Below are 268,199 nucleotides of genomic sequence, written 5' to 3' on the forward strand. Positions count from 1 at the left end.
GCAGGACCTCCAGATATCCAGGGCGTGCAGTTCATCCAGGTAGATAGCCAGCAGGAAGAGAAGTGAAGATGTGTTGCACTGCCTCAATTTCCAGCTCCCAATAAGTCCGGAAAAAATACAAAGTGAACACTCAGCTGAATAACAGGTCAGGTTTATTGCAAGGTGGTGCAGCAAAGGGACAGCAAAGCCACACGAACGCACCTACGCGTTTCGTGCACGGGGCACTTTATCAAGGTGACAAACAAGTGTAAAACTGCATAATTTATACTCACCTGTACTGTGCCTTGCGCTTCCGGGTGTGACGTCATCGTCCCGCGTCACAACGGGTCGCGGTGACGCTGCGTGCACAGCCATTGGCTCGGCCAGTCAGGTGGTATACTCAAGCTATCTGACTGTCTTTTTTTCACTTTTTTTTCTAAAACAAACTTTATTAACAGTGACATAGATACACAGAAGGATAAAAAACAAAATTAAAAGCACATTTCAATACTTATAAAAGCAGTAGATCTACACAGGCATGGATAATGGATAGATATATTATGTAAGGGGTGTATTATTACTTTATTATTTTGTTATTCTGTTAGGTTTACAGTTAGATGTTATATGTATCCCCCACTCAGTTCAAAGTAAACCATGCCTGTGTATGTGATACTTGGTAGTTTGTAGATCGTGAACTGAACATGATCACAATACAAGTGTAGGATATAGAATAATAGCTATAATCAGGTGCATACAAATTTAAGGTGTAATCTTAACTGATCATTATGATGGACAACATAAGGTGCTTCTATTATAAATCACTTGTATATGAATTGACCCTAAGGCAGTTGTAATCATGAAATATGTGATGGTGTTTAACCTGCTCACATGAAGAATAGAAAAGCATGAACATGGAGTGGGAAAGCAAAACAGAAAAAATTGGTATTTAAAGGGTTAATAATGATTATAGATGATGTCCGTACTATTATTATTGAAATAATAAGAAGATGTACGAAGATATATAAAAATGAGTGCAACAGTGCATGAATGATACAAAAAAAGTGCATCAATACATACAATTGATAAGCGGTAATAAAATAACTAATCTATATAAATGAACCCAAATATAAACATTATGTAATTAATTAAGGAAGTGACTTATATCCCAATCAATGTTCATGCCGAATGGTTCCCTTGTCCTTAGAGTGAAAATCCAATAGGATTCCCGTTTATCTAACATCTTTACTCTATCTCCTCCTCTAGGGGAGGTGGGAATATGTTCAATGCCTTGTACTGTACATCTATTGACATTACCTTGCGGACAGTTAGAGAAATGTTTTGATACAGGGTGATTCATATCCTTAATCTTAATCAATCGGAGATGCTCTAAGGTTCTAACCTTTAGTTTTCTGGTGGTCCTCCCCACGTATTGACGTCCACATCCACATGTAAGTAGATATATTATATATGTGGAGTTGCAATTAATAAAGCATGGGACGTTATACGTCAATCTAGTGATTGTAGAAGTGAACATTTTACCCTGTTTTATTGAAGCACATGCTTTGCAGTTAGTACACGTGAACATTCCTTTAGGTAATGGGGATTTATTCTCTTCTGCTGTGGTGAAGAGACTGGGTGATAGTGTATTAGCTATCGTTTTGGCCCTTTTAAATATAATATTTGGGCCTAGTGACACAAATGGTTTCAATACAGAATCAAGTGATAAAACACTCCAATGTTTCTTGAAGATGGCCTTAATGGATTGTGCTTGTTTTCATAACACCATTCAGCAAACAAGCACAATCCATTAAGGCCATCTTCAAGAAACATTGGAGTGTTTTATCACTTGATTCTGTATTGAAACCATTTGTGTCACTAGGCCCAAATATTATATTTAAAAGGGCCAAAACGATAGCTAATACACTATCACCCAGTCTCTTCACCACAGCAGAAGAGAATAAATCCCCATTACCTAAAGGAATGTTCACGTGTACTAACTGCAAAGCATGTGCTTCAATAAAACAGGGTAAAATGTTCACTTCTACAATCACTAGATTGACGTATAACGTCCCATGCTTTATTAATTGCAACTCCACATATATAATATATCTACTTACATGTGGATGTGGACGTCAATACGTGGGGAGGACCACCAGAAAACTAAAGGTTAGAACCTTAGAGCATCTCCGATTGATTAAGATTAAGGATATGAATCACCCTGTATCAAAACATTTCTCTAACTGTCCGCAAGGTAATGTCAATAGATGTACAGTACAAGGCATTGAACATATTCCCACCTCCCCTAGAGGAGGAGATAGAGTAAAGATGTTAGATAAACGGGAATCCTATTGGATTTTCACTCTAAGGACAAGGGAACCATTCGGCATGAACATTGATTGGGATATAAGTCACTTCCTTAATTAATTACATAATGTTTATATTTGGGTTCATTTATATAGATTAGTTATTTTATTACCGCTTATCAATTGTATGTATTGATGCACTTTTTTTGTATCATTCATGCACTGTTGCACTCATTTTTATATATCTTCGTACACCTTCTTATTATTTCAATAATAATAGTACGGACATCATCTATAATCATTATTAACCCTTTAAATACCAATTTTTTCTGTTTTGCTTTCCCACTCCATGTTCATGCTTTTCTATTCTTCATGTGAGCAGGTTAAACACCATCACATATTTCATGATTACAACTGCCTTAGGGTCAATTCATATACAAGTGATTTATAATAGAAGCACCTTATGTTGTCCATCATAATGATCAGTTAAGATTACACCTTAAATTTGTATGCACCTGATTATAGCTATTATTCTATATCCTACACTTGTATTGTGATCATGTTCAGTTCACGATCTACAAACTACCAAGTATCACATACACAGGCATGGTTTACTTTGAACTGAGTGGGGGATACATATAACATCTAACTGTAAACCTAACAGAATAACAAAATAATAAAGTAATAATACACCCCTTACATAATATATCTATCCATTATCCATGCCTGTGTAGATCTACTGCTTTTATAAGTATTGAAATGTGCTTTTAATTTTGTTTTTTATCCTTCTGTGTATCTATGTCACTGTTAATAAAGTTTGTTTTAGAAAAAAAAGTGAAAAAAAGACAGTCAGATAGCTTGAGTATACCACCTGACTGGCCGAGCCAATGGCTGTGCACGCCGCGTCACCGCGACCCGTTGTGACGCGGGACGATGACGTCACACCCGGAAGCGCAAGGCACAGTACAGGTGAGTATAAATTATGCAGTTTTACACTTGTTTGTCACCTTGATAAAGTGCCCCGTGCACGAAACGCGTAGGTGCGTTCGTGTGGCTTTGCTGTCCCTTTGCTGCACCACCTTGCAATAAACCTGACCTGTTATTCAGCTGAGTGTTCACTTTGTATTTTTCCGGACTTATTGGGAGCTGGAAATTGAGGCAGTGCAACACATCTTCACTTCTCTTCCTCCTGTCATTGGTCTAAATGCTGTTCCAATTTCCCAGGGAAAAAAATATATATCAATGTGGCGCTCAAGAATTATATCCCTATATAAACAAGTGTATAAATAATAAAATAAAGTGATACTAATACAAACACATGCGAATGCAGCTTAACCCAGTGGGGGGTCGTTCTCTCGATCCCGTGAACGTGGAAGGGGTGAAGATCATCGGGAAGCGCAAGATCATGTAAAACAGAAGACATTTTCTGATGGTGCAGTATTGTGATATTAATAAATAAATATTTATAGTGCTGTGTGATATGTACTCACAAGTATATGGTGAGTAATGTTCCCATAAAGGTATCTTTCAGGGACAGCCCGTCTGCCCGTGGTGTAGGTGGGTCTGTGTACTTGGATGGATGCTGAGGACCTTAGGTGAATAATAAGGAAACGGACATAGTGCAGACTGTGCAAAATTCTACCGCAATACGGAGAAACGCGTAGAGTGAACCCTGATGAGAGAAGATCACTGCAGGATCGGAGTCCCCCAGAGCAGATGACGTCACTTCCGGTTTCCGGTTTGGGTGAGACGCATCAGTGAAACGCACGCCGAGGCGGAGGGGGGACTGATACAGCTACCTTGCACTGAGATCCGATATGTGATCAAAACGCTTGTATTCTTTTAACACATTGTGAGTGTATTGTACTTTCACTTACAATTTTAATAGAATTTTGCACAGTCTGCACTATGTCCGTTTCCTTATTATTCACCTAAGGTCCTCAGCATCCATCCAAGTACACATACCCACCTACACCACGGGCAGACGGGCTGTCCCTGAAAGATACCTTTATGGGAACATTACTCACCATATACTTGTGAGTACATATCACACAGCACTATAAATATTTATTTATTAATATCACAATACTGTACCATCAGAAAATTTCTTCTGTTTTACATGATCTTGCGCTTCCCGATGATCTTCACCCCTTCCAATTTCCCAGGGAGCCTGATTCGGTCAAATAAGATCTTTAGATTTCGTCCTCAAAATGTCTGTAATATATATACTGTAAGAACAGAAAGGGAGTTGCCCCTTTAATTTAAAACCCTCTTGCATAAGATCACCCTCAGGTCTCTTCCTTCTGTGCTGCATTTAATTTTTATTTGATAACTGAATATATAGTAGAGCTTTAGTGAATTTAAAGGGGCAATTATTCCTACGACCAAAGTGAACTAATTCCAGTGACATTTTTAAAGGATCTCATCTGATTGATTGCTATCGTTTTTCCCCAAATCGGACACCTAGGTATTTATGTATTATTTAACATTAGACTTGGGAGGGGAGTGATTACCTCTGGCCGCTCCCTGTTGTGTGATGTCCCTGTGTGATCAGCTAGCGCATGTACAGCCTGAGTCCCCCCTCCCCACCACCCCTTATCTTTATTGACTCTGATAAGGACAGGGTGGGATAAGGGGAAAGAAAACACTTGATTGACAAACACTTCTCCATTCAGAGGCACCTGAGAAATTCCACCCCAAAAATACAGCAGCTGAAACTTTGCTATTGGCATTGTTAGATTTCTTTAGGGAAGCCAGTTGTTAAAATGATGTTTTCTGGCAGATTGTGTAGGATTGCACATTTAAAACTCCGCTGCGTGGTCAGCACTGCACAAAACTATAAATGTGCAAAGTAACAGTTGCAGTTTGGTGTGATTTGTGCAAAACTATATACAGTAGGGCCCTGCTCATGCGCTGGGTTCCATTCCATGGCGCCGCCGAAAAGCTGAACCGGCAATTTGCGGCGTCTCCTACCCTTCTGCGCATGCGCCGACTTGCAGTCCCCCATTCTGCGCATGCGCAAACTCGACCGCTCCCCCTTCTGCGCATGCACGTCTTGGCCATCCACCTTCCTTGCATGTGCGAACTCGGCCGTCCCCCTTCTGCGCATACGCAGACATGGCAGCCCCCTTCTCGGTACCGCCGTATTGGCGGATCGCGGAAAAGCGAAACGCCGAAAGCGGGGCCCTACTGTAACTCTTTAGTAAATGCAAAACAATGATAACAATATAGCATTTAAAGGAAAGATTTCTGTGATCAAGAATTTAGATTTTAAATAATAAATGGTAAAATAATATTTTTTAAAACAGCACTAAAACTTGGCAACACAATGGTGTCAGTCAGGCCCGCCAAGAGGGGGGTGTCTGCCGGGTTTGGCGTCCTGGGCCCTGTGAGTCATGCCGTGCCCGTTTTATTTATTTTTTTAAATGTGAAAAAATGGCGGCGATTCGCATGCGCAGAGCCGAGGTCCCGGCGCGCATGCGCAGGGAAAGCAGGGTGTCCGGCCAGCTGTCTGTGGGCCCGCTCTCCCCCACTACCTCCCCCCCCCTGCTCCACCCCACTCCCAAAGTGGGACGGAGGGGAAGTGCCGAGGCAAGCCCGTGCCTGCCAACCCAGCTTCCCCCGTGCGCCCACCAACCCATCTTCCCCCGCGTGCCCGCCAACCCATCTTCCCCCGCGCGCCCGCCAATCCAGCTTCCCCCGCGCACCCGCCAACCCAGCTTCCCCCGCGCGCACGCCAACCCATCTTCCCCCGTGCGCCCGCCAACCCATCTTCCCCCGCGCGCCCGCCAACCCAGCTTCCCCCGCGCGCACGCCAACCCAGCTTCCCCCGCGCGCACGCCAACCCAGCTTCCCTCGTGCGTCCGCCAACCCAGCTTCCCCCGTGCGCCCACCAACCCATCTTCCCCCGCGCGCATGCCAACCCAGCTTCCCCCGTGCGCCCACAACCCATCTTCCCCCGCGCGCATGCCAACCCAGCTTCCCCCGTGCGTCCGCCAACCCAGCTTCCCCCGTGCGTCCGCCAACCCAGCTTCCCCCATGCGCCCACCAACCCATCTTCCCCCGCGCGCCCGCCAACCCAGCTTCCCCCGCGCGCCCGCCAACCCAGCTTCCCCCGCGCGCACGCCAACCCAGCTTCCCCCGTGCGCCCGCCAACCCATCTTCCCCCGCACGCCCGCCAAGCCAGCTTCCCCCACGCGCACGCCAACCCATCTTCCCCCGCGCGCCCGCCAATCCATCTTCCCCCGCGCGCCCGCCAACCCAGCTTCCCCTGCGCGCCAGCCAACCCATCTTCCCCCGCGCGCCCGCCAACCCAGCTTCCCCCGCGCGCCCGCCAACCCAGCTTCCCTCGCGCGCACGCCAACCCAGCTTCCCCCCCCCCCGTTCCCGCCAACCCAGTTTGCTATTTAATCCCCTCTCAAATTGCGACAGGTGTATTCCATCTTAAATGTTTTTGTAAGAGTTCGAAAGCTCGAACAGCTCCAGTCAAATAAAAAGGGAAGGAATGATCTAATTTCTTATAGACCTCAAAACTGGAATTGAAACAGCAGTTTCTGTGTTGTTAACTTTTCAGCGCTTACAGTACTGTATATATTTTACCAATGACTTCCTCATTCACTGAGAGCAAATAAGAATCACATTTAAACCCTCACATTGTAGGAACACTTTCCCGAGGCAAATGGGGATGGATTGCATCGCATGTCATCAAACACTTTTTGTTTTCACTTTCTTTCACAACTATAGTAGATTAATATGCACAGAGTATTGTCAGGAAAGTAATTAAAATGGTTTATGCGCAGGAAGTAGAAACAGTCTCGGGCTCATCCTATTAATCTTGGCATACCAGAATGGTTAATTGAAAGGTGACATAATCATTTCTGAACGATCTAATCTAAAGTATTGAAAGATACAGTAAATCATGTTACTGGTACACAAAAAAATAAACCTTCAACTAAAATATGTCATATACCTGTGAATTCCTTCTACTATCCAAAAGCACATAACACACATTTCTGTCTCATGTAATATGGTGGAACCCACAATGATCACTCTCTATAACAACCCTCTCATATCGGCTTCGTTGTTTACAGTTGCTGTGACTGGGGAACATATTTAACAAATCTCCAATTTATTTTGCAAACGTAATTGTATTGTATGTCTTTATTTATATAGCGCCACAAGTGTACTCAGCGCTTCACAAAGAATACAGCACAGGGAATTATAATAATACAATAAGTGCAGCAAAAATCCGACAATGGGAAAGGAAATCCCTGCCCCGAAGAGCTTACAGTCTAAAAGGTTTGAGGGGAAACATACAGAGGCAGCAGGTGAGGGAATAAGTGCTGTAGATGGGTGTGCTTGGCCACAATGGGTGGTATAAGTGACTGTGGGACAGTAGCCGAAAATGATGCAGCCACGAACGGGAGGGACTTTTTGATATAGTATATTGAGGCGTAGTCAGTATATCATGAGCTGTTTGTGGCGAACAAGGTAGTTTGAAGAGGTACAAAATGTTGGCTCTATCGTCATTCAAAATGTATCTTAATCAAATGTAAATTATTTTTAAAATCTAAATACCGACTACAGAAAGATGCAAACCTAGGGAGAGGTAACATGTCAGTACTACTGCAGTCAGAGGAACCTCGTAGAAGCTGGGCTAGTAACTGTAGGCGAAAACGGTAGTCTGCTTTCCATAACAAGCACAATACCACTCACTGTAAAAACCAACAAGCACATAGTGACAGGAGCTAATTTGCAAGTAAATTGATAAATGTACCCTTTCCCTCTACAAGTGTCACTCATCAAACCAGGACAAGAAGGGACTCTTTTTTTTTAAGTTGAGCCTCTTTAAAAGCTGGTATTGTGAGGAACAAGAATAAATTGCATAGATGGATATTTACTTTGCCCTCAAACAATTTCTGTTTTCTGACACACCAGCTATGCTATTTCACCAGGTCAGGGCAATCTCACAGCTGAGGCTCATTCATATTCTGGCGCTGACTTGCAGGTTTAATTAACATTTCCAGGCAGCTCTGTGCCTTTTTTTCCCCTCTTTTTTAAAATTACTATCCTTCAGGGAATGAAGTCGATAGGTCAGAGTAGGTCAAAGAACATAGTCCTATTATAAATATTGGTAAAAGAGAACGTGTATTTTCAATATTACTGTACATATTCATTACACATGCATGGAACTATATCTCATTATCATATCATGTATAACCTTTAGCACTCTTTTTGGTACTCTGCAGATAACATATTTATAAATGAGCACTGATTATGGTGTTTTAGTGTTTGCAATGGGCCCAGTTAAACTTTTATAGGACTTTGCCCCGTGTCTGTACTAGGAAAGTGAGTTCCGTAATGGATTTTCATTGTAAGGTGCAGTGATGAGTTTATTATGGGATAAGCATCAGCACAAGTGGCCTGTAGCGGTGCTGAATTGCAGGGTAATAGCTGCCGGAGTGTGCTGCAATAAAGCCTCATCATTTCCCTGATGTGACATTTATTATGAAGTGTCGCCAGGTTACAATTTGCAATGTAGTGGACTCATTCATCACAATTGTTTCGGGCACTGAGCACCACCTACTCCACTTCTGTAAGAGATGCATTACTGCTGGTTTGGGATACAGGTTCAGTGTGTCCAATAACAACTCAAAGATTGGACTGTTCGCCGTGTCACTTGGCTAAAAGTGGCCAAGTAGGTAATAGAAGTAATGTGCTATAAATCTCCTATGCCTGATCTGACGGGGAAGCAGTAGATATTGCGATCTGCTTCGGTGATAGTAGAATCTACTACATGCTATTGAAAGAGTAGTACAACCCCCCAGAAGAAGTAGTGGGGGAAATAGAGGGGACCTTACTGGTGTAAAAAGTAAAAAAAAAAAATGTCATACTACAGATCAGTAAACCATAGAAAGGCCAAATCGCCCTTATCTTCCATCAGTTCTACGCTTAGTAACGTGAGAGCGGGTTATTATTATTATTATTTTTACTTGATAAGGCTCCAACATATTCCATAGCGCAGTAAAATAGGGTTGGAGCATGAAAGAGAATAAAATAAACATTAACATACAGATGCAGCGGCCATAATTTTACGAAATCACGCGGTTTATACCTCGGAATACCCATGTGATGGCGCGGGATTACTTCCAACCGTGCTGCCTTAAGACGCGAGTGCAGAAAATGGCATTTTAGTGTTCTGGCTTTTAAACACCTGAAATTGACACAGTAGCACAGTACTGTACACAATACAATTCATTCATTTCATTGCATTTAATTGCACACAATCCATAAAATTCAAACAAAGCAACCGCGATAAACACGTGTGCCTGGGGCGATTGGCCGCGTTCATGCCGCGTGGAGTACAGCAGCGCACACGAAAACGGCGCCGTGATGCCGTAAAATTAAGTCCGCTGCATCTGTACATGGTTCCAGTAGGTAAGGAAGGCCCTGCCCGAAGGAGCTTACAATCTATAAGGAAGGGTTAGTGGAAACATAAGGTACAGGGGGATGAGAAGGTTGGTGTGTTTTGGAATTATAACAGAGCAGCTGTAACATCAGCGAACGGTCGCAAACGTCTGACACCCTACGACTGCCCTGCGGAAGCCGCTTTTGGGGCGACGCAGATGTAGGCTGAAGACCTTCTGAATGAATTCAGCCGTGCTATGCAGGCTCTGAATATAGAGAGAGAGAAAAACACAAGACATAAAAAAATATTTTCTTGGGACCCAAAATAGATTTTGGATTAAAAAAAAAAAAGGTCCAATGCACCGGTGTCTGTAACCATATCAGTGCTTTTGGGTTTGTAGTGCACTGTTGCATAACAAAAGTCAAACATAAGGACAGATGCAGTGGAGCAGAACTATGGAACCAGAAATGATCCATCTTATGGTTGAAAGGAAGAACTTCTGTCATAACAGATTTGAGTTTTAAATGCAAACCTTTGGCATATACAACCATCATCTTCCTTATGGCAATCGACTTATATAATGGCAAGGTGCTACAACTATACCCATTGGTTTCTAATGACCGTGTCATGGTAAATTCTAATCTGCAGGGGTAAGAAAAACAGAGAGACAGAGACATTTGAGATGCCATTATTATCATGGCACAATATATCCAATGAATATGCTACATGAATGCAAGAACAATTAATAGTGTGTATGCATTAAATATAAATGCATTGGTATGAATAATGAAATCCTGAGTGGGCTTTGTTACAATCATTACACATACACAGTGCCGTAACTAGATATTCTTGCGTCTGGGGCAAAATAATTATTATGCCCCTCTCTCCCCCCGGCTTTTTAAATATAATTTTTGTTCTAAGGTGAAATAAATGTAGAAAGTATTTATGGATTAAACTATCATTTATTAGGAACTAGGTATAATATCAACTAGCAACAGTACATACAATTCAAACAGATATTCAGTTCTCAAAATAACAATAAAACTAAAATATATAAACAAAAATATTACTCTGGATGCCACAAAGCCCCTAGGATTAATTCTTACTACAACATTATTTTAAGCGCTTCTGGTGCAGAAAACTCATTAATTAGATCATCAAATCCTATGCTATTGTTTTTTTCATGTTCAATGGATAGAATTGCTAAGCCTGATAACCTCTGCTGCCCCATACTAGATCGTAAGTCATTTTTAATAAGCTTTAGCTTACTAAAGCTTCTTTCATAACAAGCCGTTGTTACTGGTAAAGTCAGAAATAGCCTCAAAGCAATTGCCAAATTAGGATAGGACTCTAGAAGTGAGTAATCATATACTGTATTCATTGTAAGATGTTAAGACGCTGTTGATATGTTTTTTTTAATAGATGGAGATATATTTTTAAAACTTTCAATTTCAGTACAGAATTCATTACTATTTAGATAATTGTCATATTTCATTGCTAAATCAATAGCATGGTTTTTTTTTAATTAAGACACTTTCATTTCTTGAATAAGCCGATCCAATTAAAAATGAAAATCTTCATTTAATGCCCTGTATCTCCACTCTAAATGGGTGATCAAGGTATCAAATACCTTTATCATATAGATTTTGACACTATATATATATATATATATATATATATATATATATATATATATATATATATATATATATATATAAAAACATAATACTGAGTTAAGATATGGTGAGTAAAAAAAGTGACAAAAACCCTCCACAGGAAAGCAAATATGCAAATATAACTGTATGCTCATCTGCATGTCTCAGGCAGGTCTGCAACCCTGCCTTTCCCCATTATCACCCAGCATACAGCACTTCCACTGCAGCAAGGGATTCTGGGAAATGACATGCAAATGAGCACACAGTGTCACTTTTTGCCTCAATAACCATTTTTAACATGGTTCCCTATAGGCTTAAGCTTGCTGCATGGTCACAGCTTTGAGCACAGCCAGGGTTAAGGTGCATACCCAGAAAACCACCCACAGACAGCTGTTTCGAACCCCACACTGATGAGACCCATCAAGGTCGAAACAGCTGTCTGTGGGTGGTTTTCTGGGTATGCACCTTAACCCTGGCTGTGCTCAAAGCTGTGACCATGCAGCAAGCTTAAGCCTATAGGGAACCATGTTAAAAATGGTTATTGAGGCAAAAAGTGACACTGTGTGCTCATTTGCATGTCATTTCCCAGAATCCCTTGCTGCAGTGGAAGTGCTGTATGCTGGGTGATAATGGGGAAAGGCAGGGTTGCAGACCTGCCTGAGACATGCAGATGAGCATACAGTTATATTTGCATATATATATATATATATATATATATATATATATATATATTCCCCAATTATTGAGCAATAACAATACAAACCGGCGCCTTTAAAGTCCAAAATAGGAACTATTGTGGAGTCCAAATATGAGACAAAGTCCACTACAGGAGAGTCCAAACTTCAACTGCAGGCTCCACAGCAGGAGTTTACAGACGTGATGCAAATGAGATAAAAGAAAAGAAAAGAAAAACGATCATAGTGCAACAATGATAAATGCAAACATTTAGGACTCACAAGACAAGACAAACATAAAACAATGACAGGTAGGCTGACTCATATTAATAAGGAGTAAATTTAATAAACAACTAAAAAACGCTTGAAGCAGATTTCGGATCCGGTTGGAAAACCCGGAATCCTACTTACAAGATGTCCAATACAAATCAGCAGTGATGCAAGGTGATGGAACTCCGGCAGCAGCTATTCGTAGACTCGTGGCAATCAGGCAGATGCTCCGATCACTTCCTGGGTTCTGTATCCGGATGTACGTCACCCTGGGTTGGTCTCCGGTTTCTCCTGATGCTTGCTGCCACTCCGTTGCCGGAAGTGCGTCACGGGAGGCGGGACAAATGTTCGAAACTCCCTTCTCCTGCTCAGATCTCTGGACAAACTCCTGTATTACTCTGCTGACAAGCTAGTACTCTCTCTTCCAACTGCCCAACGCGTTTCGTGCGCATGCGCACTTCATCAGGGGTTCCAGTTGGAAGAGAGAGTACTAGCTTGTCAGCAGAGTAATACAGGAGTTTGTCCAGAGATCTGAGCAGGAGAAGGGAGTTTCGAACATTTGTCCCACCTCCCGTGATGCACTTCCAGCAACGGAGTGGCAGCAAGCATCAGGAGAAACCGGAGACCAACCCAGGGTGACGTACATCCGGATACAGAACCCAGGAAGTGATCGGAGCATCTGCCTGATTGCCACGAGTCTACGAATAGCTGCTGCCGGAGTTCCATCACCTTGCATCACTGCTGATTTGTATTGGACATCTTGTAAGTAGGATTCCGGTTTTTCCAACCGGGTCCGAAATCTGTTTCAAGCGTTTTTTAGTTGTCTATTAAATTTACTCCTTATTAATATTAGTCAGCCTACCTGTCATTGTTTTATGTTTGTCTTGTCTTGTGAGTCCTAAATGTTTGCATTTATCATTGTTGCACTATGATCGTTTTTCTTTTCTTTTATCTCATTTGCATCACGTATGTAAACTCCTGCTGTGGAGCCTGCAGTTGAAGTTTGGACTCTCCTGTAGTGGACTTTGTCTCATATTTGGACTCCACAATAGTTCCTATTTTGGACTTTAAAGGCGCCGGTTTGTATTGTTATTGCTTGTTCTGTTACTAACTGTGTTTTGGGTTAGTTTTAATCAGGCAGCCTTGCCCTATATGTAATAGGTTGGGTGCATATACACCCCTTATATTTTACTGTTTATTGTTATTGGTAGATCACCTTTATGTTATTAACTCTAGTCTTATAGCGCTATTCACACCACCTTTTCTTCTCTGTATTGATTCCCCATTTATTGCTATCCCAAAGGGAGAAGCTCAGGGATTCACTGTCTGTTTTTCACATTTGTATGGCCAATCCCTTCGCCAGCTGCATGCTCCTTACATGGAGAAGCGCGGCGATTATATATTTGTTTTATCAAATACCTTGTGTATCTCCATTATGTAAGCTTGATTTGGGGTTCTATTTTTGTCATTTGATTCGTCTGTACGGAACCATTTATCTTTCCTTCTTTTACTTGGCAATTCCGCTACAATGTCTCCTTTACTGGATAGTTCAGGAGTAGCCTCTTTCCAATATGTCCTTAATGGTGCAGTTTCTCATTTCCCGAGTCGTATTTTTCAAGCCTGCTATTAATTTAACAGCTTGACAAACGGTCAAACGTTTCTGTTGAAGAGCTAAATTAGCAAATTGACCGTGCTGGAGAATTTTTATGCCAAACGTATGAATTACAAATACATTTCTAATCTATGAGTTTTACAAAACCCTAATCGGCAGAAATTGTTTCAGGATCTAAGATGAGTCCGGAAATGTTTTGTAGAGCGCTTTTCTTTTGGCATCTGATCATGCATAGATTTTATAGCCCTATATTTTGATGACCACAGAGTATCACAATGTCGTTTCAAAGTAATATCTAGCAGTAGAATTTCAAGAAAAAAAAAATACAAAGAAAATCTTTGAAATGTGGCGAAAAATGTAATCACGTCTGCGGATACTTGGGCAGCGTGATAACAAGCTAAATGCAATGCCGTGACGTAATGACGACTCAGAAACACTTACAACTCAATTCATACCACCCCTCCAGGACCTCATGGAATGACGTCATAGTAACATTTCATCTTGAACAAATTACACACGGGCGTGAAAAACACACTGACATTGCACATAATATCATCAACAACCGCACGTCGTCAAAGGGTGTGCGTGTGCACATAACTCATAAGTCGAAAAAACTAAGGGAAAATACAGATGCAGCTACGAGTATCCGGACACTGCTTTGAAAAATCAGGGGCAATCTCCCAGTAATGCTGCAACATTTCTCTAACATTTCTGCAGAAAGACTAATGGCCCATCGGATTAACACAGCAGGGATCCCTGGTCAGTTTGAATGGGACTGCCAGGGACCCCGTGTGTTAATCCAATGGGCCATGAGTCTGTCTGCAGAAATGTCACAGAAATGTTGCAGCATTACTGGGAGATTGCCCCAGGTTTTCCAAGGCAAGTGTTCGGATACTCGTGGCTGCACCTGTAGGTGAGCACACACTGTCCTATTTACAATTTTGTAAAAAAAAAAATTTACCAATTGTTGCGTCTCTGGTTTTGTGGTGCCTTGAGGCGAGGGCCCCGCCCACCCCGCCCTTGTGACGCTGCTGCACATACATCCCACAACACACCTGCAGATTTGTTGCTGCTCTGTGTGTTATTTGGTAGATTTCGATGTGTATGGTTTGTAGCTATCAAACACAGCAGGGGAAACATATAGGAGGTGTTGGAGATATATGGTCTTTTTACTCTGTGTTAAAGGTCAGTCCAGTCTTAGAGAAATCTCTATTTATAACAAGCAGACATAGAGAAGATCATTAAAGCTCCCTCTGCTGATTTAACAGGAATCCTTTAAATTCATTGAGGTGCCCCCTACAGAAACATATTCAAGGATATGGTTATGTATCCAACTGTATCCACAGGGAACAATTCTGAACACACAGCACTGTGCCATCCCTAAAATGGTTTGAATTGTTAAGCAGATAGACAACCTACAGTACCTATATGACATTGCTTTTCTCTATGGGTAGAAGTGAATAAATGTATGACCACAATTACTTATGGATGAACATTGCAAATTATCTGATCAAATTACTTTTTTGACCATTTTGAATCCCCAAGTGTGTTATTTGGGGGTATTTTGCCTGTCTTCAAACTACTGCAATTCAGAGCTCATACCAATGTGTAAAAGTTCTGATAAGGGTTGGTGAGTTATTTAGCACAAACATCATAAAGAACGCCAACTCTCAGTTTATGACTATAATTTTTAATCAATGTGAACTGATGTAGTTTCAGTTTCTGTCTGGCAAAAACAAAGAAAATAAGAAGTAAAATGCCAAACCACATAGCCACTGCAAGTCTACCATAGGTGTATATTTATTTATTTATTTAGAAAAATGTTTTACCAGGAAGTAATGCATTGAGAGTTACCTCTCGTCTTCAAGTATGTCCTGGGCACAGAAGTATAACAATACATGGTTACAGTAAAGAACAGGGTTATACAGTCAATTCATGGACAGATAGAATTGGAAAATTGGGTACAAGGGCACCTGTGAGTTTCAGATTGAAATAGACAAGCTTTAACATCACCAAACATCAGCGAACGGCTCACACCCTTTAGCTGCCCTTCGGCTGTTCGCCTTTGGGTCATTGCAGATGTACACTGGGGTGGTTGATTTTCAATGCAGCTGTGAACAAAGATCTCTTTGTATTCTAGGCTCATTAACATTCCAGTGGGTGGGGTTGACGTTCCACAAAGTACAAGCAAATGTTAACCCCTAGCACTCTGGTCCTGTGCAGAGGGGAGCAGCTCTTGGGGAGCCCCATCAGGCTGTCCGCCTTTGGGGCAACGCAGATGTACACTGACACTGTATATGACTGCTGTCTTTTCCCCCAATTATAAAAGTTTATCTATGCAGGTTATTAAATAAAAAATAACATAAGGATGATTGCAGTTAATTAATGTTCTAAATAAAACGTTAAAGCATTCTGCAACGGGTATATTAAGTTGTCATAAAGATCACCCAAATGAAACATTACGCTTTATTCAGAATATTTTTAATTTATTCATGTTTGGCAGGTCACCCATGTGAACACACAGACCACATGGTCCAATTATCCTCAGTCACACTGTCATCTATGACACATTCCACTGGTCGGGTATACTTCTGCTTACCAGGGTTAAGAATTTCTTGGCTCTGTGCTCTGGAACTGATTTTAATTACCAGATTCAAGATACAGCCATGTGTAACAACGTTTGTAGGGCTATACAGCTGAACAGAGAGGTTTGTTTACAACTGTTTTCACTTGGAGCTTCTATTGCTTTAATCTTGAACAGAACTAGGCTTTATAAAGACGAAAATACTGTAGTACTAAAGCTAGGATTTACTGCAACCTGTAAAGTATTTTTGTTGTAACTATGGATGTCTTTTAATAAAGATCTTTGGAGCTCTGTTCTCTACTAGTAGCAGCAATATACGTTTCATGTTTATTTATTTTCATTACAGGATTGAAGCAGGGGGTCTCCAGGGGCCGAACCGTGTTCATTTCAGCTGTGCGGACCTCCTGCTTCCAGAGACACGTACCTCCGTAGTGGGTGCCTGTATTTCCTTCATGTTTAAATGTCCCGGTCACGCGGGCCAATTTGGAAGTCGCACAGGATGATGTCACAGCTTCCTATTGATCGCGGGACATTTAAACGCCGCCATTATGTTAGGCACACAGTTTCTCTGACTGCAGAGATACCGACACCCCGTACGGAGGTAAGTATATCTGGAAAGCAGGGCATCCCAGGAGCAGAAATGAACACATTTCAGCTTAGAAGAGCCCCCGCTTCAATTCTGTAATAAAAAATAAATATACAAAAAAAGTGAAATGCGTATTGCTGCTTTCAATTCTAGGCCTAGATCGGCAAAGCTCAGTTAAGTCACTTAATGTGATATTAACCCTTAGAGTGCCCCAAGACATAGCTTCTACGTCATGGTGTCTGGCACTCAGGGGCCCCAAGACATTGTAGCTACATAAAAAATAAATGCTCGTTTTGCTGGGGGAGATCGCGTCCGGTGCTCCTACGGAACGATGAGGAACAGGAAGGGGGATATCTCTGGTGCCGTGGCCCCTCTGGCACTCAAAAGGTTAAACTCGCTTTAGGTCACGTGTATCTGAAAAACTACAACAACGTAATGTCATGTCATGTTTTCTCCTGCAGAGCAGATAAGAGCACAGCTCCAGAATGTCTGTTTAAAGGTCCCGCGGGCCGATAGGGAGCCGCAATGTCACCCCTGGTGGATTCCTATTGGCCTGCATGAAGTGGGACCTTTAATCAGAAAAGAGATACAGGCCGCCCTTCAGAGGGAAGTATCTCTGGGAGCAGGGGGTCCCCGGAACTCAAATTAATGTGGTTCCCACCTAGGTTTTTTTTTATAAGTAAAGCTCCTTAAATGTTATGTTACTTAGGTCATACCTCAACTTGGCGTTATCCGCATCAAGACCCTAACATATAGTAGGGCTTTTACAGGGTCTGAATGGGTATAACGCCACAGTTAGGACTGAGTTAACCCCCATAGTGTTATATCCCGCTCCCCTCCTCTTTTTCGCAACTTAAAACGCCATTTCAGGGTCTGCATCAGTGTAACGCCAAGACAGGCATATAGTCCCGTTACTGGAAGATATCGCAACGTTACGCTACAGTAACGTGCCGTTTGACCTGCGCTAACGAGGTTGCATATCTCGCATATATTTAGCTTTGAGGATATGCGTTAATCCGTCGCGAACATAACGTCCGTTCTTGGTTTAGGTCCCGTTTTGAGCGCTGACTAAGAGCTTCGTGGATCCAGCCCTCAGTCTTGCTTTTTATATTATGCATACTCCTTTTTAATTCAGAGATTCAGGATATGATAAGCTTCCCTAAGACACATACAGTGCAATGCTTTCCATCATATTTCATGAGGTGATGCCAAAGCAGTACAGCTGGACTTTAAAGATGCCTTGTAGAGGTGACGTTAGAGGAAAGGGTTTAAGTTTATACAAGCTCTGTACTTTATTAGTAGATACTAATGTTAGTTATTTAGCGTCACCTCTTATACTAGTGTTTTGAACAACCAGGTTTAAAAAAAAAAAAAAAGTGATAGTCCCCAATGGTCGTTAGTTGCCATCCTCTTGAATAACCAGTGATTATGGCTAATATTCCTGTGTCTCCAATTAGTCAATAACCTCACAAGGGAATTCGTTTTTCTTGATATTAATGTTTTTGGTGCCGGAGTTGCTACTGGAACTCCGGCATTTGCTGATGGAAAAGTAAGTGGAGCCTGCTCCATTGGGAGCGGCCTATCTGTTCATTCCCTAGAAAACAAGCATTTGCCTATCACGTAGCTGGTACGTGGTTAATCTGGTACATGGTTAATCTGCTCTGGAGTGGTTAATCTGGCAAACCTGGGTCAAATCTCAGTGTCAGCTCTCCTTGTGACCTTGATCAAGTCACTTTCTCTCTTTGCCTCAGACACCTTCATTCAATTGTTAGCTTGTATTAGCTGGCACTCCTTTTGCCTGCAAAGCTATATAACCAGCAGTGTATATTAAGTGCTATAAAAATATATATTATACAAGGAATTATACAAATACATATCTACCGTAATTGAACTATCCATTAGATTAGTGGTTCCCAACCCTCTCCTCGGGAACCTCCAGCCACACCAGGTTTTGAGAATCACCAATGCACCTGGACACAGGTAAATGTGCCTAAATTGCATATGAATAGAATGTTGGGTGGTTGCCACCGAAATCTGGAATGACAAGGACATCCTGAGAAAGGGTAACAGCTTGTACAACACATCCTTTCCATGAATGATACACACTGTATCTTCAGTTCCATTTGCTTGGTTTTCAATGGATTTATTTTTAAATCCGCAGTCACAATCATTCTTGACTCCTTTGGCCTTCGATCACTGTCTCCTCGTATATGCAGGTTTTAATTAATTCAGCCCATCACAGCTCTGGCTGATATTAGCATACGGCATTCCTTCTGACTCTGCTCAGCAGGAAACTGCAGTTAATTAGACTTATGACATTCTTTCCTAATTTGGTTTGACCAAGAGTTGTGAATGTTCTATAATAGAGCAAGTTTAAAATTATAGTGATTGAGCACACGATGTTTATGTAAATCACTACTCAAGTAAGAACATTTCTACACATTCATTAAAACTATCCAATATCAAAGTTTCTACACCAGTAGAGATGCAGGGTACCACCATACCTTTTTTTTTTATTTATAGACTTCCACTGTCATTTAAAACATCAGAAGGGATCTATTTTAAACGATCACCATTTTTATCACCATCACTATTTTAATCACACCATGTCTGTTCTCATGTCAATAATAAACTATAAGCCTTTTAGGAATTGTGACTAGAGTTTTTCCCCATTGTCCAAAGGAGTGATACTCTCTTTAACCCTTTTGCTGCCAGGGAGCCTAGCAGTGGGTTGGAAGATACGATAGATTTGTTCAAAAAAAGGTTGGACATTTTTTTAGAAAGGGAAGGTATACAGGGATATACCAAATAAGGAACATGGGAAGGATGTTGATCCAGGGAGTAATCTAATTGCCAATTCTTGGAGTCAGGAAGGAATTAATTTTCCCCTTATGAGATATCATTGGATGATATCACACTGGGGTTTTTGTTTGCCTTCCTTTGGATCAATATACTATAAGTACGGATATAGGATAAAGTATCTGTCGTCTCAATTTGGCATGGGTTGAACTTGATTGACGCAAGTCTTTTTTCAACCTCATCTACTATGTAACTATGTAACAGAAAAGACAAAAACCCGCTCAAATGTATGCACAGGTAAGAAGCTTATCCGAGATACGCTGCAGTCCCTCTTCCCTGTTCCTGATTTTATATATATATATAAAATCTTGTTAGCTTTGGATAAGGTAGATAACATTTGACAGTGCTTAACTGGTTTTGAGCCCAAAACTATTCATCTCGATCCCGTGTACAAGGCACCTGGGTGTAATGTGTACAGTATTATTACTTTCCGCATTTCACTCAAAAATGCCTTCATCACATTTTAAATATTACATTGCCCCAGGAAAGCAAAATCTTTAATACCCACTGTTATCTCCAACCGCTTACATACATAGCAGCGGCTTTGTGTATTGAGATCTGCTTCTGTGGACGTGAGTGACAGGACTGGGGAGGGGGGCGCGGGGAGAAATCTCTTGCTCAAAATACAATTATGTCATAATTCACGGCCACCGCATTGGGTCCCCTGGTGGACGGGGGGACCTGCTTTGCCTTTCATTGATTGCTCTCCCCGTAGTGCTCATGAATCTTTCATTGGGCCTTAATGTGTTAGAAGAGAAATGTTGTTTTCCTGAAGGCTAAATCCCACTATAGGAGCTTTGTGTATATGAAACACTCTTGTTAACCCCTTTGACGCAATAGTGGCCTGTAACCACTCTGACAGTGAAGGAGCCATTAATCTGGCCACTTTAAAATATATAACTTTATAATTATTAAAAAAATAAATAAAAAGAAAACATTTTGTGTACAGCTCTGTGTACGTTTATACTATATATGCACATTGTGTACATGTCCAAATATATATATATATATATATATATATATATATATATATATATATATATATATATATATATATATATGTAACGGGTTTCCCCCACCTCCAATCTCACATTGGCCCGGGTACTTGTATTAACCAACTCCCATTACGTGTGTGTGGTGGTGCACCTGTAGGCAACAGAACTCCTGAGTCTCCCGCTTGATGTTATTAGGGGATATTCAACAGGCAGGTAGCTGAGGTAGTGGGTGCGAGTTCAACTTACATCATGTGTAGCGCCTCCACCTCATCAGGGTCTATGCTTCCGCAGGGAGATGGTCCTGGTGAGGAACTCCTTCTCGGTGGTGACTGCCACTTGCGAGTAACTTCACACTCACACAGCGGGGGTATCTTTAAACAGGGCATCTTTATTGCAGACGGTGATGTGGCAGACTGCCCCATGCAGCTGCCGGCTCTAGCCGCACATCTCTCCGTGCTGTCCCTTCGCCAGGTACGCCCCCCTGAATTGGAGTGGGGTTCCCTCTTCTCCTAGGGAGATCCTCTCTGCGCCAGGTCCCTGGACACAGAGTGGCTTAGACAGTCTGATTGGTCAACCTGGACCGCTAGATACGTCACTAGGGTCACAAAGTGTTCCCACAATCCCTTATGCAGGCCATACAATTTTCCACTGTAGAGAACACTGTAGAACACTTGCCGAACAACCCACTAACTAACTGTGTTGTGCCTTATATACTTCAGGAGGCAGGCGCATCCCTGATGTCACTATCCAGGGACTCAGAGCATACAGCCACTCCCCTCCATACATAGGGCACCTCACCATTGGATGAGGGGAAACCTCCATAATTACTGCTGGCATACCTGTTCTTACCAGGACTTACTGCCAACAGAGAGGAAAGCAATATACCATTATTATGCATGGCTATATATATATATATATGTAGCCCTGTTTCTGACGCTCTAAAGAGACTACGGGTACTGCACACACCTGTGGCTCCAGGAGATCTGAGCCTCCGCTAACGGGGAGCCTGGGGTAACAATTTATATTAATGGCAGCGCCTCCACTTACCCAGGGTCCCCCTCATGTAAGATTCCCCTGGGCAAGAACAATAGCAACACACATGCTTGAAACTGTATTTACTGTAACGCAATAATAACCTTTGTTACTTAATCATAACGAAACACATACAGTGGCGGCCGAGCTGAGTCTTCAGCGGCCGCCACCGCATTCCGCGTCCAGACGTGGCTGGGTCCCGCCGCGTGCCGCGCGTCACTGATGCGCGGTCACGCGTGCCTGCAGACGCACCCTGCAAACGCACTTACCAATATGCCCTCCTACTGTCTCTGTACGTTCCTCCTACATACCAATTAGATTGTAAGCTCCTCGGAGCAGGGACTCCTCTTCCTAAATGTTACGTCTATGTCTGAAGCACTTATTCCCATGACCTGCTATTTATATTATTTGTTATTGATATGATTACCGTGTGTATTACTACTGTGCAGCGCTATGTACATTTATGGCACTATACAAATAAAGACATACAATACAATGTATTGAGTGACAAAACATTGCGTCATTTTTGACTCTACATGACCCTGCGTCAATGTATCAAGGTGTATTGCTCCATTTTTTACCCCAATTTGCTCCACTTGCGCCATTGGGCATTTTGTTTTTAGTGATTTATAGGCGCATTTAGGGAAGGAGATTGTCAGAGCAATTTTAAAATGCGATGGATCAAAATTTGCACCTATAACTGGTGAAGTTGTTGTTTCTTCTGCCAGGCTTAGGTGGCGTTAACCTCTGCTCCAAAGGGATCTGCGACTAATGTAAGAAGCACCGTTGCTGGCCGCAAATTGACACCGTCACAAATATTGGCACTGTGTTTGGCGCAAATTACACCATTTATTTTTAATACCAATACCATTGGAGCGATCTAATCATTACAGTTGCTGGCGCCCATTGACTCCTCAAATGCACATTAACACTCAAAAACAACGGCAATTAGACGAAGAACTGTCATGTTGCTCATGTTTAAGATCCCAATGGTAATTACCCCTAACATACACAGTGGTTGCCTGGCCTCATATAAATATTTTAATGGGATTACCTCCCAAATGTAACTCATATCAGTTATAAGAGCTGAGTCCATATATTTCTATCATAATCTTAATTAATGACATACACATATCTAATCAGACACAATGTCAGCTTTTTAGAGAAGTGATTCGTGTGCGGAATCTCTCAGCGGGCGTACTTGTGTTCTTCAGCCGCACATAGCCTTGAGAATGAAATTGTTTCCATGGCAACTGTGGGTAGGCCGAAGCCTTTTAGATTATTTATGAAAGAAGAAAATGCGTGGAGAACACTTGGTAATCCCGCGTCGTGTTTTTTTTTATGCAGTGTGGGAATCCATTTGCAGCAGCAGTTATAAAAAATAAAATGTGTGATATGATTTCAAAATGCACAATTTAGCAAAATCACCTGGTATCTTGTTTCTTTGGGGGGGGGGGGGGGTTTAACAGGATAGGTTGAAAGAAAAGCAAACAAAACAAATATAACCCAGCACACAGCACTTTTTTTTTTTATTATCATGTTTTGACTGAAAATCATGAAATAAATGGTAATCCTCTGATCTGCATTCAAAGCCAGGGAGTTTCTGCATTCAAATGATGATGGCAGGGTGGAAGAATTGACATTTCCTTTGAAGTTGTAGGGGTCAAACCATGGATACATCTGACAAGTCCACTGAGCCTGACCGTGGACTGTCTGAATTCACAATAAGCAGCCTTATTTTAACTCTAAAATGATGACTTTGCAAATAGGCTCATTATAATGCAATTTGCACAGTTATGAGCTTGGATATGCCGATTAATGGTAGGTGACCCTGATGTATGTAATGGGGTGTTCCTGACTTTTAAGAGGGTGATGCTATTAACCCTCAGAGCAACTGAAATGGGTTAGAGGGTGAGTCGATAATGGCAGTCCTTCTCATCATAAGCGTAAGAGATGTTCAATTACAGGCATACCCCGCATTAACGTACGCAATGGGACCGGAGCATGTATGTAAAGCGAAAATGTACTTAAAGTGAAGCACTACCTTTTTCCCACTTATAGATGCATGTACTGTACTGCAATCGTTGTATACGTGCATAACTGATGTTAATAACGCATTTGTATAGTCTCCCCGCTTGCGCACAGCTTCGGTACAGGTAGGGAGCCGGTATTGCTGTTCAGGACGTGCTGACAGGCGTATGCGTGAGCTGCCATTTGCCTATTGGGCGATGTGTACTTACTCGCGAGTGTACTTAAAGTGAGTGTACTTAAAGCGGGGTATGCCTGTATATAGGATCTATGATGATCACTGAATATGCTCATAAGAATTATTTAAAGGTCTCACATGTGGTTGTGGCTGTAATGTATTCCTTTCTTTCCTTATCCGTTTCAACATCAATTTCAAGGTGCCTGCCAATGCAACCGGGTCATACATATCCAGCAGCAATGGGGTTAATGAAATATGTTGGGCGCAGTAGCCTGATCCTAAATTATTCAGCAAAGTTCTGCCAGGGCCTTTCAGGGCTTTGTTACGTATAATGGGTGATTTACTCTTGAGTTATGAGTATTAAGAATGTATTTATCCAGAAACGGGTGCTGCGGACGAAAGCTTGAAATTGAATAAATCACACTGACAGGGGCTGAGTCATTTGTGTTAAATAACGTAAATCAGATTTCTCGTACTATACCTTGCTCTTGGGAAGTTGTGCGTTATGGTTTTGTCATTGATACATGGACTATATGTTTATAGAAATTATAGCTATATATATATATTCTTTTCCATTTAGTCCCATACAAATTATAGAGTGGAAATTATTATCAGATACATTGGCTGAAGTAATGATACTGATAACTCTGATAACAATGACACTGAGTTTGAAGCAGGGGAGTCTGTTTCTATTCCCGGTCTCAGCTCTTTATGACCTTGGGTAAGTCACTTTATCTCCCTGTGCCCCAGGCACCAAAAACATAGATTGTAAGCTCATCTGGGCAGGGAATGTATCTGTAACAATCCTATGTGCTGTAATTGAGAAGCACTTTGAGAACCATTGGGAGAAAAGCACTATATGAAATCAAGATACAGCTCAACCCCGTTATAGCGCAATCCACTACAACGCGAATCCGCTTATAACGCGGTCTGAGCATGGCTCCCGAGATTTTAAAACCTCCAGAGAGAGAGAGCTCTAGATGCCAGTAATGCCGAAATTTTAACGCGATCCCGGTTATACCGCGGTCTCACTCTGTGGCCCCCAAGGACCGTGTTATAACGGGGTTCAGCTGTATTTTAACGTCAGTGGACACATACGATGAAATAAACTTCAATGCAACCACTTTATTTCCAACTAACCTTATACATATCACACGTGACAAATTATTATTATTTTTTTTTTTTAAAGCAACTTTTGAGAAAGTGTTCCTTGATCTGTTATATATTTTCACCAACCTGTGGGTCTTGATTTCTGATAAATAAAAAAAAAGTGGACAGGGACTCGTATCTACAAGAGGCTATGTACACTGCCAGCACTATATAAACCAATAAATATTATAATAAATAAGTTGCTCGGTGGTGATCGTAAGAATAAAATGGACCAGTTGCACACATCCCCCCTGTCGCTTCCTGAGTTTGTGATATATACACGTACATGCTTATTGGTGACTGTGTGTGTGTGTGGTCACATGCTGTAGGTTGACTATTTGAGATGAAGTACAATAGAAATCACTCTGAGAGAATTGCAATGATAAATATTACTCAATGCACCAGTGAACCTCCAAAATTGGAGCTAAATTAGCATAATGTTGTGCAGCATGGCTGGTCCAGGCTGCCTCTCTGCCTCCTATCATGTAAGCCCTGATAGCTACAGGCTGTGGCAGGCTATCCTAGGGGCATTGACCCTATACACCTCCCCCCCCCCCCCCTCATGCTGACTCTCTGAGTGACAGAAGTGGTGGTGCCACAAGGGTCTGTGTACAGCCAATTATGGTACAGACCTTGTGCCCTCCCCTTCTGGAATCTGAGGGGAAGTGCCAAATTATGAGAAGTCCTCCTCTACCACTCCCGGCTGGGTGTGAGACATACCAGTCAGTCCCTCCTTGGCTGGCTGGCAAAAGAGAGTTCAGAGGCCTCAAGACTACCAGAGAGCCCAGCACCATCCAGAGGCCTGGGACCCTCTTATATCCATCTGCAGTGACTGCCAAATAAAGCATCCCTTTTCATATATCCCTGCCTGAGTCTACAGTCTATTGGGCAGGGGTATGGATGTAATCTGTTCTAGTGGGGACTGTCTCTGGAAATCCTGGAGCCCACTGGAGCTGGAGGCGCTGACACCCTGAGTTGAACATCAAGATCATCAAAAGCCTGTCCTGTTCCCCACACCATCGCGGACCACTCAGCTCTCCTGGACCCTCACATGTATGCACGCACCACAAACAGCAGTAACCAGTATCAACATCTTCCAGAGAGGGGGGGGGGGACTGTGTTACAGTTGTAACATTGTGCTTGCGGAAAAGCACAACCTTCACAACATTCCTAAAGATGAAGCTGTTATTGAGATTTGGTTTAGTTTGGGTTTCATTGATTTCTACGGCAATACCACTGTAGTTTTATTCTCTCTGTGGATTCTTGTTCTTTTCAGGCTAGTTTGCTCAGGAATAGAGATACAAGGTTAAGAGAGCGAGGGTTGCAGTTTGACAGGGTCTATCAAAGAAAAGGAATCTACGTTTGAGTTGAGTAGCACAAATCATACGGGGGGCTGTTGGGGTGCCTCAGTACCCCTTGACGTCAGCAGGAGGGGGTGAGCTCCCCTTCTCCTCTGCTTTTCCAACCGGCAAAGGGTTCAATAAACTTGCAGAGGATTCCATAGCTGCTCGGAATGCCTGGGTATATCATACTGGGATATCAGAACTGGGTATATCATACTGGGATATCAGAACTGGGTATATCATACTGGGATATCAGAACTGGGTATATCATACTGGGATATCAGAACTGGGTATATCATACTGGGATATCAGAACTGGGTATATCATACTGGGATATCAGAACTGGGTATATCATACTGGGATATCAGAACTGGGTATATCATACTGGGATATCAGAACTGGGTATATCATACTGGGATATCAGAACTGGGTATATCATACTGGGATATCAGAACTGGGTATATCATACTGGGATATCAGAACTGGGTATATCATACTGGGATATCAGAACTGGGTATATCATACTGGGATATCAGAACTGGGTATATCATACTGGGATATCAGAACTGGGTATATCATACTGGGATATCAGAACTGGGTATATCATAATGGGATATCAGAACTGGGTATATCATACTGGGATATCAGAACTGGATATATCATACTGGGATAACAGAACTGGGTATATCATACTGGGATATCAGAACTGGGTATATCATACTGGGATATCAGAACTGGGTATATCATACTGGGATATCAGAACTGGGTATATCATACTGGGATATCAGAACTGGGTATATCATACTGGGATATCAGAACTGGGTATATCATACTGGGATATCAGAACTGGGTATATCATACTGGGATATCAGAACTGGGTATATCATACTGGGATATCAGAACTGGGTATATCATACTGGGATATCAGAACTGGGTATATCATACTGGGATATCAGAACTGGGTATATCATACTGGGATATCAGAACTGGGTATATCATACTGGGATATCAGAACTGGGTATATCATACTGGGATATCAGAACTGGGTATATCATACTGGGATATCAGAACTGGGTATATCATACTGGGATATCAGAACTGGGTATATCATACTGGGATATCAGAACTGGGTATATCATACTGTATCATACGGTATATGGTTCTGTATCATACTTTATATCATTCTCTAACATACTGTGTATCATATTATATAATACTATACATTCTGCTGGATCATGGTTCTGTAACATACTGTATATCATACTGTAAGTATTTTATGTATGTCTTTATATAGTAACCAAATATATTTATTTATATAGCCCCAAAAGTGTACTCAGCGCTTCACAAGGAATACAGTACAGGGAATTATAATAATACAATAAGTGCAGCAAAATCAGACAATAGGAAAGGAAATCCCTGCCCCGAAGAGCTTACAATTTAAAAGTTTTGATGGGGAAAGTGAGCCAGTCCAGAGACAGCTGCTGAACACCTATATTCACACTCCCAAGATACCCCCACATGAGCCCTGAGTGCTCTCGCCTTGTACAGCTCAGTACTATCAGACTCTATTTGTACTTTATGAAGACGTTGTCTAACACGCAGTGGAATCCATTCGAAATGAGAACAAATAACTGGAAATTCTATGACGGGATCCTGTGATACACCAGGCAATACTCTTCTAATAAGATTTTAAAAATCCATAGCACATTTCCACAACAATTCATCACTAGGCTATTAAAAACAGCTAGCAGCAAATGCATTGAATTGAATTCTTGTGGGAGCTACGGAACAATTATAGCAACCAATCTTCTTGAAGAAATGTCTTCATATAAAAGCAAGCTGTGACCTTTTTTAATATATATATCTATATATATATCTAATATAAGTAGTTAAATGTATTTGCTATATATTTTGCATAGGCTGTCAATGCCACATGCAAGGCATATTTAGTATGAATATTGTGTTTACATGGTCATACATGGTGAAGTCCTGTCCACATCAAATGTATGTGATGACTAATTCTTCAGTCAAACATAATTAAAGTCCAGTCTGAACTGAAAAAGCAATGTCCGTGCCATTCTGTGTAACTTATTATTATACGGTTAGAATGTTTTTACACCTGTCAGAGAAAGAGATAAATGTGATGCAAATGTTCCAGCAACAATACACTGAAGTTAATAACTTTTTATTTAAATATGTAATTGCAATTGGACTAAAGCTTTGGTCTTCTCTATCCCTGTGACGCAGGGTTGGGAAACTCCAGTCTTCAAGGGCCACCTGTCCGTTTTTGATTGAGCCACCTGTGCTGAAGCATGGATACCCTGAAACCCTGACCTGTTGGTGGCACTTGAGGACGGGAGTTGCTCACCCCTGCTGTAACCGGATAGTGATAGGTGCTGGAGGAGGAGAGGAGGGAGGTGGTTTAAACTGTCCCATATGGGCAAAAAAGTCTGATGGGGTGTGGCATTTTATAGGCAAGAGAGGGATACATTCTCTCGCTTTAGCCTGACAACTGGGCACTGTTCATTTCAGTCTGATTCACCTGTAGCTGAATTCTGGTTGATAGAGATTATTAATGTATGAGTCTCCCGAGTCCAAAACCTGAGCAAATCTTCAGTGGTGGGCAAAAAATCCAAGGGGTGGATTTTTCTGTTTATACATCTGGTGATGTCCTTTGCTCAAGTTTTCCAGCTTGGAGACTTTATGAAATACCCCGTTCGGCTAAATAAATTAAATGAGCTCTTGTTAACAGTAATATCCTGCCACGCTTTTCTTTTTCAGATGCTTCACAATAAGCACGTGATGGTCCGTGTCGGAGGCGGGTGGGAGACATTCGCCGGGTATTTGCTGAAGCACGACCCTTGCAGGATGCTGCAGATATCCCGTATGGACGGCAAGACTTCTCCCGTGCAAAACAAATCTCCCAACATCAAAGACATGAGCCCAGATACCTACATGGTGGTTTCTGCCCATTACAAAACCAAGAAGGAGATCAAGTGAAGACACTGGTGGTTAAAGGGTGCAGTCCCACTTACCAACACCATCACTAACAAGTTAACTCCCTGCATGGCAGCACCACCTGGCAGCAACGTGATTAAGGCTTATTTTATAATTCAATGTTTAGTGCCTTTCAAAAAAAATAATCCTTAAGCACATTTAAGGGCTAATATCTTAGAGATTGATGTCTTATTTTTTTTCAATCACACAGCTCTTAGCATATTTTGTTCTTTTTTCTCATTATTTTTTCCATGTCGTCCCGCCCTTGAGCGTCTCCCTTTTGTGTGACGCTTCCATTTGATCAGCATGATCTGCCCACCCCTCTCACAGGCATGGGACGTGGCCTTCTCATACCCGTTGGGTCATCCAAAATGATTGCTAGAAGGATAACCACATTTGTCTCGCAGAAGGGAGCCAAATGTATTAATACTGTGCTTTAAACTTGCTCCATTCATCTGCTCTGCTTTATTTTTAATTTTTTTTTCATCTTGATCCCAAGAGAACCCAACACTGGTCTACAAAGTCGTCAACATTTTTCCTTTTGGAGAAATGTTGCTGTAAAATATTTTGCTCCTAGAAGTGGCTGCAGTTACCAAATCCCAAATCCCAATGCTAAGTTCAATAGGTTACATTTTGGTGATTGTTACCTTTAAAAAAAAAAAAAACATACAAATATTTTTCAAATCATTTTATGAGGTGTTGCTGCATGTTTTTAGTATCCTCTGCCTTTTGTTTGTTAGCAGCAAATATTTTTATTTGCCTGAATTATTTCCATGAGTCCCCATTGCAGAGTTATAACCTATCAAACAACCTGCTGCTGCCATTAAATCAGTTTGGCCCCAAGTTGGAAGGCCCTTTGGGCGCACATGGCAGAATACCTTCCCTTTAAAGCTGTAGTTCAAGCAATATACTACGTTGTTTTTTTTATATATAATAATAAATCAGTTCTGTACTATGAGAAAATACTTGTAGCATTTAAAAAAAAAAAAAAAAACATTTTTAATGTATTCTAATGTAACAAGCATTGTTTCTATAGAAACCATTTACAAAGTCACACCCCCTTCCTCTTCTGAGACAGGCTCTGGCTCTTGAGCCCTACCCTCTCTCTAGCAGTGCACCAATTGTATCTAGTGACTGCCTGGTCACATGATCTTCCCCACAGACTTTGCATTGTGGGTAATGTTTTGCTGCAATAACTGAATTAAATAACCCAGAGCAAAGCAGTCGATTACTGGAGAACGGATCGATATGCAACTTAGCCAATCACTTGCAGTGTGCAGATTGTATTGATGCACAGCACATATTGAATTAAAAAATGTTTGTTTTTTTAAAAAACATCAGCTTGAACTGCAGCTTTAAGTTAGTGGGTGCAATGTAACTTTTAGACTATGTATCAGTTGGATATAATGTTGGCACTTCAGCAATATTTATTTCTACTTTCAATGAAGTAATTAGACTGTATTAGTTATTTGCCAAAATGATACACTTGTACCATTAGATGCTTTTTTTTGTTGTTGTTTGTAGCCAATGTATTATGAACTATGCAGATATTTAGTTAGGCAAAAGGCAACAGAGGGTAATTATGTTTTGGGTTTTTCCTTTTTATACCTAGATGATGAAGCTTGGAATACTTTATCAATTACGTTAGCCAACATAAAGTATTTTTTTTTTTTTTAAATGCAAGCAGCTGGAAAATATCTGCCTGCATATAGGATAGTATGTACAGTATTAATGGTGATAGCCACCAGCAGAATAGCCTGCAAACATGTACTTAATCTTGCTTTGTAAACATTTGAAAATGACAAATCCGTATCCATGTGAAATGCAGATAAATGATGAGTATGAGATTTCTGTGTAGTGTCATTTCATTTTTCTATTATATTTTCATTAGGTTGAGATGTGTTCATTAAACACCAAACACATTAAGATGGCATTTCTCCAGCGTATATTTCAGTTAATAATTTTGATCCGTGCTTTTCATCCAGCTGCGATTATTCTGTAAATTCCCAAATGTGAATAATTTGGGCAATATTAGATTTTTGTTTAATTAAAATGTGCAGTTTAATTTTTTTTTTACATATGAAACCATTTCTGATCATTATCAGATCCCCCTCCCCCCCCACCCCCTCCACTGTGGTTTTTCTCTGCACCTTTTGCATTTTCAAAATTATACTTCCTTTTCCTGCAAACACAAGGCTGACATTGGTTAGAAGCCTGAAGTATTAAGAAAGATTATGGCCAATGTACGCTTTACGTATGGATCTTCATAGATATTAAAAATGTTTATTCAAATAGTACCATTTTCCCCCTCATATGACTTTTTTGCCAGTACACAATTGGTGCTTTAATAGAGGGTTGCGCAAACTGGGGGGCCCAAGATTTTTCAGGAGGCAGCACGGTGGTGGCAGCGGCCCCGCGCTCTACTCCCAAAGCATTTCAATTAATGGGGGGGGGGGATCGCGTGAGGCCTCTGCAACTTCACTTAACACTTACCTTGTCTTTGGCTTCACGTCGTCAAATGACACCACGTGACCCCAGTGTCACTTGACGCCGAGAGCCGGAGACAAAGTAAGGGAGGGAGGGAAGCAGACAGGGGGGCACAGCAGGGTAAGATTGTGCGCCCCTGCTTTTAATATAGCAATTTGAAGTTTAATAAAAACTGGATCTTCCAGTGCATGGTTACTGAAAATATTCACGCTCAGGAGCATCAAAAAAAAATGGCCTCCCGTTACTATGGAGTGTCATGCCAAAAGACACCTTACTGCAAGCGGTATACACCATTCAGCGAATTCCGTTGCATGGACCATGATGTGTCTTTTGGAGCTAGACGGAGTCGTATTCGATAGCATCATTGCTAAATATGGGTCCATCAAGCATCAAGCATGCATGATGCAGTAATGTTCGGGAGTCTGATTTGTATCGCACTAAAGCAAGAAATAGAGATTGTGGATTGGGTCGCTGCTCCGTCAGTGACTCTTGGCAGCGTGAGCTCTGGACTTGCATGTCGATATGATGCAAAGATAAGAATACGCTGGCCCAAAGAGCACTCCATTTCCTTGTGCATATCACACTAACCTTAAGAGGTTAAGAAAATGAGAATGTGATATCAATATATTGCGGATGAAAGATTTTACATGACATTTGAAAAAAATATATAGGAATGTGTAATCACATCTACATCCAAAAGGTTAATTTAAAAAAAAAATTAGGCATTTAATTTCTTTATCGAACCAGTTTTGTAGTCACTCTAATGAACTTAAACTAAATGTGCTCCTTAAACTAAATGTGCTCCTCCGCAATTGGATCATGTGACTAAGGGCCCTCTGTGGGAAAAAACAATTGATGAATTCTGGTTAACCTTTTGCAAAGTTTAGTAGACAACAAAGTGTCATGTCTCAGCTGGAATGCCTGAGAATGCACGACACCCGCAACTTAACCACAGACTGAAATAAATCTGGGACAATTTCACATTGAAAACGTTTTTTTTTTTTATTATTATTATTATTATGCAGCGAGAGAAAAAAACTCCATAAAAAATGTTCTAAAAACCATGAAAGAAAGCACATAATAAAAATATTGTTTATCTGAAAAAGATTTGTGGTAGTGGTATACAAACAGTACTTGTGCGCCAATTTTTACGTCATTCTCCCACTACAAATCGATGCATTCTGGCAATGAAGTGGTTACACGGTCACTTTCCTAATAGTATTATTTTCATTGTATTGGGTGTTTGTTAATTATAAAGTATCCAAAAATCACCCGTGCAACATATTTTTAACCCATTTCCCAGGAAAAGGCTGCTTGGCTGCAAAAATCAACTTTGATGTTTATAGCAAAAAGGGAGGGTCTTCAATGTGTTTTGAATTGTGAATGGTATCGGTAGTTTGTTTGTTTTTGCCTTAATATCTTTGTGCACTTCTGCAAAAGGATTGCAGTTTTATTTCTTTACCATTCACAAATCCTATTTATACCGGCATGTTCAAGGATAAAGCTGCGCCGCTAGCATAAAAGCATCCCACACACACAGCCCACCGCTGGCAATCTTCAAGGGAAGCAAGATAAATCGTTGTACCATTAGTAAATAGGAGGAATATGTGGGCACAACTTAGTTAATTTGCGGCTCACAGTGCAGCTGGTTACAAGAAAGTGTGTGGGGGGGGGGGAGAGTAACAGATCCCCCACCTAAATAAATATATAAATAAATGTAAAGTGGTTTAAATAATAAATATACACCTTTAGGGTTACAGTTGTCTCAATGCATTAAAAATGTCCAACCGTCTTTCCTGCACTAGAGGACCTGGTTCTAGCGTGTAAGATTAATATTGCAGTCCCTATGTGGACCTTTGTCAAGACAGCTTGGCCAAAGGTCCAAATAGGGACCGACACAATGATCTTACAATAAACGTTCACGCTTGTACCAAGTCCTCTGGAGTGCCCGCTATTGGCTTTCTCATCTGAATACCGCTGTTTGTGGAGGTCTGAGCACCCCGCGGCTGGTTACAACTCGATTAATGCGAGTGCTCCTTTGAACTCATCCGCTGGCTCGTCCAACATGTGGCAAGTGGTTTCCTGCTTTTTGTAAGAGGAATTCAAAACTCTGTTTATACTGTGCAGTCCATTCATCCTCAATTAATCATCCCATTTTATCCAAGTCAGATACTGGAAAATATTTTTTCACCTGCTTATCTGCAACGCAAGGCTATTGTACAAAGTGTTTCAGGTAGGACTCTTTAATCGGCGGCCCGTGGGCCGAAAGGCCGTGATGTGCCCAGCGGACTCTCTGGTCCTGCTAATTTCAGACTGGTTGTTTAGGCAGCTAAGTTCCATCTTTCACACTGAAACACACTTGTAAATTAAGGTGAAGATAGATATATAGATATATTATAGATGTTATAAAAGCTTGTTGAAATATTATAATGTGTTATTCTTTAAATGTATCCAAGATCGTTACATAGTTACATAGTAGATGAGGTTGAAAAAAGACATAGGTCCATCAAGTTCAACATATGCTAAATTTAGACAACAGATACTTTATCCTATATCTATACTTACTTATTGATGATGACATTACAAAAAGCTTGTGCACCTTCTGCTCTCAAATGATTTCTGATCCAGCCTCTGGAGAACTAGTAGAAGAGCCCTGCTATAAAGGGGTTATTTATCAAAATTTGCAAAACCCAACAAAAAAAACTGGGAAAATGCATAAACCCGGCACCATATGTATCAATAAAATAATGCCATAGTTTTTTATGGGATTTTTTTGGAATAGTAAGTGTAGTGCGCTTTGTTGCACTGAGGCTTTGATAAGCAGATCCCTTTGGTTCGGTAATTTCAAGAATTCTTTATTGGTATCAGCAGCAGGTTAGAAAATAATTTCCCAGCGAATATTTCAAGTTTCAAATGTTACAAGTTCACAGCTACAGCAAATTAGAATATTTAGATCACCGTTAATTTGATGAGAATGGGAGTCATTAAAAAAAAATACCTGCTTGGGTTAGGAAAGTAAAAAAAAGACCATTCTGGCTCCATAAAACATGTTAAAATCACACAATAAACCAGTTAAGACTATGTTTCACATATTTGACAGTGGATTGTATAAAGGTTTAGCTTTTAATGCCACTCTGGCAGTGAGTGTGTTAAGTCATTTGGTATTGAAGGAAACAACATGGATTTATTCATGCACGAGTTTTATAAAAGTTTGTTGACTGCAACAACCACTGGCTTCAGTGTAAATGTGATTGGCAAATGTATTGTACATGTGCATTATAGGACACCAATAATTAGCCAGCCGTTTTGTACAAAACAAAAGCACTGATCTTCTATCTAGTGACATCATGTTTCAATTGAGGAAACTGTATATCACAGGATTACAGCACCCCCTATAGGCGTCTTCCGTTAAAGCATTATTTACAGATAAGCCATTCTCATTTCCATTATACTGACCCATTTGCCTGGTTGACAATGAACATGGTAAATATGGCCATGACTGATGCCAAGATGCACACAGCGTGTTCAGGGAAAATAAAGGGACGCCTTCCGTTTTTCAGCATATTTCTCGCTCGATCCCCATGAAAATGTGCACCATTGTAGGTCAGTTATGTAGATTAAACACTATAAGAAGCACATTGTCGAAAAAACAACTGATGTTGACATAATGACATCAATTTTAGTCAACAAGTACCAGATACGCAGGGGTCGGTTCATGGTCATTAAACGGGAAATAGGAGTTTTTCCTTCGTAGCTCGTAAATGTGTTAAACTGTTGTTATCTAATCTGAAACACTAAGAGTACTATCAAGTTGGGAGTTCAAAGTGTGTGTTCAATATGTCCTCCTGCTGTGAAGCGCGCCCGAAGACGAAAACGCTGCTGTCCAATTTCATAATCTTTGATCCAGCTGCTCCCACTACATTGTTTTACAAATGACGTTTTCACTCCTCCATGCGCCCATCCTTTATTGGAGAAGGATTGGCTCAGTGAGAAATGACACTAACTGGTATGGAGTTTGAATCAGGTTCAATTCTCGGTGTCGGTTCCTTGTGACCTTGGGCAAGTCACTTTATTCCCCTGTGCTTCAGGCACCAAAAACATAGATTGTAAGCTCCACGGGGCAGGGACCTGTGCCTGCAAAATGTCTCTGTAAAGCGCTGCGTACAGCTAGCAGCGCTATACAAGAACATGCTATTATTATTATTATTATTATTATTATCCGGAAACATTTTATGGAAGCGTGTTGGACCATAATTCTTGCTCTGTCTCAAGCCCTTTACAACGTGCTGATCTTCTTCGCTAAACCCCATTTTGTAACCATGCACTTGATGAGGTCATCCTGCCGTCACCAACACCAAAGAATATTTCATAGATATCACATGTTCTACTGTGACGGACCTCCAAGTGCGCAGATTGTCATGAAAATTTTGTGATTTCTCGGCGAGATAAGACAAAAAATAAATAAAAGGGGTCCCATTTTTTCTGAACACCGTGTTCTCTCGCTCTCTAAATTACCACAATGAGCGCTGCACGCCTCCATATGAAAAAAAAAACGGTATTTCCACGGCTTTTACCCCATTGTATTTTAACCCTCTAGCAGCCAGTGGCTTAACTCACGGTAAGCATACAAATGCATAGCACATAATCAGCAAAAATGCACACAGGCTTACAATGTCAGCTGCATGTAACATTATATAAAACAATTATAACGTTTACAGTCTGGGCAGCAGTGCCTTTGTATGTGTGTCAATGTGCATTAGTGGCATTAGCAGCAATAAATGGCAGAGGTCACTACTAAAATCTGTTTACAGAAAGTATTCCTGTCCAATTTCACCGATTAACCATGGACAGTTCAATCAGTTAGTGCAGGGGTGCACAAACTTGGGGGTGAAAAACTTTCTGAGGGTTAGGGGGGGGGGCGGCGTTACTTAGAAGGCCCCGTGCTCTTCCCCAAATCATTTAAATTAAATGTCGGGGGAGCGCGCGAGGCCTCTGTATGTTAATTACCTTGTCTCCGGGGGCTTCTCGTTACGTTGCCATGTCACATGACGTTGTGACCTCAGAAAGGCTGGAGACAAGGTAAGGGGTGTGGGGGGAGCGCGAGCAGGCAGGTGGGCACAGACGAAAAAATATTAGCGCACCCCTGAGTTAGTGCTTAGAGGGACACATATTGGAGACAGGAATTAGCCTTTAATGCGCTCCAACGATGTACCTGGTACGGCAGAGGTCCCGGCTTTAAGAATTGATACAGAAGTCCCCTCAATTTCTGTTTCCGGCATCTGGAGCCCCAGTCATGAACCTGGAAGTGCCGGGGAAAAAGAAAGCCCTGCAGAGATTGGGGCTTCAGGTGTGTAATATAAAGTAGGAGGTGCGATTCTATTACATTTAGGGGTAAATTGTACATACTCGAAAACAACTGTGTGCAGCTGCAAATCCCTATTCACGTCGACAGGGATTTTCAGCCGAAAACAGCCACTTCAGAGTGTATAACATACCCCTGGAAAGAGTTCGGCGGTCCTTAAAAAGGCTGAAAAATCACTGCCACAGATGGCGTGGCCGGACAATGCCACGGTGCACTCCACAGGGTGACCGCTTGGAGAGATCACGCTGCCTCTTTGGTTACTTCTATAAATATATAGCCAGTTAGGTGGCAGGTGATTTTATTCTGACTTGGACTGTGTAACCTTCTCACCGCCGGCAAAGGTTAATTATCAATGTGAGCCTTTATGCGTACAAGTGTTATAGTGTAAGTCCCCTTCTTGGGTTAGGGGGGGGGGGGCAAACTTGAGAGAGGATGAATTACGGTTTAATTCCTTCGCAGAAATTCTAGAGCTACTGTATGGTTCACATCCGACTACACAAAGGCACTGGTTTAATTTTGGACCTGAAAACATTTAAATACTGTATCACAATACGACTCGTTTCCCTCCGCGGAGGACACAATATGCCAATTTTACAAAGGGAGAGTTTCAGAAAGGATACATAACACTCGGGCCAATTCTTCTAGTACATATTAAGCATTGCACTGCAGCACACGCACAGGTTAAAAACAAAGGGCTGCTCTTATATGCAGAATGGGTCTTTGAGCTTTATGTTACAAGGGGCAATCCACTGCTTACTTTAACCCCATCACTGCCAGAGGTGGCTGCAAAGCACAACAATTGCATGCGCCTCTGGCAGTGAATGGGTTAGTGTATATTTCTAGATACCATCTGCCCACTGGATCCTTATATGCAAACCGCAAAAGCCAGACGATGGAGGTTTTCCATTTAACTGCAGGAACTGGCAGTCAATATCAGCAATCGGCTTCCTTCTTCTGTTCTGCAGCCAGACTTCCCCGTTAGCCAACTTGCCACTGGTAAAACAAAAGGAGAAAAGAATTCCAAAATGACTGGGAGAGGCAGAAATGAGCTCTGTGGTGCTTAGGAAAACGCAAAACATATGGGAGGCGAGAGACTTGACAGCGCAAGTCCACACTCTGGTTGTAAACCTCGCTCAGTTCAGAAATGTAGGGACACTGTCTCGTTATAATGAACTGTTAAAACAAAAGCCCAGAGACCATGAAGGCAAAATGCATACATTACACATCCTCCCAATGTGTATGTATGTATATATGTATGAATCTATGTATGCATACACACACACACAATGTACAGTAGGAGGTATACAAGGTGAAAGGTAACATAAAATAGTTGCCAATTCTTTTCTGGAGACAGTAATATTTCATTTGTTATGACATTTATGACACTGGGAGAAGCGATGAGGCTGCTAGGCCTTCTGGCTTCAGATAGTAGCAAGTACCTAAAAGGATGTCAAATTAAAAAAACGGCATTGGTTCATTTAATAAAGAGGATGAACGTTAACTAAATTGATTTGTCAGCCAAATATAGAACACTAGCTGAAAGTACCCGGCGTTGCTCAGGAATTCTGAGAAACCCCAAAATACTGAAATTAATAAGTGGATATTTTTTTTTTTTAAAGTTTCTCAAACCTGCCCACCACCTCCCACCCCATCCATCTCCTCCCATGCCCTACCCCCCCTCATCTGATCCCACATCACCTACATCTCCTCCCACTCCCCTACATCTCCCACCCATCATCTCCTCCCACCCCATTCCCTACGCCCTTCATCGCCTCCCACCCTCCCCCCACTTTCTTTTAATATATTATGATGTCCCCAATTCTTTCCGCCTCTCTCTTTCCTCCATCATTCTTACTTTCTCCTTACATGTCAACTGACTTCCGTTCTCTTTTTGTCTGCTTTCTGTGTAAACTTTATAGCTATCCGACTCTCCTCATCTGCCACCAGGCTATGTGCATTATGATGTCACCAGATACATAACCTACCAGGTACAACACCCATTGGCTAACTTGCTTGTCAGAGAAATTATCATCACTCAGAATTAAAAATAGAATGTATCCAAACAGACAAAAATCTGCTCCATGATCTCAGGAAGCATGATGGAAAATGTGGTTATGCCATCTTAGGGGGTGTCTAAATGCATAGCGGGCAGACTGACCACTTTCCAAAATTTAGATAAGATTAAATCGAAAAGTCATGTTTGGAAAAATCAAAGCTTGAAATACAAAATGGAGGAGAGCTACACACCGGCACCTCCTAGCACAACCGTATCTAATTAAAGACAAGGACATTAGAAAATGCATCTAAAACTCAGCTCCACAGCCAGTGACCACTACACATCAGCAAGTATAATAATCAGTTTGTTACAGGAATAGGACATAAGACAGTGTGGAGACGAGAACACAGGATAGCAGCCAGGTCAAAAGGGATGAGCCTTAGATCTTTCAAAGAAATAAAATAATGAGTTCGCTTGTCGACACCTAGTATTGCTGAACAGTACATTGCAGTGAACTCCGGTTATACAAATAAAGCAGAATTGTGATAATCAATAATTTATTTTATTAGCTCAGGCTGCCTAGGACTAATTGAAACAAAAATTGCCCAATGGAGAATTAGCCCCTAAGGCATTTATGAGCCATTTGTGTGAACGGGTCACATGTTGATTTAAGACTTTTCGCATTTAGTGCATTTTTAACAGAAAAATGTAAATCTCTAGTCCCACCTTGTGGCCAAAGCAGAAAATGCATGCAGTCTGGTGCATTATTTCATTTAAAGAATCTTGACAATTCTTTAAAATGTTTATTAAAAAAAAAGTTGAGAATAATTCTCTATACATCGGGGGGGAAGAACATTATTTAAAATTGTCCAAGAGGAACAAGACATATTTGACACTAATTAAATGTTTTTAAAAATAAGTTATCAATATTTTGGTGGTTTTAGCAACTATAGACCAATTCCGACTTCCGTATATAGTGTCAAAGACTGGTTGAACTCCGGGTGTAACAGACATCATTATACCCGTTAACGCAGTTTAAAGCACACCCAAAAACCATTAAAACATTAAGGCGATAACGCAAGCGTTACCACAGGTTTTTCAATAGCGGTGCGATAACATTTGCAGTAACTTCTGTACATGTTTTAGTTAACGGGAACAATATCTGCGACATCTGTAAGTGCAAAGATTCGCAATGCAACACTGCAGAGAGCACAGCCACGGTTTGAACTGCTGAAAGTGTGCACAAACAGAACTCCATCTTGTGGCCAACCCAGAGAATGCATGTATTGCATTAGGCAATGGTAACCACAGGCATCTCTGGCCACCATCCTTGCTACTGAAGAAGAAAACGCCTAAGTAATTGTGGTACAGTTTAAGGCAAACTAGCCTCTCTGGTGCTCATGGTGTCGTAAAATCAAACATGGCAGCCTCCTGATCCATTTATTTATACTTTTCTATTCCATTTATTTTTGTACAACAGACATGTGTCGGACAGGTTTGCAACCCTGCTTTGCACCATTACCTCTTAGCATCCAGTGCTTCCACTGCAGCCAGGGATTCTGGGTAATGTCATGCAAATGAGCACTGTTATTTTTGTTTAACTCCAACTGTAAACATACCTTCGTTTAACATATGCTAGGCTTTTAAAAAAAGGTGTAGCCTGTCCTTAAAGATGGCCTGTCTTCAATAAACTGCAATAGTGCTGTTCCAGCGTTATCATACGGAAAAACCTACTGACTTCTACAGTCTTGGTTATTAGAATAAGGACCATTGAAAGTGTTCTATTCTGTGCAGTGAAAGCATTCAGTGATTTACAGTATGGTAAACAGACATTATGGGCCATATTTATTCATTGGTGCTATGCCAGAAAACACCTTACAGCCCTTTTATTTAAATGCCTTCCAGCATTAGAAAGTGCATTATGGCATAGAACCACTTAGGTCAGGCCTGCACAACATACGGCCCGCGGGACTCCCTGTGCGGCCCGCAACGGCCCTCTCCACCTACCCTCCGCCTCCCCTTCCCTTCTACCTCCCGTCCGCCTCCCCTTCCCTTCCTTGGTAGGGTGACGCGCTCACGCACTGACGCGATCTCTCTCCTCTCACTCTCCTCCCCCGTCGAGCCTGCTCCAGCACCTGCAGTTGACGCGCAGACGCACTACCCCCTCCCCCTCCCCCCAAGCCCACTCTAGCAGTGTGATCCGGAGCTTCCGGGGTTGGCTGCTAGAGCGCGCTTCTTACCTCGCGCTTCACCTTGCCCTGGTAGCCGCACGGCTAAAACCTCCTGGCTGAGGCCCGCTTCTGCTGCCACCGTCTCGATCAGGTAGGCAGGGGGGTTGGGGGAGGGGGGTTGATGATGAGTGGGACTGCTGAAAGGTGCTGGGGGGAACTACTGAAAGGTGCTGGTGGGGGGGGAACTACTGAAAGGTGCTGGGGGGGGAACTGCTGAAAGGTGCTGGGGGGGAACTGCTGAAAGGTGCTGGGGGGGAACTGCTGAAAGGTGCTGGGGGGGAACTGCTGAAAGGTGCTGGGGGGAACTACTGAAAGGTGCTGGGGCGGGGGGGAACTACTGAAAGGTGCTGGGGCGGAACTGCTGAAAGGGGCTGGGGGAGATTATGAAGGATGCTGGGGGGACTGCTGAAAGGTGCTGGGGGACTGCTGAAAGGTGGTGGTGGGGGGGGAACTGCTGAAAGGTGCTGGGGGGGAACTGCTGAAAGGTGCTGAGGGAGATTATGAAGGGTGCTGGGGGGGACTGCTGAAAGGTGCTGAGGGAGATTATGAAGGGTGCTGGGGGGGGACTGCTGAAAGGTGCTGAGGGAGATTATGAAGGTGCTGAGGGAGATTATGAAGGGTGCTGGGGGAGATGATGATGAAGGTGCTGGGGGAGATGATGATGAAAGGTGCTGGGGGAGATGATGATGAAGGGTGCTGGGGGAGATGATGATGAAGGGTGCTGGGGGGGAGGGTGATGTGAGATGCAGGGGGGGATATATGAGGATGATGAGTGGTGCTGGGGAAGAGATGATGATGATGATGATGATGATGATGATGATTTTACCCGTGCGGCCCGAATCTGTTTTCCTTGGAGCAGTTCGGCCCTTCTCACTTCACAAGTTGTGCAGGCCTGACTTAGGTGATATGGGCCTACAAATGTAGCAAGACTTACTGTCCCCAGCACTACGGAGGGACAAGCAAAAGTCTGCGGTGCCAGGGACCGTGTCTGCCGCCATCGCGCTGCAAGGGGTAAGTGCTTCTGAATGGCACCCCCTTGCAGCATTAACCCTTCAGTGCCGCGACCGTGCGTGGTATCGGCACCAAAGACATTAAGCTTTGCTACATCTGTATATACCTTATAACTGCAAAGGGAAATGCCAACATAGAAAAATAGGGCAAGTATAAGAAAACGAATAGTTTTTTTTTTAGTTTTTTTTTGTGGCAAATAATAACTTCTTACCAATTTCTTTAATACTAAAAAGGAAGACTATTTAAATATCCTTATTTTAGTTCACATGGCCTCTCTGTTTGGCGAATGTTACAGTGTCCATACCACTTCAGCCAGAAACACTATAGTCTGTATGCGTTGCTGTAACATGCTACTGCCTACATGGTTTACACAAGCTAATACTGGTAGAGCAAAAAACGGCACTAAATATGCAAAAGTAGTCATTGGAATAAGGTGATATAAACGTACTGCCTCTGGGAGAATTGTAAAAGAGCAGTTCAACTTAGCGGGTCAAAATTATTATTATTATGATTATTTTAAGCTAATCAGTGTAATTGGCTTCCTTAGAAAGAATCAATCAGCCTAAAGCAGGGGTGGCCAAGTCCAGTCCTCAAGGGCCACCAACAAGTCACGTTTTCAGGATATCCCTGCTTCAGCACAGGTGGCTCTGTCAAAGATCTGAAAACCTGACCTGCTGGTGTCTTTTAATGATCAGATCATTATCCAAAGATAGTAAAAAAAAAAAAAACCTCCAAACCATTTGCTACCAGGGAAATGTTAAACATATATATCAGATATTTACCAGACATTGCTCTGGAAAGCAGAGACAGCACACAGCCAGGTAAGTATAACAGGTAAGTATAACAACTGTATTCACATGAGCGCATCCCTGAGGAAGGTCACGTTCTGCTGACCGAAACGTTGGATGCAGTGCCTTGTACTTTCTATGTGAATACAGTTGTTACACTTACCTGGCTGTGTGCTGTCTCTGCTTTCCGGATCAACGTCTGGTAAATATCTGCTCTACATGTGCGTATGGGAAAAGCATCAGTTTATTTTAGTTCATTTTAGGTTTTTTTTTCACCTATTACAGTACCCCGCTGTACACCTTGTACAGAACAGATCAGAGGCCCTTATAATGTACCAGGTACGGTATATACACTTGCTCATTTTCTAAGGAGTGACGGGGCTGACCACTGAAATGGAACTGCCTCCTTCCATTTCCAGCATCGGGGCACCATTCGCAGTCATGCGATCGATCCCATGACCGGAAGAGCTGGTGCCACCGGACCTCTTGCACTGTAAAAGCTAAAATGCTTGACCGATTTAAGCTCCATGTCACCTTGCACATGCATGTTCCTACCTACCCTAAGTCCGCCGCCACCTCCTACTGGAGTCGAATTAGAAGTCAAGTTCTCCACTTCCTCTTTCTTCTTTTTCTTCTGTTCTACTGCATATGGGTTCTTAATCCCGCGAGCAGAGGCCTGTGGGAGAAGAAATAAAAACAGGCACGCAAGTAGAATAATTTAAAACAATAAATAAAACCCGGCTTGCCTCTTTAAATCCCAAGGGGATAAAAGCAGTCAAATGTTGCTTTAAATGATTTTTGATCAGCTACAAGGAATTGCACTTTTAAGCAATGTAGGGGTTAAAAAAAAAAATCTCTATGGACTGTCAGTGTGTTTTTAATTCAAAATCAGAGAACAGAGGCTCGTCATACAGAACAAATTCATACTTCCAACTGTCTCTTTTCTGCTGCTTCTGCTAGCTGCCTTCTTTTCAATTCCTGCAACAACAACAAAGCACAAAGCAAAACATTATTTAACAGCCAGTCTCACTGTATAGTAGCAGAAAGCAAGTGGTGGAATACATTATGGGGCAGAGTTCATCCCTTCACAGCCAGAGCTGACTCTGTTTTCTAACCTTCCCCAGCCCCCCCCCACTCCCCCCAAAAAAATTAGAATCTCAGTAAAAAATGATTTAGCACTTAATGCTTTAATGAACTGGGTTAGGTTAAAAGCCCCCAAATATTCTGTATGCTGGCTCTACGTTGTCACATAACTAATAAAAATACCAATTGGGAGCACATTCATGTCTCAGACGAGTGTGCAGCCCTGTCTTTCCCCGTTATCTCTTTGCATACAATGCTTCCACTGCAGCCAGGGTTTCTGGGTAATGACATGTAAATGAGCACACACAGTATCTCAGATTTTGTTCCTTCTCTGTTTTAACACTGACCCCTGTAAGCTCATGCCTGTCGCATTACACAGCTTTTCAGCACAGCCTGTGTTAAAGAAGTGTAAAGCCAGTAAACCTACTCACAGACAGCTATCTCAACCTTTTGAGTCCCCACTTCAACTGCAGACATAGCTCTTATACACTTAAGCTGCGCGTATAGTGCTGTCGCCGGCGACATCACTCCGCGGTTACTATAAGTGCACGCGACGGCGGCAATGCATTTGTTTTGGCGCGGCGTCGCTGTCGCTATTCGCGCAGCCTTAGGAAATAATACTATATATTGTCCAAAGCAGTGGAAAAAAACCCTATTCAAATTAACAGGGCGATCAGATAATATAGAATTACCCCTTAGTGATATATAGATCAGTCTTGGCCTAAATACTATACCCTAAGCACTTCCTGTACGTGTTATTCTATTGAACATTTCTCGTCCACTACAACACATCCTTTTAACAATAATATTAAATTCTATTTATCAAACAACATATCTTATGTTTGATCTGTTGCATGCGCAATGGCCCAATAGTTGCGGCGGCCATGTTGGTTCACCTAGCGCATGCGCAGAGGCTCAGCAGCCATTTCACAAAACGCTCTGCAGGGGAACTACAAGCCCCATAGTGCATGGGGGCTGTAAGTCACACGGCGCAAACCAGCCAATAGGGCTGCAGCAATCCCCTGCTCCCTGATATTGTTACTTTTGGAGCGCTTGCAGCCACGCCAGTCGGAGCTGGGACCAGGATAGGGTAGACTTTGTGTGCAGGGAGTCTGTGACCCCTGCACTAGGCCAGAGACCCCCTTAGGCCCCGACTCACCTCAGCTTGTGGTTACTGCAGGGATGGGCCAATCAGTTAAGGACACTGCCCCTGTAGTAACAGTGTGAGGAACAAAGCCAGGACGCGGCTGCATCCTGGTCTCCGGTGGTCTGGGACCAGATCATCAACGAGATAGATAGATAGATCTATCTATCTATCTGTATTAGACTCTCTTCAGTGTGGGAGCCTCCAGCTGGACACTACCCAACGCGGAGACGGGCTCGTCGCTGACGACGACGGCGTGGGACTGGACAGCCCTTTTATCTACAGTCTGCTTCACCGGGTACAAACAGCAGGTACCAGCACCCAGCAGGTACCAACAAGTGCATCGACGCTACACACATTAGTGGGGGCAGCGCTGTCTCACACATTGGGTGGGTTGCTCCTTACGGACACCATGGTGGTTGGGTGCCCAAGGGCCACTCAGTACATTGGGGGACTATATACCCAGTGTGGACATTGTGGTGGAGGGCACGGTGAGGGTATGGCCGTGCGTGGCCTAGTTGGTGGGGACTGTATATGGTTAATGTTTTTATGCATGCAGTAAACTGTTACTATTATCAGTGTGTGTACTTCTTATATTGTCCTGTGACAGGGTTATCCAACACTGTTAGGATCCCGCGCAGGTGGAGGCGCTGGCAACAGAAGGCTCATATGCACCCCAGGCTCCCAGCAGTGGAGGCTCAGGTCTCCTGTGAGCCTCAGGTAATGCACCACACACACAGTAGCCACCATATCTACCAGGGGGTGGGGGAAAGTGTGTAGAGGGAGAGGTGGGTTGGCCTGGTATTAAAGGGGCTGCACCCCATATGGCCACCCCGACCTCACCAGGGAGGCAAGGGGTTAACTGGACTGCGGTCCAGGAATGTGGTTTACACCTTGTCATGTCATGAAAAATGTATGTTCCCCTGTTCCCATGTTTTATTATAATCCTGTATTTTAATGTTTTAACGTGCATTTCTGTATCTCCAGTTCTGGAGGTCGCAGAAAGTTGATATTTGGCCAATGTGTGGAGTCACTGTAGGCATTAAGAACTGGCAAATTTCGACCCACTGAGCCCACCAGAATGGAACTTATTAATATGTGTAGATATTAAAGTATATATGTACAGTATGGTATTTTGGATCTGCCCTGAAAATGCAGACTCCATCTGCTATGCTAATAGGTCATGAAGGGTAGCCGGCTGATTGAGCCTACGCACTGTGATCAAAAGTTAACTGCCTGATTGTTTACACTAAGTACTAATCAACAGATCAAGTACTAATCAACAGACTCTGCCACTCTAATTGTTACCTGAGGGTGGAGAATCATCAAACTGGAGTGGTTTGTAAGTGTTATGTCTACACCTACAAACAATGCAGATACTTCATTTGATAGACTGGTCATCGCCCCTGATTTAATTATGGGGCTACCCATAGAGTCCCAGTACACATGGGCTAATTAGCTGGGGGGCATGGGTTAATCTGTGACTCCACGTTAGGGATTGGATACAGATTGGATTTAGGTTAGGGATTGGATACAGATAATTGTTCACCAATAGTCTGTATTCAATGTTAAGAATAGGGTTACACAGGTATATAAACTGTGTCAACCCTACAGTTTTTAGTTGTTCTTCTGATTCCACCTGGGATGTCACCGGATTGCTGGAGAATTGCTAGCTGATACTTCTCTCACTCTTTGACAAAGTCCCTGCTTGTGGACGAAACGCGTCAGAGTTTTTCTTTGTAGCAGAAGGTTTTTTTGTATATGCACTCAATAAACAACCTTTTTATTTGATTGCGTTTGGAATCCTGCTTTCGTGCCCCGACGGTAGCTGTGAACCGCCTGACAATCTCACTTCATCTACTATTACCATTGGCTGGAGCACGCTGCTTTGCACACCTGATCAGCAACACCGCATCATCATTCTGGAGCTTGAGCCCGGCGAGTTAAGAACGTGAGTTCTCCTCTTGTGATGGGGATCTGCAGCTGTGTATAGACGCCAGGTGTGTGAGGGCAGTGGCGGAGGGCCGCGGGGATTAGCCGCGTAGAGTTCCCTTGCAGGGGACACGGCTGGACCGCGTATTTGGGCTCTCCCTACCACACTCTAGCCCCTTCCTGTGGGTCAGTTTAATATATACACAGTGTCACTCACTTATACATTCACCACAAATGTTTTATTGGGACACTGATCGGGAGTGCATTTAAGGATTTATACATATACTTTGATTTTGGATCTATTGTGGACACTACATGTGCACGATTTGTAGCATCAGTTTGCTCAGAGTTTACTCTTGGACATTCCCTACACATGGGCTCATTAGCTGGGGGGCATGGGTTAATCTGTGTCTCCACGTTAGGGATTGGATACAGATAATTGTTCACCAATAGTCTGTATTCAATGTTAAGAATAGGGTTACACAGATATATAAACTGTGTCAACCCTACAGTTTTTAGTTGTTCTTCTGATTCCACCTGGGATGTCACCGGATTGCTGGAGAATTGCTAGCTGATACTTCTCCATCCCCCAACCCTAAGTAAGTGTTACCTTCTTGTCTGTTAATTGTACTATATTGCTGTGTTCACTTTTTTAAGGAATAAATATATTTTATTATATCTAAGCCTCGTTCAGTTCAACCCAGATATTTGGTGTTCCTTATATCTTGTCATAAGCTACCGTGACAAAGTGCGCTACATATTTCTCAAACATCATATCTTATGTTTGATCCCAAGAATATCAACGCTTTATTCAACTTTAAAAGCTTTATGGGAAAGAAAAATATATTTATGTTACCTCTGTTAGGATTCTTATCTGAATCCTTTCCCAAAAGTTGCTTATCTCATATGTTAAGACCAAGGAGGTGTAGCGCACAGCCAAGAGAATGGGTCAAAATTTGATCAAAATTAAATCTTTAATTCGTCCATTTAAAAGAAAACGAAGGTGTAAAAACCTCCTACATGTTTCATGCGTATTGCACTTTATCAAGGAGTGTCTTAAACACCAATAAGCACCCTTTTTGTACACATCGCCTAAGGTTCCGTTTCGCACCACTGGCGTGATGACGTCACCGGCCGGGTGGTATTACGCAGGTATTCCGATTTTCAAAAATCGGTCGCTCTTCAGCATGCCTGTGCTCGCGTACACTATGGCCGGCCCAATAGAGCTGCTGCACGTTGTTCACGCAGCACGCAAAATCACATGCGCCGCCGCGCTCACTATAACCGCCGCCTTAGCCCGCTGGTCGGAAAGTGCATCGCAAAGCAGATGCTAATGCCAATTATAGAGTATTGGGACATAGTATGTGGCACAGCACCTCAAAATCACTTTAGCAAACTAAAACTCAATATGCTGCTTTCTCCTCCAATGTAACTACAATACACACCATGGGAAACAGACTGGGACGTTTGGCCACAACAAAAACGCCGTTGGCGAGCAACTTCGCTGCAGAGCAGCTCGCTGGTGGACATTTGGCTGCGATGTCCACTCCTGTGCCCGACTGCCCACCCAACAAGCCAAGCAAAGCTTGTTGCTCCGACAACGGCATGTTTAAATGCAACGCTGCCTAGACAGGCCGCCCCGATGCACCATCATTAAATGGCGAAGTGTTCCGGCGGCGTCTTTGTTACGGCCAAAACTCCTAGACCGGCTGCGAAATGCTCCAAGAACTAGATTGTGTTTGAACTCAAGGGATAGCCAAAGTTCATCTTTCCTGTCCTGCCTTCAAACACTTTCTGGACAACCTACCTACTGAACAAGCTCCTCACCAGCACCACACTCAGCTCTTATCACCCGAGATCCGACTCCAAAAGACTGTTCACGGTCCCAAAGTTCAACAGAGAATCCGACCGCTCCTCCTCCTCTTACCGTGCGCCTCACGACTAGAACAACCTACCAGAGACTCTCCAAGCCGTCACCAGTTTAAATTCTTTCAAGACTTCAGCTTTCACATTTTAATCTTGCCTGTAACTGTTATGTCACATATGTGATATGCCCACGAGCTTGTGAGGGAGCTTCAATGCACATGTATGCGGATGACAATCTTATATGCACAGCCCTAGCCTCACTGACTTTGGCTCGTTCTTCAATCTGATTTTTCGAGACTTGAAAACTGGATTTCCCAAAACAAAAAACTATTTTTAAACACGTGCTAAGGTTACTTTTCTAAAGCTACCAATGAAGGAGCTACAGATCAGAACCAACCCCAATACCATCCTCGCCCGTCGCTAGTTTTAAATATCTGGGGAAATGGTTTGACGTCCATTTAACATTTGGGTTGCACATTGATACCCTGATAGCCAAAACCTATGCCAAACTTGGTGTACTTTATAAGAACCCTATGCCAGCTGGTTAGAAAGTGCATCGCACAGCAGATGCTGATGTCAATTACAGACTATGGGGACACAGTATATGGTACAGCACCCAAACTCACCTTAGCAAATTAGACACCCTCTACAGCTCAATATGCCGCTTTGTTCTACAATGTAACTACAACACACATCACTGCGAAATGCTCAAAATAACTAAAATCGGTCATCACTCGAGTCTAGGCGCAAAAATTCATTTTTCCTGTCTTGCCTTCAAATACTTTCTGGGCCTGCTACCCGTCTATCTGAACAAGCTCCTCACCCCTACCACCTCAGATCTGACTCCAAAAGACTGTTCACGATCCCAAGGTTCAACAAAGTATCCGGCTGCTCCTCCTCCTCCTCCTCTTACCGTGCACCTCATAACTGGAACAATCTACCAGAGACTCTCGCAGCCGCCACCAGTCTAAGTTCTTTCAAAACTAAAGCGGTCTCACATTTTTATCTGGTCTGTAACTGTTACATACGCCTATAACATTATCTTTAACTGGTCATTCAATGTCTTTATATATACTGTATAACACTATTCATTTAATGTAACCATGTATTGTTATAACTCTGTGCCCAGGACATACTTGAAAACGAGCCCATGCATTATTTCCTGGTTAAAACTTTGGCAAATAAAATATTGATTCTAATGCTACCATTCGGTGCCCAATATCACTCTAATCAGATTTCAGTGTTCTTGTTTCATGTTAATCTCACAATGACAGTTATATAATAGCAGAATTCAGTTTGGTTCTAGCTATTCCACAGGACAGTCATATGATCATTTTCTAATTGTCATATGGCCACCTGCAGCTTAGCAACTGGCACTGTAGGCTGAGTTTACCAATCAGCTGGCTCAGACATTACCCACGGTTCTGTGCCTGTTACAGAGCAACACATTAAGTTCTATATAAATTAACTAATAAAGATACGTTCAGCCCCACGACGATCAAAGCGTGTGACTAACTCAATGCTCATTCTCGTGCAATACAAACGGATTATGTGCATCTGAATAAGTGTTCTTCCCTCTCTGTATGTGGGCTGGAATTGGGGTGTGCGTGCGCAAACAAGTCGGTTTAGACTGCGCTTATAGTGCCAGCGACGGCAAAACAAATGCATTGCCGCCGTCGCGCGCGCTTATAGTAAGTGCGGAGCGACGGCTTGGTCGGGATCGCTGGAAGTCATCTCAATTTGATTTTTATAGCGACAGTAGCCTGACGTCGCCGGCACTATAAGCGTAGCCTTTAGAATACTGGGTAGATCGGTGCTACGATCCTGCAAGTTTATTCCCTAACCTACTCACAGGATCAGGCGTCTCCACCACGTCGTCTGCAGCTCCTCCCAAGCAAGGCAGACACAACCCCATGCTGACCAGGGATATCCCACGGGGGGATCAGGCAAGCGTGCAAGTGGCAGGCTGCGGGGATGGCTCCGTCCCCACCTCCCCCTGCTGTAAACAGCCGTGGATGGTATTTATTTGCTCAGGATTGCAGCGAGGGGGAGCAGCCTGACCCGCAGCATTGCATTGCTGACCGCTCTGCGCGAGCGTCTTTACAGTAACAACCCAGATGGAACGCTGACACATCGGTCTGGTGATGTCACAATGGCAGAGAATTATACAGTGGCAAGGGAGCAACTGCAAAGTGCCATGTTCTTGTCGTGGACGGAGAGCAGCCTGCTTTGTATGAGGCATGGCCGCTTCCTGAAAGGCAGATAAGCCCTGAGTCCTACGCAATCAGCCAACACCCGATTGGCTGACATTGAAATACAAAATGACTAATCTACAACTACAACCCACTGGGAGAACCACATATAACTGCAACTATCCTGAGCCAAAGCAGTGCCGAGAAACGGAGGAATGATCTCTTGTACTAGAAAAAAGTACACATGGACTCACACCATCGTGTCAGATAGTGTGGGGGCAATATACAAAATACCTACAAAAACAAATCTCCCAGCCAGGGCTGCCAAAAGATACTCAGAGAAAATATAATCACACCAAAATTTTTTTTGTATACATGCCTACAAATTAAGTGTGTGTGTGTGTGTGTGTGTGTGTGTGTGTGTGTGTGTGTGTGTGTGTGTGTGTGTGTGTGTGTGTGTGTGTGTGTGTGTGTGTGTGTGTGTGTGTGTGTGTGTGTGTGTGTGTGTGTGTGTGTGTGTGTGTGTGTGTGTGTGTGTGTGTGTGTGTGTGTGTGTGTGTGTGTATCGTTTTGCAATATATATTTAAAACCAGAGACAGAACATGACACAGACAGCTCAATGCTACATCCATTAACACAGATACACGGTACAGTGCCACTGTCTGTCTGTCTGTCTGTCTGTCTCTCTCTCTCTCTCTCTCTCTGTCTCTCTCTCTCTCTCTCTCTCTCTCTCTCTCCAGAATTTTAGAGAAATATTCTTTTACTTGTAGTATCATATATACAAATATGAAAAATAAGCAATAAATATAGAACTATGATAAACAAGTGAAAACATCAATTTAGTAGAATAAAGGGTACATACTTATCCACAGCTCTAGCACAGGGGAGCACAAATTATTTTCCCTGCGCCCCCCTGCCGGCAGTTCTCTCTCTGCCACCCCCCCCCCCCCTCTTACCTTTGCTTCGGCGGCGGCATGATGTCACGTTGCCATGGCAACATGCCCTCGCTGCGTCATTTGCCGTCGCGCTGCCATGGCGATGCATGTAAGAAGCCGCCGGAGCCAAGGTAAGTGAGGTGTATAGAGGCCTTCGCCACGTCCCCCGCCCATGTCTTTTCCCCTGTAGCTCACAGCAGGCCGGGGTTCTCAGCTGCACGCGCCGCCAGCCTGGCAGGCACGCGTGCAGCACCGACACCTGGGCCTCAGCCTTAGTGAGGTGAGGACGTGGGAAATACTGCAGCTGTATCCTGTAAGCTGAAAGCTTTAAAGACTTCAGCACAACAATATTACCTCCATGCTGCATTCCAGTCTGATAGGGTTGCCAGGTGTCCAGTATTGAAGCGGACGGACCTGTATTTGGAAACTCTGTCCAGTAAAAAATTAGAGATAATACTGTAATACTGGACATGTATGTGTCTGGTATTACCTCTCTGGACATATTGACCTGGCCAGTTTAGGGGGCTGCAATATTTTCCCGAGCAGGGCTGTTACTAGGGGGATGGACAGCTTCTGCCATCCTGATTGGCTGCATTACCCAGCAGCAGCCTATCAGGAGGAGGTGTCAGGAGCCTGAGGGTGGGGCCAAGGAGAGGAGGAAACAGCGTGGAGAGAGGTGAGGTGTGCAGCGCACCTTGCACCTTTCTTCTGGAACCAGGATCACATGTGGGATGTCAGTGAGTCCAGTGGTTTAACTCATCCCCTTTTGAGAGCACAGAGTCCTTTTATTTTCTTCAACTTTAATGGGGGAGTCAAAAACAAATATAAAGGGTACTTGCAGATGGTAATGTGTGGTGAGAGAGGGCTTCTCTATGTGAAGGTGCTCTGTTATGGACAGTAAAAAAGGATGGCCTTGCAGGGGTATAATGGAGGAAGCATGTACTCAATAAGCCAGCTAGTTAGATCTAAAGCATATGTTCCTGTGACAAGCAGTCCTTTGGTCTAAGGACCAAAGTAACTGCTATAAAGGCAGGGGAGTATGATTGAACCAATCTATCTATGAGGATTGGAAAGTTGTCAGGGCAACCAACTAGAACTGTGTGAAAGGGCAAATGTAGCAATAATGTTGCTTTACACATGCAGCTAGCTGCTGGAACAAGGAGAATTACAGGCAGCTGAACAAAGGAGACAGGAATAGTCAAAACTGCAAAGGGAAACAGAAAATGTGTAATCCTGTTCCAGGACAACCATTGTGTCCAATATTTTTGGAGACGCCCCATGGCAAGACTAGTTCCAGATCTTGCTGACAACTCCGTCTTGGTGACTATGAGATTTTATCTCAGTGCTTGTGCTCACACTCCCCTTGTGAGTGCACTTTCTACCCCTCCTTTAAACATACAGGCAGTCCTCGGTTATCCGACACAATGCGTTACTCAAAATGGCGTTGTAAAGCGAAAAACACGTTTTCCCATAGGAACACTGTTTAAATGAAAGGTTCCGTTACTGAAGGCATTTTTAACACTAAAATACACCAAATATTTTATGCAGGCAATAAGATATGCAGCACACACATAAATTATATAGTGTATATACTGTATTATATATATAATATAACATAATAAATAATATATTATATAGTATATTATATAGTATAATATTATATATATACGCTCTTATGACGCTTTGCAACGTTGTTTATGTCAATGTGTATATATATACACACATACACAACGTTGCAAAGCGTCGTAAGAGCGTTGGATAAACCATTTTGGCGTTGTAAAAATGAACATAGGTATGCATTGCATAGCATTGGATAAGCCATTCGTTGTAAAGCGAAGCGTTGTAAAAGGAGGACTGCCTGTATTACATTTACTGTACTTTTTTACACGTTGGAGCACACACTTCTTATTTTTGTGTTTTAGATTTCAGTCAGATGTGGTCCATCTTATAAAGAAGCTGCCTCGTTCTGCATTTCATATTTCATCTAGAACACTTTCAAATCACATTTTTTTTAAGCTAGTTTTTCATTTAATATTTGGACACAGTTTATAACTATTTGGACACTTTTTGTGACACTGCTCTATTCTCATTCTCATTTACATAGACACAATTAATACTGTCATGCACATCATACACAACACGCACATGCTTGTCTGTATCTGTATACAAGATATAAAACTGCTTATGATGGGGTGATTTCCAGTCACAGCAGGTTGTAGGAATCAACAGGGCACAGAGAATGAACCTGATATTAAAATAAACAGGATTTCAGTTTAACTCAGGATTCAGTGGGGACAACAAAACGACCTGCCAATCTTGTAATGGTCAGTGCAGCTTTAAGTGCTGCCTGTGTGAGCCCAAGGGACCCGGAAGTGATACACTGACTGTCTGAGTGCTGGGGAAGTCAGCTGCTCACTGCAGGATATAGGTCTGACTGCCTCGCGGGCATCTGTATATCTCTCCCCTCCCCAATATCTGTGTGTTTCTCATTACTTTGCAGGATTCTGCTGTCACCCCTACAGTTTTCTGCTGTCTCTTTCTGCACTTCTCGGCTGTCTACCTTGCAGTTCTCTGCGGTCTCTTTCTGTCCTTTGCAGTTCTCTGCGGTCTCTTTCTGTCCCTTGCAGTTCTCTGCGGTCTCTTTCTGTCCCTTGCAGTCTCTTTCTGTCCCTTGCAGTCTCTGCAGTCTCCTTCTGTCCCTTGCTGTCTCCTTCTGTCCCTTGCTGTCTCCTTCTGTCCCTTGCTGTCTCCTTCTGTCCCTTGCAGTCTCTTTCTGTCCCTGCCATCTCTTATCATGGGCAGGAAGGTGACTCTGGCAACTTGTGCACTAAACCAGTGGGCTCTGGATTTTGAAGGCAATTTAAACCGAATATTACAAAGTAAGTCAATGAACAGTAAAATAAAAAATATATGGATCCTTCCTATAACTTTGCTCCCTTGTCTTTTTTTTATTATCTAATAATCATTATTGAATAATGACTTCCTGTTACAACCTACTTGTGGTATTCTGTTACAGCGTATAGCAGCATGTTTTCTAATAGTAGGTTTAATTGTTATATAATTGTAAACTGGCTTACCAAACTAAAAAAAAATCTTCCTACAGCATAGTTTATGAATGAGCATTCTCCCTAGACAGACAATGCACATACTTATTTGCTGGGGGGAAAAACCTGTGTTTTATTTATTTATTTATTTTTTACATTGGATTGAAGCAGCATGAGGTCTCTGGAGCTGAACCCCATTCATTTCATCTCTGGGGAGCCCCTGCTTCCATGCGACACATAGCTCTGTAGGGGTGCCGGTAGCCGCATGGCTAGCAGAGATCGTGTTATTGCGGAGTTTCCTATTGACCCATGTGTTCCGGGAGCTTTTAACCCCAGCTAGCTCTGCCTGAGTGGCTACAGGCACCTCATGAGGTATGTATCTCCAGAAGCAGGGGGTCCTTGAAGCTGAAATGAATGGGGTTCAGCTCTGGAGACCCCTTGCTTCAAACCTGTTCAAAAATGGAGAAAAAAAATAAAAACCGGCATGAATTGCTCCTTTAAAGGATTTTCTTTTGAAGAAAATACAATTTTGTATCTAAAATGGTATTTTATGGTATGCAGAGACTGGTCTATGTTAGGGGCTCTCAGCTCCAGTCCTCCAGATCCCCAAACAGGTCAGGTTTTAAGGATTATACCTTCTTCAGCACAAGTGGCTCAATCACTGATTTAGCCACCTGTGCTGAAGCAGGCATACCATGCAAAAACGGACCTGTTGGAGGGTCTTGAGGATTGGAGTTGAGAACCCCTTGTCTAAGTGATCGTGAAACTATTTTACCAGCAGTATTGGAGTATATAGGTAGAACGTTCTGGTTGTGGAGGCCAGTTAGAAGTTTGTTACAATAGTCCCTCAGGAGAAAATATTACAAAAGACACCTAGACCACTTGATTGGAAAGATAACGGAGCGATATAATATGTTGGAACGTCTTCTAATTAGTTTTTTTCTATTGAAAAAGGCTTGGCACACGGTTGAGAGTTTTAGACTTTGATGTTTGTAATGCTATAGCTTTCTTAGCAGCCCCCCAACTCCATGATTTTAAGCAGATTGTTCATTTTAAAAGATCACGCAGTGTCTGCAATTCTGCTTTTTAAATATTTTTAATCAAAATACACGCAGGGGTGTGCAAAGTTTCCTATAGGCGCCCCCTGTCTCCTCTCCGGCTCGAGCCCCCCCTCCCTGCAAGGCGAAGGCATCAAATGATGTTGTGGCGTCATGTAGGTTGCCACGGAGACGCGTCGCTGGAAGGGAAGGTAATTATAAAGTACAGAGGCCTCACGCGATCCCCGACATTTATTTTAAACGATTTTGGGGAAGCGCGGGGCCTCTGTAACAGCCGCCCCCCCCCCCCCATAAAATCTCGTGCACCCCTGAAATACAGTATACAAATTGAAACGAATATATTTACATTTCTATTTTCCAGGTATTCAAATTGCAAAGGAAAGAGGAGCCCGGTATCGGCTTGGACCAGAGCTCGAAATTTGGTGCATAATTTTCTTTTTATATATTTTATATACAGTGTATATATATTTTTTTGCAGCTGCTTTGGACCTGCAGAAGTGTACATAACTTGCAATCTGTGATAGAGGTCTTCATCGATATAATAGTGTCTAATAGGTTTTCTTGATGATCCATTATTGGAGTGGATAGGGGTTTGAGACTTTTTTTTTTACACTCACCATAACTTTTTGTGTCTGGTTGTAATCACTTCCAGCTTCACAGTGCAGCGCCAGTAACCTTACAATGATGAGACCCAAAAGGTCGAAACAGCTGTCTGTGAGTAGGGTTACTGCCCATGCACTTCTTTAACCCAGGGTGTGCTGAAAAGCTGTGTAATACGGCAGGTTTATAGGGATCTATGTTCGAATGGACAAGAAGTGAAAGGTGACACTGTGTGTGCATTTTCATGTCATCCCCCAGAATCCCTGGCTGCAGTGGAGGCATTGTATGCTTAATGATAATGGGGAAAGGCTGACCTGTCTGAGATGTGAATGTGCTCACAAGTGGTATTTTTATTTACTGTACAATGGATAGTTTGTGTCACTTTTTACGCCCCATAACTGTTTTTGTTGTGGTTGATGATCCATTGAAAGATATATATGCATTGTGTTGGCATGACATTTAGATTAGGCGTTAATTAATTAATGACAATTAGTTATTTAATGACAATCCATTAAGCGTCTATCGTTTGCAACCTTTATAATAATATAAAAATAAGTCATTTATTTTCATAAACCACTGCTAATGTGAGTGGCACTACAAATTAAAGAGACGGCAGACTAAGTCCTGGTGCCAATGAGAATACCATCTAATTATTTGTACATTAGTCACTGGGACTGACTGCAATTTTCATGATGTCATCAGTATGCCAACGTGGCTACATTTCATCACGTGACTTGACTCCACTTTTGGTTTTTCAAGTATCTACTGTCCAGAGATACACAGTAGGGCTATTATTACTAACTAACTTTTATGCGCTGGGCCTGCAGGTAAAACAACGACTGGGTCAAAGTCTCATGATGGCATGAAGCTAGGTTGGCAAAACTGCGTCATGTGAAGCTGCTGCTTGCCTTTGAGTAGGCACTTCCACAAATTGTTGAACAAACCGTTTATTACCCTTACTGTCATTTAAATATTATGGTGCTGATCTCTTGAGTTTATCTGCACCAAGTACGGATTTATAAAATCCTAATACAGCTCCACCCCCTTATAACGCTGTGCTTGGAATCCAAAGAATCACATCGCATAATTAGTGGATCGCGTTAGAAATAATGTATAATTGTACAATAAAGTAGTTAAGACACCAATAATCGTGTTGTAAAGTATTCATAAATACGAAAATTGGGAGCCATGCTTACACCGCGTTATAAGCGGATTCGCGTTGTAACGGATCGCGTTATAACGGGGTTGAGCTGTACCAGTGTTACGTTCAGATTTCAAAGTGAATCTTATGTAACCTAAAACTCCAGTTCATAATCACTATACTTTTACACTATTTTAGTGTCAAGAAATGCTATGCCCTTAAAACCATAAATGTTGTTCTTTTTCTAAAGGTACGGATTCCGGCTTTAGTTGGCATTGTCATCCTGTTTTACTGCTCTTGCTGCTCTTGCTGCCTTTGCCCCATCTACAGGTGGAGCTCTCATTATTGTTCCCGTTAGGACGGGAAATCCATAAAACGATATTTCAGAGCAGCTCGCTCCCTTCGAAGAGTTATGTCACGCACCGCAAGCCATGACGGGAAAAATCGTGCAACGCATGATCTCCTAACCGGCTTACGGTTACAATAACGGGCACTATGTCTGTAAAAATACTACAAGAGAAAGTTATCTATGCAGTAGCTAAATCCATTGTTGGCTTTCAGGGGGCATATTTACTGTGGATGAACTAACAATTCTCACATCATACAAGGTTTTCATAGAGGCCCATTGTTTAAAATGCCAGTGTTGAATTCTTAAGATGTATTTTAAATGCAGCTTCTGTTGCTTTCTATTGTACTTTTCCTGCAGTGGGTATGGCTGTGCCGATCATTTCTATGAGTCCGATACCATCTTGCATTCGTTCCAAGTTCTGGGCAAGCTCTTGGAGTCTCCTGTCACTACGGACATTATCTGTGATGTGGGCATGTGAGTAACTCCCCTGCTTTAACCATAATAAGGTAGTATTTATTTACACAGGGCTAATCTTAAAGTGATTTACCAATTTTGACCCACTGATTAGACTCCACGCTTTGGCAAATTTTAGAAATGGGTAATCGGTTTATAAACTGATATGAATACAGTTGGTGTTGGGAGGACTAGGATATTCACGTATGTATAGCAGTAGTTGTAGTGTGCCATCCATGTACATGGTGCTTCATCACAGCTGTAATACACATGACAAAATAATAAGTGACCTAATGGGAATAAGCGCTACAGACTTTAAAGTAAACATCAGGAAAGGGGGGTCCCTGCTCCGAAGAGCTTACAATCAAACAAGTTCCATAAGTTCGAAGCAGCAAGTAACAAGTTGTAGGCAGGAGAGTGCAGGAGAACGGAGAATGCAGCCCTGAGCAAAGAGCAGGGTCATAGCGGGATGAGAGTTGAGCTGTAAGAAGGACAAAAGGGGAAGGGCAGAATGTACTTAGCGTGACTATGAGCACAGTTACTGACACATGCCCTGAACAGCTGAAGTAAGATGTATTGCTTTACAAGTCACATCATGGTAATTTGGGTTTACTGCTGTCTTATAAGTGCTCTAATGAATGATGTCTTCTGTTTCACAGGCCCGTGATGCACAAAAATGTTCGATATAACTGCCGAGTGATATTTCTCAACAAGTGCGTGACCCGTTCCTGCTGCTGCTGCTAAAATCATATCCTGTCTGTAACAGAGAACGCGAAGTTCTTGGAGCTATGTCAGTCAGGGAAATGGCATTATTTTCATTATGTGTAACAGCACAGATTACTAATGGAAGTGTTTGAGGTTTGAGAAAGTGGTCTTTTTCAATGGGACCAACAAAAGATGGTGACCAAGTGAATGGGCCCTAAGGCGTCCTGTGAAATAGCACAGCTTCATAATTACAAAGCCTATGAAGAGCTCTTGCACTAATAGACAACTAGACTAACATATTGCATGAGTGTATAAAAATTACTCTAAAATCAGTTTACCCTGTTATAATTTGATGTAGAGCTATAGAACACACTATGCTGGACACATTGTAACAGTGACAAGGAAAGTAAAAGTTTGTTTTTTTTTAAAACTGTATTTCAGGAAAATTCTTCTTATCAGGCCAAAAATGATAATGGCCAATTCTGGGAACTACAGGGAGCTGCGCTGGTTCACACCGTGGAGCAAAATAAGGTGAGAGACTGAACTGGGCGCAATGACGGGCTTAGCTAGGCAGCACAGCAAGGTTATTGTAAATACAGGGAGTCTCGTGTGACTGTAAATAAGGGTTTGCAAAATCTGCTTATTTTGGAAACATGACCTTTACAGATATGCTCATACTCTGAGTAAATTGGTTTCGTCACCTTTCATTTCCAGTCTAATTGGGATTTGGGATTTTTACGGTCACTCCCGAAGTGCTGTTTGGAAATCGCATGAAAACCAATTAAGTGTCCTGTGTTTTTCATTAAATAACCTAAGCACTTATCAGAGAAACCACCTTTTGAGAGTAATCGGGAGAGAGACCTTCTTTGTACGGAAATAATAAAAAGAAAATCAATACAAGCAGAATTCTCCAGGGTTTCTTTTTCAAAGTAAAAAGAAAAAAGCTTGATTAAGTAGCATAACCCCCCCCCCCCCAACTGAATCGTTTATAAATACAAGCTGCTTGAAATAGATCCGCAGATTATCTGCACCTGGAAGAGGTGCCTCTGTGTCACATGGGTGCGCTGCTGGCTACTGGACTTACTGAATTCTAAATGCTCAGAGGAGTGTAGCTTAGTTGACACGCAGCCCTACAAAAGGACTTTCCTTAAAGTTGCAGTACCTCCTAGCACCAAAGAACAATAATGGTAGTGATCTGTTAAAGCAGCAATGCTACTCATCCCCACCCCCCATTTTCTTTTTCCAGGCTGCGAAACGGGGTACTTCAGAGCTAAACCATGCTGTTTTCAGCCCTGGTTCTTGAGATAATTGCTGGTGAAGTTACCGGGTTTAAATCTCCCTCCTGGTTAAACCAAATGGCTATATAATCCGAAAGTTGAAGGTACTCCCGTGGTCACAATACATAAAAGCAATTTAATAGTTAACAATTATCAACATTTTGGTCCAATCTAGGAGTGCCTTCATCTTTTGGATTGCATGGATTTTGCTGGTTCCCCTTTCTGTGAGGATATCACTGGTCATGCACCTGTGGCCAAGTAAACTTTAGTATCGTAAGTGCTCCTACTGTAGGACACTAAACAACATGGCTGCCAAGACTCTGGCCAATAGGAAGCCACTATGTGATTGGCGACTTAGTATTGGACAGCCATTTCAATACCCTTTAAAAACAGGAAGTAATACAATTGGGAACTAGAGGGGCACATTAGCTGAATAAATGCTTTAAGGATAAAAAGGGGGGATTAGTTGTTAGGGGAGATGCTGCTTTAAATTATAACATTACTTTAAAGGGGATGAGACTGCTCATCCACTTGTATAACAATCAATATTAAAAATTCAAATAAGCAGGTGCTCGGAAGGGATAAAGATATCTGCGTATAACAGTGTTTATCCAAGAAGGATCAAAAAAGTATCCCCATAGCACCCGGCACTCAATGCTGGAGAGATTATTCTGGACAACAATATTCCAATAGGAAAAATTACCTATTTCAACAAATGTATAGGGAATTAGTGACCCCTGTACCAAAAAGTCCAAAGAAAATAATAAAGTTTTATTTGTCTAAATACTCATTAAAAACACACATATATACATCATTCAAAACTATTAAAATACCCCATTCAGAGGTGGCTAGTAGGATCAGTAGTGGTTCAGTAAACGATCTTTCATTGATAGGAACTCTAGTGATTCTCATACATACATTTCAGTGATTCATGCCGCGCTGTATATCATAGAGAGTTTTTCAGAGTATCACCTTATATTGGTTTGTTTAGGCTTGTTGGTGTAACATTTCTAGCATGAATAAATATATTCCTTGTTAGTATATATATCCCTATAGATGTGCTGAGTCTTCTGTCAATGCATATAATTAGCTTGCAACATATCTTAGTATATAGCTGTTCAGCATTCCCTATACAAAGTTGTCACATAGGGGTTGCAATTGCTACGGACAATCTATATAGCATATTATGCCTAGAGTGTATATATAGAGAGGATAAGGGTGTCAAATGGCATTTTGCAGCCCCAAATGTACTGCGTGATCACAGCGTGTCATGCGCCGAGTCTGTATCAGGACTCGGCAAAGAATACAAGCCTGTCTTCTCTCTGTGCGGCTGATCACCGAATTTCGCCACCTCCGATGACGTCAGCAAGTGACGTCTATTCCCGACGACCGTTTCACGTAAGGCTTCGCTTCTTCAGGGGAGGAGAAGTACTAGCCACCTCTGAATAGGGTATTTTAATAGTTTTGAATGATGTATATATGTGTGTTTTTAATGAGTATTTAGACAAATAAAACTTTATTATTTTCTTTGGACTTTTTGGTACAGGGGTCACTAATTCCCTATACATTTGTTGAAATAGGTAATTTTTCCTATTGGAATATTGTTGTCCAGAATAATCTCTCCAGCATTGAGTGCCGGGTGCTATGGGGATACTTTTTTGATCCTTCTTGGATAAACACTGTTAAATTATAACATTTTAAGATTTTTTAATTTTTTTTTACACAATTGCATGTTTTCTTGCTTTCAGAGAAGTGGAGGACCATTTCCTACCAAGAACTATTCAGAATCTCACGGGGCAGGTGAGAATATATTTTCTCTCTACATACGTCCTATGCCAGTACAAATGAATGGGAATTAAGCCCTGTCCAGTTTTATTTGGCCAGTGGGAAGCAAGCAGGTGTGGGCTTACCCGTGGCCCTAGCCATAGTGTTAAAAATGAATGCCCCTTTATATGGGGCGGTATTCATTGGCAAGCTATGCTCTTCTGCTTACCTGAAGGGTATCTCGCTGACGTTTGAAGCTGCGTCAATCTGGAGTTAAAGGGCTATGGGTATAGTATTCTAAAGGCATGATATGCGTTCTATGATATACATGATCTTCTGAGATCCTTTAGGGATACTGCTTATGAAACATGTATAGTTTGTCTATGATATGTGGGCTTAAAAAGCAGGCAAGTGCCTTGGTTTGCTCCCTTTTAGATTCAATGGACTTTAGTTAGTTTTTTTTTTGGCCTTGTTCGGACATCTGGTGTGGTCACCTTCTGTTGCATAAAACTCTTGTGTTTAAGCTATTAGCCAATTAATCTCACAAAGTAACTAATTGGGCCTTGGCTATGAGCCCTGCTGAAACTGCATTTGCTTGGTGTGTCATGGCATATTTTTGCTCGAGCTGTAGCTCTGAGATGGTTTTCCTCTGTTTCAGTCTCTGCCTTTGTGTAGAAATCTTTCCTAGGGCTCTGCCCTGTGCTGAGGCAGGATTTTGCTAGTAGCAGATTTTTGGATCTACCTATAGATATCTGCTCCAAGCTGCTATCTACCAGATCTTAAATATTACTGCCTGAACAGAGCATCGGAACCTCATGTTGTTGTGTTTTGATCAGCACTGCATGTGCATCCTTATTTCTTACATACTGTACAACTACAGGTTGTGCTGCTGTTCGTAGTTTTTGTTTCTCTGCCTTAATGAATACATATGCCTACTTTTTAGGCTTTGTTTTTGCTCTTAAGCATTGCTTCAGTGCTGCAGGGATTTTGTTTTTGCTGTGCCTGCTAGATTTCTTTTTTTTTAACTTCTAGAATTGTGGGACACCAAGCTTTTCTTATCCAGAGAGCACTCATCTCTGTACAGAAGTCTGAGATTTGGCTTTGGAATATGATCAGCCGTACATATATTGTGGGTACATTTAGTTTTCCATGAAGAACATGTTCTATAAATTGTACTTATTTATTTTTCTCCCACCCTGGGTAGGGAACTGCTTTGATAAGCCCCCATTCATTTCTACTGGCATAGGAAGGATGCAGAGAGAAGTGGAATGAGTCTTGCCGATAACTCCTTTCCTTCTACTCCCTCCGTGCCAGTACAACTTTCCCTCTCTAGAGGAATTTATCTGTCGTTATGCAGTTTCCTTTATTCTTTTATTGCTCAGCTAGTCCGATAACAGCTGTGAGGAGGAAAGCAGTGGACTTTAAATTAACATTTGCTCATTATATGGGTGCAAATAAATGTCCCACCTTTCACTATATATCAAATAGTCCATGGTTCTTTTCTTTTATTCAGACAATAGAAAACATATTTTACAGCATAATTTCAGTCAGTTACATCATTCTGGCATATAGAATTTGGTTATAGAGGGGAGAATCTTGAGCTTGGTTGTTCTTAGCTTGGTGTTAAATGATTCTGAATTCTATAGATCCAAATACAATCTTTATACATTTTTCTCAAGCAGTCTTAACATATCAATCACCTGTTTTTCGCTGTCGGCCCACTCTTTTTAGTCAATTATCAACATTAGAGCACGGTTTCTCCATTTACCAATATTTACTTTGATTTAGAAGACCCTTCTTTGTTCTGTCACTAAGTAACTCTAGCTAATCCTATGTTCCTTATCTTTTGAGACCAATCTCTATTGTCTTACTAATATTTAACTAACCTTTGATTCCAAACTGTTGCAACTCGGCAGACATTAAACATACAAAGTTGAACATATTTCTACTTCTGCCTGTTTTCAGACTGATGTATCTTCTCATCTTTGTAGAGGCAGCTAATCATTTTCAAATATAATTTGTAACTTAATACTAAATTACTTATTTTAACTCTTCATTGGGCTGATGGAACCTGACTTGTTGAAAGTTTATCATCCCCCCCCATAACTGTGCGTGACTCAATCACCTTTTGCTTGTACTGGCATTGGGGGGACTAACAGATAAGTCATTAATGGTAAGAATACTTCCCCGTTTTTGTAGCTTTAGGTAATCAATTTCCCAAGCAAACAGAAGGTAAAAATAGCAGCATCACCCACCAGACTAATATAAATACCATCCCCACTATAACCCTCCTTTAAGAGTTTTTGAACCTCTTCAAGAAGGTAAATAATCAATATTTGCCGATGCTTTGTACATCCAGATACAGTATATCCCATTTTTCATATTTTATATTCTTGAATGGTAAGCGCTTGTTCTCCTTACTGTAGGACACCGTGCCTTTCGGCAATGCAATCTTATCAACAAAAGACACCTGCTTAGGAACTGAAATCTGTGAAGAATTGTGGGCACCGAACAGGTAACAGGTGACTTTGTCAACTAATTAGTTGCAGTACAAAAATATTTTTTAAATCCTTCTATTGCGGGAAATTATATTATTAAAACCATATGTTCTGGATGGCTTGTTTTGACATTCTTTGAGGGACACTTCTAAGCACTTCTCCTTTAGGCCGAGTCCATAGACGGACAGGCCGTGCTGAGGCGTGCGGACGCTCCGCGCTGAGCCCCTGCATCCTCCAATGAGGATGCCTTGAGAGGGGGCTCACGCGAGCATCCGCAGGCATGCTGACGAGCTGGAGGTTTCAGCCGAGCGCCAAGCTGTTTTTCAGCGTGCTGTCGGCTGAAAACCTCCAATCACAGCAGTGTCAACGTCACGGCGCCGTGACATCGGCGCCGTGACATTGACGTCAGTGCGTCGCGGGCGATTGGCCCAGCGACGTCACTGCCCCGCCTCCAACCACCGGCTCCCTTCGCGCACGCTGGCTCGCTGACTGAAGCAGGCGAGCCTCAGCGTTAGCGCGCCTCTGCTCTCCCCATGCCTCTATGGCCCGGGCCTTAGACAGTAACACATAATGATGCTTACTCCATAATTGCAGTACAATGCAGAGCATCACTGTACTGCTACGTTCAGCACTGAAGGCTTAATTCTTCTTGTTCATGCTGCAGTCCTCATATTGACATGGGACTGGATGGTGTGGAGATATTCACGAACTCTTCCGGGAGTCACCACGAGCTGAGGAAAGCCCACTTAAGAGTGGACTTGGTGAAGTCCACGACTGCAAAGGTAAATGATCTCTGTATACTTTAGGAGTAAGTTCAGTGAGAGCATGCAGTGCCTTTAAAGCATCAATGTAAATAAACCTCACAGTATTCAGCATTGTTTATTTCATTTCTTTTTAGTAGCTTTATACTAAGTGTTTCTTCTTCTACAATTCCCCTAATGCATTTATGAATAGAGATAAAACAGCCATGTTTAGAACCGATGCACCTTATAATCATCTAAGGCTGCGCTTATAGTGCCGGTGATGGCTACATGACGGCGCCGTCGCGTCGCGGCAAAACAAATGCATTGTCGCTGTCGCGTGCGCTTATAGTGCACGTGAGAGTGACAGTGCTACCAGAAATCTGGTAGTCACTGATATTTTATTTTTTCGGCAACTGTCTCCCCTTGCGGCCAATCGGAAGCTTCTCCGTGCCTCTGCCCTCCCCTTTTTTTTTTTTTTTCCAAAAATTTTTTTATTAGGCAGTTAAACAATTACATGGTATGTACGGTATAAACAATATGTCAGCCTAATGTACATTTTTTTCTTTTTCTTGAGAGAAAAGAGAAAAGAAAAGGCTCAACGCCTCCCTGATCTCACGAAGTCCATCAGGGAGGCGCGAGTATGGAAACAGAGAGGGAGTAGAGAAGGGGGGGCAGGGTGTGGGGGGGGGGAGGGAGGAGAGGGTACAAAGGGTATAGCGGGGGGTGGTCATGATCCCCAGAACCTTGGTGATTCTGGTTTGGGCTTTAATGTGAATTGGGCTTCTGGTTTGTTAGGGGGCGTTTCGTCTTATATGCGCCAAATAGGTGTACCATGGGTCCCAAATTGCTGTAAATGAGGTGGAAGACCTCTTAAGGAAAGCAGACAATCTCTCCATGTCCATTACTTCTTGCACCCTTCTTATTATTGTTTGTTTCGAGGGGGGAGACACTTTCTTCCAGGCGGCTGCCACCGCACACCTAGCCGCCGTGAGGATGAAGGAGACTAATTTTCCTGTTGGTCGGTCCAGATAGTCTAGGGGCCTGGCCAACAGGTAGGTCAGCGGTTCGACAGGTATTTTGAGGTCTGTGACCTCCTCTATTAATTTTTGTGTTGTTTCCCAGTATTTCTGAATTTCCGGACATGTCCACCAAATGTGGGCCATGTCCCCCTTTTGACCGCAGCCTCTCCAACATAGATCGGATGCCAGTGGGTAGATTTGATTTATTCTGACTGGAGTGAGATACCAGCGGAACAGTATTTTGTAAATGTTTTCTTTGATTGTGGTACATATGGAAGTTCCTGAGGCATTTTCCCAAATACTTTCCCAGTCCTCTCGGTCTATAACTATATCCAATTCTGCTGCCCAATGCAGCATGTAGTCATGCATGGGGACTTCTGTAGTCCCTCCTAGCTCTGTGCAGATTTGTGTTATTAGACCTTTCTGGTGATCTGTTTCGCTGCAAAGTCTCTCGAAACCTGTGAGAGGGGGAAATTCCAATGTTGGGGATAATGTTTGGAGAAAGTGCCGAATTTGTAGGTACTTGAACACGTTCAGTCCTATTATGTCATACTTGGTTTGTAGATTTTGGTAGCTCAGGAACTTCCCGAGGCTCAGGAGGTCGGCAATCGTTTTAATGTTTTTGGTTTGAAATTGGTCAAATTGTCTGGGCTCACAGCCAGGTGGAAATTTCGGATTTCTGTGGATTGGTATGAGTTGGGATTGTAGCGATGTGAGCTTGTACTTGAGTTTGCTTTTCGTCCAGGTCTCCCAGGTGTGTCTCATTGGGCCTAATTTGAATTTGTTATTTTGCATGTCCTCCCTGCTCAGGGACCAAAGGCAAGCCGGCAGTGAAGGCGTTTCGGCATATTGCGTTTCTATATCCAGCCAGCAATATTGATTTGGGCTTGCGTTCCAGACTACCACCTGTCTCAATTGTGCGGCCAGATAGTATTTTGTAATGTCTGGAACTCCTAATCCTCCTCTCCCCCTTGAAGCCAAGAGAACTGACCTGGGGACTCTAGGTTTTTTACCTTGCCAAATAAAATGGAAGATTGATTTTTGAATATTTTTCAATTCTGAGCCAGGGATGTGGACCGGGAGAGTCTGGAAGTAATATAATAATCTAGGGAGTATATTCATTTTGACCGAGATCATTCTCCCGATCCATGATATTTGATATCCTCCCCATTTTTCCAAATCTTGTTTGATTTTATGGAACATGGTCGGATAGTTATGTTTATATAGTGATTGGTAGGTCCTCGATATCTTAACTCCCAAGTATTTGATACAGGAGGAGCTCCAACGGTAATTAAAGTTTAGTTTGAGGAGTTTCACCTCTGGCTCTGGCAGACTTAAGTTCAGGGCTTCTGATTTGTCATTATTTATCTTATATCCTGAGATTTTTCCAAAGTCTCGGAGTTCTTTTTGAAGGTTGGGTAATGAGGTTTGGGGTTTGGAGAGGGTTAAGATGACATCATCTGCGAATAGAGAAATTTTATGCTGCCTATTTCCAATATCTATTCCCTGGATGTCTTTATTGAGTCGTATTGCTGAAGCCAGTGGTTCTATCGTTAGCGCAAAGAGGAGAGGAGATAGGGGGCACCCCTGTCGAGTCCCATTAGTTATCTCGAATCTTTGGTTAGTCCCCCCTGGTAGTTTTATTGTTGCTGATGGATTTTGGTATAGTCTACGGACCCCCTCTAGGTATGTGTCTTTAAAGCCAAATTTACACATAGTCTGGTCCAGAAATTGCCAGTATATTCTATCGAACGCCTTCTCTGCGTCTAAGCTTAACAGTAGTGCTTTGGTGCCTGTGAGGTGGACATGATCGATAATATCGATTATTTTTCGGGTGTTGTCAGAGGCTTGTCTCCCCGCAACAAATCCTACCTGATCAATGTTGATTAACCTCGGTAATATTGGGTTTAATCTGTTTGCTAAAATTTTGCTATATAGCTTGAGATCACTGTTGAGGAGGGAGATTGGACGGTAGCTTCCACATTGCATCGGGTCTCTGCCTTCCTTGTGTATTATTGCCAAATTGGCTAGAGACATTGTTGGAGGGATTTGGTTCCCTTCCATGAAATGGTTGAATGTTTTTAGCAGATGCGTGGATAGGGTTGGCAAGAATCTTTTGTAGTAGACATTTGTGAAACCGTCAGGGCCAGGAGACTTAGTGAGCTTTAGTGATTTGACCGCCTCTTCCAGTTCCTCTTTTGAAATCTCAGCATTGAGGACTGTGTTTTCCTCCTCCGTCAGTGAGGGGAGTTGACATTTATTTAAATATTGAGTTATAGTTTCTGACGCTATCGGTTCGGGTCGGCCGTTTTTAGTTCTTAGGTTGTATAGTTCTGTGTAGTATTTAGTAAATTCTGCTGCTATTTTGCTTTCACTATATTGAATTTCTCCAGACCTACTCTTGATCGCCGTTATCTGGGATCTTTTTTGTATCCCTCTTAATTTACTGGCTAATAGTCTGTCAGCTTTGTTCCCTTTGTCATAATATTGTTGATTGGTCCATTTGAGGGCCTTTTCAACGTCTTCCAGCTGGGTTTGTCTAAGTTTTGTTCTAGCTTCTATTAATGTTTTGTATACTTTTTTTGATGGATTTGCTTTATGAGCTTGCTCTATTACTTTTATATTCTCTGTGAGTTCTTTGATTAGCGTTTGGCGGGCTTTTTTCCTGTGGGATGCGATGGAAATAAATTTCCCTCTGATAGTTGCCTTATGGGCTTCCCATAGGATTGCTGGAGAGGAGACTGTTCCCACGTTGAGGGAGAAATAGTCCTTAAGTGAGGATCTTATCTCTCTCTCAATCTCTGGGTGATTAAGTAGTGAATCATTCAGTCTCCATGCATATGTTGTTGTTTTTTCAAAGGGGATTGACAGTGTCAGGGTGATCGGGGCATGGTCTGACCATGTGATTGAGCCAATGTCTGATTCTATGGCTGCCGCCAGCACATTTTTGGTGGTCAGATCTGCCCTCCCCTTTTAAGACGCCCCTGGCTGCACGTCGCCTTTAACCCAATTTCAACTATCGCGACGGGTGACGGCATCGGTCGCCGGCTGTATAAGCGCAGCCTAAGTAGAAAAAATGCTGTATGGTGCTCTAAAAACAAAAGCAGTATATTATACGCCAAAATATAAGCAAAGTCTTGAGTGGAGTACTGTGCGCTTATACCGGCTGTATAAGCGCAGCCTAAGTCTGGAGTCATTCAGCATCGGATCACTATAGCAAGCATGTTAAAGGTTGTAACGAGCTTGAATGGGAATTAACAAAAATCACATTGTGTCCTCTGCCCTGAGACAATGTTGAGGATATGATGGCAGCAATTTGGTTATCATAAGAAGTTTCAAAGAAAGGTGGTTAATCAGGGACAGTAAGAATTAGTTAGTATTGTGGAGATGTCCGGGATTGTGTTAGTGGCATTATTAGGGAGCAGTGGTTAAGTTAAGTTAAAGTTTGGCCTCTAAAGTAGAAAATAGCTGAAGCGCTCAAATGCAGGTACAATGAACAAAATAAGCCAAACCACTAAACCAGGGTACTAATGAAAATAATATAGTACTTAATGTGCAATAGTATGGGTACTATCCTGAAGACAGGTGGTAGATGGTACAAGCCCACTCACCCTCAGTCTCATCGGCAGGTTCCCCTGAAAATAAGCAATACTCACTTCCTGGTAGTAGGTAGGCAAGCTGTGCAGCTACATTAATGCAATACAGGAAAAAGGAGACCAAAAAGCGCACCAGCACAAACGGAGCAGGAAGGACCCAAAACAAAAAATGATTAAAAGGGCACTTTAATGTGACAAAAGACCCATCCAACGCGTTTCGAACGTCACAGCGTTCTTTTTTAAGGCTTTTTTTTGGCCTCTAAAGTGCAAGAAAAAAACCCAATGCACATCTTTTGAATCCTTAATACAGCATAACATGTTACAACATATTCCCTGCTTGTACATTCTTTGTTAAAACAAACAAACTGCATAAAGTCTGCCGATCATTAGCACACGTGACCATTTTTCTTTGTCAGTGTAAACAAGGGTTCTTGTTTATTTTGTGGCCAGAATATCAATGATCTCCTTTTTACGAATAATTTAGAAGCTGGGGCGAGGATGTGCGCTGGTTATTATTATTTGCATTATTTAAAGTCACACCCTAGCGGCACTCCTGTGACTATTGTGAAGTCGAAGAGCACTAGATTCATTGGGCATGTTCACTAACAAGCTATGGTCACCAAAGTACAAGAATCAGTAAGTGGAGGCGGGGGGCCACTTTTAATATATAAAGCTGGTTGCAATATATTGTAGCTGCATGGTTAAGTTGGTCATCAGGGAATAGGCACGTGTGGTTTTATAGGCAGTGTTCGACAAACCTATACATTTGCACGCCCCGGGCGAGTGAATTTAACATCGTGGCGAGCTACTATTGGCCCAAGCAGCACACGTGTGGTACTAGGTGGCGAGTAGATTTTTTGGTGATTTGTCGACCACTGGTTATAGGTGTAAAATAGTTCACTATACATTATACTGTTTGTTTTCTGGTTATATAACATGACTCGCAGTCTTCAGAACTTCTGTCCTAAATCATCAGTCAATATAAGTTCACCTCCCTCCCCAAGCTTACAATGACTGCATATATTTCTCGCCGGTGAGTGTGCCTGGTCGAGCTTATAAATTCATTGTAGTAATCCAAGTTAGGGCACTGTAAGGCTGGTCACTTCTCCTGCTCACTTTTAAAGCTTTACATTCTTCTGCCCCTCCTTACATCTCAGCCCTAATTTCTCGCTATGCACCATCCCGACTCTTGCGTTCTTCTCAAGGATGTCTTCTTTCTACCCCCTTTGTATCTAAAGCCCTCTCCCGCCTTAAACCTTTCTCACTTTCTGCCCCACACCTCTGGAATGCCCTTCCCCTCAATACCCGACTAGCCCTCTCGCTATCCACCTTTAAGACCCACCTTAAGACACACTTGCTTAAAGAAGCATATGAATAGCACTGTGGATATTCTGAACACATGATACATAAAGCTTGGCCCCCTGCAGACGCACTTACCAGAACTCCCTCCTACTGTCCCTGTACGTTCTACCTACCTACCAATTAGACTGTAAGCTCCTCGGGGCAGGGACTCCTTCCTTAATGTTACTTTTACAGTATGTCTGAAGCACTTATTCCCATGATCTGTTATTTATATTATTTGTTATTTATATGATATGTATTACTACTGTGAAGCGCTATGTACATTTATGGCGCTATATAAATAAAGACATATACAATACAATACAATTTGTTTTCTAGAATGGTGGCATCTATCTTCTGTCAAACCTGAAAGGCTGTGACAGCGACCGGTTGTACTTTGATGGCTGCGCCATGATTTCACTCAATGGGGACATCGTGGCGCAGGGATCCCAGTTTTCACTGAATGACGTGGTAAGATCATTTTCAAAATACAGACCGCGCATCCTCCACATGTTACGTTTTACAGAAGATCAGCAAGCGCAGGCAATGTTATTTGACTTGTGTCATTGTGATCTTTTACTTCTAAACAATTAGGCCTCAAAACCATTTTCTAGAAATAAATATTCTCTAATGAGCACAACCTTGGAGGTTTCTAATGGCAGAAAATACAGGCGCCGTCCGGTTACCATGAATACAAAATGTTCAACAATGGAAGATTAATCCAAACTGAGTCAAACCGACGACACTGAAGATGGGAATATTTGTATGGTTTACAAACCCAGCTCTTAAGTGCAAGAGCCTGTTTTGAATTTGGGTAGTAACAATTGATTACATGTAGCTAGCGTTAAAGCTGCAGACCAAGCAATATCCTGTGTTTTTATTTATTTTATTTTATTTTTTTCAAATAAATCAGTTCAGTACTATGAGAAAATACTTGCAGCATTTCTTTTAAAAACAACTTTGAATTAAATTTTACATTTATTATAATATAACAAGCATTTTAGTTTTTATAGCAACCATTCAAAAGGTCACATCCCCTTCCTCTTTAGAAACAGGCTCTGACACCCCTTTTTGAGCCCTGCCCTCTCTCTAGCACCACACCAATTGTATCTTGGTCTGCCTGGTCACATGATCTTCCCCACAGAATTTCGCATCTTTGGTCCTCTTCTGCTGCACTGACGCCATTTTGTGAACCCGAGCCGAATCTTCGCTGATCGGCAACTTAGCCTTTAGTGTATTGTATTGATGCATATAATAAAGGCGGGGGGGGGGGAAACAGCAGCTTGGACTGTTGCTTTAAACCCACTAACTACAAGGCCATGCTTTTAACCCCACTATACCAGCTTCTTTTAACATGGGCAAGTGACAATAGATGAAGTGGCAGCACTTAAAAAAAGTGAGTTCTTTTGGGACTGTGGATTTGTGCCTTGTTTTTAAACTTGTTTTGTAGACCTAAATAACCTGAAATCTTGAAAATCTCAAATAGGAGGTTCTCACTGCGACCATAGATTTGGAAGATGTCAGAAGTTACAGGGCTCAGTTTTCATCTCGTTGCATTTCGGTAAGTAGCTTTTAATTGTCTTGTTGCTCATAAATGCTCCCCCCCCCCATCCCCTCCGTTGGGTTCGGAAATGTGTTGTGCTGCATTGCCCCTCTCTCTCGCAGGCTGGCTGCTGTAGGCTTAAAGTAATACAATGTATCATATGCCCCTCCAATCGTTGAGAAATATTAGGGAGATTTATATTTTCCAGAGCTTCCTTTTTCCATGTGACGTGCAGTGATTTCTTGCAGGCGAGTAAAGTGACCTCATTTCACCGAGTAAAAGTGGATTTTCCCCTGACGTCCTTCGATGATGTTTATTTACCTACTTGTGACCCCATTCAATGGCGATATCACAGCCCGGAGGAAGAAATAAGGTATGAAAAACCGCCCTGCCAGTAACTGAAGATGTAAACTAGAAGCAGTGCCGGTAGAATTAGGGGCTTATTGTTATTCGTGGACTTGAATGGCAGTTTACTACGACCTGGCCACTTCAGAGCTTATAGAAGGTATGGCATAGTGCAGGAGACTGCGCGAGCGACGTCGCTCGCGCCGAAAACAAACACTTGGACGCCAATGTGTATGAGCTCGCGTGCACAAGCATGATGACCGGTGCTTTGCGCGTCAACCTTGCTTGAATTTGCCGCGCGACGGCCGGGTCACGTGAGCGGTTCGCCCAATGAGGGAGAAATCGGCTCTGTCACGGCTGTGCCCCCGACGCCTCCCCCGTTGCCTCTGCCTGCAGGACAGAAATCTCTCCTACTTGAGGCGAGCGTGATGCCGCGCCAAGGCGCGCGTGCGCGCTTACACTAAGTCACTTCCTCTGCCTGGCCATGTTGCATGTAAGCGAATGAGCAGTCCAGATGTAGCCAACGTTATTGGAACGTGTGGCACGCTGCAGCAGGACATACACAACGCATCAGTGGGAGAACCGTCCATTGTTTTGAATCGGGGGAGCTGGGGGGGCTATTGCTTTATTTCACCTGCGGGAGAACGCCACAGGTTGTAATAACGTTTGCTATATCTGAACATGTTGGCACTGTTTGCAGTAACCACCAGCTTTGATCCTTGTCCTTGTAGCTTGGGACCAGCCTGCTGGCTTTGGGATTATTTACGACGCAGTAAACAGGTAAAACACTTTTACGTCTTTTAGTCCTCAGTTCGTTACATTATGGGTCCCTACTGCTAACTACTACTAACCCAGTGTTTTTTATCTTTTTTTTTTTTTTTTATCAAGAAACCCTATAATTATATTGTGAAATTCTGAGGAACCCCAACCCTCTCTAATAGCACGTCTGAGATCAGATGCATTGTAAGGAACCCCGACCCTCTCTAATAGCGTCTCTGAGATCAGATGCATTCTGCGAAACCCCAACCCTCTCTAATAGCGCGTCTGAGATCAGATGCATTGTAAGGAACCCCAACCCTCTCTAATAGCGTGTCTGAGATCAGATGCATTGTAAGGAACCCCGACCCTCTCTAATAGCGCGTCTGAGATCAGATGCATTGTAAGGAACCCCAACCCTCTCTAATAGCGTGTCTGAGATCAGATGCATTGTAAGGAACAGAAAACGCAAGGGATGAGGGAGTGTGTCCTAGATTTGACCAATGGTGTTCTGCAGCAGCTTCAGATGATGAACTGCCTGGTAGCCAAACTAGAGCTGGTGGGGAAGAAAAACGGGAAGGGGGGGGGGGGGGAAGGAGACAAGGACGGGGCTGATGGTGTAGTAATATAAAACACCTTTAATAAATGACACATAAAAACGCCCCCCTGAGGGCGTACTCACACTTTGTACTGCCACTCAAGGCACATAAGGGTATCTTTACAGCCAATGCTGTCCGGTGTGCGTCTCCTCCGTCTCTGGCAGTCTCTGACGGTCCCCACAAGCGGCCACTGGGGTTCTCGTGCAGCTTGACTGGAGTCGGCGTGTGGCGTCACGATCAACCGGGAACGGATTGCCTCCTCCTCTTCCACTCAATGCGTTTCGCAAGATAGGGTTAACTTGCTTCGGCATTGTAAGGAACCCCAACCCTCTCTAACCCTCTCTAATAGCGTGTCTGAGATCAGATGCATTGTAAGGAACCCCAACCCTCTCTAATAGCGCGTCTGAGATCAGATGCATTGTAAGGAACCCCAACCCTCTCTAATAGCGCGTCTGACATCAGATGCATTGTAAGGAACCCCAACTCTCTCTAATAGCGCGTCTGAGATCAGATGCATTGTAAGGAACCCCGACCCTCTCTAATAGCGTGTCTCAGATCAGATGCATTCTGCGAAACCCCAACCCTCTCTAATAGCGTGTCTGAGATCAGATGCATTGTAAGGAACCCCAACCCTCTCTAATAGCGTGTCTGAGATCCGATGCATTGTAAGGAACCCCGACCCTCTCTAATAGCGCGTCTGAGATCAGATGCATTGTAAGGAACAGAAAACGCAAGGGATGAGGGAGTGTGTCCTAGATTTGACCAATGGTGTTCTGCAGCAGCTTCAGATGATGAACTGCCTGGTAGCCAAACTAGAGCTGGTGGGGAAGAAAAACGGGAAGGGGGGGGGGGGGGGGGAAGGAGACAAGGACGGGGCTGATGGTGTAGTAATATAAAACACCTTTAATAAATGACACATAAAAAAGCCCCCCTGAGGGCGTACTCACACTTTGTACTGCCACTCAAGGCACATAAGGGTATCTTTACAGCCAATGCTGTCCGGTGTGCGTCTCCTCCGTCTCTGGCAGTCTCTGACGGTCCCCACAAGCGGCCACTGGGGTTCTCGTGCAGCTTGACTGGAGACGGCGTGTGGCGTCACGATCAACCGGGAACGGATTGCCTCCTCCTCTTCCACTCAATGCGTTTCGCAAGATAGGGTTAACTTGCTTCGGCATTGTAAGGAACCCCAACCCTCTCTAACCCTCTCTAATAGCGTGTCTGAGATCAGATGCATTGTAAGGAACCCCAACCCTCTCTAATAGCGCGTCTGAGATCAGATGCATTGTAAGGAACCCCAACTCTCTCTAATAGCGCGTCTGAGATCAGATGCATTGTAAGGAACCCCAACCCTCTCTAATAGCGCGTCTGAGATCAGATGCATTGTAAGGAACCCCAACCCTCTCTAATAGCGCGTCTGAGATCAGATGCATTGTAAGGAACCCCAACCCTCTCTAATAGCGCGTCTGAGATCAGATGCATTGTAAGGAACCCCAACACTCTCTAATAGCGCGTCTGAGATCAGATGCATTGTAAGGAACCCCAACCCTCTCTAATAGCGCGTCTGACATCAGATGCATTGTAAGGAACCCCAACTCTCTCTAATAGCGCGTCTGAGATCAGATGCATTGTAAGGAACCCCAACCCTCTCTAATAGCGCGTCTGAGATCAGATGCATTGTAAGGAACCCCAACCCTCTCTAATAGCGCGTCTGAGATCAGATGCATTGTAAGGAACCCCAACCCTCTCTAATAGCGCGTCTGAGATCAGATGCATTGTAAGGAACCCCAACACTCTCTAATAGCGCGTCTGAGATCAGATGCATTGTAAGGAACCCCATCCCTCTCTAATAGCGCGTCTGACATCAGATGCATTGTAAGGAACCCCAACTCTCTCTAATAGCGCGTCTGAGATCAGATGCATTGTAAGGAACCCCGACCCTCTCTAATAGCGTGTCTCAGATCAGATGCATTCTGCGAAACCCCAACCCTCTCTAATAGCGTGTCTGAGATCAGATGCATTGTAAGGAACCCCAACCCTCTCTAATAGCGTGTCTGAGATCAGATGCATTGTAAGGAACCCCGACCCTCTCTAATAGCGCGTCTGAGATCAGATGCATTGTAAGGAACAGAAAACGCAAGGGATGAGGGAGTGTGTCCTAGATTTGACCAATGGTGTTCTGCAGCAGCTTCAGATGATGAACTGCCTGGTAGCCAAACTAGAGCTGGTGGGGAAGAAAAACGGGAAGGGGGGGGGGGGGGGAAGGAGACAAGGACGGGGCTGATGGTGTAGTAATATAAAACACCTTTAATAAATGACACATAAAAAAGCCCCCCTGAGGGCGTACTCACACTTTGTACTGCCACTCAAGGCACATAAGGGTATCTTTACAGCCAATGCTGTCCGGTGTGCGTCTCCTCCGTCTCTGGCAGTCTCTGACGGTCCCCACAAGCGGCCACTGGGGTTCTCGTGCAGCTTGACTGGAGTCGGCGTGTGGCGTCACGATCAACCGGGAACGGATTGCCTCCTCCTCTTCCACTCAATGCGTTTCGCAAGATAGGGTTAACTTGCTTCGGCATTGTAAGGAACCCCAACCCTCTCTAACCCTCTCTAATAGCGTGTCTGAGATCAGATGCATTGTAAGGAACCCCAACCCTCTCTAATAGCGCGTCTGAGATCAGATGCATTGTAAGGAACCCCAACTCTCTCTAATAGCGCGTCTGAGATCAGATGCATTGTAAGGAACCCCAACCCTCTCTAATAGCGCGTCTGAGATCAGATGCATTGTAAGGAACCCCAACCCTCTCTAATAGCGCGTCTGAGATCAGATGCATTGTAAGGAACCCCAACCCTCTCTAATAGCGCGTCTGAGATCAGATGCATTGTAAGGAACCCCAACACTCTCTAATAGCGCGTCTGAGATCAGATGCATTGTAAGGAACCCCAACCCTCTCTAATAGCGCGTCTGACATCAGATGCATTGTAAGGAACCCCAACTCTCTCTAATAGCGCGTCTGAGATCAGATGCATTGTAAGGAACCCCAACCCTCTCTAATAGCGCGTCTGAGATCAGATGCATTGTAAGGAACCCCAACCCTCTCTAATAGCGCGTCTGAGATCAGATGCATTGTAAGGAACCCCAACCCTCTCTAATAGCGCGTCTGAGATCAGATGCATTGTAAGGAACCCCAACACTCTCTAATAGCGCGTCTGAGATCAGATGCATTGTAAGGAACCCCAACCCTCTCTAATAGCGCGTCTGACATCAGATGCATTGTAAGGAACCCCAACTCTCTCTAATAGCGCGTCTGAGATCAGATGCATTGTAAGGAACCCCAACCCTCTCTAATAGCGCGTCTGAGATCAGATGCATTGTAAGGAACCCCAACCCTCTCTAATAGCGCGTCTGAGATCAGATGCATTGTAAGGAACCCCAACCCTCTCTAATAGCGCGTCTGAGATCAGATGCATTGTAAGGAACCCCAACCCTCTCTAATAGCGCGTCTGAGATCAGATGCATTGTAAATTCTTCTGTACTGTATTTTTTGTACAATTTTCAAATGACCTGAAAATTGCAGGGAACCCTTTAGGGATGCCCCGGGGACTCAAGAGTTTCTAGGAACCTCTGTTGAAAAACACTGATCTAACCGCTCCAAACACTAGCAGAGAAAAATGTACTATGGGCTCACTTGATTTTAGGCTTAGTGTTTAACTGCACACTTCTGCTGGAAGTAGGATAGCTTAAGTCACGTAGTCCTGGGTGGGACTATATTATGGACCATGTGGCTTTTCTTAATCCGCACTAATACTAATGCTGATATCTTTCCTTATTTCTATTTTTAAGTCCGGCTTCCTCCTTCCTCTCAGTGGTGGGGTCGATAGCGCCGCAACAGCGTGCATAGTGTTCTCCATGTGTCGCCTTGTCTGCCAGGCTGTGGGTGCAGGAAGTAAGTGCACCTGTCTAATCATGTTAACATTGCATTGTGCAGCAAGTCACAACATTTATCCCTCTGATCCATCATTTATTACAGCCCTCGATTTTTTTTTTTTTTTTTTTTTTTTTTAGATGCCGTTCCCTAAATATTTAGTTCTGGCTTGTCAATATTTTGTAGAAAAAAACAGTAACAGCGCACAACTCGGTGTATTAAAAATTATGATTGCTAGTTGCAGGGAAGGCAAGTATCGCACGTACATATATCTCAACACATCAGGCAGTACATGTTAGGGACATGTTACTGTAGCGCCGACGAGTATTCTAAAACAAATCTGGGGCAATCACCAACAAGACCCGGGTACATGCTGCAACATTTCAGTGACATTTCTGCAGACAGGCTAATGGCCCATCAGATTAACAGCGGGGGTCCCTGGCAGTCCCATTCAAACTGAATGGGACTGCCAGGGACCCCTGCTGTGTTAATCCGATGGGCCATTAGTCTGCAGAAATGTCACTGAAATTTTGCAGCATGTACCCGGGTCTTGTTGCTGATAGCCCCAGATTTTCCAAGGCAAGTTTTAGAATACTCGTCGGCGCACCTATACCACAAAGCACACACTTCCGGTAATCAGGACTCCCAAGACATCCACACTGGATGGTACCCGTCACAATCGGTTAATGGATCTGCGGGCTCCAGTTTTTACGATACAGCCGTGGGACTCCAGATCATCAGTCCCCGTCCTGGTTCCTCCGATGGGATCAGTAAGAGTAAGCAGTGACTGACAGTAATAATGTAGCTGTAGGGAAACTCGCGACACACACACAGCTAAACACGCCTTGTAAAAAGTAGCTCTGGGTCTCACGTGGCAAACACTGACGTCACAGACTCGCCCCGTTGGGCGACTAAAAGTGTAAAGATGTAAAGCCACAGACCCAGGCTATCTGGCAGTGTGCTGGAGGTGTATTCGGAGCCCAAAAATATCAATATCCTTAAAGGCCTTATAGGATATGGATCCTCTATTTGTCTGTGGGTATCACTAGTTGATTTATATATCAACAATATACATTGTTTAATAACTATATACAATCTGGTGCGTATTTCCTTTTTGTTTTATTGCCAATATTTTGTCACCTATATTAAGAAAATAAAGACACATATTCCAACAACATATTTGATTAGATTACATTGTTGGAACCCTGATGAAGGCCCTTGGAGGTCGAACCATTGGTCATATATATATGTCTATATCTATATGTAAAATAAATATCATACATTCAGATTTTATTCTTGGGGTGCCTGGAGGTTTATAGTAAATGAATAAGGGCAGCACTCACAATCCTGATATGATCCTGCCACGGTTGCACGGAGACCACCAAAAGTTTCCAGATGTGCAATATACTATAGAAGAAAAGCTAGCACTTGCGTGGACATTTTTTTAGTGGCTTTATTAGGTGAATTGACCTTTTGGTCCAGCAATGAGACCATTCTCAAGATGTCTATTCGTTGTCTTGAGAACAGTCCCATGAGGGCCATTCAAGTTGTATCCAAAATGTAGTGTAAGGTGCACCGCACACTTTTATCAAGGATAAAGTGCCCCACGGCACGAAACGCGTAGGAGCTTTTGTACCCTCCACCGTTTTTTTAATGCAGCTTGAATAAATGTATATTTTATTGCCACATGACCAGCTCTTTGTGCGGTGCACCTTACACTACATTTTTGGATACGCTTGGACTTTGGATGTGGTTGCACGTCAACAGGAACCACAGGGGAACAACAGTGAGTACATTTATGCTCTTTATATGTTACCCGAAGGAGAAGGAGAAGTGATGGACCTGCACTAGAGATCTCCAGGGAACCGTGCGTTGTTATATGCAGAATTGGAATTGGAATTATACCTGGGTTTTCATCATTCCCCTGTATGGTTACCTGTTCGAATATATGAACTGAAAATTTAAAGGGACCAAGCATTTGAGCTCCTACAGAAGCTTTGTACCATTCAAGTTGTAGCATGACGGGGAAAAAGCTGCTCTGGTAATGGGGGGGGGGAGAACACATTTTTGTATTTGAAGAAAATAATAGCTTTCAGGGGAATTAAAAGTGCACAGCTGTACCATTATACATAGCATTATAATACCACTCTGTACCATTACACAAAGCATTCTGGGATGTTAAAATGCCCTCAACCAGTGGTTTATCCCAGACTTTGGGAAAATGTCAAATTGGTGATAAAGCTCTTTTTAGAAATAATTATTAATATTTAAGCGCCTAAAACTATTTTCTTAAAAAAAAAAATATATATATATATATATATAATATATATATTTATAAATGCTTTTATTTGTGCGAGCTTAAATAAAAAGGTAACCTACCGTATGTTTTCTATGACGGGTATGCACTCTCAATTTTATATAAAAGGAAATCTGGGAGGATTTGCAACATTATGGTGTAAATATAAATGTTGTACGTTGTTTAACAACTGCAGGCTTGATACTTGTGTATGGATACGAGAATAGACCTTTTCACATTGCGCTTCACTGCTGAATATTTTGTTGGCTTCTAAATAAATAATGTATTTATTTTTTTTTCTAGACCAAGAAGTGCAGAATGACGCACGTCGGATCGTCAGTGATGACACTTACACCCCCAGAGATCCCTGTGAGTTCTGCAAACGCGTCTTAACCACTTGTTACATGGCCAGTGAGAACTCCTCTCAGGACACGTGCAGCAGAGCCAAACAGCTGGCAGTGCAAATAGGCAGGTACAGAAATAAGATTCAGGTGCCCAAGGAAGAGATGGGGGGAAAAAAGCACAGTGACACACCATGCATCTTTACACAAATATTCAATATACTTGTAATTCTTGCAGTTTTTTTTGCCGTTATTTAAAGGTGCTAAAATAAACTTATGGTAGTGGCATGTTTAAATAGAAGTGATTTTGTAAGAAAGCTGTTGGACTCCTAGAAGTATTTGAATTATTATTATTTTTTTTTTAAGTTCCTCTGTAAACATGCCAAGCTGGCAAAGAAGGGGTTTAATTTCCATGATCTATTCTTTTTGATGTTACGGTGTGTTGAAAACTTACATTGGCAAGGCTCTCTTCTCTCTCACCTGTCCTTACCTTTACTGGCGGTCTGTCAGGTAGGGACATTTCCCAAGCACTCGCACATTCAAAGCCCCGGATGAAAAGGAAAACTTAATTCCCGGGATGCAGTGGAAGCAATGTATGCTAAGAGGGAATGGGGAAAGACAGGGTTGCAGACCTGTCTGAGACGTGAATGTGCTCACAAGTAGTATTTTTATTTGCTGTATACTGTACGGTGGAGGGGGTTTTGTCCCCTTTGTTTTACCCACCATAACTTATTTAATGTGTGGTTGAAACCTATTCCAGCTTCATATGGCAAAGCCAGTATAACCTGCCTCACACTGATGACATCCAACAGCTCGAAACCGCTTTCTGTGGGTAGGTTTACCGGCTCTGCACTTATTTAACCCAGGCTGTGCTGAAAAAGATGTGTAATTATGGCACGTATAAGCTTAGGCGGGTCCATGTTAAAATAGGCAAGAAGCAAAAGGCGTCACTTGCATGTCGTTTCCCGGAAATCCTGGCTGCAATGGAAGCATTATATGCTAAGAGATAATGGGAAAGAGCAGCGTTGCAGACCTGTGACTGTGCTCTCAAGTGATATTTTCATTTGCTATAGAGCTTATGAAAGACAGGTCAATGCATGCAAGACCTGTGCGATTTCAAAAGCTCTGTACATACAGTTCTATATTACACCTAGCAAGACGTCTCTTGTCTGTCCTTTGAAAGTTGAGATACACATACACATTTCCCAGAATCCCTGGCTACAGTGGGAGCATTGTATGCTAAGAGATAATACGGAAAGGCAGGGTTACAGACTTATCTGAGACATGTGAATGTGCTCACAAGTGATATTTTTATTGGCTGCACATTTACAAAGAAACGGAAATAGGCAATGTTTGACGTAAGCATGATTACATTCGTTTAACGAAGACGGTTACATTGTCTACAAAATGTTGTTTTGTGAGATATCAAGGATGGCACCTTTCATATTCTTACCTATATGCCTGTATCAATCCTGTGCAATTTTAATGTGTGTAATCCAGTTGATGATGTAAATAAACCCTCATCACTCATGAGAGAGAAAAATAAGGAGCAGATCTTGGGAAAGAAGGTTCAGTGTTAAACCTAAAAGCAGTTAAATGTTTTAGGTTTCATAACAGATTGTATCTTCAACCCTCAAGATTCCTTATGCGTTCTATCTTGTGATGTTAGAATGATGAATGAAGCAGACATGCATGCGGGATAATTTAATGACTCAATTGAAGTCTATAGGACAGAAAATACTAAAAGCCAGTGAGACCCGATCTTCGCAAAATTGATTAAAACTCATAGGTTTGATTTAAATTGATTAAAACTGTATGGTAATTTCAAAATTGATTAAAACTGTATGGTAATTTCATGTTCAAGTAGGGAAAATGTATCACTTTTCTTTTCAATATAGAGATTTGAATAAGTCACTCACTCACTAATAACCAATGAGATTTTACACACCTGGCAAAGTTTGCATTAGACAACGGGTAAGTTAAAGGGAAAGTAAGTGCCATGATTACATCATCACATTAACGATGTCCGAGTCTTTTACTCTGATTGCAATATTGATAAATGAAATGTGCCCTTGTTTATATTAAGTATAAATCTATAAAGGGTCAAATTCATTTAACTTATAAACTACTTAGGAAGAATCAAAAAGAGAACATATTTGTTGCAAATCACATACCTACCAATTAGATTGCAAGCCCTTCGGAGCAGGGACTCCTTTTCCTAAATGTTACTTTTATGTCTGAAGCACTTCTTCCTATTATGTGTTATTTGTATTATTTGTTCTTTATATGATTGTCACGTGTATTACTGCTGTGAAGCTCTATGTACATTAATGGTGCTATATAAATAAAGACATACAGTACATACATAAATATTTTATTCCTGGTAGGTTGTGATACTTTTTTGTGGATCAACAGTAGAGTTCTGCATAGATGAAATGATGGTGTACAGTGCCTCAAAACCTCAAGTGGACAGCTACTAGAACTTTGCAACAACAAGAAGTACAATTTGTTTGACTCAAGGCCATACACTATCATTCAATGCTGTTCTCCAACTCCACTCCACCTTACTGCACTTTCATTGAACCCTTTACTGCCAGAGTGGAGGACTCCACACACAGGAAATTGCCAACTACATACATTGTAATTGTTATTTACCCGGGAATTCCACTAGAGAGAAACAAATTCATGAAAGTAATTGATTTCCCAATAAATATCCCATTTCTGCTCACTGACTTCAGTCGGTTCAACTCCCAGTGCTCCCACATAAAAGGAGCAAAACATTTGGGGTGCGTTTATTCAACCCAGTACAAAGCAAGCTCCACTTTTAACAGATAAAATATCTGCACGTTTGATGTATGTTTCTGAAAGCGAAATGCGCCAGGCACATTGCTTCATTGCAGTGACATGTCTCCGTTCTATGATCTGTTTTCAGCTATCACCTAAACCTGAACATAGATGGGGCTGTGAAGTGTCTCATTGAAATATTTCACTTGGTGACTGGTAAAGTTCCTCAGTTTCGCGTCCACGGAGGAAGCAGCAGGGAGAACTTGGCTCTTCAGAACGTACAGGTGACCTTCCTCGTGGAACTGCATTAGTAAAACCGTATTGTGTTTATCGAATGTGGCGGAACCTCGTATACTTTTTTTAATGGCTGAGGGTACAATCCAAGGTCATGAGGACCATAACTACATTATGTTGCTTCTTTCAAAACCAAAAGCCCCCACGTCACACAAGAACCAGTACACAGGTCTCCAGTATGCAAACCTGCTGGTCACTTTAGAAAGCAGCATGTCCTCTCTAATCGGTCTGTTTTTATTTTCTAGTTCAGGGTTTTCTGGCTCTCAACAGTTGAGCAATATTTCACCGCCACCAACCTGTGTGTTAGACTTCCATGTTTGACCAATGTTATGTGGGAAATCATTCATTACAGTACCCATAATGACGGACCTTTGCCCAGTCTAATGCTAGTCTTGAATGCTAACTTTGTATGGTGTTCCTGCTGATATCTATTTGATAAAAGTGTCGGTTTCTCTTTTGTAAGGCTTACTGTTTATTAAGAAAACCCTCCACATGTGTAATTGCTGTGACACAGGATGAACTAAACAAGCTTTATATCAAAGGAACTTTTCCTTTAAGAGAAGATATTGCCAGACATCATTTATTGTGAGCTTGCTTCGGGTGTCACAAAAATAAGATGCACCTCTTGCACTTGGATTTACAATGTTACCCCGTCTTATTATGACAAATTATGATTTATTTTGTGGTGGACTATCGCAAAATTGCCACCTACAGTCACCAACACATAATATTTTAATGTTGCGGTAGAGATTTGCATGCATTAATGCGGGGTATATTCTATACGCAACCATTTGGAATATATTCACACTTAACTCTACATACTGTATAGCCCTTAATATATATTTTTTAAATCACACAGTAAATTGCATGGTATCCTATAATTCTTTAATTATTTTACTTCCAAGTTCCCACTGTGCTCTCCTTTTCCAGTTTAGACCCCTGGGTGCCATTGCTGTACATTTTGAGCCCACCCTCTCACCTCCTTATGACCCTCACCTATCCATAATGTCCTTTGCCTGGTACTCTCTGTCCTTCTGGAACTGCCCTCGCCTTGTACTGTCTGTGTAAGGAGGAGCTGTTAACATTGTATCCAGCAGATACAGGAATTGAACCCAGGATGTGACGTAACCAGAGAGAAATACTTGAAACAAAGCTTATTCAGCTTTCACTGCACCGTAATGTCATCCTAGGCCAGGACACCCGTAGGTGCTGCCAGCAGCAAAACAATAAGGATGTTTACAGCTTGGTTTATTACATATGTTTTTCATACACTGGTTTCTCCATTGCTGTGTGCAGGCTCGAATCCGGATGGTTCTTGCCTACCTGTTTGCTCAGCTAAGTCTCTGGACACGCGGCTTGCCAGGAGGACTTCTGGTGCTTGGATCGGCCAATGTGGATGAAAGGTTGCAACAATTATTTATTTATTTATTTTCAGTATGTTCTGCCGTGTGTTAGGGTAAGGAAGAAGTGGCAGAAAAACGAGAATGTGACATGCAGGTATAAATGGGAGGGGGTTTTAAATCCGAAGGGAAGTAAGACATAAGTGGAAATGTGAAGGAGGTAGGTAGTCTTCGGCATTTCAAAGCGGTTTCCTATGCTATTGTAAAAGGTGAGAGTGGAGGAAGAGGTAGGGGAGGGGTGAAGGGACAGTCGCAAACCAGCGTCCTACTCCACTCGCCACCCACCAACCATTAGGAAGTTAAGAAGGAAACTGAACAAAAGCTTATTTAAAAATTGGGAAGGATTGGCATAGGTTCTTTTACGATAACTACACCTCAATTAAGAAAAACTGTAATCTTTGAATGTTTTCATGTAAGGTAATTACTGTGTGTGTTAAACATATCATAAAAAAAAACTAATTATCAATAAAATAATCATGGTCAATTACACCACACTATATGGTCTTCCTCTGTATGCTGCCTTGTTCAGGCTTCTGTATCGCTCTGTTGTCAGCTCCTGTGACTCACTTATGGCTCTGCCTGTGACAGGGAGCATTTGGAAATAGCAAAAGGGGAAGTTTCACAATAATAAAAAAAAAATGTGTATATAAGTATGTGTATACTGTATATATGTGAATGTTTATATATATATATATATATATATATATATATAATATGTGTGTGTGTGTGTGTGTGTGTGTGTGTGTGTGTGTGTGTGTGTATATATGTTTTGTTTTTTTTTTTAATAAAGCCTTCGAGGTTACCTGACAAAGTATGACTGCTCCAGTGCTGACATAAACCCCATTGGTGGAATCAGTAAGACTGATCTGAACAGCTTCATACAGTATTCTATTGAGATCTTCCAGCTAACTGCACTTAGAGGGTGAGTGACGGCTAAGGTGACCATATTTTTAAAGTGACAAAATACAAAATAATGTATTAATCGTCTCTCACTCACGCGCCCCTCGCTCTCACTCATGTGCCCCTCTCGATCACTTACTCCTAACTCTTTCCCTCCTCTCAATCTTACACCCCCCCCCTTTAGCTCACTCACTCCATGCCCCTCCTCTCCCACACCTCCACCTGAATCTCACACACACACACAGCTCCTCCCCTTCAAGAGACACATGGCTCATCTCCCTCCCCCCCCCCCCCCCCACACACACACACACGGCTCCCCTTACCCCGCTCCCCCTCAAGACACACACACAGCATCAAACCCCCGAGACATACGCTTGGCTCCTCCCACCCGACAAACATGGTTCCCCTCCACCCCCCAAGACACACACAGCTTCCCCCTTCCACCCCCCACCCCCATTTTCTTAATGTCAGTCTATTCTCTTTGTTAAATTTATGGCAACAGGTACAGCATAAATATCATTGCATCCAACTTTCTAAATGGGCTTCTGCACTATATATTGTATTTTGTAGCATCCTGTCTGCTCCACCTACAGCAGAGTTGGAACCCCTCTCCAATGGGCAGCTGTCGCAGAATGATGAGGTAATGAAACTGTGCCCTCATTATTTATTACTTCACTACTACTACTAACGTCTCAATAGCAATCCCCATTGCAGGGACTTCTTCAGCGAGGTTTAGGGGGAGGATAATGGGCTAACTGTAAGGTTACTGAGGTTCTTTCTTCCTAAACCTTACAGTATCCTTTTCTGAAACATGTAAAGCAGGCGAAAGGAAAACACAGATTTAGGAATAAAGTAAAGACGTAGAGTGGTAACCCTAAACCCAAATGCTCCCTATAGTTACTTGGCTTGCAGAGATCTAGTTAAATTACTGAATGCATCGGAATAGTTTTCCTTTAAATAGCAAGAGGCGGGAATAACCTTGAGACTAGGAATTAACCCCTGAAGTTCAACGTCTGAACTTGTGCACGTAACTTTGTTGCAGTTACTAGAAATAATTGTGTAAGCGCTTTTGGTGCAGATTTGTACAGGCAGTCCTCGTTATCCAACGTTTCACTTTACAACGAATGGCACATCCAACGCTTTACAATGGAACTCTATGGGTTGTTTTTCGACGCCGGAATGCGTTATCTGACGCTCGCCGCCACTGATTAACACGGGACTCGCTTTACAGCGGTTTCGCTATCCAACGCTACTTCCAGAACGGATTCCGTTGGATAACCGAGGACCGCCTGTACCGGTAATTTACAGTGTATAGCAGTGCAGTGTAATAATAAGTAACTGACTGTGTATTAACTCTGCAGGACGACATGGGTATGACTTATGTCGAGCTGTCTGTGTATGGAAAACTGAGAAAGATTATGAAAACTGGGCCTTATAGCATGTTCTGTAAACTTATCCACATGTGGAGGAGGATCTGCTCACCAAGACAGGTACAACAACTCCGACTTTTCTAAGTTAAGATGACTATCTAACATATTATCACCTAAGTGGAGGATACATTTCCTAAACCTTAAAGGAGAAAATTATGATGTTTTATAAAGAAAATGGTTCTCAGTCTGTGTTTTGGTATCTTATTAACTCGCTGCTTGGCGTGATATACATCTACTTAGGTGTGTCGTTAGCAAGCTTCTTCTTGTACATGACAACCACTTTGCAGCTTAAGGCCTCGTTTGTAGTTGCAGCGTCGGTGCGCATGGTTGACCCGCGCGTTTGGCACGCGTGAAACCTGCACTGGAGGCGACAGGGAGGCGTTGCCGCGACGTCATGTGAGCGGTTCGCCCTCATTGTCTGAGCCGCTCACGTGACGCGGCCGTCACGCAGCAAGAACATTTTCGAAAGTTTTTGTTTTTTTTAACTTGCGCGCTTGGACGCGTTGGTCACGTGCGCACTATGTGCGCTTCCATTAAATTACTTGCATTTGTTCCGGCGACGTGACCGATGACATCACCCGTCGCCATTGCGAAAGTTGCATTTCAAATTTAGGCGACACCAGTGACGTCATAAAGGGGGAGGGCAGAGAGCGGGAGAAGCTCCTGATTGGCCGCAAGGGGAGACAGTCGCTGAAAAAAAATCAAATATCAGTGACTACCAGATTTTTGGTAGCACTGTCGCTCAGTCGCGTCGCGTCGCATGCACTATAAGCGCCAACGACGGCGACAATGCCTTTGTTTTGACGCGACGGTTGCATCGCCGGCACTATAAGCGCAGCCTAAGGCTCTCCAATGTTTTACTCTCTAAAGTGCAGCTTCCCAATGCCGTCTGACACTGCTTTGTGCTTTGCTTTCGGAAGTGCAGCTTCTCAATGTGTGTGTCTACAATGCTTTGCTGCACAACATTTTGCTCTACACTTTGCTCTGTGATGTGAATTTCTGCAACATGTTCCTTTGCATTGTTTTCCATTTATGCAGCTGTTTGACCGCTAACATAAAGCTTCCTCTAGTCCAGTGTTTTTCAACAGGAGTTCCAAGGCACTTTTTGGGTTCCCCGGCCATTCCTAAAGGGTTCCCATCAATTTTCAGGCCATTTGCAAATTGTACCAAATACAGAAGATTTTACATTGCATCTGATCTCAGACGCGCTATTAGAGAGGGTTGGGGTTCCTTACAATGCATCTGATCTCAGACGCGCTATTAGAGAGGGTTGGGGTTCCTTACAATGCATCTGATCTCAGACACGCTATTAGAGAGGGTTGGGGTTCCTTACAATGCATCTGATCTCAGACGTGCTATTAGAGAGGGTTGGGGTTCCTTACAATGCATCTGATGTCCGACGGGCTATTAGAGAGGGTTGGGGTTCCTTACAAAGCATCTGATCCAGTGGCGTAGCTAGAGACGCACGGGCTAATTTTTTGTATGGTGTTTGCCACGCGTGCACGGCTTACAATTGCCGACTGCGCATGAGCGACCGGCAAACCCTGATCGCACATGCACGGTCTGCAAGTGCTCTTTGCGCATGCGCAGTTCATGCGGCCGCTACAAATATGCATCGTTCACCCTAGAGAGAGGGCCCCCCAAGAGCGCGGGCGCCCGGGCTATAGCTACGCACCTGATCTCAGACGCGCTATTAAAGAAGGTTGGGGTTCCGCAGAATTTCACAATATAATCATAGGGGCAAAAAGAGGGGGGAAGGGGAACACAAAATGGATGTGTCCCCTAAAAGAATTCACTAACTGCACTCCTACATAATATAAAATCTAACTTTTAATAAATTTACTTAAAACATATATTACCAAACGTTGTGTACTATGTATTAAAAATGAATTAAATTGACAATACCGTGCATCCCTGTCAATAAATGTATGATTATACAATCCCAAAATCAATATTCCTGGGGTTGGAAGGACAGAGGATGCTGTAAGTCAGGGTGTTAACCCCTCTGGAGCAACTATGCGAACAGTAGGTAAATATATCCTACTCAGTGAGCCTTTAAATGGTAGGAAATCCAGCAATCCTGCTCAAATATATACCAGCAAGCACCTACAGTGATAGTAAATGATATATGACGTTGCATATGCTTAGATGGTAACGCTGACACAAGCTCTATTAATGGAAAATAGTTCACAGCATAGTGGAGCTGGCACTCACAGTATCATTAACAGTGAGTTGCCCAGCAGAAAGGCTCTAATTGTGCATATATCATATGGAGCAGGAAGGCAAACTCACTGCCTGTTGGTAAAATTATCCAGCAAGTGCCGTCTACATAGATAATTCTTTTAGGGGACACATCCATTTTGTGTTCCCCTTCCCCCCTCTTTTTGCCTGATTCACTTTTCAGTTCACAGTTTGCACCCACATCAATAATTACCACTATTATATACTTTATTACTTCACTCAATTAGTGTGGCCCTGTGATCACTCCCGAATCTTCTCCTTGTATTCTAAGAATAATCATAGGGGTCCTTAACCAAAAAAAGGTTTAAAACCACTGGCCTAGTGGCTGACTAATTTGTAAATCCACTGCAATGAATTGAATGGTATCCAACCAGTTGGCGTGGCTCGCAGCCACGGAAGGTTTACAAGTGGAAGGGTTAACGCGCTTATTACTATGTTGTTTATCTTTTTGCAGGTAACTTGTGAAAGTGGATTATTAAGTAAAAAAACAAGCTCTTCGTAATATTAAGTAATGTTCTATCATTTGTCCCCCAGGTTGCGGAAAAAGTCAAGTATTTCTTCAGGATGTACTCCATCAACAGGCATAAAATGACCACGCTCACGCCTTCTTATCACGCGGAGAGCTATAGCCCAGATGATAACCGCTTTGACCTACGTCCATTCTTGTATAACACCGCGTGGGTCTGGCAGTTTCGCTGCATTGATGAACAGGTAAATAAAAGAATCTGTCGACTTTTCTGGTCAATCGATTTCTGTGAAACAAGACGACCCTGAAGTTCTAAAACAGATGTGAATGACAAGCTCATATTGCCGTGTTAAGAAATCTTAACTTGATGTTCACCCAAGTATACTGTTAATTCAAGGGGTATTCTTTCTCCATTTCTTGGGAAAGCAGGGGAGCGCGGTTTTCAATATGCAACAAATAGGAAAGCATACATAGTGCAAATAAAGTTCATTCAAACGATGTGGTGTGGTTGTATCTATTGAATGGAGACTCACGTGGTGTCAGATATAATCAATCATGTCAGAGATCAGTGGCAATAGCTTGACTCTGTGAATGGTAGATGACCCCACAACTGGATAGTTGATGAAATGTGATATAACCCTGATTGCTGAGGTTGCTGTGTATGCTGTTCACATTTCATCAACTATCCAGTTGTGGGGTCATCTACCATTCACAGTCAAGCTATTGCCACTGATCTCTGACATGATTGATTATATCTGACACCACGTGAGTCTCCATTCAATAGATACAACCACACCACATCGTTTGAATTAACTTTATTTGCACTATGTATGCTTTCCTATTTGTTGCATACTGAAAACCACGCTCCCCTGCTTTCCCAAGACGTGCTGCAACAAGAAGTGGATATCACAGATCATCCACTAAAGGGTTTTGAGCTGCATCTTTTTCACCTATCACTTATTTGTGTTTATATACACTTTGTGTTTTTATACACCTTTTATATATATTTACTATCACTGCGCCACCCACTGTTTGCATTCTTTGCATATTTCTGTAAATTCTTTCTCCATTGTCTGATATACGGTCTATCTGGTCTAAATCATTGACATGACCAGTCAATGAGCAAAATATATATTTATGGTGTGTTTATTAGTAAGCCAGGGTTGGCCAGCTCCAGTCCACATGGGCCTCTGTCAGGTTTAAGGATATCCCTGCTCAGACACAGGTGGCTCGGTCATTGACTGACCCACTGATTGAGCCACCTGTGCCTGAGCAGTTGGTGGCCCTTGAGGACTGGAGTTGGCCACCCCTGCTGTATGTAATGTTATGCCTATCTAAATATTGAGTTGTTGTCGTGAGCAGGGCGTTCTGGGTTATTTTTGTGCAGAAAAAGTTATGTTATACTTGGATTAAAAGTGCAATATATCAACTACTATCCCAATTAGCCCTATTTTTGGCATTAATTATGTTGGAAATAGTTTTCTAGAAAACTATTTATAATTTCACAGGAATTCTAAATGTACATCAATCTTTAATGAATGTTTAAAAAAAAGTAGTAATTAAACATTAAATGTAAAACGTCTAAAATTGTAATATATATTTCATGAATGTTCCTACATTGCACAAGTTTCCTGTGAATTTACCAAATATAACTGACAATTGCATAATCCTGATAATTTAATCTGTACTAGTGGTCCATGTATTGATCATTCTTTTTTTTTTTTGTGGGGTCTGGTTGCAGGTTTCTAGTCTGGAAGAACACAGAGAGATTCATGTATTCGAAGAGCTGGACTGAGAATTCTGCAATCCAAACAGTGCAGTTCTGCCAGACAGCTGCAAAGCCCTCCGATATGGAACCAGGAAGTTGTTAAACCAATGCACCGCATGCTTTGCCCTCTTTGTGAATTCTATTCTGTATTCCTGTAATGTAAAAAATAAACTTTAAGGCAGGACAAAATGAATAAAAGGAAAGGAACTATTTTTTGTACAAATAATTACCATATAACATACAGTACACAGACAGAGCATATACCTGCCTTGACTGGCTTGTTTTTTTTTATTTTTTAGCTTGTTTTACATCTTTACACATGGGGGCTGGAACTTGGGGTGTGGCTGTGCTGCAGCCCCCTGGGTTTATACATTTTGACATTATGGTAATGTATGTTACGGAGTTTGTATGTACAGTTCCCCCACCCATAATATTGGTTCCTGCACTCCTGTTTTTAAAAGACATAGCACAAGCAAAACCTAACAACTTAGTTTCATGACCAATACCCTCTTGTTGCTCTTAGGCTGAGATTATAGTAGTCACGCGAGCGACGGAGCGCATGGCGTCGCGCGCCTATCGCACGAGCGATCCCTGCACTTAGGTTTGAGGCGATGGGGAGGCGTGGCGGATGTGTTGCTGGTTTGCCCTCATTGGCTGAACCGCGGCCGTGATGCGACTGCCACGCGGAAAAAAAAAAACAAATTAATTTGTGGCTTGAAAAGTCTGCCGCACGGTCACTCTGCATTGTGCTCGCGCGCACATTGGCCGCCCACATTGACTTCCACAGATTTGCTCTTGCGGCGCACGAAGTTGCGCGCGCGCCATCGCAGTTACTATAAACGCAGTCTTACTCAAGACATACAGAGAACCCTGTTCATTCACCCTGTTAATTGTATCATTATTTACTCAATCTAGCAGGGTGTATCTTAAACACAAGTAGTTGTGAAACTACATGCGCACCGATTAACTTGAACGTCTGCAGTATATTGCTATGCAATGCATTGGAAGCACAGGAATTAACATGATATATTGTTGTTGGTTTTTTTTTTGTACATAAACCAATAAAATTGAAGTAATAGTGCAGTTACTTTCAAGCTCAATTAAAAATACTTCACAAAAATGGTAACATTTATTTTATTTGAACCCCACTGTCCATCCCTCACTGGAATGGTGTTGGCCCTAAAGTAACATCATGATGAACCCTGCTCCCCAAACATTAAAGAAATAAAAATATGGAACAGTTATTTTTTCACTGCAGTATGTTTGATTTGTCTAGTTTAAGTGGTGATCATTTTGATTGCATTTAGCTCGCCCCTGGCTTTATGCTCATTTAAGGAAATTAAGATGGCACCAAGATCAAAAGGTTGAGGAGAGCATATTCACGTGAAAAGAACAATACTGATTTTTTGCTTTAACTGGTTGCATTAGAGATTCTGCAGCTGCATCATAATGATTAACAAGTACAGGCTTCAGGAAATTCTGTCAAAAACAGATGCTACAGTATGCTGGCAATGGTGAGTTGGTGAGCTCTTAAACAGAAGAAAAGCAAATGCAACTTTCAAGAACACAGGTGACAGACTAGAATAAACTCCCTGCATATTTAATAAATCTGGATGCTTTTGCAGAAAATAATTAAAAACCTTCCTTTTTAAACAAAACATTGCAAACAGACCCCAATACCCTGGCAGCCAGCTTTCCTGCACCCGTTTCTGCTTTCCATCCTTTGTTGGTCTTCCTCGTCGTTCCCCTATATATTTTCGGTAGGTCTGGGATGGGTGTCCTCTCTAAGTTCCTACATGCGCTCTCTAAGGCCAAGTTCAGGGTGGCTGCTATGGACGTGAGCGCCCGTGCGCGTTTCCCCCGCGTGCTCCTGCAGCCCAGCGATCTGTGTTCAGGCTGCAGGAGTCGCGGCGTGCGGGGGTGGGGTGAACGTGTTACGGAGCTGGTTCGCTGAACCCGATCACGTGACGCGACTGCAGCCCCAAATATCATTTCTGGTTGTAGCGGCAAAATGTAGCAGCGTCAACGCTGTACTTTGCTGCCGGTGGAGCCCTGGGGGAGGGGGGGGAAAGGGGGGTCAGTGTAAAGGACACAACCAGTCAGTGATACGGACCGAGTACCACACTTTATTCCAAATGTCACCCACACATGTCCTCCCTCTGTGTGGCCCATGTCAATGAGAGCTGGCTCAGTCACCTCCAGAGTCCCAATGACACCCTCCTGTCACTGCATGCCCCAAGCCAATGCGTTGATGTTGCCGTCGGTCAACAATAACACCTGTGTAGCTATGTCTGTGTGTGTCCAGTGGTGGATTTTAAAAAAAAAACAATGCCGCCCATAGGCACTTACCTGGTGCCGCCCTCATTCTTCAGCGCCACCCGTTGCCATGGCAACGCAACGCCGTGTGCTGCCGCATGCGTGATGGGCGCTTGCCGCTTGGATGCCTACGGGATTGGTGCTTGCCACCTGAACATGCGTACGAGTGGCTGGCAAGCGCCAATTGCGTATGCCGCCCCAAAGTTCGGCTGCCCCCGACATTTTGCCACTTTTGGCCTGGGACTAAGGGGAAATCCGCTACAGAGTGTGTCTCAATGTCAGTGGGCGGTGCTGTGTGCCTACGAGGATGTTTTGTGACAGGGCAAAGGGTGTGCAGGGGGATAACTACTCCCACACCTAAAACTTACAGAGCAATACAAATATATACAGTATTTATTACAAGCCATAACATTCTAACACTAATATAAACTGTAATCTGTCATATCTTTAACATGATCACATTAATTCAGTAGGGTCAGAAGCTGATAACGTGCACGTGTCTAAATGATTCTATTAACGCTACAGAATAAGCAATATCCTACATGTTTTTTTTTTTTTTTTTTAATAAATCTGTTCTCTACTATGAGATAATTCTTGTAGCAGCATTATTTTTTTTTTTAATAACTGACATTTTTTAATGTATTATAATGTAACAAGCATTTTTTGTTTCTATAGCAACCGTTTGCAAAGTCATATCCCCTTCCTGTTCTGAAACAGGCTCTGGCACAACCCTTTTTGAGCCCTCCCCCACCCCCTCTCTAGTGCACCAATTGTAGCTAATGACTGCTTGGTCACATGATCTTCCCCACAGAACTTTGCATCTTTGGTCCATTGGTGAACTTCTGAGCCGAATCTTCACCGATTGGTCGGCAACTTGGCTAATTACTTATTGTGTGGATTGTTGCACATATTAAAATGGGGGGTGGGGGGGGAATGTTTTAAAAAAAACAGCAGCTTGGATTGCTGCTTTAAAGTCAATGGGATCAACTATTGTGTGTAAATAGTGCCATCTTCAGATGCTCCCATAGATTTAAACAGTATTAGCCTTTACAAGTCTGGACCCATCGTCTTTCATCCATTGTCCATCACTGATATTGACTCCAAATTTGTGATATGTGCTAACAGTGACCGCATCAAAACTCCACCGAGAGCAACAGCATTTTGTGACATCTGCTGTTGTATGTGCCAGTTTTGCAGACAGGATTTATATCAAATATATATGTTTTTGAAGTGAGGCTTCTTTAGCGACGCTCATGTGTTTACTTGAGATGGAAGTCAGTGGTGACGGAAGTGACGTCACTGCTGGCAGGTGAGGCCGTCAGTGTTGCCAGCTGCCAGCAGGAGTCACACACACACCACTGCATCCCCCGAACACCCTCCCCCTCTGCACCAGGGAGGAAGCGCATCTGAATCATCACACACACCCACTATATATATATATATATATATATATATATATATATATATATATCTCTCTCTCTCTCTCTCTCTCTCTCTCTCTCTCGAAGAAGAAGAAGAAAACTTTTTCAAATGAATGGAAAATAAAAACTTATCAAAACAAAGCGCAGTCACACACACGCGCCCACTCACGAGGAATTAAAAGTTAGTAGAAATATAGCAGTGCAAATAGCTAAAACAGGATGTGTGCAGAGCACGCACGCTCTAAGTCAAACTTCTTTGCGTTTTGTCACTGAAATTGTGTTTTGATTTTTAATTAAAAAAATTGCCATCACAAATACAATTTCGGTGACAAAACAGTGACAAAAGACGAAGAAGTTTCACTTCAAATGTGCGTGCTCGGCACACACGCAGGCGGCGATGCAGCGCGTCGTGCTGCTGCAGTTTGGAGAGACAAGTAAATTTGTCTTTTCAGGCTGCAGTCGCTTGACGTCAGCGTCACGTGAGCTGGTACAGCCAATGAGGGCGGACCAGACTCCGCAATCTCCTGCAGCCATGTGCGCAAATCGCTGGGGCTGCAGGAGTGCGCACGCCCGCGCTGCCACCATGAGCTGCGCCTAAGGCAGGGGTTCTCAATTCCATTCTCAAGTGAACCCTGCCCAAACTGGTCAGTTTTCCAGGATATCCCAGCTTCAGCACAGGTGGCTCAGGGGCTCAGTCTCTGAGCCACCTGTGCTGAAGCTGGGATATTCTGAAAACCTGTCCTGTTGTTTTGGGGGGAGTTGAGCACCCCTGCTCTAAGTAGCCAGATCCACCACAACACGTGCAATTTACTGTATGGAAAAAGATATTACTTATCAAATGCGGTTTTTTTTTAAACGTATTTGTATATGCTTACACGATATAAGTGGTGTTTAACCACTGATTATCAGATCAGCCATCAATCTCCCGGCTGCTTTAATTAGCAGAAGTTTCTGATCTTCAACCACTGGCAGAAACAGGTGGAAAAGGTACATCTACATTCAATAGCTACAGGACATTAAAAAGAAAAAAAATCGCCATCTCTTCTTTATTTTATAGTGTAAAACAGTGCTGGTTTTGTAGATTTACTTAACACGCCATTTGTTAAAATGTATGCAACCTTCCTTGCCCGGCTCGCAATGAGTTTACATCAAGTGTTGATTTCATGGCTTGGCTCAGGCTCTCGGATACCTTTCAAGGTGCTGGATTCATGCGGGCTGGGTGTAGATGAACAAATCACTGTATACAAATCGGCGCTCCTCGATTCATTGAGTTTAGATGTTAACACTAATTTTACAAGTGTCTGACTTATTATTTAAATCATAATTAATGTGTATATTATGGAAAATAACATTAACAGTGCTTCCGTTAACAGTGACGGTGATATGATATTCAATTATTAAAATTAAATAAAATTCACGTGTGATGAAGTAAACGAAGGAGAAACAGGTGCGCAAATCACATCAGGACATGTAAGAGAGAGTAAAAACACCAAATAGTGCAATATTGTCTACTTCAGCAAATTAGCTTCAATGCTGGAAGTTCTATAAAATTTGCACTCACGTGTTTAATGTGAAATCAGAGCGTTGTGGTTATTCAAAGTTACCAACTTATGTCTCCAGACAGGTACTCCAGATCCACATAGAGAGGGGGAAATTCCATATACAAAAAGAGGGGAAAAGCAAAATAGTATAGTACTGTTTTTAATGTTAAAAACACAAAGTATTCCACTTACATAAGTGCATTTGTTTGAGAGCATTCAGACCACACTGGGTCACAGGGTCAGACAAAATATTCACAGCAAACAGCATCCGCTCCACAGCCGTCACAGCAGGTACTGGGCTGATTAAAGTTGTCCTCCCCTCCAGATGTCATCAACAAGGGCTCCTTTAGTGGTCACTGATATCACCCAACACGTGTTTCCGCTGTTAAGTCTTCCTCAGGGGATAATCTGTCAGATTTTGCATTTTTATTGTGCATTTTTATCTCTTCTTTCTGGTGTGATATTGCACACCCCTACATTGGAGAGAGCTGGGTGTAGGTTGAAGCATGATGGAAGCCAGGAACTTTTATAGTACGAATAGAAATATTTAGTACTGAAATACATCTTCCCTAGATACAATCCACAGGGACATATGGAGGTACTGTAGCTTGGTATCTGACCAGCCCACTGGACCTGTCCATCCTCGTTGTAACGCCCATTCCAGTTGGGCCCCGACTCATCCATCCCTCGGGAATCCTTATCACAGCTTTTGAGTATACTAGGTCTGAGATAGCAGAGGATCGGCTGCGTGGGCCAATGGTTCCCTATCCTCAGGACCTCTATAGGACATAGGCCTTCATCGTACATATGCGCACAGTGCTGCTTGTTCTGTCTTTCACGTGCACTAGCTAAGTGGGGTATTTTCCCTGACTATAAAACAATACCAAAGGGCAGGAAACGTATGACTCTCTTACCTATACATATCTAGTGGGGCTCCTCCAATACTGACTTCCAGAACATTCTCCCAAGCTATATACCCCATTGGTGACATTCAATTACTAGGCAGAAAGGGGGTGTGGCGTAGCTTCTGCCAAGTTTGGATTACCACATGTATTACTGCTGTGAAGCGCTATGTACATTAATGGCGCTATATAAATAAAGACATACAATATAATACAAAGTCACCCTGAATCAGGTGATGGGAGTGGGGGTTAACTTGTGTGAGCCGTTTAGGGCCATAAACCCCTTAATTAATTGCAATCATTGTTCAGGGGGGAGGAGGGGCACACTTATGCTGTTGAACTATGAGAACATAAAGCAAGAGCTATACATTCTAAAAAACAGATGTTCTGTACTATTCTCTATATGTCACACATGTCGACGTATCTGCTTACTTATCACCTATTTATTTGTGGAAAGTGTCCTGAGATAATACCACTATTGTTATTTTAAGCAGAGCAGAACGATTTGCAATTAACGAGCAATGAAACAACACTGAAGCTCTTAATAATATATTTTTATTTGTATAGCGCTGACAGTGAAGGCAGCGCTGTACATAGAATTTTGCAGTCACCATATAGTCGTACAATGTATTTTGGGAGATAAAACAACTTGCCCAATGTCACAAAGGAGCTGACACCAGGGTTGAACCGGAGTGTCACTGTTTTCAGAGGTCAGAATGCATGTGACAGTGACCCAGGGCGAGGTTCGGTTCGGTTCTGCACTGACATAACGAGTGCTGCTGGTACATGTGACACCCATGGCGAGGTTCGGTTCTGCACTGACATGACGAGTGCTGCTGGTACATGTGACACCCAGGGCGAGGTTCGGTTCTGCACTGACATGACAAGCGCCGCTGGTAACAAAGTTGCAGTGTTCTCTTTAAACACACGGTGTAAATCACCATGTATATTTAATTTGTTCATGCGTTTATAATTCCCTTTATTATTATTATTATAATTCCATATTATTATATAAAAGAACAGCAACATGTCCTTAGATCTTTATTCCCTGGGTGTTTCCTTTGGTAATTCTATTTCACTGGCAGCACAAAACCATTGTAAATAAAGATTAAAAAATCGGAACCAACAACTTTAAGCGTAGCACATGCTGGGAAATGTAGTTTCGTGATCAATAATTGTTATTGTCAGCAGACTAGCTGTAGAGTAAATGGGACTACAACTCCCAGCAGGCTTTACACTTGTAGGGCGTTGCCATCTTTAAAAGGCCGGTACAAGTTTGCAAGTTGACAAAAAAAAAATATGTAGGGGAGTCCGAGTGAGAGAAGCTTTGCAGTGAAGTTTTTTTTCTCCTCCCATAAGAGAAGTTCAGGAAGTGACAGGAGCCGGGTCCCTTTAATTTTTTTCCCCTTATTTTTTTTGTATTTTTGTTATTTAAGCTTAGAAATAATTTGGAAAATATCAACTTTTTTTTTTAGCACCATAAAGTAGCCAGGCTTTTATTGTAACTGTTCTTTTACCTGCGTGGTGGCTGAGCTGCGTCTGTAGTAGGGGCAGGGGACGCGTGGGTCTCTGGGTGGGGATGGAGACCGACCCTCTTTTGACCCCTGGTGTGCTGGACAGGAGCTGGTGCGCCAACCCGGACTTCGGGACCCAGGAGAAGATCCCCAAAAGCAGGACCGCGTCTTACCCCCCAGCTGCATCTTCTGTGTCCTGCAGCCAGGAGCATGGTAATTCAGGGGACCCCAAGCTAGGGACAGTGGGATCCTGCTTTGGGATGCGCCGTTCTTTTCTTCAGTACACCAAGGTCCTAATTAAGCAGGTGGCTTATAACAAGAAAATTGGAATCAAATAACTGTTGATTACAAAATAAAAACAGTAACCCCATGAATACATATCCTAATCCTAACCCCCATGCGTTTCCAAAGCCTCACCCCAAACAGCCCATGTTCCAAAGCCTCACCCCAAACATATGCAGTATAGATAGTGCTTGCAAATTGACAAGTTTAATTTTACTGCGCTTTTGGTAAACAAATGTGCCAAATGTTAATTGGTCAAATACAAATATTATGTTTGTATATGTATACACATATGAGACACACAGAAACATATTTGAGAGTGTGTGTTTATATACACTACTGTACATCGGTGTTTTTCAACCAGGGGCCCTAAAGGGTTCCCTGTAATTTTCAGGTCATTTAAAAATTGTACCAAATATAGAAGATTTTACAATGCATCTGATCTCAGGCTTGCTATTTGAGAGGGTGGGGTTCTTTACAATCCATCTGATATTAGACTCGCTGTTAGAGTGGCTTGGAGTTCCTCAGAATTTCACATAGGGTTCCATAACCAAAAAAAGGTTGAAAACACTGTACTAGATATAGTAACTAACCTGCAAGTAACCCAGTGTTTAAATGCTCCTAGTGCAGGGGTCAGCAACCTGCGGCTCTTTCTGCGCCTACTTGCGGCTCTCTGCAGATTGCCCACCCCCAGCTGCTGCCTCTTTCCAGCACTATCCTGCTGGGGTGGGGACGCTGGTCAGGCCTCTTGTTGCCGCCGGACCTGACGTCTCCCCAGCTGCTTGCCTGCGCCTCTCCTGTACTGTCCCACGCTGGGCTCTCATGCCGGTGCGTGTCGCAACTTCCAGCACGAGCCGACGTCACCGAGCCCGGCGTGGAACAGTACAGGAGAGAGGCAGGCAAGCAGCTGGGGAGATTGGTCCTGCGGCAACAAGAGGCCCGACCCAGCGCCGGATGGGCCACCCGCAGCCACCGCCAGAATAGTGAGTGAGAGAGAGGCAGCAGCTGGTGGTCAGCAACCTCATTTACTATGTAACTCGTTTAACACTCAATCTAGGCGGCAATGTTTATATCGTTGGTTGCATAATTCCGTTTCTGCCTAAAATGTCAGTGTATGAATAGGTAACAATTTTCTTTTTGGAATTATTTTTATTGCATGGCTCTCTATGCTATTGTCATATGTGAATAGTATAACATGGTCTGGTGGTGGTGATGACCGTGTGGTAAAACACAAAAATAAATATATTGTTGTTGTGGTTTTTGTTTGTTTTTTTTCTTCCATTTTGAACATTATTTGTCCAAATTTGAACATTATGAGAGCAAAACAAAAAATCTATTCTGTTTGTATTTGTTGAACCATATTAATTAATATGCTACTATTCTGTAACATCTCCTGAGTCACTGATGGTGACAGATTGGCCCAGAACCACAAAAGGGTGCTAAGCTTTAGCACACTGTAGCTCTTATTCATATCCATGGGACTAAAGATGAGCTAAAGCTTGGCACCCTTTTGTGGAACTTGGCCTATGTAAGGAGCGCTCCGGTTTTGGATGCTGTAACATACTACTGTTACACAAGCAGTATATTGTGTTTATGAAACATGTCGGACTGACGTATCATTTTATCGGACTTGCATATTATGTCGGACTTACATATCATTCTTTGTTACACTTACAGCTACTGAGGCAGATGAGCTTTACATGAAACAAGCCGTTGTCTTTATTGAAGATGCTATACAGGTATGTTTGGGCAGCTGATAAAACTTGATTCTGAAATGGGGCTACCTAGGCCTTCTCAAGGAGAGCTTAGGTTGCCACATCGGCACTCGATGGATCTATAAATAAATATAACTTACCCCATCCATCTTGGTGGCCACCATCCTCAAAGGGGTCTGGACACCCAGGGCTAACCCCCCCAAAAATCCACGAGTCAAAAATCCCAAACACCAAATAAATCCATAAATAAATCTGAAAACCTCCCATTATCTGTATGCCCAGCATGATGGTCAAAGTTTAACCCCTGGGTGCTCCTTGATATAGTCACCACATCATGTGGCCTGACACTCTGGGGGCCCATGACGTAGTAGCTACTGTATATAATGGCCATTCTTCTAGTTTGCTATGGGAGATTGCTCTCCTTGATCTGGCCAGAGGAGGACTCCTCGCCTGTTTGCCTAATCGGTGATGTCGCAATCATGTGATCACTCAGAGGAGCGTTCACATCATTGTGTTGTGCTGGAGGGGCTATGACATTCTGATGCTGTTGTCCTGCCAGTCAAAGGGTTAAAAAAAATACATGCCCATTACATATTTTTTTTTTCAATTCCCAATTTGTAATTCTAGGCCTAATGGACATCCATCCATGGCCATCCATTAATCAATGTATATATGAATTTGTTATGATGAACCTTATTTTCTTATTTGGCTAGGTTGCTTGTGTTTGTTCCCCCCCCCCTGTAAATTTCTTGGCCTATGATGAGGAGAAAAGTAGAGTGCTTTAAAGGAACAATCCGTCCTACATCCAAAGTAAACTAATGACTGACATCTTTCAGGCTTTTATCTGGCTGCTCCCTTTTGTGTGATGTCACTGTGTGATCAGCAAGTGTTTGTACTCCCCACCTCCCCTTAACGTTATTGGCTCTCTGATAACTACATTGTGTAATAAGTGTAAGGCTGGGTCCCCGCTGGCGCTGACTGCGCTCATGGTTGAGAGCGGTGATGTCACCAACTCTCCAAGCATGAGCGCCGGGTGTCCTGTCTATTTTGCAAGCGTGCGCACGGGGGCATGTTGAGTGGGCTTCAAACTCTCTCTTGTTTGTCTCCCCAAGCGCCAAGCTTGGGTGAGCGTGCGTGCGTGCCCGTGCCGTATGAGTGGGGGTGTCAACATAAGGATTAAAAGCGGCAAACGCCGCGTGCATAGCACGCTCAGCTCTAGCGTGGACTCGGCCTAAAGAAAACACTCGTTTGACGAACACTTTCCCGTTCAGAGACCCCTAAGAAATTAAATAGGCTGACATTGGGATAGCATCTTTAATAGAGAACGGATGAAACCCTATTTGTTTAACGTTTGTCCTACACCAAGACGGAGGCTGGGGCTTAATATTCTCTCCTTTTCTACTAGCACGTGGGGAGTAGAAATATATAGATGGCAAGAATTTCATATGTACAAAACATGTTTGTGTGTTATTTTTTGTTCGTGGTTCAAGGATTTTTCCTACATCTTTTCCCCCGAAGTGAAAGCACTGACTGCTTTCTATTACAGTACCGCTCCATAAACCATCGTGTTGACCCCAACTCCCTGCAGCTGTATCGATGGTATTACTCGGATGTTTGCCAATGGTGAGCACTGTTTTTCAGTCTGCTTTTAGAAGGGTTTTTCTGGATTAATGTTCTTGGTACTCAACCTGGATTGTATTTACTTGTTGAGAATTGTTAATAGCAGGTATATTACTCAGAAGAAGTTTGTTTGTTTTTTAAAAAAAAAATTCTTATATCTTACTGTTTTATTCTTACATCTTTTTGAAGGGTTTTGAATGTGACGATTTTTGTGAACTTGGCATTGGCCTTCGTTGAAAAGCCGTCGTCACTGTCTCGCACATCAGACGTGCGTTATCGCGGCGCTGTCTGGCAGCCTCCATGCGGCATGACCGAGAGCGTTGAATTCCTAACTTTGGTACTGTTTATTGCAGATGTCTCGGTGAAGGTGAGCATCGCTCTATAAGGGTTACATGCCATTATATATAGGATTCCAGTCCCACTGACCATAGAGGGGGGGGGGGGGGTGAGGGAGGTCGTGGCTTTCCTGCTGAAGTTGGAGATGCGACATAATGTCACAAGGACTTTTTTGTTGTTGTAACATTTGGAGGTGGAAAAGAAGGGTGTCGGCCCCCTCCCAAATATGGTAAATGTGGAATCGTGGTGTCTTTGACCCATTTCTATGAAGTTGGGAAAACAAATGTAAATATACTGTAGGAGAAAATTTTCAATTGCCCCCTGCAAGCAAAATAAAATAAGATATATACAGTATTTACACATATGAGTCTCCAAACCTGCTTCATGAATCCTACTGTATTGTCATATAGTCACTAAGCTGCAGACATGAATTCTGGGTACCTGTAATCAAGTTGAAAGTGCATGCGTTATCATCCAGATTACACATAGCGTCAATTAAAGAGTTTGTCATTAACTGCCCTATGAAAGCCAGATTTAAAAACTGTACTGTGGTCCACTACTTGTACTTTGCTTCGTAAATCTGATGATGATGGTTGATTTTTATTTGTACGGTTTTTTTTTTGTTTTTTTTTTTAAATTTAAGATTGGAACAATCCCCAACGCTATGTTGCAGCATATACAAGCTTATCCAAATCTGCATGTCTATGTTGACAGGTGCTGTGAGGGTTTATTTCATGCAAAGCTTGTTCTGAAACCTCACAGCAAACATAAGCGCTCCAAAAACATGAAATGATGGTGCTAAACTTGAAAGTCGCAATATCCCCCATAACAAGAAATTGAGGTGCTAACGCTGTTTAATGTACGCTGTGGTCCTTCTCTTCCCTAAAACTGTCTGAATAACTTATCGTGTTTAAAGGGGCAATCCAACCTAGTAAGTTAATACTTTTCCATGTCTGTTGCTTTGAAAAAGATACAATTAACCTTTTTTAAAGTTTTTTTTTTTTAAACTTATTTTTATCTTGCACAAAATGTTTTTCATTTCCCCGGGACACTGAATTGAAGCATATCAGCTGTGTGCTTATCTGTTTCATTTTAATGATGCAAAGGACAGAGCAAATGTTATAATCAGAGGCACACTCGTGCACAACTCGGTCACTCTGCCAAAAAAAACAGCAATTGACTGTACCTGTGGCTTTGGGGACTGAATTATTTTTTATTTTCTTAAACATGTATTCATTTTTACAACCGACAGAAAATAGTGAAGTCTAAATATGAAAAGTAACAAATTACAGAGACATAGCAAAGGTAAAACATCAAGAGGCAAATCGGGGAAACATTCAAAGTTGAAAAGAAAATATTGAAACACAATTATAACGTCCTTCTTTTTTTTTTTTTAAATTTATTAAGTTATTTTTTTAAAAAATTTTTTAAAGTCTCTGCTGCAATTATACCTATTAATCCCGGCACTGTTCATGGTTCAGTTTGGTCCTAGGAAGTAACTGCCCTTTAAATTAAATACTTTTTACACTGCGATAGCTGCACATTTTTTCACCAAAGACAATGGACAGATGTTGAATATATATTTTAAGTGAACAGATAATAATAATAATACTGCTATTATTTAAAATCCAAAATTCAGGTACCCTATCACAGCTACTAAAATCACTTCTTCATGTGCTCATATTTACAATTACATTAGCATATCAGGGGCTGCCACTTTAACTGTTTAGTATTATAATTACAAATATGTCAGGTGACATTTTACTTCCATGCATAATATAACACCGCAACATTTTCTGCACTATTTTGCTTTTTAGAGCTATTTAGTCGGCTGGAATGAGTTTCTTAAAAACAAGTGGTTGGTGTGTTACATCCTCGTACTCGCAGTTTCTCTTGCAGATTGGACTGTGTCTTTGTGCTTCATGTGTGAAGAGGTAAGTAAACATATTTTTTTTTATAAATGTAGCACTTAATTTATCCAACTGTTTCATTTTAATAACTGTTTTTATTAACATAAACCTTCCTTCATACTGAGATAATCCTGGTTTTGATCTATTTGTATCAAAACCTCAGTTAGGCTTCGGCCCCAGTCTTAGGCCGAGTCCATGGTCCCTGCTGGCGTGCTGAGGCGCGCTGAGGCTCAGGGAAAGCGGGTGCTTACCCTGGCCTTGCGGTTGCTTACCGCAAGCGCTCTCAGCAGCCGTCAGGGGGCGGTCCGGGGGCGGGCGCGTCACTGGCCGGGGGCGGGCCAGTGACGTCACGGAGCTGGTTCGCCCTCATTGGGCGAACCGCTCACGTGACCGGCCTGTCTCGCCGGCAGGCGGGGGAATTTTAAATTCCCCCAAGACCTGCGCTTCCGCAAGCACGCGGAAGCGCAGGTGAGCCCCTACTAAAGCCGCTCTAATTGCGGCTGCAGGGGCTCAGTGCTGAGCGGGAGCGCGCGTCAGCACGCTTCCGCAAGCACGCAGCAAACATGTCCGGGGCCTTACCTGCAGCACGTGCGTGTGCACAGTTGAAAGCCGCGCTGTGCGGTCTGTAGGGGAGCGATAGGCTGCGTGGGAGCGGGGCCATGACTGGTCATATCTGCCCTTCCATTGGCTGTGCGCCGACACGTGGTCGCGGCACGGAACGACAAAATTGTCTTCCCCGCCAGCGTACGCGTCATCACGCTTTGCTCGCCCCCACACACATGGCCACCGGTGCTTGCCCCATAGAGAGGCTGTAGCACGTGCCGCAGCCTACACAGGGGACTCAGCCTTATATTAGTTTAGTTTGCAAAGTATAAAATACACATCTCTGTGCGCTTCCTATACATTTGTGATGTTTGTAGGACATTTGAATCTCTGTAAACTAATGGATTTCCTCCTGGTACAGTACCAGCAATTTAGGGTAATGTCTTTGGGGTTGGTCTTTGTTTTGGGTAATCTGTGACACTGGATTGGAATAAGTCCTTTTCCTCGAGTCATCTGCGATGTTTAAGGATATGTTACATATAGGCCAGTGACGCTGTAGCTAATATAACGTGTAAGCGTTTAAATGTACAATGTAGTTGTTATCTGTGCAATAGTAGTGAAGACTAATGGCGTTCAGGTGTAAATAGAAAATCTTGTGCAATATGTGGGGGGAAAAATTATAGAAATGTGATTAAAATATAAAGAGAAAATAAATAAGTGATGAATTAATCTTTAAAACATGAAAAATAAAGTGAGTCCAGAAAACTGAGAAGCAACCAGTTGGGCAGAGCCGTAAAGATAAATAATGTAAAAAAATATCAAATCTATAAAAAGCGATAAGAACATAAAATGTTATCTCTAGTTGTGCCTGAGTGATTTCTTACTCTGTGTAGCTCCCTTTCTAGCCTGCCTCCCTTCACACATAAATATGTCAAATCTACCTTGAAAACGATAAGAGCGCAACAATGAGCCCACTAAAGTGTAGTATGCTTTTAATCATAGAAGACCAAATCCGTGCGTAACATGCTACTTGCAAAACAATTGACCCAGCGACAGTGAGGGCTAAACGGAGCATGAGGGATAGCCATAGACAAGAATGCCAGTGCTCCTGCTTAGACGGAGCTCCTTTCATGCCATGTTTTCCCTGTCGCTGACATCGCTGGAGATGTCTTACGGGGACCGCCCTATCTTCTCTACCATTCCAGCTAGGTTCACCCTATGCGTTTCGCAGTGACCCTGCACTGCTTCTTCAGGGTAGTTTTATAATACATGTACAGTTCAAGCTCCCAAGTGTCTACAACAGTAATGTGGCAGCTACAGTATACTAATGTTTCCTGATCATGGGAGCTCCCAAGCCTTATCTGCACCATTCACGGGGATATAAATGGGTCTTAGAATCTACAAACAAGCAGAATGCTATTACAAAAAAAACAGTCATACAGTATGTTTCTCACAGGCTCTGAAATCACAATTATTCGACGTGTAAGCGATTATATTTCAACAGCATGACCAATGAAGATTTGTTATTGTTTTACACGAACAAAGGGACTGCAGTCTCTGAATCATACGATGGTGCCTAAATTGCCCATGGTAACATTGTAGGGTCGTGCTATTTTCTCTTTTCAGGGACTAAGAATAAGGCGGCTCCTGCGACCTTTCTACCTTCTTCAGAATTCTTCTCTAATGAAAAAGACCTTAAAGTGCATCAAAAGAACCCTACCGGAAATGGCCAGGTAGGAATACGAGAACCGAGAAGCCAATGAAAGCATCTCCCATGTTAATCTGTTCACAAGACCATTAACGCCCTTATTAAATGACATAGAATTCAATTAAAATACTTCTACAGGTATGTGATTCTTGTCACATAAATACACAAGTTTTTTTTTTTTTTTAAATGGGATAAAGCGTTTTGGGCCCGTTATTTATTGGGATTAGACTCTCATTATTCACTACTTTTTTGTGGACTTTATTTTCTGAAAGTAAACCTGTTTCAGTATGAATCTGAATGGAAAACAAATTCACTTGACATGTCGCATCTAACATGCGTGTGAGGAGCATTGTGGAGTTCAATTTTCCTATATGGAGATGGGTGATATTTAGTGTTCCTATACAATGCATTACATAATTTTCAAGGGTGTGGAATGCTAAATAAAGTAAACTCCCAAACATGACGGGATGCTAAAAAGAAAATAATTTCGCCAGTGAAACCTTGCACCAGTAATGAGTTCATTTGTAACATTCAAGGAACCTGTTCTAACCTATGAAGTATTACAATGTGTATGTACCTTGTTCGTGAAAATAAAAAACCTAACGTATGCATTTGTTTTCTGATAGTGTGATGCTGCTGCTGGCTTTGCATCTCTGCATTTTTACCATGTTTGGCATGCTGCTGTTTGCTCATGCAAAGGTAACCAATGTGAAATTGTCCAAAATCTTACACAAAAAAAAAATCTAAGTGTGTTTATGTCTCACATAGGCTGTTAATCTTTCCATAGATTGCACCTCATTTACTCTCAAAATAATCTCTCTCCTAGAGGGGACTTGGTACTTTTTTCCAGGCCCCTGCGATTGCACGTCTCGACGCGGTCAGAATATGCAGTACTAATTTTAGATCATTTTTAATGTAAATTATTTAGAGGCTTTCCCTGAACTATTAGAAGCGGGTCTAGAGGGATTCGTATCCCAATTATTTTACGTAACAGATTCTGCACTATTCCCCCAAATCTCTGAATTTTTGGGCAAAACCACCAGATACGGGCCATATCTCCGACACCACCGCAGCCTCTCCAGCAAAGATTTGTGGCCCCTGGGTAAATCTACCTCCTAAATCTACTGAGGAGTCGGATACCATCTAAAAATATCTATCAAGTTATTTTCTTTAGATATTGTGCATAATGATGTGTTCGTTGCATTTACCCAAATATCTTTCCAATCTTCCCATGAGATCTCTACCTGAAAATCCTGGGCCCATTGCTCCATATAACGGTGGGAATAACGAGCGTTGAATTCCTGAGAGATAAGAATTTGGTACAAAATAGAGATAAGACCCCTCTGAGAATTTCTTTTTCTACATAGCCCTTCGAATACAAAGCACTCTGGGAAAGACCCACCCAGGGACAACTGCCTAAGATTAGTGATGTACCGGGTACTACCCGGCGTTACCCGGCCGCTTTTCAGCTACCCGGAAATTACCCGGACCCGGCAGCTGGAAAGTGGACCCGGCGCCGGGTATCCGGGTAATGTCAGGGTAGTTGAAAAGTATCTCTTACTTACCTGCTGGAAGCCCGCGCGGACATCTGAACAGGTAAGCGGTGGGGCGGCGTCAGTGTGGAGCCCGCACGGGAGCTGGAGGACTCCATACTGTGCTGGGACCATGTGATCGGAGCAGGAGACAGCCGTAGTGATATATTCACTTATATATAATTTAGGTAGTTTTTAGTTATACCCATTTATTGATGGGTTTTTTTTTTGTAACCTTTTCTTATTTTTTCAAATATAAAGTTTTATTTTAAAAATTTTGCATCATATCATACTTTACAATGAGTGCTATCAAAAGGGTGTGCTTTCCCCTAATTCCATGACCATTCCATAATAAAAGATCCCGTTTGATTCTTGTGAACAGCTCTGGGTAATTATGTTTAAAAAGAGAATGGTAGTTTTTTGTGAGAGTGACCCCTAAATATTTCAATCTAGCAGTTTTCCAGTGATAATTGATTTTTAATTTAATAATTTTTATCTCTTTCCGAACATATTTTTGATTTGTTAAATACATCGTTCGCTATCTTGTCTTGGTGACGAGGACCTGTCCAAATTGGGTCTCAGGGTCATATTAAAATCTCCTTCAAAAATTATGCCCGGGGGGGGGGACTCCCCAATATCTTCTAAAACTGATTTCAGAAATTCAATTTGTTGATCATTTGGAGCATATATATTGACCAAGGTTAATCTAACATCTGACAATAGACCCCTCACCATTATAAATGTACCCTCTTTATCCCTTTTAAGTTCTTCCATTTGAAATGGAACTTCATTTTAACAAAATAGCTACTCCACTTTTCTTCTTGGAAAAAACTTGCCTCCCGTCTTTATTTACCACAAGTTGGAATGGGAAAGCCCATTTCTAGCGGATCTCGTTGTCCCGGAGCACCATTGTGACTGTGCGGAGGCTTCTTTGTCTTGAGATTGTAGATCTGGAAAGATCTGAATCTTAAAGTTCTCACAGTCCAAATATTCTTGATTCCTGCAGCCCCTTAAAATGTTCTCCTTAGTGGTGTAATAGTGTAATTTTACTATTCCGTCCCTGGATTTCCGAGGGTCCGCGAATCTTGGATCCGGGACGCAGTGTAATCTATCCATATGTAGATCGCTTGTTAGGAGAGACGAGGGCTATTTGGGTAAATAGTGATGCAAGTCATCTGGGTCAATTTTTTCGTTGATATTCCTTACCCTGAGGTTCTGCCTTCTTTCCCGATTTTCCAAATAGTCAACGTTATCTTTCAAGCTCCTGGTTTCATCGTTAGGTCTGAATAACTCGTCTTCCATTGAACCCCGGCTCTGCAGGGATTCTTCGAGTTTATTCTCCAGCTGCGTTGTCCGTTCTGTCAGGGTAGAAAGATCTGACCTGAATTCAGCAACAGCTTTGTCCAGAGTCACATGGAAAACACCCTACATCTCCGTAAACAATTCTTTAAGGACTTTTGGGGTGATTTAGATGTTCTCCTCTGTGTCTTGTTCCTGGGCTGGCTGGTTAAAGTTTTCTTCTTGTTGTTAAGGCTGCTGATGTTGCTGTGGGTGCGCGTGCACGCATGGGCGCGATCTTGAATTTCGGCTGAAGTGGATCCCGATATAGAGAAAAAAAACGGGGCATTGGGGGGAGGCTGCGGCTTCCTCTCCTTCCTGAGAGGCGCCTTTTTGGAGGGCACATATGTCCGCGACTAAAGTGGAGTCCACGGAACAGTCTCAACAAGCTCCCATCCCCATCGATGCTGCGTGGTTTTTAATGTGGGATTCAGGACTAGGCAACAAACAACCTGTTAGATGGAGGAGAAGCAAATGGTCTCTGGATGAGTGTATAAATATTCATAACATTTTAGGAATATGCCCTATGCTTGGAGTTGGTTTCCCTGATGAGTTTATAGAGTTAATATTGTTCTGTTAGTTTGGTTGAGGTGAATTAACCCTTTTTAGCTCAGACTTTATTCCCATAATATTGTATTGCACGCATGAAAATAGAAAGTGTAATTAACAGTGTATTTTTCGGCACTATTAACTTAAGGCTTTCGAATTGGGTAGGCAGAAACACAGGAAATGTTACTTTCCTTTTGGGTTATGCCATTTTCAAACTAGATTATAAACAATTGAACTTAAATCTTTGTCTAATAAATACAAATTAAAGTAACTAATAAACCTCCATCTCTAGCCTTTCTAACAGTGACCTTTCTAGCTCTTCATTTCAGAGGGAGAGGGAGAGAGACTCATAACATTATACATACTGTAGATACATAGATGTGGTCGAAAAAAAATCTGTGCATCAAATTCAACCTACATTATGCTAAATTTAGATGACAGATACATATTGTATAATTGTACAGCTCAACCCTGTTATAGCGCGATCCGCTCCAACACGGATACGCTTATAACGCGGTTTGAGCATGGCTCCCGATTTAGAAGATCTCCTACCTTTTTAATTCCCTTTTGCCTGCTCTTACTCATGCTGCGTGCGCGCTGCCCCGCCCCCTCCTCCTCAGCTCCTGCATCAAATGACCCCCGGGGTCATATAATGTCACGTCACCACGTGAGACGGGTAGGAATGAGGTTACCCGGCTTCTGGCAGAGGGGCGTGTTAATGTAACTGTGCTGATGTCTCCAGCCAGCAGATCCCAAGCTCCTCCTTATCTCCTCATCTTCCAGCAGTCACATGCCAGCTCTCTGCAATCATGAAGATTGTTTTGGGTTGCATTGGCTCATGTAGATGACACGCAGTTAGGAGGGGGTGAGAATCTACATTTTATTTCATTTAGGAAATTCCACAGCTTCCCTGTTTTCTGGGGGATATTTGGGGATTTCTGTGGGCTCCCCCCTCCCTGCCTGCTGCACACATCATGCTAAGGAAGCAGATTCTGCTGTCAGACTGGAAGCGAAGTCTCTGGCGGGTGGGGGGGAGAGATTGAGACAGAGCTGTGAGTTGAACATGAGATCCCCTCCTAGGAGATCCCGGGCGATCAACTGCATTTACAACAGGAGGAGAAAATGTAGACCAACACCACCCCCCCTTTTTTCTCTCCACCCCCTTCCCCCCCTCCCCCCCGGAGGCTGAAGCAGGGAGAAGAGAGAGCTGCCATGCTGTGCCGCCGGGTCTGGGACAGCTGGGAGAGTTATCCCAGCTCTCCTCCTCCGGCGAACGCGGAACCCCTAATCGCGGCCATTTTTTCCGATATCCCCATTATAACGCGATCACATTATGTGGACCCCAAGCATCGCGTTATAATGGGGTCCAGCTGTATTTACCTTATTTTGATCCAGAGGAAGGCAAACAAAAAACCCTAGTCAAACATCATCCAATGCTGTCTCATAAGGGAAAATTTGAATTCCTTCCTGACTCCAAATAATGGCAATCAGATTACTCCCATCCTTCCTATGTATACTTATTTGGTATATCCCTGTATACCTTTCCTTTCTAAAAAGATGTCCAACCTTTTTTTTTTGAAGATATTTAATATATCTGCCATCACAGTCTCTATGGGTAATGAATTCCACATTGTAACTGCCCTTACTGTAAAGAACCCTTTCCTTTGTTACTGTTGAAATCTCCTTTCCTACAACCTTAAGGTACGACCCTGTGTCGTTTGTACTGCCCTTGGGATGAATAGTTTTTGAAAGCTCCTTGTACTGTCCCCAAATATATTTGTGTATAGTTATCATATCCCCTCTAAAACGCCTCTTTTCTGATGTAAACAAATCTAAATTAGCTAGCCTCTCCTCATAAGTCAGATTTACTATCCTCTTTATTAATTTGGTGGCTCTTCTCTGCACTTTTTGTAATCGCATAATGGCTTTTATTTTTTACCGCTACTTTTTTTATAATTCGCTTTAACATTCATTTTCGATCACTCTGGCCCATGCCCTGATATCTACCTGCCTTAAGCTTTTGCAGGGCATGTTAGTAACAATGTAGGCCATTTGTGTTCGTAATGGGACATTTTGGCTGTGACCAAATCACTGACGGAGCTTCACCGCAGTGCAAGTCGCCACCGGGATTACTTACAGCGGAGCACCTCGCTGGCTGTCGGATCTCGCGCCGGCCGCTATCTTTGCAGTGCACTTTGTGTGGGCGCTGCTCCGACTCAATTTGTGATTGCGGGAAATAAAAAAAATATGACCTGGCTGCTGGTGTACGCGCTCACAAATGGCGTCGGAGTGGTGGTTGCACAAGGTGCCCTGCGGCTGAGGACTTTTAAAGATGGCGGCTACTGGCGGGGAGATATGTTTAGCGGCGAGGTGTCCTGCGAGGATTAGTCCCGGCAGCGACTTGCGGAGCGTAAGCGGTGACTTGCTGGAGTCCTAGACCGGTCTGTTTACTTTTACTGCACAATGCAATCATACGTGGAATAATTCATAAGCTTGTTTGCATGTTACTAGTGCTGGGCTTGCTTTTTCTTAATGATGTGTTATTGCATGTGGACAGGACTCCAAGGTGGATAATGAATGGCTGAGATATTTCCGCAACCTGCCGGATTCTTTGACATCACTGCTCGTTTTGCTGACAACCGCAAATAACCCGGATGGTGAGTGCTCACTTAGTAGCAGGTGAAGGAAACAGGTTTTGGGGACATACAGTATGAGATCTGTCATGGGTTCCTTCTCTTTGCAGTATCAATTGTACAACCCGTTCTGGATCTACCTACACATCTTACATTCTGAAATGGGCATTCAAAATGGTGAAGAAAGGGACTGCTTTAAGTTCATTATATATTGCAGGCTGAAGGTTAAAACTTAAGCAGCCTTTGCCACCTGAAACCAAACGCACCTCCTATTTACTGCTGAGTGCCTTCTTATTAATTAAACATTACCTGCATTTATTATTGCTATGTACAATCAGTACTCGCCGACAGTGCCTCAGTGTAATAAATATCTTTAAATACTCATATATGCCAAGTTTTTTTTAATGCAGTGCTGTAATTACGTTACTCTATTAAAGAGTAACTTGACTTTTTTTTTTAAATTGATGGCGGAAAAAAGCCAGAGTACTCCAATAATGCGATTGATAGAAATGAAATGGTCTCACTAAAATGAAATACAGGGGAATCCTTAGATTCTTATAGCGATAGAATAACACATGTAGTGCTATGCATGAGAAGCAGGACCAAAGATGAAGATAAAGATCTAATGTAAAAGAGCGACCCTGTAAATGAGACTGGGAGGTCTTGGTATGGAAAATAATGATCCTACAGTATGAAGTACAGAGTAGGAATCTCCCAGGCAATAAAGGTACTCGCCCCCTATGATATAACCGCAGAGAATGCATCTCCAAAATATAAGTAAAGCTGAACTGGAAAAATAATCATAGCCCTAGTGTCATTCCCACAACACCAAAGGGGTTTATGTCCCTAAAGGACACTTATGAGCGTGTTCCCTTGTCTATGACCAGTCCACAAACCTGCCTTATCCCATAAGCGCACAAGGCTTCATTTGATATGGATCCCTCTAAGCTTATGCCTGCGGTTTTACCCCACTTTTACTTTTAAAGCCAGGGTTAAACAAATGCATGGGCAGTTAACACATGGCCACCCCGCACTCAAAAATACTTAAGTCAGAAATAATTCAAAATAGTATATTTTACTCATAAAGATGGTAATGAAAGTGAAATACTGTATTGTGCAATGTAAGCATGCAGATAACAGAGCAATCAGTCAAACCGTGTGAACATGAAAGACAAACGAATAGGGAAAAATAATGGGGGGGGTGGGGAATAAAAAAAAAATAACACAATGATATTCACAAAAGTGTCAGGGGGACAACGTTAACGTGTCAGGGTAATAAACCCTTTCTTCTGCCCCATTGATACATGTAGTACTGTACTTCCATCAGTTCTAAAAAATTATCTACAGTAGCAAAAATGATCAAACAAAGTCCAATCCGGAATTTCAAAAGAGATAGCACTGAGACTTAGGCTTATTTCTAGTGCTTCAGGCAGAAGGTACCACAAAGGACGGTATTCCCCACATGTCTGGCTTGTATGCTTTCCCCCTTATTTTTCCCTATTCGTTTGTCCTTCCTGTTCACGCTGTTTCACTGCTCTATCTGCCTGCTTACATTGCACAGTATTTAACTTGTATTCCCGTATGAGTAAAATATACTATTTTGAAGTATTTCTGACGTAAGTATTTTTGAGTGCGGGGTTGCCATTTGTTTCAATATATTATTACCCTTTTGAAGTTGGTGGGGACTCGTCTCCCCGCACCTTATCTATATTAGCCCTATTGGGCATTATTATCCATTTAGGTGGTGAAGTTTTTCCTATTTGTTATACAATGGGCAGTTAACCTATTCATAGACCGCTGTTCCTAAAGACAATGATAATAATAAGAGAGTGGGAAGATGCCAAAAGTGAGATGCAGTAAACGGGTAATATTTTTATAGGTAAGCGGCAAAGCGCCTATCATTCCTTGAGATATCTAACCTAACTTGAAACATATACACACATGAAGAGCAATATCGGGGATATGGAGGTAAGGTAGCATAATGGAGGGAGCTGGTGGAGGTACCAAAGTGAAGGTTAGGTGTCCTCATGGCGGGGAGGTTGACCTGTGTATGCCATAGAGGTTATGGCAATGCCGTACTAGCCTTTAGGGCAGGGGTCTCAAACTTGGCCTCAAGGGCCACCAACAGGCCAGCTTTGATGCATATCCCAGCTTCAGCACAGGTGGCTCAATCAGTGGCTCTGTCAAAAACTGAGTAACTGATTGAGCCCCCTGTGCTGAAGCTGGAATATCCATAAAACCTGGTCTGTTGGTGGCCTCTGAGGACTGAGTTTGAGACCCCTGCTTTAGGGCATGCAAGGGCTAGTTGGTTAAATAGTTGAGTAGTAACTGTTTTAGGTATCATAGCCTGAATGATGCATGCCTGCTATGGCTACTAAAGGGTTCATTGTAGTAGTGATTTATTGTTCCAGCTAGTCCAGTGTGTTTCTCTCCTTCTCTACATACCCTTGTATGGCTTGACCCCTTGGCTTTGCTAATCTACTGGAGTGCCTTACAGTACCTCGCTGACTTATCGATATCTACCGTAGATCATCTGTATCTATATCATTTCTCAATATACTTTTTTTCTGACTTAATTGAATACGGAATGGATAGTTTTGCGAAGACATCCCCCCTTTCAGTGGAGTTTTGCCATTTGGCTGAAAATGCCACTTGTTCTTTTCAGGGCTATTCCTCCTTTGTTTGTGAAAGACATGCTGCAGCCGCCTCTTCAAAGTATATTGAGTACACTGAGTATACTATGTCCCATACTGTTATATATTTTTTTACTCTCTATGCTTTCTCTAATAGTGATGCTTCCTGCATATTCGATGAACAGAGCATATTCTCTCTTCTTCATTATCTTCACAGTTATAGGTAAGTCCTTCCGTGTTGGTGCCGAATATAGTTGTTACTGTACTATTCTTTGGGGTAAACAATTTCCTGCAGTTTGTTTTATTTAAGAACCTTCATTTCATTATTACTTCTTCTGGCTGCTCCTGGTTCAGCAGGTCATGGTTTGTCCTGGTTGCACAGTGAAGTGTATTAGTTCCAGATTCACGAAGGGGCATTAGCATATGTAATATGGCAATAACTTAAGTTAGTGAGTATGTTGGGTAATATCATTCTATACAGAAAATGTTAATCCTGTTTTACTCCAATTAAAAGTTTGGCCTTACATTATACTCCCTGTATGTACATTTGGCTACAAAATACGTACTGTAATTGGTGCCAAAGTCGTAGTCCTTTTTATTGCAAAACCCTTGGACACCCCCTTCTTCCTTTCTGACTTCCTCCCCACACTACTCCAGTCATATTTCGTACTTTATGAACATATTTTGGTTACACCTTACATTTAAAGGTGTTCATATTTAAGATAAGGAAATAAATAGTTCTACTGTATATTACTTTTCTTTCACTTTTTATAGTTCAAATATTGGCTGAAAATGAATATTGGCTTATTTAGTTTTAGATGAAAGTCCTCTGTATTTAAATGCGAAAAATGTGGGTATGTGTTACTACATTTTACATCGGAGCATGCCGGCTGTGCATGAGTGCTGGCAAGCGCCCCCAAATTCTGCCGCCCTAGGCCCGAACCTAATGGGCAATGTGCCACTGACTAAGTGGGGCTTCTAAAATGCTCATTAATTTATTAGACCGTTAAAATCTTCTGGTGAATTCTTTACTCTTGCCCACCCGAGCCACTCTTGAGATTTTATTTTCATACTTAACATATTGTCCATGTTTCCATCCAAAAGGAAGCCTGATTTTGATGAACTTGTTGACGGCCATTGTATACAACCAGTTCAGAGGTTACCTCATGGTAAGTTTTGTTTATACATCTTGACGATTTTGAGTTTGCCTTACTATTTTTAATGCTCTCAGTATGTGTATTTAGGGGGCACATATACCTGTTTATTTTTGGGGGGATGCAATGTTCTTGCCCATTTGTCTTAGTGTGGTGCTAGTGGGTGAGTTTACCAAAATTGCAGCAAAGACTGCAGAATGCTGGAGTTCCTGGATACAATCCAGTGCCCAGTTCTCCTTTCATCCTGCCTATAACCCCGCATTTCCCAGTAGTTCTCACAAGTGAGAGTCCATTCCCATGATATGGCAAGGGAAGAACCAACCAGACTCCCTAAAAAAAAATATTGACCACCATTGCATAAGAACGTACACGCAACAGTGGAAGGTTGCCGGCATGAGACAAAAGATAGCTAGATGGAGTGAGGGATGATACAGGCTGGGACACGTTTTGGCTTCAGTGTGGTCAAGGGGATTATGTGACAAGTATGTCTTTACCACGCCACCTACTCTATTATGGGATTGGTGACTGGTCAAAACATTGTTGGCAGATAACAATTACTCGGCCCACAAAGTCCCTGCATGCTATGAAAGCTCAAACCTTTTTTTATTGCCTGACTTTGATTATATTTATAGAAAACCCTTGTCATGCATGCCTTAATCTTAATGTACTAAAGGGTTATTATTCCTATCGATCAATCTACCCATTGCATCCCATAACATAAAGGCTAATAAGGCACTGCCAAATGGATTACTAATAACTAAAAACCACTTATCCCATCCATGCAGAGGTCTGCCACCAGTGGCTTCAGGGTCAAAGATCCTCTGCAACTAATCCATATGGATAATCCAATGAGGTCAAAATATAATCCATAGCCTGATGGTCTAGATACATCCCGATGCCACCTATGTCCCTCAAAGTGACCCTCAATTTAGATTAAAGCCCTTGTTGATTTAAATACTCCGACTATTACTTAAAAAAAAAAATATATATATATATTTTTTTATTTATTATTTTTATTATTTTTTTTCTGCATTCATAAACGGAAGCTCTTCCGAATGTCGTCCCTTGGGCGATGATTGACTGACTAGTATGGCGCGAGGGTGAGGGCCTTATATATGGCCTGTTGCGTTCATATGATGTAGAATGACCACGTGTTGTAGCCACTAGTCGTAGTGATAGATTTAACCATGTGGTTAATGCTTTTACTAATGACATCAGAAGTTGGGGAGAACCATCATTACTAAGCGCACTGACTGTGTTGGGGTGTCCAAAAGGGGTTGGGGCCACGGGTTGGGTGATCAGCCCCAAGGTGCGAAAGGAGGTGGCTTTGCTTTTCATAATGGTTAGTAAGGCATTGCCAGGCTCTTTGGTATGGAAGGGGGAGATGAGGGCAGGCAGTCTAGTGGTATATTATAATCCCTTTATAGCACGTGGTGGTTACTAAGGGTAGTGAAGTTGTTACTTACACCTTCATTTTAAATATTTATCTTTTTATCTGCAGTATTTTTCGGCTTTGCAATTTTTTTAAATTTTTTTCTTTATTTGGGGGGTGGCTGATATTTCTCCCCCCCCCCCCCCTCCCCACCCCCCAAGAGTTTTTCCTGAATTTATTATGTAGGGCTCAAAGGGTTACTGCTTTCAAGATCTTGGCACCCTAAAAGTAACATCTTAATTTACAGAAATCTGTTCAGACATCACTGCTGAGGAGGCGATTAGGAATTCGAGCAGCTTTTGAAGTCCTTTCTTATCACACAGAGGTCGCGTGCCAAAATGATGACCAAACGTAAGGAGAAATGCACTATTTGCAATGTGATTGTTCTGTTATCGGATGGCAATGTAGGGTGTTTAGCATATTACACACACACAAAGATAATTGGTATTGAATTTATTATGAGCACTGTAAAAGGAGATCAGGTAGTAGTATTAGTACATTATTATTCAAACTGTAGCTAATAAATCAAATAGGACACTTTATCACAACAGATTAGGTCATTATACGTAATTAGAAATTCTTAATTTGTTCAATTTGTCGTACATAAAACTTACCTCTAACTTGTAGACCTATGTACAGATGCAGCGGCCGTTATTCGAACAAATCACGGCGCCGTTTTCGCGTGCTCTGCGGTACTCCACGCGGCATTAACGCCGCCAATCGCCCCAGGCACACGTGTTTATCGTGGGTGCTTTGTTTGAATTTCATGGATTGTGTGCAATTAAATGAATGAATTGCAATGTGTACAGTACTGTGCTAGTGTGTCAATTTCAGGTGCTTAAAAGCCAGAACACTAAAATGCCATTTTCTACACTCGCCTGCACTCGCTTCTTAAGACGGCACGGTTGGAAGAAATCCCGCGCCATGACGTGGGTATTCTGAGGTATACAACGCGTGAAGTGTTTCAATAACGGCCGCTGCATCTGTATGTCCTGCAGCAAAGCTGTTATAGATGCATTACTGTTAACTGTTTGTCCCATTAAACTGTTGATTTTAATACCTATTACTAATTATCTTAATTGTCTATTCTTTATGTTTAGGGTGTCTGTTGATTCAGGGACTTTCCTTACAGTCTTACAGAAAGTGAAAATGGTCTCATACTGCAAAATGGCAATTTCTGAGGTAAGAAAAATAAACACACTTGGTCACAGCACAGTAACAGGGACCGCCAGGATTGGTGTGCCTGGATTAAATACAGAGCGTCAGTGCATGAAGCTTCAAGTCCCAATGCACTAGCCAAAAAATACACTATCCAGACTTAAGTACATTAAAACAAGGAACCCCTTTAGTAGTAGAGTGGATTGTAAAGCAATGTCTTGCTGGGTCCTCAAGCAAACGGGGAGTGAGGTAAACCCCCCTGCCCCACACCCTACTTTAATAAAAACCCTATGAATTCTAAGGGATACACTTTCAACTAATCAGTTCACCTTCTTCAATGCCGCAATTTGATTCCTGAAGTCTGTTGTATACACTAATTGGCAATTTATTTATTGAATTGTTAGGGAGAATTTAATTATAGTTTTCGCAGTGGGTAAATAAAAACTGCATCTTTTTTTAAATATATTTTCCCCAATATATTTTCCCCAGATAACTAATTGGTTGTTTTTTTTTTTTTGTTATACATTTTAATTAATCAAAATTTTATTGATCAGATATGTGTGCATATCTTATTCCAGGTCACTTCCTCATGTGTTTAGAGCTTTCCAAACCTCATCGGTCCTGTCTTCATGTGTACTGTCTTATATATTTTCCCAGAAAGTGAAATCCTGCTATAATGGTTTGATTTCTGCAGAGCACTTCCAGAGACTTTTTGATGAACTTGATAAAGATGCTGTAAGAGAGGTAGTGTATTTGTATATAATCTACACTTGTCAACAGACTTATTTTCTTTGTGTAAATCAAATAAAAATACCACTTGTGAGCACATTCACATGTCGCAGACAGGTCTGCAATCCTGTCTTTCTCCATTATCTCTTAGCATAGAATGTACCCACTGCAGCCAGGGATTCTGGGTAATGACATGCAAACGAGCACTCAATGTGTCATCTTTTTGCTTCTTGTAAATTCAAACATGGATTCCTACTGTATAAGCAGATGCCTGTTGTATTACCCAGCTCTTTTCAGCACAGCCTGGGTTACGGAAGTGCATAGCCGGTAAACCTACTTGCACAGCTGTTTAAACCAGCTTTTGTATAAAGTAAATTTGTATATCTTAATAAAAATTGCTTTGTATTGTATGAAGCATAGAGCATCAATATAATCAGAACATCTGTCCTGAAGAAAGGCAACTGGAGATGTTGATTGTGCTAAGATCACAGATCTGTCCTTGTTGGATATTGTTTGTGCATTAACTTATTTTCAGCTGTGTTGTAAATAAACTTTGAAAAAATGACCCAAGTTATTCTCAACATTTTTGCTAAACTTTCACATCTGCCATTTGCAGCACCCACCTCGCCCTGAATATCGGTCCCCACTTCTGCAGCTTCTTCAGACCTTTGGTAGTCATAGCTACTTTGACTACTTTGGCAATCTCGTGGCACTGGCTAATCTTATCTCGATCTGTGTGAGTATACCCTCGGAAGAGGTGGACGTTACTTGATGAATAAATAAGCTGCTTCTGATGCAGTCCTGATGTGAACGTTATTAGGCTGCGATTTTATAGTGCCGGCGACCGCGTGCGCAGCCGAAACATGTACCTGCATTCCACTCGCATAGTTTGTGCGACCGCGCAGAAGCACGACGGCGCGACCACGTTTTGGAAAGACAAAATGTTTTCTTTCCAAGCAATGGCCGCATGACGTCCGCGTCACGTGAAGCGATTCAGCCAAAGAGGGCGAACCGCTCACGTGATGTCACGGCCACGCGTACCTGTTGCCTCCCGATGCCTTCAGTGCATGTTTCGTGCGTGACATCGCGCACACCAGAGCATGCACTATAAACGAGGCCTTACCTGAACTTTTGCCATTTCATATCCATACAAACTTTTCTAGCTGCCAGTTTCCAAAGAAATGTTTCAGCTCCGTCATGTAACTAAAACGGGAAATGTCCTTTACATATAATTGTAGTTGAGTAATTGATTTTTTTTTTTCAAACATAATAGAAAAAGATACTATTCTATTTTCCATATAGGATTGGAAATAGCGGTCAGATATGGGTATACAGAACGCACACACCATACCAGTCTTGGTAATGGTGGAAGTCCAGGCACACTTGCACTTGAGACATGAGGTTCCGGCTTTCAGCAGGAGCTGCCAACAGTCTTTAGTGACCACCCTCTTCAGTCATGCATACGTAGAATGGTAAAGGAGAAGAGTAGTGCAGGAAGAACTTGCTGCTTACGCCCTATGAGGGCAGGAATAGGTATAGTGACCAAAAAAACACATTCCGGGCTCTGCTGCAGTAAATCTATGTCACAATAAATCTTGATTCATGCCCTTATTTTAAGATTTAGAGATTAGGTTTTTCCTGTGCTCGTAGTTATTCTCTATTTACTCCATTACATACGGTATTGTATTGTATTGTATGTCTTTATTTATATAGCGCCATTAATGTACATAGCGCTTCACAGCAGTAATACACGTGGTAATCCAATAAATAACAGATAATATAAATAACAGATCATGGGAATAAGTGCTTTAGAAATTACGGAAGAGGAGTCCCTGCTCCGAGGAGCTTACAGTCTAATCGGTATGATTTTTACCTGTAGTCACCAGGAATTGGTGAAGATACTATTGTTACATTTCACGTGTTTAGGAGTTTCTCTTGTATTTTCTCACTGGATCAAATGAGAATCTTCGATCAGGGCATTCTGTGCCATAAAATTATTCTGTCTCGTACGTCATTTGGCTAAAACTCCAACTCTTGTGGATAAAGGAGAAGTTGCACATATATGCAATTTAAAAAAAAAATAAACATTAAAACCCCAATATATAAATGCTAAATAATAACCAGCTGGATAAAGGTATATTTGTAAGGTCAAAAAAAAAACCCCATTCATTATGAGTAAAGAAATGTCTGTTTAACTTATGCAGGTGGTCCTGGTAATTGATGCTGAGAAGTCTAGCAGTGAGCGGGACGATTTCTTTTTGGGCGTGAGTGTATTTCTGGAAAGTCAAATCTTTGGACTCCATATATTTTCAGGCGTAACGTTTCTTTTCCATTTTCCTGAAGGCCATCAACTGTTTCTTTATCCTGTATTATCTACTGGAAATGGGGCTGAAAATATTTTCCCTTGGGTTGAAAAGCTACCTCTCGTACCCAAGCAACATATTTGATGGACTTCTCACTATAATTCTGCTGGTAGGTGGGGTTTTAAACATTATCTGTTGTTGAGTAATGTGAAAGGAGCATTTTTCTGTTTTATCTTGCTCTCTGATAGAAGGGTCAGTGCCTGGTAGAACAACAGGGAAATAATAGGATAGGTTTTTTTTTTTCAATTTTGTAAATTATTATTTTTATTGTTTCCATCGCAAACAAATTGATGCTAGAAAATAAATGAATCGGTCAGGGCTTGGCCCAAAATAGTTGCTGAAAATATGTATATCTCACTAGACCCCTTCAATGTTTCAGGGGGTGCAAATGTTTTGTGGGTAAAAGCAGAAATAATCTGAGAAAGTCAAAGTAGCCTTTATTGGTGCACTCAAATGGGAATAGATCATAGAAGTTTAATAATGATTTTTTTTAAAATGATTATATATAAATTAAATAAAAAAAGGGAAGATTTTGATTAAAAAGAGAAGTATGTACAAATCGACATGATTAAAAAATGAAACGGGCAGGGAAGCCTCAACTATATATTACTGTAATGTGTGTAGGTGTTTTTAATAATAATGAATATCCTCACACTAATGTTGAAAGTGTGATACTGTTAAGGTAGTCCAAGTATTCATATGCTGCAATATTATTAATGTGTGATATCTTAAAGCTGTAGACGAAACAATATCCTACATGTTTTTTTTTTTTAATAAATCCGTTTTGTACTATGAGAAAATACTTGCAGCATTTAAAAAAATAAAAAAACAAAAAAACTATTCTGAATGACATTTTTAATGTATTATAATGTAACAAGCATTTTTGGTTTCTATGGTAACCATTTACAAAGTCACACCCCCTTCCTCATCTGAAACAGGCACACCTCTTTATGAAACCTGCCCTATCTCTAGCAGTGCACCAATTGTATCTAGTTACTGCCTGGTCACATGATCTTACTCACAGATCTTTGCATCTTTGGTCCTCTTCTGCTGCACTGACAGCCAGTTAGTTAACCCCAAGCCGAATCTTCGCTGATCGATCAGCAACTTATCTAATTGCTTATCATTGTGTGAATTGTATTGATGCGCACATTAAAGGAAAAATATAAAATACAAAACACAGCTTGAACTGCTGCTTTAATAGCCATAATATTGTCAGTATGTCACATCAGTTGTTACTTTTAATTAGTCATTTCTATAAAGAAAGTGCTACTGCAAATTAATATTGAGAGACAGCCTGCAGCATTGTTTCAAAACTGCCCCAATGGTGTACAGCAAACCTGATACATCTTTCAAAGTGAAAGATTCATATGTAGCAAAATCAAGAAGTTTATTCTTTCCTCTCCCTTGCTGGCCTATATGCTTGGGAGTAACGGCAGTGCCGCAATTACGTTCTCCCTGCCTCTCTTGTGCCGTGGATCACCAAGAAACCCAACGCTCTGCTCCGGGAGCTTCAGCATCCGAGGACGAGCCTTCTCTGTGTTTTTGGCTAGGATTTGGCTCTGATTCAAAAAAACAATCTTTCCCGGCTTCTCGGACTGCTTGTCTCGGAGTTGGAAACCAAGTGGCATCCGAAAAATTTGGATTTTGTATCTGCGACAATGCCAAGTCTTGATTTTTACCTCCCTGCTCACTGATTTAAAACATTTTTTTTTTTTTATATTCCGAACATTTGGACCCAAAAATAAAGTTAACACAGCTGCCAAGCCCCTCCCACTTTGTAGTATCACAGAACTACTGTAGTGCCGACGAGTATTCTATAACAAATCTGGGACAATCACCAACAAGACCCAGGTACATGCTGCAACATTTCAGTGACATTTCTGCAGACAGACTAATGGCCCATCGGATTAACAGCAGAGAATGGGACTGCCAAGGACCCCTGCTGTGTTAAACCGATGGGCCATTAGTCTCTGCAGATATGTTGCAGCATGTACCTGGGTCTTGTTGGTGATAGCCCCAGATTTTCCAAGGCAAGTTTTAGAATACTCGTCATCGCACCTGTACAAAGATTCGTATCAGAAAAGCTCAGGGTTATGGACGGTTTCTCTGAATACAGCTCTCTGAATCGCCTACTCCAGAAGTAAACCAAACTGAAACTTATATATTTGAGGGTAATAGGGCTAAAATAGCAGCTTTGCAGTAAGATCACTGACTTTGTAATGGTTGAACCCAGTTCTGACCCGAGACAATCGTGACCCAGGACAAGTCACTTTTTTTCCCTCTGTGCGCACACACAATTAGATTATAAAACCACGGTCTCATTGTGCCTGCAAACTTCTATGCCACAGTGCTGAGAACACAGTCAACTTTATATCAGGAAAAAATATTATTCATATTTAATTTCTATTGTCAACATTATTTTGCTGTGTGTAGCGGCAAGGGCAACACTTTTTAAATGATGCCCAAATGTTTTCAGTGTTGCAGAATACAGTATTAACAAGCAAAAAAAATCTTTTTTTGGAAGGTTTTGGAGATTGCCACCTTTGCGTTGTACAGATTCCCTCATCCTGGCTGGTAGGTCATCATTAAATTATTGTGTTTACTTATTTTTCGAGTGCTAGTCAAAACCAACCACTTTCTCATGAGATCTGTGATTTCCATGTACAGCTCAACACCGTTGTAGCGCGATCCGCTACAACGCGAATCCGCTTATAACGCGATGCAAGGGTGGCTCCCAATTTTTGTATTTATGAATACTTTACAACACGATTATTGGCATCTTAAATACTTTATTGTACAATGCATAAAATTGTACATTATTTCTAACGCGATCCGCTAATAACGCGATGTGATTCTTTGGACCCCAAGCACAGCGTTATAAGGGGGTTGAGCTGTATCTTGTTTCCAGTGGATTCTTCTCCTTTCTCTACAGCAGCTCCACCATACTGGCCAACATTTGAAATCTTTCAGGGAGATTTTGGGAAGGAAATTTAGTTTTTTTTTTTAACCTTCCATTGACTTGTATTGGGGAATTATCCTTGTAAGGGGTTTGTCCGTATGAACCCCACAGTCTGCTGCCAACAGAAATTGTTGGGCCCAGAATATATAGAAGTATACGAGGGCCCCCTCGGGTATGGGCCTGAGGGGGAGGAAAATGTAGGGTTGCTCGCAGGGGGGCCCCTTGACTGACCCCTCGGCCTGGGACAGAAGTCTGGCTGCAAACCTAGCTGTATTTATTTGTATTTCTGTCTGTGTACAAAAGAAGCTCTTCTGTAGGAGTGGTGAGGGCAGCAAACAGGCAGACAACTTCCTTCTGGGATTTACCAATGTCATGGAAACTGCTGTAGGGATGATTAGTTTTTAAAGCAGCAATCCCCTAATAGTTGGGTTGATCTATTTCTAACATCCTCTTATTTTTTTGCTGAAGTTTTCCCTGGTATCAGCTATTACCATGTCAACTTCTCATCTTAGAGGGTGAATGGCAGCAGCCATTTTAATCTCCCAAGAAGGCAAATATTCAGCAACTATGCAGAATTGTGATAAGGTGGGATATATATAAAAAAAAAAAACACAACAAAGGGACTTTGTAATGGTAAGAAGGATGCATTTTTTAAGGTGGTTAGATTGAACTGCTACTTTTAAAATCAGTTCAGTAGTTTTAGACCAAACAGAAATTCTTTGATTATGAGAAGTCTACAACAATTAGCTGCATTTACTTTCATTTTTTATCTTTTTAAACAGAAGTTAAATTCGGGGCTCCCTCCTGTAATGCAGCAACTAATGATACTTTGCTGTTTACTGACCTGTCTCCCTCCTGCCTTTTGCCTCTAAACTCCTTGAACATCTTGTATTCTCTCGCTTGCTCCATTTTCTCAACACCTATTCTCTCCTAGACCCTCTACAATCTGGCTTCCGCACTGCTCACTCCACGGAAACAGCCCTCACTACTGTAAAATAACTGACGACCTCCATGCTGCCAAAGACAGAGGTCATTACACTCTGCTCATATTATTCGACGTCTCTGCAGCATTTGACACCGTGGACCACCCTCTTCTCCTTCACATGTCCATACTCTTAGTATTCGGAACCTAGCTCTATCCTGGATCTCATCCTACCTCTCCCATCGTACTTTCAGTGTCTCTTCTGCTAACACCTCCTCCTCCTCTATTGATATCTCTGTGGGGGTACCCCAGGGCTCTGTACTGGGACCTCTTCTCTTTTCTCTGTACACACTCTCTAGGTGACCTAATAACATCTTTTGGGTTTAAATATCACCTCTACGCTGACGACACACAAATTTGCCTTTAAACCCCTGACCTTACACCTGCTGTACAGACCAAAGTTTCTGAATGTCTCTCTGCTATATCATCCTGGATGGCCCTCCGCCGACTTAAACTTAACATGTCAAAAACAGAGCTCCTCATACTTCCTCCCAAACCTGGCCCTACTACCTCCTTCCACATTACTGTTGGAACTACGATCATTCACCAGTAGCTCAAGCACGCTGCCTAGGGGTTACACTCGACTCCTCTCTCACATTCGCCCCTCGCATTCAAAACATATCTAAAACCTGTCGCTTTTTCCTCCGCAATATAACAAAGATACGCCCTTTGCTCTGTTGCTCGACTGCTAAAACTCTGACTCAGGCCCCCATTCTCTCCCGTCTTGATTACTGTAACCTCCTGCTGTCCGGCCTTCCTGCCTCTCACCTGTCTCCCCTACAATCTATCCTAAACGCTGCTGCCAGAATCACTCTACTCTTTCCCAGATCTGTCTCAGCATCTCCCCTCATGAAATCCCTCTCCTGGCTTCCGATCAAATCCCGCATCTCACACTCCATTCTTCTCCTCAATTTTTTAAAGCTTTACACTCTTCTGCCCCTCCTTACATCTCAGCCCTAATTTCTCGTTATGCACCATCCAGACTCTTGCATTCTTCTCAAGGATGTCTTCTTTCTACCCCCTTTGTATCTAAAGCCCTCTCCCGCCTTAAACCTTTTTCACTGACTGCCCCACACCTCTGGAATGAACTTCCCCTCAGTACCCGACTAGCACCCTCTCTATCCACCTTTAAGACCCACCTTAAGACACACTTGCTTAAAGAAGCATATGAATAGCACTGTGGATATTCTGAACACATGATACATAAAGCTTGGCCCCCTGCAGACACACTTACCAGAACTCCCTCCTACTGTCTCTGTACGTTCTCCCTACCTACCAATTAGACTGTAAGCTCATCGGGGCAGGGACTCCTCTTCCTTAATGTTACTTTTATGTCTAAAGCACTTATTCCCATGATCTGTTATTTATATTATCTGTTATTTATTTGATTACCATATGTATTATCACTGTGAAGCGCTATGTACATTAATGGCGCTATATAAATAAAGACATTAAAATACAATAATGCAGAATAATGATACTGATGCATCTTTGGGTGATATAACTGCGAGAACCTGTAGGATTTCATGGAGGTGCATGTGAGGGCAGGGGATGATGGGAAGGGGTACTCGAAAACAAGAACATGAGCGGATTATGGGATCTATTTACTAGAGTCTTCCATCTGCAAAACTAAGGCAAACACTGAACAAATTGTACCAGGTTTATTATAGAAAACGGTCACGCGCGGTGATCCCAGGACTCCCAAATCTTGTGACGTAGTTTAGATCCCTCCTGCTGCTCCCGTGATCACCGGGGCAAACTTTAGCGGGAACAACACAAGAAAAGAGTGCACCGAGAGAACGTATAAGTAAAAACCTTGCAGGTTGGTGGAAGAGTACGTTGTGATGTCCTACGTTTGTTATCCACACGAGGCTGCTGTTGTCCATGTGTCTACCGGATCGGGTAAATGTGGCGTTTGCTGGTTTCCAATCCGGATCCCTACCACCAGTCATAGACTTTTGCCAGCACTGTTGGGACAATCACTGCGTTTGTGCCGCTATATAATATTGTAAATGTGCGTTTTTAATGACCTCTTTTTTTAATTTTATATGCATGAATTATATTTACACGCTCTCTCGTTGCACTCTCTACTTGTGGTGTTTATCATTGGAAAATGAATCCCATGGAAAGCTGTTAGTTGTTCCTTTGGTACATCTGGTGCAATTCATTTGCATTTTTGCAGCCAGGAGCATTTAGTAAATATCCCCACATGAAGTAGAGTGATTTGGGGAAAAAGCTAATCGGTAATGTTAGTGGGAATGCCAGTTAAATGTTCCCTTGAACATTTGTGAAGGAAAAGGGGTGAGCTGTATGATCATTTCCCACAAGGTTTGTTTGAGGTTTTTACCTTTCTAAACTCATGATGTGTTCCTTAACGGGTAAGACACTTCTAGTCATTTAAGTGCAATGACATTCCGACCCGCTGTCTGTAGCAGTTTCAAAAGTCGAATATTCGGGAATCAACAAACATGTTTTTACATTGGTTATCTGCAAGTTTTACCAATTAGGTTTGCGCCTAGAATAAATGAGCAAAGTAAAGCAATTTGTACAAAACTTTCTTCTGCCAAGTGGAACTGAGTCTTTAAGGCATGAGACATGTAAGTGTTGAGAGAAGGCATTTCAGTAGGGTTCCTTATGCTGCTTGGAATAATGCTGTTAGTCTAAGGGTTTGTTTTCCTAGCATGCTATGATTTGTGCGTGTGTTTCAGGAAGCCCGACATGCAGGGTCTGCTGTCTCTCTGGGAGATGGTGCGGCTCGTGAATATGTTCATCGTTTTCAGATTCCTGCGCATTATCCCAAATATGAAGGTGTGTATTCTGTAGCCACAGGGGTATATGCTAGATAGAAGTATGGCCAGATAGCTGAACTCATCCCCCTTTTGAAAGCTCAAGTCCTTTTGTCTTTTCTTAACTTTGAGGGAGTTTAAATATGGTGATGCGGTCCCACTAATCTATGCTTTGAGGGAGTCACAGAAATGGAAAGGTTATTGTGGGTGTTGTTGTGTGGGTAGAGAGTGCTTCTCTATTGCTTTGCAAGGGAGTAGGTAAGAATGGTAGTACTCACACAGCCTGCTTGAATAGGGACAGGACTAAACTACCTGTGAATACAGGCAGGGGAGTATGGAAAAGTCTATTTTAGCTTGGAGGACTAGAGATGTTGCCATGGCAACCAGTTTATAGCAGGCGGGAGAGAGGAAAGTATCATAAATGTATCAACTCCCACATGCGCTGGGAGTTACAGATGCAGGGAAAGCATACAACCAAATGTAAAGGGCTAGCAGTCAGAGCTGCAAAGGGGGGTGGGGGGAGGGGGACAACAGAAATAAACAATCCTGTTCCAGGACTGTGTGTATCATTGTTTTTCTGTGTTGTATGCATGGTATTTAGTGATGCTCGTCCTGTTTAAAGGGACTTCTATACGCATGTTGGCTGTAGCTGTAGAATCCTGCCCGTAAAGGTGGAACAGGATGCATATATTCCTCATGTGGTGTATGAGGCAGGATTCTACTAGGCAGATTTATATAAAAAAAAGTGTGAGTGTGTGTGAGTGTGTGTGTGTGAGTGTGAGTGTGTGTGTGTGTGTGTGTGTGTGTGTGTGTGTGTGTGTGTGTGTGAGTGTGTGTGAGTGTGTGTGTGTGAGTGTGTGTGAGTGTGTGTGAGTGTGTGTGAGTGTGTGAGTGTGAGTGTGTGTGAGTGTGAGAACAATAGGAAAAATAATACCAAGTGTGATAGTCACAGCCAAAATAGTTAGAAAGCTAGTAAAATACCAACAGAGTTGAGATAAATCTTTTAAGTGGCAAACGGTAGTGGTTTTCTGGAGGATAATGAAGTGGAATTTATTTAATGTAATAACATCTTCGACAAATGATGCACCCCTCCTCAGTATCCATAATGTGTGATATTTTGAGCTCTGCATTAATTTGTTATCCTTTTCACGCTGTTTCAGGTGATGGTTTTAGTGGCTGGTACTCTGCTGGATTTAGTGAAGAATTTACGGGCATTTGCAGGAATCCTGGTGGTATAAAGGACTTTTGATTACCCATGACTAATTATCACTAGCTTAGTTCCACACTACAAGCACCACGAGAGCAGTATTGGAGCCCGCATACATATCCAATACGAGATATGAATGACCGTTTAATACCACAAACATTTTGCTAATATTTGCTTGGCGTAACAAGTAGTTAATACGTTGTGTCAATAATTGCGCAGTTTAATTTGTATTGATGCTTTAAAAAAAATATTTGTTTTTGTTTCCATAGGTGGTGTACTATGTGTTTGCCATCATCGGCATTGACCTGTTCAGAGGTGTTCTACCTTCTCCAGGAAATGCCAGGTTCAAATGATATTCTTTTCATGTTGTTCCTCTACCCCTTTAACTGCCAATGACTTCCAAACTTGGGGTCCATGTGCCATTTAGGAGAAGTTTACCTAAAAAGGATTAGGGTTCGAGTGCACCCTGTGGTAGGGAAAGGCTGCTTTTATGCTCCAAGCAATTTGCATTAAACTAATATAAGATAGCCAAACGAACAATAGTGTCCAAGTATCAGTGCGACAGAGCATGAACCGGCTGGGTATAAATCTATATCTTAATGTCCTCTTGTTTTTAATGCACGATAATGCATTGCTTTCTGCATGGGAGAATTAATTTACTCATTCCTAAAATGTTCTCTTAGCAACTCAACCAATGGAACGCGCGATAACGAGACTCTGCAGTGTGGCACCTTTGAACAACTGGAATATTGGCCAAACAACTTCGATGATTTTGCTGTAAGTGCTGTGCTCGTGTTTGCACGGCTGTAGTCTTAAGTCTGTGTTCCTGTAAGTCGCACCACCTTTTGCTTCTACGTTTCAGGCTGCCCTTGTGACTCTGTGGGATGTGATGGTGGTGAACAACTGGCAAGTTTTCTTGGAAGCATTCTCCAGATATACAACACCGTACGTAATCCCTGCCTAGTATTCAGTATCATTTTCCTCTTTCAGCAACTGTGTTTTTCAAAATATGATACATTATTTTACAAGAATAGGGAGCAGTAGGAGTAAAAGCACCCCCCCCCCCCTCCTCCACTCCTCCACTCCTCCACTCCTCTGAGCTTCTGCCACTTTCCTTTTTTCGATCACTTCTTCTCCTGCCTCTGCTGACCACTCCTAGGACCAAAGGGAATGAATCCAGTGACATGTTGAAGATGTCTCATCTAGGTGATTGGTGGCTTGTTTACCCAAATGTGACCGCTATAAGTATTTTCATTTTTTTTTTAAAGTTAGACATGGGAGAGGTTTGATTCCCTTTGGCTGCCGCTCTTTCATCATCATTTATTTTTTAACTAAATATAGGCCTCGTCTTAAGGGGGATTCCCAATACTTTACGGACAGTTTGCAAACAACTACAATTAAATACAATTATGTTGTTGCACAAGAAACACGGGCATAGCCAGTTATAATAATAAATGGTTGCATTAAATGAACAAAGGTTCTACATTCAGTTTAGACATTTCATGGACAGTCCGATATGATTATGGGCAAATGTAACATTTACAGACAAGATTAAAATGGTGTAAGAAGAGGTAGGATATGCCTGCAATGTGTTAGAAGACGCCCTGCTTCAAGCAACTTACAATCTGTAGGCAGGGTAGGTTGAAACATTGGATACAGTGGATGAGTGGGTTGGTGAGTTTCAGAATGCAATAGAGCAGCTGTAACATTACCAAACATCAGCAAATGATGACACCCTTTGGCAGCCGTTCGATAGGCGCCAAAGGCCGATGCCTTTGGGGCGACTCGGGTGTCTCAGAGAATTTTTTGTAGAAATGAAAAAAGCGGCACACCGTACCTCAGTCAGACATGCAGGGGGAGAGGCTTGGTCTTTGAAGTGGCTCTTGTCCACATCCTGTTAACCCCGTCCATGCTGGCTTGGTGGACAGGGGCAGTAAAGGCATATTGTGAGGGGGGATGGGGGGGTGGAGGTGGCTCTCTTAGGGAGACGCCTTTGGGGCAACTCCAGTGTTATGTCCTAGGGATTCTTTGTGTGATCAGCAAGTGCTTTATAGCCTGAGTCCTCCCTTACTTTAGAACGGCCCTTAAAGGCAGGGTGGATGCTATCCACAGTGAGATTCCGTGTGTCCCTTCTGCTTTGACTCTTCTTCTGTTTGAGTTTGAAGTCTCTCATCTGCTCTCATCTGCTCTCCTCTTCTCCCTCTAGCAAATGCCCCCGCGCTCCTATTCCCTCACATCTTATCAGACGTCTTGCTCCTATCCCAATCCCCAGTCTCACCCACATCTTCAACTCCTCCCTATCCTGTGGCACTTTCCACTCATTTTTTAAGCATGCACTTGTAACACCTATTCTCAAACACCACCCTTGACCCTACATTTCATACTAACTACCGCCTTGTCTCCCTCCCTCCTGCCTTTTGCCTCCAAACTACTAGAACATCTCGTTGCCCACAGGATCAACTTTCTTAATGCTCATGCCCTCCTGTACAATCTGCAGTCTGGTTTTCGTAGAGTTCACTCAATTGAGATTGTCCTCACTAACATAGCCAATAATCTCCATGAAGCAAAATCCCAAGGTCATTTTCCCTGCTTATCCTACTTGATCACTGTGCCACTTTTGGTACTGTCGGTGACTCTCTTGGTATCTGTAACAAAGCACTCTCCTGGTTATCCTCATTACCTCTCTCACGGCTTGTCTCCCCAGTTTTTATGTTCAACCCGAAAACACCCCTTCTAAATTAGGCATTCCAATAGCCTTGATCCATGGCTACTGCCCCACACCAACAATCACGCTTACAACCATCATGGTCAAGCCCTGGCATCTCCTGTGCTTACACCTTCACCTCCTGTAAGTCGCCTAACCATGACCCTTAGATTCTATGCTCTCCAGGGCAGGGATTTTCTTTCCTATTGTCTGGATTTGTTTGTTGCACTTATTGTATTAAAATTCTCTTTATTGTATCTTTTGTAAAATACTGCATACACTTTTGTCGTTATATAAATAAAATGTATGTATGTATACTGAAATGTGCATTCAGCACTTAATGATGGAAAAATGTAGAAGTGTATTTACCATCTTACACTACAATGTGGGTGGGTGTGTTTGTTTTTCAGGTGGTCGAAGCTGTACTTTGTTGCCTGGTGGCTGGTTTCCTCTGTGATTTGGGTTAATCTGTTTGTAGCTCTAATTCTGGAGGTAAGAGGATCATTACTCCATAGTTTTTGACTAGGGGGAATTTGTTGCAGGGAAATACTAGGGCTTTGCATTTTGATTTCTTTCACTTCCTAAATTAGTTGAGAAACATTGTAATAGAATGCCCGTTTTATCCTGAAATGTTGTATAAAATACCGAGTGTGGGAAGCCGACAAACTTAAAAAAACAAAACAAAAAAAACCCCTCCAACTGTGTAAAAAATGATTTTCATGAAAAGATACCCAAAATAACCAAGTGCACTCTATTTTTAAAGACACCAGCCATCGGTGTATGTTTCTGTGTTAAACCATTTCAATGATTTGTACATTTTCCCCCCTAGAATTTCATTCACAAATGGGATCACAGCCACCGTCATTGTCTTTCTGAAGCTCAGCAAGTTGAATACCACATGACTGTACAACTCATGTTCAGGTGAGATGTTTAGGTATTACTATGGTTAGGCCTTGTAAAATGTTATTTACCGTCCTATCTAGGGGGACCAGATATCCCGGTTTAGCCAGAATAATCCTGTTTTTTAGGTCTCTGTCCTGACTTTTTTTGGTGCTGTCCCAGTTTTTTTACCAGGAAGTAATACATTGAGAGTTACCTCTCATTTTCAAGTATGTCCTGGGCATAGAGTTAAGATGACAAATACATAGTTACAATGAGTGAAAAGGGTTATACAGTACATTATATACAAGACAATATATATTATTGGCGTATATAACGGTTACAGCCCAGATTAAAATGTGAGAGAGCTTTAGTTTTGAAAGAACTTAGACTGGTGGTGGCTGTGAGTCTCCGGTAGACTGTTCCAGTTGTGGGGTGCACAGTAAGTGGAGGAGCGGACGGAAACTTTGTTGAGCCTTGGGACCATGAACAGTCTTTTGGAGTCAGATCTCAAATAAGTGCTGCGTGTGGTAGGGGTGAGGAGCTTGTTCAGATAGGTGGGTAGCTTGCCCAGAAAGTATTTAAAGGCAAGACAGAAGAGATTAACTTTGCGCCTTGACTCAAGTGATGACCAATCTAGTTCTTTGAGCATTTCGCAGTGATGTGTGTTGTAGTTGCATTGGAGGAAAAAGCGGCATATTGAGTTGTAGAGGGTATCAAGTTTGCCAAGGTGAGTTTGTGGTGCCGAGCCATATACTATGTCTCCATAGTCTATTATTGGCACCAGCATCTGCTGTGCGAACAGCAGACTTAGGGAGGATTTGTTCTTATATATAGTACACCTAGTTTGGCATAGGTTTTGGATGTCAGGGTATCAATGTGCAACCCAAATGTTAAATGGGAGTCAAACCATATGCCCAAATATTTGAAACTAGTAACAGGGGTTAGGATAGTATTAAAAGTTGGTTCTGATCTGTAGCTGCTTCATCGGAAGCTTTAGAAATTTAGTCTTGGTCCCAAATACCATTGTTACATTCTTGTCAGTGTTTAGAAACAGTTTGTTGTGGGAAATCCAATTTTCAAGTCTGAAAAAGTCAGATTGAAGTACGTGTCCAATGTCAGAGAGGTTAGGGCTGTTTGCATACAAGATTGTGTCATCCGCAAACATGTGCATTGAGCCTCCCTTACAAGCTGTAGGAAGATCATAGATGAACACTGAGAAAGTAGGGGCCCCAAAACAGAGCCCAGCGGGACACCGCAGGTGATATCCAAGGGGTTAGATTTAGTGCCCGAGAGGCACATGTTGGTATCTACCTGATCGGTAGGAATGAAACCAGTTTAAAGCATGCTTCCCTATTTCAAAGCACTGGAGTTTGTCTAGCAAGATAACATGATCAACAGTATCAAAAGCCTTTGTAAAATCTAGGAATATTGCACCAGTGAGCTGACCCCATTCCATTCCACACTGGATCTCATTGCAAACTTTTAGGAGGGTAGTTACCGTGGATTGTTTGGGGTGAAAGCCAGATTGGAATTGGCAATGGAAATGTGTCTTGGTATAGTAATCGCTTAATTGGGAGTGAACACATTTTTCCATGACTTTGGATAGGATTGAGAGAAGAGAGATTGGCCTGTAGTTTGAGACAGTGTTTTTGTCCCAACTTTTGAAGATTTGGACAACTCTGGCATTTTTTCAGGTCTTGGGGATATGGCCTGAAGACAAGATAGAGTTGATTAGGGAAGCAAGCGATTTGACAATGGCTGGGGCATCAAACTTAGATTGCAGTCAGTCAGGTCCACATTCATTGCTTAGTTTTAATTTGTGTAATCTCCTCTTCAGATATTGGGACAAATTGAAAAATGTGGGCAGTGTTGGGAGGGGGTAGGGCTATATAAGTACTCCCAGAATGAGGTTCATGTATGTAGTTCAGGTTGCATTTCACTAATAAGATAGGATGTTTTTCCAATGAATCCTGGTGTTCTTCTGCCCTCACAGAGAAGATTTGGAGGAACCAACAGATGAAGAACTTATGGACAAATTGTACCACCATCCACACCTGCACCTCTCCAGATGACCCGAGTATTTTATGAACTCTTCTACCAGGGGACTTAGGACTGGAAATTGGGGGAACAATCATCTTAGGCTGCCAAGCCACATATTCGACTACTTTTGTACAATTGAAGGAGATAGCCCTCATGAAATCAGGGACCAATGTAACACTAAAATTCTGGTTATAGATAACAGCTGTCACCCCATGATGTGGTCGAGACCTATCCCTGTTTAGTGTCTGCTACCAAGAGTATGCTTAATGTGTAGCTTTTATTCCATGTCATACTCTGTCAAGAGGGTAAGTGTGACCCCACTACAAGCACCATGAGACAGAGTGACCGTTATCAAAGTCTTCAGCCATTTATATAGAAATGGATAGTGCTGGAATCATAAGTCCATCATTTCCACATGCTAGAGAGGCAAAATGGGGGGATTTTTTTTTTACAATGCATCTGAATAATATGAAAATATTATTGTGGCAGCAGGGTATAATAATTGTATACATCTTGTATAACTTTTGAAACCCAGAAGCATTTGGAAAATCTGTGTTGAGAGAATTTTAACGACATTTTTTTTTTAACTGTGTTTTTTGATTGTTGGTCCACATTTAGCGTGTATGTAATCTTTACTAGAGATATGGGGTTTTGAACTTGCAGAGAGCACTTTAAACGGTGCATTTTATTTTATAACCACTAAAGCACTTTTTGTTTACGATTGTTCAAATGAGAGCTACTGAAACTTAAACTAATGTTGTGGATAAGGGGTGTGTGTTTCCAAAAACTGTTGCACTATGGGACTTCGTTACACAGACACCCCATTATCACTTGGATTAACAATGTGTTCTAAAGTTGATGGTTCAGAATCTTTCTCATTGGTTTGCTGGTTTTATTTCTGATTGGTGTGGGTGTTTATTTTGTGCACTGCTTCATTTTAAAAAGGATTTACCAATAAATATGTTCACAGTTTCCAGAATTGACTTCATATGGAAAACAAAAATAAATCTAAAATGCAACATTTGGGGCCAGATGCACAAAGTTCACATAAGCCACTTAATATGGCTCTAACCTAAATGTACATCCCGTCCATGGGAACTCTGTATCCTCAAAGGACAATAACATAACGTTGAGTCGTGCTTTATCCCACCGTGAGTGTAGCATTAATTAGAATGGCTGTTAGTGATAACGCTTCATATGCATGTAATTATCATTGCATCCCGTATCTGTTCAAGTCTTAATGTTACAACCTGTACAGTCCCTACAAAACGAGCAGGGGCCATTATGACGTACGGTGTACATCATAAAGGCCGCTGAGGATTGGCACTTGTCTTGAGGTACACTGTAAGTCATTAGGGCACTGAAAGGATTTGGTTTAGTTTCTGTCTTTATATTCAGCTTATAAGGATATTTTTCTCTAATCGTCTTTATTGAAATCATTGCTTAACTTGTTGTTGCTTCCATCCGGACCCCGACATAGGGCTTTTTATGAGTGTGACTCCACAGTTACGCATGAGTTAAATAATCTAGCTTTAATTCTCTCTTCTTTCCTCACTCTCTCCACTCGAGCTAAAGACCAGAGTCTGGATAGGAGTAACGCCAAGACTGACAGTGTCACATTATTGGAAGATGGATGACGCAAAGTTATGCTACAATAACGTTACATTAAGCCTATGGTAAATGAGAAGTATTTTGCATGTTGAGTTTGCATACAATTAGCTTTATTGGTACAATATTTACTCAGAAACAAAACGTCTGTTCCTATTTTAGGTAACATCATATTATGGGCCCTCATTTAACGGAACTTAGAGTATCTGGCCCTTGGAGTTTCTTTCTAGTAGGACATATATGCAGTATGTTCCAAAAATCAGAAAAATCCAATCTCTTCTATATATTATTATGCACTCGCAATGTATTCCTCTTTTTATCAAGGGGTCTTCAATGCTTCTTAGGCTGCGGGCATGGTCAGCGCTTAGCCGCTGAGCCACACTCACGCTGGCCAGTGAGCCCCGGCAGCCGCAATGAGAGCGGCTTTAGCAGGGGCTCGCGCACACTTGCGGAGGCGTAGCAGCAAAAAAATTTTTAGTTTGCGCGCTGAGGGCCGGTCACGTGAGCGGTTTGCCCAATGAGGGCGAACCAGCTCCGTGATGTCACTGGCCCGCCCCTGGACGGCGCGCGTAGTAAGGCCAGGGAAAGCACCCGCTCAGTTGCCTTTATGATGTACAATTCAAAAACAATAAATCCACAGCCAGGAATCTTTTAATACCGGTACTTGCCAAGGCATCATGACAATGACAGAGTGCCATTGCTGGTCAGTGCCTGTATGTCTGCCCTGCTCAGAGTATGTGTGCTGATCAGTGGCTGTGCATTTGTACTAGCATGTGTGAGTGCTGTACTGGTCAATGAGGGTATGTGTCTGTTTGTACCTGCCCATCAATGTGTGTTTGTGGAATACATTAGGTGTGTGTGTATGTGAAAAATGGTTGGTATGTGTATATTATGTAAAGAATTTAGGAACAGAGAAAGTGTACCCCCTGTAAGAAGTGGGAGGGTCCACCTGTTTGTTCCAGTTATTTGGACTTTTTCACTGCAGCAGCATCTGCAACGTGTGCGGCTCTTTGCAAACGCAGCATACAGCCCAGGGGATTCCCGGAAACGTCAGACCGGAAATGAGCTGTGGTTACATCATATCCACGTTCCGGAGAGAGGAGCACGCCAGCCGCAGCACCAGGTCCTTTCCCAGCATAAGACCTCAGCCAGGGTGGCGCTGGGCGGTGGGCTCACGCTGGCCGCTATGAAACACATTGAGGCAATGTGTGTGGCCAGCGTGAGCAAGTGAATTTGAATTTGTCGTCCGCAAGTGCGTCACGTGAGCGGTTTGCCCAATGAGGGCAAACCAACTCCGTCATGACATGGCCGTGCCCACCAAATCACCCCCCGCCCCATGCGCGCACCTAGCCGGCCACAAATCTCCCGGCCGAGCAGGGAGCATGACGTCACCGCGCACGCGCGCTCCCTGCCTGGCCACAGCCTTAAGCGCGACGTCTCGTTGGCCGGCGCATGGAGGAGTGGCGCCCAAGGGACCCGTGGAATACGGATGAAGGACTGCGTATCCCCCTGAATTGGGCTTCTACTTTTATCAGGCGACTTATCCTGTTTTTTGTTCTATTTATTTTTATGTATTATTTATTGCATATTTTCCTTCTATAAAGTAATTACTTGCACCCTTCTTGTTTTGTTTTGTTTTGTATATTACGTGATCAGTTGTTTGTACTGTATGTGATGAGAGTATCAGGTGTGTGCATATGCTGGTGTACATGGGGTAATATGAAAATAGCGACGTAGGATCTGAGTGTGCAATTTCCTACGTGGTATTTGTTTTTTTTGGCACTGACCACTCCCAGAAATCAAATACTATATGGAACTTTTTTGAGAGGTATATTCACAATAGTACAGTGCCTGTTTATTCACAGTAGCTTCTGTATCCCCTTTGGCTGATCGGTTTTTATTCTTGCAAGAGCAGTTTAAATAATGTAATGAAAATTAAAAAGGATCATCAGGTGAATTTCAATGTTTTCTATGAGTGAGCTGAATAACAACTTGCCCTACAAAAATAACTTGAGAAAGATCAGAATTAAAGGGGCTCGCAGAAAATAAAAACACACTGTAGTTGAAGAGGAAAATAAAAACTTGGCTAAAGCACCCAGCACTCCAGAAGGAATTTGCTGAAGAAAATGTGACAGTAAAAGTCCTCACAGAGAATTAACACAATCATGTTGACCAAACACAGAATTCTAACTAATTGTGAAAAGATGGTGTGAAATTGAGGCATTGTGGGAGGAAAGACAGGTGCTACAGGAAGCTTTGGACATTTGCCAAGCCAAGTGTGATTTAAGGGTGTGAATGGTTACTATCTTAAGACGAGAAATAGAGACAAGTTTGGGTCAGACGAGACCTTTCTCATACCTGTTGCCCCTCATCCTCTTACACCCTCTACTCCTCAAGGCTGCGCATATAGTGCCGGTGACAGTGGCGTCGCGTCAAAACAAATGCATTGCCGGCGTCGCGTGCACTTATAGTAAGCGCGACGCGACGGAGCGACAGCTTGGTCGTGATTGCTGGAAGTCATCTCTATTTGATTTTCTTCAGTGACCGCAGCCTGACGTCACCGTCGCACTATAAGCGTAGCTTTACCCTGTGACCCTGTTCAGTATCCAACACCCAAGGACTCACACATTCAAGGGACACGTACACCTTTCTGACAAACATTAGACATGACTGGACAATCTGGCTCTGACAGTGAAAACTGATGCTACCAAATATTGGGGTCCCAGAAAAGTAAACAATAGATTTGTCACTTGGAGACATCACACAACAGGAGCTGTGATTGGGCTTTTTTTCACTCTACTTTGCCAGTTTCACCGCTCATACAGTCATTTGAAACCGTTGTTGATCAATAGGATTTGAGTGGAAATGATTCCTGTAAAGCCTGGCTCCCACCCAATTTGTATGTATGTCTTTATTTATATAGTGCCATTAATGTACATAGCGCTTCACAGTAGTAATACATGTGGTAATCAAATAAATAACAGATAATATAAATAACAGATCATGGGAATAAGTGCTTTAGACATAAAAGTAACATTAAGGAAGAGGAGTCCCTGTCCTGAGGAGCTTACAGTCTAATTGGTAGGTAGGGAGAACGTACAGAGAACGTAGGAGGGAGTTCTGGTAAGTGCGTCTGCAGGGGGTCAAGCTTTATGTATCGTGTTCAGAATATCCACAGTGCTATTCGTATGCTTCTTTAAGCAAGTGGGTCTTAAAGTGGGTCTTAAAGGTGGATAGAGAGGGTGCTAGTCGGGTACTGAGGGGAAGGGCATTCCAGAGGTGTGGGGCAGTCAGTGAAAAAGGTTTAAGGCGGGAGAGGGCTTTAGATACAAAGAACGCAAGAGTCTGGATGGTGCATAACGAGAAATTAGGGCTGAGATGTAAGGAGGGGCAGAAGAGTGTACTAGTTAAACAGTCCAGTGAGCTGACCATAATAAAAATTCGGGTTGAGGTAAAAATAATTTTGAGAGTAGGAAGGAGGGTTAATATAACTACTCTAGAGAACATGAAAATTAATATAACAAACTCTCCCTCAGAATTTATGATCCGATATGATCTGTACCACCTGGTTATTCACAGCCAGAGCGATCTTACTATGAATGATCCTGGCTTCCTATCCTCAGTGGCTGGATGCAGGCCATTTTTTGAGTGCAGTATACACGCTACTCCCTTAAGTTCAGCAGCACACGCAGTATGAACAATTTCTCTCTGTTTTACAGGACTGGATAAATCATTCTGAACCAGATAACCCATTTGGCAAACAGCCTGTAATGAAGGGGGCTGCATTAGCAAAGTCAATACCAAGTGTTACAATTGTGACAGGATTGGTCATTTTAGACATGATTGCAAACCAAGGCGAGGTGACTGGGAAGATGGTAACAAAGAGAACTTTAAAAAGAGACAGGAGAGATACAGTAGTATGGGAAGGATAAAGGGGAATTCCTTTACACTCCCACTTCTGATGGAATTTGCTAAACTGATTAAGCCTAATAATCTGTCTTTGGACACCGCTGATCCTAATGATTTGGCTCAAAGCCCAGTTCTAACCCCAAATCTAACCCTTATAGTTCACCAGAGGGGAGTCAGGTCCCGGCTCTGACCAGATTAACTGATATGGACAGGGAGGATAGATTACGAATTAGCAGATGGATACGGAGCCATCCGACGGATATGCTCATTGACACAGGTGCTACCGTGAGTGTAACTGACCTTGAGTTACTCAAACAGAAAGGTGTCCCTGCTGTATGCTTAAGGCTAAGTCCCCGCTGCAGCCGGCGGCGCGGGACTGTGCACGCCTCTCACTTGCCCCTTACTGCTCCCTGGCTGTCCCCAGTGCCTCCTCGCTTCCTGGCTCACTGCGTGCTGTGACGCGTCCACCAGCAGGGGATACAAGTGGATTGTGTTCCCGAGCGGCGACGCGTCACATGGTCTGCGAGGGAGTCAATCAGAGGCCAGGTATGTGACATCATCGTTTGCAAACAGCTCAGAGCAGGAAGAAAAGCCACATTGTAATTATTGGGCAGATTGCTGCTGGCTTTTGGAGACTAAGCGCAGTTTGTGTATTGTCTGCACCTAAGAGGCAGAATTAAAGCCCTAAAGGCAATTTGCAGGTGGATTTTAATTTCGTCCATTGTGAGTCCAATAAAACTTCGGTTTAGAATTCACCATTCAGCGCTGAACAGGTTAAATGTGATATTGCTGCAGCTGACATGCACATGAGCTGGCTGCTTTTACCTTTGAATAGTATTTCTATTGAAGAACTGAGCATTACAGATAATAAGACCAATAGAACTGGAGACTGAACCGGCGTTGTGGCCCTGCCTCCCATCATGGCCGGGCCCACCCGACCCATTTTGGCCATGTCCCGCACGCCTAAAAACGATCCCTACAGACCGCAGGTCGTGGTGAAGTGCCGTGCACGCGCTGCCAGGACGCAAGGCGGGCGTGCAGGCGCGTGCAGTGGGGCCTTAGGTAATATAGTGCATGCCTGTGCGTGTGTGGCACGGGTGTTTCGTTTGTAGAGGGTAAGCGGTGATGCGTGCGGCTAGGGGGCGTGGCAGCCCTAGGCCGCACTGTGATTGGTTCATAGCGTCATGTTTGGCGGGGGGGAGGTGTATTCATGGAAATGTAGGCCATTTTTTTGTTTTTTTAAATACAGGAATGGTACCGCAGGCCAGCGGGGACCCATGATGACCACCTGAGGACCCCGGACACCTGCAGGGACCACCCGAGGGCCTCCAGACACCCGTGGGAACCACCTGAGGGGACGACCCGTGGACCCCCAGACACCCGCGGGGACAACCTGACACCCACGAGGACCACCTGGATGCCTACATAGCCTAGCAAGGACTACTCGAGGGCCCCCAGCCACCCGTAGGAACTTCCCTGGGTGCCCTGTGGGGCCTGCGGACACCCGTGGGGCCCACCCGGGGACCCCCGCCGGTCAGTGGTATTAACCCTGTGTGTAAAAAAATAAATAATGGTTTCATGTGGGGGGACGGGGTGGGTTGTGTATTGGTTTTTACTACATATTTTCATTTAAATGTTATTACTAGTGTAGTGGAGCAGGGGTCTCCGGAGCAGAACCGCGTTGATTTCAGGTCCGGGGAAGCTTGCTTCCCGAGATACAGGCCCCCGACATGCCTCCCAGCCGGCAAGCATACACCATGGATGCCTCAGGGGCATGCTGCGCGATCCCAGCTGAGAGAGCAGAGAGGCTTCACTGGTAGCTCCCCTACACAGCTACCAATAGCTACTAAGCTAGCCCGATGTCAGTTTATCTCCATCCACAGAGCTTTGTACAGGGCAATCTATGAGTGCCTGAGTCCCCCGCTGACTCTTTATAGCGGGTGGTTTCCATAGCAATTATATGCACTGTAAATTTCTTAATTGATTCGGATGGTTGTTTGTTTAGCTATAAAAAGCAGAAACCTAGAACTCCAAGGCAACTAGTGCATAGTTAAGATTTAACACATACGACAAAGTTGGTTGAAAACCACTGAAAAATAAGAGTATATGACAGAAATGGTAGAATAATTTTTTTATTTATCGAATGTTTTTCAAGGAAGTAATACATTGAGTTACCTCTCGTTTTCAAGTATGTCCTGGACGCATAGTTATAATGACAAATACATGGTTACAAATACATAGTTACAATGTGTCGAAAGGGTTATACAGTACATTATATACAAGACAATGCATGCACAGTTAAAGATAAGACAGCTTTAGTTTTGAAAGAACTTAGACTGGTGGTGGCTGTGAGAGTCTCCGGTAGGCTGTTCCAGTTGGGGGGTGCATTGTAAGAGAAGGAGGAGCGGCCGGATACTTTGCTGAATCTTGGGACCATGAACTGTCTTTTGGAGTCAGATCTCAGATGATAAATGCTGCGTGTGGTAGGGGTGAGAAGCTTGTTCAGATACAGGTGCAGCCACGAGTATTCTAACACTTGCCTTGGAAAATCTGGGGCAATACCCCAGTAATGCTACAACATTTCTGCAGACAGACTAATGGCCCATTGGATTAATACAGCGGGGGTCCCCGGCAGTCCCATTCAAACTGACCAGGGATCCCTGCTGTGTTAATCCGATGGGCCATTAGTCTTTCTGCAGAAATGTCAGAGAAATGTTGCAGCATTACTGGGAGATTGCCCCAGATTTGTCAAAGCAGTGTTAGAATACTCGTAGCTGCAGCTGTAGACGGGTAGCTTGCCCAGGAAGTTTTTGAAGGCAAGACAGGAGAGATGAACTTTGCACCTAGACTCAAGTGATGATCAATCTAGTTCTTTGAGCATTTCGCAGTGATGTGTGTTGTAATTGCATTGGAGAACAAAACGGCATATTGAGTTGTAGTGGGTAGCAATTTTGCCCAGGTGAGTTTGGGGTGCCATGCCATATACTATGTCCCCATAGTCTATAATTGGCATCATCTGCAGTGCGGTGCGTTCTGACCAGCAGACTTTGGGAGGATTTGTTGCTATATAGTACACCTAGTTTGGCCGTTTTCCACATCTTAGGGATGTAGCCTGAAGACAAAATAGAGTTGATTAGGAAGCAAGCGGTTTGGCAATGGCTGGGGCACCAAGTCATAGAAACTTAGATTGCAGTAGGTCAGGTCCACATTGGCTGCTTAGTTTTAATTTGAGGAGTGCTTGTGTAATCTCCTCTTCAGATTCTGGGACAAATTGAAAACTGTGGGTAGTGTTGGGAGAGGGTGGTGCTATAGAGGCACTCCAAGAATGAGGTTCATGTATGTAGTTCGGGTTGCGTTTCGCTAATAAGTTAATAGCACACCTCACAAAGTATTCATTGAATGCATTTGCAATGTTAATAGCCTCCTTAATGATATTACATGGTTGTTGATGGCTAGAAGGCTGGAATATATTGTTGATAACCTTCCAGAAGATAACTGGATTTGATATATTCTGATGAAGATTGTCAGAGTAATGTTGTGTTTTTGCGTGGCTTCTTTGACTTGTGCATATATTCTGCAGACATCTGTAGTTATTAAGATCCTTAGTAGTGCCAGTTACTTTGTAGCTTTTCCACAAGTGTTATTGTATTTGAAAAAAGCTGTGCGCGCTGTCCCTCTGAAATTCTCCCTTGATTTTCTGGTTCAAAATAGCTCTTCCTTGCTGCTCCCAATCTCCCGTGATCATCGGGGCTTACTCAGTCACATAAAACACAAAAATAGGAGCGCATGGAAAGAGACAAAAACCAACATTAATGCACAAAATATTTATATATTGTGAGTGAAAAACATATAACACTACATATTGATCACATTGATCTAAATGCCCATGACACACACAGAGGGTCGGGCTCCGTTGAACAGAACTCCACGCTAGGAAAGTCCTCAGTTATTACAGAGAAAGTGTCCAAAGGTAGATGGCATAAAAAGACCTGGACCTTGTGGACTCTTTCTCTGTAATAACTGAGGACTTTCCTATCGCTGTGGTATCAACGTTTATCAGTGTATTGTTGACGAATCATATTTTACACTGTATCTAAAAAAAAGCATAGAAAAGTCGTTTAACATATGCAGCTATAAACTCGTTTTATTTTATGCAGCAGAAATGGCAACATTAGCTAGACAATGTCTAGTCTTTTTTCATTAAAAATTCTTTATCATGCTGTGCATTTATCTATACACAAATATAGATTGTAAGGCAATACCATTCAATATACTGTTGCAATTTTCCTTTACCAAAATGTCGTTTTTTTTTTTTTAAATACTGAAAACATTGTTTCACAGGCAACACAAATATAAAGTACTTGAAAAATGTGAGATCATGATTTATGATGGTAAGTTTTTCTACCAAATTATGCATACAAAAATAAGATATTTGTAGGTTACCAAGCTTACAAATCAAATGCTATTTAAAAAAGTAAGTGTTCTAACATTTCTAACTGTGTTCTGAGAGAAATACATTACTGTAATCCTGTTAAGTAGTATTAGTGCTCATAATGCAAATGTGTAGCTGTTTAATTTAATAAACCTATAAACATAATTCTTTGAAAATAGGACCTACTCTACTTCATTTTCACTTCCACTGCTCCTTATTATTGCTGAATGTTCATGATGGTATGTAAACAAATAAGTCGGACAGTTGTAGGAAGGACAGTACATGTAACTGCTGCTCTGTAATTAAGGACAGCAATTCCACTTAGAGACAGAAAGTTTATGCATATTTGTATTGTTTCAAGTCATCGATTGAGGCAAGAAAAAATATTTACAGTTATGACAATGCAGAGTAAATGAGGATTTCAGCATTAGGTGATTACCTTTTTTTTTATTTGGACTGTTATCCTCTACCATCCTCAGCAAAGTAGCCAGTGGAAATGTTCACTTTCACCAAGAAATTCTTGAGGGCCTTTACTTCTCTGTTGAGGTCAGAGCAATGAATTTTAGCGGATCGCTCAAGAACTTTGATTATTTGAGCACTCCGCTTCTCTTCCCCACGATTCACAACTCGAGCCCACTGAAGAGCCATTGTGTCCTCAACTTTTTTAGTTAAGATCTTCTTCACCCTTTGATTATTCATGTCAATATGCCTTGAAGTATTGTCAAAGTGGGAAAAAAAAGCAGTGACAAAAAGAATTGAACCTTCCTGGTCTTGCTAAAGAAAGTACAGCAGTACCTGATTTATACGATACTGAAGCATCTGCCTGGGACGTTGTAAGTTAATAATTTACTGATTCTTTCAGGGCCCGTTGATCACATTATTCCCCTGCTGCGCCATCCTTTGAGGTATCCACTTCACAGAGAACAGGACAGTTAATGGCATTCCTTACTAATGATCATTCAATGAAACAAAACATTCTCTAAAGAATTTTCACAAATCTTTCCAAGAAAAAAAAAAGCTAAAGAGTTTACTCTTTACAATACTGTAGATCTCACTAGATTCCATTGTGAAATAGTAAACTTAAAATATATTTTCTTTTAATATTCGCAATTTCTTTCAAGCAAACTCCAGTGGATTAAGTGTACGAAGCAAGAAAGCATGCTATTTAAATATGAAATAAATATACCGGTATTACATTAAAGAAAATTGTGTTCACAATGATTCAAATTCCTAGTGTAATCCATGTTAAAGGTTAATATAAAGTTGTATGAACAAACCATTGCATTGATGAGTGATTTCATCAGGGTTATTTAAATGACAGAATAGGTTTTAAATGCAGCCTTAAAGTCCACTTTGTCTTAACCCCAAAGAAGATTCCCCCGTCCTCTTCTCCTTTTTGATCCAAAACGAGGGATCCCGGCGCAGTTGGATGATACTCTCACAGGAATAATACAGATGATAATCCCACACAGAGTATACAGTATATCAACTGCTTTACTGAACATAGGATAACAACCTGTACCCCACCACTTACTATCCCAAAACACAAGATAAGTGTGCCCAAAGGGTACTCGGCACCAATACACTGATGTCCCTTTCCCCCAATATCAGGGCCCACTCAAAAGTGTAGGAGATGGCGTTATCCCGTGGAATGTTGGTGCACTTGTTGGGTTACCTGCCAGGGCTCCAGTCCCTGGGTCCCGCAGGCTAACATACAGGGATCCGCTGATCCAGCGACGTTGTCCACCTCTGCATTGGGTGTAGGAGGGTCCCACCTTTAAGAGTCTCTGTATATAGTGGTGGTCTGGTCCCAGATCACTGACCGCAATCATTGCGTGGCGTTGATACTGTGTCCCTGACAATATACATGCTACAGGGGCAATGTCCCTATCTTCAGGGGCTGTCCCTGAAGCAACCACAAGCTGTTGGGGTCTCGGGGCCTAAGGGGGGATACACTAGGCCTAGTCTCAGAACCAATGTCTCTGAGACACTACCTGCCTGATCCAGCTCCCTTCATAGACTGGCGGAGCTCGCAGCACGCCAAAAATATCTATTCTTTGACCAGGGGAATCCTCGAGCCCTATTGGCTGTACCGCATCCATCCGACATACAGCCCCTATGCATCAAGGGGCTTGTAGTTCCCCTGCAGAGCTTAGTCGTAATGGCCGCCCTCGTACTTCTTACTGCACATGCGCAAGCCTTAATGCGCCTGCACCTTTAACTAAGATGGCCACCACCTGTAGCACTGAACCACCCCTGAGCTCCGGTAGCTCCCGGCACCTCCCGCTACTGTGCTGGGTCTGCCCGTCACTCCGGCGGCACACGCAACACCTCCGCTGAGCACCACAGCGTTCCGGACCGCAGGCAAGAGGAGCAGGGGGGGGGGGGGGGACTCCTGGCTACACATATGTCCTCTTGTCTCACAATCTTATTGTCCTCCCTCCCACATTGTACTGCGCTGTGGAATATGTAGGTGCCACACAAATTAGACTTCAGCTAGACCGCAGACCACTTATTCAATTGACTTTGCGGTGTCGGCGTCTGTGGTCTAGGAAGTGATCCCCATCTCCAATGCAGCCACTTACTCGCAGGCACACTTACGCAATTAGCGCTTGGCACAGTGCTAGAAGCTCCCCCTTGTGTCGCGAATACAGTTTGCACATTTCCCATTCATTCATAACACTGCAGCTAACTTCTGGGGCTGCAAAACAGGGACAATAACGATAGTGTAGGGGAAAACATGGTATTATGGTGACCATACAATTTAACCCCTTCAGTCCCAACAAGGTTTAGGGTTAACCAGCCGGGCATAATACCTTTATTATGGGCCTGGTTAACCCTTCACCGCCACAATTGGAAGTCCTTGAGGACTGGACTTGGCCACCCCTGTACTAGAGGGTAGAGAAAGAGTGCCATTACTTTTTATATTTACAGCTTACAATTCCATATTCCTTTTGAAACAAGAGGGGATCCGTTTAAGAAAGCCTCTCCCCTTCCCAATTATACCGCGTAACTATCTTCCTAAAATACAGTCCAAAGAGCTGTGCTCTGGTGTTAAATACATGTAGATCTTTTTTTTTTAAATCAGATACAGTACTGCTCCTTTTTGAAGGCACTTAGCAGGGTAATATACAAAACGGGTGAATCAATTGACTAACCCTCCAGGCGCTCAGAATAAGACACAGTCCTGCTGGTAATAAAGTTTGAAATAAATCCTGAGACCCAGGCTCTAGACAACCGTGATAAAGCTAGTATAATGCACTGTCTTTTCTCCCAACCGGCTCACCATGAGCACCATAGGGTTGGGACACGGAGAACTCACGTGTTAATCGTTGGGGTTGTGTGAACCGAGCCTGTCCGGTCTTTCAGCGTTGTGAAGGCTGCTGCTGGTAAACTTCCCCTGGATAGAGATGGGGTGCCTCTGCCTCGCGGGCTGCCCTCTTCACCGCCAACCCGACATCCGCCGTAACGGTGGGTGGTCACCTGACCGGCGGCATCAATGAGACTTCCGGATGACGTAACGGGAGAACCAGCAGACCAGCAGCGACTCAGCGTGCAGGCGTGCAGTATAGCAATGTAGAAAACCTCTCAATGAGAGAAAAAACGCCGCACAGCGAAAAATGAAGTAGTGAAGGCTGATGTATGGGAATAAAAGAAGCTTTATTTGCACAAGGTGCAAGCGAGTCCTCTTGACGCGTTTCGGCCTTGTGCAAATAAAGCTTCTTTTATTCCCATACATCAGCCTTCACTACTTCATTTTTCGCTGTGCGGCGTTTTTTCTCTCATTGAGAGGTTTTCTACACTTAGCAGGGTAGTATATGTGTTGACACTAGTGCTGCCGGCACTGTATTTGTTCCCTTCCTGTGTACAATTGGAAAGTTTGGGGGTATGGGAGTTAAAAAAAACCCAAGACCCCATTGGCAGTACTAAACTGACATTTGTTTCACTTCTCTATGAGAAGATGAGCATATAAAGAGAATACACACACACAAACAGCCAATTTAATCATTTTTTTTGGCACTACTGGAATAATACATTCTCTGTGATGATATTCAGCACTGCATGGCCACTGTTTTGCAATTGCCTTTGCTACTTTAGCTTGGAACAGTAGAATTATGATAAATTATCCAGAACCGGTTGCTAAGCAAGTGCAAATCAGTCTTTAATGTTTCGCCTGTAATTTATTGAAAGTGATGGTATAATATTCCGTGATTGTGTCTGTGATTGGAGGTTACAAAGCCTCTGGCGCCATATGCTGGCATACAGATGTAACATTGTATGTCCATAATACCTCTCTTTGCCCGACAGTGTATCTGTGATGCAAGTCCCTAGTAAATTCAGGGCCTTCATGGGTTAATCCATGGGCCAGCGACCCTCCCCCCTATGCTCCACTGGTAAGTGAAGGTAGTAAGGTGGTGATTCATGGTCTGTGTACAGCCTATCAGACATAGGTACAGTCCATGAGCCCACCCCTTCCTGAAGCTAACCAGTGGGTGTAGCAAAGTTAGTTCAGTCTTGCTCTGCCTCCCAAGGAGAGAGCATGGGCTGTAAGACTCTCCCATGGCGCGGATGAGCTGGCCCACCTAAGGCCTAAGGGTCTGAGGACCACCAAGACTCAAGGCCCCATACTATTGGGGCAAGCACAATCCAGAAGTCCTGGGACTTTGGACCTCAACATTTATACTGTGTGAAGAGTTGCTGCAGCATGTCCAATAAATCTATTTTTTTCACTCTACTTCTGCCTGGGTGTCAGTTCCTGGGCAGGTGGGGTAAGGAGTGTTGTGGTGGGAGCTGACATCCTGCATCCCAGGAGCCCATCACAGCTGGAGGCGCTGAACCAATGAGCTAGAACCCAGAGACCACCCAAAAGCCTGTCCTGTTGCCCCTTACCATCGCGGCTACTCAGCTCTCCTGAACCAGCAGATATGCCTCAGCACCACACTAAGACAGTAATGCAGTCCTTCTCCCAGAATGGTGTGGGGGGGAACATGGGTTGCACTGAATAATAACAATGGCAAGCAGTCCGCTCATATCTCCAGAGCTGCTCGCTCCTGCAGCTGCTGGGGATGTAACATAAGCGACCCGCAGGTGTTAAGAATTTGGGGTGGGTGAAATATTAGATGGAATTTGAATCCTCTGTGGATTGGCCGGATCATTTTATCCGCAGATTTACGCAGATCGGTCTCAAAAAGGCAGGTTGTGTTTTTTTTTACCCCTATTACTTTGAGCAGCAATACAGGTTTCATTTATTATTTTTAATTATAGGATTGAAATAGGGGTTCTCTGAACTGTGTTAATTTCAGGTCCGCGGCCAGTGCTTTCAGAGAACCTGCCTCCGTAGGGGGTGCTTTCTGTTATTGCTCCATGAGTTATCTCGTGATGGTGAGTGTGGAATTAACCAGCAGAGATGTCTATATTATATTTATGACTAATCAAATAACGAGTCATCAACCTATATATAGTTTCCATCTATCCTGCCATTGTTTTTCCACAGTTTTTAGGTTTTAGTGTTATTGTTACTACCGGAGTGTTAGTGTTGTTAGTTTTGTTTGTAAATAAAGTTTTTTTTAAATTTGAAGTCACGACTCTCGCGCGCTTTCGTCACAGTTCCCCGCGTCATTTGACGCTCCAGGAAGTACAGGGGGTTAGAGCTGATGGCGCACAGAGCTGCTATATATACACACAATCCGGATAAAGAAAAGCGCTGGGCGCTTCCCAAAGATGCGGTGCATGTTGCCGTGAATAGAACGTAATAATGCCGTTAATAAGAAGTGTTCTACTGGCCCGAAGCTGTAACAGCGCAACCCGATGCAGAATCTCCCAGGATCCTTAGGGAGCGCAATACATAAAAAAAGAAGAACTAAACATCAATTAATCTGTAACAGTCATGAAAAAATAAAACCATAGCATGCAACTGTGTGCACGGAGACGGTGGGATGGGTGGAATAGATCAGACTATGATAGACTGGTGACTTACACGGCCGAGTGTAAGCCAGGGTCACACAAGGTATCTGTATTCCTCTCCAAATGGTGGTGGGTTCCAAGTGCTCCGCCTCTAATACTGTTAATGTGGTAGTGGTGATGATGTAGATGGTGATGATGTAGATGGTGATGGTAAATATAAATAAATATTGGCTCAAACGGCCATGTGTGAGTCTCCACTCAAAGAGGTTTCTTTAGTGTGTGATGTCTTGTCTTTCACTCGCAGTGTCAGCAGGTGGATAAATCCCACGTGTACCATAAACATCCAGAGTAGTATGGAGTAAAATACGGGTTTATTAGAAAACAAATAAAAATGCAAAAATAATACAAGTAATAAACCACTTACACTGTGGAGTATAGTGGTCGATGTGGCTGTTCCGGTCTCCTGGCTCAGAAAGACCCCGATGTGTGCCGCGTCCGGAGTTCAGGGATGGAGTTGCTCAGGCCGGTGACTACGGAAGCCTACAATGTCCAAAAAAGTCTCCACGCTCGTCGGGCTACGCGTTTCGCACTTATACGTGCTTTGTCAGGTTCGTGAGCGTGATGGTGGATGCGTGCGTTGAAATACCGTATTTCCTCGATTGTAAGACGCACCATCGATTTGGCCCTTACAATCGAGGAAAATAACTTTTTCACTTACCATGTTTCAGGAGCGGTCCCATGTCAGCGGAGGATGAAGCGGGCGGCGGCGGCAGGAGGGTCCCGCGTCTGCAGATGGTTGAAGATGGACAGTGGGTGGGAGTGCGGCGGCAGGCCATGTCCTAAGTCTGCAGGTGAATGAAGATAAGAAGACAGCGGGTGGGTGGTGGCAGATCATAATAGCAGGAGAGTTGAGCAGGAGCAGAGCGGCATAGGGGAACGGCTTGGGAGATGCACACTGTAACACCGGAAGTTGACCAGTGTCTGACTTCCGGTGTGCAGTGTGCACCTCCCAAGTCGTTCCCCTATGAAACGTATCAGAACATTATCTGGACTTAATGTCAAACATGAAAGGAGAATGCACAGTAAATATAAATAACATGGAAATAATAAGTGCAAGAATAAAATATCAGTTGATCAAAAATGGACATAAGATATATGAATGTGACCTAATAGTACACTCTAGTGGTCAAACAATGGAACTGCTAAGATGCAGAACCTAACACAGAAATGGGTAAAAACATCCACTGTTGATAAGAATATATCATTCTAAAAATCAATTAATAACATGGAAGTGACCTTGATAAAAAAAAAAAAATCTGCAATGCAAAAAGGAAATAAAATTAGTGAACTGGATGGGATGCACAGTAAATAATATAGGAATAATAGGTGCAAGAATCGCATGGTATATATGAAAGTTACCCAATAGTACACTCTATTGGTCAAACATAGGTTCTGCATTTCAGCAATTCCAAACACAAAGCGTCAAAGGGGTATAGAAACTCCAAAGTGGCTACAAATACATCATTCTAGATACATTGTGTGGGCTTGGAGTACGCAGTTAGTTGGAGCTGGGAGCAGGAATGGGAAGGAAGGGTGTAAGGAGCAAGTGAATCTCCTGCACCAGGTATGGTTCCCCCAGGTCCCAGATAGGCCCCAACTCCCCACCAGGTTAGTGGGTAAGTGATAAGGGACGGCCCCAAGTTAGGGACCCTGCCCTTAGGTTCGTGGTGTGCACTCTTGTCAGGTCACAGCGGTCAGTGCTGTGAGGGCTGACAAGCGGGCACCGTGCAAGGTTGCAGTGCGTGCTGCAGGGGCTGGAAGGGTTAAGTAGGAGTGAGGCAGAGGGGACTCGGGTGGTACGGGAAGAGGTAGTGCGGGTGCAGGGGGTCAAGGACCCACTTGCATAGAACAGGTTCCCCGTGGGCCCATAGGAGTTTCCCCCTGAAGCCATTCAAGGTTGCTGTGCTGTAGGGATGGCCTATAGTACAGCGAGCATCATCACAGTTCACAGAGTTAGTTAGGGACTCCGCAGATGCTGTGTGTCCGTTCTGAAGGTTGTGCGCATATCCTTGTTGTGGCTGCAGAGGCCATCCTGGTGGGATCGCCCCGGACGGTGGATCCTGGATGTCGTGAAGGAACTCGTCTGATCCTTTGTGAAGCCTGTTGCAGGCCCGAGCACTGGAGTGCTCGGCAGGTAACCCCCTTATCTACAAGTGCACCAACAATCCAATTAGTTTCATCAGTGACTGCGCAGTCACCCATATCCTCTCTCTGAAAGAGTGCGGGACATTGTGTGGGGATCATTGGACACGGGGTGGGATCACCCGGTGTAGGGGGGAGCGTCCTGTGACACGCCTCAGTTAGTGTCTCCAATTAGAGGGACACCCGTTATTCTGTTGCTGTTATATGGTTCATGTGTGCACAAGTAAAGGTGTTGGTTATTATACAAACGGTGTGCTGGTTATTCGTATGTGTCCTGCGAGGAACAATTCCCGCTTTGCTGGGAACCATCGCAGGTGGAGGCGCTGCACCGAGTACAGGGTTACTCATAATACACATACCCCAGGTTCCCCGTGGCGGAAGCTCAGCTCTCCTGGTTGCCAAACAGGTATCGCACCACACTGAGAAGTAGTCAGATACACCACCCACCCCAATCTCACTTAGGGGCGTGGGGAGAGGGCTACATTTGGAGGCGCTGCTGAGATCAGACCTGGGGTGCCCTGTTCCATTTTTTTTGTCAAATTGTCCACCATGTTGTAAAGTCCGGACACGAGGTCCTCGCCTGGGCCTTGAGGATAAAAGTTAACCCCCGCCGTGTGGTGGCCGTAGAAGGCCTTCCCGCCAATATATCAGATGAGGAGGTCTGTGATCATTTGCATAGAATCCCCGGGTGGCAGCACGCCATTATTATAGATGTAGATGAAGACCCCACATCCACGTGGAGCTCGATGCTTTTTGTGGTGACATACACGTGGGATATATGCCCGTCAGATGCACCGTCCACGTTGTTTATGTCAGGGTGCCCCCCTGAGGGTTACCCTTTAGTCTACTCCGAACCAGCGCCATGGCAACTTTCCCCAAGTTGGCAGCGTGCCCGTGCTGCTTGCGCTCGAGGAGGAGAATTACCTTGCAGAAAGTTGTCCAGGGTTGGCGGGAAACCCTAAGCCCCGCCCCTGCAACACGAGTGACGTAGCACCGAGCCAGAACTATCCCTTGATAGGAAGTGCCCCTCCTCTAGAGTCCACCAGGGGGAGACAGCGCCTTGAGCAGCAATCAGCCACTTCTGTTCACCATAAGAGAGTTAACGGATGCCGCGACATACACCCTCGGCTGTATAGAGTCATACGGGCCCCAACGTTAGGCTCGCCCCTGGTAGTGTGCCCATGTGTAATAGAAGACTGGAATGTGACTGGTGGCTGGGCTGACGAGTTATCTACGTTACCATTAGTGCTCACAACAACAGTGGTAGATGGGGAAGGATGCCTGCACTGCCACCTGGGCGGTTGTGATTGCTCCGTCGGTGAATTGACCCGAGGGCCCAAGTGTGCAGACTGCGAGATGCAGTTCCTGAAACCCGGGCTGCTGCAGCCTACAGAACTACCTGAGGAGGAGGAGGAGGAGCCTGACCTAGCTGCTGAAGTGAGTTACACTGCTAATCAGTCTGTCTTAATCCCAGAGGTTTCAGGGGGCCTGTGTGTCCAAGGTGATGTTCCAGACACTGTTGCAGAGACAGAGTATTTTTCCCCTGGGAATGAAATAGACTGCGAGAAGTTACACTGTAACGGACTAGATACATTTGTGCTAAGGTGTGACATGAGGTATGAAGAAGATGACGTGTGGCAGGATGACCTAGAGCGGTGGAAGATTCGCAGAAGAAGTGCTGCACAGGACCTGATAAAGAAAGAACAAGAAGGGAAAAGGATGGAGAGTTTACTTAGTGGAGAGAGCAACCTGTCTGAACCGCAGATTCCGGAATCACAGGGTAAGGTGTCTCTACCCCCATCCTCTCGAGGTGATTCCAGCGACCAACAACCAGCTGTGGTGATGCGCCCGCCGGCGGACCACACAAGTGAAGCTGGAGATAAAGAGATAATTATCCCATCTGCTACGGATCCTGATATGGGCCCGTGTGCCCTACAACGGCCAGTCCGGCCTACCACAGAGGTACCATCGGTCCCAGGCTTGGAATCAGTACCTGCTAACGACGACAAGGGTGAGTTGACTGCCCCAGGGGTGTTGAGTGTGAGCCTCCAGGTGACCGCGGAGCACGATAGCTCCTTAAGTCTGGCCACCAGGGCAAATGGCTCCACTCAGCATCGCGTCCTGGAGGAGGTGTCCTCCTTAGAAGGTAACTGTCCAGTGGTGCGAGTGGACTCGTACCTACCTGACCATGTACCAGATGAAGAGGAACCCATCGCAAGCCAGCGGAGTGGTGAGGAACCTCCTAACGACCCACATGCATCCGATGGAGGCGGCCGTGAAAAAGGCCCGAACTAAGGCTCCTGACCTGAATGTGAGCCCGTGCACTCCAACCCAAGTGGTCTCAGGACTGGGATCCAACGCTCCCGAGGTTCCAGCAAGTAAGTGGACTGCCCCAGAAGTGCCGGGGACAGGTCCCGAGACAGCCGAGGTGGGAACTGACAGCGTCCCCGAGGAACATTTGGCCACCGTGAATCCCCACTGTGGTAAGGTAGCTACCCTTTACCGCCGGCAGGGTGAAAAAGAGACATTGCCCATTGCTCGCTTCCCAGTGGAAGCCTCGCAGGTACGTAGGGACAAGAACTGTGTGGCGAAGGATTCAGTAAAAATTGCCTCCTTTAAGCCCAAAAAGGAGCGCTCCATTCACCATGTGGTGGACCGTGGAAAAGGCCAAGACCTCCTAGCCTATCACATCCATGCCAAGGATGGCCGGGTAAAGGTCTGGCCAAGAGACATGGTACTATTCCGTCCACCAGGGGGAGGAAGTAATAAGGACCCTGTGACTGTTGCTCTCGAGCGTGCTCTCCAAGAGATTTTTCTGGGGGAGGCTCACGAACGCAAAAGTGCGGTACCCCCGCCTGATCAGTTAGGGGCACCCCACAAATGGTCTCAGTGGGCCTCGGTTATCATGTGGAGATTGCATTGTACCCTGATGTTTAAAGTCCAGAGTGATAAGTTGTACATATTATGCACTGCATTTTCATTGTATAATCTTATGCCGATTAACGTCGTTCCCCAAGCGGGGACGTTGGATTTTTCACCAGGGGGAGAGTGTAGCCCTGGTCTCCAGCGGCTCCTAGAGACCCCCCTCCTTTGGAACAGCGCGGTCGCAGGTGCCGCCGGAGCCAGCGACGGACCCGCCGGCTGCTTCCAAAGGTGGGGGCCGGAGCAGGGAGCGCTGAGAGCCTTAGGAGGCTCGGCGGCGCACCCGGCTAGCGGGGGCCGCCATTGCAAATATTCGCGCATGCGCAGTGATCGCGCATGCGCAGAAAGCTCACAGGAGCCAGGGAGAAGTCAGGAAACAGACAGGAAAAGGTTGCGGCGGCCATTAGGTGTTTGCGCATGTGCAGGAGAATCGCGCACGCGGCCCCAATGCTCAGACAGGCTCCCCTGGACTACAAATCCCATGGGGCATAGTGAGGGAGACACAGGTGCCTGATAGTGGCCAATGAGGGCCAAGGATTCCCAGGCAGGGATAAAGATACATTGTTTGGGCTTGTAATACGCAGTTCAGTTGGAGCTGGGAGCAGGAAGGGTGTAAGGAGCAAGTAAATCTCCTGCACCAGGTAAGGTTCCCCCAGGTCCCAGATAGGCCCCAACTCCCCACCAGGTTAGTGGGTAAGTGATAAGGGACGGCCCCAAGTTAGGGACCCTGCCCTTAGGTTCGTTGTGTGCACTCTTGTCAGGTCACAGCGGTCAGTGCTGTGAGGGCTGACAAGCGGGCACCGTGCAAGGTTGCAGTGCGTGCTGCAGGGGCTGGAAGGGTTAGGTAGGAGTGAGGCAGAGGGGACTCGGGTGGTACGGGAATAGTGCGGGTGCAGGGGGTCAAGGACCCACTTGCATAGGACAGGTTCCCCGTAGGCCCATTGGAGTTTTCCCCTGAAGCCATTCAAGGTTGCTGTGCTGTAGGGATGGCCTATAGTACAGCGAGCATCATCACAGTTCACAGGGTTAGTTAGGGACTACGCAGACGCTGTGTGTCCGTTCTGAAGGTTGGGCGCATATCCTTGTTGTGGCTGCAGAGGCCATCCTGGTGGGATCGCCCCGGACGGTGGATCCTGGATGTCGTGAAGGAACTCGTCTGATCCTTTGTGAAGCCAGTTGCAGGCCCGAGCATTGGAGTGCTCGGCAGGTAACCCCCTTATCTACAAGTGCACCAACAATCCAATTAGTTTCATCAGTGACTGCGCAGTCACACATATCCTCTCTCTGAAAGAGTGCGGGACATTGTGTGGGGATCATTGGACACGGGGTGGGATCACCCGGTGTAGGGGGGAGCGTCCTGTGAGACGCCTCAGTTAGTGTCTCCTATTAGAGGGACACCCGTTATTCTGTTGCTGTTATATGGTTCATGTGTGCACAAGTAAAGGTGTTGGTTATTATACAAACGGTGTGCTGGTTATTCGTATGTGTCCTGCGAGGAACAATTCCCGCTTTGCTGGGAACCATCGCAGGTGGAGGCGCTGCACCGAGTACAGGGTTACTCATAATACACATACCCCAGGTTCCCCGTGGCGGAAGCTCAGCGCTCCTGGTTGCCAAACAGGTATCGCACCACACTGAGAAGTAGTCAGATACACCACCCACCCAAATCTCACTTAGGGGGGGGGGAAGAGGGCTAAACATACACTGGAGTTCCACCTCTTTAAATATCTCCAAATTAGGCTCTTTCTTTTGTCTATTTCTCAGAATGGAAGATTCCCTAACTTAACAAAATTTGAAATGTATTATAAAAAAAAGTACCTACCAGAGAGGCTTGATATCTGATTTATATAGATTGGGATAGTCTTCTGTAAATACACCAAACCATTCCTACATGCTAAAATGGGCCGGAGACCTAAATGTAGAGATAGAGCGGGACGAGTGGGAGGATATCTGGGAATCGGCAGCCAAAACTTAAATTTGTACAATAACAAAGGAAAACATTTACAAAATTCTATTTCGGCGGTACCTAACTCCTGGTAGGCTGAGTCGGATCTTCCCTGGGACGCCCGATCTATGTTGGAGAGGATGTGGTCTCAGGGGAGATATGGCTCATATATGGTGGACATGCCCAGTGGTACAAAACTTTTGGGTGATGATCCAGAGTGTGGTCCTAGAGATTACGGAATTGAGGATTCCTCTGGACCCGCTGATCCTTGTGCTGGCCAAGCCAGGGGAAAGTATCCCGTCCCCCATGAAGAATCTGATCTCTTTCATTCTAACCGCGGCGAGGTGTTCCTTAGCTGCGGCTTGTAAAAAAAGATTAACGCCCCATCAAGAGGAACGGGGCGCAAGAGAATAAACAAAGTTATGTGCATGGAGAGGACGACTGCGCAACTAAACACAATCACCTATCAGTGCTACCGAACATGGGAGCCTTGGCTACAAAGATAAGTAGGCAAGGAGAGAGTAAACCCAGTGGCAATCACGCTACTAAATCCCCCGCCCCCCCTCCTCTCCCTCCTCTCCCTCCTCTCCCCTCTCTCAACTCTATCCTTTTTCTATCTTACCTTCTCTATCCACTTTGAGTTAGCACCAGAGACCGGATCAGCAGCCCACTGTTAAGAAGCACCTGGGAACAACAGGGATCCAGAACCAGAACTGTGGATCTTAATACTGTCTGAAAATAATTAGTATGCAAAAAATTACCTGGGTGCTCTCTCTGTAAATAATTGCAATAGCGTAATCGAAATATTACCATTACCAGGAGACCCTGCGTGAATCACAATTCTCGTGCACATCTCTGAGGTCCACTGCCCGCTGCTCAAACCCTACAGTGGGGTGACCAGATTTTGAAAATGAAAAACCGAGACACACAAAAAAAATTATTAATATTTATCTAATAGTGTCACCATTGATGCTGTATTATTCATTCTAGCTCTTCCCATTTTCTCTCTACCTTCTCCCCCATCAGGGCCGCCAAGAGAAATCATGCCCCCTCCCCCCCACAAAAAAATGTAATCGTCCAACCAAAAAATCTACTCGCCACTTAGCCCCACACTTTAAAATAGAAACTGAATAAATTCCTAGTTAGAACTAATAACAGGATTCGTTTTTTACATAACAATAATAGCAGTATGTTCCTGTATATCGCTGCTAGTTGTACGCAGCGATTTACAGAGACATTTTGCAGGCACAGGTCCCTGCCCCGTGGAGCTTACAATCTATGTTTTGGTGCCTGAGGCACAGGGAGATAAAGTGACTTGCCCAAGGTCACAAGGAGCCGACACCGGGAATTGGAATTGAACCAGGCTCCCCTGCTGCACACTCAGTGCAGTCAGTGTTTTTACTCACTGAGCTACTCCTTCTCCCAAGTTTATTTATTGTATTACTGTACACTTATACTTTGCTACAATTAGTCCTTTTTACATAGTTACCTTATTTGCAGTTGAGACAGAGAAACTCGTGCGCCCCTCCCTCCCTCTCGTGTGTCCCCCCCTCCCTCTCGTGTGTCCCGTGCGTCCCCCCTCCCTCTCGTGTGTCCCCCCCCTCCTTCTCGTGTGTCCCCATCCCTCTCGTGTGTCCCCCCTCCCTCTCGTGTGTCCCGTGCGTCCCCCCCTCCCTCTCATGTGCCCCCCCCCTCCCTCTCGTGCGCCCCCCCTCCCTCTCGTGCGCCCCCCCCCTCCCTCTCGTGCGCCCCCCCCCTCCCTCTCGTGCGCCCCCCCCCTCCCTCTCGTGCGCCACCCCCTCCCTCTCGTGCGCCCCCCCTCCCTCTTGTGTGTCCCGTGCGCCCCCCCTCCCCATCGTCGTGCGCCCCCCCTCCCCATCGTCGTGCGCCCCCCCTCCCCATCGTCGTGCGCCCCCCCTCCCCATCGTCGTGCGCCCCCCCTCCCCATCGTCGTGCGCCCCCCCTCCCCATCGTCGTGCGCCCCCCCTCCCCATCGTCGTGCGCCCCCCCTCCCCATCGTCGTGCGCCCCCTCTGTTTTTCCTGCAGGTGCCGCCAGGTGTCGCTGTGCCTCTCGGGTCCCAGCTGTGCGGCCTCCTCCTCCCGCTCACCTCTCCTCAGTTCCCTGCGGATCCTCGCTGCGTCCTCACTGTGACACCGCGAGACCCGAGACCCGAGACCCGCACAGGCCGCAGCCAGACCCCGCTCACCGGGACCCGCACAGGCCGCAGCCAGACCCCGCTCACCGGGACCCGCACAGGCCGCAGCCAGACCCAGCTCACCGGGACCCGCACAGGCCGCAGCCAGACCCAGCTCACCGGGACCCGCACAGGCCGCAGCCAGACCCCGCTCACCGGGACCCGCACAGGCCGCAGCCAGACCCCGCTCACCGGGACACAGGCCGCAGCCAGACCCCGCTCACCGGGACACAGGCCGCAGCCAGACCCCGCTCACCGGGACAAAGGCCGGAGCAGCCAGACCCCGCTCACCGGGACACAGGCCGGAGCAGCCAGACCCCGCTCACCGGGACACAGGCCGGAGCAGCCAGACCCCGCTCACCGGGACACAGGCCGGAGCAGCCAGACCCCGCTCACCGGGACACAGGCCGGAGCAGCCAGACCCCGCTCACCGGGACACAGGCCGGAGCAGCGATGCCCACCGTGGAGGAGCTTTACCGGAATTACGGGATCCTTGCGGATGCCAAGGAGGACGTGAGCCAGGTGCGCGCAACCCCCCCTCACCTCCTCTCCCCCATCACCTCCTCTCCCCCAGGGGACTCCCGGCCACATACCCCCCCTCCATGTGTATCTCTCTCCCCCCCGTGTATCTCTCTCTCCCCAGTGTATCTCTTCCCCCCCCCCCGGGTATCTCTCACTCCCCCCCCCCGGGTATCTCTCTCTCCCCCCCCCGGGTATCTCTCTCTCCCCCCCCCCTCGGGTATCTCTCCCCCCCCCTCGGGTATCTCTCTCCCCCCCCCCCCCGGGTATCTCTCTCCCCCCCCGGGTATCTCTCTCCCCCCCCCCGGGTATCTCTCTTCCCCCCCCCGGGTATCTCTCTCCCCCCCCCCGGGTATCTCTGTCTCCCCCCCGGGTATCTCTGTCTCCCCCCTCCCCCCGGGTATCTCTGTCTCCCCCCCCCCCCCCCCGGGTATCTCTGTCTCCCCCCCCCCCCCCGGGTATCTCTGTCTCCCCCCCCCCCGGGTATCTCTCTCCCCCCCGGGTATCTCTCTCTCCCCCCCCCCGGGTATCTCTCTCTCCCCCCCCCCCCCCCGGGTATCTCTGTCTCCCCCCCGGGTATCTCTGTCTCCCCCCCGGGTATCTCTGTCTCCCCCCCGGGTATCTCTGTCTCCCCCCCGGGTATCTCTGTCTCCCCCCCGGGTATCTCTGTCTCCCCCCCCGGGTATCTCTCTCTCCCCCCCCCCGGGTCTCTCTCTCCCCCCCCCCCGGGTATCTCTCTCTCCCCCCCGGGTATCTCTCTCTCCCCCCCGGGTATCTCTCTCTCCCCCCCGGGTATCTCTCTCTCCCCTCCCCCCCGGGTATCTCTCTCTCCCCTCCCCCCCGGGTATCTCTCTCTCCCCACCCCCCGGGTATCTCTCTCTCCCCACCCCCCCGGGTATCTCTCTCTCCCCACCCCCCCCCCCCGGTATCTCTCTCCCCACCCCCCCCCGGGTATCTCTCTCCCCCCCCCCCCCCCGGGTATCTCTCTCCCCCCCCGGGTATCTCTCTCTCCCCCCCCGGGTATCTCTCTCTCCCCCCCCGGGTATCTCTCTCTCCCCCCCGGGTATCTCTCTCTCCCCTCCCCCCCGGGTATCTCTCTCTCCCCTCCCCCCCGGGTATCTCTCTCTCCCCACCCCCCCGGGTATCTCTCTCTCCCCACCCCCCCGGGTATCTCTCTCTCCCCACCCCCCCCCCCGGTATCTCTCTCTCCCCACCCCCCCCCCGGGTATCTCTCTCCCCCCCCCCCCCCCGGGTATCTCTCTCCCCCCCCGGGTATCTCTCTCTCCCCCCCCCCCGGGTATCTCTCTCTCCCCCCCCCCCCCGGGTATCTCTCTCTCCCCCCCCCCCCCCCGGGTATCTCTCTCCCCCCCCCCCCCCGGGTATCTCTCTCCCCCCCCCCCGGGTATCTCTCTCCCCCCCCCCCCGGGTATCTCTCTCTCCCCCCCCCCCCCCGGGTATCTCTCTCTCCCCCCCCCCCCGGGTATCTCTCTCTCCCCCCCCCCCGGGTATCTCTCTCCCCCCCCCCCGGGTATCTCTCCCCCCCCCCCCCCCCGGGTATCTCTCTCTCCCCCCCCCCCGGGTTTCTCTCTCTCCCCCCCCCCCGGGTATCTCTCTCTCCCCCCCCCCCGGGTATCTCTCTCCCCCGGGTATCTCTCTCCCCCGGGTTATCTCTCCCCCCCGGGGTATCTCTCCCCCCCCGGGTATCTCTCCCCCACCCCCCCGGGTATCTCTCCCCCCCCGGGGTATCTCTCCCCCCCCACCCCCCCGGGTATCTCTCCCCCCCGGCGTATCTCTCCCCCCCCGGGATATCTCTCCCCCCCCCGGGTATCTCTCCCCCCCCCCCGGGTATCTCTCCCCCCCCCGGGTATCTCTCCCCCCCCCGGGTATCTCTCCCCCCCCGGGTATCTCTCCCCCCCCGGGTATCTCTCCCCCCCCCCCAGTGTATCTCTCCCCCCCCCAGTGTATCTCTCTCCCCCTCCCCCGGTATCTCTTCTCTCCCCCCCCCCCCCCCCGGTATCTCTTCTCTCCCCCCCCCCCGGTATCTCTTCTCTCCCCCCCCCCCGGTATCTCTTCTCTCCCCCCCCCCCCGGTATCTCTTCTCTCCCCCCCCCCGGTATCTCTTCTCTCCCCCCCCCCGGTATCTCTTCTCTCCCCCCCCCCCCCCCCCGTATCTCTTCTCTCCCCCCCCCCCCCGGTATCTCTTCTCTCCCCCCCCCCCCCCGGTATCTCTTCTCTCCCCCCCCCCCCCGGTATCTCTTCTCTCCCCCCCCGGTATCTCTTCTCTCCCCACCCCCCGGTATCTCTTCTCTCCCCCCCACCCCCCCCGGTATCTCTTCTCTCCCCCCCCCCCCCCCCGGTATCTCTTCTCCCCCCCCCCCCGGTATCTCTTCTCTCCCCCCCCCGCCCCCCGGTATCTCTTCTCTCCCCCCCCCCGCCCCCCCGGTATCTCTTCTCTCCCCCCCCCGCCCCCCGGTATCTCTTCTCTCCCCCCCCCCCTGGTATCTCTTCTCTCCCCCCCCCGGTATCTCTTCTCTCCCCCCCCCCGCCCCCCGGTATCTCTTCTTTCCCCCCCCCGCCCCCCGGTATCTCTTCTCTCCCCCCCCGCCCCCCGGTATCTCTTCTCTCCCCCCCCCCGCCCCCCGGTATCTCTTCTCTCCCCCCCCCCGCCCCCCGGTATCTCTTCTCTCCCCCCCCCGCCCCCCGGTATCTCTTCTCTCCCCCCCCCCCCCCGGTATCTCTTCTCTCCCCCCCCCCCCCCGGTATCTCTTCTCTCCCCCCCCCCCCCCCCGGTATCTCTTCTCTCCTCCCCCCCCCCCCCCCCGGTATTTCTTCTCTCCCCCCCCCCCCGGTATCTCTTCTCTCCCCCCCACCCCCCCGGTATCTCTTCTCTCCCCCCCACCCCCCCCGGTATCTCTTCTCTCCCCCCCACCCCCCCGGTATCTCTTCTCTCCCCCCCACCCCCCCGGTATCTCTTCTCTCCCCCCCACCCCCCCGGTATCTCTTCTCTCCCCCCCACCCCCCCGGTATCTCTTCTCTCCCCCCCACCCCCCCGGTATCTCTTCTCTCCCCCCCACCCCCCCGGTATCTCTTCTCTCCCCCCCACCCCCCCGGTATCTCTTCTCTCCCCCCCACCCCCCCGGTATCTCTTCTCTCCCCCCCACCCCCCCGGTATCTCTTCTCTTCCCCCCCACCCCCCCGGTATCTCTTCTCTTCCCCCCCACCCCCCCGGTATCTCTTCTCTTCCCCCCCACCCCCCCGGTATCTCTTCTCTTCCCCCCCACCCCCCCGGTATCTCTTCTCTTCCCCCCCACCCCCCCGGTATCTCTTCTCTTCCCCCCCACCCCCCCGGTATCTCTTCTCTTCCCCCCCACCCCCCCGGTATCTCTTCTCTTCCCCCCCACCCCCCCCGGTATCTCTTCTCTTCCCCCCCACCCCCCCGGTATCTCTTCTCTTCCCCCCCACCCCCCCGGTATCTCTTCTCTTCCCCCCCACCCCCCCGGTATCTCTTCTCTTCCCCCCCACCCCCCCGGTATCTCTTCTCTTCCCCCCCACCCCCCCGGTATCTCTTCTCTTCCCCCCCACCCCCCCGGTATCTCTTCTCTTCCCCCCCACCCCCCCGGTATCTCTTCTCTTCCCCCCCACCCCCCCGGTATCTCTTCTCTTCCCCCCCACCCCCCCGGTATCTCTTCTCTTCCCCCCCACCCCCCCGGTATCTCTTCTCTTCCCCCCCACCCCCCCCGGTATCTCTTCTCTTCCCCCCCACCCCCCCGGTATCTCTTCTCTTCCCCCCCACCCCCCCGTATCTCTTCTCTCCCCCCCGTATCTCTTCTCTCCCCCCCCGTATCTCTTCTCTCCCCTTTCCTATCTCCTAGCCCTCCTCCCCCCCCCGGGTATCTTTTAGCTCTCCCCCCCACCTTTGGGTATCTCGGCTCCCACCCACCCCTGGGTATCCCGGCTCCCACCCACCCCTGGGTATCCCTCGGCCCCTCTCTATGCCCCTCCCCTGTATCTCAGCCCTATGCTCCCCCCCCCCCCCCCGTGTATCCCTCATTCCTATGCCCCTGAAGCCTACCCCCCCCCCCCCCCCATATCTCCCAGGGGTATCTCTAAGCCCCTCCTCTCCCTTCCCCCATGGGAATTTTTATGCCCTCTCTCTCCCCCCCTGGGCACCTCCATGCCCCTCTCTCCCCCACCCATACCCCCGGTTATCTCTCTGCCCTCTCCCCCCGGGTAACAATACTCCCTCAATCTCCTCCCTCCCCCACCAAGTATCTCTAAACTCTCCCTCCCCCACCAGGAATCTCTAAGCCCTCCCCCACCAGGAATCTCTTAGCCCTCCCTCCCCCACCAGGAATCTCTAAACCCTCTCTTTCTCTCCACCTCCCCCCTACCTCTCCCCCCTACCTCTCCCTCCCCAGGGCATCTCTATACCTGGATTTATATTCACGCTCTGCCCCAGGGCTATCTCTGGGCCTTATCTCCCACACAGTTACAGGCTATTCCTGGCTCTTATCCCTGTCGTCCCCCCTGGGGTATATTGATAAGAATATAGGTGGATATTGAATATATATATTTGTGTGTAAAATTAATTTATTCCCCAGCACAAAAGTGCCTACCAGGTAATCCTGGACGGAGTGAAAGGGGGAGCCAAAGAAAAGAGATTAGCAGCACAATTCATCCCGAAATTCTTCAAGCATTTCCCTGACCTGTCTGACTCTGCTCTCAATGCCCAGCTTGACCTGTGTGAAGATGAAGACGTTTCTGTAAGTATAAAGATACTGTTATCAGCTATAGTGGGATATATTACTCTGCTTTTCCTCGGTGGTGTTTAACAAATGTATATTTATCCGTTATAAATATACCTCGGCGCTCTTATGTAGTACTGTGCTGCAGTTAGTCTGCATTTTAGCCGCATTTTTATTTCTCTGTACTTTTATTAGATCCGCCGGCAAGCGATCAAGGAGTTGCCCCAGTTTGCCACTGGAGAGAACCTTCCCCGTGTGGCAGACATACTGACACAACTTCTGCAGTCAGGTGCAGTATAAAATAATTCTCACGATAAGGACTGGTTTAACCAAACTGTAATGTTTATTTATATCAACATTTTGGTTGTTGGGCTAACCTACATCATTCTCCTTATCTGCTCCCCTCTTAAATGTACTGTGTGCATGTAAACGTTTGTACGATCATTGGAGTAGATGGGTGCTATGTAAAAATATTAGATTGGTGTTCTGAGCCCATGAATGTTTTTTAATCCATTTTTTTTATGCACCAAATCAAAATTGGTATTGGCAATCCCAATTGTGGGATTAAATAAGGGTGCTTGTTATAGCAAATATATATATTGTATTGCGCAGATTGTAATTAAGACAAACTTAGTGATATAATGGAATAACAAAAAAGCTTTTGCCTTTATGCGGGTTGAGACTTCTTTGCCCGTTCTGGGTGATGGTGTTAGCTGCTCGTTGGAAGACGGGCTGGTGTTTCCCTCTGGGTCACCGGAATTGAAGCCGCCTCCAGAGCCGATGATGCCGCTGCACTGGGTTCTCCGTTTGCCGCGCTTGTCCCTTGGGGTGTAATGATCGGGGGGTGTTGCGTCGCGGAGTTTCGCTCGTGCTGTGGCTGGCGTCCTGGATGTCCCCTGCTTCCTCTCGGCTGTCTTGGATCTGACGTTGTCTCTGTGCACTTCCGGTGTCCCTGGTAGGGGATTACCCCTCTGACGGAACTGCTCCGTGCTTGACACTGTATACTCGTTGCTGCTGTATGCAGCCACCTCTTGGGCTTAAATTATTGCTTGTAAATCGTTTCTGACCAACAGTCCGCAACTGCAAACTTGAATATGTCAGTGATTTATAGATAAAAAATCCTCTGCGTTTTGGCGCGACTGCGCTTTCCTCAGGGATATAACGAAGCACTGTTAAATCCTCGTTTTATACGCATCAGTGTGTTTCTAGCCTCATCTCTAATTGGTTAGTGCGTTCATTAATTGATTGCTAACCACACGTTCATTTTGGTGATTGGTATCACACCACTACGCTGTGTATTCCACAGGTGTCCTATGGTTCATGTCATTTCAAAAGTTTAAATACTATACATCATAAAATTTCATTCAAATATTAAACACTTTAATATAAAATTTTAAAATAACAAATCATAATAAAATTAATCAAATACTTAAAAGACCCAGAAAGTTCTAAAAGATACTGTAAAATTCCAGAAAGTGCTATCCAATACATACAAATATTAATAAATACAATGGGAATATATGTTACTTACTATATGGACAGCACGAAGCAGGAGACATCCAGGACGCCAGCCACAGCACGAGCGAAAACTCCGCAACCCCCCCCCCCCCCGAGCATTACAATCCAAGGGACAAGCGCGGCAAACGGAGAACCCAGTGCAGTGGCTTCAATTCCAGTGACCCCCAAAGGGAAACGCCAGCCCGTTTTCCAACGAGCAGCTAACACCATCACCCAGACCGGGCAAAGAAGTCTCAACCTCATACAGGCAAAAGTTTTTTTGTTATTTCATTATATCGCTAAGTTTATCTTAATTACAATCAGCGCAATACAATATATATATTTGCTACAAGCGCCCCTGTTTTTGTGTTTTGTCTTGTTGGTATCTCTATTTCAGAATTGGTTATCCGTTGTGTTGGGGCAGCTTACATATAGCAGATTATCCATTTTGGACTGGACTAACTACTAAAGTACACAAGATAGTATTATTTAATTGGACTCGGTGGGGCATAACTTTAACCCCTCCATTATTCATGGACCTCAATTTCGTTTGATGTTTTTCAATACAGTTATTATTGCTGTCATACATCCTGTGTTCATTTTTTTTTTTAAAACAACCACATATTGTATACACAATTTTACAATTTTCAGACTGTACATAGGTTTACATGGTTCATGTCATCTAGCTATTACAGTATCCTGATAGAACGTTTTTAGTTACTGTGACTTGCACACACACTACTTGCACACATACTTGACTTTTAAAGGTAACCCTTTCACATCAGTGGTGGTTTGAGAACGCACACTGCCTCCCCCCCCTTTTTTTTAACATCGTGTTTCATAGGATTAAATAAGCAGACTTAAAACGTGTAATTTATATTTTAAATGCCGCTTGCTGCTCAATTGCAAGATCATGGAAGCAATTCTCTCCACCTCGGATGCAAAAAGACACAGTGGTCATTTGCTTGTCATTACCCAGAATCCCTGGTAGCAGTGGAAACATTATATGCTAAAGGTTGCAGACCTGTCTGACACATGCGACTGTACCCACAAGTGTTTTTTTTATTTTTTATTTGCTTATATGTAAAAACTCACAGCATATATGAATGACTCTCTATGAATGGATACCGTTAGTTTTTACATTTTAGGGTAAATCTCTTGTCTGAGTAAATGTATCTATCTGAATCTGTATATAAACAAAAGTATACATTTAAGCTCTATTGTGCAAGCCCAAACGTTTTCTTACCTTGTCATATTTTACTGTTATTGATTCATATTATGTGTCACCCCTTTATCCATTTTTTCTTTATCCTCTTTGTTCCATTGCTTGATTTTTAAACATGCAATTTTCCTCGTAAAAAAAACCCAAAACAGTGTAATTAAAAAAAAAAAAACAGTCCCTGCTGTTCAGATTTCCGTAGTGAGTAATAAATCGCCCGCATTGTGTACTGTTTTTTTATAATCCACATCACTTATGAGCCGGGTTATATGACAATGCGGTGCGGGTATCGCCTGCCATTCTGATGTGAATCGCCATTCAAATCAGTCAGTGCCAGAACGTACACCCATAACTGCATCGCAGTCCATGAATCCCAGCCCAGGTCTCTTAACCCTTTCCCATAGTAATATTTCAAGCACGCCATGTCCGCTTCCTCTCTGTATCAGTTCACTTGGTTTTTCTATACGTCTCCCTGTATATACAGTTTTTTTATTCAACGTCTGATAAATGAAGTAACATTTTCTTTCCCTTTAGATGACTCTGCTGAATTTAACTTGGTGAACAACGCCCTGCTGAGCATTTTTAAAATGGATGCTAAAGGTAAGAGCCCCAAATATGGACATCCTCCTAACGGTTATAGTATGATTAAAGCACATCATTTTGTAGGTAAAGTTATTTAATGAACCAACATCCAAGATCTTCTGAGGCCTCACAAGTCACATGCTGACACCAAGAGAAGATAAATGTAAGGCCCTGAAAGCTCCTGTACAACATAAATCTATGTAGAATGGTCCAGTAAAAGGAATCTTGACCCGAGCGGCCGCTTTCCGCAGAGACTGCTTTAGGGTAATATTGTGTACATATTTTGATTGGCCCAGACTCTGTTGCTTAGCACAGATTGTGTTCATCGGATATTTGTATCGTGATGTAAAATCTGAGTCCCTTCCCTGGAGTCTCTTGTCTGAATGAAAGCGGTGGCTTCGGAGCAAGACCAGCGCTTTCCAGCCTTTCTACGCCTGTTTCACCTGCAACAAGTAGCACATAATACACTTCTTATTCCCTTGGCAGGTATTAGCTTGTATTTGCTCGTGCATACTGTAAGTTCTTTGAGGTAATAAGTATCCCTGTTTAGTGCTGCATATTAATTTTCACAAAATGTGGTATTACCTTCCATGCTTGGCTGATCAACTATGTAATGCCTAATATGAACTATTCAAGTTTGTTCTTAATAGTGCAGTCCACCTTTGTTTACCTCAAAACAATGTAATTCGGTCCCTTTCTGAATGTAATCGTGCTTACAGCAAACATGGTCTGTTTTGGTTTTTGGAGATATTTTAATTTGAACGTAGAACCTTACAGGAGGTGGGTGCGTGTTAATGAAGTCTCTGCTTGCTATGTTTAAACTACCTTTCAAACAAACGTTGGAAATACTTCTGCCTTTGATTATTTGATAATGCATGTCACTGCTATTGATTCATTTTGGTTCTGCAGAAGCTTATTGTGTAAAACTTAAATGGCAATGTGGTGTGTAAAGCTACTCTACGCCACGGGTTCTCCAGTCCTCAATCTCCCCCTCAACAGGTCAGGTTTTCAGGTTCTTTAGTTCAGCACAGGTGGCACAGTTGAAATGGGCTATCCTGAAACCCGACCTGTTAAGAGTTCTTGAGGACTGAAGTTGAGAACCCCTGCTCTACACTATTTTATTTGTGCCTGCATTAGGAACTCTGGGAGGCTTGTTCAGCCAGATTCTTCAGGGAGACGATATTGTCCGTGAGAGGGCCATCAAATTCCTCTCTGCCAAACTGAAAACTCTGGGAGAGGAAGTCCTGACAAAGGAGGTGGAGGATCTCATATTTTCAGAATCCAAGAAGGTGAGATGGATGTCCACTAAAGCAAGGGTGCACAAAGTTTTTGCGCTGTGCCCCCCGCGTGCCAGTGCTCGCGTCCCTCCCCCCTTTTCTTTGACTGGCTTCATTTGGCGCGAGTTACCATGGCGACGCGTACGTCTCTCGACCCTGCGTTGCCATGGAGACGCGTCCAGAAGACTACTGAATCCCGGTAAATTGAGGTTGCAGAGACCTCCTGTGGAACCCCGGCATTTATCTTAAATGCCTCGGGGAAGAGCGCGGGGCCTCTGCAACCGCCGCGCCCACCCTAGGAAAATCCTGCGCACCCCTGCACTAAAGCACTATAAAGATAAGCTTTTCGTCTAACTAGATATTCCATATTCTGAATAGGTTTGAAACGGCTATTATTAAATGCACAGCTTCTAGGGAAATGACCTTGTGTTCACGCTTTGGGGCTTTGACTCCTTCTGTATATTTAATCAAACTTTCCCTTGCCCCACCACCCACAAAAATAGGTTATGTAGAACAGTAGTTGCCAACTGCTGTCAGGTCCTCAAGAGACACCAACAGGTCAGGTTTTCAAGATATCTCCTGTTTCAGCACAGGATTCAGTCAACAACTGAGCCATCTGTGCTGAAGTAGGGATATCCTGAACCTGACCTGTTTGTGGCCCTTGAGGACCGGAGCTTGTCACCCCTGATGTAGAATGTGCACAACCCAGCAGACATCTTTTGGTCTCATTATTTGTGAGACTTCTACAAAAGATCAAGTCATTTCCATGGAAGCTCTTTAACATCCCTGCTATGTATCTCTCAGGTCTTATATGATGTCACTGGAGAGGAGTTTGTCCTGTTCATGAAGATTGTGTCCTCCCTGAAGACGTTGCAGACAGTCAGTGGGAGACAACAGCTGGTGGATTTGGTTACTGAGCAGGCCGGGCTACATCAGACATTAAACCCTGCTGACCCTGACTCTGTAGACCGCTTGCTCCAGTGCATGCGCCAGGCTGTGCCTCTCTTTTCGGTATGTTCTAGCTATTCCGGTGTGTGTGGTAGATGACCTCCCAGGCCTTTGCTTGCTGTGTTTATTTACCATTTTTACAGTTGCTGTGTTTATTTACCATTGTTGCAGTTACTGATACGAGACATGGGGAATGCATTTGTTTACTGAGCACGTGGAGCAATGGTTCAGCTCTGAATATTTACCAAGAGTTTAGTTTCCTGTTACAAGAAATATATTTTTGACCTGGTAAAAATAAGACTACATTTGCATAAAAGCAGCACGGGTGAGATGTGGGCAAGACTTGTTTTCATAAGAGTAGTACAAGATAAATTGCTTGAGGATATTAGTCGTCACAAATATTATTGAAATATATTTGATCATAATTCAGATTAGTACAATATGAATATACCAGTTTGCCATGAAGCTGATTATTAAAAGCAGTGCTTTGATGTGGAAATAATTAAGGGTCGTCTTTTGCGCTGAAGATTCATTCTATTTATTGAGTTTAACTGTGTGGTGGTCATGTTTCTTGCTTAATTTTGTGCTGATTGTAATCCATTACACTGGCTTAATCATTGTATGCGGCAGACACTGTCTCACTGCTTCTGTTTGCGTTTTTTCTTTTGTAGAAAAATGTCCACTCCACTAAGTTCGTGACCTATTTCTGCGAGAACGTCCTTACCGCCCTGAGCTCCCTGACCAGCCCCGCTGAGGGGATTGATGTCCAGCTGGAGGTAGGTGTGAAGGTCTGTAGGTGGCTGTCTCATTCTGGATGTCGGATAAAGGACGGGCCCCCTTTAATTTTTTTTAAATGCTGTTTTTTAGGTGTTAAAGTTGCTGGCGGAGATGAGTTCATTCTGCGGCGATATGGACAAACTTGAATCAAACTTGAACAAACTGTTTGATAAGCTGCTGGTATGGAGTTTTGTGTTTTTTGTATGTTTTCAATGAAATGTGTGTCTAAATATATAAACAAACATTAATGCATACTCTGCCCTACAGAGTGGCGATGTGATACAAGCCAAAATTAATCATCATTCACATATTTAATGGAAGTTTCATTAGAGAAAAAGCACAGTACTGTATGTTATGCTTAATATGACCAATCGGGTAACACAAGATAGAAACCATTATGACAGCACATTTATTACCTGATAGAAGTTACATTGACTTCTCTGAGTGTGAAAAGCCTCCCGTACCTTTACGCAGGACTTCTCTGAAGAAGGAACACGGAGGAGCCGCCGTACGTTACGTCCTTCCGTACAGCCGCTGTAATTTTAGTTAAACCTCTGTGGTAGACTGCATATAAAGCATTTTTCTTTCAGCACTGGACATCTTATGGGAATATGTCAGCAAGGACCCCTTATAATAATTTTTAATATTCCACAAAACACTTAACACCTTATTCTGACGTTTTCCTTCACCCCATCAGTTTCCGTACTCGCTTAGGGACACTTGAATGTTACTGCATGTGATTAAGTTGCTTGTAGACTGTGGGGAGCGCAGAATCATGTCAGAAATAAAATATGCATATAGTGCAATATCGTACTGGCAGTTCATTCTTATAAAATGATTGTTCGACAAGTGATCAGTGCAACTACTCACACGGCCTAGAGTGGATATGGACCCGTAAAGGTATCTTTATAGGAAAAATCTCTCTCACGGTCACTTGTGGTAGTTCATCTCTTGTTTATGTAGTAGGGACGTCTGTCCAAGGATGGAGCCAGAACACCTTATGGTGTATGATCTCCCTCTCACATTCAATCACCATACACAGAGAAAATGTGTAAAACCGATATATTTTACATAAAAATAGTACAGCACTCTGTACTTGCATATAAAATTGCGTCGGCGGCTAATAATGTGGTAATCTCAGCAGCCTGGATGGCACGTCGCCTGGGATCCTTCGTTCGCTTTAATTCCTCACTTCCGCATACTCAGCTGGCTGCTGATTGGTCCTGGCGGTTCATCAACGTCCTACGGCTGCCGCTTGGCTCCAAAAAGGTCACGGATCTTCCTACGCGTTTTGCAATAGCATTGCTTTGTCAGGAAAACCGTGATCACGCGACGTGCTGTCCAGGCGGCGGAGATTACTCCATTATTGGCCGCCGATGCAATTTTATATGCAAGTACAGAGTGCTGTACTATTTTTGTCAAATATATCGGTTTTACACTTTGTCTCTGTGTATGGAGATTGAATGTGAGAGGGAGATCATACACCATAAGAAGGGTTTCCGGCTCTGGTTCCATCCTTGGACTGACATCCCTACTACATAAACAAGAGATCAACTACCACAAGTGACCGTGAGAGAAGGCGATTTTTCCTATAAAGATACCTTTACAGGTTCATATTCACTCTAGGCCGTGTGAGTAGTGGCTTTGATCAATCAAGAATTAACTGCCAGTACGATATTGCACTACAATATATGCATACTTTATTTGTTACTTGTTTCTGCGCTCCCCATATTGTACAAGCAACTTACTCTAAGGATCGAAGGAGGATCCTCATTGGTCGAGCAGCGTATCATTTAATTATACTTTTCCATTCACTTTATTCACATTGGTTAACATTTATCTTCTATTCACTTATGCACCATTTGCACTTGTAAATTCACTTTAGCAGCACAAGAGTGCCTCGGCTTTCTCATATATATATATATATATATATACACACACACACACACACACACACACACACACACACACACACACACACGTGATTAACCCCCCCTAGCGGCCCCATGATGTAGTTACTTCGTCATAATCTTCCTGCTCGTTTTTCCGTGGGAGATGGCCTTCAACACAGAACGCGACCTATGAGGAGGTAGAACAGAAGGAACACGGCTCCTCCCTTTCTGTTACGTCATCGGTGGCGTGCGAGCACGTGATCAAGAGTGCTGGAGGAGCTGTGGTGCACGGGTGATGCCTCTCTGGCACGTAAACGGTTAAGCAAAGGAACTTGAAGAGGTCGTATTTTTGTGTGCATCACTGAAATAGCCTGCTGCATTTATTTCTGCAAACCATTTCAGTGATGCAACCCGGCCTCTGACCTTCTCCTGCACCTCATCCCCATTGCGTTGTTGATACGTCGTGGTTGTCATGGTAATGCAGAGCCATGGGACGTTGCGTCATTTGCTGCTGGGTTGCCATGACAACCCATCATCGGTCACGGCCAGACAACCAAATCACTGCAGTACACCTCGCTGTTGAACATCTAGCCGCCCATCGGATCTCCCTGCCGGCTAATACCATCTTTAAAGGTCCACTCCTGGCCGCCACCATCTTTAAAGGTCTTCAACTGCAGGGCGGCCGCAGATTCGATATTTGTGAGCGCGCCCGCAGTCGTACTGGCGGGTGCACATGGGCATGCTTATAAATGGCGTCGGAGAGGTGGCCCAACGGCTACCCAACCTTTAAAGATGGCTGCGTCCATCGGGGGCACCTTCAAAGATGGCGGGCGGTGGCGAGATGTTCAGTGGCAATGTGCCCTGCATTGAGTAATCCCAACGGTGACTTGTGTTCGGGCACGCCGGCGGCGATTTGGCCTGGCCACCCGGTGAATGATGACAGTGCGTACCGTCACAAAAAGAGCCTTGGGTATACATACATAAACACACACCGCAGTCATGAAGCTATTCTTTTACTGCCACTGGAATTGTGTACACAAAGCATTGGTTACTTTGAGGAATGACTCATTATTTAGTTCTCGTTACTGTGACAGGAGTATATGCCGCTCCCCCCCGAGGAGGCAGAGAACGGAGAGAATACTGCAAACGAGGAGCCCAAGCTGCAGTTCAGCTACGTTGAATGTTTACTGTTCAGTTTCCACCAGCTCGGGAGGAAGCTGCCTGATTTCCTCATTGGTAAAGTGAATGCGGATAAGCTCAAAGACTTCAAAATCAGGTGAGCCTCTGACTGCTGCAACTCGTACTATCTTGGCCAGGAGTTGTCAACTCCAGTCCTCACGGGCTATCAACAGGTCAAGTTTTCAGCATATCCCTGCTTTAGCACAGGTGGCTCAAACAGATGATTGAGCTACATGTGCTGAAGCAGGGATATCCTTAATACCTGGCCTGTTGGTGGCCCTCGAGGACTGGATTCGGCCGCCCCGGCCCTAGGGGGATACGGAGATATAGGCGAGTGTTATATTTGTAAGAGAAACTACTGCCTTCTGGGAATGTTTGAAACTTCAAATGAAATGGGGCTATAATACCAGATTTAAGTACTTTGTAAAGCAAAAACCGTTAGCAGCAAAATGGGGCATAGGATTTCTAAACATTTCTCACTGTTATTCAGGTGTTTTTTCAATCCAAGTGAACAGACCTTTTCTCCATCTCCTTCAGGTTACAGTACTTTGCGCGAGGGCTGCAGGTTTACATCCGACAACTCCGCCTGGCCCTGCAAGGGAAGACTGGGGACGCTCTGAAAACAGAAGAGGTAGGGGCAGCTGTTGGCTATTATAGCTGCTTGGAATTTGGTCAGCTGAAAATACCTTTTAATTGGACCAACACGTGGTTTACATTAGAACCGGGGTGGCCAACTCCAGGTCAGGTTTTAAGGATATCCCTGCTTCAGCACAGGTGGCTCAGTCATTGATTGAGCCACCTGTGCTGAAGCAGTGATATCCTTAATACCTGACCTGTTGGCCGCCCCTGCACTAGAGTTTGCAAACTTTCCCATACATGAAGGACCCTGATCCAAAACGTGTAAATGATTTGCTGGTCCAATGTGCCAGGCTTACCTACTGTATATCCTCCTTCATATCTCCCGTGTCGTTGACTGGTTGCATCGCTACTAAATCTAGCAACAGAAAATGGAAACGGTCCATATTGTGTGACATTCCTATAAGTGCCGTGGATCCTATTCCAGCAGTGCCGTGTTCACCCAAATACTCTCTCCGTGAGCATGGAGACATGGCTGGGGTGAGGTCCAACATGTTTTAAGTTTAATTCTTATTTGTGTTCTATTTGCAGAACAAAATCAAAGTGGTGGCTTTGAAAATAACTAACAACATCAATGTTTTAATCAAGGTCAGTTTTCTTTTTGTTTTGTATTTCCCATGTGCAGTTTTTCAAAAGCGGGTAAAGCTGAACTTCTGTATGGACTTTAGTGGGCCACATTCATACTAATGCACATAGTAATACAGTAATGGTGCCGGGGTCTGTAACCTTTCCAGGGAGAGCCGCAACACATGCATGAAAATGAATACACCCCCACAAACACATACATGATACATACATATACTTCACACACACGAGTAAGAATTGTGTTCCTGCAGAAGAGGTGTTCAAAATTCTGTTTCATTTTAGGATTTATTTCACATGCCTCCATCCTACAAAAGTACAGTAACCCTGTCCTGGAAACCTGTTCAGAGGGCTGATGCAGGGTACGTTTGAAACCAGCGGGATCAACACACTTTTAACATTGCATTTCTGTAATCTTAAAATGCCATTAAATGCCTTTTACCTGGAGGTATACATGGATTATAACTTCTGCTTGACAGCATACCTTATTTTTTTTTCCCTAGACAAAAGAGAACGGGTGAAGACGCCGCTTCTAGTTCACCTCCCAAAAAGGCCGTAGTAGGGCCAAAAAGAGATTCCAGACAGATCTATAACCCACCGAGCGGCAAATACAGCGCGACTCTCGGAAACTTGTCCTATGGTAAGTCCATGGTGAATATTTCTCATCTTGATGAACCATTTAGCACAGAGAGAGTTAAGCAGGGGGGGGGGGGGACTCCGGACTTCAAGGGCCACCAACAGGTCATGTTTTCAGGATATCCCCGTAAGCCACTGATTGAGCCACCTGTGTTGAAGCAGGGATATCCTGAACACCAGACCTGTTGGTGGCCTTTGAGGACTGTAGTTGGCCAGCCCTAGGTTAGAGAGTTAGGAAGTTCTTGTCTACAAAGAAGGCGGCAGCATACCAGTGATATGTCTGTATGAACCACATAATAACACTACCCTATTCTAGTGTCCAGTGCAGCCTGCTGGACAAACTTGCCCTATGGTTATGATGACCTCTAATTTGGAAGGTACTCAGCCTGCTGTTTGACCTGGTACAAAGCACCGGGGCTTCAGTTAAAGTGCAGCCCCACGCAGCCAGCAATATTTTGAAAAGAATGTAATAGTCTAATTGACTTACATATGCAAATCTAACCATGCGTACAGCACAGATTTGGCGGCTTTCATTGGAGGGGTAAATTGTTTACAAATTAACTTAAGAAAATTATTTAACCATATTTATACCGTAGAACTTGGGAGAAACATAAACTTTCCCTTCAACATCTCGCTGCAATCGGTGCACTTTTGTCGTAGCAGGGATTCCTCCCCCCCAAAATAGGTTGGCGCAGTGGTGGGTAGACACTATTATTTTTAGGGGCTGGGTGTGGGAGGTACTCCTCGCCCTGTACCCCTCCCCAAGATATATCATTGGTAAACCTCTCGTTCTTGTCTCCTGCAGAACAGCAAGGAGGATTCCGTGGGGGGCGGGGAAGAGGATGGGGCGCACGTGGCAACCGTAGCCGAGGAAGAATCTACTAAAGTGGCATCAACCACCATGCGCTGTTAGAGGCCACGAGACCCACAGAAAGGACCACTGGCCGAAGGATAAGACTGGTGGTGTCCTTTTCAGGACTGCCTTTGGCTACAGACTTCAACATGAAAAATCATTCTTTCTACCTTTGTATGTACCTACTCTTTTCTATCCAGAATTCTGCTGCCTCGTACCCACATCAGTTTGGACGTCGCGTATCCTGGATTCTGAGCTGTTTCCATTTTGATATTTTGTAGGTTTTGGTCCATATTCCAAAAGATCCCTATTAATACCACAAACAGAAACCACACTGAGATAATAAATAGAATGTCCACCTAATGTTTCAGTAACCAGCTAAAGATATGAGGGGTATTTGCAGCTTTATTATTTTATTGGCATTTTTAAGGTAACAAGTTAAAAAAAAAAAAAACCTTTTTTTTTTTTTCCCACCCCACCTCTGCGGCAGTGACACGATGGCCCTGTGTAACCTTCACTGTCAGCCTATGCCCGTGCCAAACGCCACCTTTTTGCTTTAGTTATTGCAGTGGCATGGGATGGATAGTTCCCCACTTTGTACCTAGAGTGCTGTTTGCAGTATTTTGGTGTTAAGTTTGTTTTTTCCCCTCTGCTGTCCGGCGTGACTTTATTTTGTCATCATAAATAAAAACGGCAGAATGCAACACTTTTTAAAAAAAAAATGTTATTTTACAAACCAGTGTCCTGTAGTGATTGTTTCTCCATGCCCACCAGAGCTTGCCAGCTGGTGTCAGTAGCTTGCCGGCCAGTGTATGATGGCGTATCTTTTTGCCATGTTTTCCGTCATTGAGCCCATGCCAACATCTTGCTGCGCAGACGCACACTTTTTTCATGCTTGGAGCCATCACAAATATATTTTCGGGAACTTGTTTGAATTTTTTTTTAATCGTTTTAACACAGATTTTACACCACCTGGGCTTCTGTCTATGAATGACATGGAGTGGTTCACTGGGAAACTTGTGCTGTCCAGACAAATTTCTCACCATTTAACCTATAACGTTATCTTGCTATGGACCATAGCCCAGCTTTAGTGGAAGCATGTTCAGGACATGCCTGTAACCATGTACCTAAGATAGCATGCTGGGCTTTATAGTGGATTGTTTAGCTATGGCTCTTAAGAGTTGTTACACCTTTGTAGGGGACAAATTTATAATGGTATTTACAGACATGGGCTAGTAGACCCATGTATCTGTTTCATAAAAGTCACGTCGGAAGAATAAACCCAGAATAATCTATGAATAATTTTCCCATTATTAAAAACTCGCCTGTACAAAAGAAAAAAATATCCTAGCTTTCCAATAGATGATAAAATGACACTTCCCTTTTTGATTGACATATTCTGTGTTTGCACCATAGCGATGATTTGCATGTACATACAGCAGTACAGGATAAAATCAGTGGGTCATCAGAACCTACATGGGATTATTGGTTTACCTAACGAAATACAAAAAAATAATGAACAAAATGTTTTAGAAGTTCTGAAAAAGGTGTGCTGCAGTGTCTTCCCACGCCTCCAGTAATAGGACTTGGAATATGCAGCTCCTACACTGGTCTGTGTAAAGAAGGTGGCATCAATAAAAACGGCTTGTTAAGGAATGTGTTCCATCTTATTGGAAGTGTATTTATTTTGAGTAAGTATAACCTAGTTAATCCTAGCTTGTCTGTGTAAATGTAGTTTTTTTTTTTTTTTTTAACACATTTGGGGCTTGTTGGTATTAGCATTGCCAGACTGAAAATTATTTTTTTATTTAGATGTTTTGTTTTAACCATTTCATGAGGAAAATTCCCCCTTTTCATCTAATGTATGTGGTTAAAGAGGCATGATAATTTTCCACAGTTGAAACAGGAATTTACATAATAGGGAACAATAGCTGTATTCCATTCTGCAATGTTGCCGTGCTTCCTGAACTGTAACCGATTCCATGTTGTTCTGGAATAAATTTGTTTTGTAATGTTGGTGTGGCTCTTTTCCCCTCTTAAATAATTCAGTGTTGTGTGTAATCAAAATGAATCCTTATTCTTTATTGTGCTACAATGTTTGCTATGCATAGTGAAGTAATCGACCATCAATCATTAACCTAATGATTTTACCAATTTGTCCTTTTTTTTGTTTGTTTGTTTTTTTTCTTTGAAGCGGGGAGAAGTGACTTGCCCAGGGTCACACAACATTGAAGGTGTTTAGATGATTGTAGTTGGTTAAAACCGCAGTACAAGATGCTGTTTCCCCCCCCTCCCCCCCTCCCCCCCTCCCCCCTTTAATATGTGCAACAATACAATTCACACAAGTAATTAGCCAAGTTGCCAATCAATCCATTCTATGATCGATAGGCGAAGATTTGGCTTGGGGTTCACTAAATGTCTGTCAGTGCAGCAGAAGAGGACCAAAGATGCAAAGTTCTGTGGGGACAATCATGTGACCAGGCAGTCACTAGATACAATTGGTGCACTCAGAGGGCAGGGCTCAAAAATGGGTGTGCCAGAGCCTGTTTCAGAAGTGGAAGGGGATGTGACTTTGTAAATGGTTGCTATAGAAACAAAAAGGCTTGTTATGTTATAATATGTTAAACATGTCATCCGGAATTGTATTAAAAAAAAAAATTTAAGGGGTCACGTGGGTGATTGTTCCTTTTTTGTTTCTGTAAATATGCCGACCTGAACTGTTCAAATTGAGCTTGCAGAGCTAAAGCACTCCCCTTTTCTTTATTGTCTCTGAATAGTGGGGAAAAAGGGTAAAGATTTTCAGAATAAAACAAAACTAAATGTTTATTTTTAACATGACTAGGTTAGTTTAAAGAATTGTTAAATAACACTGGGCTCATTTGCATGTCATTTCCCAGAATCTCTAAGTGCAGTGGAAGCATTGTAAGTTACGAGAATGATGGTTGCAGACCTGTCTGAGGCATGTGAATGTGCTCACAAGTGTTATTTTTATTTGCTGTATGCTATACGGTGGAGGGTTTTCTCCCTTTTTTTTTTTACCCGCTATAACTTAATGTGTGGCTAATTTTTTTTCTTACGCAAACTGCATAAACTGGGCGGCGCGCTCCGAGACTGACTGCGGGGGCGAGGGGTTTACAGAGGCCCCACGAACTTCCCGAAAGCACTTAAATTAAGTGCCGGGGAAGCGGCGAGTGCCTCTGTAAACCTCACCTTGGCTCCGGCGGCTTCTTAGGCTGCGAACCCGCTGCGGCCGGCGTGACCGCGGACCACCAGACCCTTGCCCAAATGGTCCCTGCCCCTGCTGCCTCCCGGCAGGGCTGACTACGTACTGTGACGCGTCAGCCGGCCGATGCTGCAAGATCCTAGTGATTTTTGGCGCTGACGTGTCACTTGGTACGCGAGTCAGCCAATGGGGAGGGAAGGAGCCTTAGGCGGGGAGCAGGGAAGGAGCTGCGGGTTAGTGTGTGTGTGTGTGTGTCTCTCACTACGATCAGATCCCGCCTCCATCCCACTCCCCTCCCGCTCCCTACAGACCGCATATCGCGGTCTGTGTCTGTCAGCGCCACGCCTGTCTGCAGTGAGGGAGCGGGGCCTTAGGATTAGACATGGCAACGCAAGATCGAGAGGGGAACTGCCAACGGGGGCGCAGGGAAAAAAACGATTGCGCTCCCCTGCCTTACACATACAATAAACTACCAAATGTCATCTCATTCATGTGGGTTACAGGACCTTGTATACCACAGGGTTATGAGTTATTACATCAGAACTGCCCTGATAATGTGAAGTACAAATGGCAAACTCAAAAGCTCAACTGTCATGGACCCAAGTTTCCAAGATTTTGGATTTCGGTCCAAATTGATTGAAAAATTTGTTCAAATTAATTGAACAATTAATGAGACTATTGAAGTCTGTGACTATTGATGCTGGGAGTGGAGCTGCTTCCCAAAGCACAGACACATAGGACACACTGGGCAGGCAGGGGAATATAAACACCAAAGTTAAGGTCATCTGCAGTCCATCCTCATTGGAAGGATTGATGACACCAATATCCACATAGACTCTACAGATCATGGGTCTCAAACTCAGTCCAGAAGGGCCACCAACAGCTCAGCTTTTGTGGATATCCCTGCTTCAGCACAGGTTGCTCAATCAGTGGCTCAGTCGAAGCCTGCATCACCTGTGCTGAAGCAGGGGCATCCATAAAACCTGTCCTGTTGGTGGCCCCTTGACGGCTGCGTTTGAGACCTCTGCTGTAGATAGTCGGTTCCCCATCACTGGGACCCGCAACCATCAGCTACAGCGAGAGGTCTGCCGGTCACTAAGTGCAAGCCCCTCTGCCTCTACCAAGATGGCGGGCTGTCATCCGCTTCCGGTGCGCGTGGCGGAAGTGCCTTCACTGAGGAAGATGGCGGAGAGCAGGAGCGGGTCGCGCTGCCCTCCTGAGACCAGAGCCCGGGCACACTGTATCCCCCGGGCACAAGGTTTCCCCCGGGCATGGGCCGGGCTACTCGGACTCCTATCCCTGCTCAGCGCCGCGCGGCCCTCTGTGGCCACCACACACTGGGTAGTGACTGAGGACGGCAAAATCCAGCAGCAGGTGAGGGGGAGAGGGGACCTGGGGGGAAAGAGTGGGGAGAGGGGACCTGGGGGGAAAGAGTGGGGAGAGGAGACCAGGGGGGAAGAGAGAGACCGGGGGGGGGGGGTTCCAGAGAGGGAGGGAGGAGAGAGCGAGAACGGGGAGATAAGAGATGAGGGAGGGCCCTGTGTGACAAAAGGGACATCGGAGGGGGAGTGTAGGAAGTCCAGAGAGAATTGGGGCAGGAAATGGGGGCAGAGAGGTTAAATCAGGGAAGGCAATGAGAGAAAATATGGGGGGAGGGTTGTAGAAAGATGGGCGATTAGAACTAATGTCATCAACAAAAGTAATGCACGTCAGCAATAGGATATTAGAAATAGGTCACCGGGCGAGTCCAGAGAGAAAAAACATGAGCTGTCACACACTGATTTAGTTAACAGTTTGGGGCCTACAGATCTTTTTATTTCAATACAAAATGGTATTTATTTTACATAAAGACCAATGTTTTGTACATGTATGTATCCTGTGGACAAATTGTAAGTTGCTGCTGCAAAATATCATTGGCCGCTACATGCCAGAAATTGTCGTTCTGTTATAATCAAGTGATGTCCTGGGACCTCTTCTCTTTTCTCTTTAGACACATTCTCTAGGTGACCTTATCACATCTATTGGGTTCACATATCATCTCTATTCTGATGACACACAAATTTACCTTTCAACCCCTGACCTTACACCTCCTGTACAGAACAAAGTCCCTGAACGTTTCTCTGCTATATCATCCTGGATATGTCATACTGATGAGCATCCAGAGTCACACTGATGAGACCCAAAAAAGGTGGAAACAGCTGTCTGTGTGTAGGGTTGCTGGCCCTCCGCCGACTTAAACTTACCATGTCAAAGACGGAACTCCTCATACTTCTTATCAAGCCTGGCCCCTCTGCCCCTTCTACATTAGGGTGGGCGGTACCCAGTATCAAAAGCACGCTGGCTAGGGGTCACATTGGACTCTAAACATTCATTCTCCTCCCAGAGTCACAATGTAGTTAAAATCTGTAATTTTTTTCTCTTTAACATTGCACAGATGCACTCTTTCCTCTGTCGCCCTTCTGCTAAAATGTTGACTCAGGCCCTCTTTCTCTCCCGCCTCGACCTCCTGCTGTCTGGCCTTCCTGCATCTCACCTGTCTCCCCTACAATCTATCCTAAACGCTGCTGCCAGAATCACGTTATTCTCCCCTAAATCTGTCTCGGCTTCTCCCCTGCTGAAATCCCTCTCCTGGCTACCTATCAAATCCTGTATCTCACACTCAACTCTCCTCCTCACTTTTAAAGCTTTACACTCTTCTGCCCCTCCTTACATCTCAGCCCTAATTTCTCGCTATGCACCATCCAGACTCTTGCGTTCTGCTCAAGGATGTCTTCTCTCTACCCCCTTTGTATCTAAAGCCCTCTCCCTCATAAAACCTTTCTCACTGACTGCCCCACACCTCTGTAATGCCCTTCCCCTCAATATCCGACTGGCACCCTCTCTATCCACCTTTTGAGACCCATCTTAAAACACACCCCTTTAATGAAGTATATGGGTAGCTCAATGGCTGATACTATACACCTCCTACATTGACCTTGGCCCCTTGCAGACGCACTTACCAGAACGCCCTCCTACTGTCTCTGTACGTTCTTCCGTCCCACCACTTAGATTGTAAGCTCTTCGGGGCAGGGACTCCTTCCTAGTGTTACTTTTGTGTCAAGCGCTTCCCATTGTGTTATATTATGTCACTTGTATTACTGCTGTGAGGGACTATATAAATAAATATGCATACATGTCCCTTTAGCAGTTTCATTTAATGTGTACCATGGCATAAACCCTTTGTTACACTTCAGATTTGCACTAATCGCCAACATTACGATGAATGTATTGAAAGCAGAGTACATGACTCGGTAAAACGGGCAACGTGACTAGAATGTTCAATTCCCTTCATATGAACCAAACTGTCACGCTGGTTGTGCTGGGACATACAGGAACTGCAATATGGAAACTGTCCTGTTATCTTTAATATTTTTACAAAGACCCCCTGCAGTGTTTGTGCTCTGTGCATGATGGGAAAGAAACATATGTAGTTAAAAAAAAAAAAATTAACACCATATTTCTTCTGTTCTATTTGAGCTTTATAGATTTTGAGATTTGGAAAAGGCACGAGCACAAAACTGCTGTGCACGAGCACAAAATCTTGGTAAAGAATAAGTCAAAGTTAATGTTGATGACTAAAGCATGTAAGAAATACAGAAGCATTCTCCATAAATCTGAAACTTTTTTTTATGGTGGAGAGTTTTTGTCACTTTTTTTAACCCACCATAACTTATTTAACGTGTGGTTGAAACCTACCCCAGCGTCACATTGGAAAGCCAGTATAACCAGCATCACACTGATGAGACCCAAAAAGGTGGAAAAAGCTGTCTGTGAGTAGGGTTACTGGCTCTGCACTTCTTTAACCCAAGCTGTGCTGATAAGCTGTGTAATGCGGCAGGCATAATCTTTGAGGAATCCATGTTAAACTTGATATGAAGTAAAACATGACACTGTGTGCTCATTTGCATGTAATTTCCCAGAATCCCTCGCTGCAGTAGAAGCTTTCTATGCTAAGAGATAAAGGTGAACAGCAGGGTTGCACACCTGCCTGAGATCTGAATGTGCTCACTACGGGGTACTTTTATTTGCTGTACTTGAACATAGAACACTCATGCAGAAGTGTACCTAATAACATGATTATGTATAAGGAATTATGTATAAGGAATTAGCTCCTTCCTGTACCTTCTCCACATAGCGAGAACATTGCAACTAGACCTGTTGGTAATCAGAAAAAGAGGCAATCCATGAGATCACAGGGGATTGATGTAACAGACACAGGTGGCCCATTATTTGTTACACAATTCAATAAAGCAAGTGGCCAAGGAAAATCTTGCAAAAACACTGGGGGCTATTAAGTCTGGATCCTATTCTTAGAGAAGTAACGGATGATGGCTTGAAAGTAGTTTATCGGAGAGCCAAAACATTAGCTACTTATGTCTCCCCTAGTTTCATATCTACACCTAGGGACACAAGAGAGAAGTTTATGACGAAGGGTTCATATAAATGTAATAAAAGCAATATGTGCAAGTTCATGAGCCCCTCCAGTTATATCGCCTCCCACAACCCAAGTAAGAAATTTAGAATCAATAACTTCATTAATTGTGATACTACCCACATGGTTTACATGTGGATGTGGGATGCGATATATTGGAAGAACTATGCGACCACTAAAAAGGAGGATGCAGGAACATTATAGGCTAATCAAAAAGAAAGATCTTCTGTTCATTTTTATCCCCCTCTAGCTCTGCACCCAAGGTTTGGTCTGGTTTTATTTGGTGTTTATCCCATTTTTTTATATGTCTATGTTTATATGGCGTATTAGTACATACAGAATTATGGGTGACTTTAGATAGTCTTTTTCTGTGGGTGTGGAGGCAGTGGGGCAGCTGTAGTGGGAGAGATGGGAGCGGATTGCACCCGATGCCCGTGATGCAGCTGGTGTATTCACCATTCATTGGTGGACGGCACCTGCACTGCACAGGGAACGGTGTGCATTGAAGCCTCCTTCCTCCCCCTTATGCCAGACTTGATGCTGTGTTATCAGGCATATCCCAGAGACCCGCGCATGCGCGTCTAGTTGGTCTGGGGTGGGCGGTGCATGTGGGACAGAGCGCGCGTGACGACGGCTTCCGTTGCTAAGCGGAGGGCGGCCGCCGAGCGTCCAGGTTACGCAGGCAACGCTCTGCCCCCTACGGACAGATGGGCGCACGGGATTGGTGTAGCCAATACACGGTGCATCATGGGTAAGATTTCGATTTTTTTTTTGGTGCGAATTTCTCTGTCATTAGGTTGTGTATAAATTGTTTGTTGTTTCTACATCAGGTAACTCCTTGATAAAGTGCTAACAGCACGAAACGCGTAGGAGGGTTGTACTCTTCACCGTTTTTTTAATGCTGCTTGAATAAACATCATTTTTTATTGCCACACGACCTGTTCTTGTAGCTGTGCACCACACACAACACTTCTTCACATACCTAATAACATGACACTGGACACGAACATCACTGGCTGTGTGTATATTCTTGAGCACTACACCAGTAGATAATAAACCAGAATATAAAGGTGACTTTTTCCCCCTCCTAAACACGCTTTATCTCGTGCTTTCTCCACACTGTTGCGTTTGTGTGTAAAAGCTTCTTTAACCAAACCACCCCGTAATGTTTGCTCAGTTTTTAGTCATGTTCGTTCACTCGGTGCCAAGGTCATGGAGTGCTGATAAGAATGCTGGATAATAAAGGCCTCCACGTTCCCTTGCTGTATAAAGACGCTTACGTGACCATAAACCTGAATCTGGTTCAGATCAGCTGCATTAGAGACCCCTGCCCAAGAAAGATTGTTGTAGTTGTCCGTCATGTAGAAACACGGAGAAAGTGAATTGGTCAAGATCGCGTGAAACTATCAAAGGATCTTTAACTCTCTTTTCAGGGTCCAGCGCTTTATCTGCCGGGTTACTCTCCCTCTATCGCTACACACTAGAGAATGCCTTATTCACGTGCTGTGAGTGCGAATCTGACGATTGTTGTGAATTGCAGGTGGACTCGCCAATGAATCTGAAACACCCTCATGATTTAGTGATACTAATGCGACAAGAAACCACCGTTGGCTACCTCAAAGAGCTCGAGGTAAGTCTGCGGGCCAGAGAGCGCTGTTTGAGCAAGTTGCCAGCAGCCCACTAGTGCAAGGGTGGGCAACTCCAGTCGTCAACAGCCACCAACAGGTCAGGTTTTAAGGATATCCCTGCTTCAGCACAGGTGGCTGAAGCAGGGATATCCTTAAAACCTGACCTGTTGGTGGCACTTGAGGACTGGAGTTGCCCACCCTTGCACTAGTGTGAAGGGTAAAACACACCAAATCCTGTGTCTGAAGGACTTGTTTCTGATTATGAATCGTGCTTTAAAGCTTTGCCCCGCAGGCCGCCACAGGCAGTGACGAGGTTCTCTTAACAGCATGTATCATTTGATTTTATTGTTCCAGAAACATTTGGTTGCTCAAAAGATCCACATTGAGGAGAATGAGGACAGAGATACGGGGCTGGAGCAGAGACATTATAAAGAAGACCTAGACTGTATTAAAGCTAAAGTGCCTTTGGGAGACCTGGACTTGTATGATGGCACATACATTTCCTTGGAGAGCAAGAATATCAGGTACGGTTGTAAACTATAGGTAGTTGTGTAGGGCAAGCACTCACCAATTAAGGTGTTTCTTGGATTTCGAAGAAGAGGTGCACAAGGCCAGGGCAGCCCACAGACGCCATCCTGTAATCCTGCATAGATATAATGCAACGTTGGTGTGACTTATTGCTCATTATACCCACAAATCATTGTGTTTGTTACATACTTTGTCGACCCTACAAAGGACAAAGCACGCAAAGGGGTAATAGGCCCTCCTTTGTAAGACTGGCATCAAACATTCGACTCCGCTCCTCTACTAACGGCCCCTCCGCCATTATTTATTTGTGGGGGAGTGTTGTCCTAGCGGCTTTAGGACGGTGTATAGGAACTCTGCAGGATTTGTTTGTTTTAATGACTTTTGATCATTGTTAAGGTCTCTGGGAGTCCTTTGTGGTTGATGGTCCTGTCAGTGCAGGGAGGACGCAGAAGCGAGTAGATTTCCTCCCCATTGTTACCAAAGCGGTCCAGAATCGTTGATCTGTATATCCCTGGAGGGCACTGCATCTAAGCTGGGTTTTTCAAACTTCGGCTCTAGTCTCCAAAGACCACAGGTGGATAACAGGAATATAAATAGAAAGGATTTTGACATAGGTCCTATACAGTGGAGAAAATCCTACTGGAACTCTAAAAACTGAAAGTGGATAAGTCAATGGAGCCATATGGGATACATTTAAGGGTATTAAAAGAGCATAGGGTTGTGCTGGCAACACCATTGACAGAACAATGTAACCAGTCACTATTAACAGGTGTAGTTCCAGGTGACTGGATAAGAGCCAGCGTAGTCCCACTTCACAGCAGTGGAAGTAGGGAAGAGGCCGGTAACTACAGGCCAGTGAGTCTGACGATGCCCGCAGTGGGGAAATGAATGGAAACATGGCTGAAAGAGTTGTTGATCACCTAGAGTCCAACAACCTACAAGATCCCAGGTATATGGGTGTGTACAGGGGGTAGATCATGTCAAACAAATCTAACTGATTTTTGTGACTGGGTGACTAAGGTAATAAATAGATCAGGGTGGCACAGTAGACGTAGCTTGCCTAGGTTTTAGGAAGGCCTTTGACACTGTCCGACATAGATGACTGATAAATTGCAATGCTTGGAATCAGACTCTAAGGTGGTAAACTGGATAAGACATTGGCTGACGGATAGGCAGTAGAGGTATGGTGAAGGGAGAACAATTCAGAGGCGGGGAAGGTAACCAGTGAAGCATCTCATGGATCTGTACTGGGACCAGTGCTATTTAATATATTTATTAGTAACGTTACAAATTTGAAGGGAAAGTATACCTTTTTGCAGATATGGAGTTTTTATTTTCTAGTTTTGTAGCACTTATTTAAAGAGAATTTGTCTATTCCCGGGCACCACATGTAGCCTTGCTGTTTGGCTATTCTTCTCTATGTATACTCCCCTTTTATCTTATACACGATTTACGGATACTTTTAATACTTTATCTTTTGTGTGTTTTATTTAGGCGGAGCACTATTGCCATCACTCCTCTATTTACAGCATATAGGAAAATGGGCAGATACTGTGGGCCGGATAGGACAATAAAGAAAGGGGCAATTTGACTTACTCATTTCTTTAAGCCTTGAACACACAAGTGCTGGTATTCTTACCCTTGAGGTTTTATTCCCTTTCATTTGGGCGGTGTTGTGAACTTTGGTGGGTGGGGGGGGGGGGGGAAGCGTGATTAGAGGTCTCAATGGGGGGGGGGGGAGAATCTTCTCTTCTCCACCCCCGCCCCTCCCCCCATATCCTCCTGCACGTACATGACCGTCATCAACAAAGATGGACTCTCAGAGACCAACACTTGCGGAGACTCGTGAAAACTCCCAAAAATGCAGATTTCCTATACACTGTCCAAAGCAGGTAGGACAAAAAAAAAAAACACTAAGGGAATTACAGAAGAGATCCTTAAGTAGAGTAGGGAAAGCTCAAGTTGAAAGTTTGATCCCGAAAGGCTGAGGGGACTATTCACTTTTTGTGTGCAGTGCCGTGTTTGGGTTAAAACATGGGAATTTCAGTAAGTTCAAATTCCCCCTTTAGGTAATGGCAGGCGCTGGTATCATTTAATTCCCTCTTATTTGTTTACTGATTTTGTTATTTTTCTTCTATCACCTGTATGTAACAAGCTTGGTGTCTCTTGCAATTAGACATTGTACCAATGCTTTTTCTTTTAATGGCATTACTACCGGTGTATTGTTCATATAGCCGCATAAGGAATCATGAATGACACCTGTGCAGAGTTTTCACTGTCTTGGACGTTTGGCTATGACCAAATTGCAACCGGCCCTCTGCCACCATATCTCCTGACTGCAGGGCGAAGTCGACACAGGTCACCTCGCCACCAGCGCCTCTCACAGCCGGACACCTTGGCCGCAGTATGTCCTCGGCGCCTCTCCCAGTCGCAGGGCATCTCTGACGCGCAGGATACTCGGCACGACCGCCAGCAGTGGGAAGTTTAAAAATGCGGCGCGGAGGTGCCCGGCTGGGAGAGGCAGCAACTCGCCCTGTGGTCAATAGTTATGGCGGCAGAGTACCAGTTGCGATTCAGGTCGTGGCCAAAGCTCCCATTCTGGGGTTTATTTTCCAATGTATAGTGCTTCACATATCAACTGCAAGCCGGAAACAGTCTAGTGCAGGAGTGGGCAACTCCAGTCCTCAAGTGCCATGCCGATTTTGAACTGAGCTGCTCTGCTGCTGAGTATTGAAGTTGTCTCCTGGGTGATAAACTCAGTCGGCTCACTTACACTGCTTTGTTACTGCAGTTGGCTGTTGCTCAGACCCTCTCCTTCGTTTCCGGAAGTGATGCGGGACACGGGGCTCTGGGTGTGACGTCAGTATCCGGATGTGACATTGCACCCTTTCCCGTTAGGCTGATGATTGATAATAGGGTGGATCCAATTGGCTAATCTAATCCACCCAATTATCAATCATCAGCCAATTAGTGCGGTATTTAGCACCATGGATGAAGCCCTTCCAGTATCCCTGACGAAGCCAACTAGATTGGCGAAACGCGTAGGAGGAGCTACGGGTTACAATCGGATCAGTAAGAGAGCCACCTGACACTCACCCAGTGTGAGATCTGAGAGTACACAATTACTCTCCGTTTGCCTGAGTGATATCTGTCTGCCCGAGAGTACAGCACACCAGCCTATCAGGAAAGGGTGCAACATCACATCCGGATACTGACGTCACACCCAGAGCCCCGTGTCCCGCATCACTTCCGGAAACGAAGGAGAGGGTCTGAGCAACAGCCAACTGCAGTAACAAAGCAGTGTAAGTGAGCCGACTGAGTTTATCATCCAGGAGACGACTTCACTACTCGGCGACAGAGCAGCGCAGTTCAAAATCGGCAAAGCTATAACATCCACCTCCCTCCACTCATCCGACACCACCTGACGCGTGAAGGCTTGGAACCTTGTGGGAGAATATCAGTGTCTTGAACTATCATCTTTGACACATAGGCAGCAGTCCCAGTGATATCAGGCAATGTCTTTTGTGTTTTTTATTATCATTCTTATTTTTTCATTATTTTCTTGCATTTGTGCCTTGATTTACGCATTGTTTTTGTTATAACATTTTTTTTTTCTATAAAATTGGTTTTATTCATTGCCTTTTTGCGCCTATCTTTTTATATTTTCTCTTTGAGGTATTAGGTATCCTTACTTTGAGAGGCTGCATCTTTCCTGCATATGAATAAGACATTGGACTCTAAACACTAAGACTTAAAGCTGCAGTTCAGTCTTTTTTTTAATTTTTTTTATTTTTTTACTTCAATAGTTTTATCTGTGCAATCTCTAATTACCTAAAGAACTGTATAGCTGCAGGTCAATTCGTTCTCCATGTATTGATAGGTCGAAATTTGGTGACATAATTAGTGAAGGGATCTGTTTATATTCTGCTTGTCTGTCAGTGGAAGCTCATGAATATTCATGAGCATTCCTGCACTGACATGTGCTAGAGGGAGGGCAGGGCTGACAAAGGGGCGTGCCAGGACTTGTGACAGGACATGAAGGGGCTGTGCCTTAGCAAATGGCTGTTAAAATAGAATACAAGAAAATTGGTCTTTAAAAGTTGTTGTTTTTTAAACAGAAAATGCTAAAAGTATTTTTTCTTACTACAGAACTGATTTATTAAAAAAAACACACATGCAGGATATTGACTGAACTGCAGCTTTAAACACTATTCTATCAGATTTATTTATTTATTTTGCACACAATACTGATCCTAACCCTATATGTGAAGCTCCTTATTGGTTCATGTCACTTTCATCACCACACTAGTGGGTTCATTGTTTTACAATAAGCGCATTACCGTTTTTCACTATTATTATTATTACAATTATTTGTTCCATGGTCAGTTGTTAACCATTGCAAGTTTTATAAGGGTTACAGCCCCATCACCATTCCAGGTCTAATATCTATCACCCTCCCAGTGTTCCTTTTTCAGTCACCGGACATCCGGTGTGTTGGAGCTGGATTTTTTTTTAAGCGCACCCATTTTTTCTATTTGCGTTCCTCAAGGTCCATCAACAGGCAGTCTGAGCCACCTGTGTTTAAGCAGGGATATCCTGAAGCCCCGACCTGTTAGTGACCCTTCAGGACTGGAGTTGCCTACCCCTGGTCTGGTACCGAGTCATATTGTTACTGTTTGCAATCGAAGTCATGGAATGTGACTATCACGATGGACGCACTTATTAACAAATTTATATTTTGTGGATCCCAATTGAGCAGAGCAAGTTGAGCAAAATAAACTGAGATTTATTCCCTTGATAGGCAAACACACGACAACTGCAGAATACACTTAATAATTACACTTACTGGTATAGGAACAGGGGATAATGTCCAGAAAGGTGCAAAGCACCAGAAGATTGTCTTTTAAAATGTAGTCATTTTGCAAGGGCTTAAATTGCCAGCCCAATCCTTCTGTGAATGTGCAAAGTCTTTTCTGGTCCGTTGGGATTAATCAGATAACCCCCCAGCAATCACAGTGTCCTAACGCAGAGTTTTGTCCTTGGTTCAGATGTAATAAGACTCTTTGCGTTCCAGGAATGTGCTGCTGCTCTTATCCGCTATTAGAAGCGTGTTGTAAATCCGCTCACATGGTATAATGAATAACGAAAGACCACTGGGATAGCCTTGGTGGCATGTATATAGGATTTGAGAGCCTATCTCCAACATACCCACCCAATCCCCCTCGTGGGAAAGTTCTCATTCCCCAATCCCCTACTTGCCCACAGTTTGGAGAGAGGGCACTCTAGGGATTTCCTGTTCACACACAGCATGTGCGACAATGCCACCTTGGCTTCTTAGCATAGGTGCACTCCCCTCTTTACCTGGCCTCTCTCAGGCTGGAAGGGAAACTCAGGGGGTGAGCTAGCCCAGATGGGTCAACAGGATTTCCTATTTAGCATCCATCTGGCCAATTCACACCCACCTGACTCTGGGTCTTTGATATGCAACACTTTCAGAGACTCACAGGCATGGGCCCAGCATGTTACCTTTTAAGCTTGCATAGGAAAGTGACCCAGCTCATAGGTGTCAAAACATTTGTTTCTTGTGTGCATTTTAATGACAGGAGAAAAAACAACTTCATCCTGCTTGTCCCTTTTAAATCCTGCAGCAAAAATACACTTTATTGAAAATACATGTTCCCCTTATCTCACAATTATATTTTTTATATGTGTGTGCTTGGGGTGTACTCTACTGCAAGCACATACAATCCTGCAAAATGGGTACAACAAGGGACAGAGGGAAAAATAAGACATGTACAGTGCATGAAAAATTAACCCCTTCATCCCCAATTCGAAATAGGGGTAACCAGCTGAGCACACTGCCTTTATTACGCCCATTTTCGCACAGTGACCTTTACAATATTAAGAGCCATCTGAATTATCATTGCGGATCATGCGCGCGTGTAACAGCAAATAATAAATCCGGCTAAATGAAGATCTCGATTTATCCAAAAATAACACACCTGTAGCAGCCAGTACGAGTTGACATAATGATTTGTCTGCTGATCATCTCTCGTTTTGGTGTTTGTAGCCCTGAAGATTATGTGGACACGCACAGTCCATTACCTCCAGATCTAGTGCAACCAGACTGCACAAAAATCATAGAGCTTCCGTTCAGCATCCATGCCTTCCAGCACCTCCGGGTAAGGATCTGTCCGTCATCCACAATCCCCAAATACCTTTTCTGTGAGCTCCAAACTCTTTACCGTGCACATTTCATTCTTGATTTTTTATTTTTTTTGCTCTTGTGCTTTACTAGGGCATTCAGGAAAGGTTGAACCTTTCATCTCCTCTGTTGCCCAAAGAGGATCCCATCTTCAGTTCACTATCCAGACATGTAGGACGAACAATTGAGGACATGGGGCACAGGATACATGAAAGCCTCCTTAAGGTATTGCATGGTCTCCGTACCTTTGCTTATGTGGAATGCAGGATAGAGCATTGAGCAGATGTGACTGCCGCTAAAAGCAAATTCACAGTCGTCTCACTTGCACCATTCCTTTCCGAACCACAATTTGACCTCAGAGGCATTCCTGCAAATAATGCTTTGCCAAAGATTACACCTATAGGGTTAGTAAAACAAATGTGTTGTATATTTAATATGGAGTTGAACAAACTGCTTGACAACCCCAACGTTTCTCTTTCCTATATGATCATTCTAATACAATGTTTGACAGGCAGGCCCTCGGATAATTGTATTTGGTATGTTCATACAGTGCAAGGTCAAATAAGCCTTTAATATCTGGTGTTCATTAGAATAAAATAAATAATTTCTTGCTTCAGCATACAAACAGACCTGTACGTTTTCCAGCACCCAAGATAATATTGGTCCATATATTGATTGCGAACCTCCATAAATATCCTACATGTTAAATTAAATTCACCTGTCCTTCCCAAAATAATGTATGCATGTCTTTATTTATATAGCGCCATTAATGTACATAGCGCTTCCCAGCAGTAATACACGTGGCAATCATATAAATAACAAATAATACAAATAACACATAATGGGGAGAAGTGCTTCAGACATAAATAACATTTAGGAAGAGGAGTCCCTGCTCCAAAGAGCTTACAATCTAATTGGTTGGTAGGAATAATGTACAGAGACAGTAGGAGGGTGTTCTGGTAAGTGTGTCTGCAAGGGGCGAAGGCTTATGTATGAGGTGTTAATTATCAGCCACAGAGCTACTCATATGCTTCCTTAAGCAGGTGTGTTTTGAGTTGGTTCTTAAATGTGGATAGAGAGGGTGCTAGTCGGATATTGAGGGGAAGGGCATTTCAGAGGTGTTGGGCAGTCAGTGAGAAAGGTTTAAGGCGGGAGAGGGCTTTAGATACCAAAGGGGTAGAGAGAAGACATTCTTGAGCAGAACGCAAGAGTCGGGATGGTGTACAGCGAGAAAAGTTTGCTTTCGACAAATTTGCTCTAACTTTGAATGCAATCGCTTTTGTAAACCTGCTACAAGGATTTGTATACATTGTTATTCTTCTATTGTCACAGAATGCCACTTCCTGGGTTCTGTATAATATGGCGGCCTTTTATTGGAGGATAAAGAATGAGCCGTACCATGTAGTGGAGTGTGCCATGCGAGCTCTTCACTTCTCATCCAGGTCAGTAAATCACGGCTATCGCTCTGCATCGATGGAACTGGCCCAACTGGATGCAGCCTACCTGCATTCTATCTACAGCAGGGGCGGCCAACCCAGTTCTCAAGGGCCACCAACATGTCAAGTTTTAAGGATATCCCTGCTCAGCACAGGTGGCTTAATTAGTCCTTGCTTCAGCACTGTTGGTGGCCTTGTGGACTGGAGTTGGCCAGTCCTGATCTATAGTATAGAACACGTCTGTTATTAAACACACGCTCGTCTGAATATATAACCAAAGTAATCTGCTTTAATAATAATAAGTTTGTTCTTATATAGCACTGGTAGTTCTATGTAGCGCTTTACAGAGACATTTTGCAGGCACAGGTCCCTGTCCCGTGGAGCTTACAATCTGTTTTTGGTGCTTGAGGCACAGGGAGATAAAGTGACTTGCCCAAGGTCACAAGGAGCCGACACCGGGAATTGAACCTGGTTCCCCTGCTCCAAACTCGGCGCCCGTCAGTGTCTTACTCACTGAGCCACTCCTACCAGGAGCCTCGGTTTGTTCTGTCGTTACCAATCAAATCCGTTCTATTTTAGGAATGGTTTTGCTTTTTAATGTGCCTTACATTCAATAATAAAGTTATATTGCGAAATTAAAATAAAAACTGTTTTCTGCCTAATCATTCTAGGCGTGTCGGGAGATCTTAAAAAATATGGAAAAAGGACTAAAACTAGAGCAAGAAATAATGTATTTGAATACAGGCGGTCCTCGGTTATCCGTCGGAATGCGTCCCGCAAACTGCCGGCGGTTAGCGGACCGTCGGATTGCGGGTCCATGTTAATCGGTGGCGGTGACCGTTGGATAAGCAGGTCCGGTGGCGGGCAAAGCGTCAGGCGGACTGCATTATGCGACGTCGGTAAGCGAGGACTACTTGGCAATTGTGTCAAAACCCCTGGAAGGCAGAAGTGTGAGAGGATAGTGGCTTTCATGTGAAACAAATAATCACATTTTTGTATCCTCCTGAATAAAATGGGAATGTAGGCTGTGCGGCTACGGTACAGTACCGCGCGGCTACGGTACAGTACCGCGCGGCTACGGTACAGTACCGCGCGGCTACAGTACCGCACTGACGCTTTGAGACTTTGGGTTTCGGCCCCAGTGACTTTTTTTTTAACATTGTATCATTTGCTTCCCTCCAGGCCCAACAAGGATGTTGCACTGGTGAACATGGCAAATGTTTTGCACCGAGCACATTTCTCTGCCGATGCGGCTATTTTGGTCCATGCCGCCTTGGATGTATCCAGCGACTTTCTGACCAGTCACTACACCCTGGGGAATATTTATGCCGTGAGTAGTTAGGATTTTTCCTTTTTGGGGATTTGCCTTCAGACGCTTCCTAAAAAGTTATGTGGTTTCCTTTTTTTTTTTGGTTTAACTTTTTGTAGCACAAACCAGGATTTGCCGTTTAGGCATAGGTGGCCATCTCCAGTCCTGAAGGGCCACCAACAGGTCAGGTTTTCAGGATATCCCTGCTTCAGCACAGGTGATGTACAGTGTGGCTCAGTCAACGACTGAATCCCCTGTGCTGAAGCAGGGATATCCTGTAAACCTGATCTGTTGGTGGCCCTTGAGGACTGGAGTTGGCCACCCAGGGGCAGGAGCTACTTTCTTTAGAGGGGCTGCCAAGCAATACATTTCATGCCCCCCCTGACAATAAAAGGCTTGGTAAAGAGAGCCTATCTTTTTTGCAACTCATTTGCTTATGCTTCCCACGATCTGTTAGATGCTCGGAGAATACAACCACTCTGTATTGTGCTATGACCGCGCCCTGCAGGCCAAGCCCGGGTTCGACCAGGCGGTGAAAAGAAAGCATGCTGTCCTCTGCCAGCAAAGGCTGGAGCAAAAACTGGAAGCTCAGCACAGGTGAGAAGCCGTGACCAGCGGCCCCGGGTCACTGTGATTAGCGGGCTTTGTTTTGCAGAAGCTCTATTGGTCTTTAAGCCAGGGTTATTTGCAATGTTTTGCAACAGTTTCTCAATCAGTGTGGGTATAAAGAAATACACGTACACACACATTGCTTATTTTCTTTTTTTGTGTGTATTTATTACGGACAAGCCTATGAATATACCTCTCTCTGGTTCTATACATGCTAATCTCATCCTCCAAGTGATGCTTGTGCTGTAATTCTTTGCTGATTACTTGAAATGTGGATCTATTCTGAGAACCCAGAAATATAATTACTTGCGCATTACATGAGCATTACCTGCGCACGTGAGCTTGTCAGAGGCGCCTATTTTAGGTTGAACACGATATATAGCTGTCATATGGTTACTTTGTAACAGAGGATATATATTTAAAACCAGAGACAGAACATGGAACACAGACAGAGCCCAGTGCTACATCCATTGACACAAAAACACGGTACAGTGTATATATAGGGGGATATCTTTTGAATAAAATGGTCTTTTAGTTTAACTCTTTGGCCAAAGTGTCGTAAGCCCTTTAGCCCCTCCAAGGCAGACCACGTCTCAAGGGTCCTAACACTAATATAAATTCTTAATAACCTGAACATTACCAGGAAGAATGATTTTTAATCTGTCAAAATTAGTTGCATAGTTCTAAGTTTGATTGAAGCTCTTATTAACATGTATAATACCAGGAAAAGCACTCTGTATTAGATTTGTCGCAATTAAACTGCATGCAAGTTCCCATGAGTGTGGAAGGTGAAATGGAGTGAGCTTTAACCATTTAAAAGTGGGAGGTGGTGAGCTTCAATGGTTAACGGAGGATATAACCAGGTGTGTGTTTCCCTCTGTAAGGTCCCTCCAGCGGACATTAAATGAACTGAAGGATTACCAGAAGCAGCACGACCATTACCTGAGGCAGCAGGAGACCCTGGAGAAGCACAAACTGATCCAGGAGGAGCAGATCCTGCGGAACATCATCCACGAGACCCAAATGGCCAAAGAGGCTCAGCTGGGTAATGCGCAGAATAAATGTTGCAGCACAGAGCGTGCACACTGTTGGCATCCCTCTGACATCAGAGGAGACATCTGTCATGGCCCTTTGCTCCTGCGCCTTTAACCTCCAGGCTGTTGCAGGGGCCTGCAATGCATTGCAGAGCTATGCGCAGCTGGTCTGGCAGCTACGGGGTTAAAATGCGATCACACAGCTTGTCGCAAAAAGTCCTTTGCCGTTGGCCCAGCACTAAGCGCCACTAACAAATGTGTGACCAGGTCGTTCTCCGAGCACCGCAGTATAATACTCCCAACACCTGGCAAGCTTCAGCTTAACCTGCGAAAAACTCATTGTGTTTAACAGCGTTTAATTGAGAGAAATGCATTGAGCGCTCAGATGTTAACCACTGAAATTCCCTGACTGTTTCACCTTGATGTTCGCGGTTTGTGAAGATCACGGGATCATTTTGAAAGATCCCGTATTGCCCTTTCAGGGGATGGGTTTTATGTTTATAATTCGATGCTTTGTTCAGATGTGAGCAATTTGAAATGTGAAGTGCCCGGGAGGTGAAAATGGAGCTCTCCCCAGAGCCAGGCGCCATCTGACGCTACCATGGTAACCCGAGGCACTAGAGCAGTGTTTCTCAAGCTTTTAGTGCTCACAACACACTTGGAAAATAATTTTTGCTTTGCGGCACACTACAATTAAAATGTGTTTTGTATGGAGTTTAAGCCAATAGCCAGGATCGGGGACCTAACATTCATTCAGCGCCGATATAGCCGGGTAATAAAACTTGCCCACCTGTTTCACCTTGCCCGGGTTTCAAACGCGGGTGTCTGGGTAGAAAATTTAAATTGAGAGTAAGGATTTAAGTATAAAAAAAAAAAAACTACACGTATTTTTTATAAATGTATATACTGGTTTTTTATATGTACCTAATTGACCAAATAAAATCATGTCAGAATCAATTTTTGTTATCAAAATAAGTTAATAATACTAATATTAATGTGACATAGGTTCAACTTTATGGCCGTATCTTTTTTTCCCCCCCAACCTCACTACAGTACTATGTAACGTGGATACAATGTGAGCCGTCTGCAGCGCAAGGTTCCACATACTAAGGTTATAACAAAGAGTGATAATGTTTGTAATGGAGCTTGAATAAGGAGTTAATAGCCTATTGGAGAAGCTTGTAGCGCGAGGTGTGAGCTGTGTGCAGACCCTTATACTATATAAAAGTATAGCTGCGGTGAACACAGGCAGATTCGGTATGGAGTAGCAATACTCGCAGTGATTACCGAGCTTCTTTTTCCTTCTTCTCCTGGCAAAAACAGACCTCCCAAGGCAGGAGACCTGTATCCCTCAGTGCGTGGCCGCCATCCGGTTATACTGTACAGCAGAGAATGGAGGATCGGTGCCGCCGCCGCCGCCGCCTTCACTCCGTTGTATTCAGACTCACCAGGAAGTGGTCGGTTTAAAAATTTTTTTATTCAGCTACATAAAACAGATACTGGAACAAGGACAGACAACTAGAGAACCTCCTCCCACGCGTTTGAGGTTCCCTAATTGTCTGCCCTTGTTCCAGTATCTGTTTTATGTAGCTGAATAAAGTTTTTTTTTTTTTTTTTAAACCAACTTCTTCCTGGTGAGTCTGAGTACAACGGAGTGAAGGCAGCGGTGGCACCGATCCCCCATTCTCTGCTATGTAACGTGAGCTGGATGTTTTCCGGTGATCCGTTGACATTAGGACGTGCTCATTTCATCTTGAACACGGTTGAGTCTTGTCTTTTTTTTTTTGCATTTAATGCTCGTATGCGTGGAAAATCCCAACGTGCATAAATAAGACGTAGAAATCTGCATCCAAGCGGTCTTGAGCAATTTCAAAATATTCTTCTCTAACAGAAATCCAGAACATATCCAGAGATCACGTGGCGTGTTTTTGATTTTAAGGCCGTGATAGGCTGTGAAATAGAAGCTAACTCTTCTTCGGACATTTGTCAAATCGAAGTCAGATGAAACTGGCAGAAACAGGTTCCCCCGCTCTACCTTTCCAGATAATTATTTGTTGTTTTTTTAAATGACGGTAGCTTATCCGTAGAAGTAAGAATGTGTCCACGTCGCCCTGGCATACTGCTGTTCATAGTATTCAGGTGCCTAAATATCTCTGCCAGGTATGCTAGTTTGGCACACCAAAGTTCCCTGCTAAGATGTCACAAAAACTTGGGTTTCCCTCTGATACCCAAAAAAGGTAATCTCTCTAAGTTCATAGTGCACAAGTTAACACTTTCCCTTTGATAACCACCGTACTTGTGTGCGTAAAATTAAACATTCGTGCTGCAAATCCATAGCTTTACAAAGCTCTTTTAAGAGGCCGATCTTTCAAAAAATTTACCATTAGGGCAACTTGGTCTAATACAGACTTCAATTCCATCCCTCGCGTCTCTCCAACAAGGGCTTCCCTATGCAGAAAGCAATGGGTAGGTATTGTCCTATTTGGATTTTGTTGTTTTTTTAGTGCGACAAAGTCTTTGACAGATCCCAGCATGGATGGAGCACCATCGGTGCATATACCCACACATGACTTTCATGAAAGTTCCACATTTTCTAAGTAGGTAGTCAAAGTATCGAATATATCGTGACATCTTTGTTTGTTTTTTTAGAAGTTCTCTGAATCATAAAAATTGATTTATCATTTCATTTTCGTGAATGAAGCAAACAAACGCTAACCGTTGTGCTTTACCGATAATGCCAGTGGACTCGTCACTGGCAAAGCAAAATCGGACTTTAGAAACATTTTCCTCTGTTAGATGACATTTCTATTCTTCTTCAAATTGTATCATCGGAGAGCAGAATTTTGGTAATTTCTTGTACCGCTTCATCATCTAACATTGTCCTAACATTCGTACGGCACGTTGGCAAAATAAGTGACTCTACTATAGTATGTGACTTCATTTGCTGAGCTATGATTTCTGTTACCTGATAAGCAGTTTGAACTTTATCGGACACTTTTACGCTTTTTTCGGAGTAGATCGCTTGTTCGATTTGCAGTTCAACCAACCTTTTTAAATGGTTCAGATCTTTTCTACACAACCAACACACTTGCTTCACAACGATACAGTACGTATATACGACGACGCAGATGGCGCATGCGTGTGATTCGCCAGCTCCCACTCTTTCATTGGTGTAGCCGGACTTATGGGCCATTTTCACTTGTTCGTGAATATACATACTTGATAAGTCGTAAATGTAAATAAACTTTAAAAAGCTGCATGCCGCAGCCAGCTTTGCGGCACACCGTGCGGCACACCGTGCGGCACACCGGTTGAGGAACCCTGCACAGAAATTGGGAATACAATTATTAACACTTTTTTTATTTATTTTTTAAGAGTAGGACATGCTTAGGTGATAAAATACTACTAGCATCAAAAGAGTTTCTCGTGCGCTTCTGGGAGGTGAGGGTGCTGGTTTGATGGGCTGTAAATTTAACAAATAAAAAAACATGTTAAAGCATTTGGGCTTTTACACCTTACAAAGCAATATGACTATTCTGTGAGTGACCGTGGTGTGCTTTCATCATTGGCTCTGTAACCGCAATGTCATATGCTTTGTCTCCCCAGGGAACCATCAGATATGTCGTATGAGCAGCCAGAAGCAGAGTGTGCACTGCGCATGGGACCTGCCCGTGCGCTACCACCGAGGGGACATCTTTGAAAATGTGGAATACGTCCTGGTGAGATTCCTGCCGCTCCCCTTTTTGTGTTTTGGGAAATAAGGCTCCACATTGTAACATACATGTATTACTAGATTATCTTGTGCACTTGATATCAACAGTGTCTGTCTGTGTGTGCGTGTGGGAGGGTAGGAGATAAAGGCCCCGGTGGTGGGTAGTTATGGGCTTAAGAGACAGAGTGAGGGGGGGGGGAGGAGGGAGAGGGGAAACAGAAAGAGAAAGAGAAGAGCCCACTGCCTACATCCTGCCCTGGAGAATTGAGGTGCCCTGCAGAGCTGCCTGTTGGAGTGTCAACGGAGGTGCTGGTCAGGGGAGCCTCCCTTTCACCGGCCTACAGCATGCTGCCTCAACAGGCACCTCCATGGTCACCTTCCAGCAGGCGCCTCTAGCAACACCTTCCAGGAGACTTCCTTTGCAGGGTGTGCCGGCATGGGGACCGGGCCCTTTTACTCTCCGGGACAGGAGACGGCGAAAACTCTCTTTGTGAACCCCTTGTAACATCATGGGACAAGTGGAGACTTAGTGGGGCAGCGGGGCCCAAAGTTAAAAATACGGGGTGAGCGGGGATGGATAACACTAGTATTGCACAAAGCCCTGGAACACAATCCCGATCCTCATATTAGCACAGCAATGGTAATAATGTCTTGCAATATAGGTCGCAGCAGAAACCATAATAGTAACAAACTCCTAACATTACAAGAAATGTAAGATGCGAGAACGCAGTCTGGGGAATGCAAACACTGAGCTATGATGTTTTCTCCCCTCCCCCTATTTTTAGCTTTGGGATTTGGGTCCCGTTGGCCCCACTAGGCTCCACCTGTCATGACTTAACCAGGGGTTCACAGACTTTGGGGGGCCTTTCGGGGGTTATAGGATGTTGGTTAGTGTATAAATGTGGTCTCTGTTACACCCGTAGTGCTCTTGATAAAGGCTCTGCTGAGAGCAGAAACATTGAGATTAAATTCACCCGTTTGGAACTTGAAGCGACTGTTGTGCGTGCGTGTGTGTGTGTGTGTGTGTGTGTGTGTGTACATGTACATACACATGTGCTCACACACAGCACTGTTTGTCCTTTTAATTGTGAATATTCTAATTTCTTAAGCTGTGATAACGATGGTTCTCAAAGTCCTGCTCACGAAGACTTCCTTGCAGCATTTGACTTGCATTTTAAGGATGCAACTCCTGGTTCTCTCTTGAAAAGGAAAAAACAAAACAGACATTTTCTCCTTTATTTTACATTATTTTATATTCCTATAGAAATATTATCTGACATGACATATCCATCGCTAGCAAAAGAACATGCAGTATTAAAATATCATTCCTGGGAACCCAGCATGCTTTATCCCCGGTGTCCACCTGAAACACAGCATACATTTAAGTGTGCAACGTGTTTTTGTTTCACCCCATTTAAAAAGAAGCTTCAACTGAAAAAGAAAACCTTTCATTGCACAGAATGGTCCCGTAGCAGCATCATTCCCAAACAGCCTGCACTCATGGCTACTGTCCCACACTCGGTCACTCCTACCAACCATTGTGTCCAAGCACTGCCATCTACTGCACTTATTCCCTCACCTGCTGTCTCTGTAAGCCTCCCAACATTCCACTTAGATTGTAAGCTCCCTGGGGAAGGGATTTCCTATTGTCTGATTTTGCTGCGCTTATTGTATTTTTATAATTCACTGTACTGTATTCTTTGTGAAGCGCTCAGTACACTTTTGGCGCTATATAAGTAAAGATATACAATACAAGACATGTGATAACATGCTGCTCCCATGGAGTTATGCACTTGCTCATCCTGTTATCCTGTTTTTAGTTTGGCGAAGACACGTCATCTGCTCACATGACTTCTGTGAATCTGGACCTGCAAGCAAACCAGAGCGTCCTTCAGCGTCTCCCCCCTGTGCCACGCTCCGTCATTAAGGTGTGGGACATGGATTCGGGCGCTTCTGGTGTAAGTGAAATCCTGCTTAATCCTTTGATAGCAAATCTCTAAGATGCAATGTGCACGTGATGCTTGTTGGCAACCCTGGGTGGATAAGAGTTAGGCAGATGTCTCATGTGAATGTGAGGACTATTCGTCTCTACATAAGTAAAAAGTCCACAAGGAGAGGAAGGGGTTTGTCACGACCCTTCTCCCCCCACGCCCCAGCCAGAGGAGGAATATGCTGCACTGTATAATTATGAATTGTATGTTTCTATCCATATCCAGCCCTTAGCTGATCCTTTTTTTCTTTTTATTCCTGGTTTGAGATTGTAAGGGGTGTGGTTTGGTAAATTGCACAGCTGATTGGTATGTCTGTTAAAAGAGGCTTGTAACGAATCCTGAGGTTGTGAGTGCTGAGCTGTGTGATTGCATCGTAGTGTGGTCAAGTGCAGTGTGTATTAAGTGTGGAGTTGAAAGAAGGTATATAGAAGTGCAGTAAATTGTTAGCACGTAATACTCTATAGTGCAACAATGAACAGGAATTGGAATGCAGATCTTGCCACATGTATGTGCACTTGGAGCAGCTTTTCCAGGGAGCATACCGCTGTGAACAGGTGGTCTCTTTGTAGTCCCAGATTGTTGATCTGAACAGGAAACTTGTAATATTGAGCGTCATTGACTATCTTGCAAGGAATTTAGTGCTCACTGAGCAGGCCCTGGCTGGGACTACTGGAGCAGAGGGTCGATCTGAGAGTGAGTATCAGGAACCGCTGGGTAACAGAAGGGGAAGCAGGAGGAAGAGACAGGCCAGTTCTGAGCTGACCCATCCCAATAGATTTGCCAGATTAAGTGAAGATATTGGGAGTGTCGGGGCTGGAATGGCAAGGCTGGGGGAGACTGATTTCTCTAGCAGCCAGGGAAATAGTTCCTCCAGCACAGAGGGGACTCTGGATACTCCGAAACAAAGAAAAATTGTGGTGGTAGGGGACTCCATTATTAGGTTGTGGGATTGCAGATCGGGTAAACATATTGTTGGGAGGGGATGGGACTGACCCGCGGTCTTTGTACAAGATGGCTGCAATGACAAAGTTAGAGAAAGATGGAGGGTCCTAAAAAGTTATTTCAGGGATCTAGGCCGCAAGGGACCTCCAAATACTACCATTGCCATGCGCTACCCCAGGAAAACAGTTAGGGCTTAGGGAAGTTAATACATGGCTAAAAAAAGTACTGAAGGAGAGTTTGAGGTTTTTGAGCACTAAGAGTCCTTTTCGGAGTGGTGCTATCTTTATGGTTAAGGATCGATTGAACCATCAACAAAGAGGGATTGTCTATGCTAGGGGGAGGATGTTAAAAAGATATTGTATGTCTTTATTTATATAGCGCCATTAATGTACATAACGCTTAAGGTTGAAGGAGATTTTAAACTAGGGAGGAGGGGATAGGGACAAGAAACAGATAATGAACTAGACATAATAGATAGGAATGGGGAAATAGCTATTGGTCATGGAAGTAGAGTGGGGGAAAGTGTGAGTTTGGCAAGCAGGGAGGCAACCATATTAAGTACAAATAACACCAGAAAACGTCTAAAGACTAAATCGAATTGGAGTAGAAAGGCAGGAGCCGATAAGATAATAGTACAGGCTGAAAAAAAACTTAAATGCATGCTTGCTAATGGAAGAAGCCTGACAGATAAAATGGGGGAGCTTGAATTAATATCTGCAAGGGAGCAGTATGATATCATAGACATTACTGAAACATGGTGGGATGCAACTCATGACTGGACAGTTAATTTAGAGGGCTATTCCCTTTTTCGGAGGGATGGTGAAAATAGAACAGGATGCGTATGTTTATATGTTAAACTGGATCTAAAACCTATTATAAGGGAAGGTGTTTATGACGGGAATGATGAAAATGTAGAGACCATGTGGATAGAAATTAACAGTGGAGGTAAAAGTATAAATAAAATGTAACCATTATATTTAATATTCAAGGACTCTATTTCCACAGGCTCAGTACCACAAGATTGGCGTAAAGCAGGCGTGGTGCCTATATTTAAAAAGGGAGCTAGATCACAACCGGGGAATTACAGACCTGTAAGCCTGACTTCAATAGTGGGGAAACTACTTGAAGGTTTAGTATGGGATAATATTCAGGAATACCTAATGGAAAACATAATTATTATTAATAGTCTGCGTGGATTTATGAAGGATAGATCGTGCAAAACTAACTTGCCAAGCGTATTAGTTTCTTTTAGGAGGTAAATAGACAATTTAGACCGGGGTAATGCAGTTGATGTGGTCTACTTAGATTTTGCTAAGGCTTTTCAAAAATTAGGAGAATCTTTGATGGAGAAGGATTTAGGAGTGCTTGTAGACAGCAGGCTTAGCAATAGTGCCCAGAGTCATGCAGTAGCTGCAAAGGCAACCGAGATCTTATCTTATATTAGTCGGGAAAGGGAAGTAAGCATACTTATTCCCCTCTATAAAGCATTAGTAAGTCCGCACCTTGAGTAGGGAGTACTGTTTTGGGCACCACTCCATAAAGACATTATGGAAATAGAAAAAGAGCCACCAAATTAATAAAGGGGATGGATAATCTGACACGAGGAGAGGTTAGCTAAATTATATTCTTTTACAAAGAAACGAGGCGGCTAAGAGGGGATATGATAACTATATACAAATATATTTGGGGACAATTCAAGGAGCTTTCAAAAGAACTATTCATCCCAAGTGAAGTACAAAGGACTCGGGGGATTCGCTTTAGGTTGGAAGAAAGGAGATTTCACCAGCAACAAAGGAAAGGGTTCTTTACAGTAAGGGCAGTTACAATGTGGTATTCATTACCCATGGAGACTGTGATGGCAGATACAATAGATATCTTCAAAAAAAAGGTTAGACATCTTTTTAGAAAGAAAAGGTATAAAGGAAATAACAAATAAGTAAAAATGGGAAGGATGTTGATCCAGGGAGTAATCTGAAATGCCAATATTTGGAGTCGGGAAGGAGAAATCATTGGATCATTTTTCACTGGGGTTTTTTTTTTTTTTTTTTTGCTTCCTCTGGATCAATATACTGTAATTACGGATATAGGATGAATATCCGTCATCTAAATTGTAGCATAGGTTGAACTTGATGGATGTTTGTCTTTTTTTTCAACCTTATCTACTATGCAAGATGTATGGGTTTCATGGGGTTTCTTCAGTAATAAAATTGGGGTCTCCGCTCCTGTAATTTCCACTTGGTAGTTTACCTGGCACAATCCAAATAGCAGCCACAGCAATGTTCATGTTGGCAAAGTAATAACCTGTGATATTGTAACCCTCACACATTACATAGGGCTTGGGGGAAGGCCTAGATTGCAAATGAAATATTGTATGTAACTTTGATAGCAAGAGGAGAACCAGCTGTGGCCCAGAAAAGCCGACTGTGCCAAGAGATTCCCAACGATCCCGCCTGCTGAAGATCTTCCAACATATTACCTGCATCCTGAACACCGCGGACTGGGGTGAGTGTCCTATATATGTTTATATCGGTCTGGTCTATATGTCTCTTTTTTGTGGGTTTTTTTCCTGACATCTGCAGACTCGAGTAACACCCTTCAGACCGGGTTCTTCTAACCCAGATGTTCTGGTTTGGTCCATTCTGATAAGAAACCCGTGTGCGGCGAAGTCGTTCTCTTCATTGCAGAGGCGCACTGCAGCAATCCCAGTTATTCAGCGCTCTAGAAAAGGAAACTGCGGAGTTGTATGTAACAAAGCAATCAGCTAAAGTGTTACAGGTTTGAGTGGGGTTTGAAAAAAATATATTTTTATTAGGTTTTCATATGTTTGACACAAAAATACCGCGTGTGAGCACATTCACACGTCTGAGAGGTCTGCAACCCTGCTTTTCCCCATTAGCTCTTGGCATACACTGCTTCCACTGCAGTCAGGGATTCTGGGTAATGACATGCAAATCAGCACACTGTCATCTTTTCCTTCATGTCCATCGTAACATGGAACCCTGTACGCTTATGCTTGCGCATTTACACAGCTTTACAGCACAGCCTGGGGCACAGAAGTGCAGAGCCAGTAACCCTATTCATAGATAGCTTTTTCCTCTTTTTGGGTCTCATCGGTGCGAGGCTGGTTATACTGGCTTTGCAATGGGATGCTGTTACTGGGTGTGCACATCATTAATATTTTATATCTATATTGCCGTTCTTAGTGTAGTGTATTCCACTCGTCCTACTGAAAAACATTACAGATGGCAAAGGCGCCCTTCAGAACTATTAGTATACAGCATGGCCCTGCTTCTTGGCACCCCGCTTTTCAGCGATACGGCGGTACAGAGAAGGGGGCCGCCATAACTGCATTTGCGCAGAACGGCTGGTCCGAGGTCGCACATGCGCAGAACGGGCCAGTCCGAGGTCACGCATGCGCAGAACGGGCTGGTCCGCGGCTGTACATGCACAGAATTAGTGGTTTTCAGAGGTTGCGCATGCGTAGAAGGACGAATTGTCGGTCTGCGCATGCGCACACACTGGTTCTGCTTTCCGGCGATTTTCACTTTGCGGCGGGCCCTTCAAACAGAACCCGCCGCATGCCCGGGGCCCTCCTGTACTGGAGTGTAAGCTCTTCTGCAACTAGACATCAGTAGTACTGAGCTATACCAAACATTTCAAGAATGGCAGGTTAGATATATACAATATTCATTATGTGTGCTGCCGGTCAAATATCGCCTATCCACAGTGTGTATAACCAGACACAAAGCAGGTTATGGTGAGTGACATCAACCCTCTCCATATGTATATGGCGAAGATTATTTCAACAGAGGGAGAAAGTCCCCTCGCAGGACGACCTCAAGAGACAAACCAGATGATTTTAGCATCTACAAATGGAGATCTAATGCAAAAGAACAGCTGAACATAGCACACATAGCGCACTTTCCCCCACCCCCTGGGAGATATAGCGGCTACTGTGTGTGTGTGTGTGTGTGTGTTGCGTTACCTGTGGCTCACAGGAGGTCTGAGCCTCCGCTGCTGGGAGCCTGATCCGTCTGATACCAGCGCCTCCACCTGTGCAGGATCCTAACAGTGTTGGATAACCCGTCACAGGACAATGTACCCAGTAACACACACACACCAGAATATGGCATAACAATATTTACTAAGTATAAACTGAATGCACACCTATAATACACAACCACACCATATAAGACGTATAGTGATAATCCCGTACAGTATTAGCACAGTACTTGGGTGCAGGGGCACCAATGTCCTAGTGTTCGGCCCACAATAGACACTCCCACCCCAAGTGTGTTTGACAGCGCTGCCCACAACTAGCGTGTGTAGAGTTGGTGCACTTGGTGATACCTCCCGGGTACTCCGGCACCCGGTAGTGCCGACAGTAATATAAAGAGCGGTCCGGTCCCACGACGTCGTCGAGTCCGCCTCCACGTGGGGTGGTGTCCAGCAGGCGTGTCCCACCGTTATAGTCTCTCCCTGTGTGTGGTGATCTGGTCCCAGACCACCTGATGCCAGGTTGCGGTCTCGTCCTGGCTGTGTCCCTCACTCTTATGCTACAGGGGCAGTGTCCCTATCTACTGGGCCTTTCCCTGCAGCAACCACAAGCTCAAGGGAGAGTCGTGGCATAGCTGGGACCTAAGGGGGGTCTCTGGCCAAGTGGGGGGGATTTCAGACACCCTGCACACACACCCTACCCTCTTGTCCCAGCTCCGACTGGCGTGGTCTCCCCAGCTCGCCAAATGTATCTATGTGGAAGCAGGGGGATCTGGCCGCGCGATTGGCTGCTATGTGCCACCTGATCCTGCAGCCCTATGTCCTTCTGGGGGCTGTAGTTCCCCTGCGGAGCTATTCTTAACATGGCTGACGCTTGCGTACCATCTCGCGCCTGCACATCCAAGATGGCATTGCCCTGCATAGGAGAGCCGCCGGGAGCCTCTCCATACCCCCCGCCTTGCTCCTGCAGCCTCCAGGTAGCACCGTACGCTCCCCGGCCCCAACGGAGGTAAGCGGGGACCCAAAGGGGAACCTGGCCACATAGCATTTAAAACATTTTGTATTTTTTAAGTCATTTTTAATGTTGCTAATGTAGGAAGCATTTCCAAAGTGACAGCCCCCTTCACCTTTTTAATAAGCTCTGGCTCTTGAGCCCCGCCCTCTCTCTAGCAGTGAACCAATTGTATCTTCTAACTGCCCAATCAATCATATTCCAGGACTACATTGCCCACAATGCTGTGCAAGAACTGAATTAAATAACCCAGAGCAAGCGATCGATTAGAGGAGAACTGATCGATCTGCAGCTTAGCTAATCATTTGTCAGTGTGCAGATTTTTATTGATGCACATATTGAATGGGGGGGGGGGGGGGAAATATATATATATATATATATATTTATATATATTATTTTTTTTTTTTTTAAACTGCAGCTTTAATATTAAAGTAGGCAAGTAATTTTCCGTCCTTTTCCGTAGGGCCAGCCCAGTGGTATCGGAGCCGAGAAACGCCGGCAGCGATGCGCAGACGCCAGACTGCGCAGCCATTACAGACATGCACAAAAACGAGACCCTGCACCGTCTTCTGGAAGAGCTGGAGGGCAGGTTGGACCTGCAGCTACCGGCGCCAGACAGGCACGCAAAGCGGGTACGTGCGGGCGATACGCGGGTTTGTTAATTAGGCAGCAAGAAAGAAAGAAAGAAAATGGAATGAAAGGCGCAAGAACGTGTCACATTGCGATGGGGATTGCCAAAGTCATTTCCTATTTCTAACAAGCATTTGTTGATCTGTGGTGTTGTTGGCTTGTGTTTTTGTTTACGTTGTGTGTTCTTTTGTTTAGATTTTGCTTTCCCGTGTCAATAAGCTCAGTATTTCAGAAGATGAAATTGGGGACGTTCTGTATCACTCCCTTGTGAAGGTGAGCATGTACGTTCTACTTTCTCTTTATCCAGATGGTCGTTCGCAAACGCTTCTAAACCTTTCTAAGTGCTTCCCTTCTGTCTGGGATAGCACAAAATGGCAGAGAAGAGTTGAATGCATCTGAAATTGTAATCGGAAGTCGCTGTCTTCCCTTCGGAGCCAATAAACAGTGCGGGTGAGAAACGCAAAGGATTCTAGGCGGGAATAGTAATCGGAGTCTCCCTGATGGGACATATTTTTTAACAAATAGTATATTTTATTTTAAGAGGTGGCTAATATTTCAGGTCGTGCCTGTAATAGAATTAAGACGAAAGAAGGATGATGAAGAAATCACCCTGCGATCCCTGTTATTGACATGTGAACATCTTGATAGTCATCTGTATAACCATTTAGTAGTGAATCAATAGTGTTTAAATTCATACAGCGAAGACATATCATTGAGCACAAATAATACCTAACAACATGTTTTCCTTTTTGCTTTTCTAATTTATTTTTACCTTTTTTTTTGTAGAGTTACGTCTTAACCAATATTCTCCATTTCAGGGTCATCATGTGATAAGTCAATCTCAGTGATCCCATCATAGTTAGTATAGCATGTAGGAGTGTACTAACCTGTTCTGTCTGCCCTTGTTACGTCAAAACGAACATCTGAATTTAAAAGTTGATTGCTATATACCTGGATCCCCTCCATGAAAACAAAAAATAGAAAAATATGTTGGTATAAGACCACAGATGTGTGCTGTGTAACCTACAGAAATGGAGAATATATAAATCCTTCATTTAGGCCAGTGGGACTGAGTGTCTTCAGTGTGTAGATCCATTTACACTCTCGCTGGAGTAACCTCCTGTCTCAGTCTCCTTTTCTCGTGCCCCAGGGTACATGTTCAATACCAATGAACTTAAGTGCATCACTGACCCTGTTATGTTATGTCAACTCGTGTCCTGATACTGGTGTATCAGTACTATTACGGATTGAGCCAAGAGGTTCTAGAATTTGGATCTTAAATGCCCTGTGGGTCTTAATAGTATATTTATTGTGTTCATTGGTGTCAAAGATATTCCTTGGTTGTAGGTACCTGTTTACAGGCCTTACACCTGCTGCATGGATGTGATCCTTTTGGCTTAGTGCCTAGCCATGTTCTACTGGATTTTTGCTGAAAGTGGCTCCGTACTAAAATATCCTTAAGATTCCGACTTCTCCTGCAGGTCAGTTTAGGAACCGGTTTTAGGACTTTCTTTAGATCTTGTGTTAACAATGTAATACATAGCGATGTGGTTGAGAAATTAGAAATATCAGTTATTACCCACCTACTTTTTATGGGAAATAATTATTTTAGAGTGGTGTGTGTTGTGTGTGTGTTGTGTGTGTGTTGTGTGTGTGTTGTGTGTGTGTGGTGTGTGTGGTGTGTGTTGTGTGTGTGTGGTGTGTGTGTGGTGTGTGTGTGTGTGTATATATACTAATACTCCTTATTTCTCCATCCATATACACCAATAGGGACCACATAGTATCCACACACACTTTTAGTTGTGCTACAAACTCTCACATTTCCACACCCACCCACACCATTTATATCCCTCTCACTCCACACACACCTTGTGTAGAGCACTGTTTATACTGTGGGCTCTCCATTCATTTTTATTCACACTGATACACATACACACTCTTTCTTCACTTGCTTTCAGTTACCCTTTGACACCTCTAGCCATAAAACACATCCACATCGGGGGAAGGACAAGCACAGATAACATTCCAAGAGACACTGTTTTCAAGTTATCCTTGCTTCATTCATTGTAACATCGCCGGAAGAAGAGATCAGTGTGTCTCGAAAGCTCGCACAAATAAAAGCATTTCGTTAGCCACAGAACGGTATCATCTATTTATTTTTTGATTATTGAAGCTCGGCTAACACGGTACTGATACCTCTACATGGATATATATATATATATATATATATATATATATATATATATATTACTATTTCGTCGGTGTTAATATTATAATAAAAATGTATTATTTTTGACCAATAGCTTTGGCTTTTATTAGCATTTGCTGTCCCATTATGTGGGGAGCATTTGCTACAAGTCACATACACCTACCTTTTTGTAATACATACATACATTGGACTATTTAGTTGTACTTGAATATAGAATATTAGACAGAATGCAGCAAACGGGGATCTCACGGTGATTTCTTCATCATGTTATATATTCTCCCTGTATGCACCAGTCTGTACTATCGGACATTTGAATAGTTGAGTGGTGAGGTGTAATTGTTTGTGCCTGTAATAGGCCTACTCTCTACTTCAAAGTCAATTGTAGGTGCGATTTCATATTTGACTTCTGAATGCAGCTATCAAACCTACAAGCAGTGAGACACCAATAGTACATATTGATAATAATAGACTAAACCAAGTGGGCGCAGAAAGGAAGGAGCAGATAAGATAATAGTACAGGCCGAAAAAAACCCTGAAATGCATGCTTGCTAATGCAAGAAGCCTGACAGATAAAATGGAGGAGCTTGAATTAATAGCTGCATGGGAGCAGTATGATATCATAGGCATTACTGAAACATGGAGGGATGAAACTCATGACTGGCAGTTAATTTAGAGGGTTATTGCCTTTTTTCAGATGGATCGAGCAAATAGAAGAGGAGGTGGAGTATGTTTATATGTTAAACAGGATCTAAAGCCTAAATAAGGGAAGTTGTTTACGAAGGGAATGATGAAAATGTAGAGACCTTATGGATAGAAATTGGCAGTGGAGGTAAAAGTATAAAGTATAAAAGGAGGTAAAAGTATAAAGAAAATGTTTGTAGGGATATGCTATAAACCACCAAATATCGGTGAGATTGAGGAAGCTAAAATACTTTTGCAAATGGAGAAGGTATCAAAACTGGGTCATGTTTGCATAATGGGTGATTTTAGTTATCCAGACATAGACTGGAGCAATGAGATTAGCATTACAACAAAAGGAAACAGGTTTTTGGGGATGCTTAAAGACAATTATATGACCCAAATGATTGAAGAACCAACCAGGAGAGGGGCAATACTGGATTTGGTAATATCAAACAATGTAGAAGTAATTGACAAATATTCAAGTCCTGGAACATTTGGGTATCAGTGATTATAACATGGTCTCATTTGAAATAAATGGTCAAAAAAAAAATTACTTGGGTTCAACAAAGACCGTAAACTTTAGAAAAGCAGATTTTAATAAACTGAGGTCTAATCTAGTAGTAATACATTGGGATGATGTTATTGCATGGAAAATGTAGAAGATAAATGGGCAGTCTTTAAAACAATGTTAGAAAAGCACACTTATCAGTGTATACCCTTGGTAATAAGTATAAAAGAAATAAGTCAAAACCAATGTGGCTAAATAAACAGGTAGGGGAGGAAATGGACAAGAAGAGGAAGGCTTTTAGATTCTTTAAGTCAGAAGGGACGGAGGCATCGTATCTGAATTATAAGCAATGTAACAAAAATTGCAAAAGGGCAATCAAGTTAGCAAAAATGGATAATGAAAAAAAGATTGCAATAGAAAGTAAGATAAACCCTAAAAGTTCTTTAGTACCTTAATAACAAAAAAATGAGAAAAGAAAATATAGGACCCTTTCAGTGTGAGATGGGCAGGCAGATTATTGGAGATAAGGAAAAGGCAGAGGTATTAAACAAATTCTTTGCCTCTGTGTTTACCAGGGAAGAATCCATTTCAATAGTAGTGCCGCAGGAGGAAGCAACAACCCCTATATTAATAAATAATTTGTTAACTGAGGAAGACGTTCATAAGCGGCTTGAAAAAATTAAAGTAAATAAGGCACCTGGCCCCGATGGCATACATCCAAGAGTTCTCAAGAAGCTAAGCTCTCTAATAACAAAACCATTATATTTAATATTCAAGTACTTCATTTCCACAGGCTCAGTACCACAAGATTGGCATAAAGCAGATGTGGTGCCTAGATCACAAGCGGGGAATTACAGACCTGTAAGCCTGTCTTCATTAGTGGGGAAACTACTTGAAAGTTTAATACGGGATAATATTCAGGAATACCTAATGGAAAACAAAATCATTAGTAATAGTCAGCATGGATTTATGAAGGATAGATCATGCCAAACTAACCTTATTTGTTTCTTTGAGGAGGTAAGTAGGAATTTAGACCAGGGTAATGCAGTTGATGTGGTCTACTTAGATTTTGCAAAAGCTTTTGATACGGTTTCACACGAGGTTGGTGTACAAAATAAAGTAAATTGGACTCAGTAATAATATATGCACCTAGATTGAAAACTGGTTGAAGGATAGACAACAGAGGGTTGTCATAAATGGAACGTTTTCAGGTTGGGCTAAACTCGTGAGTGGAGTACCTACGGGATCGGTACTGGGACCCCTGCTTTTTAACTTGTTTATTAATTTCCTTGAGGTTGTCATCGAGAGCAAAGTCTTCATCTTTGCTGATGATACTATATTGTGTAAGGTAATAGAATCAGAGCAGGATGTAATTTCTCTTCAGAAGGACTTGGAGAGACTGGAAACTTGGGCAGGTAAATGGCAGATGAGGTTTAATACAGATAAATGTAAGGTTATGCATTTAGGATGCAAGAATAAACTGGCGACTTACACATTAAATGGGGATACATTGGGGGAATCCTTGATGGAGAAGGATTTAGGTGTGCTTGTAGATAGCAGGCTTAGCAATAGTGCCCAAAGTCATGCAGTAGCTGCAAAGGCAAACAAGATCTTATCTTGCATTAAACGGCTGGATGGAAGGGATGTAAACATAATTATGCCCCTTTACAAAGCATTAGTAAGACCACACATTGAGTATGGAGAACAATTTTGGGCGACACTCCTTAGAAAATACATTCTGGAACTAGAGAGCGTGACGAGAAGAGCCACCAAATTAATAAAGGGGATGGACAATCTATCTTATGAGAGGCTAGCTAAATTATATTTATTTACATTAGAAAAGAGGCGTCTAAGAGGGGATATGATAACTATATACAAATATATTCGGGGACAGTACAGGGAGCTTTGAAATGAACTATTCTTCCCAAGGCCAGTACAAATGACTCGGGGGCATCCCTTTAGGTTGGAGGAAAGGAGATTTCACCAGCAACAAAGGAAAGGGTTCTTCACAGTAAGGACAGTTAAAATGTGGAATTCATTACCCATGGAGACTGTGATGGCAGATTCAATAGATTTGTTCAGAAAAAAGGTTGGACATATTTTTAGAAAGGAAAGGTATACAGGGATATACAAAATAAGTAAACATGGGAAGAATGTTGATCCAGGGATTCATTCGATTGCCAATTCTTGAAGTCAGAAATGTATTTATTTTTCCCCTTAATGTGGTATTGTGTTTGCCTTCCCCTGGATCAATAAGGAAGTATAGATATAGGATAAAGTATATGTTTTCTAAATTTAGCATAGGTTGAATTTGATGGACGTATGTCTTTTTTCAACCTCATCTACTATCTACTATGTACCTATGTACCTATGTACCTATGTACCTATGTAAGCTTATGAGCATGTTATCCTCTCTGCTAACTGTTTGCCGGATTTGTTTTAACAAAGTGTTTTTTCTGTTGCCCAACACTGAACCTTCTCACTTTCATAAAATATAACCTTGGGATTTGAAGATCTATCCACAGCCTTATTGTAATAAACTTTTGGTCTGCGTTCCAAAATCCATACGTTTTAATGCACGTTACGATCCATCACTGAGTACAAACTAAATGCTTCCTAATGTAGAAATGCGACGTCATCTGACGGTTCTTTCACGCGCCTGTAATAGAACACATTTGAACTGTTTTTAAAGCTGTATCCGATACTTATTTGAATGCAATCTGTCCCACCTACCAACCCGCACAAGGAATAATCACATTTTGGTAAAGGCGAGACAAGTGATCCTGACCTAGTTGTGCTGACTTAACGTTGTTTTTTTTTATTCCAGCCAGTTGGTCCCATTTGGTGTGTGCTAAACGAGGCGGCTTTGTATTGGCGGGCAGTAGGGAACGGTACCCAAGCAGTCGCCTGTCTACGCAGAGCGCTGGATCTCGCTCCACCCAAATACCATCAGTTTCCTATGGTTAATCTAGCCAACCTCCTGATGCACCATGGGCTTCACCTGGACGCCAGCAAATTGTTGCTCCAAGCAAGAGCTATTAACCAGTCAGAGGTGAATGATTTGCTAAATCTTCCCCCCCCCCCCCTGTTTAACCATCACAGTATGAGCTGAAGTTCCAGTAAACGAATCTGACGAGCATTTCAGTGTATCACAAATGTAACAAAGGGTTTTTTAAACCCTTGGCATAGTGTGAAATGAGTGACGCATCAAGCCTCTCACAGCTTGAATCAATAGGCACATAGCGCCCCATGTACCCAGCGCCCCTTGTACCCAGCGCCCCTTGTACCCAGCGCCCCTTGTACCCAGCGCCCCTTGTACCCAACGCCCCTTGTACACAGCGCCCCTTGTGCACAGCGCCCCTTGTACACAGCGCCCCTTGTACCCAGCGCCCCTTGTACCCAGCGCCCCATGTACACAGCGCCCCATGTGCACAGCGCCCCTTGTGCACAGCGCCAGGATAATTACACATCCATTCCACTCGTGTTCAAACAGAGTTACTGAAAGAAAACCTAAGCCATAACCCTAAGCCATAACACACCACTCTATAATTTTTAGAGGTGCATGTTTACTAAGTAGTCGCCTGTTGTAAAACTGACCGAACACCGTTTAGCAAATGTGGCCCCAAAACATTAGATTCTCTTTTCTATGTTCCTATAGCAAACGTCTCGGCATTCCACAGGTCCCGCAGTTGCATGTAAAGCTGGTTGTGGTTTGCACTCTTTTTAAAGGTTTATTTTCTCTTTTTGCGCAGCCGCTAACGTTGCTGAGCCTGGGGAACGCCTACCTGTCCCTCAAGAACTTCACAGGGGCCCTGCAAGTGTTCCGCGCGGCCTTGGATCTCCGCACACGATGCCCCGAGTGCGAGAGCAGCTTACAGCTGATCCGCTGCCTACAGTTCTACCCGTTCCTGTACAACGTGAGCACGTCTGTGTGCCGCGGTAAGCACGCACCCGCCGCACTGTAAAGTCGCACTTGTTGCGGGGCTCACTCGTTTTCCACATCAGTTTCTTCATGGGCCTTTAATTGAGATCTTTATCTCGCATCATAATTATTTAACTGAAATGCCTTTATCATTTTTTTTGTGTTTATTTCCCCTTTTGTATAAATCTTTGATATGGGTCTTTGGTCCCTAAAAGCGGCATCCTCTTAATACTCCCAAAGGGGCATCCAGGGAAAATAAATTGTTCAGAAATACTACATTCCCCTCTCTTGATTGTAGTAGTTCAATTGTTGCACCTGTCCGAAAAAGTGTCAGAGACCTACACCGATACCTCTGCAGCCCTCCTTTCTGAGGATATCACAATCCTCGTGTCACTCAAGAAAAATGGCAGTTTTAGGCTAAAAAAAGAGATCTCAATACATCGCAGCCTTTCATATAAATTCAGTACCAGAATTGGCAGTGCTTAAATAAGATAGTTGATTCCTAGTGAGAAAGGAAGGATATCGCAGTGATTCTATGTAACTATAAATATACTTGTGTAAGGGGTTTGTTGAGTAATACAGGTTTTCACATATAAGTTGGCTTCCTCTGTTTTCCCACCATTGTTTCACCAACGACCATATATTAGCACGTGTTGCTTGTTTGTTGTAATTATTCACAAAGGGCTTTATCCTTTGTCGTCTGAAGTTGCCACTCTGGCCAAAACCCAGTTTATAGTCTGAGGATTTTCCGCGGAAAACAAGCAAAACCGCGGCTTCGAACCACATAGAATGACCCCTACGTGTGAGAGGAGGGGAGAGAGAAAGCAGCAGATGCTCGGGTCCAGAAACCTCAATAAGCGCTTCAGAATCTAGTTTAAAACATTTACATATTCCAGAGCAAAAGGCGTTCCTATAGGTAGGATTTTGCATGTGTTTTGAAGGAGTAAATGCAGCTTCAAGGTCCTCCAGAGTATTGCAAAGACGTGGTCTCTAAATAAAAGGTTTTTTTAGCCGGGCATTTACTCTTGGAAGGTGAATTAATTGTTGGGTTGAAAGTGGGATAAAGGGAGATTACCATTATGCCATAGTATGATCATATTTAAATTAGAAGTCCTCTTCCCCCTCTAGCTGTTTGCATGTGTTCTGTGCCCCTCTTTCCATCATTGAAGGTTCTTCTTGGTCTGCGGTACAGCAATGGTAGTTAAAATATGTAGGTGTGGGCTTGTAAGGAATGGGGATCATTGGGGCTTGTGTGTTGTGACGCAGTATACACTAGTATTAACTCTTTCCATTTTGACCTACAACTCGATCCATTATAAAAGAGACAGATTGAAGATGAAGTGGTTGTTAAAAGATTTAATGTTAACCTTTATGAAGAGTCAAATAATAAAAATAATACCTGATTACAAATGTTCTAGCTCACAGGAATAGTACTGAAAGTGATAATATGGCCAATTTTGGTTCTGTGGCTCACACCGACCTAACCATGCCCTGGTTCTTCATCCAAAGTGGCCAGGTTATATAATCGGTCAGTAAATGAGAGATCAGGGAATTGAGGTGCAGTTATTGCAGTGCCTTTATAGTAGTGACTGTCTACACCATAACCACTCCGCTAAAATGGTACAAAGCCATGGTCTAGCACTCTGCCGTTTTAGCATTTTCATGATTTTCAAATGTCGTTTGTTGCCCCATAATTCTCTGTACAAATACCACACGGTAATGTGATGTTTGGAGAAGATATTGAAGTATGGAAATCTGGAAGACTAATATAGAGAGCACATTCCTGGTTTGGAGAGACCCTATGCGTTACACTCACCATTTCCTTATCCTGTACACTTGCACATTGGAGTATCAGAAGCCGTGTCCAACACGCCATACTATCTCGGATTATCGGGCCGCGCCATCCAACTACTTCAGCCCAACGCAGATCAGTGTACCAAAAGCTTCATGTCGTTTCTCATCCCCAATCATAGCACAGGCATCTCCGTCCCAACGCAAATCCACCTCCTCCACCCGAACACAAATAATACCGACATTTAAATAGCTGCTGGTTTCAGTCCAGTGCTTCTCTTCAAACTGACCACACACACAGGGAACATCGAAACACAAAGAACGTTCTAGGTTCGATTTTAAATCTCTGTTGCCGTTTCACCTGCAACTAAAGGAATTTGTTCTCCGCTAGTTTCCTGAAACCCATTTCCGCTGAGCTCCACTTTCCCGTTCCGTTTTGACACACACGAGCACAGAGAGCACAGAGTTTATTTATTTATTTGTAAAATATTTTACCAGGAAGTAATACATTGAGAGTTACCTCTCGTTTTCAAGTATGTCCTGGGCACAGAGTAATACAAATAGTACATGGTTTCAAGTACAGTTACATAAATGAACAGGGTATACATTATATACAAGACATTGCATGCACAGTTAAAGAAAATATATATTATGAGCGTATGAAATAGTTACAGACCAGGTTAAAGTGTGAGACAGCCTTAGATTTGAAAGAACTTAAACTGGTGGTGGATGTGAGAGTCTCTGGTAGGTTGTTCCAGTTTTGGGGTGCACGGAAGGAGGAGGAGGAACGTCCGGATACTTTGTTGAGCCATGGGACCATGAATAGTCTTTTGGAGTCTGATCTCAGATGATAAGTGCTGCATGTGGTAGGGGTGAGGAGCTTGTTCAGGTAGCTGGGTAGCTTGCCCATGAAGAATTTAAAGGCAAGACAGGAAAGGTGAACTTTGCACCTAGACTTTAGTGTTGACCAATCTAGTTCTTTGAGCATTTCGCAGTGATGTGTGTTGTAGTTGCATTGGAGAACAAAACGACAAATTGAATTGTAGAGGGTGTCAAGTTTGCTAAGGTGGGTTTGAGGAGCCGAGCCATATACTATGTCTCCATAGTCAATAATTGGCATTAACATCTGCTGTGCGATACACTTTCTAACCAGGAGACTTAGGGAGGATTTGTTCCTGTAAAGTACCCCTAGTTTGGCATAGGTCTTGGTTATCAGGGTATCAATGTGCATCCCGAATGTTAAGTGGGAGTCAAACCATAAGGCCAGGTATTTAAAACTAGTGACAGGTGTTAGGGTGGTGTTAGCGTTGGTTCTAATCAGGAGCTCAGTCACTGGAAGCTTTACAAATTTAGTCTTGGTCCCAAATACCATTGTTACAGTCTTGTCAGTGTTTAAAAACAGTTTGTTTTTGGAAATCCAGTTTTCGAGTCTCAAAAAGTCAGACTGCAGAATGTGTTGAAGGTCAGAGAGGCTATGACTGTGTGCATATAGGATTGTGTCATCTGCATACATGTGTATTGAGGCTTCCTTACAAGCTGTGGGAAGATCATTAATGAACACTGAGAAGAGTAGGGGCCCCAGAACAGAGCCTTGCGGGACACCACAGGTGATATCCAGGGGGTTGGAGTTAGAGCCTGAGATGGACACATATTGGGATCTTCCTGATAGGTAGGACTGAAACCAGTTTAAAGCATGTTTCCCTATTCCAGAGCTCTGGAGTTTGTTAAGCAGGATAGCATGATCGACTGTGTCAAAAGCCTTTGCAAAATCTAGGAATACTGCACCAGTGAGTTGTCCCCGTTCCATTCCACACGGGATTTCATTGCAAACTTTTAGCAGAGTAGTTACGGTGGAGTGTTTGGGACGAAATCCAGATTGGAATTGGCTAGGGAAATTTGTCTTGGTGTAGAAATCGCTTAATTGGGAGTGGACACATTTTTCCATGACTTTGGATAGAATTGGGAGAAGTGAGATTGGCCTGTAGTTTGAGACAGTGTTTTTGTCCCCACTTTTGAAGATTGGGACAACTCTGGCAGTTTTCCAGGTCTTAGGGATATGGCCTGCAGACAGGATAGAGTTGACTATGGACGCAATTGGTTTGACAATGGCTGGGGCACCAAGTCGTAGGAACCTAGATTGTAGTAAGTCGGGTCCACATTAGCTGCTTAGTTTTAGTTTGAGGAGCGCTTGTATAATCTCCTCTTCAGATACTGGGCCAAATTTAAAATTGGGGGGCAGTGTTGGGAGGGGGTGGGACTGTAGGGATACTCCCAGGATGAGATTCATGTTTGGGGTTTGTGCTGCGTTTCGCTAATAAGTTAGTGGCACACCCCACAAAGTAATCATTGAATGCATTTGCAATGTCAGTGGGGTTTGTCAGAGTAATATCCTCTTTAGTGATATTACTTGGTTGTTGATGGCTAGAAGGCTGGAATATATTGTTGATAACCTTCCAGAAGTTAGCTGGGTTTGATGTATTCTGGTGGAGATTGTCAGAGTAATATTGGGCTTTTGCATGCCTTGTTTGCCTTGTGCACATGTTCCGCATGCATCTGTAGTGATTGAGATCCTTGGTAGTGCCAGTTACTTTGTAGCTTTTCCACAGAGTTCATTGGGAAACAATCGTAGGGGGGAGAGGGAAAAGTGACATTTATATGTAAACTGAAATCTTATCTTTTCTCAGAGCTGTCCCGCCTCTAAATAGTGAAACACCCGAGGGAATAATGAAGTTGATATGGGGGTGACTTTTTCTGTTGGGGACCGTGGTCTGTGCTTACAAAGCATTTATTATTCTAGACCGAGCTGCTCTCTTTACTGCCCCTTCCTTCTCCTCCATAGCTTTGGTCATTGGCGGGGTCAGTTGGCACATTTTCTTGGGGACCCTTGTCTGTATGTATGTCTTTATACAGCGCCATTAATGTGCATAGCGCTTCGCAACAGTAATACACGTGACAAGTATATAAATAACTAATCTTAATATATAAAATCGAATGGTTGGTACTAGCTGCGGTGAATCTGATTGGTCCTCAGGCTCTGGCCAATCAGATTAGTGGGTCTGACGTCACCCAACTGCCACTCTCTTCCCCCTCGGCGCCACACACACACACACACACACACACACACACACACACACACACACCTACCTCTCCTGCGCTCATCTCTCCCCTCCCGGCACCCATCTCTCCCCTCCCGGCACCCATCTCTCCCCTCCCGGCGCCCATCTCTCCCCTCCCGGCGCCCATTTCTCCCCTCCCGGCGCCCATCTCTCCCCTCCCGGCGCTCATCTCTCCCCTCCCGGCGCTCATCTCTCCCCTCCCTCCGCTCACCTCTCCCTCCGCTCACCTCTCCCTCGCTCCGCTCACCTCTCCCTCCCGGCGCTCCGCTCATCTCCATCCCCTGCGGGGGAACAGGCAGTGGCCAGGCAGGCTGCCTCGCGGCGCCTAAGATGGCGGCGCCCGGAAGGATCCCCTTCCTCCCTCGCGGCGCCTACGATGGCGGCGCCCGGAAGGACCCCCTTCCTCCCTCGCGGCGCCGAGTGAGAAGATGGCGGCGGCCGGAAGTAGAGGTAGGTGTCACAGCCTCCCCCCGGAGTGCCTCCCTGACCCCGGTCTCACCTGTGCGCAGCTCCACTCTCTCCCGGTGCCCGGCTCCCCCCTCCCTCCCTCTAATACCCCCTGCGCGCGCACGCGCCGCCTGACGCAAGGCACGTACACGCACGTACAGGCGCGCGGTCCCCTCTCCGGCCTTTCCCCCTCCCGACGCCGCTCGCCGTGTGTCGCGCTCGGTTCACACACACACACCGAAAGGCGGTTACGTCAGGAGGACCCCGGGGCGTGGAACGTCATTAGATTACGTCACGGGGCGGAGCCTCGGATGACTTTTAACCCTCTGGCTGCCGTGTTTGTGTGTCTCACTGTGTGTGTGTCGCCCCCCCCCCCTGCCTTTCACGTCGCCCCCCCTGCCTTTCACGTCGCCCCCCCCTGCCTTTCACGCCCCCCCCTGCCTTTCACGCCCCCCCTGCCTTTCACGCCCCCCCTGCCTTTCACGCCCCCCCTGCCTTTCACGCCCCCCCTGCCTTTCACGCCCCCCCTGCCTTTCACGTCGCCCCCCCCTGCCTTTCACGTCGCCCCCCCTGCCTTTCACGCCCCCCCCGCCTTTCACACCCCCCCCGCCTTTCACACCCCCCCCGCCTTTCACGCCCCCCCTGCCTTTCACGCCCCCCCCGCCTTTCACGCCACCCCCCACCCTGCCTTTCACGCCACCCCCCCCTGCCTTTCACGCCACCCCCCCTGCCTTTCACGCCCCCCCCCCTGCCTTTCACGCCACCCCCCCCCCTGCCTTTCACGCCACCCCTCCCTGCCTTTCACGCCCCCCCCCCCCCCTGCCTCCGGGCAACGCCGGGTATATCAGCTAGTAACACATAAATAGAAGAAGTGCTTCAGACATAAAAGTGGCATTTAGGAAAAAGAGTCCCTGCCCCCCAAGAGCTTACAATCAAATTGGTTGGTAGGAAGAACGTACAGACAGTAGGAAGGCGTTTAAGTGCGTCTGCAAGGGGCCAAGCTTTATGCATGAGGTGTAAATTATCCGCCATGGAGCTACTTATGTGTTTTAAGATGAGTCGTAAAGGTGGATAGAGAGGGTGCTAGTCGTATATTGAGGGGAAGGGCATTCCAGAGGTGTGGGACAGTCCGTGAGAAAGGTTTAAGGCGGGAGAGGGCTTTAGATACCAAAGGGGTAGAGTGAAGACATTCTTGAGCAGAACGCAAGCGTCGGGATGGTGCGTAGCGAGAAATTAGTGCGGAGATGTAAGGAGGGGCAGAAGAGTGTAAAGCTTTAAAATTGCGAAGGAGAATTGAGTGCGAGTTGCGAGATTTGATAGGAAGCCAGGGGAGGGATTTTTGTCTGTCCCTCTTGCAGTCAGTTGGACAGCTTCGGTTTATCACCCCAGTATGCTACAGGTTCTTTGCGGTGGTGTTTCTAAACTATCCATACTACGTGCAAAGTTCCTTTTCCCCCCCAAAAATAAGTCACATTGCACCTCTTCTGTTAACTTTGTTTTATCATAAATGAACGTGTTTGCTTTCTGAACATTGACCTCAAAGCCAGCCCAACAAATGTGGAACATGCAATGCATTCTGATTTTGGGAGTGGCTGATGGCATCCTGAGGTGACTAAGCATGCGGTGTGTTTATTATTTTTGCATTTATTTTGTAAGGCGTGGCCACAGTTACAATTTCTAGCTACAAATGTTATTACATCAATATATTTCCAAAATAGAACAAATACTGAAAGATTAAAGAGTGTGTGTGTGTGTGTGTGTGTGTGTGTGTGTGTGTGTGTGTGTGTGTGTGTGTGTGTGTGTGTGTGTGTGTGTGTGTGTGTGTGTGTGTGTGTGTGTGTGTGTGTGTGTGTGTGTGTGTGTGTGTGTGTGTGTGTGTGTGTGTGTGTGTGTGTGTGTGTGTTTTGGGGATCTTCCAACTGGGACTGCGCCTTTACAGCTATGGGGGAAATGATGCATTTGATAGAAAGCCAGTGTGTGACAGCCCATTAGGTTTAGACATAGAATGTTTAATGTCTCCCTCTCCTCCACCCTTTGTATCACACACCCTCTCCCCTCCCTCTCTGCTTTCTTCATCTCTCTCTCTTTCTCTCTCTGCTGGAAACCAAGCTATTTGAGGTCATAATTAAGATTCAGGCCACGGCACTGCCTCTCTATATGTATCAGCAGAGCGCCATGTGAGAGGCATCACTAATCACATTTTCTAGTCTCATCTGCAAACGGGATTGGAGAGTTAAATTTAGCCTCCATCCTCCGTGTTTGGGCCCCTTTCCCAGACAGTGCAGGGGACCCGCTGTTGCTTGTGCATTCGCGTCATAGAGCGCCTCAGCCAGTGACAGGAAGAATATGGAACAAGTGACATAGGGGAGAGAAGCAGAGTAATTTGATATAAAATAAGCAGGCCCCATTAATTATGGCGGAGGCTATTTTTATCCTGGCTCCCTGGTGTGTTTCAAGACGCAAGGCGTATACGATCTCTCTTTGATGCTTTTGAAATGGCGAGTCGCGATGGGTATTCAAAGATCAGAAAAGATGTCACCGTACTTAGGGAATCGTTGAACGGCGCAGAGGACTGCGCACCAGATTACGTCTTCGTGTGAGCAGCGTTCCATTTCTACTTTTTATTACCCGCTCTTAAAAATCAGGTGAATGTTGTCGTTATGCGGCGGAACTGCGGGAGTGGGTGACCTTTTATGCACTCCTAACACACGGAAAAACACACCAGCAGAAATGCAGATGTGGACGCACAGGCTTCTTGTCCCCGGAGCCACGGCAAAAAAAGGGCGAAAACGCCTCGGCTGCCTCCGTGGGGACGTCCATTCTTCTGAATGGGACCCCGCGCCGAGCGATTTTTTTTTTTTGTGGGGGTAAAGCCCCCCTCCCCCTGCTGGTGTGGGATGCCACAGTTTCCTACAACAACGCAAACATGGCGTCTGACTACATCTGTAGATGAAAATTGTGGTTTTTGTTTTTTGTTTTTTTTTAACCCGTGTATTGTCAGGGAGGCATCACGCTGTGGTACAAATCAGAACAAAAGTGCATTAATGAAGTATTGGTGCCATTTTTAGAGAAACTGAAGATCAGATTGCCCTTACCTATGTTCCCTTTTTCTTTTCTGTGTCCTAAGATCTCTTCTCCAATGACGCGCGTTTCATTCCTATTTATTTCAGGTGTGGGGGCGTACAAATAAAGCCTCTGAACTGCAAAATGAAAATATTACCATAGAAATCTCCTTTGGAAGCATAACAAGTGCTTGTTAAAATGTAAGCGCGTGCGTTTTTTTTATTTTAACGCTAGAGGCGGCTTCCAATTGATGCCACCGATTTTATGGCCTGAAAGTGCTTTGGGGTTGCAGGATATTGGCGTTAGGCTGATCACTTAGTGTAGTAAATATTCTTAGGCTAGCACAGGAGGCGGCTTTTAACACCGTTTCTTCACTGAGACAAAAGACCAAATTAGAAACATGATGACTCTCTCCGTAAGGTGCACGTTCTTTCCATTGGAAGGTCTGTGCAACAGCTTTGAATGATGCGGTTCGGCTCAGGAGATTAAATAGGCACAGCCGTGACCTCTGAAGTGTAGTCAAGGCTCCTTTAGCCCTGGCCTTCTGATAATGTGAAGGGTGTCGTAGCACAATAGTGATATTTTATTTTATTGGGTTGTGGAAAAAGCCAGAATGTGTCAGTAAAGAGCATCATGGGCTTAAAATATTCCTCTCTCTGTGTCAACCAAAAGACTCATTTTAGCCTTTGATGCAGGCGTAGCAATAGCACGTCAGTGGGACTCATGAATTACACATTAGGCTTTTTTTTTTGCATGTTGCTGGTGATTGTCAAATAAGTGCGAAACAGATTGCCGTTAGGGCGGGTGCGACGCCGAAGAGGGGCCAAGTGGCCTGACTCGGACAGGCTTGCGAATGAAGATCTCGTTGATGAAATGATCTTGTTTTTAGTGTTTCGGCGTCTGATCAGAAGGTTATGCTAATCTTGTGTGTGTGTGTGTGTGTTATTTATTCCATCTGCATTAGATGTCACCAACACTACTTGATATTATCTTTCATATGGCGGCTAACATATTCCACAGCGCAGTACAATGTGGGCGTGAGGACAAGAACATTGTGCGTGGCCCCTTTTGACACAAAGTAACGTGTTTGGGGCTGTAACAAGCCTGGGCAGTAGTCGGGGTCTAAGCTTTCGTACTCGGATAACGCAAGCAAAAAAATAACTATAATTACAGCCTTGGAATCGACACTGTTCACCTATATAAGGCTGCGTCCCCGCTAGCGCTGAGCGGGCGGCGATTACTTTCATATATAGATACATACAAGTCCCTGCTTGCGCGCGGGCACCCACGCTTAGATAAACAAAAAATGTATACTTCCCCGCGCGCTCAACTACCCGCAATGCATTGTCGCCGCCGCGTGTGCTTTTAGTAAGTGCGACGTGGCAATGCGATTTTTGGTAGCCGTAATTATTTGATTTTTCAGGGGCTGTCGCCTCATGTGACAGCCCCTGAACCAATCAGGAGCCTGGTTGCCCGCGACGTCTCCGCAAAGCGAAATACAACTTTCTCTTGCGGAGACGGGTGACGTCACTGGAGGCGCGGCCTAAGTAGCAATCTAGATGGTTTGTTTTGTTTATATTGTATAGTCTCACTTCTTTAGCCGTCCCTGTTGCTGCGGTGATTTGTACCTCTGAGGCTTCCGTAGCCATCCGCCAGGTCTTTCATTACCTGCCCTGCAGGTGTGCATGGGCTGTGAATCTACCTCCGCACGGTTATTTAAGGGGAGCTTTTTAGAACATTGGTCACTCTTTGATAAAGCGCCGACCAGGCGAGAAACGCGTCAGATGGCCCTTTTGTTACATTGTGCTATTATGCACAATAAATAATCTTATTTTTATTAGCCTCCAGCCTGATTTTCTTTTGCTGTGCTCAGCCTTTTTTTTTTAATTTATTCTCTGTATTGCACATAGATTATAATCATTGTAGTGTAAAATGCTCATACAATTGCGATGACTACATCCCTAACGTTATTACACTAGCATAGCGTAGTTGACGTAATGGGAATTGAGAGACATCGCACGCAAGTGGAGAATCTTACTCACATTTCAAGCAGAATTCTCTGAACCTTTCTGCTAAATATTTACGCACTTTCTCCCTTTTTTTTCCACAAGAGTACAGCTCTCTCACTCCCAGAAAGCTTGAGGCCAATTTAAATATGTAGTGTTCTTTCTCAATGCACAAAAAAAAAAAGCATTCTGTATTTCTAATAGTCTAGCCAAAACATTTACTTCACAACAACCAAGTGCTGAATCCTCATTAGATGAATAATATACAGCACGTACTATCCAGTTTTCTTCTTATGAAGCATATTCTCTAGCAACAGGTATGTATTAGTATTAATGGTCCATATAATGCGTATTTGGGATTCTACAAGGTTAGAACTATAGGGTTGTCAGTCGTTTAGAGTTTGGCTCTCCACTCATGACCTGCCACCTGATAGAACGTGCATCTTAATGACTAATGCAGTGGGAAGCTTGACCACACATGAAGGAGACCTTCAAGGTTTGGAAACCTCTGTACAGTACATCTTATCTATGAAGTAGGCTCTTGTTTGTTTACTACAAGTTATCACAGTTACAAAATAACTGCTCAAACTCCCAGTGGCTGTTGAGTTTTTTGGCCACACTTGATTTTTTAACACATACCCGTCTGCATTTACTAAATGATCCGCAGCGTTCCTCTATCCCAAGTTGGGTGTTCCATTGATGTGACATGGAAATAATGGGTCTCGGTGTTTCTCCTTTGGACATTTTCGATGCATACTGACTTCATCTCTTGCCTTGTGCTTTCAGGCCACTGCCACGGGAGCAGTAACGGAATAAGCCACAACTCCCAGAAATACTTCCACAGTTATCCCGAGGTGTTAGTAGAAGCAGGGGACAGCCATGCACATGGAACTGGAGGAGACCAGGGGGAAGACTCCAGAACACATTTAGCTTTACAGCTTGAAAGTAAGTCCGTGATAAAATATTTTACCTCTTAATGACACCAGGAGCCAGTGAAGCTCACAGGTTTTTTTTTTTTGTTCTTAAAATAGAAGCAAAGTTCTTAATAAAATAACCTCGTAGCAATCGAAACATTTAGGGTACGGGTGACTAACACTAGTCCTGAAGAAGCCACCAAAAGGTCCAGTTTTCAGAGTATCCCTGCTTCAGCACAGGTGGCTCAGTCACAGACTGAGCCTCTGAGCAGCCTGTGCTGAAGCAGGGACTGACTGGGATATCCAGAAAACCTGACCTGTTGGTGGCCCTTCAGGAATGGAGTTGGCACCCCTGATTTAGGACAAGGCCAAGTCCGATACATTCCCAAATCTGTCTTTCATAGTGGAAAAAAAAAAAACACATTTTAGTACGAGTCATTAAAACATATCCCAATCTTCGTTGATACGCCATTAAAGCAGTTCTAGTATTGTGCATAAATGCAGGTGAGAACAATTGCTTGAACAAGAGCTAAGTGCATTCATTGGTCTTTGTATTAATAACGAAACAAAGAGAAGAAAACTAAAATGCGGAACTGTGCACACGGTATTTTTTTACCCCATTACGGTGTTAATTAAATGCAGTTGAAAAAACATCACAGTACGGAATATAGCACCCGACAGCAGTGATGTTATTTGTATGTGGTCGCTCCTGATGTGTGTGGGGGTTTTTTTTTTTTTTGTCAAAAACCTCCTTTTGGATGCCTGTCCTCAAATAGATTCCAGTTTTGTACATGGGAGTTATTTATTAAAGTGAGAATGAATCGGCGCACTAACGCTCGGGAACTCTTGTTCACGTCAATAGACGTTTTCTAGCCGCAGCGCACTCTTTCACGGATAACCCCAATTGTATCTCCGTCAGATGTCATCTTGGCAGAAAACCACAGCACAGAGGTGAAGGAATCCACGGGGGACGCTCAGATGTCGGAGGAAATGTTGGCTCTGGTGGACGAGTTTGAGAACTCTTGGCCCCTGGAAGCCTTTGAGGGGGCACTGGAGGTGAAGGGTCGGAGGATGGACCTTCAAGGCATCAGAGTTCTGAAGAAGGGCTCCCAGGACGGGCAGTCGGGATCGTGCTTCGGCGATTGCGATGACGACGATGACGAGGCGGAATGGGTAAATTATTACTACTTACATGGTCATCATTTTAAAAATGAACACTTTCGGGTGCGGACGGTCACATGGTTGTGAAATTAAATACTTGTAGGAACATGGAAGAAAAGCAAAGCTCAGTAGACATGGGGCACAGTGAGATGTCTGTAATATGTTGCAACTACACATATGTAACTAATTATACATGTTGAGCCAAACCTCTGGCACATGTAAAGGTCCTGCTGTGCTCAGACTCTCCTTTTTACCAGTGTTTTACCCCCTGTAGATTACTTTTCAAGTAAAACGTTTGAAGAAGCCGAAAACAGACGCCCCTAGCACACCGGACCTCCCCGGGACTGTCGCCGAGGAAGACGGCGATGGAGAAAATGACGACGATCAAGCGGCACTGGAAATTAGTGGCCCAAAAATACCCGCCCCTGGACCGCAAGGTACAAATACAATATTTTGTCTGGGGTTCTCTTTCTGGGGCTGTCATGTGGGTCCAGATAATAGAGAGAAATGCTGCACACCTCAAAATTGAAAAAATTGATACAATTACCAGTGCTTCAGTGTTAGAACGAAAGCCTGCAGTCAGTCCTGGATATATGAACAAAGGAACATAGGGCACAGCGGATTTAGCATATCAAAACTCATTTATTGAGCCAACACGACGTTTCGACCATGATGGTCTTTTTCAAGTGACAATGGCATAAACAAAATCCCTTCTAACAACATATAAGTAGTGCCCCAAACCCCCACAATGCAACCTGTTTAATTAGTGGTGATGGTATTCATGTGCTGAATCAGTCCCTTGAACCAATGTCCAGTCTGTATCCTTGAGTAGGTGATCCCCAACAGATGTGAGTCCTCTTCTAAGAATCGTGATGTTCAAATCCACCCCACTTCCTGGTTGTTCGGCATCCATCTTGGTGACGTCATCACTCCGGGTCCTCAGTAGCTGGAACGCATCCGGGTCCTCGTGCGTTTCAAATCCGCACATGCGCTGTAGATATCCGTTCGATCTCATTCATCCCTTCTTAATTTGGAACGCATAAATCGCATACTGCATGTGCGTCATTGCGCATGCGCTAGTCATTCAACCTGGGGTCCTGCAAGTGCGGGGGGATTGGCTGATCACCGGTTTTCTTCTGTAGAGGTCCATCCGTGCGTCATCTTCTTCTGTTATTCAAGGGGGGGAATATCTTCATATTCAGAAGTCCACGATGTTTGGAAAAAAAAAAGGGGGGATAAGTCAGCACACCACTACATGAACAAGCTGCTGACATATTATCTTACTGTGAAAAGTGATTAGTAATAAAAAGTTAAAAAAGTTGGTCTTTGTCAATTTTTGAACTACATAGCCCCAGAGGCATATTGACCTGACAGTTCGAATACTATTAGCTAATACAGCAAGCAGTGGCAGCAGCCTATGGAAGAAGTGCTTTTATCTTTCCTCAGCCAATCCCCCTCGCACTTGCAGGACACCAGGTTGAATGACTAGCGCATGCGCAATGACTCACATGCAGTCTGCGATTTATGCGTTCCAAATTAAGAAGGGATGAAGGCGATCGAACGGATATCTACTGCGCATGCGCGGATTTGAAATGCACGAGGACCCGGATGCGTTCCAGCTACTGAGGACCCGGAGTGATGACGTCACCAAGATGGATGCCGAACAACCAGGAAGTGGGGTGGATTTGAACATCACGATACCTAGAAGAGGACTCACATCTGTTGGGGATCACCTACTCAAGGATACAGACTGGACATTGGTTCAAGGGACTGATTCAGCACATGAATACCATCACCACTAATTAAACAGGTTGCATTGTGGGGGTTTGGGGCACTACTTATATGTTGTTAGAAGGGATTTTGTATATGCCATTGTCACTTGAAAAAGACCATCATGGTTGAAACGTCGTGTTGGCTCAATAAATGAGTTTTGATATGCTAAATCCGCTGTGCCCCATGCTGTCATGTGGGTGTCACAGACTAAATCAGTGATTCCCAACCAGGGTTCTGTGGAACCCTGGGGTTCCTTGAAGCAGTCTCAGGGGTTCCTCCTACAGACCACGGACCCCCCCCCCCCCCCCCAGAGCCTACTCGCTCTCAGGACTGTGCAGGGTAGGAGCGCGCTCTAGCAGTGTGACCCGGCACTTCCGGTGCCTGCTGCTAGCTAGAGTGAGCGCGCGCAGTCCTGCCTGCTCTGCCATTCTGCTGTCCTCCGCCGGCAACTGGAGGATACCAGCCTCTCCTCCCGCCTGAGTGGGTGGGTGGATGATGTGATACAAGGTGGGGAGTGATGTCTGTGAGTGGTCTGTACTTGCTTTGCTAGTCCCATGCTGTGCTTAAAAGCTGTGTGAAAGGTGATGCATCAGCTTAAATGGGCTCCATGTGAATGGATATTCCAGGCAAAAGGTGACACATTGTGTGCTCATTTGCATGTCATTTCCCAGACTCCCTTGCTGCAGTGGGAGCACTTTATGCTGGGTGATAATGGTGAAAGGCAGGGTTGCAGACCTGTCTAAGACATGTGAATGTGCTCACAAGTGATATTCTTTATTGGATATATATATCTATATATCCATATTCCTCTGTTAATCATTATCGCTGACCTGAGGAAGAGAGGAGAACTCTCAAAAGCTTGTCTTATAATATCTATTGTTAGCCCAAATAAAAAAGGAATCACCTAATACTGAAGTACTCATTTATTCTGCACTATCACAACTGGATATATATCTATATATATATCTATATATCTATAGATATATAGATATATATATATCTATATATATATATATATATATCCATAATACTGAGTTAAGTTATGGTGAGTAAAAAAAGTGACAAAAACCCTCCACAGCAAAGCAAATATGCAAATGTAAATACAACTGTATGCTCATCTGCATGTCTATATATATATATATATATAGATATCTATATATATATATATATCTATATATATATATAGATATCTATATATCAGTCCTATATGCAAAAAAAAGTTAAATTTATTGACTCAATAAATTTAACTTTTTTTGCATATAGGAGTGCCTGTCCATTTTTTCATATGTATGTGTGTATATACAGCATATATATTATAACAATATTACTTGTGAGCATATACACATGTCTTAGACAGGTCTGCAACCCTGCTTTTCACCATTATCACCTAGCATACAGTAGCAAAGGATTCTGGGAAATTACATGCAAATGAGCACATAGTGCCACCTTTTGTCTTAAAGCCGTTATTACATGGCACCCTTAAGCCAATGCTCGCTGTTTAAAACACAGCTTTTAAACATAGCCTGGGATGAGATGCAAAGCCAGTGAACCCCCTTCACAGACAAACTGTTTCGACTTTGTGGGTCTCGTCAGTGTGAGGTTGGTTGTACCGGCTTTGCAATTTAAGACTTTGGGTGGGTCTTCACCACACATTATTTAGGTTATGGTGGGTGAAAGGTGACTAAAACCCCTCCCCCATATAGCATATACAAATATTACTTGTGATACCATTAATTTCAGCTCCAGGGACCGCCTGCTTTCGGAGATACTTGCCTCCGAAGTAGGTGCCGGTAGCCGCCCTCCTCGGCGACCAGGGTTCACAATGTGTCCGCTGTTCAAAGACTTCAAGCCCTGCGTCCAATAGGAAGCCGTGACATCATCGGTGCGCCTTCCTATTGGCCCATGTGCTGCGGGAGCTTTAAACTTTAAAGCCCAGCTTGCTGATCCGGAGCATCTACCGGCACCTACTACGGAGGTAAGTATCTCCGGAAGCAGGGGTTCCCTGGAGCTGAAATTAATGGGGTTCAGCTCCGGAGGCCTCCTGCTTCAGCTTTATATATAAAAAAAACAAATATGGTGCCATGGATTGCGCCTTTAACGAGATAAACGACCCCTTTGCTGAGCCCCAGTATCCTGCATACAAGTCTCTTGGTATTTTACATATTTGCTTCACTAGTAGCTCAGGACAGGATGTAGTATCTGTTTCATTAACCGCCACATTTGATCCCCGGTAGAGTAATGTAGGGGTGTTGCGTCTTGCGTTCTTTTTGCGCTGGATGTTTTTGTTGTTAAACCACGGTTTCCTGCTCCAGGCAAAAGACATGATTATCGGAGTCTAGGATGGCCGAGTCCCGCTGAATGCCTCAAACTGCGCAGAGTGGAGCTGTCCACGGTGGCCAGCACGTGGCTGGCAGTGTCTGCAAAAAATATCGAGTAAGTGCAGTGAAATACAGGGCTCCTGTGCTGTGTGTTCTCTCATGGTTTTGCTTTTGCATTGTAACACTGTTTATTTTGCACATGGCTATAATAAAAAAGAAAAGAAAGTGGGCAGGGATGGCCAACTCCAGTCCTCAGGGGCCACTAACAGGTCAGGTTTTAAGGATATCCCTGCTTCAGCACAGGTGGCTTAATCACTCCTGCCCTGGATGTTCCCCCTACATCCTAATACCAGGGTGTTTTTATGTGTGCGGATGTAGCAAGGGTTATTGCCACCCGCTCATAGCGCAGGATATCACATTACAGTGCAGCATATCTAACGTTTTCCATGGGATTCATTGTGATAATCCAGAATATCTCGCCATTACGGGCCAGCGGGTGCAGTAACCTCTGCTACATCTGTATATCCCCGTTGGAGAGGATGCACTGTGTGTATATTGTTTACACACACTTCTACAAGCTGTAGAACTTGTGTTTTTGTTGAACCTGTAACAGAGCCTCACGTGTTCCCTTTTGTGCTTTAGTATTACAGAACACGTGGATTTTGCCACGCAGCTGCAGGAGCCTGGAGTAGAACCTCTGTGCAACACCAACCTAGCTGCTAGTATGCACACACTGGACCATCTCTATGGAGTATCAAATCGAGCTGCTATACACTACACCGGAGAGGGTCAGCTGAGAGAGGTATATTCCCATCTGCTGGTTATTCCACATGCAAAGCTCCTGTATGTTAAGCTCTTACCTTCTGTGTGTGCTCCAAATGGGAATGCTTCAAGGGGCGACTTGTTTGCTCTTCCTTAGGTCTTACAAAACCTCGGCAAGGACAAGTACCCTCCACAGTCACTGGAGCAGGTGGGAACCCGAATAGCAAAGGTCTTGGAGAAGGTGAGGACATCTCTGGGCTGTGTTTCCGACTTCTAAACTATAGCCTAAATAACCCTTTTAAAGGGGGAAATCCTCCTAGGACAAAAATGAACGAATCCTGTATTAATTACCTGTTTATAGGGTCATGTCTGGGTGATTGATGCATTTTTTGCCTAAATCTGACATGTACAATAATTTGAATTCATTTTTGAAAGTTTGTAAACATGGGGAGTTCAGCCTCGGAGATGTTTGATTTCCTCTGGCTGCTCCATTTCTTTTTATTATTTATTATTTATTTATTGTTTTTGTTTGTTTGTTTCTTTGTCTCTGTTTGCACGGGCAAAGCACCCTTCTCTCACCTTATCTTTACTGGCTCTCTGATTGGAATAAGGGGAAAGAAAACAATTGATTGACACAATCTTCCCCCGTTCAAAGAAGAAATGCACTTTGTAATTGATTTCCAGAAACACGAAAGAAGCAAAAGCATTTAATCTTGGTTAGATTAATTTAAGAATGTCCATTAGATTGTGAGTGTTTACATAAAGTAAATCTGTGTGAGATTGCACCTTTCAGTGCCGCACACACAGATAAACACATTGTGACTGCTCTTACCATCTGTATGTGATTTCCTTTCTCAGAATCAGACTTCCTGGGTGCTGTCCAGCATGGCTGCTCTGTACTGGAGGGTGAAGGGTCAGGGGAAGAGAGCTATAGACTGCTTACGACAGGCTCTGCATTGCGCCCCACATTGTATGAAGGTCAGCCACGTTCCTTTTCAATTCTTTCCCTGCACAATCCCTTGTACTGTACATCAGAGATTGTCAGCAGCAACATTGAAAGCATCAGCAGACGTTCACTGAATCGCAGAGCCGCGCCTGCTCTTGCTTCCTCCCATCCAATGACCGTAACGCTGATCATCTCCCTTAGCTTCCCCTTCCTCCCCAGCAGCTTCACGCTCACTACTATCCCAATTATCTTTATATCGCAGATGGTTATGTCAGTAATCAAATAAGAAACAGGACTTCAGGAAACTAGGCTTTGTTTGTGCTCGTTTTTAGCTTTTCCCCATCTAATGGAAATGACAGCAATGATGTAGAAGACAAGAGGTGGTAATGTGCAGTTTGTCAGAGAGTACCATGATGGGCCTTTATCTCAACCTCACTTTACATGCACAATAACCCAACTAGAACGATGTAAATGGGCTTCTTGTACCAGCAGCGATTTACTGGTTTCTCAAAGTATCTCTGTCCCGTACTCCTATCATACCTTGTAAGTTACAGAGCTACTTTTAGTACTTTGTTTCCACTTGTGGCTAATTGTATCGCCTATTGAAAGCCTTTGTAAAAATGCCGCAGTAGAGCAAATCGTGTCCGTGCTCCTCACTGAAATAGAGCAGAATCATTAGGCACGAGGGTTACTTATGAAATAAAACAACTATTAAAAAAAGGCACATTTCCATGTCTTGGGAGTGAGCGCCAACTTAATGCCCCATCACATCAGTTTGGACCTGTGTATTAACGCAGAATGTGTTGGGTGCCAGCCTGAGAAGGGTAGGGTCTAGTAGCACCATGCTGATTGCCGTTCTTATTCTCTCGTTCCTCTCTCTTTCAGGACGTGCCCCTCATTAGCTTGGCAAACATCTTCCATAACGCCAAGCTTTGGAACGATGCCATTATCGTTGCCACAATGGCAGTGGAGATCGCTCCTCACTTTGTGGTGAATCATTTCACACTGGCCAATGTGTACGTGGCAATGGTGAGTGAGGACGGTCCCCTTCTCCCGATGTCCCTCTTGGTATGTGCCCGCCTGGCGGTGGGACTGTAAATACCAGGAGATACTGCCGATTGGCAGAAGATGGATCTGTTTTACTAATAACCTTTCAGTAAACAATAGTGTTTTCATTGGTGACCCAGAATCGTTGTCACCTTATGATGAAAGGACTGTGACTTTGCTGCATTTATACACAATACCACTATTTGTTTTACTGCTGCCCTAGCATGGGTATGTGTGTGCAGGGATCATTCAGCTTGCAGAAACCGCACTTACGGACATGTGTCTTGTTACATTGACCGTTTAGTGCAGTGGTGGGCAACTCCAGTCCTCATGGGCCACCAACAGGTCAGGTTTTGAAGCTATCCGTGCTGAAGCAGGGATATCCTTAAAAGCTGACCTCTTGATGGCCCTTGAGGACTAGAGTTAATCCCCTGGTGTAGTGTAAATTGAGCACTATGGAAAGGTTGACTTTTTGTGTTGGGGTTGTGTCATTTGCAGTTGTCTGGCCCCTTCAGTACATTGCATTCTGCCTTTCTGTGCAAACTAACACACTGAGTCAGTAGCACGAAGAGCTTTCAATCTAAGAAATAGAACACAATGTATGGAATACGACTTGGCGAAAGTCCCAAATGACTAGCACTTGGTTCACTTCACAGCCCATAATCACCAGGTCATTCGCCTTTTATTGTTCGGAGTTGTAGCTTCTGCATATGTGGGCGGGCCAGGTGCCGGCTTGAAAGGGAGTTGAAGGGTTTCCATGTTTTGTTTTGTTTGTTTTTTTATAGAGGAAGAAGCGGCTTGTCATGAAATCTCCTGTTCTTTTTCTAGGAGGAGTTTGAAAAGGCGATGCAGTGGTACGAGTCAACCCTTAAACTTCAGCCAGAATTTGCTCCAGCCAAGGACAGAATTCGTGCTATTCAGTGTCACCTGCTGCTGAAAAAGGAGAGGCGTTCACCTTAACTTCCTCATGTATAACTCACTGCCTTGTTTTTTTTTTTTTTTTTAACTCTTCTTTTACTGAACGCCCTAAAGTTGTACATTATAAGGCGGGGCTAAGAACATTTTTTGGATAAAGACAAAGCTTGTAATAATTTCTTGTTGTCGGATAAAGGAATAAGTGGGACGCTGATCACATCTATACGAAATACTCTGCATTTACAGAAGTGCGACGTGGGCTGCCAGGGAGGTGCTTTAGTAATTAAACCAGGCCACCCCCACCCCATTGTATTGTCTTCCCATTTTGGGGTGACGATCTTCAGGTGGCGCCAGTCGGCATGGGAGGGATTACACGGGGGCCATGTCTCTCTTTTAAGCTGCAACGCATGTTTGAACCGAGAGTGTGTTTATGCCCTATGTTGCTACAGGGTCTAGCAACGCATTACAAAGCAAATATACATATAACATGCAAAGCAATGCGTTGCAGGCTCTTCTGGCAGTGAAGCGGTTAAGAAGTTGACGCTATGCAGCATATAACTGAATTATGATATTAAAACTCACCAAGTTCCCCATTTCAGACCCTCCATCCCCCCCAAACAGCTGTCCCTGCACGAAAACTGGTATAATGGAGTGTTCATTGCCTAGCTACAGTAACGCGCTCTTCTCTCCCTGCACAGGGATATACACGAGGTGTTTGTATGATTCCCAGGCCAGGGATATACACAAGGTGTTTCTATGATTGCCAGGCCAATCTCTAACCTATTCCTTTTTTTATCATTATTTTTTAATTTTTTGGTAAAGATTCCCCCAGAAATGGCTGTCGGTGATCACTTGCAATCACTTAGCGCATTGAAGAAATGAAAGAAAAGTTGCATTAAAGGTACATGAAAACAAAGCGTTCGTTTTGCTTTTAATGGGAGAAATGCGATGCAAAGTACATCACTTTCCATTGGCAGGGCATGTTGGCTGGCAGAGTGGCAGAGACTGGCAGCAAGGTGGCACCCTAACTATTTAATTCCCTGATCAGTGAGCAATATCATGCAAGGGTTACAGGGCCATCGCACGCGAGGAATGAAAGGTTTAACGTAGCTACCAACTAATGAAACACTTGGCCTTTCTCACCAGTGGGGTAATGCAGGAGCAGCAAGTCTACACCTTGCTACCACATATAATAAGCGGTAGAGGAAATGGTGTTCCATCTTGCTTAACGGTAGCTGCTGTGCTGTATGGTGATGCTGAGTATCACCCAACACAGATCAGTATTTTTAAAGGGCGCGCTCCCAGAATGGTTTCTTTCATTCATTCCTTGGACAAGATGTGTCTGTTTGGACGGAAGCATCTCATTGGCCGGCTGTGCCAATTAACCGAGATGACCGGTAGCCGGTAATAACTCTGCTGAGTGCAGATCACCATCCTTTTTTTTTTTCCTCCTCAATATTTTAATATAATAAGCAGACAATCGAAAAGTAGGACACAGATTACAAACGTTTAACGTTTGTGGATAATTTACAAAATGATATATATTCACTTCAGCTCATGTGAAGATCATTCAGTGAGGGGCGTGGGAGGAACATCTATACTAATACATTCCTTCACCCGTCACTAAAATGTTGTGTTTTCTGTGGCTGCAGGTGGAAATATTTTTAATTTTTTTTGGAGGCCCAATTATCTATCGCATCGTCTCCTTGTCTTTATAGGTTCAGAATGGCTAAAATGTGTTTTGGAAGGAGATAAGAAAAGCCTTTTGAGGACAGATGTAAAATTAAACTTAGTGCTTATTATGGGCTCTTTATTTTTCTAAAAAAATATATATTTAAAACACCAGCACTGCTGATACCTTTTAACTTGTGGCAGTTCAATGGATACAGTGACCACAGATCAAATTAACAAAGTATAATTGATAATGTTTTTTTTTATTAAATTCTACAAACGAGTGAATGCACCTTTTACACCCTCTGACGGTCTCTAGCTGAGATTATTTTAATTGCACAATCGGGTTCTTCAAAAATGTTTTCCACACTGATTTTATAGTTATGTTCCCTTTGAACTGCATTGTTACCTTGATATGTTTAGAATGGGGGAAACGTCCCACTGTGGGTAAGTGTTCTGCATTTTGGATCATTTCCCATGATTTCTGTTTCCACTCGTCCCACAAGCTTGGGAGGGGGGGGGGGAGGTGCGAAGTTTAAAATCTCTTACAAATAAATGTAAGTGTTTAAGGCCAATATCGGATGAGTCACTTCTTTCATGCCGGGTCATTTCACCGGCGCTGGAATAAAGTAGGACTGGAAAAGCTCCTCGGCTGATGAATATGGTTCTGCTCTTCAAACGGGGATGTTACCATTTAAACCTGTACCAGCACATTATTTTACAAATAAAATCGAGATATAGATATAGATTCTAAATATCTGATGTGCTTCCTATAAAACAAAGCAAAAATCCTGTATGCAATAAAAAAAAAATTTTTATATAGATCTATCGATAGATCTGTTGGTCCTATCGATGATAAATCTTTTTTTTTTATTGCATACAGGATTTTTTCTTTGTTTCATAGGAAGCACATCAGATATTTAGAATACCCTTAGTGCGTGAAGCACACATTTGTGTGCGGGATCACTGATCCACAGACCTTTATAATGTAGGCATTATATTGGGAGGTTTAAAGTGATACTGAAGTAAGAGTAGTGTTGTAGTGGTGAGCAAACAGGGTCAGGAAGTAAGTATGGGGAAGCTGTACAATAACATGCATGAGGCGCTCCGCAAGGCATTAGTGACACCTGGAACAGAATGTGGGGAAAGAAGATGGGTTCTGAGATGTCTTGAAAGTGAAGAGCAGTGGCTTGCAATTGCTTAATTTTGTCCTGTGGGGTGATCCAGCTCCACGTGGATTACTCTCTGATCCTCCCAATACATCTCTCGCCAAAATAGAAAATACTCATATTCAAATATGTTATATACACTACACACTACAATAACATCCTGAAAACAATGAAGAATTAGTGAGCAAAACAATGAGCATGAAGGGGGAAACAAAACCAAGTCGGTATAAGAAAATAAAGGTGCCACGGAAGCTGTGACCAGTGGGTCAAAAGGTGACAGTTTGTTGTTGTACCATGGAAACAAAAACAGACATCTCTGTACCATGGAAGGTCGTGTGTTAACTTGGCTGTTCTCCCTTTTATGGGATAAGGGCACAGATTCCAGTGCAGGAGGTTATGGGGAGTCTGAAGCACTTTCTGTAAGGGAAATAGGAAGCCCGTTGTGTTCCGAGCTGCTTCATGCATTGGGTTCTCACTGTATCAAAGACACGTGGCTGGGAACGGACCGTGGATGCACAAGACTGAAAACCAAGCAGGAAGTGTCTGATGAAGTGTGTGGAATGTGAACATCTACTAAGAGATTGATCAGCTGGCAGTGAAGTGTTACAATGTACACGGGTACAAGGGGATGTTGAATGGTAACTCTTAGAAAAAGCATTTTAGTACCGTACTGGAACAATTAAGTAGTGCTGCACCAATTGCTGTTAGGGTTTGCTCCTGGGGTAGATTATGTTGTGTGCATTGGTTCAGTAGTAGAAAGCACTTGTGAAGTTGAAGAAAATAGTTCTTTATTGAATTTTACCTATTTCCTGTGCATTTCGCTCCCAATTGGGACCAAAACGCGTAGGAGGAATATGTAAAGTACAATAAAGAACTATTTTCTTCAACTATACAAATGCCTGCTGCCTTTCTTCTATTTAAATGTTCCTCAAACATGGTGGAAATATGGATCTTGAAGTACTTCCATTAACCTGAAGCAGGTACAGATTTGTCTGGTACCTTGGTATGAGCCCCCTCCTCTATATCAACTTTCGTGTGGAGTTTCGCACACACCGAGAAGGTTTTAGTCCCAAAATTTCCATCAATTACCCCCAAAATATTCCTTCAATTAATTACAGAGCTCCAGTTCCACTCATTAATGAATGTAAGCCTGGCTGAGACCAGCACGTCACTAATACAATACCGACAGCTTCACATTGCCATTGTTTCTCCCTCTTACTACCAGTTCGAATATTGACCCATTCTGCTACCCCAGAGGGGCCAGCTTCTTACTTCACACATTAAGCCTAAAGGCTATTGTTATATTGTCGCACAACACCGCGCAGAATAAGAAGTGTAAGCAATCACAGCAAATACTTTTTTTTTTGTGGAACTGCACCTGCAAATTGTGAAATATACAAATGTAATGAAAATCCCAGTCTTTTTTTTTTTTATGAGTTAGTAAGCGATGCTGTAAGATTATCCACGCAAGACTAGCCCTTCACTGCATTCACCCTAACACATTATATCTGAGCTTAAAAGTGTGGCCTCCTGTTTTATCCTGAAGGAGGCACTCAAGCCCCAAACATCCTTCCAGCTTTGTGCTGTTTTTACTCTCACTGGTGAAATCTCCATGTTTGCATTTTCTGTTGAATGTAGTTCCCTAACATTCTGTGCGGTTACCAGGCTCTGTGTGGGTGCTGCTATAACTAGCGTGTGTATGCCAAAGTGACTAGCAATGCATTGCATTGGAATTAATTGCTTGCCCTTCCAACAGCCATGGGGGTAAAACCAGGTCATGTAAAGAAGAAGGTGCTGTAAATTTCTGCTAATTTGTCTGATATACATTTCCATTCATTCTGTATAGCTCTGTGCTTGGGTATCTGACCCTGGTTATAGCCAGTGCCTTCCTCCAAGCTTATGACCTGCTAGTTGAGGTACAAGGAGATAGACTGCTACGGTCACATGAAATGTAACATACATCTATATACCCCAGCGTCACATCCACTGGGGGTGTGGTCATGTCTAAGGCCCAGGCCATAGAGGTGTGGGGAGAGCGGAGGCGCGCTAACGCTGAGGCTCGCCTGCTTCAGTGAGCGCGATTGCACGGACTTGCAGGCGAGCCAGCGTGCGCGAAGGGAGCCGGGGGGGAGGTGGTTGGAGGTGGGGCAGTGACGTCGCTGGGCCAATCGCCCGCGACGCACTGACGTCGATGTCACGGCGCCGTGACGTTGACGCTGCTGTGCAGTGATTGGAGGTTTTCAGCCGACAGCGCGCTGAAAAACAGCTTGGCGCTCGGCTGAAAACTCCAAAGCCTGAGCACGCCTGCGGACGCTCGCGTGAGCCCCCTCTCAAGGCATCCTCATTGAGGATGCAGAGGCTCAGCGCGGAGCGTCCGCACGCCTCAGCACGGCTGGTCCATCTATGGACGCAGCCTAAGGCACGTTCTATAGTGCCGGGCGCGTGCTACGCCATGCGCGCGGATTTTTAGTTGGCTGACATTAGTCAGCCTTTCTATAGATGTGCCGCGCGCACCGCAGGGAGAGGGGAGCCGACAGACAGCGGCGATGCACACACACAAAAATTATTTCTTTTTTTTTTTAATTTAAAAAAATCTTACTTACACTCCCCTTACACTTACACAACATATACACGCACATATACACTTACCTGCAGCTCCCGCCTCTATATACACGGAAAGCATGCGGCACGTGCACGCGCGTTCGCATAGGAACGCACGGCCGCATGCTGTATAGAACGCCCCTAAGACAGTTTTTTTGTTTAGCACATGCATGTCTGTCAAATATTTCTTCACAATACTGTACAGTGTCTGTTTTCACTGCTCTAGTTTGTTCTCTGCTCACTTTTTTTTTTTAAACTGTGTATTTTATTCCTAAAAATGAGCTCAGACCCAAAAATGAAACACCCTTCACTTAGTGACATTAGTAGGCCTCCGAGAACCTTATCTGAGAAGATCCCTAGTAGTCTGCATGGAAAAAAACGCAATGGGACCCTTTGGGGTACAGCAGGGGTTCTCAACTTCAGTCTTCAAGACACCCCTCCTCCCCCCCAACAGTTCAGGTTTTAATGATATCCCTGCATCAGCACATGTGGCTCAATCAGACTGAGCCACCTTTGCTGAAGCAGGGATATTCTTAAAACCTGAACTGTTGGGGAGGGGGGGGGGGGGTGGTAGAGAAAGGAGAATAAACCTTCTCGACTACACCAGGCCGGATTGGGACTCTACTGGGCCTTTGTAAATAAGCAGAAAAATTGGGAATATATATATTTATATTTGGTTAATCTGCTTTACAGCGCATAACATGGAGCTCACTTTCAAAATAGGTCATATCTGCTACCAAATGAAGTTTACAAAAGGAGAAAAGTTTATCCCATTTGATACAAGAAGGACATTTCTTCAACAGGGAATTTTAAGGCTATCTCGGGGCCGCCAGCTTTATTGACGTAAAATGAGGTGAAAAGGATGGGAGGGGCCCCTGCACTACATAGATAGCAACACAATATGAGGGTCTTTCTGGAACGCTTCCTATTGCTCCATATAAGTAAGCACTTCCCCAGAAGGGCCAAATCCATGCAAAGCCCCAATGCATCCGATACTCCCAGCTCTGCTTTTGAAGGAATAAAATGTCCTGGAACCCTAAGCAAAGACAAAATTAATTGATATCTAACTACATCAACTCATTCAGTTTCAACATTTAAACAAAATGGTGGGGAAAGTATTTCTCCCGGTTAGTATTCCAGCCTTATTCTTAAAATATATATATATATTTATTTATATCTGGAATTAAGTTCCCTTGAGATCACCCACATAAAAAAAGCTTTGGAATGGTAATAAAACTGCTTCGTAAATCTAGCCATTTGATGGAATTATCACAAGAAATAAAGATGTCCCACGATTTAATGGCCATGTTGGTATAACCGTGATATATCACGACATTTACCAGCAGTGCCACTAATGCACATGAACATGGTGTTAAAACTTAAAGGAGCAGTTCCCCATACAGATTTTTTTTCCTCCCCCCTGCTCTTTTTAACATGGGTGAGAAGCAGGGCGTCTCTAGAGCTGGAATTAACATGGTTCAGCTCCAGAGACCCCACACTTCCCACCCAAAAGTTTTTTTTTCTGTTTTTTTTTTAAAGGTTTGCCTTCAACTGGGAATAATAGCTTTAGTGCAACATTAAAATGTAGAAATTGATGTCTTAGGATAGAGCTGTGATCTTCATCAGGAGTAGTTGTGACTGTGACATTTGTGTTCCCATGTCCTGGGATTCTTTTATAACCCCTGCCCTGTCATAGGAGCATGTTATGCATTCCTCTGAGAAGTGTTACCAGCCTACTGGAAGTACAAAGGTCCAGTGATTGAACCTGACATAGTTTCCTTACATTAGATTAACAAATTGCATTGTTCTTTTAGACAGATGCATATCAAGTCCCTTTACCGTTGGCATCTAAAATGCTATGCCAGGCTGCTCTGGGCACAGATTCATTGTGTCTGATATGCACTGTGGTTCAGTGCTATTAAAAAAAATACTTTTAATATAAGATGGCGAATAATTCACTCCATACAATAGGTGAGATTGGTCTTCACCAGTGCAACTTTGTGATAACAGACTTATATAACTAAATGAATTAGCAAAATTATAAGTATATGAGTGTATGACTTTTCATTCTAATATTTTTAGCAGGGTGTTCAGAGGAGTAGGTCACATAAGTGGCATCTTGTGCAATTATTATTAAGAAATAATTTAAAAAAAATACTCCTGTTTATGGAACTAAAAATCAAAACACACAGAACGAAAATAGAAACACGACTGACACTTTAAGGTCGATCACGTTTAACGTCAAAATATTTGTTTTAAATACCTATCTCTTATCTAGCAGGTGAGCAATACATCATTAAAACAACACGAACATTGAGTGATTGGTAAAAGCACACCGGAATGGCCTCCTTTAATGTATTGCTCTGTTAATAAATAGAATCCACACATGGAACTATTAGGGATACACATCAATCTCTCCAGATCATTCAATATGTGTGTTTAGGGAGATGGAGAAAAACATAATATTTACATTCAAGTTGGTGTGCATAATTTGCTTGGAACCTGGTGATATTGTCCTAGACATATATGTATATTCAACAAGCGCACACACCCACCATCCATTCAACTTCTCGGAAAATGTGTTACTGTTATTGTTTAGCAGGAGAAATGTTGCCATTGTTTTGCGTGGGTGTCTCGGATGGAGTTTCCTATGTTGATTTTTCCATGGTCTTGTCCTAATGGTGACAAGGAGAGCTGAGTTACAGAGCTATTTTTAGCTTCATTCCACACACGACTGAGCATCCTGCGACATTCTTTAAAAAAAAACAGTGTCTGGATACCTGCAGAAATGAGCAAGGCTTTAATCTTTGCTGGGCGATAATCCATTCAGAAATCCCATGTGTATGTTGTGTATCAGTTTAACAGTAGAAGTTTTAAATGGTTTTGAGGCCACAATCAGAGGCTGAAGTGCCATCATATAGTACTGTTATTTGGGATTTATTGCAGGAGACCACAAGGTTATTGATACAAGAATCGTCCAAGGTTAGAAATAGGCTTTTTAAAGACATTGTACTGTATATTATATACAAAATACACCATGCATGGTAGTGCTGTTGGCTTCTCCAGAAGTAATCTGGTTAACTAGTAAAATGTTCCAGACCTCAGATAATGTGGAGCTCTGGGTGGTTAATCCCCATGGAGCAGATTTCTCCCCTCTCTGGCACTAGCCTGGGTAATGTAGATGTTAGCGGTTGTCATGTGACTGCCCATACATGATTTGGCTCTGTATGCGGTAACTTTTAAGAAATCAGAAGAGATTCCACTTTAATGTGCCTGGTAACTCAACTATGAAGTACAGTTGGATGCAGAGTTAATGATAACAGCAGGGGCGCTCAACTCCAGTCCTCAAGACCGATCCCCCAACAAGTCAGGCCTTTAAGGATATATCCTTGCTTCAGCATTAGTATTCGTTGAATCCACAGATGGGACTTTAAATAGTCTCAATCCTCTCGGAATTCTCTGGGTGGAGAGATACTTTTCTAATGTTGTTATGTCCCACCAATCCTTCAGTTCTTTAATGAGTCATTTTTTCTAGAGCAAAAAAGGTGACCTGAGAGATTTCCTTTTGCCACTGTGGGAGCCTCAATTATATTCTCATCTTCAAATATATTAGCTAAATTGAGACTCCACATTGCTCTCATATTGAAAATGCTGGATTGGTAGGCATCCATATCAACCAATAGCAATTGAATTAATGCTGGAAATCAATGTGTGTGAATATAGTGTATGGAAATATTGGATGCACAGAGATTCAGTGAGCTTTGTGGTATGGATAGAAATCTTTTATTATGTTGCCACAATGTAATGGTTTTGACAGATAAACCTAAAAAGAGTATTAGTATATATACATCAGGTGCAACAACAGATAAACATTCCTATTAGCAGTCTCTATAGAAATGTATGTATGTGTGTATGTATATCTTTATTTATATAGTGCCATCCAGGTACATAGCGCCTTACAGCAGTAATGATCATATAAGATTTCTTAATCTCATATCATGACTCTTTGGACACAATCTCTGCATTTTCTTGCAGCCTCCTTTCTCTGGTCTCCAAGAACTGGTTATTATATAAATCACACTAAATGTGTTATTTATTAGGCAAATCTATGAAATGTGTGTAAACCAGATTTCTTTATTTATTTATTTATTTTAAAGCTTGGGATAGACACAAGGTTTCCCTAAATATATAGAGCAAGAACTTCACAGTAGATTAGTGCAATGGGAAGGGCAGATGGGCCTAGTCATCCTCCTATCATCATATACAGCTAATTATAAATACTAACTAATAAATTGGTCAACTTCCCCTTACTGCATGTGAGAGTTACACTGGTCTAGCAACTCAGCGAGGATAGGTTACCACCAGACTCCCTTAGATCTTAGCTCAGGGCACTTAAGAGGTGTATATAAACAAATCTCAAGACCCGTATTTACTAAACAGTGCTGTTTCCTGAGACACCTTCTGGCACCAGAAAACAACTCAAGGCCAATTGACATGCTAGGCCCAAGTAAGGCCCATATCTGTGCATGCCTTGTGATATAGTCCTCTAATAACTGAAGAACAGGAGTCGGGCTATAGACTTTATGTCAGTGGTCTGCTGTTGCTCTCCATGGTACTGAACAAGCCAGATTCAGATTCTGTAGCAAGAACAAAGGGCCCTGAGGTTTATCATACTGAATGCGCTGGCTCCTACAAGACATACATTGTTGCCATTCAGGCCACTACATGTTTTGCGCTTGTTATAACAGGGAGCCGCATACATGTTTATGATAGATATTCTCTTGGTCATGAGGTTACAAAAGTCTCTTGTTCACATGATGCTACATCTTTTTGTTATTCGAGGAGCCCATGTCTTGGGTTGATAAAACTTGTTGGTTAAACACGTGTGTAAAACATTCATGTTCTTTTCACTGACTACAGAGTTTGATACAGTCATGTATAGTGAACTATGCATTTAAACAGGACACTGCAGAAAGGGTAACTGGAATATGTACCTTTCCCTTGTTATCCTGATAGCACAGCCCCTGCATGTCCATAACGATTGACTTCCAGTTATTGACATACACTGGAATAGACATTAAGTAAAACCACCCAATCATGGGGTGATTTCTACTAGTCAAATGTGTCCCAGAGAAGGGTAACACCCCTTCCAGGTTGTGATAGCTTTTAATGGACCCGCATTACAATGCAACATGGAAGTCATTTGTATATAACACCGTGAGATCTCCCAGTCACTGTCAGTCACTTTTAATATTTATTTAATAAATCAAGATATGTACCCTTAAAATTAGAATTCATATAGAATATAAAGCACAAAAAATATTCAGTGGGGTGATCTTCTGAACCATTCAACTGATATCACAAAATAAGCAACACACTTTTAGCCAGGGGATAGATAGAGACTTATAACTACCTGCGGGAGAGTTGTGCAGTGATTCCAATCTTGCTGTGATCAGGGTTATCATGTCAAATACAATTCACAGTGATGGTCATTTAAAGAGACCATGAATATATTATGTTATATTAGTATTTCACCAAGAGACTAACTGCTAAGAAACTCCACGAGTAAATGTGTAGTTCGAGCTGAGGGGGCGGGGGAGGAGGGTGTTAAGTTTACGATCTTGCCCCAATTGATTTAGCAATGTTAGTCAGAAGTTACTATTTAACTGATGCAACAAAAACAAAAAACAGCCACGGTTTTATTTAATAAAAAATGTTCTCTGCTAATTCTGGTGCTGTTCTTTTCTGTACTGTACTTGTGCAGCAGTGACTTTTGACAGAGAGACCCCAGGTGTCAGAGAATAGTAGCTCACTCCATGAGGGACACCTACAATGAGATATATTCCTTGCTCCACGTTTGTTCCAGTTTTGCTGCCTGAATACATCCTGTAACACTTCGGGTGATAAAGCTCTTGCACCTGTGACATATTTATAGGCTTAGTATCTTGCAGGAAAATAAATGGCCATTTTTTTTTATCTGTGAAAAACCGTTGGGAGAAAAAAGAAATCAACATTTTGCCCATATCTGTTTTTCACTCTTTGAAATATGCTATTCCCTTTATAAAAACAAACAAACAAACAAACAAACAAACAAACAAACACACAAACACACATCTCCATTCACTCCCTGAGTAATCCAGCCCTATAGACGTTCGTTGTGTCTTTTGTGCCACAAGAAGTTGATCTGGCTATTATAATAAAGCCCCCGCATCTTACTCATTGGAAAGTCAGCTCAGGATATATGCTGTTTTTATCCCTCGCTCCTGGATCAGGGTCACCTCAGTCCAGCAGAGACATCTCTCCCCTTAAAGACACTTTGCAAACTCAAACACAGAGCCCCAGGAAAAGCAAAACCGATGAACGGACCCACTCAACATTATTACTGCCCCTTGGGATGTAGAGGTATATTTATGCTCCCATGCATGAAATAGACGTGCGTATAGCATGTTAAATAATCACACACAACACATCACAAGTGCAGCACCATTGCTATGCTGTGTGGCAATGAGCAACACGACCTCGCCTATAACAGAAACTATCCCTGTCTCACTGGATACGTTTTTTCAGTCCCCCTTGCAGATTGGTTTCATTGAGAAGAAAGCTGGAGACCACCTTTCTAAAAATAGATCTGAGTCTTCAGATGTCCCCGAAATAAAATGTGCCCCCCCAGATGAAGGTATTGAGAAGTGCAACCTCTTCCCCATCTGTAGCACCCAGCAAACTGCAGCTAACACCCCTCCATCACATGGACATCATGCATTGAGGAGCCAGGCTGGTCCTTCTCCCTATTTATGAATGTGAGTCTCTGAAAATTGTTAATGGCCCAATGCAGTGTGTTTCTATCAATGGAGCTGCAGGCTCATGGGGCGGAGAATGATGGGTTCCAAATGAAGCAAGAAGCATTCAAAAACATGGTCACGTGTTCTTTTCTTTTTAACCTCTTCGCTATCAGAGGTGGTTGATGTCTGAGGGAGATCTGCAGTGCATTGCTGTGCAATAGTCTGCAGATCCATACTTCTCAGAGGGAGAGGCAGTGTTAGGCTAGGAATGGTTTACCTTAAATTACTCCACTCACTCCATCAGTTTTCAGTGGTGAAAGGAAAAGGGGCTCTCTCATTAAAATTCATAGTTGGCCCAAAGCTATCAATTGATCAATATCTACTTCTCATCTCCTGAGCCTTCTCCCAATGTATCATGCAGCTAAAAACAGAAAATGCAACACAAAAGATCCGCAGTCAACTAAAGCAGATGTTATTTTTAGAACAGGAGAGAAGAGGGGGAGAGAGACAGGGAGGGGGGGAGAGAGACAGGGAGGGAGGGGGGAGAGAGACATGGAGGAGGGGGAGAGAGATGAGGGAGTGAGACATGAGGGAGGGGGAGAGAGACTGGGAGAAAGATGGAGGAGAGACATGGAGAGCGATAGAGAGAGACAAGAAGAGGAGAAAGAGAAGGAGGAGGAGAGGGGTGAAACATGGAAGAGCAGGAAAGAGATGGGGGGGGAGAGAGAGAGAGAGACATGGAGCAGGGGGAGATAGATGGGAAGAGGCAAAGAGGAGGAGGAGGGGTGAGAGAGACATGGAGGATGGGGAGATAGAGAGACATAGAACAGGGGGATAGAGACAGAGAGAGATATGGAATTAGCAGAGAGATACACACACAGAAAGGGGAGGCATGTCTGCAATCTAATTTGCTATTTATTTATCTTTTTCCATCCCTGCTATTTTCCCTACAATCTCTTTTCTACGTGTCTCCTAGGAGAATATCAGCAGCTCTGTGGATGAAGAAGAGTCCCGGTCCTGGCTGGATCCAGCTCCTGGCTTTGCCAGCTGAATTAATTTGATACTATTTTTGAAAGTCAGTGTTTCTAAGGGAGACCTAATGACGCAATGACGTCAATGCAGGTCAATAGCACACTGGCGACTGAGGCTGAGCCAGGAGAGAGAGCTCCCAGCCCTGCAACAGCACTGATCCAATGCAAAGCATACACATCACATGTATTACATGGGGGGCTGCAACCAAGGGGTGGGGGCTCCTTTATACATTGTTACATTGTGGTAATGTATGCATGTTACTGATTGTGTATGTACAGCACCCCCACCCAAAATCAAATAGCTCCCACACTCCTGGGTGTATTATTTGATGCACAGAGCATGCAGAGTAACAAGCAGGGGTACTGCAGTGTGAGTGTGTGTGAGTAAATCCCTTCATACATTGTCAAAGCAACCGTGTTTAATCCGTGCACACACACGTCGGTGATATGAAATGCTCCAGTTATTATTAGATCCCTCAGAAAAAAAAAAAAAGAGAGAGAGAGAGAGAGAGAGAGAGAGAGAGAGAGAGAGAGAGAGAGAGAGAGAGAGAGAGAGAGAGAGAGAGAGAGAGAGAGAGAGAGAGAGAGAGAGAGAGAGAGAGAGAGAGAGAGAGAGAGAGAGAGAGAGAGAGAGAGAGAGAGAGAGAGAGAGAGAGAGAGAGAGAGAGAGAGAGAGAGAGAGAGAGAGAGAGAGAGAGATTTAGTTACCAACGTGTGTGACTTGGTGATCAGCTCAGGGAGTTAGGATGGTGCCTGTGGGGTCTCTCTCCCTTATTTATTTATCTTCCCAGTTCTCTCCTTGTTTTTACCTCTCTCTTATCCTCTCTACCTCACTCCTCTCCTCTCTCTCTCTCTTGTCCTCTACCTCCTCTCTCTCTTCTCTTCCTCTTCCCCCCCGTTCTTCTTTCTCGTCTACCAGACAACAGACACAGCAAGACCCCAACCCTCTTATCATAAGCAGGTTACATTTCAACCTTATACATGTATCCCCTTGAATATTCCCAAACCTGCCCTCCCACTTCACCTTACCACAACCCAGCACCCCCTCCCCTTAAAGATCCCCTTCCCCACCACCCCACTGTGCCACCAGAAGTCGCAGGGCACCAAGAAAGACGCGACAAGGCAAGCACTGTGACAAAGTGCAGCGTCTCTCTGTACAAGGTAGGACCCCATATGATATCTCTGTTGTTTCTGCAAACTTCTGCCAAAGACACGTACCATGGCTCGGACACATTGCGTGCTGTGTTTGTATTTTTCTGCTGTCTTGATTCATAACTTGAACTTTGCTGTTTTCTGCGTTTCATCCATTGCTTTGGCTTATAGGTTCCACACAAGCATGGGGTTTGTTTCTGTATTTCCTCTCTGTGAGCAGATTAGGGGTTATGGTGCAGCTCTCATCAGCCTCACCTTCCATTACCTGCGATGCCCTTTGTGGTTTAATAATAAACCACCTCACTTGTTGTCCATCGGAGCCAAAAGAAACCCCAGTGTGTGCAGAAAAGGGAAGTAAAGTTCCTCATTGGTTATCATCCAAATATACAGCGAGGGAAGTGGGTATTACAGAAACCCACCTGTAGAGGGAAGTCTCCAAGTCGGGGGAGGTGTGCGCTCCAAAGAAGGGAAAATTCTTTCCTAAAAAAAAAAAAACCCTTATTCCTTATCGTGTGGGGTGTCAGCCCTCCCGGGATAAGGGGAACTTGTCATGTAAAGTAAGACTTTATTTTTGCTTCAGTTGAGGAGTTTTCACAATGAACTTGGGTTTTATTCTCTTCCTTTATTTCACGTAATGAACTATTTAAAAAAAAAAAAAAAAAAGCGAAGCTAATTCAGCTTTCTGCCCTTAGAAGCCTATTGTAAACTGGGATTTATCAACAGGTGCTCGGTGTATTTCCCCTTTAAGAAGTAGTATCTAGACAGAAAAATAGCTGCTATTCTCCCAGTGCACCTAGAGCACATCTCCTCCGGGGGCGCTGTCTCACCTAACTAGTTGAGCGCATGTGCAGTCTCAATGTGCAAAACACTAGTAGATAGATAGTAGGTGGGAACATGATTTCTACATTATAAGGTTATTTAGGGCTGCTAGCTAAGGGCAGAACCGTACCAGACTTATTTGATCCGCTGTATTCTGTAGTTTCAGATGAACAGTTAGTAGGATGGGGTTTGGAAAGCAGAAGGGTAGGGGTTTGAGTGTGTCCAACCTTCATGTATGTACATATATAAGGAGCCTCCGTTTGGTTTAAGTAATATTTAATTATTATCTGTAACTACAATGCTGTTAACCCCTTCAAAGCTGGAAAGGGATGCCATCGTCCCATTCATATACACACAGACCACATACAGCCGCGACATTTTAAGAATCCAGCACTATGTAGAATACCTGAGAGCCTCAGGGCCAACACGTTGTACAAACTCTGGCATATAATCAGTCACTTTCCAGGGGATTCCGCTCTCCAACTGGGCACTGATCTGCCATAGCATGCGTCCCTACTAAAGCCCAGAGCCACAAAAGGGTGCTAAGCTTTAGCATGCCTTTACTCCCATTAATATCAATTATTCCCATTGCTATGAATGGGAGTAAAGTTGGGGTAAAGCTTAGCACCCTTTTGTGGATCTGAGCCTAAGAACTGATAACATGGACAGGTGCGACTGGGGAAAACCCTAGCTGCCTGGAAAGCTGATGCAGGTAAATATTATAGGAGAACATATCTATCACATTAATGTTATTCCCATCACTGAAACGTCTTTACCAGGGGTGGGCAACCTCAATCCTTAAGTGCCACTAACAGGACAGGTTTTCAGGATAGCCCTGCTTCAGCTCAGTCATAGACAAACACATTCTTCAAATTGCAGGTCTCCTCTAGGACAGAGGTACAAAGCTGAGCTCTACTCACAAGTTCAAAATGAAGTTCTCCATTTAATGTGACAGTCAAGAACAGAGGAGGGACAACGTTTCAGCTCCCATACGGACCTTTCATCAGGTCAGTCATAAGCTGAGCCGCCTGTGCTGAAGCAGAGATATCCTGAAAATCTGATCTGCTGGTGGCCCTTCAGGATGGGAGTTGCCCACCCCTAATCTATACGCTGTTTGTAAGACCAGGATGAGACTCTCAAAGGCAACTTGTACCACCGATGTGTGAAAGATAAACAAACAGCTTCCTATGTCTAACGTTATGGGTATCAGGATAGAAATGAGCTATCTCATTGGCCTATTTCTTGTTTCTCTTCCCTTTCCTAGGCATCTAGTTTAGTCTGCTGAGACCCAGCAACTTAACCTGTATCACAATCCTCCAGGTAAGAGGGCCCTTCTCTGGAGTTGACTCCAGTGTCACTTGAGGTTGGCTGATATTTCTTTTTCCCATTTCAGGAAAGCTCTCCCGACTTCACAGTCTGGTTACCACCTGCAGGAATTCCTCTCTGCTGTTCTGGTGTTGGGCAGCAGGTGTCAGCCTTTGCAAAGCTGGACTAGGTGGTGTGGATGATGTGGATGACCAAGTATTGCTCAGAAATTCTTCCCATGGCTTTCCCACAACCCCCTTAGCACAGAGGTGGTATAACGTATAATATTCCGCACATCCCATCTACACCTAAAACAGTGAGGGTAGAGTGTGGCTACTTAATAAGTTGTAAGTACCCCTTCAGTGCTGGAGCATAGTGCAACACATTGCCCTGTTATACAGTGGGGTCCCTCAAGCACTAAAAGGGTGAAACAGCGTCTTTGTAAACACAGTTCCTCTCTCTCCTAAATGTAGCTTATCCTTAGTGCAGTGTTTTCCTTAGTGCAAGGGTGGCCAACTCCAGTTCTCAAGGGCCACCAACAGGTCAGGCTGTCAGGATATCCCTGCTTCAGCACAGGTGGCTCAATCAGTGGCTCAGTCCAACTGCTTCATCGACAAATAATATTGTCCACCTCTTTTTCCCCCCATCATATTCTTTAAGGTAAATATTCCCTCTGCAGCTGTGGAGCTCTGTGGACATTAGACATTAATCTAGACTTACGAGAATGTCCTGTAAACCAAATGTCTGGGAAATAGGTTATCAAAATGGTTCCCAAGGTTGCGTGATCAGCTTTAAATGTACCGTATGTCCATTTCTTGAGTAATATTCATTGGTGACATTTGTATGCCTGAAAGGAATCCCCTTAACAGTCTATTAAAAGACGATACCCAGCTACACACATATAGGAAGGCAGGAGCTATTTTTTTGGGTGGGGTTGGTGCAAATGTTTACTAAAATTAGTAACATACATACATTACGATATTGTAAAAATGTGTCATTCACGCACGTTCTATATCAAACCCTATGCACACATAAGAAAAAATATGGAAGGGAAAAAGTTTTGTGGGTACCATTGTAATATGCAACTATTTCTTACAGCAGTTATTACAGGTTCAGGTTCGTTTAGATGCAAAGGATAGGCTCAGTCCTCAGGATATTGCCTCCATGTATGACCTGCAGATAGAATAATAAACAGAGATCAAAAATAAGCTAATTCCCAGTGTATAACAAAAGACAAGAAACCCCAGTGCTACATCAAATATGAACAATGATAGTTAAATACTTAACTGTTTTTCTTCTCATACGCGAGGGTTATTTAGGTAAATTCTTTGGCCAATGCATTATAAGCTTTCAAACCAGGCCAAGGTTTCCCCTCTTTGGTTGGTCCTAACTCTCTCTGCATATGTTCTCTTTACCCCTCTGATGGAGGAAGACGTGTTAATGGACTGCATCACAGGAACTGCTATCCAAAAGTGGGCTGGGTGAGGAGGGGTCACTAACCTCCACATAATTGTCACCAATTGATATTTACAAACACACACAGCCCCTGCAAGCTCAGAACCCAGACACACCATATATATTTGTGTTAAAAGAAGTGCTACTGCTTTTGTGACCTAATGTAGTTTAACAAAAGGCAAGAAACCCCAGTGCTATATCCAATATGACACATTATATAGTTAAATACTCATCTGTTTTTCTTCTCATAAGTATGTGTGCAGACCTCTCTGAGCATGAATATTATTATATTATTTACTGTTTGTTGATTGCTTATAAGAAGCTTATATTGGGCGTTGTCCCCACAGTTTCCTTACTGGCACAAGGCGTTATTGTTCATGTAGCCATATGTAATGAGTCAAAAATATTCTGTTTCTCTTAGAGGTGAAAACCTAGCGCATATTACCAAACACCCTATTCTCTGTATAGACCACAAAATAGGGGCAGAACAAGGTCATTTAATCCCATGAAAGTATATTTTTGTTTCATTTCATGTTTGAAATTGACCTTTACTTTGCAAAATCATATAAGCAAGACATGTTACTGGTCAAGCTAATTAGACATATAAGTTTGTTATCATTGCATCTACCCCATGGTTAATAAAAAGGTGTTTAATGGGGGTCATGTACTGCAGACGGTTCCCACGAGAAGTAGTGACGTGTGAATTGAATCTCCATTCTCAGGACAGTCACAATGTAGCATTACAGAAATCATCATGCAACTTACCCAGGTGGATGGAAACCCTTACTTACATAGGTTTTGGTACTGTGCATTATATCATGGGGAAAAACAGCCCACATTGTTTTACTATCATGAACATGTATCCTCCTGTTCCATGTAATACATGTAGAGCAGGGATTCTCAACTCGAGTCCTTGAGAACTCCCCCGCCCCCCCCCCCCCAACAGATCAGGTTTTCAGGAAATCCCTGCTTTAGCACAAGTGGTGCAGTCAAAGACTGAGCCAGTGATTGAGCCACCTGTGCTGAAGCAGGAATATCCTAAAAATCTGACCTGTTGAGGGGCTTTAACGACTGGAGTTAAGAAACCCTGCATGCACAGGAAAGCCGGGGAAGGCCTAGAGACAGCAGGATAAGATGCAGGCCCGCTATGGGACCTTACTGGAAAATATAGAGCAGTATGTTAGTTTTTGTCGCATTTACAGAAATGAGTTTATTTTTGTTCTGGGGCAAAAGCTGCTCTTTCGTGTTCAGCATACACCTAATAGATAGATGGGGATAGATGGCCCCCTTTATTAGCCAAAGGCTTACTGAAAGCATTAAGGTTTTGCATATCCAGGGTTCAATTAACACGCACTGTGCTGGCAGGTACAGCAACCCAATAAATAACAATTGCGTCTCAGGCTTCTCTTGAGCCAAATGGTTTCATCATTCTAATATTGAGTACATTTGTATTTATTATTTTCCCTGTTCTTTAACCTAGACATGTTACAATTATAATTGGAGATGTGCACTCAAACTGAGCCCAATTGTTATGCTTTTGCTACAACTCATCGAAAGGTTTTGTGTTTTGGATTATTTAGAATATGTGAATTTGATGCAAATGCAAAGGAGTTTATTGCAGGTGTTGACATCTGTGCCTGGTGGAAGGAAAGAAGACACATTTGGCTTAAACCAAGGGTCAAGCATGGCGAACAAAATGTAGTGCTCCAAAGTAATTATGGTGGAGACCCTTGGGTCCTCATAACGCACATAAATGAGGTGATGAACAAGGCCAACATATTTAGAACTAGAACCATCATTTTTCGTATGGTTCTTCTGCTTCTTCATCTGATTTTTCGAGAAATTTGGTGAGTGCCTAGCACTGTCTGAACTCACTTCCCATGTTTCTATTTCAAATGGTTTAAGAATTCACACAAAAATGCAAGGGTTCTCCAGTGTGCTGGAGAAAGATAACTTCCTCCTTTCCCTATCTTGAGGGACGCTGTGTAGCTGCTGATGGCTTGTTGCTGTTCCTGAAGTCACTGAAGCATATAGAATGTGGAATTCCACCCAGTTCCAACCTCTTGCTTCAGTTACTGGCATGGCACATTACACTTTTGTTGCAGCTCTTGCGCTTTTCTGCATGGTGTTGCTGAATGTCGAAACTGACCAGAGATGTTACATGCGACAGCCAGCTTCTCTTGTCCAGATTTATCATATTTCAGACAGTTCAGTACCATGAAGTGTATGCAAAATGAGGAATGTGTTCAAACTCTCCAAGTCGTGGGGCACGGAAAATGTTTGCTAGATTATTGAAAATTATGAAGTCCAAGAAGGTTCAGCCGTTTTGAAATGACATTCCTCAGTTTATGCAAGAGATTGACACCAGTATGCTTCTTAGTGAAGCCAGCAATATATAAACCAGCTTGCCTGTGAATGATCTTTTTCAACCACATGCTAGTAGACAGAGAAGTTGATGAAGCTGCTGCTGTTGTTGATATCCAATGGGCTGTCATAATCATTTAGGCCTTAGTTTCACCAATACCACTTGTCCACATGTCCATAGTTAACTGGATAGTTGTCACCATGGTATTTTTCATAGCTGTGGTGCCTTGATCCTGCAGTTCCATGTACAAATCTGGAATGGCTTTTCTAGAGAAATGAAATGGAATTTCGTATTGGGGCCCGATACCCTCCACTAATCTGTGGAAGCCTATCGAATAATTAGTTGATATAGGACGCAGATCTAATGGCACGCGCCAGCAGGTGCAATAGCACATAATCCACGACTCTTTTTCACACACAGCTAATGCTTCACAATGATGGCTGCTCCTGCTGGGATGTTGTGTGTGTCATGCTGCAATGCACCAGTGGGAACAATAATGGCTGCTACATCTGTAGCAGCCTTGGCTCTAGCCATCGACCGTGTGATAGGGTGTTTGGGATCCAACTTCTTTCCTTTTTTGAATAATTGTCAGATAGATGTTTGGGACCAGTATAGTTATGTTGGAAAGATGGCTTAGCATTAGACTTTTTCTTCAACATCTGTGGAGACAGCTCCATCAGCACCTGGGGATTCTTGAGAAGGGGTGTTAGTATGGGATATTACTTTTGTTGTTGATGTTTTGGAGTTGATGATTCTGATTAAACATATTAACTAATGCTAATGCCGCTAGTTGATTGTGAGCTCGCCTTGGATTGATCTGAGAGTAAATGAGTTCAGTACAAGTGACGTAACGTACAGGAAGTGCCAAGGTGGGCCGTGTTTCTACCGCTTATTTTTGTATGACAAATGCTGCAAGTTGTCTGGGACATATTGTCTGGGTTAGAGTAGAACACTTTCCAAGCACAAGAGGTGCATATGCCTTTCTTGATATTGTGCTTGTCATGATTATGGATGCCCATTTCTGGTTTTCACTATCTACTGTAATACATCATAATCATCAACACCTTCAACACTGGCATCTTCATCCACGTCAAGTTTTATAGAAGCATTAACTTCAACCAGAGCATCCTTGTTAATAGTGATTTCATCAACTGGGACTTGAGAAACTGGGGGATGCGACTGGGAAGGGGAGAGGATGGGTGCATGCTGCTGCACAGTATTAGAAATGTGATCTCTTGGCTACCTTTGTTGGACTTTGTGGCTACCTTTGTTGGACTGTCCGAAGGTTTATTATAGGAAAGGCCGAGGTACAGGAGGGACAACTTCTTTCTTCCTCTGACTCCGTGTGCTTATTTTTCGATCACTCAGTCTCAGACTCAGACATGGTGTTAAGAGACCTGTACTCAGTATCATCAGACAGAAGAAGGTGAACGAGAAGAAGATGGATGACCTTGAGCACTTTCTTTCAGACTGGGCCCTCTAGTATTAATAGAAGTAGTACATGTAGATACTCTGAGTCTTTCCTTGCCACTGTGGACTGGAGTTGAGAACCCCTGGTGTAATGTATACTGGTAGAGAGAGTAGAGACAGGTTAGATGGGCAAGTTATATTCGATATGAGTACGTGTGTCCTATAAAATATATTTACAATGGTATTATATAAGCCAAATGATTGACTGACTGGTACAGTTAGGTATTATATATTCTTAGAGAATAGGACTGGAGACATGCCAGATGGTGGTATATCTCTGATTACCTATATAACGTAACCAACAGGTAGCCACCATACAAGGGGGGCATGTTAGTAATAACCAATAACCTATAACTTGTAAAAGCCAACTGGAACGAATTAACTAGTACTGTCAGATAAGTTAACTATATTAATTTCTGACTGAGCAAAAGAGTAGTATACAGGTCATTTGGTGGTCTCTCTCTCTCTCTCTCTCTCTCTCTCTCTCTCTCTCTCTCTCTCTCTCTCTCTCTCTCTCTCTCTCTATGCCTAGAGTAGTAGATTACAATTACATGTAAAATATATTTATATATTAAAAAACACCACTACGGATAAGAGTGTATTAGACGTTAATCCAGTTGTACCCAGCTGGAACTGATTGCCTGGGTACAGATAGAATGGAGACTGGACAGCTTGTGGGGCTAAAAAAATCATAGAATTTGAATATTACTTGTCCCAGGTAACCAAACTGAAATGGAGGAGCTACACGTGAGATGGGCACAGGGGGGTTGGGGGGGGCTTCTCTCTTCTTAACACTAATTCCAGTTGTAACCCTTGCTGCCAGGCTTATAGGGAGTTTACATCGTTGTACAGTGTTGGCTACTCAGCATGGGTTACCTTGACTCAGGGTGCTGGATTCAGGTGGCTGGGCGATGAGGTAGCGGGAATGGAAATAATGGGTGCCAGGAACTTTTATAGTACATTATTAGTCTTGTATTCATGTCCCCAAGCACTCCTGCTACAACATTGTACAATTTTTCTAGTAGTTATACATGAATACTGTGCTTCCATAAGTGCCCACTCTTAACACGCAAATTGATGTGTATTGACTTAGTTGCTCTACTGGTGTCGGACCCGGCACCCTTTTGTTGCTTCGGAATAATCTGTATATTACTCCAGTTACACTAGGCCTATTACGGGAATTCTGGCTGGTCCTTTGTAATTGACAACAGTACCTTTGGCCTGTTTGGGAACTGCCACTTCCATACAGACTGAAACAAGTATTACTGCGGATCCGTGGCTAGAGCCGATCCGCCGGCACCCGGGAGCCCTCTTTCTGAGGCCCTCTGTGGCGTGCCACTTTCCTATCTTTGGGACCTGCTGGACTCCACTACCATTCTTCTGGGATCCTAACTTAAAGGGCACTGTCCCTCTCTACAACAAAATAAATAAAGTGGGGCCTACTATTTTATGGGTCTATCCCCATCTCCTCTCCCAGAGCCTCCTCTCCTTGTATCCTCCAAGAACCGCCTCCCCTTACTAAATACTCTCCTGTGACATCAGAATCCCTATGGTATCACTGGGTGGGGGCCAACATACCTTCTAGTAACCCTTTAGGGGGGGAGGGTTACACAGTAATCTAACCAGTCATATTCGCTGTTGTTGTTATATTAAAGGCTTTAACCTAGAACCTTAGGCAGCCTGAGGCTAGGGCACTAGAGACACTAGTGAAACTTTTCAGCACCCTGGGCAGCAACCCCCACTGTGTATCCCAGTACAGTATTGGAGACTGTCTGGCTTCACACTCTTCGAACTGTACATCTATTTTAGTTGAATTAAATGACTCCTATTCGTTTTGGTCGTGACTCCTGGCACCACTAAACTGGAGAAAAACAAAAACATTCCAATTAACATCCATCTGTAAAAGGAAAGCTCAAGCATGGGAAGGAAACCCCAGCATCCAAACACCTCCCTGCATCCTGCTACCACTGCAAAGGTGAGTTCATTCTGTCAATCAGTTTTGGTTCACTTTATCAAATGCCCAGAATAAGACAGTATGTATCCCTCTCACGTACAGTATCTGGGGGCTAGCAATCAATTAATCACATCAGCAATCAACAGCAATCGAACTTTAACAGTGTGACTGAAAAGGGATTTCATTGTTTGCTGTAAACCTTGAGCAATAATATCAAATGTATCTTATTTTACATTCAACATAATGTCTGGGATCCAGTGGAGGCTGGGAGTGACAATACATTACATCAGAAAACAATGCGTATGGCTACATTACATGAAAAATAAATAAGAATTCAGAATCCTAGGTTGCAACCCTTGTGCTAAATAGACAATCAGATTGCCCAAGTGGGATTTCTTTAGTTTTTAATTCGTTCACCACCCAGGGTACATGCGACTTAAACTGGAAGCGGGCTTATGATATTAAAAGTAATTCAGGACGGATTACTAAATGAACTAGGCTCTCATACAGTGGCTCAATGGACTGTAAAAAGGAGTTAAACTCTGAGAAATAATATTATACCTTTTTTTTACAAATTAATTACTGGACTCATTTTATGGGCCTTTTTTTACACTTTTACACTTAGCTTGGAAATGCACTTGGAAGAGAGAAATGTAAGGGGTTGGGTTACAATGATTTAGGTCCTAACCACCTGTAAGGCCATTCACATGCCTGAGAGAACAGCAAAACTAGAAGGACACATGTGCAGGTCAGAGAGCTGTTTCTGGGATTCCCCTGTCAGCACCCACCTCACATACTAACTATCAGGTGAGGGCTGCAAACAAAGCTATTCTTGCATTGATTACAGTTTATTGGCATTGGAAAATTAATTGTCTGCAACAGCAAATTGATAATAATTAACTGAGCTAATAAAAAGCTGGCTGTACAGAAAGGATTGGAAATGAACTGCATCCTGATTATTTCCCACGGAATTATGTATTTGTATGAATTATGTGTTTATTGCAGATTACTTTTAGACTTTATATCCACCCTAAAATATAATCCAAGCAAGATTTTAGCTAGATCCTCAAATTAAGATGGGTAAATGGGGGTAAACCCAGTGATGCAGGACTACACCCCATGCCCTAGTATACATTTATTTCCTTACAGACACCTTGTCCCCCTTTCCATGATAGGACAGGGTTTCTGCAGAACATACAAGAGGATAAAAAAAACATAATTATTATATATTTTCAGAGGAATAATATTATATGTACCTCTGAAAATATAACCCTATTTGCTTCTTTATTTTGTGCATTAAGCACCAGGAAACATCTTTAAGATAGCGAATAATCATTCTATTCTGTGGGACATTAGGCTGAAGCAGATGCATCGTACAGCCCTGTTTTGGGGCATATCATTCTATTTCCTGGTGTGAAAAGCATCTCCATTGTGCTGTGCAATGTCTATGGGAGAGGAGTGAATAGGTGCTAAGGTGTAATAATAAAAGAGTGATGTGTGCTTGATAGTGTGTTCGTGTTTTTGTGTGTGTGTGTGTGTGTGTGTGTGTGTGTGTGTGTGTGTGTGTGTGTGTTTGAGAGTGTGAGAGAGAGAGAGAGAGAGAGAGAGAGAGAGAGAGAGAGAGAGAGAGAGAGAGAGAGAGAGAGAATGAGAGAATGAGAGAGAGAGAGAATGAGAGAGAGAGAGAATGAGAGAGAGAGAGAATGAGAGAGAGAGAATGAGAGAAAGAATGAGAGGGAGTGAGAGGGAGAGGGGGAGATGCTGTCCACGCAGTCTGGGAGTCTGAGCTTTGCTGATTCCGTGGGAGACTAAGCAGGGTGCGTGGGCGCAGAAAACAGGAAAGCAGGGCTATAGATTCTGTTATTTGCGTCACCCCAGGAGACCAGGCTGTTTTCCTGACAAATATAAAGAATGAATCCCAGTTATATCAATATCTCCCTTTCTGTAAGATGGTGCAGTGGACACAAAGATCCTTCCCTTGCCCAACACTGTGTGTGTGTGTGTGTGTGTGTGTGTGTGTGTGTGTGTGTGTGTGTGTGTGTGTGTGTGTGTGTGTGTGTGTGTGTGTGTGTGTGTGTGTGTGTGTGTGTGTGTGTGTGTGTGTGTGTGTGTGTGTGTGTGTGTGTGTGTGTGTGTGTGTGTGTGTGTGTGTGTGTGTGTGTGTGTGTGTGTGTGTGTTACTATTTTTACATATTGCTATTATATTTAGGGGAGACTGGTACATGGAAATCTGCAGTGAAAACCTGGATCCAATAAACAGCTCTTTTCTCAGTGTAAGAAAAGCCATTTTCTGATCAAATCTGAAGCTCCCAGCGCCGCTTCTAAGCAGCCAGGTCCTCTGAAGAGGAGAATCTGAACGTGACGTCAATCGCTGACAACTGACGCAGCCTTCCAGGGGAGAATCAGGCTGGGTCTTTAATTATTATATACCTCCTCCTTCTTCCCCTGCATCCCTTATGTAGAGGATTACTGGGACACCCCTTCCCCCTCCCAAAATACCAAGTCTCACCCACCACAATCCATGTTCCGTTTATAGAATCTCTGTGCCCAAAATAAAAAGGCTGAAAATAATGCAGAGGGTTGATGTCAGGACAGCTGTGTAAGGGATACATCTGCCCTGCCCCGCATTATTCTGCACAGTAATAACCCAAGAGGGACCCGTGCGGGGAGGGATGGGGTAATAAGGGTAAATAAATAAGAAAATCAGGGGATTGTGATGTCTGCAAACAGGCAGAAACAGGAGAGAGAGAGAGAAAGAGAAAGAGGGGGGGGGAGAGAGATGGGGAGAGGGACATTGACTGGGGGATGTGTGTCAAGGCAAAAGTGAACAAATTGTGCACTTTATTAAAGGAAAAAAATTCCCAATGAAATCAATACGATTGTATTCTTTAATGCAGTTTATTTTGCCCCAGAATGGCATAATTTTAGTTTTGATACACAGCCCCCCGCTGTGTGTTGTGTGGTCTGTGCTTATTTTGTACAGTTTGATATATACATGTTTAGTCTCTGCAATGTTATTACTGCATTGGAAATGGTGTGGCAAAATGTAAAGAGAGAAACTGGATGTACATTGAATGTTTTGGACGCAGAGACCCAGAGACCCAGAGAAATGCCTTTGTGTGTGTGTGGGGATCTTTTTTTTTTTTTTTTTTTCCCTGTCTAAAAATAGCATCAGGGGTTTGATTGTGCGCCAGAAATAGACTGAGGGTTTCACTGGTATAAAAAGACAGCGCTGGGAGAAGGAGCCTGGACTCCAGCTTATAGCTGCTTTCTTTTTTTAACTCTGCCTGAAAATTAATTGTTGGATTTTTCCTCTCCCTCTCTCTCTCTCTCTTTTATTTCTCTCTCTCCTTCTTACTGTCACTGTGCTTTCTTCTGTATAACCAAGGATTCCCAGCTATGGTAAGTAATGGAAATG

General features: G+C 43.8%; 6 protein-coding genes and 1 long non-coding RNA gene across 15 annotated transcripts in view; 6 read left to right on the top strand and 1 right to left on the bottom strand.

Moving 5' to 3' along the window:
- Positions 1-31,497, top strand: part of GAS2 (growth arrest specific 2) — a 122,107-nt gene extending 90,610 nt beyond the window's left edge. For all 4 annotated transcript variants that reach the window (XM_075567220.1, XM_075567223.1, XM_075567221.1 and 1 more), the window contains one exon: positions 29,437-31,497. In XM_075567220.1, the coding sequence (XP_075423335.1) occupies positions 29,437-29,655 (219 nt within the window). In that variant the 3' untranslated portion in view covers positions 29,656-31,497. The remainder of the gene's footprint in view (positions 1-29,436) is intronic.
- A 3,763-nt stretch (positions 31,498-35,260) lies between these two features.
- SVIP (small VCP interacting protein) lies at positions 35,261-51,782 on the bottom strand. Its single transcript, XM_075567224.1, has 4 exons — positions 51,405-51,782; positions 44,455-44,505; positions 44,087-44,203; positions 35,261-38,494 (listed from the first exon to the last, which is right to left on the bottom strand). Exons 1-4 carry the CDS (start codon positions 51,465-51,467, stop codon positions 38,480-38,482), a joined length of 246 nt encoding a protein of 81 aa, XP_075423339.1. The 5' UTR covers positions 51,468-51,782; the 3' UTR covers positions 35,261-38,479.
- Positions 51,783-54,987: 3,205 nt separating this feature from the next.
- NADSYN1 (NAD synthetase 1) lies at positions 54,988-94,595 on the top strand. Of its 3 annotated transcripts, XM_075567225.1 has the most exons (22): positions 55,039-55,558; positions 57,143-57,203; positions 59,229-59,345; positions 59,984-60,037; positions 60,471-60,560; positions 63,055-63,106; positions 65,497-65,585; positions 66,233-66,350; positions 72,607-72,738; positions 73,754-73,828; positions 74,059-74,183; positions 74,887-74,935; positions 79,352-79,454; positions 82,033-82,201; positions 82,831-82,902; positions 85,003-85,138; positions 86,445-86,551; positions 87,339-87,470; positions 88,019-88,088; positions 88,810-88,938; positions 91,654-91,830; positions 93,327-94,595. In XM_075567225.1, exons 1-22 carry the CDS (start codon positions 55,474-55,476, stop codon positions 93,378-93,380), a joined length of 2,196 nt encoding a protein of 731 aa, XP_075423340.1. In that variant the 5' UTR covers positions 55,039-55,473; the 3' UTR covers positions 93,381-94,595. The 3 variants fall into 3 exon arrangements, with proteins under 3 accessions (XP_075423342.1, XP_075423340.1, XP_075423341.1); XM_075567227.1 differs by lacking the exon at positions 72,607-72,738 and having other exon boundaries at positions 54,988-55,558; XM_075567226.1 differs by lacking the exon at positions 82,831-82,902 and having other exon boundaries at positions 55,042-55,558.
- A 6,172-nt stretch (positions 94,596-100,767) lies between these two features.
- Positions 100,768-139,217, top strand: TPCN2 (two pore segment channel 2). Its single transcript, XM_075567229.1, has 25 exons — positions 100,768-101,260; positions 103,007-103,068; positions 104,591-104,667; positions 104,854-105,031; positions 106,818-106,934; positions 109,080-109,186; positions 109,788-109,860; positions 115,138-115,237; positions 118,004-118,069; positions 118,951-119,015; positions 120,680-120,783; positions 121,533-121,614; positions 122,248-122,334; positions 122,936-123,055; positions 124,524-124,583; positions 124,663-124,791; positions 127,210-127,259; positions 131,335-131,434; positions 132,573-132,644; positions 132,889-132,962; positions 133,303-133,396; positions 133,482-133,564; positions 135,734-135,815; positions 136,153-136,244; positions 138,199-139,217. The coding sequence occupies exons 1-25, from the start codon at positions 101,113-101,115 to the stop codon at positions 138,275-138,277; spliced, it is 2,301 nt and encodes a 766-aa protein (XP_075423344.1). The 5' UTR covers positions 100,768-101,112; the 3' UTR covers positions 138,278-139,217.
- A 24,016-nt stretch (positions 139,218-163,233) lies between these two features.
- API5 (apoptosis inhibitor 5) lies at positions 163,234-182,721 on the top strand. Of its 2 annotated transcripts, XM_075567231.1 has the most exons (15): positions 163,234-163,597; positions 163,805-163,885; positions 168,484-168,645; positions 168,823-168,916; positions 171,878-171,943; positions 173,063-173,214; positions 174,007-174,213; positions 174,822-174,926; positions 175,018-175,107; positions 177,914-178,095; positions 178,536-178,629; positions 179,166-179,222; positions 179,502-179,578; positions 179,720-179,856; positions 180,658-182,721. In XM_075567231.1, the coding sequence occupies exons 2-15, from the start codon at positions 163,817-163,819 to the stop codon at positions 180,735-180,737; spliced, it is 1,572 nt and encodes a 523-aa protein (XP_075423346.1). In that variant the 5' UTR covers positions 163,234-163,597; positions 163,805-163,816; the 3' UTR covers positions 180,738-182,721. The 2 variants fall into 2 exon arrangements, with proteins under 2 accessions (XP_075423346.1, XP_075423345.1); XM_075567230.1 differs by having other exon boundaries at positions 163,234-163,885.
- A 2,371-nt stretch (positions 182,722-185,092) lies between these two features.
- On the top strand, positions 185,093-243,256 carry TTC17 (tetratricopeptide repeat domain 17). 3 transcript variants are annotated; one of them, XM_075567232.1, is made up of 25 exons: positions 185,093-185,302; positions 189,940-190,029; positions 190,382-190,551; positions 196,626-196,737; positions 196,854-196,985; positions 198,093-198,202; positions 199,379-199,526; positions 199,963-200,102; positions 200,999-201,159; positions 204,755-204,867; positions 206,681-206,818; positions 210,180-210,295; positions 213,265-213,433; positions 213,627-213,704; positions 219,657-219,881; positions 220,582-220,768; positions 231,961-232,119; positions 233,008-233,261; positions 233,524-233,686; positions 237,335-237,455; positions 237,983-238,142; positions 238,260-238,343; positions 238,961-239,080; positions 239,934-240,077; positions 240,924-243,256. In XM_075567232.1, the coding sequence occupies exons 1-25, from the start codon at positions 185,111-185,113 to the stop codon at positions 241,053-241,055; spliced, it is 3,618 nt and encodes a 1,205-aa protein (XP_075423347.1). In that variant the 5' UTR covers positions 185,093-185,110; the 3' UTR covers positions 241,056-243,256. The 3 variants fall into 3 exon arrangements, with proteins under 3 accessions (XP_075423347.1, XP_075423349.1, XP_075423348.1); XM_075567234.1 differs by lacking the exon at positions 239,934-240,077; XM_075567233.1 differs by lacking the exon at positions 213,627-213,704.
- A 24,373-nt stretch (positions 243,257-267,629) lies between these two features.
- Positions 267,630-268,199, top strand: part of LOC142464086 (uncharacterized) — an 86,734-nt gene continuing 86,164 nt past the window's right edge. The window contains exon 1 of the long non-coding RNA XR_012787568.1: positions 267,630-268,183. This is a non-coding gene — a long non-coding RNA (uncharacterized LOC142464086). The remainder of the gene's footprint in view (positions 268,184-268,199) is intronic.

Source organism: Ascaphus truei, chromosome 12, assembly GCF_040206685.1.
Source record: "Ascaphus truei isolate aAscTru1 chromosome 12, aAscTru1.hap1, whole genome shotgun sequence".
Lineage (NCBI taxonomy): Eukaryota > Metazoa > Chordata > Amphibia > Anura > Ascaphidae > Ascaphus > Ascaphus truei.

Excerpts from the sequence above, each read along its gene's own strand:
- API5 (XM_075567230.1), top strand. The coding sequence starts at position 163,817 with ATGCCCACCGTGGAGGAGCTTTACCGGAATTACGGGATCCTTGCGGAT. Across the intron at positions 163,886-168,483 it reads CCAAGGAGGACGTGAGCCAG|CACAAAAGTGCCTACCAGGT; the intron begins GTGCGCGCAACC and ends TTTATTCCCCAG. Across the intron at positions 171,944-173,062 it reads TTTTAAAATGGATGCTAAAG|GAACTCTGGGAGGCTTGTTC; the intron begins GTAAGAGCCCCA and ends TGCCTGCATTAG.
- TTC17 (XM_075567232.1), top strand. The coding sequence starts at position 185,111 with ATGGCGGAGAGCAGGAGCGGGTCGCGCTGCCCTCCTGAGACCAGAGCC. Across the intron at positions 232,120-233,007 it reads TTTAGCTTTACAGCTTGAAA|ATGTCATCTTGGCAGAAAAC; the intron begins GTAAGTCCGTGA and ends TATCTCCGTCAG. Across the intron at positions 240,078-240,923 it reads CCAATGTGTACGTGGCAATG|GAGGAGTTTGAAAAGGCGAT; the intron begins GTGAGTGAGGAC and ends TTCTTTTTCTAG.
- SVIP (XM_075567224.1), bottom strand. The coding sequence starts at position 51,467 with ATGGGGTTGTGTCTGCCTTGCTTGGGAGGAGCTGCAGACGACGTGGTG. Across the intron at positions 44,506-51,404 it reads TGGTGGAGACGCCTGATCCT|GAATTGAAAAGAAGGCAGCT; the intron begins GTGAGTAGGTTA and ends TTGTTGTTGCAG. Across the intron at positions 44,204-44,454 it reads CAGAAAAGAGACAGTTGGAA|GCCTCTGCTCGCGGGATTAA; the intron begins GTATGAATTTGT and ends CTTCTCCCACAG.
- TPCN2 (XM_075567229.1), top strand. The coding sequence starts at position 101,113 with ATGGAGACCGACCCTCTTTTGACCCCTGGTGTGCTGGACAGGAGCTGG. Across the intron at positions 101,261-103,006 it reads GTCCTGCAGCCAGGAGCATG|CTACTGAGGCAGATGAGCTT; the intron begins GTAATTCAGGGG and ends TTACACTTACAG. Across the intron at positions 123,056-124,523 it reads CTAATCTTATCTCGATCTGT|GTGGTCCTGGTAATTGATGC; the intron begins GTGAGTATACCC and ends TAACTTATGCAG.
- NADSYN1 (XM_075567225.1), top strand. The coding sequence starts at position 55,474 with ATGGGCAGGAAGGTGACTCTGGCAACTTGTGCACTAAACCAGTGGGCT. Across the intron at positions 82,903-85,002 it reads CTCGAAACCGCTTTCTGTGG|CTATCACCTAAACCTGAACA; the intron begins GTAGGTTTACCG and ends ATCTGTTTTCAG. Across the intron at positions 85,139-86,444 it reads TGGCTCTTCAGAACGTACAG|GCTCGAATCCGGATGGTTCT; the intron begins GTGACCTTCCTC and ends TGCTGTGTGCAG.